The 288358-nt window shown below is 40.3% G+C and overlaps 2 protein-coding genes across 2 annotated transcripts; one reads left to right on the top strand and one right to left on the bottom strand.

Annotated features, from left to right (window-relative positions):
- The first annotated feature begins 45871 nt into the window (after positions 1-45871).
- SLCO5A1 (solute carrier organic anion transporter family member 5A1) lies at positions 45872-118341 on the top strand. Its single transcript, XM_058805157.1, has 9 exons — positions 45872-46808; positions 78550-78682; positions 84925-85145; positions 92469-92633; positions 95964-96162; positions 103783-103942; positions 107567-107808; positions 109387-109451; positions 110376-118341. The coding sequence occupies exons 1-9, from the start codon at positions 45872-45874 to the stop codon at positions 110819-110821; spliced, it is 2568 nt and encodes an 855-aa protein (XP_058661140.1). The 3' UTR covers positions 110822-118341.
- A 2972-nt stretch (positions 118342-121313) lies between these two features.
- SULF1 (sulfatase 1) lies at positions 121314-244182 on the bottom strand. The gene is made up of 22 exons (XM_058800904.1): positions 243979-244182; positions 242380-242472; positions 219269-219366; positions 185113-185270; positions 184561-184795; positions 178910-179149; positions 166483-166634; positions 164274-164443; positions 154654-154804; positions 153463-153638; positions 152785-152913; positions 152462-152518; positions 151342-151471; positions 137557-137773; positions 134159-134396; positions 132403-132499; positions 132221-132315; positions 131748-131813; positions 131095-131267; positions 129970-130112; positions 129742-129865; positions 121314-123589 (listed from the first exon to the last, which is right to left on the bottom strand). The coding sequence occupies exons 5-22, from the start codon at positions 184730-184732 to the stop codon at positions 122772-122774; spliced, it is 3348 nt and encodes a 1115-aa protein (XP_058656887.1). The 5' UTR covers positions 184733-184795; positions 185113-185270; positions 219269-219366; positions 242380-242472; positions 243979-244182; the 3' UTR covers positions 121314-122771.
- Positions 244183-288358: the final 44176 nt, after the last annotated feature.

Raw genomic sequence — 288358 nt, 5'->3', positions numbered from 1 at the left:
TAGATTTTTGTCCAGAGAAAGGCTCTTGATCTATACTTACCTCGCTGTTTATTCAAACTGGCAGAGGATTATTGCTCCCTTGGGTCATTATTTTGCACTTGTGAAAATACACAAATTACATTGCATAAATCCTGCTGCTAAAGCAGTGTACCCAGCTGTGGATTTCAGCATTGGCCCTTCCCCTTGGAGACCAAAAAGTACTGGCTGGGGTGACTGTCATGACAGAATGGTTGTTCCCTCAGCACATCACTCCACAGCCACTCCAACATCCTAATTACAGATATATTGCTACAATGGTGGCAATATAGTAATACAGATATTTTCAGAACAGATTAGGTTAGAGGAACATAAGGCATCTTATGCACACAATCACTCTATGACTATAAATAATAAAGATATAAAAACATATAAAAACTTGGATAGCATTAGACATTCAAAAGTTATCAGGACAGAATGTCCTTTCTTAAAAAGCTGGTGCCTCCTAAATGAAGGTTTTCAGTTACCAAACTTCTGCACAACAACTACAACATAGCACATAAATATTCTAGCTGTGTATTTCAGTGAAAATGACAATTCTTACCTGGGCTGACATAATTTAAACTGTCCCAGGTGGATGTTTTGCCCTTCTGGCCATACCCTCTCTGTGGAGAAGTTTAACTTTTTCAATTCAAGCATGTCTTCTACCAAGGCCAGCCAATACTCAACATTTGGCAAGGGCAGTGGGTGCCAGGGCTTAGCAAATTTCGTCCTAAGGACACTATCACAGAAATCCTGCTAAGGCTCCCAGGATGTGTGTAATGCTTTGGTGATTGATTACATGAGCTAGTTCCACTTAGAGTTATGAGCTAAAGCACTGGGAAATGAAAAGTCAGCCTCATTTCAGTGACTTCAGTATGTCGGCAGAGTTTTAAATCAGAGCATCTCACCCACTGCAGATTAAATATCTGTGTGTTATTTATAAGCACAAATACACTGTTGTTTGTCAATGAGTCTTTGCAAATTTTGGTTCTGCCTCAAAACCACACTTTGCAGTCCATTCTGCCTTTGGATCATCTGTCACTGTCTGCCTGCCTTCCCCGCGGCATTCCTGATCCGTTCATTGATAAACAACTCATGGACATCGGGGCAGAGAGATTTATCCCTTGGCAAGTCCGCACTCTTTATTTACACTGTCTACTGATAGGCTGCATACCACGTGGAGCATTTTGGTATTTCCATGGCAGAGGAAGCCTCGGTACCGATACTTTACAGTATCAATAAAAAATTCTTTACCCTTACGTGCATTAACGATAGATATAAGCCATTAGACTGGAACTGGCAACGAAGCTGAAATCCAATTGAGGTCAGTTCTTTTTATATGTTGTTTCTGTTTAAGGGCTTTAAGACACTGCCAATCACCTCTAATTGCTCTAAACAGTCTGCATTAAGTGTGATTACCCTGTTGAATTCCCACTGTTGTCAGGGTCTTTATTTTAGCAAAAAGTCTAAGCACTTATCAGATCTTCCTAACAAAACACTTTAGCTGCAGCCCAATACCTTAACCCTGCTGTGCTATTGTCTATTTTCAACTACATCCTGTGTCTAACTATGCCATCTTTGATGGATCTATGTAAATAAGGACTGAAAAGCCCCAGTGAAACCTTTTGTTAAGTAAATACTGAAATTCAAATAAGGACACAACAGAAATTATTTCATCATAAGCTTGTGTACAGCCCAGCTTTATCCAGTATTCTGATATAAATATCAGTGAGACAAATTTTAGGTCACACAGGCTTTTGCAATCTAACACTTCCAAGACATGGAAGATAAAACAACAATAACAATCGAACACAAGAAGAGTAGTCGAACAATAATACAGAAATACAATTATAAATGACAGGACAGTATTTAAAATGTAGAGGAGGGGCAAGCATATACAGAAATCTTGTTTATTTAAAATTTTTCTAATGAATCAAAAGATGCAAAATGCTGGAGTAGAATGCTGCACTTCACAATGTCTTAATTGTTTTTTTCCTGATTCCCTACTCTCTGGTGAATGTTTGCATTACCATCCTCAAATTTGAGAAAATAAGACAGGCAAGCCTGAACTTGCAAATTTGGTCAAGATAAGTACAAATAAGACTACAGAATCTTCAAGTTCATCTACAGCAGTGGCCTAATTTAGGGACAAAGTTTAACCTGGCTCCCACAATAACAATAATAAAAGTTGATTTTAAATCCATTCATATGAATGCAACAATTCTGGTAGGAGAAATTAGACACAGGTTATAGATACTCTGCTTTCTTTGTACAGGAACTCTACTTGCTGTCAAAGCCAGTTTGGGAGGCTTTTCTGCCTTGTATGATTTTGGAATTCCTCCTCGTGGTGATTTTGTTCACAGCATTGCCCCACAGAGCTGCTGTGGTATGCTATGGCAGGGTCTAACCTTCAGCACTGGACTTCTTGTGTGAAGTCAAGAGGGGTGAAAAAATAAGAACCAGAAACTTCTCGGGACCTTTTTGCACCCAGAGGAATTGGCAGTGTAATTGCATTCACAGTTTCATATAAATTGTGCCACTGCTTTTGCCATCCATTCCTTCTCTGTTATCATCCTCTGCCTCCAGGGGCAGGAGTTCCAGTGTGGAAGAACCTGAAAAATCTCCAGGACAACACCATGGTTTGTCAAATCCCTGAGCTATAGATAACAGCCTTAGCTTAGACCACTCTTGTAACAAATGAGAGCCCAGTGTTGTGTTAGCTTAGACCACTGGGTGATCAACAGGTGGTGAACTCAAGGTTGTCCTGGGTGTTTGGTGGCTCCTGCTGGACTCCATGGATATCAGCATCTGCACTGGCTCGTTCAAAGGAGAAGGTCTATGCTTGCAGCTACAATTTTAATTGAAGTACAGACTTATCCTTAGAAAGGAAGTGTATTTGAGCTCATATTTTTTAGTTTTGCATTTTTAATGGAATGAGTTTGCTTCTTTAATCACTTATCTGAGATTGTGTCACTCCTATCTAATTTATCTACTGCTCATCTCTAATTTAATTCTACCTACTCACAGTAAGATCTCCCTGCTTCCACTGAGATCAGGACCTCACTGGGTGCTCACCAAGAGGCCACAAGCTCCCTCCAAGTTCTGAGGAATTTGATTCTGACTTGTCTCATGGCCTTTTTGCCGTCAAAATATTTAATGTGGGGTTGCAATCCTTTATCCCACTACCAAGAAATCATCTTGATTTTTGAAAAAAATGCACATGGACATGTTACTAATGCTCCTGATCAAAAAGAGTGAGGAGTTTCATTTCACAGTAGAAATGTTTCCCTTAAAGGACTTCAGTCCTCTATGCTCATTACAAAAAAACCCAAGAAAACAAAACCAACCAATCAGAACAACAACAACAACAACAACATCAACAGAAAGAAGTAGGTATACTCTGTTGTTTTGGTCTCAAGCAGTGAGTGGCTATAATCTATTTTAAATGTGCTATCAGTTAAGATACTCTGTGTCTTCTTATAGTGAGTAGATTAGCACCTTATAAATCAGGACAGGAACCAGAGTTGGCCTAAAGGTATTGGGAAAACACAATGCTTGGGTGTCCCCTGCCCCAGAGACCTTTCAATGCAAATAGATGAGATAGGGAGAAGAAGGAAATCATGAGACAGCACAGTTAACTGTGGGATGGCAGCAAACATTGTTAGGTGCAGTGGCTTGGGGGGAGCAAAGCAGAGGGAAAGAAAATGAGGGAGTGAAAGAAAAAGGATTAGAACAAAGAGCCAATTAATTGAATGAAGTAAAAATAGGAACACAGTTGAAAATATGCACATCCATATGTCTCTGGATGCTTGGTGACCCATACTTTGGCTGCTTTTGTTGTTCCTACTACTGCCTGAATCATGCAGTCTGAGTAAGATACATCACATTTTCTACTGATTGTAAAATGGGTGTAGGAGTGCATGCATGCTCTTTTTTACTCTCCTTCTCCCATTAGCCCTTCCTTTGACCTTTTATTCCCCCAGGAAGTTTCTGTCTGTTGGTTCTAGGCCACAGTCCCTGTTCAGGAAGTCACGCCTGCTCACACAGCAGCACTTTGTGTAGTCTGTGTGATACCTGTGTTACTATTGCTGGTTCTTCTGTTAAGCTGTATTATACATGAAGTTTTTTGTTTAAAACATTAGAAATGCACTATCTGGTAGCTTTACAAAGCTAAGACATATTCAGTCTTTCAGTTCCTTCAATAGTTACATTGCTGTAATCACATTTCTGGAAGGACTGGAATAGACACTAACTTACTTTGTGTCAGATGCCAAGTTCCTTTATTGCCTGGACATTAAATCCTACATAAAATCAGATGTCGTTCATTCATTCATATGGAATCAGAAACACTCATTCCTAAAGAATCTACTCCCATGTTGTGCTCAGGCAGCTCTTGGCTACAAGAACCCAAGTTGTCCTTCTATAACTTCTTACTTCTTGTCTTTTATGATTGGAGGTGATATTGACACCTATTTTGGTGGGCTCATGGTTTGAGAATGGACTGCTCATATTCCAACTTGAGAATGCAGTCATATCACTAGTATTGAAAAAATATTAGTCTTTCCTGTGCCTTGGGAGGCAAGTAATATTTTCAGAGTAAAAGGTACTACACACACTAAGGCTTCATTCATACAAATCTTCTGGATTTCTGACCATGAAGGGCAAATGTTCCTTTGAGGTTCTCTTTTTGCATTGGTGCTCATCAAAAAGACATGTGCAGGAGACACCCTTTTAAAGGTTATTTCAGGGCCTGCAGTAATTTGGAGATCAGAGATGACTTTAAAAGCTGATTAGTTCTGAGTGCCCTCATTCTCTCTACAAGGCCATAAGTGTACAGAATTTTCTTTTGGCACCCCTGACACCTTTTGGCACAACTTTGTGATCTATTGTTCTCATTTCACAGAGAATCTCAGCCCTATGTCAGCAGCTGCAGTTCTGAAAGAGAAAATGACATTATGTGTTATGATGGTGCTTCCCTGTTTTGCCCTGTTGTTACTTTGTGATATGGCAGGAACTGAAATAGAAGTTGCAAGCTCTGAGTGATCTGCTTAATAAACACTGAGTGTGAATTCATAAGTAGTCCCTGGAGCAAGTGTACCATAAGGAGGAGTAAGAGGTGAGTACACAGTTATGATCTCTTCCACCTGAATTGCAGCCATAGGGACTAATTCTAGAGATGAACTGCAGTTACTTGCTCTTCACCAAGAGAGCTCAGAGTCTTTCAAAACACACCCTGAAGTTATCATAACATAAAATTATATAATGGACCATAATCTGCCATGTTCTTAGGTTGCAGTTATTGAATGTGGCCACTAAAGATTTAAAGTAGCTGTTAACTGTTAGTTATAGGTATTTATACTCATACATGTATATATTAACATATATTTATGTGAATGACCAGCTTTCTTTCTCCCTCTCCAGTTCAACCTCAATAAAACAACAAACCTCCACAAAAGCTACTAAATAATTAAAAATTAAAGACCCATCACAAGTTACGACAACTCAGGAGCAAGGACTGTCCACAAAAGCAGTACTATGGAATGTAATTATTCTCATTAAATTTAGAAAGGATAATTATTTAAGCAACCTTATCTTGTGGAAGGTGTCCCTGGCCATGGTGGGGGATTGGAACTAGATGATCTTTAAGTTCCCTTCCAAACCAAATCTTTCTATGATTCTATGATTAACCAAAGGTATGATGCAGACCTGCAGACCTTTTTGAACCACTAAGACTAGTTTTCCTTTTATTTTCCCAAAAGCCAAGAAGTTTTACAGACTCCAAACATAAAATATCCAACTAGTTGATCACCAGGATTTTATCTCCCTGTCCATGTCTGTCTGGAAAAGGTGTGTGCAGCTTAACATGTTTCCAAGGCCTTACAGCACTGGGTCCCACTTGGCAGTGGCAGAACCCCAAGGAGGATGCACATTCCCCTTTCCTTGCTATGTACAACAACACAATGGCTCAGTAGCCTAAACATAGCTTGGGCTGACTGTTTTGGATGCTGCCCAGTGTTCAGAATAATGTCAATAACTGCAAGAAGTTGGACTCAGCTGTTTGACTTTCTATGACTGTGCCATAGACAGGGCTCCTCGTGCCACCAGGCCACTGCTGGCAGCACGTCTAACTGGATGATTAACACAGGTCTTTAGCAGAGATTAAGCTGGCTTACAAAACTGACTTGGAGTTGACATGCATAGTATAATTTGATTTTTCTTTGAAAACACCTATTTTACTACTTAACATAATAAAGCTTTCTCTGCATTCTATGAGAACTTATGGCTAGATCTCTGCGGGATTTTATTCTGTCTTCTTACAAGCAGTAGCTAATGTCTCCCTTGCCTTTTCAGATTTTTCAATAATGGCATTAGATGACATGCAATTTCAACCAAAATACTATTTTTTCTGTTTAAATTTCAGCACAAACATATGCATGTGTCAAGAGCAGTGGATATCAAAGGCTGGCTCACTTCTTGGTGTTGAAACTGCAAAAAAAAATTCACCCCTGGCTGAAAATATACTGTGTCATGCTGAAAACGCTAAATGGCCCTTCAGACTTTGCTGGGAAACATTATCTTTTCAATTAATGGGCCATAAAATGATTTAGATAAAAGACAGGCCTAAAGTGTCTTTAGAAATCCAAGAGAGGAAAGGTAGTGCTATCTAATTTCTTAAACTTCAAGGATATAAAAGCTTTAGGAAGTGTAAAACATCACTTGCACAGGACTCTGCATGACACTTTAGGAAACCAGAAACTACAAGCTGAAGGGGAAGGAGACGTGCAACATCCTATATGCAGTAAAACACACATCAATGCATGAATGCACACTGTCATGTTCCAGGGGGCAATGCATTTAACACACTTTCCAGCTGGGATGACTGAGGGAAGAAGTCAAGTTATCTGACCACAGGCATTGGTCAATGGCTCTCTGTGATCAGAAGTAGCACTTTCCTGGCTCCCACAAACCACTACACCTCTCATAAATAAACCACAGTACCTCTCATAAATAAATGTTTTTCAATCTGTGAAATAATTTATAAGCTGACGTGGCTATCATGCCATGATAAACCAGCAACTGTACACTTGTATTGATACATATGGAAAAAATTAAAAGAAAAAAAAAAAAAAGAAAACCCAAGGATTTAACTTCTATGGATTTTATCCAATTGGATTTGAAGATTTCATCCTATTATTGCTCAAGTTGCAATATTATCTCAGCTTTGCAGAGGACTATTTAAATTTTTTTTCTTGCTTTTTTTTTTGTCCTGTATGTTTTATAGTATAATTCTGCTTTCAGTTATCCAGTTTGCTTCCCCATATGGAGATGTCAGTGATATCTTCCCTCTCTCAAGTGCAAAGAAGTTATCATTTTATCTTTAGTAGGTCCCTCAAGTGTTCACTGCACAGTCTTAAGGAGCAATCACGATGTACAGAAGAGGGAGCCACATGAGCTGCCTATTGCCACACATTTCATGGCAATAAACTGCAGACAAGGCCCTATGAACTCCAGTGAGCTGTGGTCAGGATACTGTTTTTTATGTTGTTTGGTTTGGGTGACTCAAAATCATTGAACTGTTTGAGGTGAACTAATGATTTTCTGCTTCTAAATTTATAGATAGGAAAATGTAGGTGTCTCCAACAAGAAACAGAGCAATCAGCAGTGGCAAGGAGTCATTTGCACTGTATACAAAATGTTAGCTTTGTCTTTCATAGTCCTGAAAATACACACTGAATCACACAAGTCCAAGTTAATGAGCTGGCTAGCTCATTATACATATGAACGCACGAACCAGCCTTAAAGTAGTAAAAAAGATGGAGTTGAGACATTTTAGGCAAACTTAGCTTTCATGATTTCAGTAAATTTAATAGAGCTTTATTGCACTAGGAGATAAAAGCCACAGTTAAATAGATTTCAGGTGCTGGATGTCAGGATAAGGATAGTAAAATGCGAGAAACCAATAAAAATGTGTAAATTGTATCAGTCCAAGGCAAAAAGGACAGTGAATATATTTATAAATAACTCCAAGCTTGCTTTCCAGTGGAAGAGTGATGTGGGGTGTCCAATCTGCCCCATCCAGTACTGTCCAGCTCCCACACTTGCTGCACTGAGGCCACGATTGCAGGGTGGGAGCAGAGCCTTTGCCTGGGCAGGGGCTGCTGGGTGCTGCCTTCCCTCTGTGGGAGGGTTTGGGCTCTTTTCTCTCCAGCCACACTGCACTTATTGGGCAAACTGCATCAACATAAAGACTTTGAGGCCTTTCTGTCTCTCAGTCTATGAGGACAATTGATCAAGGAGTTCAGACATCATTAGAAGTGAGAGGACTGTCAGACGGAAAGACACTGCAGCTGTATTATACCTCTTGCTCTTAAGAAAAACTGAGGTATAAAATAAATAAGAACAACTTGCTAGCTCTGCCTAGGGAGCATGTTTTTCTTCCCACCAACAGACTGAACCTTCTTATAGGTCTGTGTAACAACAGCACAAATTCAGGAAGCTGCAGCTCTTGGCACATGGAAAATGATGAGGCATGTATAAGGTATGTAGGGTGGTCTGCCAGAATGACCAGCAGACCATTCAACCTTCCACAGCAGTCTCCAGCCCAGGACAGAGCAGTGCTGCTGCTGACAGCACCATTTCCAGCAGCTCTCTCCTTCTAGCACAGTTTGCCCTAGAAGTGCTGTCATGAGAACGGTGTCAAGTTCCTGTGGAGAGATTTCATGCCCTCCTTATTTGTAGGTGGCAAGACTAGGCTTTGTTGAGATGACTTTGAATTTTCTGGTGGTGCAGACCTTGCCAAGGATATGCCATGTTTTTTTCTACTAGTTTGGTCCATAACTAGCTCACACTGGCTGAGTCTTCTTTATGAACCAATAAAGCAATTTTGCTATTATTACCTATGAAGGCATTTCCAGGAATACTGGAGGGCCAGTGGGGTAGCTGGTCATGGTGTGATCTGATTTTGCTTGCAGTTTAAACTCTCTAGCATTGTTCCCTGATAAGTACCATGGTCAAGGAAGTGTTTCCTGATATCATCACTCTCCCAAGCTCTGGACAGGAGCCTTATTGCCTGAGCTGTGACCTGGTGAGAGCACTTGGATTAGCCAAGCTGAGCCTAGTTAGACTCCGTGTGTTTGCTGAGATGCTGGGGCAGCTGGTGACACAACAGGCAGCTCTCCTCCATGTACTATCCCACAATGGCTTCTTTGATCACTCTGTTGGGATGAAAGTGAACAGGTTCTTGGTTTTACATCGTTGAAAAACCAAGGAGCTATTCACAGAAGCATCTAGGTCAAGCTACATGTGTTTGCACTAAGTAAAATCCCTTTTAATTTTTAAGGAGAAGCTGGATTTCTGTGGTATGTCAGCTGAGCCTTCTTTTTCCTTGGTGATATTAACAAGTAGAGCTGATGTACTTCATCACTTAGTGTTTATAAAACTCTTGTCAACTATTTGAAGCACACAAGGTGCAAATCACTCGAGCCACAGCTGTCAATGGTGTAGTGTTTCTGCAGCAGTAGGTTACTTGGTTTCTTGTTCAGAACAACTAAAGGTCACATGAAAAAAATGTTAGAAGAATCTAGGCATGGTGTTTTGCTTACAGTTAGTCAGCAAGCAACATTTCTGTAGGAAATTGCGTGAGATTTGACTTTTTGATATGAAATAATATTAGATGGAAACCAGTAAATTGTTCAGAGGATGATGTCTGTCTGCTCTCTGCCCTCTGTCTGTCTGCCCTTGGGTAGTCCTGATAAAGATCATCTGCGGTGAGTGAGTGCTAGATCGAAACCCTGGCACAGTCTGCCAGGAAATCTACCCTAGATCTGGTAAAAATTGTTTGAATATGAGGTACTTCCAAAGAAACATTTAGTTGTGAAGTGTGTGCTCATCTGCACCATTTGTCTGCTTTCCTGACCAGTGGATGCACAGAGCAAACCTCCCCTTGGCCCTCATTGCAGTGCCAAAACCCTGAGAACATGATAGAAATTATTTCACTCCCTTACCTAATTCCAGTGGATGGAGATTTTCTGAGCTGCCAAAGGGTTTGAGAAAAGGCGTCAAGAGGATCCCCCCCACAGTGGTTTTATGGCTCAGAGACTGTTCCTCGGGGTCAGTAAGAGAGATATTTGCCCTAAAATTTTGAAGCAGGGAGCAGAAGTGGTGTCAGGGAGAAGCACACAGCAATAAACTCCCCCAGTGTCCACAGGTTTAAAGTTGACAGGGAAAGTGCTGAAGCAGGGAGTGACACTGCTGGAAGTGCTTGAACTGGATGCATGGGGGAACACAGAGGCACCCAGAGCGTGCACAAATCCTTAATAGGAAGGCCAGTAGGACAGATATGTTGGAAATGGAGGCAGAAAGCCAGAGGCAGCAAACAGAGGTGGAGGATGAAGGGATTGATGAGCCGGCCGTGATCACTGCCTCTCACACACATGTAGGTCTATACTGCCAGGACAGCAGTGTGAGGGCTGATCTCCTCTACACTGACCACTGCTCTCCCTTTCTGAACTTTCAAAAGTTTTTTGCTTGTTTTTGCCTTGCTTCAAGTATATTTGCACATATGCTTTACCATATTCTCTGGTCTCTGAAGATAAAGCACTGAGCTTCACACCCCCTCAGGTGGCTTGGGGTTGGGAGGTCAAGGGGTCTTTTGATGAGTAGGGGCCTAATGGGACCTTCTCTTGAACCTTATAAAGCAGTGAAATACAACAGAGTTGCAAAAAGGAGTATAAAAGCTGTATTACATTGGTATAAAAGGTTATGGAGCACCTGCCCTATGAAGACAGGCTGAGACAGTTTGGGTTGCTCAGCCTGGAGAAGACTCCAGGGAGACCTCATTGTGAATTTTCCACATCCAAAGGGACTTATGAGAGAGATGGGGACAGACATTTTAGCAGGGCCTGTTGGAACAGGATAATGGGTAAACGTTTTAAACTGAAAGAGGGTAGATTTTTACTACATAGAAGGAAGAAATTCTGTACAATGAGGATGGTGAAACACTGGCACTGGAGGCGCTGTGTGTGCTCCATCCCTGGAAACATTCGAAGTCAACTTGGATAGGGCTCTCAGCACCCTGAGAGTTGAGAGCAGGGAAAGTGCTGAAGCAGGGAGTGACACTGCTGGAAGTGCTTGAACTGGATGCAGGGGGGAACACAGAGGCACCCAGAGCGTGCACAAATCTGGGATAGGGAGACCAGCAGGACAGATAGGTTGGAAATGGAGGCAGAAAACTGAGGTGGGGTGATGAAGGTACTGATGAGTGGGGTTGGACTAGCTGGTCTTTGGGGTCTGTTCACACCGTAGCCGTTCTAGATTGTGCACTGTGTGACTGTGGCTCGCTCTCCCTCGCTATCACCCGCATCCCGGATTTTGGCTCCCGGGACAGCGCGGCTGCGGGCGCTGTAGCTGACCCGACACTGCCCTCTGCTGGCCAAAGCGGGAAATGGCCGCGCCGGGCCCGGCCGGGACAGGGCGGGAAGGGCCCGGCCGGGAGCAGCTCCCGAGCGCCACTCACGGCCCCTCAGGCTGGGGACAGCCGTGGCACAGCGCCGGGAGCAGCAGCCGCAGCTCCGTGTCCCCCGTGTCGCGGCGCTGCGCGGATGCGGCGCTGCCGGGGCTTCCCCATCCATCTCCCCGCGGCTGGAAGCGCCCAGCGCCGGCGCCTCTTCGGCCGGGGCACCGATTTCCCGCAGCCTCGCCAATGCAGGGTTTAGGGAACCGAGAGGCTTTTCCCAGGCACGAAGGCAAACACGTGTGGCAAATAAACACAAATTAATGTTGCTGGATATACGGCAATCCCTGGGAAGTCTGAGGAAAAAATCAGCGCAGTGACACAAACTAAGATTTTTTTCCTTCCTTTGTCTTCTGCTCTTAAGTGAATTTTCAAAGTAAATTTCCAAAAAAAAAAAAAAAAAAAAAAATCTTAAAGTTTAAATGGAAGAAGTCGTGTGCTTTTGTAAGAAGAAAAAAGGTCACAATGCTGCATATTTGCTTTTTTCCCAAGAGAGGGGTCTTTATGAATAAAATTAAATCTTGAGACTTGCATTAAACCTGGGAAAATAGACAGTATCATCTACATTATTAAAATTCCCAGGCTAGGAATTTCTTTACACTTGAGTTCAGTTTGTCCCTGTCCATTGCCTTGCCTGTCCTCTGTCCCTGGACTGCTGAATGCACTCTCCTTTTTCAAGACTATGATTTAACATGCACAATCTACACAGATTAGCTATAAGTTATAATGGGCTTCCTTACATGCAGTGAAGCCCATTATAGCTTATAATTAAATTGCCACCCATTTCTTTATTTTTTTTTAATTTTATGGGGAAATATTCCATGGAAAGTATTTTCCATTGCATGCTATAGAAGATGCCAGTCTGGGTGATTGAAGATGAATTTCTGATTTGTGTCTCACTTTTGGAGTATATAACATAATTCAAATGTTTGGCTACAAAAAGCCAGTTTTTATCCCTAGAGCAGCAGAGGACAGCTTGGAAACAGAACTCAGGTGCAATGAATGTTTGCTTTGGACTGGAGCCATTCTGCAATGAGCTGAGGAAGGAAGTCCTCTCCTAGTGAGGGACTAGGATTTCTTCCAGCACTGCAGTCAGACAGGCAGTGCCAGCAGGATGCTGAAGGAGCTGCTGAGGTTCCTGGCTCCCAGAGAGAGCTAGTGCCCTGCTGTTACTCTTTCTCAGCAAAGAGAGGCATGGACATACTGAAGAGAGTCCAGTGAAGGACAGCTAAAGTGATTTAAGGACTGGAGCATCTCTCCTGTGAGAAAGACTGAGATAGTTGGGACCATGCAGCCTGGGGAAGAGAAGGTTCAGTGTCAGAATTCAGGACATCCCTCCGGATGTCCTGGACTGCCAGGACCCCTGCCAGGGGACTCAGAGACCCTGGCACAGAGCTCAAGATACCTATGGTTTTGATTATGACCCATGGAGCAAATTACCAACATTATATGAAGATCTGCAAGCCACAACAGTTTAAGTAGAATGATAGTGAATTTATCACAGGGTGAAAAATAGGTTTTTAGGGTTTTTAGAATGGGGGTTCAGGGGGCAAGATGGAGGGATCTGGGTGTGTCCAGCCTTTCTCCTTCTTCTTGGCCTCCATCTTCTGCTGTGATGGTGGCACTTACAGATTGGTTTAGAGTAGAAGCTCACTGTCTATCATAGATGGTAGGTATTGGAAAGTAATTGTAAATATTGTACACCTAGTTTTTAGTATAAAAAGATAACACCACCCCGGGGCACCACCTCTGACTGTCTTGCTGAGCAGATCTTAGCAGGTCAGGAGAAAGAATTTTATAGATAAGATACAATAAACAACCTTGAGACCGAGAACTGAAGAGTTTTGACTCCTTCTTCGAGCGTTGGGCTGGGTAAAGAGACTTTCTAACGTGTCTTGGGGTCACTCTGATCAGTGAGATCCCAAGAGTTCAGGAGATCTCATCAATGTATATAAATACCTGAAGGGAAGGAGCAAAGGAGAGAGAGCCAGGCTGTTTTCACTGGTACCCAGGGCTAAGTTCAGAGACAGTGGGCACACACTGAAATACAGGAGATTCCCTGTAAACATCAAGGAAACTCTTATTTGGTGTGAAGATGAGCAAGCACTGGCCAAGACTGCCCAGAGAGGTTGTGGAATCCCCATCCTTGGAGAAACTCAAAGGCTTCTGGAGATGATCTTGAGCAATTCACTGCAGATGGTTCTGCTTGAGCAAGTGGTTTGGACCAGATTGTCTCCAGAAATTCCTTCCCACCTCAGCTGTTCTCTCATTGTGTGAGCTTTCTCTCAAAGTCAAAAGGCTTCTATATATGTAGTACCTTGACTATTCAGAAGTTTCATTTCATCCTGACACCATGGCACATTTGTTGTAACCACACTGTTTTGGAGATGGATGTGAGCCTGGCAGCTCTGTTTGAACTGGTTATGTGGCAATTTATTGTAAAGGATGTATGGTCTCTAAGCAAGGAACTTAACATATCACACTCTTGGAATGTTCATCTTTAAAAAATAATTCAGCCTTAGCTGGCCTGTTTAGTCTAATGTAAAGTGTTTTACTTGCAATATCTGTTTCAATAAAGTTCCAAAATCTGAGAGCTTCCAAGTAACTGTTGCTGAATGTGGAATTCATCATTCACAGATGGTCTATTTCTATGCAGGTGAAACAGGGTCACTGTATATCTCTGTATGTTCTTTTTCTCTCTTGGTGAACATTGGGAATCTAACCAGCTCTCTTCTCAGAAATAGCTGAAGATTTTTCTCTCCAGCTGATCAGAGTGGTGTGACTCTGAGGATACCTTTGGTGCATGACTTCAACAGAATCTTGGATTGACCCACTGGCACAGAGCTATACAGGACAGCAGATCTAGAGAAAAAAAATGTTCATATTCTTCAAACACCAGAGCAAAATATAGCTATTATGATTTTTTAATTGTTACTCTAAAATCTCCCTTGATGAGTTATTTCCAGAATATCTCCTAGAGAAGATGCTTTTTTTTTTTTTTTTTGGTAAGTCAGAGAAATTAATTGGGGAGCAATTTCTCAAGTAACTATTTCTGTTTGCTGTTGTTTATGACATCCTCCCTGCAAATACCGTGTTCTGAGGGCAGTACTTCCAGGTGAGGTGTATACAACAAACATTCCAGCATTCCAGGTAACAGAGAGGAAATCTGCTGTCTAAATGGTTTGCTGAGAGCACTGTTAGTACTGCATGGAAGGCTGTGAGATAACACTTAGCAGCTCACACCCACACATTTCAGACTTCTGCACCAGATGCCCAACACTTTAGATCTAATAAATGGAAAAATATTGTAATTGTGTCTCATACATTCCTGAATGGTGTTAGTGAAAACACCGTGATTTACAAATCTTTCAAGGAAATCAGTAACTGCAGAGAAACAGTCCCAATTAGAGCAGCTGCTGATTTTGTCAACATGTCTTTTCATGTCTCAGTTTCTTAGTCAAAGCAGGACAGATTGTTCAAGTATTTGGCTGCAGGTACAACTGCAGCTGGGGTAGGAAAGGTACATTTAGTGCAATGCAATCAACTTTCCAATCTTTTCAAAGAGGGTCATCATTTTTTCTTATCAGTCAACAGGAAGAGGGGATGAAAGGACACCAGCTCTTTCTAAAATAGAGCAGAAAATTGGCATTGTTCTCTTCTTATTCTGCTCTGCTCAACAGTGCACATTCCAACATGCAGAAGTGTTCATGTTCCTGGAGCCCAGCAAAGTAAAGATTTAAAACAAATGAAGTAATGGCACAATAATATAACATGTTGATAGAAAAGGGCTGTCAAAGTAATTAAGACTTGGTTATAGATCAGAATAATGAAAATCACCCACCAATTAAGTACAGGGAGGGGAAGGTTTTACGCTGAATAAAACATTTTTCCAATTTAGCTGTAAACTTTATGAATAAACAACAACTATACTGAATTTGACCAGTCATATGTAATATATGCCTAATGAAACATATATGAATTCTGGACATGTTTATGAGCAGGTAAAAAATGAGAATTGTAAGGCAGATCTATACATTCAGCTCTGAGATCAGATAGAGTATATAAGCAATCAATACACTGTCAAGAGACATAACTCCTTGGGGCATGTTCAAGATCTCTTTTCTGACTTGTTGTCTCTAGTCATGAACATAAATCTGCTCTGTTGTAAATCTGGATATCAAGTCCTAGGTGCTTCTGTGTCACTGTTGTGCAATGGTGGCATTTGAATAAGACCAGATACAGAATAATTGTAGAGGGGGTTGTGTAGAATGTAGCCTTTTTACTTGGACTGGATTTGCTTGTGCATTCAATCTAAAAAAGGAATTCAGACAAAAAACTAGGATATAAACTAGAGCTGGAAGACTCAGATATTTCCCTTTTCTTTCATTCTGAAAAACCATATTTTGATTCACAAAATCATGTCAGATGATTTGCATTTTTGAGACCATTGAGCAAAGCCTCATAAAAAAATTTGCTTGTTTACAGAGCAACATTTCAGATTTTTTTCTGTTGAGACAAAATTTCATTTAGACCTTGTGAAATTACCTTCCCCCCGTTCTACAATAGACCAAACAAAGCTTTAGCAATGATATAATCATATGGGTGTGTGTATCCATGTTTCTCTCAAGCTCCCCTACAAGCTTTTGGCTAGGTAGCAAACTCACATGTTATCAAAAGGTGTTGGCTAGGGAAGTCTGAACATATAAAGGCTCTGCTATTTACTCACATGAGGAACCCATAAGTGAAAAAAAATTGAGGGACAGTTGAAGATGAGAACTTTCAGCCCTCATATTTTTGACATTGAAAGTTTTTCACATGTAAGATCCAAATTCTAAGAAAATCAGTTCACTATGAAAAAGATACTAAAAAATTTTTAACATAAAAAAAAAATTAAAATTTTGATTTAAGCAAGGGAACCAGTAAATGAGCTGTCCTCAGTGCTCCTTGTGCAAAGTACTGTAGTTCAGTGTGGGACTGTCAAAACAATTGCCCTTACACAAGGCTCAGAGGTCAGACTAGACAGCCAGAACCATAGGGGAGCAGGCTCTGCAGGCAACATGGAATAACACCACTGGTGACTCAGTCCCTGGGCTTACCCCAGGGCTGGCAGGAGAAACCAGAGCAAGGCAGAAGGTGCTGAGGTATGACCTGTCCAGCTGGGCACTGCTGCTCTTTGTGCCTGTGGTCCCTTCCATTCTGCAAGGTTATGAAGGGAAGGTTCTCATCTCAGTTAGTTCACCTCTTCCCTTAAAAGTGAGTAGGAACATCTAGGTCCCACAATCAGCAGCAGCAGGTAAACATCCCCACAGGATGTGTCATCCTACCTTAGACAGAGTGCCTAGAGTAAGATGAAGAGCCTTCCTCAAATGCCTATTTCTTTGTCTGATTGACAAAGACACTCACAAAACCATCTTAGGCTGCAGCCCTGTATTTTTAATGGATTGAATTAGGTGAGTTGGATCCTCTTTTAGATTGTCCAAGGAAGTCAGGGAGTGACTGTGGGGCACAAACCCTTCTTGCAGGGATTGCAAAGCTTGCAGAAAATACAGACAAAAGTTTGACCAGTTCCTGTGGCAGGAGAACCAGGTTCCTGACTACAGTCCAGCAAACAGTTAACTGCACTTTAAGTTCCTTCCTCATTAATATTTCCAGAAGTAGCAAGTGTGGTTATAATGCTGTTTTTTAATGGTGATTTAAATGATTCATAGCATTTAAAAAGACTGTTTTGACATTGCAATTATTGACCAGTTATGTCTACCACACTACCACTGCCCTTTAAAATATCACAGAGGTTTTTATTTTTAATGAAAACAAGCTTTAAAAATATCCTTTGAAAACATTTCATTTTCCTTAATGCAACCTGAAAATACCCAGACTTCCTAAATGCATTAATTTCTGATTTTTTTTCTCTTAGCCTCTCTGGATCAGGTTTACACTTGTGTTGCGCAGGGTGGTCAGGATTCTCTACCTGTGCAAGACATGCTGAGAGGCATTTCAGCAATGAGATATGAAATGCCAGTTGAGAGAGAGGTGTTCTTCTGGAAATCCTTCCTACAACGCTCTTGCACATTTGATGCACAGTGAAAAGCTACAATGAATAAAGTAGTGTTGCCATGTTAGGTGGGGGGTTTTTTTGTTTTTTTTTTTTTTTGTTTTTTTTTCAGTTGATTTGGTTTTTTTTTGTCTCCACAAATGCCAACACAGAGTCACTTATAGAGTGACTTACAAGTATATGTATATGTACTGATATAGTATATATAAGTTCATATATAATAAGTAGTATATGTATATGTATATATACACATATGTATGTATATGTATATGTATATGTATATGTATATGTATATGTGTATATGTATACGTATATGTATATTTATATGTGTATATGTATACGTATACGTATACGTATATGTATATGTATATGTATATGTATATGTATATGTATCATCCTGCTCTCAGCTTCTCAGGACATGATCCAGTCTGAAGGCAATAATTAAGAGCAGACACTCCCTGTTCACCTCTCCAGAGACTGCAGGAGAGGATCACCGTTGCTTTTTCCATCTGACAAATAATCAAATCTTCTTTCTGTCTGTCAGCTGGGAGGCAGACACCAGCCTCTCATCCAGAAGAGATGCACACACTGGGCCACACAAAACCCACAAAAAATTGCAAACAGGGGTCAAGACTCCGCGTGTGTCCCGGGTCAGCGTAACCACCTGTTACAGCAGAGATTTAGGACAAAATCTGTGGTGTCCTTGCAGGGATTGCAGGAAGATTTTCCTTGCCTCTGTGTGTTCTCCCCAGCACAGCCGGCGTGGGGTGGCCCCAGCCCAGCAGCACGGCTCGGTGCTGCTGAGAGGCAGATGGTGGCCAGATGGATGAGCTGTCTGTGTCACCCTGAGCAGCGGGCAGCTTGCGTGAGGGCAGGAACTGCTGCTCCGGGAGGTCACGGAGGGATTGATTGCTGCACAATGAGCTCTGACATCCGGGCCTTGCACATTGGAACTGTAGTGTCTGACCTCTGAACAACTTAATTAAGATGAACATGGTCTCTTTGTATCCAGAGGTTTAGTTACTGTGACATAGCACCATGCAACCCTGGCTGCATCACTTCTCACCCTGGTTCAGTGGGTGTGGAATCAGCCCTTGGGTACCCACAGCACTCTCTCCTCTGGGGGTGGGGGGGTCACAGAATCCTGGCTTAGGTTTGTCTGCCCTTGCTGGGCTGGGACAGGCCTCTTACTATGTGTTGGGTGGCTTTGAGAGAGGGTCTCAGCTCCCTCTGTACTTCTGGTGGTTTTGGGGTTCCCAGATGAAGGGAGGAAATGATGAATCTGACTCCATGATCTTAGAAGGCGAATTTATTATTATATTATATTATATTATATTATATTATATTATATTACATTATATTATTAATATATAAGAATTATATATAAAATTTATAATATATAATAATATATTTAATATTATATATATAAGAATTATAACATATATAAGAATTAATATATATTAGAGAATACTATACTAAACTATACTAAAGACCAGAGAAAGGATACAGACAGAAGGCTAAAAGATACTAATGAAAAACTCGTGACTCCTTCCAGAGTCTCGACACAGCCGACCATGATTGCTCATTAAGTCAAAACAATTCACATGTTGGATAAACAATCTCCAACCACATTCCAAAGCAGCAAAACACAGGAGAAGCAAATGGGATAATATTGTTTTCCTTTTTCTCTGAGACTTCTTAGCTTCCCAGAAGAAGAATCCTGGGTGAGGGGATTTTTCCAGAAAATATGCTTTTTCTGCCCTTTGTCTTTCAGGCAGAAAGTACAATGCTCTTGTAAGGATGACTGCAATGCTGTGGTGGTACATTTCAATCAGAGCACATAGCATTACTACTACTTATAATAAAAATACTGGGCCACATTCCTTTCTCTTGTAGCACTACTTGAAGAAAATGATGTCTGCTTCTGTTGGTATGATGCTCCTCAGTCTGATCCACTCCTCCTAGCCACAATTTCTGAAATATCAGTGTTTGCAGTAACTGGTCCTGAGCAGAAGTGGAAATCAGAGGACAGACAAATGTTACCAGCTAATAAAGTCTGTTTAACACTGTCATGCCACTTTTGCTATAGTGAACATTCCAGACTGGCATATTACAGTCTAAATCACTTTCCTCAGGAACATGAGGTTTCCCTACAGACCGCCTCAAGGTGGAGTTCATAGTAGCTCTTATGAGATTTATCCCAAACATTTTTATTTTCAGTGAGTCAGACTGGGAAAGAAATCAGAGGCACTTTAGTGCTCTGGTGTACTTTCAACTCTTTCTTTGAATACATGCATCTACATGTATCTTTCATTGTCTTAGAAAACATTTATATGACTTAATTTCTCACATCTCCTTTGCTATTCATCTTGGATCAGCTAAGTTAGGACTAGAATTAGTCAATTAGGCATTGCTATTCTCAAGAATCTAAGAAACAGCAAACTGACTGGCATTTCATATCATAGCAGGATGTAGCAATCATTAAAAAGTAATTAACAGTGATTTATCTTGTTTACATATTGTATTGAGGAAAACCTATGTAACTGTGCTATCGTTGATGCCACTTTTCAAGTAGATTGTTATCCAGCTGCTCTTCAATGGCAATACCTCTAAGGTTGTGCTGGGGACAGCTTTATTCAGTTTGGATGAGCTGACTGGTGAAATCACAGCTGTGCCCTGAGATGCCTGTTAAAACCTGCCCTCTCTGTGCACAGCTCCCTGCAGCCATTCTCCTTCCTGAAGCTTTTTCCTCCTGCTTCACACCCAGAAGGCCCTGACCCCGTGTGCACACAGGCTGGGAGGAGGTGGTTATTCTCAGGTGTCTGCCCTGGCCTTGCCCTGATGTGTCTGCAGGAGGCCAGGGACATGCACAGGGCAGCTCACCCTGAATTATCTGCTGTGGCTGTTTGATGCAGCAGAGCGTGAGTCAGCCCCACACCTACTGAGCATACAAGAATATCCAGCAAAGTCCCTGGCTGCACGAAAGCATTGGCTTACTGGAGGCAGGCTCCCGCAGTCCTGAAATAGCTCTTCTGCTAATATCCTCCCTCAATTCCCCAGAAGCAGCCAGGGTTATGGATGCCCAAGCTGATAGATGTCTCATACACATGTTTTTTAATAACTGAATGATAAAATATTCAGTAATCCCTGGGACTGCAGTGCCTGGTCTCTAGCCATGACCTAGCATAATTTTCTGAGCAGCTGCCTTTCAGGGCCTGAGGGCTTAATTTAGAATCCATTGAGATGAGTAGGAGTTTTCTGTTAGAACTGGTAATGCTGGATCTGGCCCAAAGGTCTGGATCCTTCACCATCTTATTTGTACAGGTGATCCTTAGGGAGTCTGTGCTAGGAGCACTGACTGTGTAAGTGTTGTACCACGCTGCCCCCCTTAAATCTGAATCTGAATCTGTTTCCTCCTCATGTATTATTTGGGAAGGAATTTGGGTGCTATTTGTCATCTGGAAACTAGGATAAAAAATACAGGTAAAAAGTCTTGCCATGGATCAGATGAGATTTGGTACCAAATCTGGTTTGAGCACCTCTAGGCAGCATCATATCATACATGACAAACTTATGAATTTGGATCAGATCTATTAATATGCCACATTTCAGCCTGCTTTATCCATTGTGGTTAGACAACCTGTGTTGTGTGGATGATGAAACACAACAGAGCACCACAACAGGCTGCTTCACAACCTGGGGTAAGCATGAGGACTAACTCTGCTCAGAGACCTGAGGAACAACTTTCACTGGTAGAGAGGTGGTAGATTCCTATATTAGCGGTGAGATAAAAATGCAGAACAGTTGCTTCCTTATAGTGAAGATAAAGGGGATAAAAATGAGCACATTGCAGAAAAAGTCCCCACAGAAAAACACCCCCACAAATGCATCTGTGAGCCCCTGGGCCTGTTAGAGAGCAGCACTGGCTGAGTATCTGCAGACATGGAACTGGAGTCTGCATGGGGAAAAGCTAAATGAGCAACTGGCAGAGCAGGGATGCAAAACAGCAAGCAAGGGAGGCAAACATGGGCCTTGCAGTGCATGAGGTCTGGTGGCCACAGCAGGTAAATCCTATTTTCTCAGGGTTTAATCACAGACAGAAAAGAGGGCAGATTTAATCAATCCAACCTGTCTCAGATCTCCAGGTGGTTCAACTTTACCTGTGTAGCTTCTGGCCAGTGGACTTTGGATCTATTATCAGGACAAACAGTTACAGAGAAAATTCCCAATTTGAAACTTCCCAGTTGTACATCTTATTTTCAGCTGTGAAATCTTTTCTCCTTTGTTCCTCTGTGTTTTTAGAGCAGATTTAGGGTTATGGAGCCACTGTTTTATTTGTGTCCTTTATTATCACAGCTCAAGTGAATACCTCCTGGAAGGCATCATCCCTGAGGATATCACTCACTGAATCAGTCTTGTAATATACCTGCAGCCAAGCACAAAGAAGATTCACAGCTCCTAAACTCCTTCTGGCTGCTGAAGGAACAGCTTATCTCAAATGCTCAAAAATGGAAATAAGAACAGCTTATAAGACCAGTTCTGTTGATTTTCTAGCAGCATCTCTGTGGCATTGGTGAAATGCATTGCCCAATAAACAATTTATGGCTAACACCCTTAATAGTTACATTACCTCTCTTCTTAACTCTTTTTCTTTGTTTCTGGAGACAAGACTGTGGGATTAAAAAAGTGCAGCAAGAGCCAGGGGCATGGGGTCAACTTTGATGTGTAGCAGAACTGAAGAGAGGTTACAGAGGACAAAACTGGCTGCAGCTGGACTCATCCAGGTGTTTCTGAATGTTATTACTGTGTATTAATAGAGTTTCTCAGTTTACTCAATATTTGGGAACTGATAGTTGAAAGGCCAGATTTATAGCTTAATTGATTGACAGAACTCCTATAATATCAGTCAAGTTTGTACCACCAGAGAGTCAAACTCTAAGGAATATATTTCAGGTGTAATTTCGATCACCACCTGCAATCAATACACTAAACTTAATGGAAAGGTTGTCATTGCTTTGATCACAGAGTAAATTCTACTGTGTCTCTCAGTGACATTGTTACCCCAGAGGGGCAGCAGTCGGACTCAGCCCAAATTCTGCTATTCCTGCCTAGTCCCCGAACCCCTGTTTTGGGGGGAGGAACAGCCTCAGCTGCCCTGCCCCGTGACTGCAGCTGTAATAGGTGCTCAGGAGCAAAGCCCTACAACACTCTCCTGACTTCCTGCCTGCAATGTTCATCAAGCTGTCTCCTCTGGGAGGTTAAATTGGCAGGCAGCTTTGCTGGATATTTTCCAAAGCAGCAATACCATTCTTTGAATCAAATGAGCCCATCTTTGAAGTCAACCATCCAAGTTTATCCTTGAGGTAACTTACATCTTGTTCCATACACTCCGTTGCTTTTTGAATATTTTCCTGCATCAGGATGTTTTATTCCCAGTGACAATGGATTTTTTTTTATTTCTTTAATTTTTTTGTTCTGAATGAAGTGGGAAGTCCCATACAAATATGTTTATATATGTCCTTTATGTAAATTCATGAGTGCTTGCACATGGGTCTTCTGACAGAATACGTTGGTCAGCCTTAGATGGAAGGTTTCTATGTTTCAGCCTTAGGAAGGTTTCTATGTTGATGCTGTCAGTACAAATGTGTAACATACACACAGATAGGACAGGATCCAGCCTCAGCAGTGTCTGTGGAGGTGCTCAGTTGTGGTAATCTGCCCAAAACTTTGCATACACCATGCCACACAGTTGTAATAGAAGGGGCTGCAATGACTCCTTTCTACCAAGCCTAATTACTTACAAAAATGCTTCAACTTTCATTTTTTGTTCAATGGAAATAGTTTCCACTATCCCGTTTGTCATTTTTCTGAAACTCAAAGTGGAATGCCACTCGGATGTAAAAGCCCAGTGGGTGAAGCTCAGGAAAACCTTATATGTTTTTTGGTGCTCTATAACAAAATAAAGAACTCTGGCTAATGAACTAATTTAAACACAATTAAGTATCAAGAATCCATTCCTAGCACTCAAATTAGAAGTTAAGAATTACTCAGACTGGCTGATCTAGGGGGAAAAAATTGCTCCATTTCCATTCCTATTAACACACAGCAAACTCTGTGAACAGAATAGCAAGAACAGAAGAAGACAGAGGAAGCTAGGATGCTCTCCTTTACCCTAATGACCAGGAGAATGGTGAGATTTATTTTCATGCCTCTTTGAACTCATTATGTTCCTAAGTTAGGGGGAATACAAAATAAATGACCAGGGACCTGTTCACTGTTGCGTCTGTGGCTTGTCAAGGGTGAGAGATGAAGCCAATGGATCATAAAAAATTAATAATCCATTTGATCACTTGATCTCTTTATAACTCAGCATTCAGTTTTGCAGCCCAGCCCTTAGCCCAGTACTTTAAAAGAGTAAGTTTGATTTGGTCTGTTTGTAGAACATCTAGCAATGTTCTACAGCCAAGCTAGCCTGTCCTAAACTTCCTACCACCTAGCCTGGGGCAGAGAGAGGGACAAAGTGAAAACACACTTTGTCAGGCTTCGAGGATGGCTTGGGGGCTGGTGAGGTCAGGTACCCACTGCCAGTGGAATGGAGGGGAACCTTCCCTTGGCAGCTCTCAGCCAGCAGCTGGAAGGCAGATAGAGCTGAGAGCATCCATTATTGTGACAACCTGTTCAGAGCAGCCATTGGATGGTCCTGGGTGAAGAAAGCAGGAATATTCTGGGAGGGAATCATCCAGAATATTTTTCTACTATTGCTAACCACACAGGCACAGACTAGACAGAGTGGATGGCTTTCAGTTGGTGCCACCCCTGTTTCTGCCTTGCCATCAGCTGTGTGCTCTGCAGGAGGAGCACAGCTGTTGTGGCACTGAGCAGGGACAATCTGTGTGGGGTTGTTTGGATGAGGCTGCATTCCAGGTGGAGGTGTTTTGTTTCTTTGTTTTGATCTGATCTGGCAGCACATTCTCCAGGAAGAAAACACTAATTGTAAGAATTAATTAGCCTCGATTTCAGATGCACAGTGAGTGGTGGTGAAGAAAGCAAAAAGATGTTTATTTTGCCCTTATTTTTTAGCTGTTCTGATTTGTTTGAGTGTATGTAGACCATCTGACTAAGAAAACAAGTCAGAAGTGGAATCACAATTCCTTTCTAATGCCAAAGTGAGCCAAGGGCATTATCTGTCATTTTGAACAGACTGGACACATGCAGAAAGGATGACTAATGCCCATAACACAGGCTTTATCTCATTTGATTATGTCATTTGTAGTTTCAACACTTTCCCAAGAGAACTTCACTAATTTATATTTAAAGGGGATTTTTTCCTAAATAGCCGTAGCTAAGAAGGCAAAGCATTAAGAAAGAGTAATTTCCTTGTGCTGCTGTCTATGACAGTGACCTACTCAAAGTGTCATTGCATGGGGTTAGGGTGTAGAAACATGTTAGGCAGGACTCCAGAGATCCCTTTCAGCCTGCTTTCTGTGATTTTACACACAGATCACTTTCTTCTAGGCTATTTTCAAAGATACAAGATGTCCTGTTCTGGGCTGAATGAGGGAAAGGAGACACAGCTGTCAGAGACCAGGGGTTGTCTTTTAATTTAATCTTTCTTGCTCTAATTCACTGAAGTATGTTGTTTATATTTGCATGGACAGGAGAATAACCTCATTTGTGTTCTGACAGTCACTGGAGGGGCTGGCTGCTTCTTAGTAGAGGCACCAGGGTCTCTGTAGCAAACAACTGCATTTAAATATATATCTACTTTACACCAAAAATAATCAACATACACGTAGACAAAGCAGGCACAACAGAGGCAGGCAACCATCCTTAACTCTGCTCAGTCATAATACTACACAGTAACCACAAAATCCTGATGATTGCATGGCTGGATGTTCTATAATCAGTTCCCTGATTCTCAGGTTCCCAGCTTAAATTGCCTGAGCTTTGAATAATTACAGTAGCCCCTAATGTATTTTACCCTTGAATTATTGACAAGTACTTTCAACCTTAAATCCACTTAAATGTAGAATAGATTTCTGAACTGATCATTATGCTGTCTTGTGTGTCTCTTCTATTACCCTTCAGAGACAAGATAGTATTTATATTTATTGAATATTTATGTTTTTATAAGAAGGAAGTGTCTGAAAAAAACCCTTGGCTATGGACACATGACAAAGTATCTGAATGAAGTTGTGTCCTACTCAATTCCTTTTTTTGCTTATTCTTTTTATCACATTTAAACTTATCTTACCTTTTTCTTCCTTTCAAAATCGAAATTTCTCTAGAGATGGGATTTTGCACATATTTAAAACACACCAGGCATGCAACAGTAACCAGTACAAAAATAAACTTGACACTCTTAACTCAGAGAAAAAATTGACAGCAATAAAATCATGACATTTTTCTGGCTGACAAGGGCAGGATGACTCCTCCCACAGTCCCAGGATAGTTGATTTTGGTAAGAGTTTTGGTCACACTCAATTTTTCATAACTCTACACTAATTTTATTCTGATTTTGATCTTAGAAGTGCTGGGAATTATTCTAAGTACCTATGCTAGGGGTTTATCTGAATTGCTTCTTGGAAAAATCATTCCCCTGCTTTGGAATATTGTGAATTCAAGATTTTACTGCTAGATATTTTTAAGTAAAAAATGAGAATAATCCCAGTATTTTTGGTGCAATGACCTGTACTGCCCTGTCACTGTAAGAAATCACCAAATAAGCACAGTGTGCTTGCTCCAGGCACAGCTACTGCCTTAGTCCCAGGGCCCACAGAACAAACTGCTCTCATTCACAAGCTCTCATTTCCTGCTCTCACTCACAATCTTGGAAGATGCACCTTGGCTTATCAAGCAGAGTGTTGAAGTTCCACAGCCATGTGTGCTCTTGGGGATGATATTACAGTGCCTAAAACACAGTTTAGATATTCTGAACTTGTTTAAATGTTCCGGACTTGTTTAAATGTTCTGGGCTTGCCTTCAGTCAGAAGAGGGAAGCAGAGTCAGAGGTGTGGATGAGTTGAAACTCCAGAAGCCCAACTGAGCTCCGTGGGTGCTTTGCCTGTCCAGCCATGGATCCCCACTCATCGAGGTCTCCCCATGTGCAAAGAGATCACATGCACACATCTGCACATCTCACATCTGGCATAAACTGCCCACGGAATACCTTGCATGTCTCATGTTTCCTGGCACTATGTGTGAATGTAATTCTCAAAGCACTGTTTTAAAACCTTGTCCTGTGTTTGATGCTTCAGCAGAAGACGTTTACAGAAGGGTGGGAAATGGTCTTCATAAGAATAATGGTGTTCAGTGTTTTAAATCTCAGAAGAATCTGGATTTAGAACTGAGATCATCAAATGGGGAAGGCTCTTCATGCTCAGAAGGGGACAGGGACACTCGTGAGGTGTACTGATAATTTCTGTGTCAGCTAAGTTGTTTTCTGGGAATCCTTTGACAAAGGCCTGAGGGCCACTGTCTCATGTTTATGCTCATCTGTAAACTGCTTTCCTCCCTGTAAATGTGAGATTACATAAACCTCTGCCATTGATGACTGATTCCACCTACTTTGGGAATGCTTTTAAGAGGACATCAGGTTTTCCAAAGATACCTATGATGAGTGGTACTTGGAAAGGAAAAGAATATTTTCTTACACCAGCCACTGCAGGTGATTTCTCTGAGATGTTGACTCCAAATTCACTGTTCTGTTTCCTCCCTTTCCTCCCTCCCAAAATTCCCCAAATCATTTGAATTGGTGCGTTGGCAACAGATCCATTTAAAATACCACTTCATCTATTTCTTTCTTTTCCCTTTCCAAGCAGTGTTAGTATCTGGATTCAGGCCTATGTTCCTTAAATGGATGAAACTCTGCACACTCAGCAACAGGCAAATACACATTTCTAAATGGGTTAATCTCTTTGCCAGCTGAGTTTATTTTCAGGGAGTCTGAGCCCTTTTCCCTCTCCTGGATTTCAGTATGTACAGGCCCATGTAAAGCCAGTGATATAAATCGGGTCAGCTCTGAGATTAGAGATGTGGAGGGGAGGCAGAGAGAACATAATCAGTGCCTGCACACTGCTACAAGGCTAATGACACAGTTACAAGGAGTAACTTTAATCCCAAATGTCCTATGTGTTCTGCAAAAACGTGTCAAGCTAACCTGCCAGGATTTGAGATAAATCCACTGAATTGAACTGTGGCCTTTTCTTTTCTCTTTTTCTTCTTTTTAAGTGGCAGATGTGAGGTTAAAAAAAAAAAAAAAAGCAGCAACAAACCAAATAAACCAAGAAAATCTAATGCAAATGCAGAGATTTAAAAATAGAAGCTAAACCAGTTTCAGATTTCTGGCTAGATGGCAGATCATCTGGTGAGAAAAAAGAATAAAAACTCAATGGCCAGAATATATTTTAGAAAACAGAAGGAGTTTCATTAAAGCAGTGAATAACGAAAGATAGAGAAAACACATAATATTTCTGCAGTATGATCATTATCTCTCAGGTTCTGGCCTTAATTGTCTGCAACTATTGTAATTCAGCATATGCAAAACTGTAAACTGGCTAGTTGTTATTACTATCCATGCTGTAATTACTACAAGCATAAATAATTAATATCAGGGGATAGTATTCCTGGTAGGTACAAAGGTCTTTTTTTTTTTTTAAATTCTTTCCCAAAGTGATTTGTTATGTAAGTGCACGAATCCCAGATTGGTACTTCTAATTAAATCAGAGATTTCTTCCGAGGTGAGCAGGTTAGATAACAGAGGCAGAAAGCTGCATGGCCAAGCACGCAGGTTGTTGGGCTTATTTTTAACCTCTTCATCATACTTGGTCCATCTTTCTTCAAACAGATCAGCTACTAATAGCAACTGCTTTTGGGACTTGTTAACGTTTCTGCAGGATTAGTTTGGATCAGACTGTCAGCCAATTTAGCCCAATTTTATAACGCTGATGATGGATTTGTCTTGAAAATGCCAGAGCCTCAGCTGGAGGAGCCGGATTTAATGAAACAGGGTAGACCACACATCACAAGTAACAAGATGCCTTTAGGTATTTGGAGCTTAGTGGATAGTACCAGTGGTCAAGTCCTTCCAGCTCTGCCTTTCACCAGGTGCTTTTGAGCTTTTGCACTTCAATTGAAAAAGTATTTTGGGGTTGTATTAACAGTGTTTTGCTGATTTAACATAATTATGTAGTATGAAATTGTATGCATGGTAGTTCTTATGTTTATGGAGTTCATGGCTTAAGATAATAATGAGATCTGAGAAACAACCAGATATTTCACTGTAACAGGTAAATTAAAGAAACAGTCTTTCAATGAGAGGTTGGACAAAAGCTGTCTGTGGAGCATAGTGACAAGGTGAGCAGATCAGAATCCTCCTATTATTTCAGTAGAATTATCAGCAAAGCTTCTGGATAATTTTTTCATTGAAAATGCATTTGGCAGTTCAGTTCAAGGTAGAAAAACCATTGGTGGAGACTAAATAAAGCAAAGCCTGGCTTTGGTTTAAAAAGCAAGTTTAAAAACAAAACATTATTTTGGTTTGGAAAGACAGACATTTTTGTTAAGATGCTCTACTATGGAATGGACAATAAAACAAAATAAAATAAAATAAAATAAAATAAAATAAAATAAAATAAAATAAAATAAAATAAAATAAAATAAAATAAAATATTTCTACTTGAAATTTGCCACTGTCATGTGTATCTATCATGTGCCCTCCCATGTGTCCTGTTTCCCCCTCCTCTATCAATTTTAAGCCAATTACACAGATCCTGAAAAAGTAAATCAGGTCTAAGAGCTCAGACAGGTCTGGAGAAGCTACTCAAGACACGGATCTTTCCAGCTCTGATAAGAAGCCATACTTAATTTAGATTATAAGACCAGTTTATTTTTTAAAATTAGGTTAAATTACTAGTATTTTCTTCTTTACCATATATTTTATACTAGAAAATGCTTGTTCCATCAGAATATGACCATTTATTTTTGTAATCTTTCAGTTCAGCCCTGGGAGTGAAGAGATCTGAGTTTTATCTAAATTCACAGCAGTGAAATCCTGGGTGAACTAAGAACAAATGAACATTTTTATTACAAAGTTCCCATTGACTATAGAAGCATCCCACTGTCAAATCTTTTTTACATCCATAATATACTTTTTTGTAAAAGCTGATTTCATAGCCTCCAAAACCCACAAAAAACCTCTTGGTAAGAGATGTTTCCCATCTCTTTTGCCAATCAATTCTGGTCTGCAAGCTTCCTAAAACTGAATTCCACTTCAAATACTCCTTACTCGAAAACATGCTTCTGAATTGCATGTGTGCTGCAGAACTGAGGCCATGCAACTGAAGGCAAAGCCCTGTAATGCTCAGACAAAGGCAATTTCATCAGCTGCTGTATGGCAGCAAACTGGCAGCTGCGGGGAATTAGTTCTTTTTCAACCATTTCTTAAAAACCCTCTAACTTTATGAACTCCAACAGCAGCTACCATGAGTGCTTGAACACCATGAGGATGTGATTTTTTAGTTATCTTATGGCTGTGCTCAGAAATCCACTTATTTGACTTTAATTTTTCCCCGATTTCCACTAAGGTTATGCACAGTAGGCATGGGTTGCAAGACCTTGTGCACAAGCACAAGATTTAGTGCAGAATATGTGTATGCAGATGGAGCTAGAGTCCTGAACCAGCCAGCAGACCTGTTAAGCACATCCTAAATTCCCAGAGTATGCTGCAATGCTTCACTGAATAAAGACAAAGCTTCTTGCATGTTTAATGGTAAATACTTTTCTGGAGAGGTACAAGATATTATTCCAGGTATTGTTTCATTCTGGAAATTGCTGTTCCCTAGACCATCAGTATTCCCTGATGCACATCTTACTTGATCTCTCTACAAATCCCAACAACTTTGTGTTCTTACTTGCACATCCATGGTGACACTCAGCAGCAGGTCACAGACATTAAGATTTAGGTACCTAGATGCAGCTAACTATGTGGGAACAAGCTGTCTAAGCTTTGTTTCACTCAATGGAAACCCAGCTGAGGCTGCTGACAGACTGCCCAGTGCTCTGAGCTCCTCAAGTCCCCCTCCCGCAGCAGCCTGCATGAGGAGCTCCAAACTCTACTGAGTTTGCCTAATGCCCTTTGAGGGCTCTGCCTGATGTCCTGCTGAAGCTTGGGAAGTCATGGGTCTCCTCTGCAATGTGTGCAACATCTGCCACCTTTGTGCAGTGCTCCCAGGTGTCCTGTGACATCTCCAATGGCACTTGGTATCTACATTTGGGAAATGAGTCAGGAAGTTCATCTTCAGTGACTAGAGAAGGAATTCTAAACTTAGGTAATATGTAGATGCTGTCACTGTGGATTAGAACCAGATGATCTTTTAGGTCCCTTCCAACCCAAATCATTCTGTGATTCTATGCTTTAGACACTAAAATGCATCAGCTTTTTAAAAAAGTATTTTCATGTTATTCTTGTGAAACCCATTCAAAAATATTTACATTCCTTAATGCTAAAAGCAGAAACAGAATATTGCTTGAGTTTTAACACAGCTGATTAAAAATCTGTGCTTTCTTATCACTCACTGACTTGGCAGCACAGCACCAACCGTATGGTCTTCCAGGGAAGAATAAGGGCTCTGTACAGCTAAAAGATACTCAAAATTCTTCTCTGTCTACAGTGCTTTGAAGCTTTTCCTACAAATTCTTGACTGAAACTATTGTATGCACAGATTTTATTTTGCAGGCAAGATAGGCCAAGTGACTGTAGCAAATTTCTCTTTCTCCTAGGGCTGGCAATTCTGATCAAAATAACCCAACATGTGGCCTTTTGCAAAACTAGCAAAAACTATGCAGTTCCAATACTGACGTACCATGCATATTCTGAGCTTTAAGAAAGAACTGAAGGAGGTTTTTTGCAGGTGAAGGAAAAAAGAAAGCTGGGGAAAAAAAACAAGAAAGGAAAAAAAGAAGTTCTCAAAGCACCTTGCCCCAAGTGTAAGATTGCCTAAGATAGATCAGTCTGTGGAACGTTCGTACTGTTCTCATCGTCTTTACTGGTAGTAACATCTTACGCTTTTATTTGGATTGCTAGGATGTTTCAGCCTTCAGTCATTTCTATTCCTTTAGAGCCCTGTAGACAGTGTTTTTCACCTGTTAATCTCCCAGGTATTAAAGCTATTGAAGGAATTTGAAGTGTCTCAGTGCTGGGAATGTCTTCTAACATGTGCATTTCTCTTGTGTTTTGAGGTATAAAAAAGGATTAGACAGATCTTGCATGTTTATAAGTTCACTCTGTATTTAAAAAACTAACCAAGACAAAATTGCTTATTAACACATTTGTTGTATCAGATGCAATACTTTGTTGCATCATGATGCCTCAAGCTCTGCTTGACCAATTTAGTTTTGCTATAAAAGCCAGATTCAGGCCAGCTGGTTTGGCTGAACAAGATGAGGAGAGTACAGAACTGTGCCATCATACTGAAGTGAGGCTTACAGGAACAATTAATCTGTCTGTGGTCTGCACCCACTCCCTTGTGGTGCAGAGACCACACACTCTAGGAGCTGGACGTCCTTCTGCACATCTACAAGGTGGCTTCTGGCATAGCTGGCAGAACAGTGGGACAGACCTTTTTGGAAGGATGTATGAGGAAGGCAATAGGGATGGATAGAAGAATGGAGGATGCAAGCAAGCTGGACAATAATTATCCTAGTTTTTTACAGATTTCTTTAGGATTTCAAATTAATTAAGAGTAGAAAAACATACAAAGTATGCAAAGTTTTTATTTTCTTTTTTTCCTTCCTCTCAAATAACTAAAACCGTAAGGACTATAAAATCCCACATATGAGAAATGTATCAACCAAGAAATAACACCAAAGGATATAGAAATACATGTAAACTCTTTAAATAATACAAAATAGGTAGCTGAAGTCTTAAGTCCTCACACAGTTTTGTATAAAATTCTGTTGACACTAAGCAAAACTGTTCACAGCTATTGCAATGTACAGATATTGTAAGCAATTTCACATTTCCACAAACTATTTGTTGTATATATATAAAACAAAGAACAAAAGATATCTAGAGGTCAACCACTGAATTTTCTCTGTATTGCTGAATATAGTCCATGAACTCAACATGAATGGCCACATCTAACACAACTACAGTTGGGTGAGTTGGATCCCACTTACTGCTTTTAAAAATCTCTTGGCCTGAAAAGGGGAAAATGAACAGACTTTTCACAACATGAAACTGCAATTTTTCAGAGATAAAATAGCAATTTTCCTCTATGTTCTTACATTTTCTGTGTCTTCTACAGCTGTAAAAAGAGTAACTAGCAAATAAGAAAAATACCACAGACTGATGTAATGTGAATTATGAGTTTCAGCTGATGACAGTCTACTAAGAGATCAGCTTCTGAAGAAAGAAAGAAATGAAAGAAAGAACAGATTTAAATAATGACCTGGTTCCATATTCTGTTTAAAATTGGGCTGTAGAGGTGTCCATTTAATAAGATAAAGGACTTCCTTGCCATGCAGTGTCTGCTCCAATCCTATTTCTACCAGTGGAGCTACATGACTGTAATTAATGCATTGCCCCATTTTGGTGACAAAACACAGTGTTTGTGCCAGTAATATTGCAAAGAGGACCATTCTGAACTTGGCAACTCAGCAAGAACAGTACTGGAGGACCTAATATGGAAATCTTCTGCCTTTTTGTATCCACAGTTTTAATTTTGCACTTTGAGGTTTTAAAATTCACTAAACTATTCCTTGCCTTATTCATCTGAGTCATTCTTCAATCTCCTTCCAGCATTCTATTTCTGATTAATACTTACTAAGTAACAGCAATAATAGAAAAATTACTATCTTGTTCTGTAAAATTTGGCATTTCTAATAGCTGTTACTATTTCCACAGATGAATGTGACATACAGAATACAATCTGAAGCAATGCTACACTTTAAAATCCATCTCTAAAGCATTTTGTGTTTCTTTTGCATTTTGATTGACTGTGACCTACAATGTTTTCTCAATAGTTTCTTTTAATAAAGCTGATATTTCCTTATGTGAAATAAACAATAAAGCAAATCTTTCCACAGTAGAAAAAAAATCTGTGCTGAAGAAATAATTAAATGCATTATTGTGCAATATGCCAAAAAGAAGGGCAAACTGGATAATCCAAATTCCTGGTTTTGTTCACAAATGCAGTGTAAAGATCCATAAACCTATGCAGGGTAAATACAGACTGCTTTACATTTGAAAGTCAAATTGACTACCCACAGAAGAGGATCTCTTTTCTCTTATTAGAATGGTTGGGTTTCAAGGTTCTTAACAATGAGGCTCACTACGAATTTCAGGTGAAACCATGGAAACTGTAAGGAGCCATTTTACTCAAAATAGAAATATCACAAATGACCTTGACATTTGGAAGCTGATGCTGCACATTGTTATTTAGACTGTGAACAATGGGCATATTACCACATCCTCTGTTCCAAAATTGTTATTGGTCTTCCAAGAAGGAGCATCTGAAAGCTGGAGACTCCTCTTGCATGGCTGCAAGTGATCCCCTGTGTTGAGGAAGACATTTGGTGCAGGTAGCTCGGTGTGCAGCTGCAGGTTGAGCTCTGGGTGATGGAAGCCCAGAAAAGAGCCCATGAACTGCTGATGCTTTGTGTAACAAAGGGCTAAAGCACCTGTGGCTCAGCCAGGTGAGGAACACTCAGAGATGCAGCAGAGTGATGGCCTCCAGACTCCTGAGCACCTAGACTGTGCTGGAATAAAACCCAGGGTTTCCCCGTTCCAAGTCCCTCCTTGAGGCACCCATTTTGAGCTGTTATTTTGTTATTTCACCACAATTGTGTTCCTTTAAGGATCCAGATGTCTGAAACTCTGCTGTAGGAAACCTGAGGTGGAGATGGTGAGGAACCCTGGTCTGGCTCCATGAGTGTGGGATGTGGAGCTGTGAAGGGGCCGTAGTCCCAGCTTAGGTGGCTCCTGAATAGTCAGGCAGGGAGGTTTCCTCTTCTATGGGCATCTTTTTATGGACACTAGGTAGAAAAGCTGGAAATATGCAGGAAGACAAGACAAATTGTAAATGAGCTTGAGAGAGCAGCACTCTCAGGAAATCATCTGCACTTGAGGACTGCAGTTTTAATTCTCTCTGGAGGCACAACAGGGAAAACATCTCCCCTGAGGCAGCTGAATGTAAATAGCTGTGTGAAGAGATGGAATTTTTCTACCTTACATGTCTAAATAATACTAAACATTTCAAAATACTGCTGAATTTACAGATTTAATCTTCTCAAGGATTGCTGGACGATGTGATTTCTTAGTCTACAACACCTACATAACATTCAAACTGCTACCATCTTTAAACAATCGAAAATTGCAAACATTATTTTTGATTTTTGCTATCAAGTCATCCTTCTAGGAGCCATATTTGTCTTCCTGTTTGAATGAAATGCTTGTTGCTGAAATGTAATTGCTGACCCAAGGCCAAGGAAAGAATGGTCAAACTTCTGAGAAGAGGACCCCTCCTAACAGGGTTCTACAGGAACACATAGACAGAGAGTCACAGACACTACAAAAAGAGGTTTTAGATGCATATCAGTTTTTTGTTTCTCAAAAGACAATACAATGAGTTAAAGGCAGCAATAACCTGGAGAATAGGTGCGTGGCAAAGGAAATTTTACCACTGAATCTTGTGGGACCATTTGACTTTGGACAGCATGTCACCTCTAGGATGTAGCTAACACCCAAAAAAAGGCCCTGGTTGAATTCACCACTGCTCACATCTAATTCACAGAACACAAACCAGCACATCAGTGGGAATTTCTGATTGCACAGTGTAGGTACAAGAGCTAGCACTGGGTGCCATATGAGGAGAGAGCAGCTTGGATTGCCTTCTCCAGTAATTTTACACAGCTCCATTGAATCCACACCCTTTCTTGCATTTTTTTTCAGTCCAACTCTTTTCTTTTATTTGTTACTAGTATGAGAGTAGTCTCTGTATGAGTATGCCTGTGTAGATGTATATGTGGATGTAAATAATAATAGCTTTTACAAGTATTCTCTTTCATTTTGTGGAGTAATATTTCTTGCCAATATTTTTAATACCTAAAGAAACCTGCTAAAACTGCCTTTAAAGCTTTACTTATTTTGTCTTGTCCTTATGCTGGGAGTAACTGTTCCTTTAGGTGATGGATATGAAGCCCATTTTCTGACATTTCAAATCCAGCAATAATAGCTGCAGGGGCAACCATGACAATCTAAAAACATCAGAGTGAAAATCTGGTTTATGAGCTACATTATAGGTAGGATTTTCTTTTAAAACTATTTATGATTAATTTTACATAGCCATTTTATATGCAAAATAATTTAATTTCATTCACAACAGGGAATGTTGCAAATTGAAAGTGAACACACTTCAGCGTTTCTTGTACAAACACAAGCTCTGTCCTTGTGGGCACCAAAGGGTTTCTGAGGACTAGTAAAGACAAAAACTCAGTGTTTGCTCCTGCTGACAGTGGCAGCAGCAGTCCCAGAGATGTCCTATATGACATCAAGCCTAGCATGAGAGCCTCGAGGTCACACTCTGCCGTGTGTCCTTGAGCTCTGCACAACATCCAGATCTTAATGGTCCCTACAGACATCTCATAATAACATAAAAGGTAATTCAAAACATTTTTTGCAAGTAAGAAAATGAAATATCACCATCTGGGTGAAATCAAGGCTGTAGTGTCTTGATTTGGCTGAGAGGACTCTTGCCCAGAGGCAAACTTGGGTCAACAGCCTTCATGCACTGCTTGGTCCCTAACTTTCTTGCAAGTTGTATTATTGGCCACAGATATAACAGAGAAAATAGCATGTACCTAGTATCCAGGCCAGGACCACATTGCCAGCTGGGGTGAGTGGAGAAAGGGAGCAGTAGATAAAGCCTCTTCCCTTCACAGTTGCATGGAAACTGTATTTGCAGAAGGGCTGAGGCCTGGCAATGCCTCAGTACTCCAGATGGTATTTCCCACTTTCCTGCTAGGATTTAACCTGCTAGCTAAAGCTAAAATTAGAACAGGTCTTCCCCAAAATGTCATGACAATAAATATTTTACAAGTGTCTGTGATCCTAAGCTGAAGAGCTGCACAGGCTGGTGACTTAGGTTAGATAATTAAAGGTAATTATCATTTAAAGAAGCACCAGAACAATCACCTTCCTCTTCTTTACAGCAACGAGATAGCTGGAGCACATCTGGAGTACACAGAGGAATCTGCAGTTTGGCACTGAGGCCAGGAGATTCACTGGACAAACAGTGGGGCTAGCTTGGTTTTCCCTCTTTGAGAAGGGATCCCTTCAGCCCAACACATGCCCACCTGTCCCCTGTGGGAACACTAAAAAGGCCAGTCCCCGTGGTGTGCAGGAGCCATCAGATCCAGTCACCACATCTCTGCTGTGCTGCCTCTCACTTCAGCTCCAGTGCAACAAGGCTCCCCAGCCCCTGCCCAAGCGATGAACACGGGACTAAAGTCTGTGTTTATGCTCAGTGACAGCTCAGTGGCTGATCTCAGCCCTTTGGGTAGAACAAACCCAAAAGTATTTCCCTCAACACAGGGAATCACTTTCTCCTTTAACTCAGAAGACAATTCAGGCCACACAGATCAGAGCTCAGGACAGTAGCAGGGTAGTCTTTAGCATGGAATAGGTGGCTGCAATAGTTTAAATTTACTGATGGATTTCATAAATAAGCCTCCATGACTACCATGCCTAAAAGCTTTCTTAGGTCAGCAGCTTCAGTGACTACTGCTTGTTGCAATGAACCTTCAGAGTGCCCACATTAAAAACATGTTTTTGAGGATAAAAGTGAATAATGCTTCAGCATATGGTTCCTCTTAAAGCATTTCCTTCAGTTCTTTTTTCAGCCTTATAATAATAAACACATAACTTCAGAATAATTTTGCCTGCATTCCTCTAAGATATCTGCTTGTTTTATTTGTATAAGGACCCTAAGGCTATTAAATTTGCCTTACTGGGCAAATTATTCTTCCTAAAACCCAACAAAACCCTGCTCTCATATCTGGCCTGAATTTGTTTTGAACATTGGTACCTATTTACCAGCTGCTTTCATGGCAAGCCTTTTGTAACTTCTTTAACACTGTATTGCTTCAGACCAGGTAATTGTAAATAGCTTGCTACATTCCTTTCTGGTTTTCTTATTCTAGGTAGAGAATTTGGTTTAAGTGTGGGGGTGCACTAAGGGCCTAAGGGCTTTGAAATGGCTTTACCATTCCAGAGGTAGGTAGGAAAAGTCTTATGGACTTATCTCAGAGTATAATTCTCTACATTTCAGCAGTTTTCTCCCTTTTCAGGTCTCCTGAAACAGGAAGGAGCCAGCTTCTGTACTGGCAATTGAAGAATGTTTTTAATATTCTTGGATTTATTGAACTGATTATATTAAATCAAATTTTAGATGCCAGTGTTTCATGAGAGTCTATTCTCATCACTCTTTCTTGTGTTACTCTTATTTTGTGCTACCTTTCTCTATATTCATCAATGTTCAATTACTTTATTGCTACTCTCTAATTAAACTTGCTCATGACTTTATTTAAAGGTATTGATTCTGAATGGCATGTAGTTTATCTGGACAAACGCTCTTTCTCTTCGTGTGAAGGCAGAAGTGATTCTAAGTGGCACATTGTTGATTCCCATTTGAGGTGACTTGCTGGGTGACAACTTGGAGCACCAATTTGGACACTGGCAGGGGCCAGGAAAATGTCTTTGATGTGTCTACCTCTAGACACACAATAGATTTACTAAGAAGCTGGCAATGAAACAGGTTTTTTTCTTGTTTAATGGAGCAATATAGATTTTGTGGGTTTTTTGGTATTTTGTACTAAACCCCCTACATTTTGAAGTTACTGATGTTTGTGGTCAGGCTACACTGTGCCCCAGTAAAAGCCTGTCCTGGTGACTGGCCTTGGGGGATAATGACCCAGGAGTTCCCAGATATATTTATGTTCCTGTGTACTAGCTTTTGGGGAGGATATTTTTACTCACTGGCATTCTTCCATGTTTCTTCTATTGTGGCACTGCTAATTTGTGATGTTGCCAGTGTGTTTCCCCTGAGAGAAACTAATGATCAGGTGGGGGGAAAAAAACAATGAGCAAATGTTCTATTCTAATATGGAATTTTGAATGTGTATATGAGCAAAGAATTCAAACATTTATTTCCTAGTATTTTGACTTTGTCACTCAACATTTAAAACTAGCACATGTAAAAGCATATAAGTTTAGAGAGAAGAATAATGTTTAAGGTTGGTTAATGTCATAATGCATATATTAGCCAAACATAAATGCACTAGCTTATAAATAAATTCAGAACTCTTGCCAAAGGGCTGCTGAAAGGTGACATTGGAATAAAGCAGCAGATGCTGAGAAATGAGATCTTTGTGAATGAGTGAGAGGGAAGTCTGGTTTAGCCTTTGCTCATGGCTTTGATCCTGGGTTCAAACAATGCTTTCACAGTTTTGGGTAAATGTTTATATCATTTTAAAAGCAGGATGTAGTAGAGGGACTGGGATGTTCAGGGAAAAAGTGTGAACACAAAGAGTGAAATCACATTGAAAAGCACAGTACAGCTCCCTTCTTCCTCTCCCATTTAAATTGCCTGAGCATCTCATGCCTCCTTAATGCCTGACACTGCTGTGGCAGTAGGAAAAAAAAGGCTTAAAACCAGAGATATAGGGCTTAGGAAACAATTACAGGCACCAAATGTGTCTTTGCATTTATCATCTCTCATCTTGTTGCCGCTAGGCTGCCATGGCCCTGTATACATTCCTAACAAAGTATGTGTTCAATGATCTGGTGTGTCTTGCTTGTAAATAACTTGGAAAAAAAGATACCTTTGATGGTTAGCTGGTGGATTATCTGCCTTTAGATACATCTTGCTTGGGGCTAGAGTGCAGCACAGTGCTGCAGAATGAGTGGTGGCTCAAAGCTGCCCAGAGCCTGTGGTGCTTCAGTGAGGGGTTCCAGCCTGGCTGGCTCCAGAGGGGAGGAATGGGCTGGCTCCTCTCCTTCGATGGATGAAGCCCTCACTGCTTTCCTCAGACCTGACACACTGCCCAGATGCAGGTTCTGTGCTGACTCTGAAACCTTCCTGCATCACCCCCCATGCCGCTGCCCCACCAGACAAATTCCTAGCACAGTCTGACATGTTGCAAAATTGGGAATTAGAGTCTCTTCCTGCCCCTACCTCCTATTTTGCTACTTAGCATTTATCAATGTGATCTCAAGTTAATGGTATGTATAAAAAGAAAATATGTTTTAGCTTCTTCTCATGTCTTCTATGCTTTATATTTTTAAAATTTAATTTTATTCTTTACACTCCTTATGTATAAAACCTGACACTTATTACACTTCAGTTCATTTTTCAAAAAAAAGGTTTTCTGTGTGTGTTTGCATAGGAGGCAGACATAAATAACTGAGTCAGGCCCACTTTTAAGATGCTTGCCTAGCTTTTTTAGACACACACACTGGGCTTTCGCTTGAGAAGGAAAGCCTAATTTTGAACACAACTGTTAAAATTATCTCATGCAGTTTCACTGTAACTTCCTGAGACTCAGCATCTCCTAAAATAAACCAGTAAGCCCTATGAAACTATGCCTATGACTAATATAGGTGGCATGGGCTTTATCTTGCTGCTGGGCCCTCAAAGGAGAGCCCTGGTTATTGGCATAGTGCTGTACTCAGCCCTGCAACAGCAAGGCATGTCAGAATTTCCCTGTGCAGGTGTCCTTATCACCTGCTGCTTCTGACTGCCCCCACGCTGATCTAAGCCCTTCACCACCTCTCCATGCCTGATGATCCCTGGATGGCCAGCTGAATCCATCATTCCCACTGCCCTGGCCCCACTGCACGTCTTGGGGCTGCTGCCTGGATGGGAGTGCAAGGCAGAGGCAGACTGTAAGGGAGAAGAATGACTTCAGTGAGGGAACATAGTGCCTTCTTCTGTGACATGTACAGTGTTAACACTGATGGCTGTCACCTCTAAATTCAACCATTATTTCTGAGATTTTATCTTTTCTTCCTTTCCCTCTCCCCTATCACTTTGCACCTCCCTGGCATTCATGGTCTCCTTATTTCATTCATGAGACTGCAGCTAGTTCTTCTCTGGAGACCAACAAACGTTAATGTGGATGTCTCCCAACAGTATCTGACTGTGGTTAAGCTCATTTCTTGTACTAAACGAGCTCTTTAGTACAGAATCTGCTGCTACAAGTGCTCTCTCTGACATCTGAAATAAAAATAATGAGCTGTTCTCTCCCAGCAGTGAGCTGCCCTCGGGAGTTCACTAGGACACTAGCTTGGTGAGGGTCCCCAAGGAGTGACATTTCTTGTCCTTTTGCTTTATGCTTCCCAGTGCTCATGCTCCAGAAGAATTAAAGTCCTTTTGCCTTCTAATGCACATGCTGTTTTGCTTATTCTTTTACTAATATTGGGCTGGGAATGAAGAGAAGATGTTGCCCAAAAATGGCAGCAGTGTGAAGGAAAATGGGAAAAAAGACAAGTGTGTTGATTTATTGTATTTGTGACATTTCATCGAGTAGAAAGCCTGGCTAGAAATGTGAAACGCTGAAAGAAAAGCAGAGCCATCAACTCATGCCACCCTTGAGCTGAGTTTATCCTCTGTGGCCTGAAATAGACTAGGCTGAGGTACTTCTTGGGCATCACCACCTCCCTGAACCACCAAGGACATGTAAAGCCTCAAAACTGAGAGCAACTAAAGTGTGACCTTAAAAAGATGGTGCCTTGGTAGCTCTGGTACCCTCTCTTTTGGAACTGATCAGCTCATGAGCCCAAGCTGTGGGTTAAGGTCCTGTCCCTCACGGAACAGCAGCTGAGAGTGCTGTGTGAGCTTGCCACCACAGCAGAACAGCCCACCAGGGAAGGAGGTTGTCAGCTGGGAACTTAGGAACTCTTAGGATGAAGGGCCTACCTTTCACTAGTCCTGACTTTATGTCTTTCGTTAACACAGATAAATCAAAATAGGATGTCAGCACATGTCCTTAATCTAGCAAAATGGGAACTATGTTCTTTTGCAGTTCTAGCTGTAAAAAGGCTGGTCTGCAATACCAATTGATTGCTTTGTGCTTGAGAGACATTGTGTATTTTAAATTCACTGTGGTAAAACTTAAAAAGGAGAAAGTTTCCATGATAAGTTTTATAAAATTGTATTTTATTGTGAATTTGGGCACTATTTGTTGCACCTTCTGTAATCAACCTGTCAAGTGAAGACAGTAATACTGATTTCCCATTCACTACTTGGTGCTGGATGATCATACTCAACTGCCAACCCATTATTTAAGTATTCAGACCTAAAAGTAAGCAGGGAAGTCAAACATTTTAGAATCTGTAGTCTGGAGGAATAACTTCCCAAAACAAACACCTTCACAAAGTCCTATGAACCTTGTTTCTCTCTTGACAGGCTTGCCACTGTGGAAAGCATTGAAATTGTACCTGAAAATGTTTGCAAAGGCTGTGAAACTGGGAATGCTCTGCCCTTATATTTTTTCCATGGGATTGGAGAATGCTTTTGTGTATTTATTGTTATTCTGCAATCTCACAAAAGTTACTGTTGGCTTTACACAACAGTGGCTAGGAATCCTAGATATAGAACAAGATCCCCAAGCTGATGTAAAAATCATGAGATTGTTTAGTTTGGAAAAGACCTTTAAGATCATGGAGTGCACCTGTTACTCAGCACTGCCAGGTCCACCATGAAACTCTATTCCAAAGTGTCACATTTACATGTCTTTTAAATACTTCCAAGAATGGTGATTTCACCACTTCCCTAAGCAGTCTTTTTCAATGCCTCACAATCCTTTTGGTGAAGAATTTTTTCATAACATCCAATCTAAACCTTCCCTGATTCAACTTGATGCCATTTTCTCTCATCCTATCACTTGTTACTTAGGAGCAGAGACTGACCCCCACCTGGATACAACTTCTTTCATGTAGCTGTAGAGAGCAATAAGGTCTCCCCTCAGCCTCCTTTTCTAGGCTGAACAATCATGACCCTCTCAGCTGCTCCTCATGAGATCTGTGCTTCAGACCCTTCCCCAGCTCTGTTGCCCTTCTCTGGACACTCTTCAGCACCTCAATGTCATTCCTGCAGTAAAAGGCCCAAAACTGAAGTGGAGGTGGAGCATCACCAGTGCAGAGGACAGGGGGACAATCACTGCCCTGGTCCTGCTGGTCACACTATTGCTGACACAGGCCAGGTGCCATGGGCCTTCTTGGCCACCTGGGCACTCACTGGCTCATGTTCAACTGGCTGTTGACCAGCACCCCCAGGTCCTTTTCTGCCAGGCAGCTTTCCAGGCACTCTGCCCTAAGCCTGTGGTGCTGCATGGAGCCGCTGTGAACCAAGGACAACCCAGCACTGAGGTGCCATATATATGTTCCATTAGACTCACAAACTGCAGTTCAAGTGCAAAGGAGTGACTGAAGGGATACGGCCTAGCAGGTGAATTACATGTATGTCCTCAGGGTTAGAAGATGGAGTTGAATTAAGAGCTTGTTCTTGTTGAAATGGGTTATCCTCTTTCCTCTATCCTCATGGACCTCTTTTTTCCCATTTATACTTTTTTCTCAAGTTCTTGTGCTCCCATCCTTGGTGAAGTGATTCAGCTCATAAAACTAGCAAAACACTTTTTTTTTTCCCTTGGATTGGTTTTCTGCTGCCTCAGTGAGTTTATTCAGCTTACTGTGCACTGAAGTGAGTGCCAGAGCTGCAGTGACAGAAGCTGTGGCCATGGGAAGCTGACAGTGGAAGAGGCAGGAGAGAGGAGCTGCAGTGATAACAACTAACTGAGGGATAATGAAATAAAACAAATTGTCCTAAGGACCTTATGTAGCAAGAATGAATCATTAGAATGAATTTTTAAAGAATCCTAAGGTAATAAAAAATCTAAGGCCTAAACAAGCACTAAACTTGGGACACCTTCTCAACAGGAAAAATGTGGCTGAAAACCAACCAAACAAAAAAAAAGATATTGTTTTTGCTGTGTTTGAGCAGTTGGAGTGTTAAGTGAGAACAAAGAGGTATCAAAATACCTCTGGATAATAGCTTCATAAAACTTGAAGATGGTAACTTTCATGGATATGATATGGAACCATCTTATTGATCCAGACTATAAATAAGTAAAAAAAAGGAAAAAGTGGCAAGCCAGCCTTGAATGTTTTTTTAAAGGAGGAGAAACAAATCAATGGTAAATCTACCATCATGCCAGAAAAGCACTAACTATTCAGAAATATGTACGACATTATGCCTCTTTGGTGCATTCCTTTGCATTATTTTATGGAAAAGACAAATATCTCAATAGTTCACACTCTATCACTCCACAACAAATAATTTGCAGGACTATTTAGCCTTATTCTGCTACTAGGGCTTTAAATACAGGGACTTGAGAGCAAAACAAACCAGTGCAATTCAAGACACTACACAAACCTAAAAAAGGGGATTAGGAGAAAACTCTATGAGAACTTAACTCTGAACTACTTTTCCTGTATTTTACATGTGCTCCCAGTTTTGGAGATGGTTTGCATTGGAGATAAGTTTCTGGACAAAAAGGATCATCAGGTGATCTATTTTCCTTAAGACAAAAATTTTTAAAATCATCCCTTGGTTCTTCTCACTTTTCAGCAGTCGATGTAACTAAGGTCCTGTCTTTTTCCGCCTTTTACACAAGGGGATGCAACACCATTCCAAGCATCCTATACGCCGCCCGGGGCTGCGAACCGTGGCGCTCCGCGGACTTTCTCAGCCACGAGCGCCGAGCGGCAGCCCTCAGCCGTTCCAGGGTGAGCAAGGGCATGGAATGGGCAGCTCCCGAGGCGTGCCCCGCCGCCGGGCTCACCGTCCCGCGGGGGCCCTGGCCTCTCTAGCAGGGGGTGCAGCCGGGTAGCCGGTAGGGCAGGTCGGAGGGCAGCGAGCGCCCGGCGGCATCGCCCGGCCCGGCGGCAGCGGCGGGCGCGCCTGCGCTCCGGCTCCCGGGGAGGCGGAGGCGGCCGAGGGGGACCCGGCGTTGGGTGACAGGCGGGGCGGGGGCGCAGGGCCCGGGCCGGCCGCCCCCGGCGCCGCACGCTCGGTGAGTAGCCCCGGCGTTTTTCTTCGCAGCGGCCGGGAGGGAGAGCCCCGAGCGCCCCGCCGGCTCCGCCGCCCTGCCCACCGGGCAGCCCCTGGGGGTGGGGGAGATCCGCGCCGGGGCGCGGTTGCCCGGGTGCCGTTGCCTCCCCCGCCCACCCCTCCGCGGGGCCACAGCGAGCAGGAGGCGGCGGGGAGACAAAAGCGGACAAAGGAGGCAAAAGGCGTGTTCCGCTGCCGGGGTAGGGATGTGTGGGCACCGCTGTGCACCCGACGGTCCCGGGGGGCACCCGAGCGAGCTGGGACGGCGAGGTCGGCCCCGGGTTGCCGGGTCCCGGGGTGCCCGCCGCCGCTGCCCGGCTCCTGCTTTGTTCCCCTTCACTCCGCCTGCCGCCGTTCCCCGGGCTGCCGAGTTGTAGGGGAGTATTTATTTCAGCGCATTTATTTTTAGGCTAGAAAATAAAAGGCTTGGCACGGCGACCTTTGGCTGTCGCATCCGCACCAAATAAAAGGGTCGCGCTCTGGCCGAGGCCGCCCCGGCTCTTATGTAAATCCATGTGCCGTCCCCAAGGACGCGCGGTCCCCGGGGCGCTGCCGTGATCCAGCCCCCGCGGGGACGGGGACGGAGGCGCTCCCCGGAGCTCAGCGCAAACCGCGGGGTCGGGCGGGCAGAGGCCGGGGCGCGGGGAGGGACGGGGCCGCTGTGGCCGGCGCCGCTGACCTCCCGTGCTTGCTCTCCGCCCCGCAGATCGGCAGCAACCCCCCGGAGCTCCGTCACCGGCGTCGGCGGCGAGGAGAGAGGAGGATGCGGGCGGCGGAGCGGGCGGCGCTGCCCCGCAGCGGGCAGGCTGTCCGCGGGGCCCCGGCCGGCGGCTGCTGAGCGCGGCGCCGCGGGCATGCGGCGACGGGGAGCGGGAGCCGCCGGTAGCGCGGGCGCCCGGGCGGGCGGGCGGCCCCTCGAGCGAGACTGAGGGCGGATGGAGCCACAAAGGAGTTTGGCTGACACGTGCGGCGGGGCGGCCGGCGACCGCGGCTAGGGCCACCCCCCTCCCCTCCCTCCTCCCCTCCTCGCTATGCTGCGCTCTCGCCGGGCCCCTCAGCGGACTCGACGCACGGCAGCGATGGAGCCGGCCGGGCTCCTGTGAGGCCGCCGCCGGACCCAGCATGGCCTCGGCGGGGACCCCGGAGCAGCGGCTCCCCGGGGCGGAGCGGCCGGCGGCGGCGGGGGGCCGGGCGGAGGCGCCGCGGTGCCGCAGTCTGCCCGCGCTCGGCTCCCCCCTGGCGGCCGGGGGGGGCGGCGGCGACGGCCGGCCGAGCCCCGCCGCGGGACCCGCTCCCGAGGCCGAGCGGGGCCAGGGCGCCGCCGCCGTCGCCGTCGCCGAGGCCGGCGGGCTCCCCGCCGCCGCCAGCGGCAGCGAGAGCTTCCCCTGGAAGACGGAGGGCAGCCAGCCGGCGGCGCCCGGCCGAGGGGTATCCCTGCGTCCCCCGCTGCTGCTGCCGCCGCCGCCGGCGCTGCTGCTGGCGGGCCCCCCGGGCAGAGCGTGCCTGCGGGCAGTGCTGGCGGACTCGCGCTTCTTCCTGGTGTGCATGTGCTTCCTGACCTTCATCCAGTCCCTCATGGTCTCCGGCTACTTGAGCAGCGTCATCACCACCATCGAGCGGAGATACAGCCTCAAGAGCTCGGAGTCGGGGCTGCTGGTCAGCTGCTTCGACATCGGGAGCCTGGTGGTGGTGGTCTTCATCAGCTACTTCGGGGGTCGCGGGCGGAGGCCGCTCTGGCTGGCCGTAGGGGGGCTTTTCATCGCCCTGGGCGCTGCGCTCTTCTCCTTACCTCACTTCATCTCCCCGCCGTACCAGATCCAGGAGCTGAACTCCTCCGTCAGTAACGAGGGCTTGTGCGTGGCCGGCAATGGCACTGCCAAGGAGCAGTGGGACTCGTCGGCCTGCGTCAAGGACGCCGGTGGAAACGACCACTCTCTCTATGTAGCTTTATTCATTTGTGCCCAAATCCTCATTGGCATGGGCTCGACACCCATCTATACCTTGGGACCAACCTACTTAGATGACAATGTCAAGAAAGAAAACGCCTCGCTTTACCTAGGTAAGGCAACTTAAGTACCTGGGCACTTAGCTGAACCCCAGGTCTCTGAGGGGCCAGTTACAGGTACTTCTGCCTTGGTCCTGCTCAACAACATCTGTGCTAAGTTTTCCTTTTCAGATGACCTTTTGAAGTAAAATTGCCATGCTCTCCTGTTTTAAAATGTTTTGTGGCATGGTGAACAGCAGTAACGGGTGAAGCTAATGCAGTGTGCCTAAAAGCAGTTGTACTCACACCCTCCTGCACGGGTAATAGAACAACAGAGAAAGTTGTCTTCTCTAATGCGTTTCAGCACTTGGCAGTAGCCGATGACTTTTTCAGAAAGCAGTGTTAAAATTTGCCCTGTCCCTTCAAGTTTCTTTTTGCTAACATAGAATCTTTGCATTTGTAAATTCTGGTTGCTGTACCTTTAGCCTAAAGTCTCTATAATGTTAATGCTCAATAAGCACTTTGAGAGAGTTTTCGCATGCTTTGTTTTACTTTTCCAGCATTCATTTGCCTGAACTAGCAATGAATTTTTACTGTCATTGGTACATCATCTGGCATCTCAGAGTTAAAAACTCACTGATAAACCAGCGTGTAAAACCTTCAGGTTTGAGTTTGGTTAGGGCAGCTCAAGGAGCACAACGAAATGAGTTGTGTCCAGTCTGGCGTATGTTTTTAGCAGGTACAGACAAGTCTTCTTGATAGTTGTGCCATGGTGTGAAGAAAGGGTATAAAGGGTATCTCCGGTATATCAGGGTACTAAACTTTACTGGAGTTTGATCCTGATAGTTTGTGTAATGTGCAAGAAGATTAACTGCTTGCTGACTTTGCATTAGCCCCTTAGCTGCCTCTATAAGAAATGAACCTCATGTACCCTTCACATGCTTTTCAAATAAGGAGAGGCACTAAGAGGGCTGAGAGAGCTGTGAAGGGGTTTTGGATACTCAGCATTACCATTTGCTGTTCAGTTTTCTTTGGCTTTATGATAGCCATGGAGATAATAATTGCATGTAAAACACACATTTATGGAAGTTATACACTTGCAGAGTGTGTGTGTGTAACTTTTCTGAACAGAAGTAGTGATCTGGATCAGTGTTTTTATTCCTTTTGACCTGTTCTTTGGCAGTTTTACTGTTCCCTGAACCGATCTAAAGCCGTGCACAGTCTATGTGCAGTGTCTTGAAAAAGCCTGGGGCACTGCAGGTTTTTGGAAGGAGGGAGAGGTATTCACTGCATTGCTAATCTGCATGATGAAGTATTTGACAAAGTGTTTTTTTCCCTCTCCTGTCTGAGAAAGGTTAAGTGGTATGGAGATTAAGATTAACCTAGCATTGACTTTATTGGCAGCATGAAGAAACAAGGCATCTCGTTACTGAGGTTACTAAATTGTAGTTTGGAACTTTTGCAAGTAGGTGATCTCACACAGTCCTCAAAAACGAAGAAAGAAAAGGAAATGCTGTAGGTGAGGAATGAAGGGTAAAAGAGGTGAACGGTGACAGAGGCGGAAATCTTTCTTCAGCAGAGGGGAAGGCAAGGTCAATGGGGGGAAATCCTCACTGGGCAGGAGAAATGATGCCTACCACTGATGCGCCTCTAGCACAGGAAATACTCATGAAATGACTCAGGTAACTTTAATTGCAGCGAAGTTAACAAAGGTAAAAGGCATCAGCAGCTGGGCAGACTCCATGTGACCCTGTGGCTGCCAGACGCTGAAGGCAGCTTTGATCTATACTGGGAGGACCCTTGTAGAGTGAAAGTTCATTTTTAGTGATTCAGGAGAACAAAGATGAGTACACCCAGCTACAGTATATGTGAAAAATTTATGCCTGTGATTTGATTGTGACCACAGGGAGAATTAAAATGAACACAAAGTGTTCATTTAATAAAATGTACTATCACCTCCATTCAGTCTTTGAAGCCGCTCAGGGCTAGAAGCAATGTTGTCTGCTGTTGGAAATCTTGGTATTATCTCTTTTAAATAGTGTGGAGTTCTGAGGAAACATTTAAGTTGTTAATGTTTAAGTATTTGCCTCACTTCAGATACAGGCCGGTGACTTTTTGAGGGGCAGGAGTAAAATCTGAGTTTTTGGGGGAGAAAGAAAAAGAACACTGTTTGGCAAGTTGATGTGAGCAAACATGTTTTTGTTGGATCTTCTCAATGGTTTGGAGTGCTGAATGTCCTTGAGGAGAGGGATTTGTGGGCAGCAGACAGCTCAGCCAGGTGCAGGGCTGGGATAGAAGTGGCCTGGGCATGGCTCTGCAGGCTTGCCACCTCACATTGTGTTATGCAATGCCTGCTTCTCCAGCTGGTGTGATTCTGTTACTGGGGAAAACTATGCAAGTGATGGCCAAAATGTAAAATGTGTGTCTGTGTGGAGGTATGGCTAACAAAAAATCTTGGAGTAACTCACGGCAGTTGAGGTTTAAAAAGAGATGAAAGCCCAGGGAAACAGGTCCCAGTCACACAGATATGTGTTTGAGTGAGGATGCCTAATTAATAAAAAAAGTATCCTCTAACATGAAATGGAAGGTCACTTACATGTTTGTTCATAATCGTGCTGGTATTGCATTCTATGTTTTTCTTCCAGGAAAATAAATACATATGTGTGCATCTGATAAAAGGTTCACTGAGCTTCAGAACTGATGAGCTTTTTGACCCTGCAAGTGTGCCCACTAAGAGTAGGTCAGTAAAGCCCCCCTTGAGTATCACTAATCCTGATTCTGCAAAAACTCACCTTATGTGGCTGTGGAAGCTATCTTATTTATTTTCCAAGTTAATCCAGCTCAGGGCTCGAGTGGCAATAGCATATCCTCTTAAGTGTAGGCATGCAAGCTCCATGTGGACAGCTGTTTTAACATTCCTGGCTGGAAGTCCTCCTCTCAAAAAACATATTTGATGCTTATACATAGTCTCTTGGCTGCCTACACTCGAGTCCATCTGTCAGAATGGCACAGTGCCAGTTGACAAGGTGCTATGTGTTTTCAGTAGGACCAAGGTGCCAAGCAGGGATTGTATTTGGGCTGCCCGCACAGCAGTGTGTGAGCTCCTGTGTGGGATGTTTCTTCCTTGTGAAGCAGTGTCACCTCCGGTTTCTCCCACCCCTTGAACTTGACGATACTTTGATGCCCTGATGCTGACTTTGAGAAATGTGTGACATCAGGCTTGAAAACAAGTCATGATTGTAACAGGTGCCTAGGAAATGTAAGAACTGGTTCCCTTAATCACAGATAATCCAAAAGGGAAGTTGCACACTGTGTAAAAACTGGGCAGTACTAAGTGGTCTTTATCTTGTCCAAAGTCTCTCCCTTCTGTGCTCAGCTGTACTGTGATGTGTCTGTTGTCAGCTGCCTGATGTGTGCAGGTTCTTCTTCTAAGTATTTATCCAATTAAATTAATTGCAATTCAATTTGAAGTTGAATTGTACTTCCTGAGTCTTGTTTTGCACTCTTGATAGTGTTTCTGCTACTTGTCAAATTCTAGCACTTAAAACACTGTGATTTTTCTAAACATTGTGGGGTTTTTTTGTAGGGATCCAACAGTTTGTCTTGAATCTGAGTTTACCTTGTATTATATCAGGATTTTAAAAAGCAGTTCTTTAAAATTAAGTGTGGCACTTAGAAGTTTTAATAGTGGCTGAAAACTTTTAAATATTTTTCTTCTTTTTCAAGTGGATATTGTTATAAAAAAATAATTTACCCTTAAAATTCACACATAGGGAGGCAGTATCAGGTTTTACAGAGATATTGCATGAATGAAAATATTCTAGCATTTAGGAATGGCTTTTAGCAGTACCTTCCCAAAATGACTAGTGAACAAATTGGTCATTTTGCTAAGGATGTTTTATTTCAGTTTACAGAATACTGTAGGCTGGTTAGGATATGATATGAGAAAAGTGTCTCAGTTTAATTTCATGCAGACTGTCCCTAGGTTTTGGAACAAACTGTAATTACAAAATGCAAAGATAAAGGCTGAAAAATTGGAAGAACCTGTGCAAATGGGCTTGGTACAGATAATGGCTGAAAGCCAGGGAAGTAAAGTCATATCATAGCCTGGAAAAAAAATAAATATTTAGACAAATTTCAAAAATATTTTGCAATTCTGCTTTGTTTTCATGAGGATTGCTTGTGTGGGTTGCTGTTTCTAGTATTAGGTAAACCATTTCACTGCGACTGTATTTTGTCTGGAGAATACCTCCTTATCAGTGGTTTTTTTACAGGTAGCTGTTCTGTGTACTTACCCTTCATGTCTTTGCTACAGGCTTCCCCTAAGTCTTTATATGTGGATGTATGATGATTGTATTTATTATACTTGTAGTTAAATCTACCTCTATACCCATATCCCACTTGAAAGGAGAGGGCAGGAGGTGTAGCTTCCCATCAGAAACCCACCACCCCTGCCTGCTGGGTCCCAGGGCATAGCCCAGCTGCCAGACAAGCTAGATCTCTGTAACGTGACAGTGCTTGGGTATTGCCACAGGAAGCACTGGACTTTTGTGCCACTTTGATCCATTTTGGTCTGGCTGCTTCTGGGGTTATGGATGTCTCTGGGAGACGGGAACTGGAACCCACTGGAGCCATCAGATCCTTTATGTGGGTGCTACAAGGTCATTGAGGTTTTCTGAGACAGTATCAACTTTCTAGCTGAGCAAAAGGGACCATGTAGAAGTAGGGAAACAGCTGACCAGCATTTAATTTTATTCTCACCAGTCAGCTTATGACCACTTTTGATTTGCTTTTGGAATATGCTTCCTGATGTCTGAAAAAGGCTAGTTTCCTACAGGGTTTTCTCAGCATTGATCCCTATAGCTGGTAAACCCTACAGAAATAGTGTATTTCTTTTTACAGCATGCCTGTGAGAAGGAAGATTTTTTGAATCAAAAATTGAGGCAAAAGGGCGTGTTCACCAGTATTTTTTATTGCTTGCTCTATTTTCCTTGTAAAGAGGAAGTGTGCAGAGCTCATTTCTCAAATACATGATTTTACTTTATCTGAGAGAAGGCCACATCTTGTTTTATGCAGAGGCAAGCACTAAGACTCAGCAGTCTGTTTTTGTGCAAACCTGGCGTGCATCAGGCAAGGGAGGGATTGTCCTGCTCTGCACTGGGGCAGCCTCACCTTGAACACTGTGTGCAGTGCTGGGTACCATGATATAAAAAAGACATTAAACCATTGGAGAGCATCCAAAGGAGGGCAATGAAGGTGGTGAAGGGCCTTAAGGGGAAGCTGTATGAGAAGTGGCTGAGGTCACTTGGTCTGTTAAGCCTGGAGAAGAGGAGGCTGAGGGGAGACATCATTGCAGTCTACACTTCCTTGAGAGGGGAGGAGGAGAGGCAGGCACTGACCTCTCCTCTATGGTGACCAGTGACAGGGCCCGAGGGAATGGCCCAATACTGTGTCAGGAGAACTTAGGTTGGATATCAAAAAAGAGGTTCTTCCCCTAGAGGGTGTTTGGGCACTGGAACAGGCTCTCCAGGGAAGTGGTCACAGCCCCAGCCTGACAGAGTTCAAGAAGTGTTTGGACAGTGCTCTAGGGCACATGGTGTGACTCTTGGGGTTGGTTCTGTGCAGGACTATGAGTTGGACTTGATGACCCTTGTGGGTCCCTTCCAGCTCAGTGTATCCTGTGATTCCATGAGGTTGTATGTGAAACATTCACTTGTTTTGTTTGCACACTCAGCTGGGCAGCACTAGCAGAAGGCTGAGCTTGCTGTGCTCTTAGTTGGGGGTAGAGAGCATCTTGGAATGCAGGTGAAGTGACTGCAGCCCTTTGTGTGTATGGATTACACTGTTTTCTCCCACAGGTGATTTTACACTCAGAGGGTGCAGTATTGTGCTTCTCTGGCACTCTAGCATCCCTTTTTTTGTTAAAATGCTGATCAGGCAGCTGGCACAGTTCCCAATAATTGCTTACAGTAGCACTGTGCAGTTTTATTGTCCTTTCCTTTAACTGAGGAAATAGAAAGATTTTACTTTTCTTCTTCACTTTAGTTTCCTATTCCATAGGTGGACTGATATCTCTTTTTCATACTGTAATCCTAGATACCATTTTCTTAAGCATTTAGTGAAGCTGGTTTTTTGTCATTTTAAGCAATGTGTACATAACAGTGAGTTCAGTAAAAGAGTGGGGGTAGCTCTGAAGTTTTCTGCCTGCAGGATTTAATGTCGTGAGTGATACATCTTCACTTGCTCTGCCAGTGTCATGTCCCTTAGGGATGCTTTCTGTATCTCTCCAGTTGTGTCCTTGCCATGAGCTATGGCATTGTTCACAAGCAGCTGTATTGACAAAGCATCACTTCCAGTGACTGGCAAAATGCACTTTGTCCTTCTTAGGAGCAAGAAGAGACTTAGGCACATGCTTCCCTGATTCTCTTTCTCTTTGTATTAAAGGATAAAAACTGGGTTGGATCCAGGGTTCTGAAACTCACTGAATTCCCAGGCCCACTTGTTTCCCTTGCTTAGCATTTGTCAGAATGGTTAGCATTTTGTTTCTGAGGTTGACAGTGCCCTTTTCACCCTCTTGAGCTTGGGAACAGTGTTTTCTTGGAGAGCAGCTCTCTTCTCTGTCAAGCTCTGCTGCAGGCTGGTTTGTGCAGACAAGTGTCTCCACCTGCCGTGGTCCCGGAGCAGCTGGGAAACCTAGACATGAAAGTGGCCTTTAAGTAACAGCTTGTTTGTGGCTTTTGCCAGGAACTGAAGGCTTGGGATCCAGTGTCTGATTACCTGGGGGCTGGAAACTCTAGCTGCCTGCTGGATACCCTGGCTGTTTTCTAAAAGGTCACTGTAACTACTCCTGTTGCAGGTGGATTAGAGATGCTTTGTGTTTCATCCATTTTCCCTGAATTCTCATTCAGTGGCTGCCTCACCTGGGAGGACTTAATTGCTGTGAAAGTGCTTATGCAGTCAAAAGAGAGGAGGCTGGATTTCACTGTACTGTCATTCTGAGACACATGGGTTTCTGTCTTGGTTGTGCAGGAAATACAGGCAATTTTATAAATGAGTCTCAGCTTCTCTTTCATCCTGAAGGCCAGCAGCTAAAAATTCAGGTTTTTTAAGTAGATTAATGGAATTTATCCATAGTTTTTAAAAGAACAGAAAACTAACTAAATCATATTAAACTTTCATACTTTTTTTTTTTTAATCCTATGAAGTCTGTTTTACCCTGATAGCACTTTAAAAACCCTTGTTTCTTGTGAAGAATGAGCTCACTTTTCCTTTTTTGTTGTATTTACATGCCTTTCCTATTTATTTTGAAAACAGTTGAGAAGCCACCATGCAAAAATGGCACATATTTCAGCTTGTTCCCTCTGGCAGCTTTTCCCACTCTTGACTGAAAGGTCAGAGTAAGCACTAGCTCTGACTTGGCTGCTGATGGATGGGGCAGTGCCACATGAACTCTGAGGGCAGGACAAGTTGGTCACCTGTCTTCCTGTGAATTGTCACCAGAGCTGTCAGAATTTCAGCTCCCAAGTCCAAGGGTGTCTCTGCAACCCCCTCAGCAGCTACAGGGATGCTGGGACTTACTAGGGCTGTAATGGGAAAGCTCTGAAATGGCACAGTTGGAAGAGGGAGCAGACTGTTGGCTTTCTGATTGCTGGTGTCCATGCTTTTATTCAGGCACCGTGGTCCTTTCACCTCAGCTCAGTTGGACAATCTGGGCACATGGGCTGGAGCTAGCAAATTCGTGACAGAGACAGCTCTGCAGTGCACATGCAGGTTGATTTCACCTGAGTCAGCCAAATCTATACTCCAACTCTTTTCAAGTGCCCAGAAAAAAATAGGACGTTTCCTGTGATAGGAACAAATATATCCCTGCTCAGCAGTGTGGAGATGTATGGGCTCTGTCCTGCTCTGCTGCTGAACAGTTTGGGCATCTGTTGTGCTGTCACAAGGCCAGAAATTTAGACACTGCCAGCATTAACAAGAGAGCTAAGGAACCTGGGGCTTTCACTGCTCTTTTTTGCCACAAGGAATTTGTTCTTACCTGAGAAATCTGGAAGTGCAGACACAGAAATTCGAGTGTTATTTTATGATGCCATTAGACCCGATAATCTAATCAGAAAATATTAACTCTCATGTAAGTAAACAGTTTACTTGGCAGCAAAGACAAATTTATACCAGTGAAAAACATCATGCTCTGGTATGAATTACATTTAGTGGTGAGTTTGAAGGAGATCCAGTCAGGAAAAAAAAAAAACCAGGTTTATTTTTCCTTGTAATTTGAACAAGCAGGTAGATGAATTGTGTCACATGAAGTGCTTGTGAAGCAGTACTGCATGTCCACTAATTGTATGCTCCTGTGCTGTTCATCTTTGATTATTTTCTCAAGTTTTAGTACAAGGTTCTTTTTAGCAGCTTGCTTCCTTTTCATCAACCTGCCAGGATATTTTTTTAGTGCTTCCACTTATTTCCTTGCTTATATTGAGATTAACACTTTGCTTACATTGCCCCATGCACAGTAGGACCTCAATCTGGTGGTTGCCCTCTGCACCTTTTATCTTTGATGTTTACTGGATTAGAATGAAATCCTCAAGAGTGTCTCAGCAGTGATTTTCTTAAAATCCAGCTGCTCTGAAATCAGCTACCAACTCTTCAGTTTTTTGAGTTTAGCAAGCTTTTCTAAATTAGTGGCACCTTTCCATATTTACCTGTTTCAGTCGACTTCTTTGAAGTGACAAAAATTAAATCCTGGCAGGGTTCCCCTGTGATAATGCCATTTTCTTTCTGTATTAGGCTATCCTCTAGAGTCAAAATATTTCAGCTAATGCACATATTAGCTGAGTATATCTTCTGCTACCTTGTGATTTACTCCACTGTTTGTCCTGGGTTTCTTCACAGCTGTTGACTTCAGGTGTTATGTAGGCACTGAAAGGTGCTGGTGTGCTTCTGAAGTGCTTTCAGTCACACCTTGGTTCCTTGTTCTCCTTTTTTCATTCTCTGATAAGATTAAAATCTGAATACCTGACCTCCCCAGAAGTAATTTCAAGTAATGCATTTTTGTAGATAATCCAAAGTAGACAGGGAAATAGCTGTGAGCTCTGCTGTGGTTGCTGCTAACCTGTGATGACTTAAACAGAATGTGTCAAGCAATCCTCACGTGCATCTACAAATATCTAAAGGAAATATTCTGGAAGATGTTACCTGACATTGCTGTGTGTTAAGCTTTCCCTGTACTTGAAGAGAAATTACTGTATTCAGTTTAGCTGTTAACTCAGTAGATTTTGCTTTGTATAACAACTGAAAACACTACCTTTTCCATCAAAGGTTCCAAAGGAATCAGCTCATATGCTCAGAGGTTAAATCCATGTGAAATTCATAGCAGAATAACCTGTGTATGCTGGTTAGGTGGGAATTTGCAGCTGACAAAGCCCCAGGAAAAGTGAAGGAGAAGGGGAGGTCAAGTGTCAGCAGCATGGGGTGTCAGCGCCTCTCTCGTGTGTTGCAAGCCAGAATGGACTGGTCAGGAGGCACCTGCTAGGGACAGCAGCTGGAGCCCATAGGAAAGGCTGAAGATGCTGCTCTAAGTGTCTGTGGAGTGCAGGAAAGTCCCTGACAAGGCTGGGGAGTTTTGGCAATGCAGAGAATGCAGGGAAGCTTTGCTTCTGCCATGCTTTTCTTCCTCACAGAACAGCATTTTCCACTTCTGCCCGAAGTGCCTCTCCATGCCATTCATTGGTACCTGCCATTTCAGTAGCTGGAGTTTAAAAAGTAGTAGCAAAATGCTCTTTCATTTTGTGAGTTTTTAATCTAAATTTATGTTTTCTGCCTGTTAATTCATCCCAGTGAGGGAAAAAGATTTAATGATGAGTGTAACCTTCTAGGATGCGAATAGCTTCAGTAATAATCCTCCTGTTTTAAAAAATGTAAAAAATTTGTTACATAATAATAGAGTCTGTAATTGTTGTAAATATGATGGGCAGTATATATCAACTTGATTTAATACAGCTGTCTAGTGACAGAAATAGTGAAGGTGTCCCTAGGGAATTTTTATAATCGCAGGAGAAAATAGCACATGAGCTTTTTGAGTCTGCAGTATAGTAGTGCTGATGCACATCAATGTAGGCATTTATCTGGTAAGTTATATAATTGGCCTAAAATAAGAATTCTAAAAAACTGTTTCTTCTGCTAATAGCATGACCTAGGGAAAGAAGTGGGATTTTGGGGTTATCTGAAACAGGTAACTTAGTTTGTTGCCACACCTGCATTGTGTTACTGGAGGAATATTGGTCCTGTTACACAATGAGAGTAAAAAGACTGAACTCAGCACTATATTGTCATAATAAAATGCCATGCTGTAAATAATTTTTCAAAAGCATAGCCGAGGACTGAGTTGATGCTTGAATGAAGAGCTGCATTCTAAATTATAGTTCCTAAGTAGCTGTTGCACTATTTTGATACACAGAAGTTATGTACAGTCATTGACCTCAGTGACTGAACGGTTTAATGATATTGTGATTATGATGGTGAGATAGAGCTGGCTGGTGTGAATTTCTTTGCTTGCAGAAGCCAAGTAGGCAAAAGTATCCATGTGTTTACTCCTATCCATGGCTTCCCCAGAACCTCTGGGAGGAGGAAGATGAGCACTACTCAGAGTGTCCTCTGCATTTAGGAGTACCTCTGTGACTCAGCCTGTGGAGAAGTTCTCCTCATAAGCTTTTGCTTCTTGTCTTGGTGTTTGTTAGCAATTGATTTTTGCTTAGATGGGGTCATTTATTGTTCTTACTGAGTTTGTGGTTAATTGCACTAGCTTTGGACACTCAGAAGCAAGGACACAGACAACAATAGGGATGCATGTGGCCTTGGAAAGCAAAATAAAAAGAGTGGTTAAGTCTACTGCCCCCATGCATTTGTGATAATTAAAAGAAGATCAGCCTTCTATGAGAAATGAGGTAAAACTGATGGACTAATATTGGCCAGGCCAGCTAATGGGAAAGAACTTGAAAACAGCTTGTAAGCCTGGTGAGTCAGAAGCCTTGGGTATATATATGCCTTCTCATCTTCTATGAGTATAAGAGATTCAATTAATTCTAGAAAAATGGAGCAATGTATGAACTAACATAATTTTAAGAGTTCCTACACTGTCATTAGAGCAGCTATTACTCCTTTCTATACCTAATAATAAATTTTAAGTATTTGGCTAAGGTGAGAGAGTGTCTGTATCATCAGATAGATCTATAATTAACTTCCTTTCATGCTTATTCCCCTCTTCATCATCCCCTACATCCCCACATTCCAAATTTAAATCCTACTGAAAGAAGAGCTTACCATGTGTCTGTGCAGTGTCACGCTTTCAAGAAAACTATGTTTTTATTCTCAGATTTATATTGTGTGTTTATAAATACCTTGAGTATTACAGAGACTGAGGAGAGGATCTATCATGTGTTGCAGTTTCAGGATATGTGAGAAATGACTTCTCTATGCCTTCAGTTGGCATACTGAAATCTTTACTAACTGCTGGCCAAAGTTGACCATGTTCCTCTAGGAGGAGTAGATGTAACTGGTAGAGACAGTGAGAGGACTGATGAGTGCTTGTGGTAGAGGAGTTTGATAGCCATAAGGTTTATATTAGCAGGTGGGCATCCTACACTGTGAGCCAGCTGCTTTTGGTTTGGATTGTGCCTGACAGGAAAAAATAGTGCAGTATATCAGGAATGTAGTACATTTCCCTTTTCTAGCTTAATAGGATGCTCAGATTAATTATTTTGTGGTCTGAGCATTAGGATCTCTCCACAATACAACTGCAGGGCTAAGCAACTCTTCTAGTGCTGGATTTCACACAGTTTTCATGGTGTTTTTGAAGATATTGAGAGAATTAGTAGCATAGCATTAGAAAAGAAGGGTTGATGTAACACTTGTGATTGTGTCAGAGAGATACTGGGTGCTCTTAGGACTGCTGCCTGCTGCTTTTCTGTTGAATCAGGATAGAGTGTGAGGAGCAGCATGGTTATTTTTATATGCAGAGGGCCAAAGAACTATACAAGAATTCTGCTCTAATTTAGTCTGTGTTGCACTCCTGTTAAAAAGACTTCTTTTTTTCCCCTAATTTTCTTGAGTAACAAAATGGTGTGGAGCTCAGGGAACTGACAGCTGGTGGCTTTCTGATATAGGAGAATTGACATGAAGAGTATGTGTGGGTGTGATATAACCCCTTGGTGATGTGCTGTGTACTCTTGTTATACATTGTGCCAAAATAGACAGTAATCCTCTTATGTAGGATTGTCAAGTAAGTAATAATAGAGCACAAGTCAGTACCATCAGTTCCGAGATTTTTTTTATGAACATAATTGTTATTCATATCTCCTAGATTCTTTAGTACTTCTCTAAGTTCTTTTAAGTCCTGCAAATGTTATGTTTTACAATAGTGATGTCAGCTGCTATCAAGACTTTCCTATTCATCTAATTGATGCTCTTGCTTTAAAAAGGCCACAGAGATTTTGAGTTTTATAATTCAACTCATTTCCTAATGCGAAAACTTCAGATGAAGAAAAATTTGAAGATCATTTTGTCTGCATAAAACATTTCCATTGTCTTACAAGGAGCCCTGAAAAGATCTGAAGCAATCAGAGTTACTGTCTGCAGGCTGTTCATCCCATTTAGAAGACATGAAGTTGGCTGCTCTGCAGCAGGGCAGACACGATAAGTTGTGCTGGAGGAGAGGAGCAATTAGCTCGACAGCAAGCGCAGTCAGAGCAGGAAGGGAGGTCTGGAGGCGTTTAATTAATACTAATGCCTTTGTGCTTACAAGGACCAGCAGCTTACTGCTGCCTTGCTCTTGTGCTTCTCAAACCTGCTGTCTAATGAACATTAGATTTAGTAAAGCTTTCCAGAAAAGTTAATAAATCATGACTAACTGTGACACATTCCCCCTGAAGGGAATGAGGTACACCTGATACTGAGTGGGAGCAGGGTCTGATCTGTAAAGCTTTTTCATTTTTAAACAGATAACAAGGCCTTTTGGGATTTTTGTACTACATTTGTTTTAACTAATCTGAAATAATGGGAAAGACATGTCATCTGTTAAACAGTTTTCAAGTCACCAAACCAATTAGGGAGAAATAAACCTTTTTTTTTTTTCCATTGTGAAAACAGTTTTGGGCAGGTATCATTTTTATTAATCTGAGTTTCATGGCAAAACTACTTCTGATGGAAAAGGGTTTAGCCACCAGTGTATACTTATTTGCATAGCTTTTCATTTTGAGATGCAATTTGCTATTTAATTCTCAATTTTTATTCATTTTAACTTCCATTCAATCATAGGTGGAAAATACAAGTAAAATCCCATTTGGTTGAAGGTCACTCTCTGTGTAACTCTTGCTTCTGTTTTATTCTAGTACCTCATTTCAAGACATGCCTAGACTCCGGTATGCTGGAGAGGATTGCTTTTTCCATTCGCTCCTCATGAGAATACCAGCTCTGTGGCTTCAGGCTTACGTGTTTTTTATATTTATAAACGTTTCCCTAATGAGTTTCAGCAGTGTATGTTAATAAAAGGATGATCTCTATGATGATTTATTCTTTGTGCAGGAGCACCAACATAATCCAGTTTGAGTTGTAATCTACAAACTTTAGTTTTGGTTAGATGTTGCCTGTGTTTAAATATCCCTGTGTCACCCCTTCCGTTAATGGTTATGTGTAGAAACAGCTTTATTATTCCATTTTGGGAGCAAACTTCCATATAACATTGCAGTTAATACAGTGTTTTATCACACTAATTGCCTGTTAGTACAGTTTTTGTGCAATTAAAGTATTCTTATTGCACATTATCGTATCACCCAAGACTTGCATAACAAGGTAATTAATGTATGCTACCTCCAAGGAATAAATGAAAAGTAATGGATGAGGGTCACAGCCTTTGATAATTATTTATGTTACAAGAAGAAAGCAGAACAGGAATGCTTGGATTTTCCCATTTTGATGGATTTTAAGTGCGTAGCTTTTTGTCTTCTTAGTCTTCTGGGACTCTCCAGCTGAACATTGTTACTGCTGAGGTAATAGCTTACATGGTACATAGAATCATGGAATCATCTCGATTGGAAAAGAAAGACCTTCAAGATCATTGAGTCCAGCCTTAGCTGAGCATTGCAGTGCTAGTTTAGCGTTAACTTGAATTGGATCTGGATGCTGTTTTCCCTGAGGGCTGTCCCTTAGCTTTCATCAGCAGCAGATGTGTTTTGGTGTGATGTGCTGCCTGGAGGGGGTCTCTGACCGCACTGCTCCACTCCCTGTGCTGTGGGTGCCTGCTGCTGCCCTTCCCTGGTGCTGGCTTTGAGGATTTTGTGGGTGGCACCGAGCCCACCTCCAGCTGCTGTGGCACGGCTGCCAGGGCAGGTTCGTGCCAGGTCTGCAGCTCGTCTGTGTGCGCGGCTTTCCTGGGAAGGAGCGGGACAGTCACGGCAGCCGGGGAGCTGGTGGCTCTCAGAACCACCCAAGGCAGCACACACGGGGCTGAAATCCCACCCAGCATCTGAGCCACAGAAAGGCAGCTGCCACAAACACCTGGGTTTTTAACAACTGCCTGAAACTTTCATTCCTTTAGTCAGACACTTTCTTGAAAGGTGTCACAGAGGTGTTTAGCTGAATAGCTCATGTATTTTTAGTATTTTGGAAGAGAGGCTTTTTCTTCAATGTCATATTTGGAACGATGACTTCCTCATTGCACATTTTTCAGTGGAATATTTTCTTCAGAGGTTTTTTCCTCTCTATTATTGCGACTGTTTGAAACTCCCATGCTGTAGCTAACAGTTACGTTATGCATTGATAATCTTCTTACACACTTGTAAATACAAATTTTCAGGGTTTTGTTGTAAGGAATTGTAATACATTATTCATAAACATGGTGCTTGTGTAGAATAGAAGCCAAATATAAAAGCCATTTGGTCTTACACAGTGTAAAGTATTGAAAATGAATGATAAAGTGATAAATGAAGAAAATATAATAGGGATTGGTCTCCCCTGATAATAGACATGCTGCCTTTCTTTCCTTTGCAGTAGGAGTTTCTCTCCCTGCATTTTGAACAGACAAGCAGACATCTCCCCAGGGTGCTGCCAAATGTACCTTGTTCTCCCTTGCCTCAAACATTTCATTTTCTTTTCCTAAAACCAGGAGAACTTATATTCATGCTAAAGTGTTTGTAATCTGTTTTTGGATGATGAATCTGATCTAAAAAAAATAGCGTAGAATAACCTTTGAGATTAAGTGCTCTTCTTTCACTGAGTAGCACATAGGGAGATGGATGTTACAATCCAATAAGGTATTTATTCTGATTCCAAATACATTATTCTTACAATGAAAGGTCAAAGAATTTTCATTTAGAGATGGATAGAATAGGAAGACAGAATAATGCGTTCTATTTTTTAGAAATAGAATGAAGGTGATCCTGCAGAAATGTTAGCTGAAGAAGCTCTGTGAAGCCACAAGGCAGGATACCACCACATATCAGTGCTAAGGGAAACCAGTGTTGAGCCCCAGTGGGGAAGGGCTTGTTTTCAAGCCTGGCTTTTCCTTCCCCTCAGAAGTAAAGCTGATGAGTCTCTGCAAAGATCAGTATCTCCACTGTCACAGGGCTGCCTGTGTGTGTGTTTTTAGCTTGGTTTTATTTCATTTATTATAAATGCAGGAGGGGGAGTAGCTCCAATCTTTTAAGATTAAGACTTGATTGTTTGGCCTTCCTTTACCTCCTCCCTGGCCACAGATACTTCAAGTTGTATTATTTGAGTGATGAAGTCCTTGACCTGAGGACCTCTGGGAAGCTGTGTGGTGGTGCCATGCCAGTGGAGGACTTTGGAAAGGAAATTAGACAAACCAGTCAATAGTAATAGCTAAAATAATTTAGAATCGTTGCAAATGTTTTTTTTTTTTTTTCCTAGAAGATCTCTACAGAAGTGAAAGCTGCCTATTTTTTCTTTTCTTTTGAGTAGAATAAAGTGGTAGCTGTAAACATAGCACATAAAACGTATGACTCAGGTGAGCTTACTGAAAAGCTAAGTGCTAAATAGCTAATTACTATTCCACTAATCAGTGCTCCTATTTTCCATCTGAGAGTCTTCAGGATATTTCTGAAACTGGGCAATAAGGAGGAGAAGGCTGTTTTCTAATTTTGTTTCTTCCTGTGGCACTCTGAAGACATTTCATTGCTTTCTGTGGGGTTTTTCCACAGTGTCAAGTCAAGGAGAACATGGTGTGATCTAAGCTTTTTACTTTTCTTTTAAAACTATGCCAGGTTTTTTTAGTACATCTTCTAAGTCAGTTCTATAATTGAAACATTACATATTTTCTGTGATTTTATGGAAACAAACAAAACTACTCTGTCAAAATATTTTCTCTATGGACATTTGTAAAGGTACAACAGAAATCAATGGACGTATTCACAAAAAATGGCTAGCAAAGGCAGTGTCCATCAGCTATGTGCTAAATATCCTGAAGGGAAAACACTGGGGTAGTACCTCTGGGTTGTTCCTCCACTGGACAAGGAGATGCTTGCTGTTAGAGTTACCCACACAGTTTCACAGGTATGAAAGTGAGAAGTAACATTTTAGTTTGGCTGTTCAGCTGTGTTCACTAGGAACAAGTGTCTGATTCTGCTGCTGCATCTCTGCTGCTGTTGTCACTGCACTGTTTGGATCTTTCAGTTGCTGATCTTTTCCCAACAGTTTTAGTGTTTGAAAAGCATAATGCTGTGTTACTATCATTTGTGTGTTCTGAAAGAAACATTTGGCTGAGTGGTTTATTTTATGATTACCAGATGGTGATTTAAATGCGCTCGAACCAGCAAGAGCCTTGGTTCTGTAAGCATGTCTCTGGCTCAGAAAATCTCCACAAAACACTTACAAAGTGATGGGCAAAGTAGCTATGGTGTTTGGGAGCACAAAAGGAGCAGCCATGATGTGTTCGAGAAGGGTTTACACAGTTTGGGGGTTAGAATTGGCCTCTAGGCAAGGACATGTTACTCTGGTGTGACATGTGGTGACCTTGGGCATGCAGCAGGTGAGCTGCTTGGTGGAAAAAGAAATTGCCATGAGAGATCTCAAAGCTGAATTTACTGTGCCCTGTTTTCAGTGTTTTGAGTCCTGTGTTCTGTGTATGAGCTGTGTACCATGATAGACTTCATAAAAACAGCTGAAGAACTTCACCTATGTAAGAGGTTACAGGAGATGAAGGTCTGTGTTTCTCAAAAGTTCTGCAAAGGCCTTTTTAAACTTGTTTTGTTTTGTCTGAGCCATTGTGGTCTGAATATAGTGTCAACATGAATGGCAGAAGTAGACTTGGGATGTTTTTAAAAATTTATTAGAGACTTGCAGTGTGGATTAGGGATAGGCATGTGTCAGATCAATTATCTGCGTATGGATATGGATCATATGCATCCAAGTATGTTCTGTTAGCATATATAAATAATTTATACAACAGTTTTAGTTCAAGGCAATATGATAGAGAAATGTTTGTTCTTGAGGCAATTTTTCTATTGTGGATTGTGTTTTTATTTGCAGTTTGTTAGAAGCAAGTATGATTTAAACTGATTGAAAATTTGAAAGCCTTCTTGCTAGTGTTGTATTTGATTCTTTTAACTTTCACATTTCACAGCCAGTCATTGTACAAGAGACAAATGAAGGCTTGCACTGCACCTTCAGATGAATGTGTTTAATAAAAGTTTGCAAGTGCTCTGTTGAAACTCTGTCTGCACTGTCATAAATTAATCTCATGACAGTATAGTTTCTTAAAATGATCACTACATTGGATAACAATTGCAGTCAGGTATAGCATGCAGTATAGAAATGTAGTACATGCTTTATATATGCTCTTTGGTGGAGTACTAGGTGTTTCAGTTTTTAGTGATGGACATTTTTATTTTTTGTCTATGAGCTGTAGGTTTCCACTTATGTTATGTTGGCAAATTCGTCAGTATGAATCTGAACATGTAGTTAAGGATCCAACAGTGTGTGAAGACATGTCTCTTCTGTCACATGTTGTAGAAAACTCCCAGAGAGTGGGAAGATGCCAGATCAATTTTCATTAGACTTGGAAAAGCTCTGACAGCAGCAGAGACCACTGGTAACACTTGCAATCATGGTTATTCCAAGCAACTCCAGTATTGTTCCTTGAGGACCTCCCTGTCAATCTCTCTCTCTCTCTCTCTGTCAGAATAATTTAATAACTGAGGTTAAAATTTCCCAAGGAGACTGAGGAAGTCAAGGGACCTGACTTTCAGTGAATTTCTGTGGGATTCAGGGCTCAAATTGAATTTTCTTTGCAAACATAAGATTAGAGTTTCAACAAATTGCCTTTTTTGTGATAAATTGATTGAAAGCTGTGATAGTTTGCAGATTGTGTGCATAAGTGTAATCTTCCAATTAAATCTCCTTAGTATAAATAACTGAAAACATGTTCCCTATGAGAATGGATGCAAATGGACAAAGATACTTAGAAAGAAAAGGTCCCTGAGCTGCTTGAGTGAGCAAAATCTGCATCAGGTAATAAGTTTGATTTTCATTGGTGCTTTATGTGTTATTTCCTGAGCCTGCCTGAGCAGTGTCTGTGTGTCCAGTCGCAGCTCCAGGGCAGTTTCTCTGGGGTGTCCTTGCTCTTTGGTGCTCCCAGAGTCACCGTGGCAGACAGGGATGCCCAGGGGTGGCTCAGGACACCTCGAGGTTCCCTGGCTGCTGCAGCCACTGCTGAGGCCACCACCCCTGCTGGGACAATCTCTGCTGAATGCTCAGCTGATGCATCTGGGAAATGGCAAAGTGCAGAGGCCAGCTCTGGCCCTTTCTTGGCAGGGTAAGGCCTTGGGAGGTGTCTCAAGGCAGCACAGCCAGGAAAGGAAGGTAAAGAGGCTTCTTGTCTTTTGGCATCCTTCTTTGCCAAGGATGAGGTCTGCAAAATCTACTGTGTTAGAGATGAAAGAGAATTGGTGGGATAATTTCATGCTTTATTGGGCCAGAAAGGACTGTTATGTTCATTTACTCTGACATCTGTGTTCAATCAGATTTCATTACAGTGTTATCCCTATCCAAAGCTCTATTTATATAAAACCATATAGCTTAAAACAAAGCACTCACAGTTAAAGAGAATCTGCCATGTCCCTAGGAATATAATAGAGTTAACTATTTTGTTAAAAAAGTTACTGCCATGAGTGTGTCTAAAGTTGGCAGAAAGTCATTTCTACGTAGCCTCTAGCCACTGCATTTCTTATGTCTGTGAAAGCATCTTTTACTGTTGAAGAATAAAAATATGCTTCATAATCTGTTAATCTAGGTAGTTGAGAAACAAAGCTGTCATGTCTAATTCTACTCACAGAAGAAAGAAAAAGCCAGAATGAATAATCATTTTTTAAAAAAAATTGCAGACTAAATGAAAGGATATTGGCATTTTTCTCTAAAATATGTCAGCTGAATAATTAAATTACCTAATTAGTGAAAGTGACTTTGGCTGATTAGAAAATTTTTCAGATTTTGTAAGTCAGCCATATATGGTGTTTTGAAATAATCTTGGAAAGATCCCTGTGATATAAATAGTTTTCTGTTGGAAATGCCAACACTGCAAGTTAGTAATACTTCTATATTTTATTAACATATCTTATTGGAACTGGGAATGAGCTGCAAATGGAGCTGTAAATCACAATGACAATTTATATCTTAAAAAGAAAGACAAATGTAGCTATGATATTACCATTTGTAATAGGAGACTCTTTTGTTAGAGTGATTTTTTAAAGCTACACATGGTTTTTAAACTACACCTTTTAATAACACTGATAAAAATGTTCTGATGGTCTTGCTCTGAAAAATTATGATACAATTTAATCTTGATTATAGAGATATAGTGATTTAGGGGTTTTTATGTAGAGAAAATTATTTGGTTTTGATCATGTTGAAATATTTAGCTTCCCCTAATTTTTTTTTGATCTTTATGTAGGACTACAGATTAGCATTTAAAAAATAATCTTTTTTGCTTGACTCAGAGACAAAACCAAACCAAGGCAAACTAACAAAACCAAACCAAAGCAAATAATGTAAAAGATATTATTTAAAATGTCTAACTAAAATATTTTTGCAATTTTTATTTTATTATTGGCCCTACATGTCAATATCTACCTTTCCTCATGAGGCATAGGTTGGTTTCTTTCAGGACCTTACTAAAGTGGTCTAAGGAAATATATTTGTAGCATCATATTTATTTATAGAATCAGTGTCTGTGGTAATTTTCTGTACAAAACAAAAATATAAATTAATTTCCTGCCTTTTGGTTTCTTACAAAACTGTGTTCACCTCTTTTTTCCGTGACTCTCTGTGATCTCCATTTCATTGTCTCTGATTTTCTTGAATATCTCTGACAATTCATGTCCCTGTATCAGATTTAGGAGGATCTTTTCAGGGATCTGCAGCAGCAGCTTGGTGCTTCTGTGTCCTGTTTCATGGGGCTGTATCAGGAGTGTCAGGGTTGTTTGAGGACAATTTGTTTCTCCCTGGTGGGGCATTCATAGCTCCTTAACCATGAGGAGGGAAGTATTTGCTGGGACACTGCTTGATGACGTTTCTCCATAGCTGGGATGAAGAGATTCAGTTTGGTGCTACAGCATGAAACTCTTTTGTCCCCAGGCAGAACATGGAGTTGCATGAGCTCTCATGTCTTACGATCCCTCTGTGGAAAACAGAGGAGGGATCCTTACCCAGAACCAAAAACTGAAGTTTTATTTCCAGAATCAAATATTTCACCATAATTTCAGCTTTGTGAAAGTGCCCAAACAATGTTTTTCCTATAAAGACTGTATTTTGAAGCTTTGGAGATTTTCATAAAATAGTGGTGTTGTCCTTTAGCTAAAATAAATGGTCTCTATTTATAACTGTTACACATGGATGGAAATGTTTTTCAGACTCTTTGATCTGTAATAACATATTCAATATTGTTTCAAATATGACTATACAGCTCTGCATTTCACTTTGCCATTTGCTGTTTAATATATTTTTATTGAAGCTATTGCAGCTTTGAGCCTTTCTGAATGTAGCAAAATAATTTTTTAGCAATACAATAGATTTAAAACTCACAGGGTCATCTGCAAATTGCTGGAATAATGGGCTTTTGCTTACAGGCAGATTTTGCGTCAGATATGAGTAATGAAGTGTAATTACTGTTGTTTCGGTTGAAAGATGAAAATGTAAGCGCAATTTACAAAGAAAATAAGAAGAAATGCTGTGTGGCTTGCCCTTCTTTGCAGTCTATTAGCCAGAGGTAGTGAAGGGAAAAATGATCACCAACATTTTCAATAATTAACCTATGCCTCCTAGGCAGAAACCAATTTTTGAAAGGAAATTAATTCTGAGGGAATATGATTGAAATAATTTACCGCTTTACTTCTTTGTTCTGTTTTCTTGCTGGTGGGACAAAGCAAAAGTGAATAAAATCAATATCTAAGTGTGCTTACTATCAGCACCTAACCTTCCCTTTTAGTAGATATTTGGTCTCTTTCTGCTCCTTCCTCACATTTTGTTTTCTAAGCACAAAGGAACTGGCTTTGAATAATGATGAAGTATAAAAGAATTCATGTCAAACCTGCCTCTGAAAAACAGATATTTGTGTGCCATTAGCTGGTTTGTGCACAATAAAAGCCACATCCATAGACATTGGGTATTTAGTGTATATAGATTTTTTCTAAGGAATTAGTACTTATTCCTGGTTCTTCTGATGGTTCATGATGGCATACTCTTAACATCTGGTTCTGTGCCTGGTAAATTTCACTGGGCTCTTCCCTGCTTTTCCTCTGGGAGGGGATGTATTCTCCCAGCTCAGAGATGAGAAGACCTGTTACCTTGTACTTTTAGACTACCTGAATATGATGTAAAACAAATGAAAAACAAATCATAGTACAAAAACTCTGAAATACTCTTCTGGTCTAGGTTCTACTGGTCTTGAAGCTATAGACCTTTTAATCTGTAATTTTAAGTTTGATCTTTTTTTTTTCCCCATTTTCTTATTTGGGATCTGCCTGTTGAGGTCCACTTGAAGGCTAAATCTCAGCTTTCACAGTTTGATATTTCTCATAGTTTGATATTTGAAGAAAAGGGGATGACATGCGAGTGAACAATCCTGCCCACTCTAGTGTAGTTAGAAATAATGCTAAAGACATGAAAATATGTTTTAAGAAGCTGAGATCAACACAGTCTATAAGCACATGCCTGGAGTTAATCCCTTGTGAAAATTAAATGTGTATATATAACCTCAACTGCCAAACCATTTAAAAACCCCCAAAGCCAAGCAATTAAAAGGCAGAGATCAGATATTCCCATTTGACATGACCTCATGGAAAGAATGCCGGTGAGTCAAGAGGCTGCTTTAGTATCTTAAAGATAGCCAACAGCTTCAGTGTCCTCTTAGTAGGAACACCACTGAGTGTTAGTGCAGAAGTGCCAAATCCTGCCTGCTTCAAGACAGAAGTCACAGTGGTTCAAGAATACTCTTAATGTGAATGTTAAATTCATGACTGTGGATTTAGCTCTCAGTGTTTGAATTAATGGGAAATAATACAGTGAAATTACCTAACCAGTTATTAATTATTATCTAACCAGTTATTGGTTAAAGGCTTTAAAAATAATTTAGAGTAGTAGCTTGCTTACAATGTAGTTAATAATAGTTATATTCAGTAGATAATTTTCTGTATGGAAGTGGGCACTACTTCTATGACATTTCATTGTTTCATTCTTTGGAGTAAACAGAACTTTGGGATGCTGACAGACCAAGAATTCAGAAGGGACCAAGGAGTTACTCAGTAGGTGTTAACACAAATGGTCAATGTCTCTGTCTAGTTGCCTTCCTATTCACAAAAGAAAACATTTTTTAAGAAACATGCTCCTTTGAAAACTCACAGTTTGGGAATTTCATGCCTAGTCAACCTCTTAGGATATGTTACCTCGTGTTAACAACGCAACATGCCACCATAAATGTAAAGAACTTGAAGATGTGCAGTGTTTTTGAGAGCCGATTTCCAGAAAGTAACAGCCAAGAGTAGAGCTGTGCCTTCTGTTGCATCTCTTCTGACATTCTGACTCTGTTCAGCACAAGTTGTGTGTGCATCTGTCTGAGACCTAAAATTCAATAAAAGTACTTTTCCATATCAAAATTTCCAACGTATGGAAAAAAAATTGGGAGTTTTAAGAAAGTTAGTGTTACTCATGCATTTAAGCAGTTGTTGACACTTCTATTTAAAGAAAATCCCAAACATCTATTTAGGTTGCCAATGCCTTTGACTTCATGGAGAGAATATCAGGACATCTTCGTTTTCAGTTTAGGTTCTGATCATGCAAGTATAGATGCATATATCTTTGGTCATGCAAACAATTCACTTGGGACTATCCATATGCTTGAAGTTAATTATATGTGCTTTTAGAATATCACCAGAAGATTCTTGTGTTAGATTTGGTTTTAGAACTTTTTAAGCTGATAAAATTTCATTTGCTTAATTATCTGATATAAGAATTTCTTTCTACGTGGTGTCTAAATTAAGTTAACCACACTGGTAGGAAATTGCACTCAGAAATTGCAGCCATTTTCACTAATCTTTTTCAACAGATGTTTTCATATTTGTTTGCTAACCACAAGTCATTCTTGGTAATATTATCAGCAAATGTTTATTTATAGGTGACTATAAAGAGAGAAAAGGCAGATTTGATGAAAACTCCCAAGTAATATTTGTGTGTTCCAAGCAAAACAGCTGTCTTTAAAGAATGTCTCCAGTTGCCCCTGGAATTTCTACTTCCACAGTTCTCAGGTTTTAGGAATAAAGAAATAAAGACTCTCATTTTAAGCACTGGAGTAATTTTCCTTGGGGCAATCATTTCTTTAGCCAAGTATCTGTAAGGCTGAAATACCATGGTGCAAGTGTAAGCTTTTCTTCTTTGGTATTTTCAGTGTTTTTGGATTTTAGATTGGATGCACACACCTGTGGATGTAACCAAAAGACAAGTACTGAGTCTGTGAAATTTTAGTGTAAGTTGGATTGCTTTGTAGCCACTGTGGCTCTGCAGCATAGCAGTGACTTGGAGCGGCACTGCAATGTATACAAGAAGTACAGATAGGGACAGACAGCCTATTTTAGTTTGTTTTCTTTAGGCTTGCTTTCCTGGGTTTTTACAGGTACAGTAGAATGGGATCCAGTGAAAATGATTATAATGTTTTGGAACATGACCACAAATGGTGAATACAAAGTGTGAAGCACCATAACTGTTTAAATCAGGTAATAATACCTCTTTTAATACAAATTATATCTTAGTAATAAAGCTGTAAGAGAAAAGTAAAAATCTGGTGCTTTTCATCTGGTGTTGGCAAGTCACTTAAATAAAATTGAAACATATTTTATTTAATTTAACTTCCAGCATTTTTAAATAGAGTGGTAAGCTGAACCATTAATTTTCTGTTCCATGGTAGGCATGTAAAATTTTGCTTTAATTATGTTTCTCTATAAATTTGTCTTCCAGATCTGTGGAATCTGCTTGTTAAAACAGTGACAAATATATTCTATACAAAGATCAAGAGAGGCTACTGAAGTAGTTTTGTTGCTCTGTTTATTGTTTTGAGTAGAACACTGGATCTGAGAGACTATTAAAGTCATGTAACACTAATGCATTTTGAAAGGAAGTGATTTAAAGATGTGAACTGGACATTATTATCTGAGCTGCAGTAATGCTCAAAGCATTGTTTTTTCCTGAGCAAATAACCACATTAAAGAAGGAATCCTAAAGCATGTATAGATTCGTTTGATTGTGCGTTTGTGATGAAAAGAAGGAAGTGAACCGGTTTCCTGACTAAAAAGCTTTTGAGAAATCTGCCTGGCTTCTGCTCACATCTCAGTTTTGTGTCCTCAGGCTAAAAAGAGTAGTTAAACCTTCTGTTTTGGGGATAACTTCTGTGTAGTGAAATTAGACAGAATGAGGTAAATATGCCTTTATGAAAGGGAGCAATGTTTCTTTGAAAGCTCCTTTATGCTTGATCCTTGCTATCCCATAACAGTGCTGTGACATGAGAGAAACAGGGGAGAGCTGGGACCTGTTCCCTTTTGAAATCTCTGTCTATCAGCTTTGCTCTGTGTAGAAATCAAAACCTGCTCTATACCCTAGAGAAATAACAGTGCTGCTCGTTCTCCAGTGACAGCACAGTGCAGCTGTCCAAGGAAATGTCTGCTGGTAGCACTGGAGAGGATGCTATGGTGCCACAGTATGGTGGTGCTTCTCTTGCTTGCAAAATTCCAGGTGGTAACCCTGCAACTGTTTTCTTAACCTATAGCCCTTTAAATTTCTTGGCACATAAATACTCAAGATTGTATAAAGATCATCCTGTACTTCCGTTAAAGCTCAGTCCTCAGATTGTAAACAAGTAATCTGTAACACAGGGCTTTCCTTGCAAATTCATATGAATGTTTTCTTTTGGTGTTCTCTTTATTCTTCTTTGTGCTGTTCTTTCATGAGAGTGTTGTTCAGCCGGTTAGAAAACTGAATTACTGCTTCAATTAAGTAAATTACACTTCTGGATTTACTAGCCTACTTCACAACTCTAGTGGATTGATTTTGTCTTTTGCATCTCTGTTTTCCAATTAATACCCTCATGCTAATGACAGTTAAGATTTTGGAGTAAAAACTTGAAATCTACAGATATAAAAGGATTATGATTCTATAACCTAAAAAGTATCCTACAAAATCTATTACACTTTTCTGTTGTTACTCTACTATTCTGACAGTAGCAAACATTCATATACATGATCGTATGCATATATAGAATATGCCTTCAGAATACACCCTGTAGCTTTTGCAGGATTTTGCAAATTCTAAACTTCCATTGAAAACAGAATAAAAGTCAAATTCTGCTTGTCTTACACATGTATGAAACGAACAGTTGTACTATGGTGATATGCTGCCAAGATTTGGACAATGGGGTCTTTCAGAAATGTTCCTCCTCCTCCAGTGATAAACTCTGTGTGGTGACATGTGTGTGCACACAGAGGAGATGACAGGGACTGAGCATTATATGCCTTTGTTTTTACTTTTTTAACCAAAGTGTGTTTTTAGAACCCAGAAGCCAAGCCAACCTGTTGTAACTCACTGATTTTCTGTTTGTTTCTGTTCATCACAAAAAGTGACTTGTGACTTTAATTGTTACTAGCGTGACTAATGTAACGAGGCAAAGTCAGACGGTTCACAAATGCATTTGAGGGTGCCACAGGGACATGTGCTATATATTCCCATATACAATGCCTACTGAAGATGTCTTTTGGTGTAATAAGAAGAGGAAAAGGACATTCACAGTATTTTTATAACCTCTGTCCCATTGAATAAATTAGGTAGTGTAGGTAGATTACAAAAAAATCTTTGGCAAAAAAGTTTTTTCATGCACTTGATGTGAACCCAGATTTTCAGACCCACAAAGAATTCAGCTCATCTTACTGTAGTCAAAAAGAGTGTGCTGCAATAGGCTGTATGTAAAGCTTTCTCCTGTTGAAGAAGAATCTCTATGAACAAAGCAACAGACAACGTAATAATTTTGTCAAACATTGTCAGAATGGCAGCATTCATTGCAGCATGTCCCAGGATAGCTTTTCTGTGGTAAAGAATGACATTGTTTAATCTTATTTCAGGTGCATAGGTAAATTCCTGATGTAAGTTGGTTACTAATTCTCTGACTCCCCTTTTCTGTGCCATCCAGCATCTTAGCTGTGATGGCAGTTTATGGCTGAGCCTGGCTAGCCACAGCCAGCTGTGGTTTGGAAACTAGACCACCTTGCTAGTATGGTACAGAGCCTGAGATAAGCCATGCTGAGGACATACTTTGTGAGGCAGTGAAGCTCCTCCAGTACAAAGCTTCAAGGAATTAAAGTTGCCATGGCTAGATATCTTGGGGGAAAATGGTCACTTAACTAACTCTCTCCACACCAGGATATTTTTACTTATCTACAGTTTGTGTCAGAGGTAGAACTATGATCTGAAAGAACAGATTTGGGAGGGCTGGGAAAGGCTGTCCCTCATCAGTGAAGAGAAAGTACACCCAGAGGAAGATATGTGCTTGGTAATGGAAACTCTTAACTACAACACCAAGATCTTTGGAGAAGAGGGAGACTTTTAAAGAATCCTCCAGATCTTTGGTCTTTGAAATCGTCTTGTTTAAAGGCCATGTAATTTTAGTAAACCAACCTGTGCTTTCCTCTGGAGACTTAGAATCCTGCATGACAGCAGCAGCAGCATGCTACAACAGGCTTCTGGGGAGAGCTTTTGCCAGGTCCAGTGTAAGCTGGTTGTGTTGAATGTCATGAGTAGTTCTCAGATGGCTCTAAGTCACCCTGAGATCAGCTCTGTTGGTTAGAGCATGGTGCTGTTAATGCCAAGGTCATGGATTTGATCCCTGTGCTGGCCGTTCACTTAGGAACACGAGTGGCTTCCAGCTCAGAATATTCTGTGGTTCTGTGAAGTTGGGCAGGAGTGGGTGACCTGCAGATGTGCTTTCCTAGAGAGACCAATGTTCCCACAGAACTGTGATACAACTTGTCAGCATTCAACATGTGTGGCTAATGCAGGAATTCAGAGGATGCAATCTGGATTCCAGTGGAACGCAATCAGAAGAGATTCAGATTGATGCTGTAGCCCATATGTCTGTATTAACAATGGCTTCCTCCTTTTATCTGTTGAAGATGATTTGTGGTTTGGAGTAGAGCTTTTAACTCATGGAATGTACACCACTTCTGTTTTATCATGGGAAAGGACATATCAATGCTATTTTACAACATAGCTCTTTGTGACATAGGAATAGTAAGGCAGCTTGCAAATCTAAGCACCAGTCAAGCCTATGGCTATGAGGTTATAAGACAAATGCTGGATTTCCTTAGGTGCAGTTTAAAAAAATTGTCTGGATAGTCTGTGCCCTGCTTCAGCATCACAGTACTCCAGCATGTCCCTTGATAAAAATGTTTACTTCCATTTTAAAGGTCTTGGCTGTTACATCTGTGCAACTCCCTAAATCAAGATCCCAGATCATGGCCTGAAGAGGGAGGACCAAAAAGAGTTAGCTGAAATCCCTGGCAGAAGGCTGAAAAGAGGATGCTTATGCATCATCTACATGTTTTTGAACCTTTTTCATCCAAAATCTGGAGACCTTCTAGTGTTCTGAGGGGAAAAAATTCTGAAACTATTCTCCATAGGAATTTTTATTTGTGAAGCAGGTACAATTTTGATGATACCCTAATTGAATCTGTTTCCAGTTTAGTTTCCTTCCTATATCATCCAGTAATCCTGGTGGCCTACTTGGGAATCAAAAACGTCTTTATTCCTGAATATAGCTGTGAGGGCTGTGACCAGAATTTTAAGGGTCCAGGACCCCTGAGTAGCGTGCCAGGGTGACTTATGGAGTTGGTTTGCCCTTCACTTGCACAGCAAGGTTTGAAAGTTTGGGGCAGATTCTTTCAAGTACCTAATTTTGAAATACTGAAATGTTATGCTTGCCATGCTCTGTTTAGTCTCAATTATAAGTGTAAATCAGTTTCTTGCACTTGGTGTCCAATTTCTGATAGTGACCATTATTAGATGCTGAAAAAGATGCTGTATCTTAAAGTGGCAATTTTACAAACTTACCTTCTGCCATTCACCAGGAGTGTGGGGGCTCTGTTTTCTGAAGGACTCAGAAAGTGATGTTTTGCCTGTAAGTTACAATAAAAACAAAGCATCTTGAATCCTGAACAGCATATAGTAATTTTAAAATTGTCAACAGGATTTCTTCCTTTAAAGCAGAACAGTGTACAATGTTACTTTTATCTTTATTGTGCAATGTTTCTGCTTACAAGGAAAACCCTCTGAAGTTTCCAGGTGTACAAAATACTCTGGGTAGTGATCTGAAACATAAGCAGTTGCTGCATTTTGCTGCTTTCAGTGGTGGGACTAAAGCTGAATTAATGCAGTATAAGTATTTTTTCTGAATACCAAAGTGAATGGATTAGGTCAGTCTTTTACTCCCTTTGTGCTTCCTCTCTAAAGATTTTAGAAATCTGAGTTTGCTGTAGTTGTCTGAAACAATTTTCCAAGGAAACATTTGTAGGACAAAATTTATTACTGTTTGTGGGAGTGTGGAGATAGTTTTTTGTTTATTGGGGTTTTTTTTCCTCCTCATGATGTGAATTTTAGCAAATAACAGTTACTGTGGGATTTATCTAACCACTTGCTGCTAAGGAGCAGAGTTTCAATGTCTGATGGAGCATTTTAGGCATACAGACAATTGTTTACAATCAATCAGTAGGGAACATGGCTGGAATAAATTTAAATAGTGAACAGAGTTCTGGAAACCATTATGTGAAAAGGACTTCAGCAAAATCTCTTTATTCAAAATTTCAGTTTCATAAAAACCAAAAATGTGTTTGCAAAAAAAAGACTTAAAAGTGATAAAACTATAATCAGTTTGTGGTCTGGCAGCATTTTTTAGTATAGGCAGTTTTACCTTTTGTGGTGGCTTCTGTGATTTTTTTTCACTGCAATAAGGTTCTGTTTTTGCTTGCGAGAATGCTGCTTTTCTTCCTTCTCTTATTTCAAAGCATAAGATGGAAATGTGCAAGTTATTTTGGTTTAATCAGGCAGATTTTGTGATCCCTTTTTGCTTATTTTATCCTTGAGATATAACTTGCTGTAACAGGTAACATGGAAACTCAAGCTTTGATAACTTAGTTGTGCGTCTTCAGCTGCTTCAGTCTGGGATTCAGCATGTCTGATTGAGGATGCGACCAGAAAGAATGGAGTCTGGATATTCCTGTTGTGGACAGGGACTGGTCCAGTAACCATCTGGACCTAGACAGAGAGTTACAGAGAATTAGATAATCAATTCTTTCCTGTGCTGCTAGAGGATCTGCAGCAGCTGAGCAGGTGTTGCTGTGCTGGAGCCTGAGTTTTGGTGATACAAGATACATGGGCAGAGAGCAGAGACCAACCCTTCCACCCCCCTGCCTTTTTTACTTACAGCCAGACCGTATGGGAAGCAGGGCAGAAGCATCTTAAAAGGAATGGGTACCACAGGATGTATTAAGGAAGGAAAGAGATATTGTAGGGGAATGGAATGGAGTGGAATAGAACAGAACATTTCAGTTGGAAGGGAACTACAATGATCATTTCATCCAACTGCCTGACTGCTTCAGGGCTGACCAGAAACTAAAACCTGTTACTAAGGGCATTGTCCAAATGCCTCTTAAACACACTGATAACTCTGGCACCTCCCTAGAAACCTTCATGGGTGTTTGACCTCCATCTTCATAAAGAAATGATTCCTGAAATCCAATGTAAAGCTCCTCTTGTGAAGCTTTGAACCATTGCCATGTGTCCTGTCACTGGATGCCAGAGAGAAAAGATTCAGCGAGTAAAGATCCCCTCCTCAGGAAACTGTAGAGCATTGAGGTTGCCCTGAGGCCTCCTTTTCTCCAAACTAGACAAGCCCAAATCCTTAGCTGCTCCTCACAGGTCATTCCTTCACCAGCTTTGTTGCCCTTATCTGGACCCACTCAAGGGCCTTCACGTCCTTCTTAAATTGTGGTGCCCAGAACTGCACACAGTGCTCGAGGTGAGGCTGCACCAGTGCCCTACACAGTGGGATAGTCACCTTTCCTGAGCAGCTGGTGGTTCTGTATTTGATGCACCCCAGGATGGGCTTTGTCCTGTTGGCTTCCAGGCCATGCTGCTGATTCTTGCTGTGCCTGCTGCCAGCCAGCACCTCCAGATCCATTTCTGCAGAGAGGCTCTCCAGCCACTCCTCTCCCAGTTTATACTTTTGCTTGATATTAGTCTGTCCCAGCTGCAGAATCTGGTGTTTTGACATGTTAAACTTCATGCCATTGATCACTGTCCAGTGTTCCAGTCTGTGTAGATCCCTCTGCAAAGCCTCTTGTCCCTCAAAAGAGTCAGCAGCACCTCTGAGTTTGGGATCATCAGCAAATGTGCTAATGGTGGATTCAACCCTCCCTGCAGGTTTTTGGTAAATGTTTTGACCAGAACTGGCCCTAGAATTGATCGCTGGGCAACACCACTGGTGACCAGGGGCCCCCTTGGAGCTCTGCCCTTCAGCCAGTTCTTCACCCAGCACAGCCTGCAGCCACTCCTCCCACAGCTGGACAAGTGCTGTGGGGGACAGTATCAAAAGTATTCCTAAAGTGCAGAAAAACCACATTCATCACCTTTTCTTCATCTGTTGGGTGGGTGATCTTACCATAGAAAGATAACAAGTTAGTTAAATAGGACTTTCCTTTGTGAACCTGTGTTCTGTCAATCTCTGAAATAGGAATATTTGATTTCTTAAAATGGACCATTCTTTTATAGACAAAATTAGACTGATGGTAACTAAATTAGAATGTTGTACATTCTAATTTAGAATGCATATTCTCTTTGATTACAATTTTTATTCTTTGCTTTTCTGTTTCTCTACCATTAGTTAGATTTTTTAAAAATTTATATGTTAAATAATTCTGATTTGATTTAAAGGAAATGTTGCCAAATAGGAAAAATTTTATGCAAGTCAGGTATGCTTTCCATCCAGAATACCAAAATAATGTATACTTGCATAATTTGACTGAAAATGTACAGAAAGCAGTAATCTTCTTACTAATATGTCACTTAGGCAGAAGTTGCTGACTTGGTTGCAAAAAAGATTCCTTCAAGTTTTAGCGTGCAGAACTTCTTGTTTAAAGAAACATCATTTATTTTGTGATTTCATGTGTAAATAAATAATGAAACATTAATTTTGTTGATCTGTGACTCTGACCTTTTATTTCCTCAGCCATCATGTATGTAATGGGAGCACTTGGACCTGCAGCTGGATACTTATTAGGAGGACTCCTTATTGGTTTCTATGTTGATCCTAGGACAACTGTGTATATTGACCAGAGCGATCCCCGATTCATTGGGAACTGGTAAGGATCAAACATTTTTCAAAACTATTCTCTCAGCTGCCCATAGTGAATTAAGACGGGTTGGAAGATTTTATCCCTTGAGGATTTGTTTATGGTTGTAGAAGGAGGCTGAGGAAGATGTTTCTGTTGATTACTACACACTAGCCTCTGACAGAGAGGAAAGGTTTGCCACAGGAGTGCACAGGAACAGTGCATGGAAAGTCCCCTATGTTTGGCTGTTCAGGACTGTCCCTGACCACAGTGGGCACTGACTGACAGTGCTCATCACAGGGATGGCAGGGCAGGATATTGGTGTTGCAGGAGTCCATGGACGATCTCTGCTGCTCAGAACCAACTCCTTGCTACTGGAAGTTGGATTAATCTCTTTGGTTTTCCAGAGGAGGCAGCATGAAACACTGAACTCACTGCTCAGATGAGAAACACTAGACTTTGCTGATCCTATTCCAGGTGAAGGAGATAGGAGGGGGTCAGAACATGCCCTTTCCAGTCTTTCTTTCTCAGGGTGATGGCTTGTGTTTAGGCAGCAGATGCTGCAAACATCACATTATTCTCTAGTAAGGAGTAGGCTTCAGCAGCACTGAGATGTAGCAGCTGTAATTGTTAGCTGATGTCTTCAGGCAGCCTTTGAGATGTGACCTCTTTGGAAATGTGTCTTTGAGGAAGCAGGTCTTGAGGAGGCTTTAGCTGCCTTTTCTCAGATAAATCATAAATCTACCTTGAAGTTTTCCTGCAATCCCAGAAAAAACCTGATGTTCATTATCCCAGGAAGAGACCTCTGCTCTGTAGGTGTAAGGTGCCGTGTCAGTTCTCATGCCCTGGGTTAGTGTTTGCCACTGCGCCATTGCAGTCCGTCTCTATCTGTTTCTGTTTATTCTGCAGTGATCTTTCCTGATAGTTTGATATGAAAAATTCTTTCTTTGGAGGCTTCTTAATCCTTCAAAGATTTAGTCCTGCTGTATTGGTCTTAGTCCAAGAGCATTGCTGCACTGTTTAGTCAATTTTCAGCAAGAGAAAAGCAAAGCTGACTGTGGCCTTGGGGTTAACAACTCCGTGCTCTGGTTTATCTACTGACTTATCTCACTGAAAGCTCTGCTCTGTGACTGTGCAGCAATGTCACAATTCAGACTAGTCTGCTATAAAAGATTTGGAATCAAAGCAAAATATTGTACATTCTTTGTAAAATTCTTACACTTCATGTGTTTTTAATGACATGTCAGAACTGGTAATCAGCATCTGATCAGTACCTTTTGGCAGAAATTGCAATCAGGCCCATAAATATATTTGTTAATTGAAATCAGTGGGGCTGTATGAATGTGGGATAAACTTTTGACTTTATCTATAACACAGCCACTGATATAACTGAGTTAAAACTCAAGCAGCTTCAGCAAAAGTAAAATAGCCAAAGCAAGAAAGTCAGTAAAAGTCATTCACAAGTTTCTTTTTTTGTCTTGTTGATTAAATCTGTAGGGTCTTGCTTTCCTTGACGGGTATCCAGGTCTTTTTATTTCTCTTTCATTTTTGACTATGTCACTTCTTTCTCTTAAATTTCTGAGGAGTATTAACTGCTATCAGGTCTCTGATTATTTGTTGCATAATCTGTGGTGATATCTCATAAAAGTTTAGTGGCGTTTGTGTCTCGTTCTCTTTTCTCTTTCCGAATCTATGTCCACCCATTAAAAAAACCAGCAAGACTCCTATGTTGTGAGGGTTAAACCTTTGTCCCTTGCTGCTCACTAGCTGCCTGATTGCAGAGAATTCTGGAAGTGTAGACTTTCATTTCACTGAAATGTATTTTCTGGGATTGTGACATTTTCTCCTTGAAGGGAAGTGCTGTGTAGTCAAGTTTATTTTTATTTATGCAGTCTAACAATTTGAAATGTAAGAGTAGCCCAACACTTACTTTAGCTGACGCACTTTAAAAGTGTGGTTCATTTGAGATAACTTAATGGGAGGTCATATATGAGATTTCTGAGTCTTGTTTCCTTTGAATTGAATTAATGTCTTTGATTCCTATCTTTTCTTTATTATAGCTGTAAGGTTCCTAATGTAACTTATCGTGAGACCCAATTTAACAATTTCCATTGTTAGAGGAGGCAGTGCTTGCAGACAAAATAGTGAGAATAGCAACTCTGACATATGGCTAAAATAAAAGCAGTATAGCCTATTTTTTTCCCTTAAGCTGTTCCTTTCTAGGAGGTCTAGCAGGACACGTAATTTGGTTTATCTCTCGTGCAACATGGTAAAGTAAAATGGTAATTTTTCAGGGTTATGTCTGATCTGATTATTCCTTGAGTTTCACAGGACTTGGATTTCTGCTCCTGGGGCTTTGCACAACTGGGGTTTCTGTAGGTGCTCTAGGCTAAATTACAAGCCAGCTGTCTCTGCCAGCCCATCAAATGTTTGAAACTGTTTTTTATTCAAATGTGGTAACTGTAGGGATATCTGTTAGAAATCATTAATCATGTTGTTGTCTTTGAGAACTGTTAATGTGCTGTACAGGGACCTCATTAGATGTGGAGTAGCCCTTGGTAGTCTGTCAGGTGCTTTGAATGAAATTTTCTTTTGCTGACACTTTTCTGAGTGTTTTCCTAGTTCAAAATCTGTTTGATACTTGGGTCTTCCTATATAGTCTTTCATCAACATTCCACACAAGAAGTTTAAAGGAATTCCTTCAGCATTGTCTGGTCCTTCCTTAGCTTTAATTGCTTTATTTGAGGTCCTAGGGCTTGTGCGGATGCCTTTGAGGTATTCTTCTGCATATTTTCTTTGACTTCAGAAGACAGAAAATCAAGGGGTTTTAAAATTAATTAAATTAATTAAATAAATTAAGCTCCTGTTCTGACCTCTCAATTTCCCATTGTAGGTGTCCTTATTATTTTGGTACAGTCTTTTGTCTGTTTTCCAATTCTTTGATATTTCTCCAGGAAGTTGTGAAGTGTAGATGGTGAGATAATTGCATCCAGTGCTGCATTTGTGACATCTCCAGCATTTGGAATGCTGTTATAACAGTCCCTTTGGATTTGGATTTCATCTTGTACTACATTACAGGCCCTGTCTCCTGTGCTGTTTCCTCCTGAGTGGGTGGTTGCAGATTTCTGCATATTATTGCCACAGATTGTTTCTTTGATCAGTGCCTTTGCAGCTTCTGCCTTTGAGATCATGAAAAGGATGTTGCTACATTTTTATACAGACTACGGATTTATTTCGTCTGACAGTGCTGACTAATCCTCCTAAAAGTCTGCTTTCTAATCCATGTATGTTATCAGCTAAAATGAATGAATAGAGGATTTTCTGTTTACATAATATCAAAATTAGTCAAAACTTTCAGTCACTTATATTTGCCTTGCAAAAGCTTCCTGTAAGCTTCTAATAAAAATAGTGTTACACATGGCTGTTTATTTGTTGTTTGCCTGTGTGTAATCATTTGCCATGCAAAGCGTTGCATATGAAGTTTTCTTCATTGAAAAATAAAGTTTGCAATATCTTTGCATTACAAATATGAGGCCAAATGCTCTTTGTTTCTTGTGCAAGAAATCCTGTTGACTCAGAATTTTAAATGTTTCAAAATTTGAACAAATATATAATTAATAGTGTAAAGGTAGTACAAAAATACGTAGAAGTTGTTCTTGTACTGGGTTTGCACAGCAAGGTTTTGGTAGCTGGAGGGTTACAGGGGTGGCTTCTGTGAGAAGCTGCTGGAAACTTCACTTCTGCCTGAGAGAGGCAATGTCAGCTGGCTCCACGAGGAGGCCGGCCAAGGTTTACACCATGAGTGGTGGTGGTAGCACCTTTGGGATAACAGATTTAAGAAGGGGGAGACCAAAAGACATGTGCAACACTGGCAGCAGTCACAAGAGAGTGGAATGAGAATATGTGGTAGAAAAGCTCTGAAGACCCCACTGTCATTGAAGAAGGAGGAGGAGGTGGAGATGCTCCAGGTGGCAGAGCAGAGATTCCCCTGCAGCTAATGGGAGCCCTTCATTACATCTTCCCTCCCCTGTCCTGCTGAGGATGGGGAGTGATGAGAAATGGCTTTGGTGGGCACCTGGCATCCAGCCAGGTGCACCGTGATTCTGGAAATTTGATTTGAAATGAAAAAGCTGTCATTGTTGTGGTTGGATATTATAGTAACGTGATTGACTTCACTGGAATTTCCAAATACCAGCATAGATCTGTGTGGTGGGTTGCCTTTGGCTGGCTGCCAGGTGCCCACCAAGCTGTCTCGCTCGCCCTCCTCAGCAGAACAGGGAGAAAGTACAATGGAAAGCTCATAGGTCGAGATAAGGACAGGGAAAACCCCCACTAATTGCTATCATGGGCCAAGTAGACTTGATGTAGGGAAATTAATTTATCACCAATTAATAACAGGTTAGGATAGAAAGAATTAAAAAGAAACCTACAAGCACTTCTGACCCACTCCTTCCGTCTCCCAAAGCTCAGCTTCACTCCTGACTCTTCTACATCCTCCACTGGAGTGATGCAGTGGGCTGTGGAAAAGGGACTGTGGTCAGTTTAGTGACACCTTGTCTCTTTTGCTCCTTCTCGGCTTCAGACCGTCTTTTATTAACTGGGCCAGCACAGGTCCTTTCTGTGGGGTTCCTCCAGGAACAGAATGTTCCAGCCTGCAGCATCCCCTGTGGGTGACATGGCCTGCCTGAAAACCTGCTCCTGTGGGAGCTCTGCTCCACAGGCCACAATTCCTGCTTGATCCTGCTCCAGTGTGGATTCCTCACGGTCTGGAGGTGGATACCATGGTCTTGTTCTGTGACTGCAGGTGAATCTCTGCACTTGGAGCTCCTTCTCCCCTTCTTCTCTCACCTTGGGTCTGCAGGGCTGTTTCACTTCACACAGTTGCTGTGCAGTGTTTTTTTCACTTTCTTAAGTGAACGCCAAGGCACCACAAGCATTCTGATAGGCTCAGCACTGGGTAGTGGTGGATCTGTTTTCAGACTGGCTGGAGCTGTCTCTGTCCAGCGTGGGACAGCTCATGACATCTTCTCACAGAAGCACCCCTGCAGTCCCCACCCTGCTACCAAAACCTTGCCATGTAAACCTGGTACAATGAGATGAGTCTGTAGTGAAAACTGCACTTCCAGTATGTAAGAAGTTTGTGGGTGGGGTGGACTCTGAGGTTCTCCTTCTTTATGGATCTTCTCACAGAAGCACCCCTGCAGTCCCCACCCTGCTACCAAAACCTTGCCATGTAAACCTGGTACAATGAGATGAGTCTGTAGTGAAAACTGCACTTCCAGTATGGAAAACGAACTTTGTGGGTGGATTCTGAGGTTGTCCTTCTTTATGGAACCAGCTATGTGAGGTTATGTTTCCCTTAGTCTTTCACTGTTATCTGACACTCTGCAATCAGTGTTCTGGCTGTTGACTCCAGTTAACTCTACAGAACTTTCTAGTGCAGCCCTTTTGCCCATCTGTGGTGCTGGGGTGAAGTCCATGAAGCTTTTTGGCTGCAGGGAGGACAAGTGTTTGCAGCTGAACAGCTCTGCTCTGTATCCCACACATTGTCCCTGCTGTGGGTATGTCCCAGGTCATTCCCTGAGAGCCAAGGGATCATTTTAGCGTTGTTTTTATATCCCATGTTTAAAAGACGGAGGGAGAGAAGATGAAATTCTTTGTGAAGGCTATTTCAGGTTGCAGTCACAGAACAGTTTTGGGCATAAACCCTGGAATGAATTGTTGCATATCAGTTGTTACATTGAGGCTTTGGGAACTCTTCAGTTGTGAAGGGAGAGAATTGGACAGTCAGGGCAGGGAGAGGTGGGCACTGCAAAGCAGAACAGATTGAGCCCTGATGTATTTACCAGGACATTTTATCTCCTCATGACTTGGACAGCTTTTACTGTGTTCTCCAGAGAAATACTATATTGCTCTACTGGGAATTATCTGTGAAAGGCTAAGTCAAAGTGAATATCTAATTCTTAGCACTTGGTATTGAAAAATTACCAAAACTGAAAATTTGTGGTAACTTAAAGCTGACACTACTTAATAAAATTTGGTGGGTGCTGGATAAGTGCCTTTCAGTAAATTAGCCAACAGAAACATCTTCTGATTAAGGAATGTAGTACAGTCACGGTTCTCCCCCATTCCAATTCTTTAGTCTTAGCATCAGTTTTTCATATTTTGCAAATGTGCCTTTCTAGGCAGTGCAGCTTCTAACAGTAACTTTGATTTTTTTGTTTCATGTAATGTGTTTGCTTTTATTTCCATTCCTGTTTTCCTGGCATTAGGTGGAGTGGATTTCTCCTTTGTGCCATTGCTATGCTCCTTGTGATATTTCCCATGTTTACTTTTCCGAAAAAGCTCCCTCCTCGACATAAAAAAAAGAAAAAGAAGATGAATTCTGATGATGTTTCAAGTGATGATGACGTGATGAAAGAGAAAACAAGTAGCAAAAGAGAAACAGACAGTTCAGTTTCTGCCTCTATGGGATTTGGAGAGAATTTTAAAGGTAAAGTTTGTTTTTAATTTATAAATGCTTTAGATTTGGTGTGCAGGGTAATTGAAGGCAGTTTTGACATTCTATATTTGCTATTATGTTTTGCTATTGAGATTTTAATAGATGCTCATCCTCTAAAATGACAGGGTGCAGCAATGATTGTAAGACATTCTTTTCCTTGAATTGTCAGTGTTTTTGTACCTGTAACAAACAGGTAGGCTATTTCCTATAGTTACAGGACTCCTACCTCATGTATTTATGCATCTTAGAGTTTGCAATTGTCACACCTGCTTTATAAGCTAAATTGGAATAACATGCTCTTCCACAGTGTAAGTGAAACAAGTAGAAGGAGTTCTGGTATGTGAGTTCAGTTGCATTCATGTATTTGAGAAAGATGATTTGTTTCATATTCCTTTCCTATCTGTTTTGTAGTGCAAACTATTTTCTGAAGGCTAAGACAAATAAAAGCTGTGCTAATTTTGAAACGTGAAGAGATCAAAAGATTGACAAGTAGTAGAGATTTTTATTTTATTCAAGGAGTAACCATTACTGTGAAATGTAACAGTAAGTAATAATCATTGACAAGTTGCCTGGGGAAGAAGGGCAGTGTTGCTACAAATTGATTAATGTGAGGCATATAGAATTCAAATTGACAATACAGACTCAATAGTATTGTAAAACTGAATAGTGTAAGATAAGAGTGAAAGTGCCTTGATGCCATTGTGTTGTTAGTGCTGTTGTGTCCTCCTTGGATTCTATGATGCAAATGCTGCTTGTGCCATTTCATGGTAGCCTGATAAATGCAGCTGGAACTGGGAGAAACCATGAAATATCTATTGTACCGTCAGACATAATTTGATCTCAAAACTTTAAAGTGTTTGTAGAAATAGACAGTTTTATTCTTTACTTGGATAGAAGTCCAGGCTATAATGATTGGCAGACTTTTTAATGAAACATTTATGATCACTTTTATGCTGAGTAGACAAGGCTTAGCAAAGCCAGCTGTTTTTAGACTAAACCGTGTAATTTAAAGTTATGTTTGCACACCTACATACTGATTTGCTCTGTATTACATTTACACTGATTCTCTCAGGGTACCTAAAGTTGCTGTTAATTTCTACAGAAGTAAAGAAAAAAGAGGATACCAGAACGTTCTTGGTGATTTTATTAGCTTTCAAATCAGCTTCTTAAGGTACAAGGCAAGCAAAGAGCAAACAAAGTGAACCTCAAATATCAGATCTTTCAGACTATGTTCTCCTTTTGGTGGCAAAGTGGTTGAAAATGTGATGGAGAAGCAAAAAAACATGTTCCTTCCTCCTTTAAAGACTCTAGTCTCCATATTTGTGAGTTTGTTTTCTCCGCAATCCACACAACTAGTTGTGGTTTTTATTTGCCTTCAAACCTACTGGCCTCTGATCAGAGGAAGTAGTTGAGGATTAGTGCTGTCAAGGTTTTCTCAGTAGCACAGGGAATTGGGGGAGTCTGGTCTTTGCTGGACTCCTTCCTGATGATTGCAGACAGTGTCACAGCAGAGACACTGCTTCACCCTTGGGTGTGCCTGGTGAAAAATACAGAGTACAGATGAACTGCAGCTGGGTGGGTTTGCCGGTGCAGGTTCTCTGATACAGTTTCACCTTCCAGGCCATGTTGTCCCTACTGGGACATCAGGTACAGAAAAAACAAGTATTTGCTTGGGAGAATGTTTTCTAGGACTGTTTTTTACAAAAATAAAAACTTCTGTATGCCTCATTTTGGCATGTGTTTCTTTGGTATGTATCTGCCTGGATGTATAACATACATTCTATAAAATTCTATATGAATATAATAATGGAGCTATCAAATTAGAACTTTTACTACACAAAACTTCTGGTTTTCTTTAGAGGAGAGACTTCACCATGTGGAACAGTGAAAAGAAACATGCCAGAAAGATAGCAAGCTAGTTGAGATAAGCAGAAAAAGTATTTTTCTATAAGCTGATAATAGCTTTCCCATTCAGTGTCAGTTACTCTAGCATAGAAGGCCTGCAGCAGGAATGCACTATCATTTAATTATTTTTCCAGTTTAAGTGGGTTTTATGGAATAAGATCATGCCTCAGGCTGCTCAGCTGAGGTAATTTTGTGTATCATGGGAAGGAAAAAAGGATCATATGTGTCTAAGTCGTTTAGCATTGCTTCTTCTGAGATGCAGTGAACATTTTATACTTTCCATTGAATTTCAGAGCTTCATCTTTTTATAGCACTGTGGACAGAAACTCCACTTAGGCAGTAGCCAGGAGACTGTTGATTTAGTGGGTCATATCTTCTGTTCTATACTAATAAATATCAGTGATGTCATAGTCTGCCATGAGGTCAGTGCCATCAAATCTCTGAAATCTATGCAGCTTTGGTAAGGAAAGTAACTGTTTTCTTCTTCCAATATGATCTCATCTTACCTGGGAAGCCTGGCAATGTGATTTTTCTCCTGCTCTAACTTGTCCTAATTTCATAATTAATTCTCTAGGTGAATTAAAAGGTATAAAAAAGTCATAAGAGTCTTTTTTTCTGTGCTGACTGCCAGTATAAGCTGAAGAAATAAAACAAAAACTGGCTCCATCCGCAAGTAGCCTCAAACTTCAGTGACCTGAGCTTTATTTTGGCCCATGGTGGAGCTGAAATCAGATAAAAATACAGATACAACTTTGCTTTTTCATTGTTTCAAGGGCTTGGAATTCAGTCTTTTCAGCTCACATTTTCTACTTACGTTTCAAGTAGAAAATGTGAGCTGAAGAATGCTTCTGAGTCAGGTATCAAAAGTACTAAATAAAAGAGTAAGTAGGTCACAGGAGAAACAAAATTTGATGTAGTTTATTGGGAAAAATAGAGGTAGTATAGATTACATGAGCTAGAGAAGTTTTATAGTGAATAAACCACGGTTCAATCCCATATGTACAGATAACACATGAATCTGAGCAGACAAAACTACTGTTTTCATTTAATACCTAGATACCCTGAGGGTTTTGTACCATGGAAATTGTATCTGCAGTCCCTTTCACTTACCACTATAATGAAACTTACTGTGCAATTGAATAAAGGAGCAGGGTAAAGAAAGTAAATGTATATGTATCTTGTAAAAGTCTGATCTAATTTGAATCAAATAATTAATCTAATTAATTACATGTATTTTGTAGCCTTTGGAGTTTTTTTGTTTTGTTCCTATGTACAGTCCTTTCTTAAATTCCTGTCTGGCTTGTCACATCTAGCAGCTGTGTGCCTTCCTTGGTGAGTTCCTGTGAGGGGCAGAGACAGGATAATAATGATTGTCACAGCATCAGCAGAGATAAAAGGAACTCCTGAGGGGCTTGTGGTTGCAGGATAAGCCCACTGAAGTGCTTTGCCAAGGAACTGGATTGGAGTTTCTGTGCTAGCTGAAGCTCAGTTGGCAGGCATCAGAAGAGGAGGAGACAGTGGGCTGTGTGTGGGGGCACTTGGTGGGCACTGGGAATGCCAGAGGGCTCAGCAGACCATGGGCTGGAGATCCTGCAGTGCCACTGACCTTGAGCAAGGCAGTTCCCTCCTGTCCTTTCTTAGGCTGTCCTGAAGAGCTCAAAATAGAAAAGATTGGCATAGCTCCATGCAGTGATGAACAGTGCTAACTGGAGCCTTGAGGACCTGCTCTAAATCAAATGAAAATAAGTAATAATCATATCAAACTGGCTCTGAACCCCTTCTCTCTTGATGGGGTATTAGGGGCTGTTCAATGATCCAGCCACCACCCAGGTGCTTAGTGCCTGTCCTGAGAGTTGAATGAGGTTGTTTAAATGGTGTGGGAGTAGATAACGAAATGGCAAAATACTGTTCTGGAGATTGGTGATTAGCTCCATGCAGGATGTATTTGACATAGTTGTGTGTCACTTTGCTGGTTTCCATTCTGATAAACAAACCAGGGATTCTGTCTCAAATCTTGGCTCTGCATTGCACTGCACAAGAGTGGAAGCTGCCCCTGAGACCCTGGTCCCTGGTGTGGAGCCAGCCCTCTCCAAAGCTGCAGGCTTGGGTAGTGTGTCCAGACTGGGAGCACTGGCACAAGGGAGGTCTTCTGGCTAATATCTGCCTCACCATTACAGGAGACTTTTCTGATGGACTGCAGAAGGATAGTGCTGTAGGCTGGAATGATTTGTTCATCTGATGTATTCATTGCATTGCCTTGGGCTGGGTATGCAGGAACAGGGATAAATGAAACTATATTAAATGTTGAAAAAGGAGGTGAAGTCAGAATTATTTGAGTTTTTATTGAAATTCTGTTTACAGTGCTTTGCTTAGAGATATATTTATGAATACTTGTATTACTTGCAGATTTTTCTTGCTTTTCCCTTACCATGAATCAAGTAATGGTCCAGCACATGAGTGGAAAAAAAAAGAATACTGACCAGAGAAAAAATACTGTCAAAGATCATGAAAGGAAGAAAATTGCCAGTAGTCTAGCAAACCAGTCCAGCAAGGCAGGTTTCAGTTTACTCTTAGTAATATACTAGGTTATTGGGGGAAAAAGAAAAAAAAGATTGGATATTAAAATCTGAGTTACTACACAGAAATATAAACATGTTTGCAGCTATGCTAAAAGATTGCTTTAGTTCTAGGAGTGTAATTGATAGAGGTTTATTAGTTTAGATGACAGAACGAGGGAAATTGCAATTTCTGTAGTGTGTTTCTGATGCAAATTTGCAAAAGCATGCAATGTCTTTTGAGAAGAATGCCTTCCAAAAAAATCAAACTTGACAGGTTTAATAATCACCTTGAAATCAAAACCTAGGCCTATGGCTAGCTACACAAAAATTATTTGACATAGAAATGTTTTAAAAGCATGATTGATTATGTAGTCTAAAGGAACCTTAAAGTTTTTAGCATTCTTGCTTTTTACTACAGTTACTGTGGTTGAAAGATAATGAGTTACTTAACAGTACCTTTTTATTATAGATTTTAAAATTCAGAAGTGTAGTACAGATGTTGTCACACCAGGTTTGATGGTGATCATGGGAGGAAATCAGGGAAAGTCTAACTCTGAATGAGTGTTTTTATTTCCAAGTTTCTTACTATATAGCAACTTTCCCTTGTATGCCAGACAGTTGCTGTTTATAAACCACGAAGATAACTCTTAAGTGCTCCAGGTGGCGTGCATTAGTGTTGGCATGCAGAAATAAACTCTTTATTTCATGCCAAAATTTATAGTAATCAGCGAAGCTGTTCTCTGAAGAGCCCTTCAGATGGATATAAGGGAATGTGTGCTTATTCCAAGACATTAAGTTTTATCTACTTAACAGGAGAAATCCTGTTTCAAAATACTAATTAGTTTTGAAATGAATAATGACCTTTAGCCTGAGTGCTCAGATGAGATGTAAGTAGGAGTCAACAGAAGTACAGCTCTACATACAAGCACCAGAGCAAAATGTTCATTAGCTCTGCAGTTCTTTGCCAAATTAATTCTCTAGTTGACTGAAAAGTCTAAAGCAGACATTCCTGAAGCTCAGTTTTATCAGGAAGGGCAAACTGTACCACATATTATGATGTCTGGACGAGACTTTAAAATAATCGATTTAGCAAAGACCTTGAGTTCAGCTCTCGGCCAAGAACTCCCAATTCATTTCTACAAAGAACACTCACTTCATCATCCTAATAAAATTATCTTTCTCTCTGTGATGATACCTTATTTTCTACCACATTTTAAACCCAGGTGAGCAGATGCCACTAAGTAGCTCAGTTTCCAGCAGGACCAATCCTTCTTTCTGTTGCCTGACTCCTTTCTCACAGCAGCATCAGCATGGTTGTAACTGCTTGCTCCTGTTTCTATTGCAAACAGCACCACCTTTTCTTTTATTTTTTAAAGCTGTAGATGGCAAAACCCATTAAGATTAAAATATATATTGCTTCTTAAATGTATTGCTTCTTAATGTGATTTATTCATTAGTTATTTCCACCAGATTTTGTATTTAACGTTTAGTATGTTTCTTCATAGATGTAGCAGGAGAGCATTTGACTACATTAAAGTTATAAACCCAGTACTCATAATGAATATTATAAACCCAGTACTCATAATGAATTCAGTATAAATTTTGACAACTGGCATAAGCTAATACTAGATGCAGTCAGACAACTTAAGTGCTAATTTGCAGCTTGACAAGTTTTGACATGACAAGTGAAATTCTGTTTGCTTTTATACAGATAACCTACTGGAGTCAGTACAGAAAGTGAGACAGATTTTTGTCTTGACAACTTTTAACATCAGTAAAATTCTCAGTTGTTCTTGCTCAGCATGTATTTCTAATGCGTGCTCTTGTCATTGAATTCAGCTGGCTTTGATTCAAGCACTATTCTATTTCTGTACCAAGTGAAAAGCAAATAAAAAAATCTGAGCTATAGTAGGTTAGATATAACACTTGAAAAAAAATTGATCTGGGGTAAAAAAGCCCCAAGGAAAAGAAGACGTGTTTAAAATCAAGGCATCTAGCCGAAAAAAATTAAGTGCTGAATAGGGTGATGATAATTCAACATCACTGCAGGACTAAATTTAAAGTATGTAAATGTTTAATTTAACTACAGTGCTGAATTTCATGGGGGTTTGATATTTGATTTGAGAATAATTGCAACATCTATGAATACTTTCTCAATTTAAGTTACTGATGTACTCTCATTTTTAATTAATTGCTTTATCCCTTCTGAGAATATTGAGTTATATGTAATGTATGTTGAGATTCCTTGATATCATTGATGTAATTTTTTCATTATGCTTTGTCTTTATCATTGTAAATGCCTTTAAATCATGTAGAAAAATGTTTAACTAAAAATATTTTGGTTCCCCTTTCAAATTCGATTATTATTACCCCAGCTTTACAAGCATGGTCCTTGAAGCAGAGAGTAACAGGGGGAGTATAGGATCTTTTTTCCTCGTGTGGAGTACAAATCTCAGTACTGTCAGTTCAGCAGTGTGATATGTGTTATCTCAGAGAAAATCTCAAGATATCAGAATAATTCCAAAATCTCTACATTTTATTGCTGTATTTCTTTCTGTTGTGGTGTTACTGTTCTGTTCTTTCAGATTTTTTTTGATACACACCTCAGTTGTGTTTGTGCCAAGTGGGACCATGGCCCTGAGCGAGGCGGTGAGGTGGGGTCTGTCAGAGCAGGGAGCAAGGGCTGCAATCCCAAGTATGCACTCTCCCTTCTGTCTAGCAAATGTAGCAGCTGCTAGCAAGCCATTACTGCCAGTCTGTCCCAAAGAAAATCAGTTGGTTCTGTTTCAGTTTGCTTTTGTTTCGCACTCATTGTTTATAACATTCGTTTGTCATTTTTGTCATTTTATAGAGCTTCCAAGAGCAGCTGTCAGGATCTTAAGCAACATGACATTCCTTTTTGTGAGTTTGTCATACACAGCTGAGAGTGCCATTGTCACAGCTTTTATTACCTTCATTCCCAAGTTCATCGAGTCACAGTTTGGCATCCCAGCTTCCAATGCCAGCATCTACACTGGTAAGGCATTGCCACATAGTGTTACCTTGCAAGCTTGGCTTTGGCTAATGAAATGAGTCAATTAGGAATGAACCAAAATGTGTTTGTTCAAACAGGTGATTGGATCCAGCTTTCTGCATTTGGTTAGATATTCAGACTATTTTTTGATGTTTGTTATATGCATTTAGTAAGATGTGAACCCATTTATATTATTAAAGGGCTGGATTTTTTTTTTTTTTTTGCATAGGCCTAGACAGATGCTTTCTTATTTTGTTGATGGTCTCCAGGGGGGAAAAAAAACCTCAAAAACAAGCTAGAAAAACCATAGACATGACTGCAATTGGTGTGCTTTAAAAGGTCTCTTAACACTGTTCTTCTTTTCTGTGAATTTTACTTCCTCTTTGATCTTTAAAATACCTTTATCTTTTTTTCCCCTTAGGGAAAAGTTGTTTATCTCTCCCATCCTTCAGTTATCTCTCTTCTCCAGGGTGGTGTTTTTCTCCTTTTTCTACTTTTATTTATTTACATTGAGACAACAATCTAGTCTAGTCAGAACTCCCCAGATTCTCCTCTCCTACCTGTCATTTCAGGAGACCCCTGCTGAACCAATGTACAGCCATGTCCAACTTTTAACAGAGCTACAGACCACAAAATTTTAAGCTTCACACTCCTCTGTGACTGAGAGAGATGAGAACTTGGCTAGTAAAGGAGGCCAAAATATTGTGCAGAACTGGGGCCTGTGTCATGAGGATGAGTTTCCTTCTCTTTTAGCTGTGTCAAAGACATTTGTCTTTGTAATAATCTTTTAAAATTCTCCATAGTGCTTCTCATACAGAATAACTGCTGATTGCTAGGCAGGTTAGTTCTTATTTCCCCTCATACTTCCAGACACTGTGCCCTAGGAATGATGGAGTGGAGTGAATGGTGGGGACACAGGTGAAGTATGGGGTGAAGCTGTCCAGGGGTATCTGTCAAAAAAGGACAAAAAGCAGCAGAACGAAGAAGGAAGGCACATAGACCTCACATGGGAAGAATTTGTCACTTGCTGTGGCTGGAAAAAATGCAAGGAATTTCTAGAGTGGGGAGGGGGAAAGTCAGAGAAGCACCAAGAGGTGTTTTTTATTTGAGAGTTTCTGGGATGAGATTTTCTTCAGGGCATGAAATCCCTGTGTTCTGCATATAAGGAGGAAACATTGACTCATGGGACTGTGGTGCTCTCTGAAGCTTGGAGTAGCTACACACAGAGGAGTTTTACTGTAATGAGTCTTGATGGGATGGCTGCACCATAACTTATTTCATTCTCAAGATAAACCAGAAACATTCTTGCCAGAAAAAATACTCAACAGCCAGTACATTAACAGAGGTAAAATAGTGTGGCCTTGCCTAAAGTGTGAAATTATTAACATCTGTTGTTTCCCCTATTATAAATTACTTGATAAAAACTATTAAAATGACAGAAGAAGAAGATTAAATATATCAGGCTGGATGTGCAGCAAGGACACGTGAGCACTGCTTATACAATCCCAGCCCTTAAACTTAGCATTGAAGTCAGCAGTTGTTAATTTTATAAATATTTTTGTAGGAAGGATGGGAAAGGGAAACTTGGAAATTTTGTATTAGATTGCTACTGGCTAATAAAATAAAAGACATGACAAGTTCATAAATTTTCTGGTTAGTAAAAAGAGAATTTATGTGTTATTTATATTTTACATCTATGCTTAATATACACATTGCCAGCTGAGTACATGTGCTTCCTGAATATACCTGAATCTTTATTTAAAGATTTTGCTGGCAATTTTTTTGTCTTCTGAGCAGCAATTCTTTAATTAAGTCCCAATTTCTTTCAGTTTTAAAACAACCCTGGCATTTATCATAATAAAAAAACACTGGGTGCCAAATTTCATGTCTTGAACTTGTGCAGCTTCTATATTTAGTTTCTGCTCTTGGAAGAAAGACTGGTTTTGATTCTGTGAAGACTTATTGTTTGGAATCTGCCTCCTGAAATGATATTTTGTTCTGTAATGTCATTGGTGATTTGGTGATGGCAGGATAATTAAGGTGCCAGCTGTTTTTCCCTCTTTTCTTGCTTTCACAATCTCAACATTTTGATAAATATAATGTCCCTTTCACCTTTAGAGATATTAGCAGAGAATGAGTATGCTTTCCAGTGATTGTAAAGGTATTTGCATGTGCTAGTCTTACTGGCTTCTTTAAGAGACCAGCATCTCTAACAATTTGGATTATAAAGTTTAACATCTCTGTAGATACATCTGCCAAGTAGTAGTTCAAATTCCATGTCTATATGGAATGCATCTTTATTGGCAAAGCCTTTAATTAAAGAGCTTCTCACATGTCAGTGAGACATGGAAAGAACAGTGCAAGACATTTGCTGACTTTGCCACCACCTCAGGACCTGACAAGTGGGGACAGCCTGGTGATATGTTGCTGAACCTTATGATTGCAGCAGCAGAGGTTTCATAGGCACGTCTTTGTGTCTTACACTCACCCTAATTCTATTATCTTACTTTTTAAAATTGTGTTTTATCAGTTTGTACTCCACATATCTGTGGAGAGATGAATTGGAATGCTGAGGTAGGAGTTGTGGAGTCATAGATTCAAGGTTGGAAAAGACCTCCAAGGTCATCAAGTCCAAGCTTTGACCGAACACCCCCATGTCAATAAACACCAAGTGCCACTTCTGGTCATTTCTTGAGCACTTCCAGGGATGGTGACTCCACCACCTCCCTGAGCAGCCTATGCCAATGGTTAACCACTCTTTCTAATGTCCAACCTGAACCTCCCCTGGCCCAGCTTGAGGCCATTTCCTCTTGTCCTGATGGAATTTGCTTGGGAAAGTGCTGTTCAGCTTGAGTAAAGTATCCAGAAGGCATAATTTGCAGCCAGGCTTGGGTGTGCACTCCCAGGTGGGCAGGATTCTGGGGTCCTGCTTGAGGTTAGCACTTGTGCTTTGCTGGAATTAATCATGAGAATGGGAGGAGGAAGATTTGTGTCCAAATCTGGATTTCTTCCAATTTCAGTGGTTAAACTGGACCTATATGTAGCCCTTCTCCCCATTCTAAAATAAATACAAAACAATGTTTCTGCTTGTAAGTACAATAGTTCTCTTATAGTGCTTTGGCTGCTGCTGATATGATAAGGAGGCTTTTATAAATTCTTTGACAACACTCCAGAGGTTTGAAAAGTCTGACTCATTTTGCTAGCAGAGAATCAGACAATGGAGATCTTAGTGCAGCATTTGCAGTCATCTAATTACGGAATGATACCAATATTTATGTTTTATGCCATTTCTGTAGGTCCTGTTTTAATGCTGTTTGAATTTCTTCCTGGCAGGTGTGATTATTGTCCCAAGTGCTGGTGTTGGTATTGTCCTAGGTGGCTACATTATAAAAAAGCTGAAACTTGGTGCAAGAGAGTCTGCAAAGTTGGCTATGATCTGCAGTGGTGTGTCTCTGCTGTGCTTTTCAACACTCTTTATTGTTGGATGTGAAAGCATTAATCTAGGGGGAATAAATATACCGTACACAACTGGGTAAGTATCTGGGGTGATTGTCTCTGGCAAAACCAACTTTTCCCAATAAGACTGATCTAGAAATGTAAAAATGCTGATAGCTGATGTACTGAAGAAGCCATTTCAGTTCAAATGAGAATTTAGTGAATTTTGTGATATAAGCACATGCTGTTAGTGTGTGGGTCTTGTTTTTTACATCTGGTTTATATTGCAGTTTGTGTAGTAACTTAGCTTCTTGAGGGGTGAGAAAATGCATTAGAATGGCCTTCAGTGATGCAGAAAAATAAGAATAGTCTCCTCTGTAGATTACTTAGGATTTACTTAGCGTTTTAAAATGTTTTCTGCTCATGAAAAATTGTGAAAAAATGAAGTGGATTGTGAAGATTATTTCTGAATGGATTTATTAATTATCACCTTAATAGTATTTTAGGTTTACAGTCCCTTTTTGAGAGGAATCACTTGGGCATGTGCTGTTGACATTAGTTGTGTGCACTGGTTCTGAACCCCTTACTAGTTGTGTGAATGCCCTCCAGTGCTTGCTGGATCATCATCAAGACAGCAACTAGACCATATTCCCTAAAGCTATAGAAAGAATGAAGAGGACTGCAATGAGGAAGAAGGTGTGGATGTAGGAAGGACTTGGGAGTGAGGAATTTGGGCTGTGGCATTAAGAAATGCATGGAAGGGCATGAAAAAAAGAAAAAGGATATTTGGAGGCAAGGCGACAATGGAGACATTTTCATTGGGAAGGGATTCTGTAGAAGCCTGATCATGAGCTTTTATTTTCTTTCTTACTTTTTACATGAGATTTTCCTCAAAATTGCATTCTTCATGTAGGTTAAACACAGGAATAGAGTAAGTGTTTGGAGAGTGTGACCCTATCTGAAGCAATGTTTTTTCCCTTTGCTTTTGCATCTGAGGCATGTTTGCCTTTTAATTGTTACCAGGTGGTGGGTATCAGATCCATTTATATATTTGCTTTTAGTGCTCAGCTCTGGACTCCTAATATTTTGAAGAGAATGTAGAGTGTGGAGCAGGAAAAGAGATGATGAAATGGAGAGAAAATACAGTGGGCAGAGGGATAGCAAATGAAAAACAAAGAAGTAAAATAGGAAGCAAGGGAGGAAGAAAATAGGTGCTGTTTACACAGAGAATGTTTTGCATTGCTTGTTGCTGGGTGTTACTACATTGCTGTCAAACCTTAATGCTAGAGCAAAGAAAACCAGCAGCTGAAAGTCAAGAGCTGATGAAAAGCTGTTTGTCCTTTGTATTCCTAAGACCTAGAGTTAAAGCTTGCTGCTGAGGGGCTGTCAGGAGAAGGAACTGGCATGGTGATATACCCTCATCTGAGCTTAGTGGGCTGAAGAAGGAGAGAAGAGGGATGGGGAGGGGGTGGAATGCTTTGATTGTCCACCTGCTGCTAATGTTTGTGACAGCCTGTGGGCGTAGATGATGAAAATTAATAGGAATGAAAACATAAATTTCAGATGGGAATTAATTGATCTGTGTGACAAGTCAGAATGTACCTGCCTGACTAATGAGAAGCCTGTACCTATGTGTTTGGAGAAGTCCCACTTAATTTAAATCTGTTTCTAAACTGAAGACAAGTTGTACTATTGTCATGTAACTCATAGCCTTCATGCTGGATTTGTTAGAGTATCTACTGTTTGTTTAGTGAGTAATAACATTTGCAGTAAATACATAGCATCAATTGAAGTAAGCATCACTTCACAGCTGTTGTGCAAATCTGCAGTACATTACTTCCTTCCACATTCATGTAATTGTTCTTATTGAGAAAAGAGGTGAGAAATAGTAACTGCCAAATTCTCACAACTTATTGATATATATAAACTCTTTGAAATCAGTATAAAAATCATATTGAGTGTAATGTCATCAGAAATTGAGAATTACCAGCATGTTACAAAGCATGATGCAACTAGATTTTTTTAACACAGAGATAAAGTCCACATTGATTATCAAAAAGCTATTAAAAAGGCAGCACTACACATAAATTAATCTTGAATATCTGATATGTAAGCATTCTCTTAATTCTCATGATCAATCAATTGATAGTTTTAATTCACTTACTTAGTAGGCAACTCTTTAACTCAGCCATCAAAGAATGTTGTTTCCATGGAATTACAAAAGCATGCTTTCATTTTGAATTTAATAAAGCCCAAACTTCATTCTCTACTTAGACTATAGTGCAGCTTAGGGATGTCAAAGGCAGTTCAAGGGGCAAGATTGGATAGGGAAAGCAGGAGAGCTGCCTGGTTTGGGATAAAGTATTGGATGATGCTCTACCCTAACATGGCAATGCCAGGTGTGATTTGCACTGGCACCAACCCAGAGATCTCAGATGCATTGGGCTGTGTAGACATACCCTGCAGGATAATTTCTATGTTCATTTGTACATTTAAGCATGCAGTTTTTTCCTTTGGTGAATTGAGCCCTAAACCATCACAAAGAAGAGGGGTGACCTAGGTTTCAGTTAACATAGAAGTTATGTGCATGCCAGTACTCAGAAAAGTAGGCAGTGACATTTCATAATTCAGTATGTTTCGTAACTCAGTATTTTTCTAACTGTACCAGCTGCAAAGAAGTGAATGGGACCTGCAGGCATGCACAGATGAGAATATATTAGAAAGGATTTTCTGCTGTTTTATGTTGGGCACAAGCAGTTTTGCTGTTGCTGGCGTGTCATCAGCACTTCTGTTCTCAGGAAGATCAAGGGCACCTCTGGATTATACATCTCAGCATTTTAGAACCTTTTACTCCATGCCCCAGCCTTGTTCTGAGGGTGTGTTTGATGTTTGAATTGCAGTGTAAGGAGCCTTATGTCAAACCACAATGTGGCATCCCTTCTCTAGCTCCATAACAGCATCCAGGTGGGAAGTCCTGAATGAGTGAATGGTCTGGACAAGAGTCTAGATGGCTTTTAACTATTTCTAAGGAGAGAAGCCCCACAGCCTCCCTGGACAACCTGTGTCACCACCCAGTGACCTTCACAGTGAAAAGTGTTTCCTGGTGTTTGTAGGGAACCTCCTGTGTTTCATTGCCTCTGATCCAGGCACTGGGCACCACTGAAAAGAGCCTGGCTGTGTCTCCTTTGCATCCTCCCTTCAATATTTACAGGCATTGATGAAATCCCCCTGAGCCTTTTCCAGGCTGAACAGTCTCAGCTCTCTCAGCTTTTCCTCAGAACAGAGATGCTCCAGTCCTTTCATCATCTTAGTGGACTTTCACTGGTCTCTCTCAGGTACATCCATGTCTGTCTTTTACTGAGGAGCCCAGAACTGAGCCCAGCACTGCAGGTGTGGCCTCACCAGTACTGAACAAAAGGGAAATAGCAGAGATTTGGTTTTTTTCAGACCTGTCTCTTGCATGTATTGTTGTATAAGGCAGCTCCATGGTGAGCTCTACTCACAGTGACAGATTCCTGGATTAGTTCAGTTCCATCTCTCACATTTTTATATGTAATGACTCAACATAGACTCTTTGATTGCTTTATGTTGTTTTGGTGCAAGTAAAATTTAGTTAAAGTGTGCAATTGGTTTAATGAGGTATTTCACATAAAAATACTTACATTTTTCCTCTTGTATCAACAGTGTGTGTTTCTGTTATTCTTGTATCTATTTCAGTCCAATCAGCCAGTGGTATCCCTTAACTTGAAAGCAGTGACTAATTGGATCAGAACAATAACAACAAAGAAGGAATCCAGCTAACACAGTGAGAGGGTCCCTTGTTTGACAGCTACACAAAAATTGCATCATTGCTGCAATTCCAGCTGCTTGCCAACAAGGAGACTGCAGATCTCTGCCATCAGAATGTCCTCCAATACCAAACCAAAAATACTGCTATCAAATTAAGATAATCCTTTTTATCCTGTAGTCAAATATTAAGATTATAGAGACTACGTGGTGAGGTTATCTCTTTCCCTTTGTATTTCCTTGGTCCTGTAGGTTACTACAGTGATATCAATAAAACCATGTGCAAAATCAGTTATTTGTTTAGATGTTATGAAAATATAGTTTGACGTCCTTTTTTTAAATCTGCATTTCATTTAAATTGTAACCTTGTGGGAAGAGGGTCCCCTTTTTTTTACTCAATATATGTTCATTGACTGCCAGTACAGTGATGTTTCTGTCCAAGTCTGAGTATGTGAAATAACAGGTCACAGCTCAAAAAACTCAGGCAATAAATCTCACTTTGTATTTTCCCTTTTCTCACTTTACTCCTATATCACAAACCTTCCCTGGAGTAATAGTTGGAGAGAAAAACATGTTTTAGAAAAAAATGTTAGAAACTAGAGTCCTTTGCATTGTTAGTCACAACTAATAAAGATCTTCTCTTTATCAGCTTTACTAGCATTGTGTCATGGAGACACAGAACAGTCTCCCTGAAAAGTGAACAAATGCAATTTGGCAGATGGGGTTCTGGGTTTTGTCCCAGCACATGTTTAGCAAACTTACAGTTGAATCTTGTTAATGGAGGGAGCAGCGTTTTTGTAATTGAAAGAACTGTTCAGGAAGTGCTGTCATTTGGGGCTGGTTTCTGTTTGTGTGACTGGTGTCCTTGGCAGCTCAGGTGCAGCAGTGTTGCAAGTTGGCAGTATCTGCACTGCTGAAACAAGCAGAGCAGCTCTTTCTCAGACATCCCATGTTTCTACAGCAGCTGCTGCAATGAGACTAGGCAGCTTTTCCCACAGATCAGCTCAGGAGCAGGATGTACTAGCTTTGGTGCAATTTCCCTGAGAACCTGCTCTTAGTGGCTGCTGCAGGTAAATCTGTGATGTGCTGTGCTGTAATTCAGGGATAAATGCTTTGTTTTCCTTTGTGGAGAGTAGGCAGCCTTCCAGTGCCAGAAATCAGGATTAGTAGAGTGCTTTGGTTCAGCTTACTTTCAGAAAAATGCATACCCTCAAGAAAAAGTGTTCCTTCCTGAAATAAGTGTTCAAGAAATCTGTTGTAGTATGTGCTGTGTGGTTGATCCCATATGATGAAAATGGGGTTACACAGACACATGTTAGTAGAGGTTTCATGTCCCCAGCACTGAAACTCCTTCATTTGTTTCCCACTACTGAAAGAGGAGTGAACAGTGAGTGAAGAGTGAAGGTAATGAAGATTAAAGCATGAGCCTCTTACAACTGTCTGATAGTGAACTTCTGGTAATGCAGTTAATAGATGATTTTGTATGCAAACCTCTCTGCAAGGTATTTGCTCTAAGCAACAAAAAGAATTCTCCAAATAAGCCTTACAGTGATAAGCTGAGGACAAAAGGTGGTGAAAACTGGAGAGACAGAGCTTGCAGTAACTTCTTATTAATTTGAGCATATTTGTTTTGTGTATCTGTGAACTTGAGTCGTCTTCCAGGACAAACAAAAAAATGCGCCTGAGATTGAATTATCACAGTGGTCTCAGTTCAGTTTCCCATTTCATGCTTCTCATTTCTTGCATGCCTGATTTCTTTCACCATTTTTTTAAAGCTGATTTCCTAACCTCTGTGTCATGGTAATGTTCAGTGCAGCTGAAGTGAGTTAGCTATGCAAGCAGAGTAAGATGGGGAGTTGGTTCTCCTGACAGTGGAACAGCCCTACTCATCTGTTCCTGAGAAGGGTTTCAGGTGGTGGAGGGATAAGAGATCAGAAGAATTTGTGCTGCAGGGTGAGAGAGGGTGGAGATTGGAACAAGAGCTGTGCCTTTCCTGGCAGTCTGGGCTGTCCCTGGTCCTGTGCAGTGTGGCAAAGCCCTCCCTGTTGTCAACAGGGGCACGGTACCAGGGTCTCCCAGGCAGGTTGTGGAGTCTCTTCTTATGCTGAGTATTCAGGCATCTGGGGCATCCAGCTCAGCAGGCTGACTAGGATTCCATGAAACTCCAAAAATGGTGCCTCTTCTGTTGGTGTGAAAAGCTTTTGTCACTGTGCTGCTGAAATTTGTATGTTCCCGAGGAATGTTTTGATGATTTGGTGGTTTTTTTTCCATTGGGGAAAAAGTTCTGTTGAGACATTACTGGAAAAAGCTGCCCATTGCTATATGATGTGTTGCTGCCTACTGCTTGCTGAAATCCAGCAGGATATAATATGACAAATTTCAGCTGATAGCTGAGAAGGTGACAGAACCACTACCAGTCCTGGATATTTGACTTCCTGCTCAAGCTGCAACTTGTTTCTAAAAGTGTACCTTGTTTGTTTATAGAGCAAGAAACAAAACACTCAGAAAGGCTTTGGTTAGCATCCAGCTAGATCATAAATTGTAAAGGAGCTCCAAGAGCTAAATTTGTGAACCTGATTTGTGTGATCAGTAGACAGTCAATAAATATTTGAAAGCTACTTAGTAATATTTAATTGTCTACAGAAGTGCACAGCTGGCAAGACAAGCATATTCAGCAAAAGCAAATAGTGGTGTATAAATACAAGAAAACCAGTCAAGTGGAATGCTCTGAGCACAGTCATGCTGCTGGGTGCCACTAGTGACAGGAGGTGAGGTGACACACAGCATGGGTGACAGGGTGACAGTCACTGTGTGCAGTATGGCTCCTGAGCCAAGCCTCTGGGCTAGTCGGGGGTAGAAGATGGGACGAGAAGAACATTCCTTGTGGTTCCTGGGGTAGCTGGGATGCAGTAAGTCAGCTGCTAGTTGTTTATCTTCACACTGGCCTTGCCCACGCATCACAGACATGAGGACAAGCCAGCAGCAGCCCTTGTGAGGGCAGCCAGGGCAGTCTGTGAGCATGTGTACAGGATCTTGAGGATGCAGCCACAAACCCAATCCAGATTCCATTCAGCTCCTGCCTGGCTGAAATTCCCTGGATATCTACTGATCTGCTCAAGAGCAGAGGTCCTTGAGATAGTTTTAAACAGCACTGGCCATTGAGCAGTACTGGGAGAAAGAACAAACAAGACAGAGCAGTTAATTCAGTGTTGCACTGTAGTGCCCAGCGTGGAGTGGTTGTGCATTCCAGTGTAATTCTCAGACATTAGTGTGGCTACCAATTCTCAAGGACTACTGAAGTGAAGTAAGCTACTGTTTGCATTTTGGCCAGAGCTCTCAAAGACCCAAACATAGATTTGTGTAGTTTTAGGGAGCCATGTAGGTGCAGGTATTTAAGCTGTCTTCACTCAAGGGAAAGAAGCATTTGAAATATGCCCAAATCCATTAGGGATTTAGGCTTTGGCCACATTTTGAGGAAAGAAAGCAGTCTTCCAGATCTAGAGAACTTCCTGTGAATTTCACATATTTGTAATATGTAAGTCATACAAGCATTGTTTTCTGAACAGCTGTTGGTATGTGGGAAAAGATGCCTATTGGTTCACAGAGTCCTCACATCTTGTCACTGAATCTTTCACTAGTAATCAACAAGAAATTACTGCAGCTTAGAATAGACATATAAAATAGTGGTGTCTTACTTCATGGAGGAAAAAACAAACAGGGAAAAAACACACCTAGCCAAAAGGATACAAATTTTAAACTTTGGTATTATTTATTTTATTGTGTTTTTAGTTGATAGCAAGGATGATCTGGGTGTTCTATAATAATCAACTCTCAGTTCCAGAGTTAATGAGTAGGATGTTTGCTCCCTCTGTACAGGAGAATTTGGATATCTGTGTGTGCTCTACTAGCATGTTCTTTTTCCTTTCTTCAGTCCCACTCTTGCCATGGCCCACAGGAATCTGACTGGAAGCTGTAATGTTAACTGTGGATGTAAGATTAATGAGTACGAGCCTGTCTGTGGATCAGATGGAATAACATATTTTAACCCTTGCCTAGCTGGCTGCATGAGTAGTGGAAACCACAGCACAGGGGTAAGTGCTTCACCCACCACCCACACACAACCCCTGAGTAGCTCCTTGGGACCTGTGCAGATCGAAGACTTCTCTGTTCCTGGCTCAAGCATCCCTGCTCTGAGCTTCAGAGAAGTTCTCTGCAGGTGCCTTGTCCATCTCTGAGCCTTTCCATGATTTGAAAGACTGGCAGTGCTGCTCTTGCATGGTGCCAACCCACTTCCTTTAGTTATACACCAATTTGAGGCACAAGTCCGTTTGTACTAAGTGAATCCTCCAGCTGAGTCAGTGCAAATGCCTTGGGATAGGAAGGGCTGGTGTTTCCTGTGCAGACCCCAAAGACCTTGGTGGCATTGACCTGCATGCCTGCTGCTCCTGCAGGGCTTGGAGGGGGTGCCTTGGGTCAGTGTCATCCAACTCAGCTCTCTGCCAAAATAGGCAGACATGTCAAACTGTCCTTCTTCAAGCTCAGTCTTCTTCAAGCTCAAGTCAAACTGCTTTTAGAGCAGTTTGGGGATTTTCATGACTCCCTCTCTGAACTGAATGAACTACTTAACTCTTCAGGTAGTTGGGAGTGTTTTAAACTGGTGTTTAAATTTAGTTAGGATTTGTTTGAAGTCATTGGTGTTTGTGTCAGCCTCATCATTTTGCCCAAGTAGCTCTTGCACCTGCACCAGTGCACTGATAGGTCTGTGGTTTGCCTGGCTAGGAAAAGACTGCCCATGTATCCTGCTCTTGTAAAACAATTCTACCAGTCCCATGGCCTTTTTCTAAACCTCTTCCAGGCTAAATGAAGGTTGCCATCAAAGTCAAGTAACAAGAACTTTAAAGATGTTAATAATCCACTTTCTTTCTTGGACATACATTGCTTGTTACAACCCAACATTCTAGTTATGCTGAACTGGAGAAGGACATCCTGCTGGTAAAACCAAACCATGGAAAATTGGCAGGTTCCAGGACTGGGCACAAGAAGACAGTTGAAAAGTAGAATCTGACTTAAGTATCAATAGAGCATTATGGTCATATTAGTTTCCTTAAAAATGAACTCTTAAATTCTTCTGTTACTGCCTGTCCTTTAGAAAAGGATAATTAACAAAAGACAGAAGTAATGTAAACATTGACTTTCTTAGGCCTTGATTGTGCTTTCCAGAAAGTTTACTTAAAAAGTATCAGTCTCCCAGTTTGCAGTCGTGAACCAGCCTGTAGAGCAGGAGGATGTTAGGTCCAGCACTGTGTTTTCTCAGGTTGCCTGGATAGTGGTCTGAAAAATCCTGTTCATACATAGACGCTACTGAGAACAGATTAGTTTCCCTTTATTTTTTTTCTTATTTAGATTATCTTGCTGGTTTTTAGTAGAAAATTGTTTTGATCAATTGGAAAAGCCTGCAGTGTGAGCCTGTGGTTAAATTTCAGTGTCTATATAATCTAATTTTTCCTGGACTGAGACAGGCTTGGTCTTTGTTGCATTTCATCTGATATTGAACCAGCACTATTAATTTATTTAGTAGGGAGATACTCTGGGAGTGTGTGCTCTACAGATTGTGAAACATGCTATTGCATCTTATGATTTAAGAAAAGATGCTGTCTGAAGTTTTAACTCAGTAGCTAATGGTGAATAGAATAGAGCTGGCATTGCTTGGAAAAGGAACTTTTTTGGATTAAATAATCCTTTATGTATGGTGCTTTTAAAAACAACAAAAATGTGAGTTAGTGCCACTGTATAACACACAAAATGTTGCTAACATATAATATTTGGATTTAAGTTTATAACATAGAGTGTTTTCAAAATTAACCATTTAAAAGTTCAAACTAAGAGGAAAGGATACCAGTGTACAGTTCATACCTGTTTTTTATAAATACATATTTATGCATATATCTATTCCTATACTCTTAATACTTCTGTCATGCTATGTCTGTCTCATTTAATACACAGACTTAGTTTCTCTGGTGATGAATAAAGAGTGTGTGATAAAGAGATCTAATTTCTGTAGGATTCCTATTTGGCATTTGCATTTGGGAGCAATAAAGAGTTTAGGGTGAGGTACTGCAGAAAGAAATCTGGTACTCATGTGATGTTAGAGTGGAGTGCTGTCTTTGGAAACCAGAATCTGTCATTGGCTTTGTTTCTAAGTGATGTTGGGCAAGTCAGTTAAACAGAACTTCTCCCCATTGGTCATTATTCTTGTATTCTTCATGTTCTGGATGATGAACATGAGCAACAAACAGAAGTGTCACTTGTAGATGGGCTGCCTCAATCTGTATTTGAAGTTTACATTTAGAATATATTTAGTTGGGTATAATGGAAAATGTTCTGAACAAAAGGATTCCAGTTGTCTCAAATTAGTCACCCATGTTTGTGAAATCTTTGATCCATTTCAGTTACTTAATTACAAAATAGAGATAACATCAATACTTCATAACTGTTTTGAAGATAAATGACTCTTTTTTGAAAGAGTTAAGCTGCAGTAGTGAGTGTTATAAAAAATCCAAATGAAATATGACTCCTTTCATCTTTGTAGTGGAATATTCTTAGTCTGAGGAAAAAAAGTACCTGAAGTCACATTTGAAAATAGGAGGTAAAATATTGGATAAATAGATGCATTATTAAGATGTTCAGCTAAATCCCATGAGGAAGAAAGTGTGAGGTTATATGATGGCATAGATGCATATAAAGGTGTACATTAAAAATTACAGACTGCCATGATTTGGATATGTCTTGATGTCTAAGTGCTCAAATTCACTATCTTAAGATGATATTGTAATTCTGTGCCTGTGTGGTACAAGGTTTGATAAATGCAAATATTGAAACAGAAAGCTCCTTCCTATAACATTGCATATGTCCTGGCCAGTTTCTTCTGTAGCACTGGAGTATACTGGTCTGCTGCATACCCCTTTGCCATATATCAGATGAAAATAGATGTAACATAAATGTGAAAGAAGGCTGTTTCTGATCTAGCCCTTCCTCCCCTTGTTCAAGTCACAGTCCTGTTTGCTTGTGAAATGCTACTTCTTTTTTCAGTCTCTTCATCTTAATTTCATTCTCTTTGTCCATTCAGGGATCTCTCAGTGAGTCCTCCAGTCTCACTCTTTTAGTCTCTGCTTTCCCTTTATTCTCTGGTTTTGCCTCTGGTCTGATCTACGCCCACATCCAGGTGGAAGGTCCTGAGCTTGAAGCATAAAGTGCAGCTTGCTGCTCTTTGGCCAGATCTTGCCTTCCATTAACATGGCAGAAGACACTGCCTGAATATGAAAGTCAGCAGCTTGCTGAATTTCAGAATATGGCATTTTCACTGCTGCCTGAAGAGCGTTTCCTCACATTTTTTGTAGTACAATGGAAACAATATTTTTCTCCAGCCTCCCTGTCAGAAGTGATTTAATTGTTTTGTCAATATTTCCCAAATATGTTCCAGATTTTTAAAAATAAACTCAGAGAAATAAAGCAATGGAAAAGCAACCTCATCACAGAGAGTCCTGGCCAGCTTTAAAATTACTTGGAGATGTAACTTTGCTTGTGCCTGGGATAATGACGCTCAAGGCAGAAGATTCTCAGCTGAGAAGTACCACAGGACTGTTGTACAATGTCTATTTGCAATGTCTTCCTTACAGATATTTTTCACATGGAAATGTTCTTTCTTGCTCTCGCAGGTCAGAAATTACACAGAATGTGCCTGTGTGCAGAGCCGCCAGGTGATCACTCCGCCCACGGTGGGCCAGCGCAGTCAGCTCCGGCTGGTCATTGTCAAAACCTACCTGAACGAGAACGGCTACGCTGTGTCTGGGAAGTGTGACCGAACCTGCAACACGCTCATCCCATTCCTCATATTCCTCTTCATTGTAACCCTTATAACAGCCTGTGCCCAGCCATCAGCAGTCATAGTGACGCTCAGGTGAGAACTCCGAGATGTTTCCTAAGTATTTTTGACATGCCCGCTATCACCAGTGCCTGTGAAGCTTGTGTGTCCTTAAAAAGTCAATAGAATCCTTGAGTAGCCTTAAAAAGTGAATAGAATCCTTGTAGCCTTAAAAAGTGAAAGGGCTGACAGGGATAGGGTGACTCTTTATTTAGAATATGTAATATGATAATCTGCCTTAGGAAACATGAAGTGTGCAGTAAAGGTGCTATAAAGAGAAAACAAGCAAAACATTGTGGAAGAAAATGATAACTCCTGGAAAATTTTCAACCTTCTTAGAGCAATGGTTTGGATTTTCAGATGCAAGTGAAAAAAGTTAGTATTTAAAATTATCCTTTTCTCACATTGAGGAATTTTGCCTTCCAGTTTGCCTTTCAAAGAATCCACAGAATGGTTGTAAGGGTCTCTGTTGGAACATTGAAGCCAGGCACTCTGGGCTGGGCACATCACAATTCCAGCTGCTCAGCCTTACCTCAGCTATAGTGTGCACAGCACCGTTGTGATTCAGAGACTTCTGACTTCATTCCTTCTGTCTCTGGATTTCCCACATGTAAAATAATAGTAATAAAAAAAATATTGCCCTTGCATTGCAATTAGCAAAGACAAATGAAGACCAATATTGCAGTGAACTTCACAGTAGTGAGGTACATAAGGGACATCTCCAACAGGATTTTGTACTGCTCAGTACAAAAAATGGGGGCCCAGACACATGGGCAGTGACACCTGCTGTCCCAAACCACATACTGTGCTTTGTGCATGTGGCACAAGTTGGTTCTCTAATTTCTCAGTTTCTTGACTTCAAAACTGTTTCACAGCTGCATCCCTTTGACTGCAGACTTTTTTTGGGTTTTTATAGTGTATTTCAATGTCATTAGGAGCTGTCAATCTTAAGACTTTTAGATTAAGACTTAAAAATATTTCAAAATCAGTAGATAATTTGTGGTTTACTAAAATTGTAGTTGCAGTGTGGAATTTTGTTACTTTTGTAAGCTTGATATTTTTCCTTTGAAACCACTGGAAGGAATCTTGTATTTCTTGAATTGAAAAGGTATTTAAAGAGACTGTTTGGATGTTTGTACTGGTATTTTTCTTAAAGTAACTCCAAAGTGCTTATGCACATGAATATTTATTAAATTCAGAAACTGAGTCCAGCCTTCAACACTTCAGTTATCTATTAATTCTAATTTACCTCAAAAATATTAAAAAAAATAAATTAGGAATAATGAAATAATAGAAAATTATCATGACAAGCCATAAACATTTTGTGTGGATTCTCTGAATTTCCTTAATGTGTTTGGATCAAATTCTTCAGGCCTTATACAGGTAAAAAAAGGTCAAAAGACAAGACTGAGATTTTGATTAAACAGGTCCAGGAGGGGCTGGCTGTATTTTTTCCTAGCTGTAGGAGTTAATGATAGTAGAAGCTAAAGACAAGAAATTTAGACAAAGATTTTCTGTAGCTGAGAAAAAAAGCCATGAGGTGGAGCCATAACATAGCAGGATGATGGTGGGTTATGACTGTTCCTTCACTGGAGTTTTCTGTTCCCCTGCTAGGTCTGTGGAAGATGGGGAGCGGCCCTTTGCACTAGGAATGCAGTTTGTTTTATTAAGAACTCTTGGTAAGTCCAGCAGTAGATCACCATTTCCATAAAGGCCATGTTCAGCTCAAATGCACCATAAAAGTATTAAAATGCCATAAATCTGCAACTAATTGCTTGGCTAACTGTATTAGGAACTATAAATTAAAATTAATAACTTCTGAAAAGATTGCATCTGAAAATGTGGTTAATTTACTTTTTTTTGGTTATTGACTTTCTAGAACAACATAGTTTCACAAAAAGGTAAATTTTTACTGTTTCAAATTGTATTTAAAATTTAATAGTTACTAAATATTATTTTATAAGGACTTTTTAGCTTTCAAAACCAGAATTCTGTTGCTTTCAGCAATAACAATAGCTTTTCTAATTTTTAAAATAAGCACTTGTTACTTAATGTCTTAATGCCTTTCTTCTAATATTATTTAATGTCTTTCAAGTGTTTCAAAGCAAAAATGGATAGATGTTAAAAGTCTTTGTTTTTCAAAGCATTCTCTTTCAAGCTCTTGAATATCTAAAATCCTGCCCATAAAGAACACACTCAGGTGTTCAGCTACTATAAAATACATGACAAGAGTAAGCAGGGTCTATTCTAAGAGAACAGGAGAAGCCCATGAAGCTGCATCTTGAAGTTTTGTTTGAGGGAGGATGTTTCAATCTCAATTTAAAGGTGTATTTCTGGAGAATGCAGGAGCATTCATTGGACTGGCTGCATTTTTAGCTTCTTTCAATTCTCTCCCATTTGTGATAGGTTTCATATGTGGGGTAAATAGTATTGGTGGGGAGATTGGCTGGCCGGTTTTCCATGTTTTACATTTCTTGTGAGAAGAGCAGTGTAGAAGTCTCAAAAATGTTCAACCTACAGTCTTTGGCTGGGGCATATAATTTCTTTAGGAGTTTTCCACAATATGCTAACACACATTATTTCTCTTGCTATTTTTGTTTCAGCTTACATTCCCACTCCAATTTATTTTGGGGCTGTTATTGACACCACATGCATGCTTTGGCAGCAGGATTGCGGCGTACAAGGATCTTGTTGGGAATACGATGTCACCTCGTTTCGTTTTGTCTACTTTGGGTTGGCAGCTGCTCTCAAGTTTGTGGGATTCTTTTTTATTTTCCTGGCCTGGTATTCCCTAAAGTGTAAAGAAGAACAACTGCTGAGGCAGAGTTGGAGGGCTTCGCCGGTGAACACTGTGAGTGAGATGGTTGGACAAGCTGGACCCCCACAAAACTATGCACGGACTAGATCCTGCCCTACCTTCAGTTCCCAAGGAGACATGAGTGTGGCACAAGGAGTGAACTGCTTAGTACAGACCTACCCCGGCCCTTTTTCAGAAGCAATAAATTCCTCAAGTGAAAATGCATTGGAAGAAGTCACTGTTGAGATATAGACCCCTGGCTTGGTAATGTAATATTTAGTTTGTTGGTTGACTTAGTTACGGCGCCTTGTTAAAACACCTGTGCCTTCTATTTTTAATCTAAATGTACATGTGATAAAACCAACAAAGCTTGATGCAAACAACCATAATATGTTCCTGAGGGCTGGATACCTCAAACCAACCCGAGTTCTTATTTCTCTCCTCCCGACAATGGAGTTTTAAAAATTGTGTTTGTAATTATTTCAGATGTGTCCATGCAATGTCCATGCTCTGATCTAATATCATTGTAAAGTTGAGGTGTTATGAACAGCAGAAGTCAGTGGAAGAGTGACAAAAACTCACATTGTTGGTGTCTAGACTCACAAAAATGCTTAAATGTATTGTCAACTTTGTATCTGCAAATTGTATTTTTAAGAGATGAGTAATTACTGTGAGTTCTGCTACAAAGCACAACTGAACTTATTTAAACTATGCAACTTATTTGGATAATTGTATGTGCAGCAAATTAAGTTTAAAGCTTGCTTTTAAAGACATTACTGCAACTGAATTTGAAAGGGGCTATTTTCAGGTGTAATCATTAAATTAAAAAATAACATAACATTTAAAGTACTGTTAATAACATGTCAAGCCATACAAGAGTTATGCATCAGGTAATGTTTGCATATGTTAAGTTGTAACATCTTTATCCTGTCAAAATGTGCATTAATTTTCACCTGATGGGATGTAGTCATTCTTCACAAAGTATATAGGGTACTGTAATGCTTGAAGTACAAAACTTCAGTATTGGTTTATAGTAACATTAACATGTAAACGTACATTATAGTAACATCAACATGGAATCGTACACACATACCAGAGCAGATATGTGCATATTTCTGCAATGTTATTTGGGTGGCTGTTACTAGCACCAAATCCTGGAGAAGAAAACAGCTGGGTGTAGCTTGATAGGAAGTTTGGCTGTCCTTCAGAACTGCATGCCAGTCTAGTTCAGCTTCAGTGGGAAAGTCCCCAGGGAGAGCTGGTGGCCTCCTCTGGTGTCTGGGGCCTGGTGGGTCAGTGGAGCAGAGCTGGGGCTGCAGGAGGGAGCAGAGGAGCCCCAGGGGCTGCCAGCAGCCTGCCCACCGTGGTGCCGCTCCTGGCACTGCGAGGCACTGAGCACCCTGGCACCCCGGGCAGCTGGGAAGGGAGGCTGGCTCACACCCTCTGGTTCCTGCCACACTTCTGCCTCTGCAGCTGCCCGGTGCTGGGCGGGATGGTGGGACAGCTCCTGGTTGTGTGGTGTGTCCCACACATGTCTGCCTTTCCTTTTCTCAGCTTCGCTGAAAGCCCCTGTGAAGGCAGAGGGTGAGTTTGTCTCTCCTTTGGCCCTCCGGGTGAAGAGCTAAGAACAGAAATTATCAGCAAGTGTGGACTCACAGGATGTGATGTGGCCTTTGTTTATTCCAAATTACTGTGGTGTGTTCTCTCCCTGGGAGATGCTGAAACTTTCTGATCAAATGTGCTTGGCATTTCATTTCTTGCTCTGGAGGCTTTGCTCGTGAGGTACTAATGATGTCTCAAAGGGCAGAAAATTATGTCAGTTGGACACTGGGAAGTCAAGGCTGTGTTGTGCCCTGCAGGGGAAGTCTTGGAAGTATAGGAAATGAAAAAGCAGTCTTTTAAGAGGACTCAGTGATAGTCTGGTTTGCATTTTGCTGAATAGAGAACTTGTGTGAAAATAAATAGGAAAGAGCAAAGCTTCTGCATATTTTTGAACAGTTATTCCTGATTTAATCTTTCAATTTAGAACATGTATATTGATCAAACATTATATAGAACCAAGTCCTTGAAAATAGAGGCAGTACTCTCCTTAGCATCCATTGAGTTGTCCTGGGAAGAATAGATTTCCCTCTCTGCCTTTGCCAGCTGCCTTTTGTCATCATCTGGATCTTCTTGACCAGCACATGAGACTACCCATGGGCTGCTTATTTCAGAATGTGTCAGTCCATTTATGTAGTTTGTAACAATTCTTACTCTTCCTGTCTGAAAACTCCAATTCTTCAACCCCAAATATAGAGGAATATTGTTTTGACTTCTTCCTACTATTCTGTCCATATTAACAGCCTTTTTTGGGTTAAGCCTGAGAATGTCTTTTCCTTTTATGCAGCCACTGGATACAACATGTCCTCAGTTAGTACCCACTTCCTGAGATAATTGGCTTCTACACTTCTTGTCCTGAGAAATAAGTTTCCTTGGCTCCAAGGTGTTTGGTATATATATGTATATGTATTTACTATATGAGATCAGAATAGATGATAAAAATGTTTCCTTTTGCTTCAGTCTCAAATGCTTGTTGCACCAAGAATTTTATACCAGGGTGAAAATTGGCAAAGTAGCATGACAAAGTGTAATTGCAGCCCAGCCCCCATCTATTTTTATCACTTCCCCATTTTAATCATCACAGGGGAGAAGTGAAGAGTGACAATCTTTTCAAATACCTCAGGAACAGAGCATTTAGGGAATTGTAAAAGACTGAAGATTAATCATCTGTCCTGATATCTTGTATTTCATGCCTGTGTGCTTCAGTTCCATACAAAAACCAAGGAAGAGCAGATTAGGATTGTCAGGAAGTAATGGCACTGATGCCAAAGAATGAGAGTGATAAAAGTGACGCTTCTGCAGCTGCTGCTGTTTCTGAGCTTTCAAGGGATTTCAGAGCTTGTTGCAATGGAAACCATCTATTTTTTAGGATATCCTGACCCTTCAGCTTCCAAGAACATTCATATTTCCTAAATGGTTGAAAAAGTGGAATGTAGAAAGAAAGATGTTAACTTTGGAAATACTGAAAAAGCCTTCTTTACATACTTTCAATTTTAATTTTTAATTGGAAAATAAATTTTAATTTTTCTTTAAGTATTACATGCAAAACAAAATGTAATTCCTTACATTTCAAACAATTTTTTCCTGGTTTTGGATAAAGATAATTTTGGCAATGCAAATAAATTTCTATAAAATCAATTAAGTCAGCGTCCTCTGAAAGAAAGAAAACCCAGACTCTGGCCAGTTTTTGATTGAGTAATCTGTAACAGTCTAAACCAAGCCAATAAGGGTATGCAGGGGAAACACATTCCCTTCCTAGAAATGTTAATTCCAGCATTGCCATTGACTGGTGTATATGGACTGAGACCTGCTGACCAGCACTGTGTTCTGAGCTGGCACTGCTGGAGGAAGCAGCATCTCCAGACACTGAGAGCACCCTTAGCAGTGTTGTGTTTGACACATGGTGCTAAACCAACTTCACAGGAGCTAAAAAAGAACTTTGCCAGTCATCTGGTGAAGGGGCCATGCTGGCTTCCTACTCCGAGATCCTCTCCCCACAGAACATAAAATTCCATTAGGTTGTAATTTCTGCCACCTTCCCTCTCTGTCCCTGAACACAAAAGGTTTGCTGGCAGTGAATCCAAGGAAAGGTGAAGCAGGTGTCCTGCTCACCCACAGGCAAGCCCAGCTCACCTGCCTGCAGCTTACCAGCCATTGATAATGTGGAGCAACATCTGGTGATGGCCAAAGTGCCACCATGCCCTCACAGGGACAGACCAAATCCCTCTTCCACCACTTTGTCCTGATTTGGGGTGAAGAACATGAGAGGAGGAGTACCCAAATATATGGACTTGAGTGAGCAGGTTAATTGTCCCTGCTTAGCTTCCCATTCACTCTTGTTTCCTCAAAAAGGAGAAAACTTGAGAATGGATGCAGCCATGGCCTTATGTGCTTATGAATGCAGCACACTCAGGAGATAATTTGTAGATCTTTGCAGGGCTGGAGTAATCTGGAGAGTGGGACTGTCCATGTTCCAGTTTTAGTCAAAAACCTCCTGGTTTTGGTCCCCCTTCTTCTCCTTCAGCATACTGGATAAAATACAGTATAATTTGGAACCAATGGCATTTTATAGCCTTTCAGTACAGTGTGAGCAGCTGCAAGAACCTTTCAATATTATGGTGCAATTTGTATTTATTCAGAAACTTTCAGTTCTTTGGCCAGCCTGTATATCTTTAAAAGTGCAGGTAGTAACATGCAGTTCTTCAGAACTTACTGTTACGTAAGTGGAGGCACAAGTCTCCTACTAAATACTAGAAATGTACATTTGAAAGGTCCTAAATTAATATATGGGTTTTTTTAGTATTGCTTATTAATTTGTAGTATTAGCTACAAATTCATTATGGCTCTGATCTAGCAGAACATTTAATATGTGGGTAAATTTATATATTTAAGTAATGCGCTTGAAAATAATGTACATATGTAAGTATGAGACTGAATCCTGTCTGCATTCAAAAAGAAATTCATTTTTCCAAAGAGTATTTCTATGCTGAGCATTTCCCCCATGGATTCAGTGATAACTGTAGCCAGAATAGCACAAAGTAGCGCTTGAGCACTCTCCTGTGGCATTCAGGTGCGGCTACTTACATATCCAGCAATGGAGCTAGGCTGCCATTTTCAAATAGAATTCAAATTCAAAATATTTTGTGGGAATGGTCTAAGATTCATTCTCACTCTTCCTGCCATTCACTTATTTTATGAATTTCTGTCTGAAAACCTGTGTGTTACGTGGGGAGATAGATTAAATAAAGGCATCCTTCTGACCTTAGAGCCAATGAAATTGCTCAGGTAATGACTCAAATTGTGCCCTTTCACAGAATTTGGAGCTAGAGGTTCAGATGACAAATTGTCAGTATTCCACACAAACAGAGCAGAGTGCTGTCTGGTCAGAGGAGCTTCAGAGAGCATTTCTGGGACAGGGATCAGCACCTTCTGCACTGTTCTTGCAGGCTTTCCCCCCAAAATGCCTGAATAATTGCTGCCTTACTACACTTTCCTGTGCATGTGATACCACAGCCCTTCATGGTGTTCTATTGACATAAAACTGATGATAAATAGGTCCAAAGTGTCTTACTGCTGTTTTGGAGCCAGGTTCTTGGCCTCACCACTCCAGTGTTGAGGCTGAAGATCTAGGCCATACCTTGTGTTGGAAGTTAACAAGCTGGTGCTTTAGCAAGTGTGTGTCAACTAGGGAATATCAAGCTTGTTTAGCTTTTATACTCTATTCACTGGTTATTACTGCTATTTTTGGAGATCAAAGAGAAAAACTTCCTAAACAAGTTTATCTTTTTCTGTTTTCTCAGTAATGTGTCTTTTGCAATGGCTTAGGAGATGCCATGCTGCATGCTTCAGAATCTGGGCTCCCCCAGCTGAAGCCATCCAGCTGTGGTTGCTTTCCAGGGGCTTAAAGCAGCTGGTAACAGAGATTTACCAGGACTGTGACCTGCATTGTCATTGCTTTGGACAGAGTGTTTGCTACTTATAGATTACACCTGTAATCAGCACATTTCAGGTTCTTCACATACTGGGCTTGGTTTTGGGGCGTTTTCATCCCTTCAGAGTACTTACAAAATGGGCAGTCACCATCATGGTGGTAGATTTATTATTTTGTAGGGAATTAGAGCTTTCTTTTTTTTTTCTTTTAAGATGTTGTTTGACAAATAACAATTCAAAAAATTGCATGTAAACATTGTCACAGAGTAGAGATGTGGGGCCTTCAGTGTGAGGACAGGATATGGCTGGGTTCATAGGGTTTGTCTCCGTTACACTGCATATCACTAATACATGTTACTGTGTGGCCAAAGGTTTGGAAGCCTACCTGATCCTCAGGAAGGACATTTTTCCTATATTTTCCTCATAATTTATTGCAGAAATTAAGGAGGAAGGTTAACACTACCCATATCCCATGGCCATATTCATTGCAATTAACTGCAGTCAATAACTGCAGTTAATAATTTTAGGAGTCACTCCTCCAGTCCTTCAGCTCAGCTATCTTTGTTAATACAGCCTGTTAAACACAGATGTAGCTCTGCAGTTTCAAACTATCTCCAAAGTTTTCTTGACTTCAAGTGTTACAGAATAGATGCTTATTTATCCAGGTTCTGTTCTACTTTTCTAATTATTGCATAATCCATTGTGTGTATTGTATTTTATTTTTCCAATCTCAAACCAGTTGTCACAATGTTATCCTGTAACAGTGTTTTGTTCATTATATAGAATAGGTGAAAAGCTGTGGAATTCATGAAGGGCTACAAAAAGCATCCAAAATGTTGTTCACCTTGAGAAAGGGTGAGACAGCTTAATAATCTCTGGACAAAAGACTAAACAACACTGTGGTGCTAATAGGTACTGAAGTATTTTATGATGTATTCACTATGACTTAAATGACATACTCAAGGCACGTCAGTGATGCAGCTGTGTGTGTTTTGTTCCTAAAGTCTGGACTGCTCCAACAAAGACAGTGTTTGTAATTCCTGGTGGGCCAATTCCTGCCTAGCTCTTCTGTGGGTAAGCAATTTCAGGAGTCTGTGTAGGATTTGGCCCAGCACTATTAGGTAAAGTAAAAGCTACACAGAGCACAGAAGTCTCATGTAGAATGTATTCAGCCTGCTGTAACGTTACTTTATTTAGTTGCTTTGCTTGAGCAGGGGCTAAAAATAAATTCTGTAGTAATGATAAGAAACACTGGGCTAAATTCTGGAACCACTTACCCGAGCAATATTAGTAAGTGTTTGAATTAAAATGAGGATTGAAATCTGAAAAATGAATGTTCTTTCATGGAATACCAGAAAGAGAGGGGTAGAATAAAAGCAAATTCTATCTGTAGGAATGGAAAAAGGCCAAATCTGGTTGACTTGAAAGTGAGCTATGATTTACAAAATGGGGGTTTGGTTTTAAAATCTTGAAGACAAAATTTCCATTTTGAATTCTAAAACCATAACTTTTTTGTCTTACTGTGCCTGAGCTGCTCATGCAGGGCAGGTGTCTGTATTCCAAATAGCACTGAAAGCACTAATAGCACTAATCACACTTCTGACTGACAGGCCAGAAAATTTGCCTCTGTAGCAAACTCCATATTTGAAAACCTGGAGGGAAATTTCCAAACAAAACAAACAAATATGTACAAAATGATCCAAAGCTGAGTTTTAGTAAAATAAAGGAAGAAAATTTTGTGTCAGTGAGATCCACATTGAGTGGAGGCTTTTCTGAAGGAAGAGCTGCTCTTTTCACCAGCCGAGCACACGGGAGCTTGGCCCCTGGCTGCAGTGCATACCTCTACCAAAAGATTTGTGCAGAACAGCAACAGTCTGGGGAGTATTGTAGGAGCATGGAGTGGGCACACTGCCTGTAACTGTTTCGTTTTTAAAAAACTCATTATTAAGCAAATGTGTAGAGTATTAAGGAAATTTGTAGAGTATGTCTGATGGTATGAGTGTGTGGGTGCTGTGCTGTGGTAAAAAGAGAATTGGTTTATGCTGGGTATTTTTGCATACTTTAGGCTCCTGTATGTTTGTTTTTTTTAATTTATATTTATTTCTCATCAGAGCTTAGAGTAATTTTAAAGTTATATAACCCATGATTTAATGAAACCTACTGTCAGCATCTGTTGTAAACATGTGTTTACAAAACAAACTCTTGAATACTTGATACTTGGAAATAAAAAATAGCATATCATGTGTGTTGATTGGGTCCAGATCCTCTCTGATTTTAAAGTAAGACTTGCATGTTTTCATTTCCAGTACATAAAACCACACAAAAAAATCATCTTTGAGATTCTCCTGCGCATTACCAGTGTCCAAGCTGTACACCAAGGAAAGTGATGAGATTATATTTGTAGCTCATCCCAGGTGCTGTTGCCGGTGTAGGACGGAGCAGGTGCAGCCCCGGCAGTGCTGATAGCACGGGAGAGACGCAGGCTGCGGGAGATGGAGGCGCTTGTGGCGCGGCTCTGCACTGACACCTGCTGCCCCCGCGGCTGCGACACACCCGGCACAGGGACACAGTGCTGGCACTGCATCCCCTCAGGTGTGACACATCTTTTCTGGAATTGCTCCCTGGCTTGTACCCTATTTACTGCACATCGGTTCTCACTGAAAAATGATGTCAGAGCACGCAAACAGGATTGGGTTTTGCTGAAACTAAAGGAAGAAGTTTTTACAACATCACATGTAGCCAGGCAGCCACGGCTGCTCAAGGCTCTAGTCCTGGTCAGAGCTTCCTTGGACAAGGCTGTTGTGGCACTTGGGTTCTCAGCTCTGGCTGTTTTACACAGATCCCTTCTGACTGTGCCTGTGTGACTTCAGTGTAGACAGCTGCAGGCATCTCAAGGGATTTTGGCCCAGAGAGTGGAGGTGGTCAGTGCTCAGACCTGCACTCTAAAATACCTTCTCTCAACTGTCACAAAAGCCTACAGGTGGCTGAACTCCAGAATAATGCTCTGATCCAAATGTTTGTTTGTTTGTTTTTTGCAAAACTGCTACAGTGCATTTACCTCAGCAACACCAGGATTCACCTACCGATAACAGCTCTAAGTCAGTCCCTGCCCATGGTGGGGATGGGAACCAGATGATTTTTAAGGCTGCTTCTGACCCAAGCCACTCTGTGATTCTATATCTAGTTCTGGAACTGAAGCACTACACATCTTTGCTCTTCTGCAGAGCTGTCAGTTACTAGGGGGTCTCAGAAAGTGCCTCACCCTGTCCAAAGATGTGAGGGCAATACTGGCTGCCTTATCTTAAATTCCAGAGGGAACTTTTTGCATAACATTGCTACTTCCCAAAGATGTGCCAGTTTTAAAGTTCTTCTGTCCATCTCCAGGAGCCCTTCAGAAAGTCGTGCATTATGTACTGCCTTTCTGAATACAGAGACACATCTCTACTGCTCTGCAGATCACAAAAAGCTAGGAAGGTCATCTTCTTAGCCTTTCTCCATGTGAGGAGCAGTGCCAGATTTAGGCACTTGCTTCATTCCTGAGCCTGCAACCGCCTGTAAAAGCTTCCTGACAGACACATCCTGCACTGCTCATGGGCTTGACTGCCTCAGCTATGGGAAAAGAAGTACTGTGCAGAAAGAAACACAAAACAAATTGGAACCGGAACACACTGCCTAGGCTGTGTACCTAGAGATATGACAGATTTTGGCCTCTTTGGTTTAGCTTATAGTTTCCAAGACAGCAAGGATCAGGGCTAGTTGCTGTCTGCATCTCTTGCCTACAGAATGATTGTCCTTCATACTTTCTTTCCTCCATACTCCTGTAAGAGACCTGTAAAAAGGGCTCCCACCTGGTTTAGAAGGTAGGGCACTGTTTAGCTGATAATTCAGATGACTGAGTACTGTCCTAGAAGAAAGAAGGGAGACAACTTTCAAACTAAAGAGATGTCCTTTCTGCCATTTCCTCAATGAGTACTTTAAGCATTCAGGTAAGGAGGAAGGGCAAGTGGGGTGAATCCGTGGTTCACTCTGTTGCACCATTCCCTTCTCTATCTCTGCCCCAGCATTAAGAGACAAAGCACCTTGCATGGTTCTTTCAAAGAACTGAACTTTCAAAGAATGTAGGGCACACTGTTGGTGGTGGATAATTCCCTGCACAAAGGTACAAGAGGTGGTTGTGTGGGACCTCGCTTCAATTTGCCTTTGTCCTTCAAGTCCTCCCAAACTCAACCTGCTCTGCACCCTGCTTTGAGATACACCCTGTGCTTGCTGCTGTGCTTTCAGGGCAGACTTCTCCCAGGGCTCTATCTGACATTGCAGCGACTGCTTTTTGAACACTTGGATTCATCCACTTTCCTGATCCCCGCAAACATCACCTGTAACTTCATGTCTGCAGGAGCATCAGAGTCCCAGGACTATGTAAATGAAGCACAGACTCAGAGGCTGAGTTTAGGATGTGGCACTTGGTGCCATGATCTAGTTGAGGTGTTAGAACATGGGTTGGACTCGATGATCTTAAAGGTCTCTTCCAACCTAGAATTTCTGTGATTCTGTGATTCTGTGAAAGTACTCTTACTGACAGGCCAATGAAGAAACAGAGTTCATGAAAGAGAGAGTTTAACTTGAAAGCTAAGTTCCTTTTTGTGCTGACTCTTGCACAAGGAGACGCAAGTCCTGACTTGGTTCACTCTTGGTAAGCACTGCATGTCTGATCTGCAGTGCTGTGCTGTCACAGGGAGAGCTGTGCAGGGAGGAGAGAAAGCAGCAAAGCAAGACTTGGCTCTATGAAACATTTCATTACTTCTGGGAGCTGCTGGTTGTGCAGCTCAGTGCATGGAGCTCAAGGAAGAAAGGACCGGATGAATTTGGAATTAAAAAAAATTAAAATCACAACATATCTTAAACAAGAACATATATACATTACTCACATCTCCAGGAATAATTTGTCCCTAAAAGAATGTTGTGTGTTACTTTGTTACCTGTTGCTTTTAATGTGGATGAATGCTTAAAACTGAGACTGTTGACATATTTTTGAAATAAACCTTATTCAGGGGGAAAACTGGATCATGTGGACTTCTCTGAAGCAGGTAAAGTAAAACACTTTTTATTTCAAGAAATATTGCTTCTAGACTTTCCCGAAGCCAGAATTGTACTATAAAAGTATCACAGAAATATTATACAAGATTTAAAAACACAGTTTGTATCCTAGTAACTTAAAACCTATGTACAAATAGCATCATTCATGACCATAAATATGTGTTTCTATCAATCAGCCCGTGACACATACATCAGATAAAGAACTAGTAATTTTAACATATTTACAGAGTCCATCAAAAAGACTGCTTCTTAAAATTATTAAAATCCTACTAAAAGAATCTCCTTTTTAAAAAAGTTTCAACTTAAAATACAATGTAATGAATGTAAGTTTAACCTGCAGTGCTTGCAATAGCCAAAAAATATTCACTACTAAATAACATGTAACAGGTAGGAAATGCACCCGTGAGTTGGACACTGTGGAATTACATCTATTTGAGGTAATTCTCTTTTGTTGATGTGGTGATATTTATTTAGAAATTTATAAAAAAGCAAGGGAAAATATTAAATTTTGACTAATACAGATTTTTCAAAGTCATTTTTGTGTTATACTTAATATGATTTAATGCTTGGTAAAGTTCAAGAAAAAATTTAGAATACAACAACAAAAATTATTACTAAACTACAATTTTTTACTCTCATGTGCCTTTTGTGTCTAAAATAATGGAAACCTAACATGATTTTATCATTCCCTTTAATGCCTGTTCAAAACAGAAAAAGAATTTAAGACTCAAAATGATAATAATGCTTTCAAGATATTGCTCAGAATAATAAAAATCAGGTGGGGCAACAAAAACATTTATGTACTGATGTAAACCTTTCTACCAGTATCGGCAAAAAAAAAAAAAAGTCAGAAAAATTAATGGCAGTTTAATACTGACAATATCAACATATAGGGAAACAATCCAATTTAAACAAATCCTTCTACAGTTCACAATCATTAGCCATACCTTTCTGAGAGTAAATTTAATAAAGCAACAAAAACATGCAATATTTTTGCTAAGATAGTATTTGAAGAGTCTGTTTCCACAATCCATGGTGTTTACCTCTTTCAGGTCAGTCTGTTTATTGGTTTCACAATTTCATAAGACAACGAGCAAGGTAAGAATCTGTAAGGTATTAGATGCATAAATGGTATGGCATACAGATTTTAAAAGTGCATTTTACTTGAAAGCATGGCATTAAGAATTGCCAGTGGTTAAAATAATTGATAAAAAAGACATTATGCAGGCATACTGGGTGAACTGAAACAGTCATGGTGGGATCATTTGTAAATAGAGAAAATGACTTGGACATTCTTTACGAAGAAATAATTTTTAGCTTTCAGAGAATGTGCTACTGCATTTGAAAATTAACACTGTTTCCTTTAATGGAAAACTGAAAATCTTGCTTCCCAGTGTGGAGAAGTGAAAGCATGTGCATGTGAATAAAAAAAAAAAATGCACAGAGACAAATACTGAACTGGGCTCAATTTAGCTGCAAAATGTATCTACAATAAACATGGAATGTCAATTGTCTTGATTACCTTTATTAGTTTGCTAATAAGAAAAAGGAGAACTTATTTAATGGTTTACAACTTGATCTAATCCAAGGAGAGTGGAGCTGAGGCACTGCCTTCTGCATTTAGGATTTGTGAACTTTCTCCTGCAAGACTCTGTTTGGCTTTTTTTAAGAAAGTTCCTTCTTCCTGGGTACTGACAGGTGAATCCCTAATGGATATATTTACGGTCTGACGGACAAAGGGTTCATCAGACCTCATGGGAAGATACATTTGGTCTTCAAATATATCTTCCACAGTGCCACCATCCTGATGAGTGTCTTTTTGAGGAATGCTGATGGGCTGTAGCATGAAGCTATGCCGGGACTCCAACTCTATCAAACCGTTCCCACTGAAATCCATATCAAAACGGTCCAATTCTTTATCCTCCATCCATTTTTCAGCTGGATGACTATTTCTCCAGTGTGCATCATTCAAACTACTTTTCTCAGGAATATCATTGTTTAATTCAAGTTTCCTCTCCTGACTTAAATTCACTGTGCTCAAAGCAAGGGCTGCAAAGTCTGTTGGCACAATAAGCTGCAGCTCTTCTGCAGTCAGGCCGCTGGACTCCTCAGCAGAAGGCATTTCCACCAAGGTGAGCGGCGTGGATGATTCCTCCCCGTTGCTTCGACCAGGGTTATCCTTGCCTGGTTTCTTTTGCTGGTAGTAACTGTTCAGCAGTGCAAACATTCTATCTACATCCTTCAAGTAATTAGTCCAGTCAGCCAGACTAAGTCTAAAGTTGTGTCTGTATTCATATACACTTTCATTCACACTGTACAAGTCTTCCAGTCCTTGCCAGTCAATGTCGCCAGTGAAAATGGGCAGCTTAGCCTTCCCATCCATCCCATAACTGTCCTCTGTTGAAAGAAAGAATAAAGCTACTGGTGAACACTATTAAAGGTGCAAGCAAAGCTTCCATGTGTGTTTCTACTTCAATTGGCTTGAAAGCACCCTGTTCATAAAGCAGGTAGCTCAAAGTGTAAGACACCCCACCTCTTCTGTCAGCAGAGAAATGTTCTGGCCCTGGGTATGTTCACAGCCCCTGATAAACACAGCAAGAACTCCCTGTCGCCTGCTACATCCCTGGGCTGAGTAAAAAAAAGAACAAAATCTGGTCTAATGGGGCTTTGTGATGACATTCAGACATAAGTCCTTCCTCTGATATTTCAAGGCAGGAAAAATGTTTCAAATAGTCCATTTGCCTTTCTGGAGCACTCCAGCAAAGCATGCAATACCCAAACAATGTATAAAAGAGGGGACTAACTCTGAAAGCCATTGGTGACCTGAACTTCAATGCCCACATGAATTTTGTTTCTGGATAGCTTAAAAATATGGTCTACAAACTAACCAGACAGATTTTATTTAGTAAATTATAGCTAAAGGGGGTTTTAATCTATTTCATAAACATTCATTTTAGTTTACATGGAGCAATTAGGGGAAATGAAAGCTGTAAAAAATTGGTGTGAATTAATTTATAGGACTGCACCACTTTGTAAAATAGTGTTAAAACATAAACAGAGAATCTTCTTAAAGTTTCGGGTTTTTTTAAAAAAGCTTTCAAAGAAAATATCTATCAGCCTTTTCAAATAATAAGTCTGAATAAAGGGTATAGATATGGGTCTATAAGTAACAACAGAGCTGCATTTTTTATTGATCACAGAAGGAAATGCAAAGACACAAAAGAAACCCATTTCCAAAATATTTTAAAAATTCACTACAATAACTACAGTGACTTAGATTCTATCACCTGTGGTGTGAAGCCCATTTTATACTGAAAAGTAACACTGAACAGCACCAATTTATTTAATTTACTGGGCAGACTGAATTCACTGGAAAGATTTTATCAACATGGTGGTCTACAAGGAAAGACATATCAAGCAATGCAAACATTTGCCAGGGAAAGTGACTATTTTGCCCTTACACATGATATTGCAGGCAATCTTTAGTAATTAACTCGCTGATAATGATTTATTCTCTTCATGCAAATTGTACAGGCAGGTAGGCTAGTAGCAATTGCTTTAGAAATTCAAGTGGCTACATTCCAACCATATGAACTGAGCTCAAATCCTCATCCAAATTGAGCCCTGCATCCCCAAAGATGGGTCTTGGCATCTCCATCAATCTGTTTGCATTTTAAGCTGCCCATTCTCTTTTCTCTTTATTTAAGTAGAACAGAAGATGCAACTTTTGTCTATCATAGATTACATTCTTTGCTTCTTACTAGCTTGGGATTTCACAGTAAAAGAATTTCTCCAATATTTAGTCCATCATATGGAAAGTCAGAAAAATACCATTATGGTCAGAAAAAAATCTTGATATTTTCTTACAATGTAGGACCTTACACTCCAAAAGGAGACCACTTTCCTTATTTGAAAACATCTGAGCCTTTGCTTTTAATTGGAAATGTTTTGCAACATAAAATTTAAGTATTTTATTTTTTAAATATCAAATTATAGATTTTTTAATTCTTTTGCAAACATTTTACAGTCTTCCTGATTCAGGAAGAAACAAAAGCTTTTTTGATTTTGTAGAGCAGCTATGACAGAGCATCTTCTTTCTTTCCTGAAGCAGAGAAGAGAAATGAAATGAAATCATGGCATGGCCACATGAGAGCCATCCTTGTAAGTCACATTATGGACAATTTGTTTCCTGGAACAAAAGATAATTAAATACCACAGAGATTTCAAGAAAGAAGATTTACTCTTCTGGTGCTTAGAGGCATAAAGGGCCCTAGAAAACATCATGGCAGGGGGCTGCTTTTGCAAGGAATTTAGTCACTAAACCCTTGAAGACATTAACCACACTGCAGATGGAACGATATTTAAATTTTTCTATTATTATTTTTATTGGTAGAGTTTTGGTTTTTTTTCCTTTGCCAAGTCAGAGCCTGTATAGGAAAACAAACTGTTGCAGGGACAGTCATGTGGGTTGTTATGTTATGGCAGGAACTGGAACAGGAGTGATGCTGTTTGACTGGGAACAGGTTTGGGGACAGACCAGGGGACTGGGGACAAAGCTGGAGCCATAAAGGAGCATTTGGGCCCAGGAGAGCCTCTGCTGCCCATTCCCAGTGGGAACAGAGGCTTGAGCGGGGTGGCAGGTTGGGCAGTGGGGAATCTGGGGACCAGTGAAGAGGAACAGGGTTTCTGAGGAGGCTCAGCAGCAGGGCAATGGGGCTGTGCTGCACAGGAGTAAGATCAGCAAAGAATTTGCAGCGTTCCTACAAAATAGCTGAAAGTCTGAGTCCGAGCTACATGGTCCTTCACTCTGGATCTATTTTTTGCTCTCTAAATGTGGCACTGTTTCTGCAGTCTCAGAGAAGTTTCACAGCTGGGAAGGCACTGGGAATTGTTCCATGATCTTTGTGTCACACAGAGGAAAAGAGCTTATTTGAAGACAGAGATAACTTATATTCATATATGTTAAACAAACAGGGAAGCAAAGTCTTAAGGTCCTAGAGCTATTTTGGTTGACTGAGCATATTACTTCACAGTTTAATTCCACAACTTGCAGTAAGCATGAAAAGTCTCCCACTGAAATGAAAGCAAACAGAGGGAAGAGGAGAGAAGAGGTTTTTCCCCTGTAAGAAATTTTGTTACATGTAAGTATGAAATGGGAAAGTGCGGACGAGTTGCATTTGAGAAACAGCATGGCAGTAGTTTCCTTGACCAACACTTTGGAATTTCTCAGCTATGACATAGATCCAAAAGAGAAAAAAAATGTTGCTAGCTGTTCAAACCAAAACTTGCTCACTTTTTTGTTGTTTTGTTGTTTCTTTGTTTGTTCATCTGTAGAACAAGCTTTAGTTAAGCTTTACTCTCCATTTATCCTACCCTGGCATCCTCTATAATGTCATCTGTGCCTGTTTTACCTCAAAACTAATAAGAGATTTGAATATGTCTCCTTTGAGATTAAAGACAGATGGGTAAAATCATATCCTTGGCTTTGAAAAACTTCAGACAAGTAGGAGAGGAGAGAGGAGTGTGTAGTTCACACATCCTGTTGATGCAGATCCTTGTCTGCAGAGCCACACTCCATCCATCACAGGGCAGAGGTGGCACCAGTTCTTCTCTGCTGAAGCTCTCTGTCCCTTTGTGCAAAGGGGACATTTTGGCTATTATTATGGCTATTTCCACATGGGCCTGTTGGCCCAGTGCCTTACTGCAGGACAGGCAGTGCTTCACTAACTCAGAGCATTTTGAACTGGGAACAGGTGTGAGTGAGAAGCTACATGATCTGAAGGAAGCCTAAGGAGCAGTTTAGATGACTTTCAATGTTATTCCATCTGTTCTCTCCAGGCAGCAACAAAAGGATCCTCTAGTGGATCATTGTAATGACTCCTGATAAATGGGATTGGTTAATTTTTGTTTTGTTTTGGTTGGTTGGTTTTTGTTTTGTTTAAGAAAAGAAAAACACTCCACCAAAATGGGGCTTGAACCAAAATGCTGAATGTGTAAATTGAGAAACTGGGTGTCTGCAATGTCACAACACAGAACAATATTGCTTATGGTATATTATACTGCTGTTTGTCACAGTAGCAAAATGTTTATTGTATGTTCCTTGGTATCAGAAGTTAAAAAGTTTTTGTTGCTGAACAGTGTAGGAAGATATAATTTAAAGATTAATCCTGTGTGCTCTACTATTTCATATGATCCTGCAATTCAAAAATGCCCCTTCTGTTAGATCTGTAGTTAAAATGAGGAATGCTTACTTACAAGGACTCCTTCTAATGAAAGACTTAAAAGCATAATTACAGGGATTGCTTTCTATCATTGTAGCAACCAGCTCCCACCAGGCTGTAATGAGCAATGCAAACAGTGGGATACAAGCCAAACAAAAGCTTATCATTTTCCTAGATCCCAAAACTAGGAAATACAAAATTGGTTGCAAAAGAAAATTTAGCTGCTTAAATTGGAGATCTATACATTGAGATACATTAGCTTAATTGTTCTCTGACTCCTGGAAACTAATGAAAAAGTTCTTTTCAGAAGATTCTGTGAAAAGGGTTTTATGTAGACTTGTACACCCCTTGGACTCCCTTGTTTACTTTTCAAGTAAGCAATGTGTATCAGGAGCTACTCCTCCAAAGTGTATAGAGGTGAAAATGAATAAAACTGATAAACTGTGAAAAGGAGTCCAGTCTAAATATGGCACTCCAAAGATGTTAATCTGGTTTTCACCCTGAGAACAAGTACTGCTCAATGAATAGCAAGTGCAGCACTCTTAAGACCTGCAGTTTTTTCAGTCTCTTCAGCTTTTTGCTTTATGTTTGTCTGGTTTCTCCACCAGGAGACACAGGGCTCTGAATGATAAACATGTAGGTACAATAAGTATACTTTTAAAGAGAAAAATACACTTTCAAAGAGATGTCTGTCATGCATTCCTCAGGCTCAAGTGTTAGGCTTAAAAAACCTCACCTAGTGCTTTTCCTCAGTTCAAACAATACAACCTTTTAGGGAAATTTTATTTCATGCTTCTCTGATCTGGTCCCAGCCCAAAGGAGCTTCATCTTTCTGCCACACTTAAATTGAACACTCTGCTGCTGGCTTCAGAGCACAGGCTGCTCATATTGAGCACTGCTTTTGCTTACAGTGGTATCTGCCAACATTTCCAAAAGCCAGTGAGAAGATTTTGCTCTGCTTCCATAGATTTGACTAGGTTCTTTGTACTTCAGAAAGCCTTTTAAGCATACTTAGTTTACATTTAAAAAGCAGCTGTGAAGACCTACTGAATAAAACCAGAAAAACACCTCCAACCCATCCAAAATCAGCACGATAACACAAGAGCAACCCAAAAGAGGTGATTCTTCCTGTGCAATTTTCCTTGGGCAGACATCTAAGGAGTACAGGCATGAAATATGAGCTGTATGAAGTCTTGCTATGACAATGAGCTACGTTAAATGCAGAATGGTAGATCTAAAAAACAATGGCCAAGTTCAGTGTAGGGTAGTTAGAAAATGCATGCATTGAAAGCTACGCTGTGTGCAACATGGCAGGATACAGACATTAGTTGAAATGGACTGGAGTCATGCAATTATTTGGAAAGAAGCTGCTGAGGAGAATAAAAAAGTGTGGATACCTGTGTGGATCATAGCTTCCTCCATCTTTATTTCCTGATATAGGAAAATACAAGAGTAACTTTTGTTAGTGTTTAGAACTTGTAAAACCATTCAAAATGTAGTTTTCCATGCACAGCATCTAATTCCTAAAAAGAAATGTACTGTGTTAAATAAAGACAGAGCTGCAGTCCAACAAAGATTTCCTGGAAGTTTTACATAAAAGAACTGAAAACCCCCAGGTTTTCAAAAATAATAAAACCCCAAAACAATTAGAAAAAAGAGAAACATTGGTAGATGTAGAAAGAGATACAAAGAGGCAATACCACAAATTATGTAGAATGGAGCATTCCTGTGAAAAAATAATAAATCACAATGTTCAACCAACCAAAGTTAAGTGCAATGAATTCCAGAGACTTGAAGTAAAAACAGCTTTGTTTTACTTAGAGAATCTTGTAAAGAAATGTTGCGTTCTTCAAAAATGAAGGAGGCTACTGGTGATTAGAAGTTTGCAACGTTAAGTCTCGGTTGTGGTAAGGAACCTGAAGTTGTTGACATAGGCAAACAGCATTTGAAATAAACACAGGATTTAATGCCTCACCTGATACTGGGAGGCAAAAACTAATGAAATAAACCCTGCAAGAGAGAAAAGAGTTATGGTTGTGAGGATCTGCATGCGGCTGTTATTGACCAGCTCCAATAATGATACCCTTCCTGCAGCATTTCTGTCAAGTGATGGGTTTTGCCATCAATATCTGTCTGTCAAGAATAACCTGTGCAGACTTGCAAAGAAGCCTCTTGGTCATGCAGATGTGCACGATTGGTGTATATGGATAATTCCAAATTGTTCAGAGCAATACTTAGGAGAGTGACACTTCATGGATACAATTAGAACTTAAGTAGATTAAAACAATGTTAATAAAATGGAAATAAACACTACTATTTATCTTGTACCTGTTTCAAGTCCCTTTGGCCTTGGATTGCACTGCTTGTAACCTTGACAACTTCTCAGTTCCATCAGCTGGACATGCAATTGATTCAAAATGCCTCTTTCCACTGTGTGAACTGTATTGGTCAGCTGAGAAAGAGAGGAACAGAAGGAAATTATGCTTGTTAACAAAAATTAAGGAAACCCTGGAGGAGTCTGGTGAATGACATTTTGTAAAAGGGAAAGGGGTTTACCTGATAGGGATCGGTGTTCATATCAAAATATTCCAAGAAGCCGGTTGCAAACTCACAAAACAGAAAATTGTGGGTGTCATTAACTGTTCTCAAACACCAGTAAGTGTTGTTGTTGGAGCTTGTGCAAGCACAGAAAGAGCCCACTGTAATTATACAAACAAGTTATTAGTTTTCAGTCAAAAATAATATGCTTGCTTATTCTACTAGTTAATCACAGTAATATAATACTAGTATTGCCTTAGGTTTTTATTTAGTTTTATTTAGATTTGGGACTGTGACTACCTGTGAACAGACTTAATAAAAATAGTAATGGTAATACAATACACTAACTCTTCTTTAGATTGTGAAATATGTCAAAAGGACATTTTTTTTTACTCCATGAGTGTTGCTGAAGCATTGCCAGAATGCACAGCAATATGAGAACTCTTTTCATAACTTTTTGTTACTCCGCAGTTAAAAAGAAATTAACTAATGTAATTGTTGTCTTTAAAACAAAAGTCATGCATATGACTACTTTAGGAATATTTTTAAATGTAAAGTACATTGCAGAAGTCCTAGTACAATCAGAACAGATTATCACTAGGAGACAATTTCTTTCTCCAAATGAGAAGTTGTTCTTAGCAAGTTTTCAGCTTGGGGTCAAATATGTTGTAACTTAATCACCACCTGATCTTGAAATTTCTGCAAATAAAGTTTTCAGTCACTTTTCTTTCTCCATCATCCCAAGTGAGGAAAATACTGGTTTTTAATGCTGAATCCTGTGGAAAGTTTTTCTCAATGGGATAGTATATAGATTACTCTGAAGTTTAAAGAGACTTAAAATATCCTTTACCTCTAATATTTTGTTTATATACACAAGTGCTACGCAGTTGTGATTTTGAAAATATTTTAGCATATAAAAAGTGGAATAATGGGAAGAATTCATAAGGGATACTATCTGGATTTTGGTGATGATACGTTGTTTATTATTTACTTTGAAATAAAAATGTTAAAGTAGGTCTTTTATGTGCTGAAGTTTTTGACAACATTAGAGGCCAGAATAATGCTCTGATTGCATGAAGTGGAAAACCAGTGATTCAGCAGAGGATAACCTAGATCACATCTACATTTTGACACAAGACTCACAGTTCCAGAACGGTGCTGTCTGCCAGTGGTTGTTGTCATGGGTGAAACATGTCAGCCCGGGAAGGCTACACTCATCTCCCTTCTTCTGGCGCCTTTTCCCCTTGCGCTCCTTCTTCCTTCTCCGGTTCTCCTTGAACAGCTGCAGTTTGCCATCCACCTCCTGTGCTGCTTCTCTGTTCAGAGAGGAAGTTGGGCATGGCTGACTAAGAACAGTCTCTGTTTGCACTAGCAGTTTCTACATCTTTCTGGATTTTATAAAGGTGAAAGGATAAGGACAGGACCTTCTATCTCAGCTTCCCCAGCTGCTAAGATAAGGTGCTCCCTTCAGCATGCATGAGAAAGGATGCACTGCTGCATTTAGGTTTTACTGTATCTTCTTAAAAAAATATTGATCAGTTTCTGATAGCACTATTTTCATCCTTTCTCTATCAATAGGTTGAAGAAATATTATCCATAAACTTTCACAAGTTGGCCCAAAACTACTGAATGTTTCTTGTGATAGCTTGCTACATGTGACCTTTTCTTCCCTTCACCTCTCTCCACAAAAAACACAACAAAACCCAAACCAAAAAAACTCCCCAAATGCCCAAAACTACATATATCCAGTCACCAAAAAGACAGCTGTGAGAGTGAGAGGTTAATAATAGCCTTACTTGAAGGGATGAAGATGGCTCTTGAGTTTGTCTTGGGCCTTTACCCCTTTCTCTTTGTTGTAATAGCTACAGGGAAAAAATTTAGGAATTATTAATTAATTAAACTATTTTCCACACAAAACCAAAACAGAAATATACTATGGTTGACATTTTCTTAAGGAACTATACAGACTTAAAATTTTCACATAATTCAAGGAAGTTCTAGCTGTGTTATCCTATGCTAGGTTATAGCAGAACTACAGCTGGATTCAAACATGTTAGTAGAATACAAACATATGTAATCTTAAAAAGCTAAAGTTTATCTTCTTGTGGTTCACAGTAGCTTCTACTCATGCCTAACTAAAAAAGAGGCCTACAAAGGTTATAAATATCAATAAAGCTTTGGTTTTCTATTTTCAATCTCAAAATCCCTGGAAAATGTATAAGCCTTAGAAATCAAAGTAGTATTCAGTATTTAGTGCCACCTCTCTTACCTCTGTTTACTACAATCACATTCATCTGGTTTTCTTCTTTTTAGGTGTCCTCTAACTTCCCTCAAATTCTTAATTTTGTCTTGGAGAGCTTCGATCTGCAAAGAGGATATTTCTGAGTCAGAATTATTCTTTGCAAAGCTATCAGTGTAAAGACTTCACTGAGATTTTAAAATACCTCTTACCTCCTTATCAATGTAAGCCTTGTGATCCTTCCAGGCTCTGGCAGACTGGTACAGCTCCCTCTCACAGTGAATAGTGTCATTTGGAAGAATGAAACATCTGTAGATGTGAGTTTAAGAAATAGGAAAATGAAGGTCACTTGTTTCCCAGTTACCCACCCATTTTTTCTCTTTCTTCCAACATTCCTAAATCAATTTTTAAAAATATGGTTAGTAAACAGATAAAAACTCTACAAGGTCTTCCTCTGTTGACTTAATAGCAACAATTGCTTTTATCTGTTTTCTCTGGAAAACTTGTCATCCACAACAGATGGTATGGGCCTGCTAAGCAAAAAATGCAATACATTCTTATTTAATCAGAAATTAAATTGAGACTGAAGTAAAAATCTGCTCAGAAATTAAAGTTCCTTGTTAATCAAATGTGCCGTTGTTTATTTAACCACCAGCTGCTGACAAATACGTTCTCCTTGCCACATGAATGTGGCTCATCTTCCCAGCATGCAAAACACTCAAGAAGAGAACATAGAGGGCTGAAGATCAATATAATCAATAAAGACCAAGAAGAACCAAAGTTCGAAGAAAGAGTTCAAACACGTCATTAAAAGTCTACAGAGCACTTGAGTAAAAAACCAGTGCAATGACAAAAATATTCATAACTGTGTTTGAAAAAACAGTTCTACCAAGCGGAAAAAAAAAGCACAAGAAAGACCAAGGCAGTGGACTGAGACAGAAAATCCAGCAGAGTGCAGGCTGGGCTTTCAAAGTCACCATGCTGACAAACAGAAATTCCTTAATTAGAGAAATATAATTTTATAGACAGAACTTTTCTTTGGGTTCTCCTTCATCATAACCATTCTTCTAATTTTTGAGAAGAATAACAGAAAAAAGATGTAGATGGTTATCTCTTCCAATGTTATCCTATTCTGTTTTTTTCTTCACTCAAAGAATTCTGAAAGTAATGCCATTCTGTAAAGGTCAAAACACTTTATGGAGAAATTGTATTTTTTATGGAAAATGATTTAAAGCTTTAATAATTCCATGGCTGGAAATTATCAGCGTAAGAAAGGATAATTTCTACTATTCAAAACTAACCTTTGTATTCTCCTAAAAAAAAAGAAGAAAACACATAAACTCAATTTACATTTTACATATAATAAAAGAGATTCAACAAAGTTGGTTTTGTTTTGCCCACATATTCCTGAATTTTGGAAGAAATCATAGTAACATTTTAAAATTAAAAATTATTTTGAGATGTTTGCCTTTTCATTCAGAGTTAGTGTATCTTGAATAAACAGGTCTAATGTATCTTAGCTAGTGCTAATGTCTGCAAATAACTAAGCACTAAGAAACATGATGTAGCTGATCTAATCTGTCCCCGTGTAGAGTGGGACTTCAGTCATCTCAGATTTAGGCCTCTCTGCTAAGCTGTAGTCTAAACTTTATAATAAACAGCAGAAGCATCAGCTTAATAGGGTGATTAATCCATCACAAGATGCATATTTTGATACAAGGGATGAATTTCCCTCCAGAGATGTCTGCTTCTCCCTAGAAATAAAATCTAAACCAGAGGTCTCCATTTAAAATACACATACTAAATATAAATGATTCCACTTCCTAAAAGATGCAACTCAGGTGTATCTAAAATCTATGATGTCAGTTTCAAGTTCCTAAATATTGTACAGAGGGAGAAAGAGTAGAGCTAGAAAATGAAGATTTGGTTTTAAGAAACAGAAATACCCCACAGAGAAAGCAATCATACTTGTGTGTCACTCTGACAGAGCTGGGCTGACCCAAAGCATCAGCGCCGTCAGCGACCATTGTGTCACGAGCAGCGCGAGCAGTTTCCTCTCCTTCCTCCTCATTGTGACGCTTGGTGATACTTCTGGTCTTCAACACCTGCAGCTCTTCCTCTTCCAGATTTATGTCATATATCTCACCTTCAAATTCCACAGACAAGGACCGGGTTTGGCGAGTGTGGACAAATCGAGGTTTGTATTCTGAACCAGAAGAAACATTCACAGTCAAATATATATGAATATATAGGTATATACATGATCTGTGTCATGAACACAAAACATACTCCAAGGAGAAGAATGCAGTTCAATAAAACCAGTTGATATTTTCTGTGACTTTACAGAAACTTATTTAATGGTTTTTTGATACATTGTGCCCCACGGTTCCATGAGTAGCATGAAATTTTGGTTGCTTCGAGGTTTGCATTTCATGTTAGTCTAACCTTATGCTACATTAGTTAGTTAGCATCTAAGTCTTCAAATAAAAAGCAGTATCTCTGAAATATCTAGAAAGAGACACTAAAAAAATCAGAGAACACAGGATTAGCAGCCACTTTAGAAAATGAAATCATTCAGCACTGTGAAACAAGGCCACCATCTGTAAATTGGCATGTGACATATTAATGCATACTTTAGAGTAAAAAATTAATTTTGAAAATTAACACCTTTTCTTTTTTAAAGGTAAGCATTTAGAGGGTAAGAATCCATCAGATATCAGTATCTGTATATATCTATATGTATATATGTACATATACTTAGACATATATGTCATCTGTAATTATGTGATCACCAAAGAGTTGCTGCATTGCAGAGCTACAGTGAGACTAATTATGCCACTTTTACCCCTTGAAAGCTCTAAGCTTAGTAGGGTCACAACTCTTTTAGTTACTGTGTATATGAGTAAGATTAACTAAAACAATTAACTCTTTTGAAAGGTCTTTAATTTCATGTACAAGAGAACCTCTGTTTAGTCTCAGTCTGAAAGACCTTACTTACACTTTTTACTTCTTTTGCTAAATGCACTTGTCCCAAACCAAGATGATAAAACTGACAGTCAATACCACACCAAAGCATGTTGTGTCTAGCAATGGTGCCTTGCAAAGCCACACACACAGAGCTCTAGACATACAAAATTAAGCTTGTAAAAAGTCAGTTGTAGGGCATTTCCATTTGTTGCATCTATGCTGAGCACACCCATGTAACCTAACAATAATTTATCCAGCAGAAAACAGCATCTGTAAGAAAGTACTGTCTTTGGCAGGCAGCATCAGTTCCAGTGAAGTTTTTATGTTAGTGTCTTTGAGAGACATAGGCTGACTCTTTCCTGCAAGAATCTTTTCAAGGAGAAGATAGTGAGCCTCATTGAACTTTTCATTCAAACCACCCTGTACTAAACATTTTCAGCAATCACCTGCTGTCAGGTGAAAAAAGTCTCAGTCAAGGCAATGAGGACATTCATCTTCATCAACAGAAAAACTAGCTTCAAAGCATCTTTCTGGTCTGTAACCAAATTACTCTAATAAAATTATGTATAAGATTCATGGGGTCGGATGGGACAATTTCTTGCATTTGACAGCCTCTGATCACGCTGCTTAGCAAACAAGTGGCTGAAAGGATGGAATATATAGGCATGCCATGCACGTGTCATCTGAAGACAAGCCTGAATTAGTAATTCCCTTCAAAATATTTCATCACTATGAGTCTTTCTCCACTCTACTCAGAGGAGTGTTAAGGCTGATTTGGAGGCAGAGAAAGGAAGAGATGTAAGAACGTTGCTAAGAATTAAAGCATAACAAAACAACTTTTTCTGATGCCTCCTTCAGATGTTTTCCATCCTTCCCCTACTTTCTCTCCCCAAGTAACTTGTTCCACTCACAATCCCCTTTCAGCCCTTGCCGGTGACTTGGCAGCACCTCCTTCCAAGGTACATAGAAGGCATCTCCCCACAAAAATATCCCTTGAGGGAACATTCCCCAGTTTGAGAATCACCCTGGCAGCCTGTGGCATGTACACTTTTCAGCAGAGCTCTGCCAGTACACACTGTGAGGTTCCTCAGGTCATACTAAACAAATGGAAGAAATTAGACCAGGACAGTATTTTAGGCCAAACAATGAGACCACTTAAGACAGACAATATTGTGGTTGAATGTACAAAGAATACCAGGGATTCTTGTTCACATCCACAGTGTGGGGGGCTTTAAATCAGGAAACATTTGGAATGATACTGACATTATGTTTTTAGTTCATAGACATCTGTGCAGCACCTTCTAACTTTTGTTTCTCGTACAACTTCACTAACATCTTGCTTTGAAGATCCATCTTTATTTTATTCCCCAGTCTTGCACTCTCCTGTTGAAGAGCAGAACACAGCCCGCTCTTCAACAAATTCTAAAATCTGCTTCTATTGCTTCAGCTAGAGAAATTCACTCGCATTGCTGGGCAAAGAGAAGAAAAATCGTGCTCCATTTAAAACAACAGTCTCTTCAAACAGGCTTCTTTTGTAGAAATCATTAGCAGAAAGAAGCCCAAGTGCTACAGTCCTAAAACCCGCTTGTACAATCGCTTCAGCCCCCGCTCCACTAGAGGACACTGTGATCTCGCTGTGTGTCCCTGCGGCGATCCCGCAACGGACGCGCAGGGCAGGGACAGGGGGAGCGAGAGCCGGGCACAGCTCGGGTCCGAGAGCAGCCGCAGATGTGTGCGGGCATCACCAAACTGCGAGTGAGTGAATTCAGCCTTAGCCATGCTACAAAACACTTGCCGCGGCCACCTCGGCAGGCAGCGGCCGGAACCACCGCGGGGCTGTCGTGTGTGAGCTGTGCGAGAGGTGGCACCAGAGCATCACCGCCACCAGCGCCGCACCGCAGCATAAAGGCTGCTCTTCGCCCTGATCCGAGGGATAAATATCGTTGTTCTTGCTGCTGTTACAATCACAGAGTGGTTTGCGTTGGAAAGGACCGAGAAGAATACCCAGTTCCAGCACCCCTGCCGTGGGAAGGAACACTTGCCGCTAGAACAGGTTGCTCAACCTGGCCTTGAACACATCCAGGGATGGGGCATCCCCTTCTCTGGACAACCCTCACAGCACTGATTTTCTTCCTAATATTTAACTCAAACCTACTCTGTCCAAGTTTAAAGTGATTTCCCCTAGTCCTATCACTAAATGCCCTTGGAAATTCCCTCTCCAGCTCTAGGCCCACTTCAGGTACTTATTGCAGAGGCAATTATGCAGAACCTGACTACCAATTCTGGACGTCTTCATGAGACACAAAGGTGAAAGCAAGAGCACACTGGTAGGAAAATGCTCTGCTAGCCATTTCCCCCTGCTCTCTGCCTCAGAGTCCAAGAGATCAAGTAACACTTACTTTGCACATTAGGGTTTCTCAGGAACTGTCTTTGATTTTTCCTCTGGGCCCTGCTGTTCCGGTAATCAGTGTCTCCACAGTTGCAGTCCTTGTCTTTGCCACTGTAGCCCCGGGAGTGGAGGCTGCGCGTTCTCTTCCTGATGGCCAGGATGTCGCTCGACACCTTGCACTTGTGGATTCGGAGTTTGCCAGAAGCATCCTCTGTGCACTGCCACTTCTGCAAGGGAGAGACGTGAAGGTGATTTCCCAACAGCCTTCCAAACCCCTGTTGCTTTCAGTAAAAGGAGACAGGTAAATTTATTTTTAAATTTAAGCAGTCCCTTAAATAGCAAACTGAGAAGGGAAATATTTTAGGGCAAAAATTCAGGCACATTCTCCGCAATGTCTTTCTCACACTAGGAAAACATAAGCTTGAATGAAATCACCTCAAATCTGCCTAAAACACACAATCCAGTTAAAAAAAAAAAAACAACAACAAAAACCAAACACACATATATATATAAATCAAGAGTATCTATACTACACATATCCCTGAAAAGAGCAACTTAAAAGTCTTAATTTACTGAGTCAAGGAATAGTAGCAAGGCAGTTGTCACCCACCCTTTTTCTTCTTTGAAAAAAAAAAGTACTTTGTTCTGTGACTTGGATTTTTCTAGCATGATCCAGGGAAAAATAAAAACAATCCCCAATCCATGGATGAGGAAGAACTGGTTCAGTTGTAGAGTGTTTTGGAAAGAGAAGAACAAATTGTGGATGTAATCTATAGAAAAATACATAAAGCATTCCCTACAGTCAGCAGGTGCAAGCAAGGGGAAGAACCTTAGGGACAGTAAACAAGAAATTATCTTGGATAAACTCCTTTGGAGTTATAAGACATGAGATTTGTATGAGACTTGGGAGGAAAAGCTCTGGAAGGAGTACCTGTAAAAAGCATTGTGTGTGTGCTGAATATCAGACCAAGTGTGGGAGAATGAAAGGAAACAGGTTTTTTTTCCAGTTTGTCTGCACAATATCTGTCTGACTTAATTATCAACATCACTGAACCAGATGGAAGATTCCAGGTGGATTTTTCCAGTGGATCCCATCACCTTCACATTTCAAATTACAAAACAACTGGGAGTTTAATTTCCTTTCCACATCATACTGTTTTAAAAAACCTAAATGTTATTTAAAAACAAAAGAGATCAGAGCTCCTTTGCCCACACCCAAAGCTTGCCATACATGGCATTCACAATACACTATATAAAATAAGACGTCTGTGAAGATTTTAAGTCAGCAGTAGTCTGAATAACAATAGGTAGAACTAGAAATAGCTCTGTTTATTTATAATTTTAATGCAATCATAAATTACTATTACTCAGTGAGTTTTGTTCACTTTTTCATCTTAAGCCACAATGAACAGTGTTTGCATACAAAGCACTAAGCTTGGCTGGATATTGCAAAGAACAAAACTCAGTAATGTTATTGGTAACTGGAACCTTTTAGCTGCAGTTTGAGTAAAGTTTCTCTGTACTCTGTCCTTTTTTTGGTTCCCATGACTGAATAGCATAAGTAGCTTTCTCTTGCCTCATTAATAATAACAAGACAGATGAATGCTGGTCCTAATGGAGTTGCCAATCTAATTTTTGAAATGGACACTAATATCAGAGCATGCACATTTCAGTAAGCTCCATTAACTAATGGCTGCTCTGGACTGTTTTGGGGATGCTGTCACACTGACTGAAGAATGGAGAAAGAAAACTGAGCCTCAGGTAGATTTTCTGGCCTGATAACCTGAGGAATGAGCTGATGTGAGTCTGAATCACAGCACTCTCTGGCCTAACATGTGGGCTGAATTAAAGATGGATTCCATGCTGAGATCCTCCTGTGGATTGGCAGGACTCTGATCTCAGAACAGTAAGCCATGTGTAAAAGGACCTTAATTTGAACAAGTCCAATAACTGGCAGAGAAATTACACTTGTGCCCAGACTTTCAGTGTAAAGGTACATCTATAAGTGACAATGTAACTTTCTACAAGAAAAGGTGTCCAAGAGCTGTAAAGCTTTGCTGATTTTACTCTCCCATAGCATGTGCTCTCTTCCTTCTGCAGCAAGAGATGATTGTTACAGGATAAGAGTTGACTGCACCACTATATTTCCTGTCTTTATTGGGTACGTGTTACATTTATAAACATATGTCACTAGCTTCTAAGGAGTCTCAAAAGCAGCATTTTAAAGTAGAATAAGTATTCTCTTTGTCTCTTTGCATTAATCATAGCAAGAGGTTGTAGGAGTGGCTTCAATAACCTTTTAGATAATTTTTAACAGTATTATGACTAACGCTGAAACAACACGCTCTGTGTCTAGTACAAGCCAATAACAGTTCCCTATTTAAAACAGGGATTAAATGTGATTCATTTCCTCTTTTATTTTCCTTTTTAAAATTTTACTTTTAAAAGAGTGTCATTATAAAGATGCTTTGGAGTTCTAAGATGGAATTTTCAGTCTAACTTTCCTGAATCCCTGCCCATGCCAGCACAATCAGACACTGAGCGTGCCTTATGCAGTTAAATCATAATGGTTCTTCTGTTCATCTTTAGATCTATAAAATGCATTAATGCACATAAAGGAAGATTCTGACTGAATGCACTGCCATATCCCCTGTTTTCTACCTTCTTTCCCAGTTTGAATAACAAACTATTATTTGAAGGTCAGGACTATTAATTTTGGTTTCTGGATCACTATTTCTTCATCAATTAAATAACCCCATTAGCTAACACAAGCTAAATATGGCTTCATAAAATTTTAATTTGTATATGTTTTCTTGTTTTCCCCATGTTTATCTTCTTTCTTTCAGTGATATTTCACAAGACACCTTAGACAATCTAACAATTCACTGTTGCCATAGGAATATAGGATAGTCCTTGCTTCTGGCTGCCTGTTGATTTAGGGACCCTTGCACTGGTTTATTTTCACCTTGGCAGGAGAAAAGAGAACTAACTCAGAATTAAAACTCTAAACCAATAGTAGAGAAAAAACCAAGCTCCTGACATTTGGCTGCAACAAGCTGTTATATTGTTTCAGTCATGTTGTGAAACTTCATCTGTGTCAGCCTTTTTCCTTGTCATTGACTCATCTTTTCCTTCTTTCATCTCATTTCATCACCTACCTTCCAGCCACTATTTCCCCCTCACCTCAGCTCCCTGCCTTCAGTTCACTTTCTTCCTCAATTTAGGTTCAGAGGGAAAGCAAAGGTGAAAAAAAGGATCTTTAATGCTTCCACACCAGTGGAGCCCTGACACCCCACACCTGAAAGCTGATGGAACTTAGCCCACTGGGAGGAGCTTTGCTAGCTTACAGCCACCCTGAACCAAGCAGGGTTTGTTCTGCATATGCACTTGGAGCCTTGGCTGGGTTTGTGTGTGCTGGCTGCCAGCTCTTCCCAGTGCCTTCCCTGCCCCGTCAGCAAATTGCAAAGGAGCTTAGGGGAGATAAAAGTGTCAAAGGACTGAGCAGTTAAGGACTTTGGATTTGTCTTGTTTGAAAGAAACAGCCTGAGGGGCAATGTAATTTCTCTTCACAGCTCTCTGAGGAGGGAAAGCCATCAGGGTGATGTGGATTCAGTGTTAGGACATGTGGGAATGGTTCAAAGTTGTACCAGGGGAGGTTTGGATTGCACATTAGGATGCATTTCTTTACCAAGAGAGTGGTCAAACACTGTACAGGCTTCCTGGAGATGGGGTTGTTGGCCCAAGCCTGTCAATGTTCAAAAGGCATTTGGAAAGTACTGTTAATGACACACCATGGAAGTGGCCAGGCAGTCAGGCTCAATGATTGTTGTAGATCCCTTCCAACAGAAATAGTTCTGTCCTATCCTATTGTGCTGATTTAGGCTGAGGTAATTTTCTTCACAGTGGCTGGTATGGGGCTGTTTTGGATTTGTGCTGAACACAGGGTTGATAATATAGAGATGTTCCCGTTATTGCTGAGCAAGGCTTACACAGAGCCAAGGCCTTTCTGCTTTTTCTGCTGCCACGCTGGTGAGGAGCCTGGGCAAGGCTGGGGGGGCTGGGAGGTGACACAGCTGGGACAGGCAACCCCAACTGACCAAAGGGATATTCCAGACCGTAGGACATCACACTCAGTATATAAAGTTAGGGCAGAAGGGAACATTTGGAGTCACGACCTTTGTCTTCCCAAGTCATTGTTACATGTCATGGAGTTCTGCTCTCCCAGAGGTAGCTGAAAAACTGCCTGTCCCTGGGAAGGAGTGAATGAATTCCCTCTTGTTTTGCTTGTGTACATTGCTTTTCCTTTCCATATCAAACTTTATCTCAACCCACGAGTTTTCCAGCTTTTGCTCTTCCAATTCTCCATTTGATCCCACTGGTGGGGGAGAGAGTGAGTGGCTGTGTGGGCTTAGTTGCTGGCTGGGGTTAAACCACTACACCTATCCTATCCTATCCTATCCTATCCTATCCTATCCTATCCTATCCTATCCTATCCTATCCTATCCTATCCTATCCTATCCTATCCTGTCCTTCAGAAGTTGAGCTGCTTTAATCTCTGCCAAACCTGAAGTTTAAACCTATGCCTGTTCCTCAGTGTTGAGGCAAGAAAGGCAATGGTGCTGCAGCAGGAGCTTTTCCTTGGATAATGACACTAGCATGATGTACTTTCTTCTGGGGATAGAGGTTTGTTCTCATAATGACATTTCAAAGACAAAGGGTAGGAGATGGGCTGGTTAAAAGGAGTGGTTTGTCCTTGGTGGCTTTGCTTTGCCTTGATACCTGGCATGGCTCCAGTTGTGACTTGCAGCTACATAAGGAAGACAACACCAATTGTCTTCATAACTACCTGGGGTCTCAATTTCCTGGTATTAATTAGTTGTGCCACAGCCTTAAAATTAAGTCTATTTCATTACTGATTATAATTAAGGCATAAAAGTATATATTCAGAATGAATCATTGTGATGTGCTCCACTGTAAATAGCTACTTAGGCAGGACTTCCAATCAGCTTTGTGCAGTTAATAGACTGTGATGGATTTGAGACAGTTGCTGCTCCCTTATATAGAGGGGAAACGAATTAGACAAGTCATGAAAAATGTCCCAACAGTAGGCAAGCTAAAGGTTTCTATGAAATGTAAACACCTAGTATTTGCAGTAGACACGTCAGTGTTAAATACCTTGTCAGATTTTATCATAAACTTAGGAAACCCTGCAAAACATGCAACCGGAAATATAACATAGCAGCAATATTTTTACAGGTGCTTTTTCATTTTTGTAATGTATGACTGACTTTGAGTGTTATTGCTCAGCCTAGGGAATGTTAAGATAAGGACTGAAAAATGAAGACTTCATGAATTTAAACATGTCCTCAAGATCTCATTTCCCTTTTTTCCTGTTTCGAAAGGTACTCTCTAAATTTGAAAAGAGTACAGATGGAAATACCGTCACAGGCGGAATATGCGTGCACCATTTTCCTTCGTTAGCAGCAACCAGACCTGGGGGACTGCCAGGGGACTTGATGTGATAATGCTGGAAAAGGAGTCTGGCTCAGGGCTGTGCTACTGCAATCAGAGCTGTCTTGCTTTTGCTTTCTCTGGGCCATTAGAAGAGGCTGTGTCACACAACATATTGAAAAGTGCCCTGTAATTAGTTGTCTATGGTAAACAGTACAGAGCAGCAGCAGTTCATTTGTGCTGAACTGGACCTGAATACTGAGAAATGTTTGCTGGTTAAGGTCATGTCCTCTGTGCATCCTCACAGAGCAGAACTGAAGCCCGGTCCTGACCAAGGCTCCTAAATGCCCCTGGAAATACTAATCTGTCTTGTTTCATCTCAGCAGTACTTCAACATTGCACATGAGTGCAGCTGTTTAACAGGGATGGTTTGCCAGGTTCACTCAGGAAATTTGGAATTGCTGCATTTTTGTGGGAAAAAAAATCTCCTCCTCCATTTTAGAGCTGAGTAGATGCAGCCTGTAATGGCAGATCCCAAGTTTTGCACCACTCTCTTGTAAATGAACCACTTTCTGTTGGATCATGCTCCAGAGTCTGACAACATGAATATATTCAAAGGCAGTTATTTACATACAGCCTTAGCTCCTGAGAAGTGTTCCTAAAAATGCAATGGTTGTGGTTCAACAGATAGGGAAGAAGTTTGTCCTACAAGAACTGATGGGCAGAAATGTATGACAGGCTTTAGAAATACTTTCAGATAAAGGCACAGGGATGGAACTGGAGAAAAAAGGAATGAAGGAATTAATCACTAGATAACAGAAATAGCTATATAAAAATTAGCAATTTTGAGCTACATCACAGGCTTATGAAAAGAAAGAAAGAGAAAACTGCCCAGGAATTTTACAGACTACAAAATTTTGCATTCTTGCTGTATGGGCAAGATTGATTTTAAGTGTCACAGTTATAGCAGTTCTCTAGTTATAAAATATGCATGAACTGCATTGCCAGCTCTAGAAATGTAGGCACCTAGGTCAAGACAGCAAATATTTCTCCTGCATAGCATTCTCTACCAAATCTATTAACTTGCCTGTAGTTACAGCTCAACATCAAGAGACTTCTGTTGTTATCCAATAAACTTCCACTATCAGGTGCAAACAAATAGGAGCTAATGAAAAGGATAAATTTAATCCTTTAGCTATAAATAGTAATACCAATAATAATCTGTTACTATTGTGTCATATACATTTAACTTGCAGAGGACTTAGCTTATATTCCATTTCACTAGATGCTTTAAAATGGAAACTCTGCAAAAAGATAACCTCAAAGGAGTACTACAGCAATTGTTAAAAATAATTCTTGCATAAACTGTGTTTTCTGTCTAGACATTTTTGGTACAGAGAGTTACTTTAATAGAGGTTTAAAGAATTTGCTTTGTTAAGAACTGTGCCACTCTACCATAAAGGTCTTTCTGTTAGAGAACACCAGTAAGATGATAGTGAAAATATTGAACACAGTTGTGCATTGAAAGAGATTAAACCAGTGAAACCAGTTATCTTCCTGGAATATCTCTGGATTTTATCCAGAATAGGCTTCATACATCCAATTAAGTATTGCTTGAATTTAAAGGATTGTCAAATCTGGGAAGAGCTGCTCTCTGTTTGATAAAAACTTAAATATTTAGGCTGAAATGTGAACTATTTAGGCTGAAATATGAAATACCATGCCTTGAAAGATTATTTTTACAGATAAAGGAACTTATCTTCATATTTGGTTTCAACTCATAAACAGAGTGGTATTTTAACTAGAGGTATCATAATTTCTGGCAATTCCTATGAATTCTTGAGCAACTAAATTGCAGGCATGTTTCTGTCAGCTGTGAGGGATGACTCTGCAGGGTCTAAAGTGAGGAATAGCTACAAGGGCTGTTCACCAAGTGCATGAAGCATGCACTTAGTTTTAGGCACATAACTGGTCCCAAACACATGTGCTTCCAGTTAAGCCTGTGCATAGATACTCCACAGAATTATTACTAAGAAAAGATGGTATCAGGGGGGAGATGGCAAAGAAGAGACAGCTTTGAATCAATGCTCTGATAAAACAGGTTGATCAGCAAGTGCTTTTTGACTCCTGCAAGTATCAGGAGGTTGTTCTGGAATCTGGAGAATCCATGAGTGATGTTAATATGCCATAGCATAATTTTAGTTGGGTTTTAGTGGGTGCTCAAGGTCTGGCTGTCAGTGGCTGGCCAGCCATCTGACACTTCTGGCCAGCTCTTACCAATGTATGTGTTTTTATTCATACTCTGCAGCTGGTCATAAAGCTGACCTATACAAATGTATGGTCTGTGATATTTATTTTATGAGAACATAGATACTCGAGCCAAACCAGACTACACCTAATAAGCCCCATTCTAATTTCCTTTACAATATTATCTGTGAGCTGATTGATGGCAAGTGTTCTTTCAGTATGGCAAATAGATATACTTTCGACTGAATGCCGATATGATAATTTGATAAATATGAATATCAATAATAAAATTAAATTCTTATGCTAGGTTTTTAGAGGGTGCAAAATACGTAAAAAATAGGAGCACAGGCTACAGAACATGCTTTTTGGATCAGAGCCAGAAGAATCTTGCACATTTACCACAAAGCTGATGTTTGGATTCAGCAACATGTCTCCAGTGACTACCCGTAAAACCTCAGATCATGGTAAAATACACTGAGACCTAATCTAACTAAAAATCTCACTGTACAGTCTTCAGGCATTTTCTCCAAATGAAACATTATTTCCTCAGGGTAGTTTTGGGATAGAGTTCCTCAGGAGGACACTCAATATTATGCATCTCTAAAGGTGAGGCGCATGAAAAGCGGGCACAGGGAAGGTGCAGCTACACCGTTGTACCTGTCTAGCACAGTGTGAGCTCATGTGCATGCGTGCCATACCAACATGGGCAGCACGATGCATTTTCCTGCTCTGCCCACTGTCAGTGCTCATTGGAGCTGGCAGAAGGCCATGGATCTTTTCAAGTTTCAGACCTTTGCTGTTCACAAACTGGCAGGTAGTGTTGAGCAGATGGTAGGAGATGTATGCCCATAAAATAAACAGACCCATGTCTGGGTTTCGCTGCTGAGTCATCCAATCTAAGAGCTGAAATGTTAAACCCAGTGCTTCATAGTCCTCATTGTGGGAGGGTGGTTCTTTTTTTTTTTTTTTTTAATCCTATTGGGAAAATTTTAAAAAAAGATTGTGGTTTGTGTAATTTTTCTAAGAGGATGAAAATGCATATTTGGCTATGGATTTGATACTGATTATAAATAATGAGTTGAGCAGTACACTGGAGACATCCAGCCTATCAGTCACCAGACCTCATAAGGTAACTGTGATCTGGGAAAGAGTGTTAGGTCCCAGAAGTCAAAATTATGCCTTAGGAAAATTCCTATGACTCAGACCAGAGAGAAAAAGAATAAATACTTATGAATTAACTCAACTCCTTAATTACACGTTTAGGTAAGGGAAGAGAGAAAGAAAAAGTATAAATGAAAACACAGTTAACATGGTTTTATTTGATATTTGCTAAGTATCCAGAAAAATTTCATGAGTGAGAAGATGGAATGAGTTCAAGAAAAATAACCTGCTGGAGGATTTAAGAGCAGCTTGCCTCTAAACCTCCTGAACTAACATATATTCTTGTCTCAGGTCATTCCAGTGGAAAGCTGAGAAGAGATTTGTGTCATGATAAGGTTGTATTAATCCAGAGAAACATTTGTTCACATGTTATTTTTTCTGCTCTGTTGGAAAATTAACAAAGCTTTATTACACCAAGTTGACACCAAGTGTTCCCCATATTAAAACAAAAGCAGAGTTATGCTGCAGATGAGTGCTGCAGATGAACACTGCAGATGAATCAATATTTCTGTATGGTGTAGCTTATTACTGAGAAGGTAAATATATATCAATGAAATATTAAAATACCCTGCAAACCATTAAAGTGTTAAAACCCATCAGCATCCACTGCTAAACCAACTGGGCTCAATCAGGTGACCTCAGTAAGTTACACCATGTAAACTGGTGACAAATTTGGCATACGAACTATGAACAAAACCTCCTGTTCCCATCACAATTTCTTGAGCATTCTCTCATGTGGAGATGTGGAGGGAACACAAAGGAAATGCCTACCCCTCTCCAAGCCCCAAGCTGAGCAGGGAGCCCACAAGCTCCTGCTCCCTTTTCCAGGGGAGTGAATCGGGCTGATGTGACAGGACTGTCTGTGCTTTGGGTGAGCACAGATCAACAGCTGGGGCAGGGCAGGGGCTGAAATCTAGTCTATACCAAAATACGACATGAGCAGGTGACCCATAACTCATTTACAAGTTCATTAAATTGACAGCACTTCCCAAGTTATGAAGTTGAGGAGGAAGAAGAAAACACGAAATCCTCAGGGCCAGGTACTAAGCAAGTAAATATTAAGAGCATGCACTGAAGGAACATCTGGAGATCATTTAGTTCATCCTCCTCCTCAAAGCAACAACATTATTAGGTTTGGATGTATCCTGGAGTGGACTTTCCACAGCCTCTTTGGGCTCCAGTTCTTAATCATATTTATGGTAACACTTTTTTCCATGCAGCTCTTTACACTTTCCCTTGATGCAACTTGTCTCTAACTGATAGCCCTTTTACTGTGCACCTCCAAGACATACCTGGGTCTGTCTTCTCTCTAATTAGCCATTGATTAATCAAAGGAAACAATTAGCTTCTTCCTTTGCCTTCTCTTCCCCTGACCAAACAAACTTCTGCCCCTTCTCAGTACCTCCACCCCATCTCTGGGGTCCTCCCCTGGACTTGCTCCAGCGCACCAAAGTCCCACTGCTGCTGGAGATCCCAGCCCGGATGCAGCATTCCAGGTGCAGCCCACAGGCACCAGGGAGAGGCGAGTGCTCACTTCCCACGACCTGTTAGCAGTGCTCTTGCTAATGCAGCTCAGCAGGAGCTCCTCTCCTTGGCATGGGCTCACTGCTGACCCACGTCAGCGACTGCTGGAAACAACTCAGGAGCGAACACATCCCATGCACATCTCCCTTCTGAGATGTTCCCAAGGAGGTGGGTGAGCGCTTGGAAACTGTCCTCCCATAAAGGGGATTATGTAAAAACAGCAAGGGGACAATGGAAGTGATGCAACATGTCAATGGAGCTAGAAAATTTAAATACATTAAAAACTAACAGTGAAAGTATTTTATATTTATATTTTACAGATGTTTAGTATTTTCTCTTCAAAATCCCCCCCCCCTTTTTTTTAGGTTTATCTATTTTCAGATACACATTAGCCATAAAAAAATAAAAGAATTTTGAAACATTTGATTAAAAAATTATTGTGCTAGGTTCCTTTATTTTCCTTTCTTTTAAAGAGAAAATAAGCTGAAGCAAGTATTATCCTGAGTACCTCAGCCTTGGAGATTTTAGAACTAGCAAATCTCAGGATCGCACCTCATTTTAATACAGGAATTTTTTTTTTCTCTTTCAGCTTCCTTGTGTTTTCCTTTTCAAATAAACTATGTATTGACTAGAGTAAATTTAAATTAAGGGCAAGATTTTAGTGGTGTATTAATTCCCCAAATGCTTATCCTTAGTTTCAGACATTTAGCAGCAGTTTCCCACAGACCAGTAATTTCACTATTTTAGAATCTGTCAGCAATCATTCATTTTATGAAAGTAATTTTAATTTAACTGATGTTAACTGCAACTGATTAGAATAAATATAGGAAGTATTATAAACGACCATAATTTAAATGAAGATTTTATTTCTATATATGCACCTATGTAACTGAAATCAACTATCAACATATATCTATAAATGCATCTATGTAATTGAAATCAACAAATCTCATAAGATAAAACAAAGTTAATTCATGCACATCAATATTTTCTCTTTTCTAAGAAGTGCAAAATGACTAGAGCAAATCTGCTGCAGGAACCTCATATTAAACTATGATGGCTCAGAAATGCACATTGGAGCACATGACTAAGGTACATTTATTAACTACTAACTTTTTTCATTTGAAGAACTTCTCTACACAGAAAAAATCCTGCAGATTCTTATTTCACATTGCAATGCCTCACTGAAGTTCATATTAGTCCAATGCTGGTCTTTAAATTCACACTTTACCTATTCTATGCTGGCTTTTCTGTGAGCACCACAGGTAGTCTGTCCTTGAGAGAGAAACTGGCCTTGTTTCCCAGGGCTGCATGAGGGCAGATGGAGTGGGAGGAGTGGGTCTGTGCCCCTCGGGCTGAATGAGCTCCACGCCTCAGGATGCTCTGCCCAACAGAAGTTTTCCATAGGCATATTTAACTTCAGCACCCCTGCAGGAAGCCTTCAGGATGTTGGAAGTAACAGGGACAGCCTTGGTCTATTTTTTAAAGAAAATAATGTGTACAAACCAATGGCTGTGTCTAAAAATTGTTCTCAGCGCTGTCTTTCATCCATCCGTGCAGCCAACACACCTTCAGCATTGAAAAGACCTTGATGAGAGTTTGTAGGTGGGAGACCCACTACAAACACTATTGATTTTGTAGCCTCCTTGCTGCCCTTCTTCCTTCACCCTTTGATCAAACTGGATTCACCAATACGGGATTCACCAATGTAGGATTCACCAAAAGGATCTACTGCCCTGGGCTGAGAACAGGCCTGTGAGCAGGGTTTCCTACTGCTTCAGGTGGGATGTCTAGTCAGGACACTTAACCTTTTCTATTCATATGCGGAAAAGTAGTTATTCCAAACCTGGATTTTGGCATAAGAGGCAAAAATATAAGAAATAATTGCAAAGACAAGATTTTGTTATGTAAAATTTAACATCTTAGTGTCTAACAGTCTAAATTACTTCACCAATCTCCTTTAGTTTTTATAAAGCATTCAGATTTTCAAATTTAATCTCTGTTTACAACAGCAGTGCTTGAACTCCTGAAAACTTTGCCTTTGGGTGAGACTGCGATATTGTGTATATCCCTTCAAAAGTGGCTGCATTTAAGGAGCATGTGCGAGGTAAGAGCCGTGACAGAGGACCCGGCCGAGGATGTGACAGCCGAAACAGTAATCCAGTGCAATCTGTGATTAACCGAGAATTGCTGTAACTCTACACTCCACAGGAGGCCTGGGGCAGGGCAGGGCCGGAGCCTTTCCCCAGGCGGGGGCTCGGGCAGAGCGCGGCCTGCCCGGGGCCAGCCGCCCTGGGTGGCGCGGAGCGAGCGGGCCCGGCCCGGCACAGAGCGGCCTTTGTGCCCTCGCTCCGCTCCGCAGAGCCGGCTCCGAGCTCAGCCAGGCCCTCGGCTGCCGGCAGCGCTCCCAGCAAACATCTGAGGGAAAGCGCAAGAGCCTGCCTGGGAGAAATCACCTCACACTTCTGCGGGGAGGTGTGCGTGGACGGGGATGGACTGCAGGGACGGCAAGGCAGGCACAAGGCACTGCCTGGGGCCCCCAGCGTGTGCCTCAGCGTGCTTGGAGGTGGTGTCAATGAGAAGGATGCACACCTCCCCAGTAAATCCATCTTCGTATGTAACCATAGGTATTGCATTAATTCAGGATGGATTGAAGAGAATTTGGAGTCAGAATCACTTAATTTAGCTCTCTTCCTGTGCGTGCACTGTAGAAATGCAGGTGTAAGCATAGTAGTCAAGGGTGCAGTAATTTCTGGTTTTATGAGCAGGCAATTAGACCTTTGTATCAGAGTCAGATGTTATACTGAAATCACTAAGGCTGCAAGAAGAAAACATAATGTTTGGGTATGGGTATCACTGCCTGATTCCTTACAGTGACCTGAAATAGGGAGTGTTTCTGGGCAAGGAGACCCTTCTGTTTAAAGTGTTTCAATAAATACTAAAAGATGATGATTACTAAGCGTGCTGTTCAGTTGTTCATCCCAGCAAATGAATTAATTTGTAACCTTAGGACTAACCAGCTTGTTTGGTAGTTCTGAACTAGCCTAGTGAGTCCAAGCTTTCACAGCTCAGAAAGATTCTCTCCCTTTTTAACAATTATTACTGAATTATCTTGCATATTTATCAATGCATATGATCAAAGAAAAAGTAGTCATTTCACGTTATGTTTGGCAATGGGATTTTTACTATGAGCTCTGTACTAGGACAACAAATGTAGGACCAGGTCTTCAACACCTTGAATTTGACCACTATTTAGAGAAATTTGTCTGGTTTTCTTTTGCTCTGAAGATATTAACAACAGTGATCTTTTAGTTACCTTCCAAAAGCCATATTCTTCAAATTCTTTTGACCCATAGTGTAAAATGTGTATTTCCCTGTGACACCTAGAAAACTGCAGTTACTTGTGGCTTACCTGTCCTGGTTGTTCACAGGCTGTCTGGTATCTTGCTTGTTGACATAATTCTTTTACTCTCTCATACTTTGGTAGTTGATTAGACTGCTGAGTGTTTTTGTTGGGTTCCTCCTTCTTGCGTAGAAATTTGCTTAAAAAAAAATAAAGTGGAGTGTTTTAGGTACACTGTTCTAAGCCCTAAGGAAGAATTTAACTTGAACAGTGAAGCTACTTGAAGGTTTATGTCTTCTCAGGGAAAAAATCCCCACATTTCTGTTACTGACTTTCGATGTAGGTCACATACTGAAAAAAAGCCTCAGGTGACTGGCTGAAAATTTCCAGAAGATAAATAAGTGCTGCTAAAATATGTGTAACTGGTACAGTTCAGCACCATTGATTCATAAATGTAGGTTTTTACAAAAAGCTTTACTTTTGTAAAAACAAGAAGCAATACTTTCTTGGCTGGAAAACACAGCTGAAGACACAACAGGACTTTTGTACTCAGCACAAGCTCGGCTGTATCTTACATATTACGATGTGTCTTTCATGCACTGCTTTGTAATACATCAGACAAGGTTTTCATAATCTGTAAAGTCATAAAGTACCAAAACGAAATTGCAGTAAAGTTGTTACCCAGAGAAAATTTTCACAGCAACAACTGGCAAGGTAAGAGGGTATAAGGAGTTATCAGCAAAGAGAGGAGCAGTTATAGTCATGAATCTCAATTAAACATAAGTCTTAGCTAGAACAAAAATGAAGAATGCTTCTAATACATTATGGAAAATACAAAATTACCTTATAAGAGGATTCTACACAGCTGGATTTGAAACTGAGATTTGGGAAGAAAATGATTTGGATAATGACAAAAGTGGGAACAAGCACAGTGTTAGGGAAAGAGGCTAGGAGAATCACCAGAAAAACATGCTTTCAAATTTCTTCAGAGAAAGGTATTTGGGAGCACAGGAGATTGCAAAGGCAGTGGTGGGAAAGTAGGAAAAAAGTCATGCCTGTCAGTTTGCTTGCAAAATTTACTGCTTCTCTGACCATAAAAAGGAAGAAGAGGAAGGAGAAAGTAAAGCATGTACAAGGAGTACTCCCAGCAGGCAGGCTCTCCCAAAACTCTCTCACTCCTAATAATTACCCTCTTTCCACTAGAAATGTGTCACGCCAAATTTTGGTCTTCTTGTTTGTTCGAAACCTGAAAGTAAAATAATGACATTTACTGCTGGCACTGAAGTACACCACTGTGTAAGTGTTAACAAATTATTAAAAAAAAAAAAACAACTCCCCACTTATATATACACGCAATTTTATAGATCTACTACTTAAGAGACTCTTGAAACAGGAAAGCTGTGGTTGTTGCCATGACACAACTCATTTTCACAGAATCTGTTTTTCCACTCAGCTGTTGATTTACTTAGGTGTTTGCTTCTGAACTGGCTAAAAAAGGATCCTGGGACCCACCTGTTTCCTGGTCTCTCCAAGTCCAGAAGCTTTAGGACAGATTTGCCATCCATATCTGGAGGTGTGTCAAGGCCTGCTATATCCAGAATTGTTGGAGCAAGATCAATATTCAGAACTATCTGAGGCACACTGCAAATCAACAGGAAAGGTCATAGTTGCCATGTGTTCAATGTGTAAGTCTTCACATTCTCTTGGAAATAGAATGATAATTAATGCTTATCAGGGCTTTGAAGATGTAAAGCTCTACAGAAGTGCTAAGTTTAGAAAACCCCCTTTGAAGTCTACAGCTCAGAACGATAGGCCAGTACTGCAGACTGACATCACAAAGAAAAAGTTAAGCACGATTAAACAAGGAGGCGCAGCAGCAACACTGCTCTTATCTCACTGACAATGAGGGCATGATGCTAAATGACAGAGTGAGCAGTAAAGATGAGCACATAGTTTTTAAAAGCAAAACCCAAGTCTAACTCTACAGGACTATGCATTACAGTTTTCTCATCTGCATTATAACTTATTCATAATATGCAAAGTGAAAAAACGGTCTGTTTATGAGAATCATTGCTCTGCAATAATAGGGCATCCTTCATGAAATGAAACTAGACAAAGTGATAATTACATGTTCTCAGAAACATTTTACATTAGGCTCAACAGCTGTGCTAGAGACATAAGGGAACGTACACTGATCCCGGCTCCACACTTGGACCACGAATAAAGAAAGGAACTCGAATATCAAAGTCATACGGCATTGACTTCCCCTTGACCAGTCCGAACTGCCCAATATGGTATCCATGGTCAGCAGTGTAAATAATGTAGGTATTCTCCAGTTCTCCCATCTCTGCAAGCATTTGGTGTAACTGCAACCCAGCACAGAAAGAACTCCGAGTTAAGTGTAGCAAAACACGTTTTGTGCAGAGTCGTGTATAACCATCATTTATAACCCTTAAATACACAGGACCAAACAGGGCATCAATGACATAGCTGACACAGATTCTGGGGTCTGGCATTTGTACATCTTGCCTTTACTGTGCTGTGAAAAAATCGACCCACCAGTTCAATTTCACACTTGACAGAGGGGACAATTAAACAGCTCCAGAAAATTAGAATAGAGAAAATACGGTAATGATGGGGTAGTTGCCTTAGTATGTCAAAAATTCATTGTGTACTCACACACAGCTTGTGAAAAAAGTCTGCCACAACTTTAGGGGAAAAGGTACTAAGATTTGATTTACTGTGCTAGTCCACAACTTTCCCATTCCTTACAGTTGTGGGCTTGGGAAAAAGCTGTAAATTTTTATTAAAGTTTAAAGAAATCTCTCTAGGGGAAGATCTTTGGTCATGGTGCTTGATTTTGGAACAAAAAGTCATACAAAGTAAACCTAATAGTTCATGTATCATGTTACCTATAATTAGCAGTGCACTGCATTGCCTAACTTCTCCAAACACTTGTAGACTGACACCTGAGTTGCTGTGATTTGCCAGTTCCCAGATTTCAGCTGAAGGATAAACTGTGAATGGAGTGTGTGAAATGAATAGAAGTTGTCATGTGTGCACCTGTGTCTATCCATGTGTACATACAGGTGATGCATCTTCTGTTAATACCAGGCTTTATACTAGGCACAGTGACTTTTCCCTTTAAAAAAGCCCACTGTTTTTTTGACCCAGCAATTGAAAGAAGAAAGCCTGGAGCTTGGCCTCATGTTGCAGAGAACCAGAATTCAATTCCACTGGGAAAAAGTGGAGTAATTCCTCATAGTACAATGACTTTCCCCAGAATGTGGTTGGTGAAGGTAAAGAAAGAATGAATTAATTAAATTTTGTTACCGACTAACAAGATTGTCAACTGCTGTAACAGCAGTTTCTTGCACTCACTCTTTCCATAGAGTCGTCAACTGACATCAGGGTCTGAAGTCTTTTGCGCTGCAGGACGTTGGTGAACTCCATGTGGATTGGCAGCATGGGCCCTGTGTACTGCATAATCCAGTGCTTATCCATGTTTGGTGCATAGTTATAGCTGGGAGTGCTGGAGGAAAAGAACAGATCTCAGAAGCTGTGCAGCGTGACAGGCATCAGAGGGAGGTGGGAACTCCTCCAACACAGAAATAGCCAACAAACAGTTAAATCACAAATTCCATGTGGTATCTGACAAATATCCACAAACATCACTTCAGTGGCTTTCCAGATTCATTGGGTCATGTATCAACTCCTCAAAATATTTTAACTACTTGCTTTCCAAGCTTTCTCAGACTCAAAGACCACTACAAGTTCCACATTAATATTTGGGGTTTGACAAAATCTATTTCTCAAACAAACCTGTACTTATTAAAAAGGCTTATCTGAATGGTGCATCCCATACAGCTAAGAAAAATTAAGGAAGTTAGAGATGCAAAAGACTGCTTACTTAATATTGAGGTATATTGCCCTGGTACTTCAGTAGAGAAATTACCTTTAAATAAAAGTCAAAGAAAGGTATTTTGCCGTGGGGTAAAGAAATTTAGTAGTCAGCATAAAGAACACCACCAGTGTTACAGTTAGTTCTACACTAAATGCTGTTGAAGTATTATTTTCAATGTGAGTGCAAAGCACAGTGCATTACAAGCATAAAATTAATCATGACAACAAAACTGACCTAACACCACTGTTGATATTAGCACTAAGAAAAAGTATGGCACAGAGTCCTATCTAAAGCAAACAATGATGCTTTAGGAGTTTGCACAAACATCAAAAGAAATATTTAGGAGTGGTGTTCTATCCATAGCCAGTGTATTTTTGAAAGATATCCTATAAGAAACAAGAATATTTTCCCAGAGATATCACCTTGGGAGAAAATGTGTGGCAAAAAATGTGTCAAGTAAATTTTCTCAAGAGAGAAACATGTTACAAAAGCTCTCCATCATTCTTGTTTTTATGCCTAGCATACATGACAACTACAAGGTGAAGAGAAAACAAGCAATATCCATTTCCCATAATGGTTTCACCTACATATGAGCAGTTCCCTTCTCTAGAAAGAAGGAATCTAGGCTTTGTCATTTTCATTAAATTCTTCGGGCTTTATTTCTCCCCTGTTTCTAGTACATTGCAGTACATGATACATGAACAGCAGCATTACATTTGAAAATTAAACATAAAGTGAAAAAAATACTATTGGGTGATTAGATTAATTTGATTCTTTTTATTCTCTTTTCAGTTTACAAGAAAAATGAAATTCAATATTAATTTGCTGTTTAGGTACTGAAAATTATAACATGTGTGTTAACAAAAGGTACATTTTTCCCACTGAAATATGTATGTGTAGTTGTCTTTTCTTAAAATGAACAATATCAGAATACTGTATAACTTAGAGTCATAGACCGGTCCTTCAGATAGGTTTCATTTTTCTTTACATGGCTGTATGTGATCCCAGAATGGTGGAAGCAGTTGATTTTTATATCAGATATCATATGTATAACCTTTAACTACATATTCTGAGGACAAAAATCAGCTGAAAGGATAACATAGTAAACTGATAGTCAACTGCAATAAATTTGTGGAGTCCACATTCTAACTGGAGAGCATTAATTGAGAAGTTAGGTAGAATTTGAGAAGTATGCCTTTAGTACACACAGCAAGTTTTGACTAACCTACTTAATCATTAGTCTCAAGGGAAAAGATAAGTGATGCAACAGTATCATGGGACTTGGACAGAGATTAAGAAGTATGAAAAGGTTAGCTCCCTACTGAGCAAAGACAAGCATAAACTAGAATTCCTTTTCTGTTGAAAAATCTTTTATTTCATGTTGAAAAGTCATAGTTTTTATAATTTCCCATGGTTGAAGTCTGATTTTTAAAATGAACACTGTCATAATATTAATAAGATGCATGTCAGGAGTACAGCCCTCTGTGTTGCTGGCTAGCCAGCAGTCCTAGCAGAGAGAGACCCTTGAAGAAGCAAGCCTTAGGAATTCTGTCACCTACCCTTTATCAGTTATCCAACAGACAAGAAGGATACTTTCAGTGCAAATTTTTCTCTCTTTTCTTGGAAGTCTGTCAGACAAGATGTTTTCCCATGAAAGAGTTCATTTTTGATTAATCAGCATCTCCTAGTAAAACGCTGTTTTTTTCCAGTGGGGTCCTGAGTGCCCCAGGCGCAGAGGGATGAGGTGGCTGAGAGCAGTGCGGTGACAGCCTGCTGCTGTGCCAGGAAGGAGAGCCAGCTGCTGAAGCAGGCTCAGGTCTTGTGTTCCCAGGCTATTGTGAGCAGTCTCCTCCACATAATGGATAGTTTTAAAAAGCAGCACTCAAGGGTTTAGCAGGGCAGTTAAAACCTTTCACAGACACTTTCCAAATGCATTTTGAATTTTCTGGGTGAGAATGCAGCAGGCAGAGACAGAGCAGAATTTTCCTCCCAGGCAATTCAAGGAACAGGAACCTTCTGTGAAATATCCAATGTCACTGGCTGATGGATAAATGTGAATCAGGGTTTCATAATGTTGGAGAAAGAGTACTAAGGAAGACATGGAAAGCAATTCCAAAATCCCGCACCTTGTACGTGTTCCCTGTCTACCCCTGTTTGCTAGGCCTTTTAGAAATCCACCAGAATGGCACTGGTTACCAGGCACAAGATCTGACATTGCCCTCAAATTTATCTACCTTTTTTTTTTTTGGTATAAATTTAACCAATCAACCAACCAACCAAACACTGCAGAGGTAAATCTTAGGGAGAATACTGCTGACTTCTGAAAACTTTTCCATGTAGACAGAGCTTTTCCTGGTCAGTGTTAATTTTTTACCGTAACATTTTTTCTTGAAACAGTTGGAGATATCAGCTAAATGTTATAAGTTGTTATAAGTCCTTGAAAGTCATTATGGCATGGTGTGCCACTGTTTCTATTCTTGCAATTTTGAGAACAGTTTTGCACTGTATTGACATGCGCTGCTATAAAGTATCACTGACATCTACATTTCCTTGATTCCTCATTGCACTGGAAGATTGAAATTGAAGATATGTGCCATGTCTTCCATATGAAAAGAAGGCCTCCATGGCCTCCTCTCAGTTGTGGAGTCCATCTTGTGCTGAGTACATTAGCTGATCCATGATCAGCAGACAGTGCTAGGTAGCCCATTATTTTCTGTTTATCCATGGCCTCTAAGTCTAGCAAGTTGCTACTGTAGTACTTGTCATTCTTGTAGAATATATTAACTAGGGCAAATCTAGATTGGTCTGTTGCTCACTTTTATTTGTCCAACACATACTGTGAGGAACTTAATACATAGAGAGCACTTGGCACTCCCTGAGAGATCTGTTCTGGCACTGGAAAACATTAAATTCATAATATTTTGAATTGATACCCTCAGTTAAACTAACAAAAAAATTCCAATTGTTATGTAACAATAAAAAATGCTGAGCATAGGCACTTTTCCATAAAAGCATACTCATAATGAGAACATTTCACCCTGAGATTTAGTGATCAGTCACCTATGTGAATAAGTTTAGAGAGAAATTTGCAGCGATAATCAAGTGATCTATAGACTATGGAAGGAATAAAAATTCATAAGCATTAGCGCATTTAAAAAATATTATCCACAAAATCTATAATTTGTCTGTAAACATCAGTTCAAGTAGATACTTATGTTGAGAGAAAAGGAGCAGTATTAGCAGTCACTGATGTAATCAAAAGGCCTCAGTAACTCTATCTGACACACATTTACTATATTCAAACGTTTAAATTTGAACTTCTAAATTAAGAATGCATCTTATTTGGCTTTTAAGGTACCACAATAACTTTAGTTTAGGCAAGAAACAATAAAAATAACCAACAATCAAAAAAATGGATGCTTGTACTTGAGAATCTATTAAAATGGGGTCTCCAAACAATAATTCAAAACCAAATTTCACTAGCTTCTACTAGCAATTGAACTGAATTGTCATATTCAATGAAATAAATGGAATACAGCCATTGTGCATTACTACAAAAAGATATTTTATAGTTAAGAAAGGATTGGGAGAGTACAGAATGTCTTAAGAGCTTCAAGACTTTAGTACAACTTTAAATTAACATTTGCTTTCTAAAAAATTAATCTAAATATATACGTCTCTAACAGATGGGATAATGTGGAGAGAAACAAGTATGTTTCCAAATATTTGTTCAATTGCTCATAGTAAAAATCTGTGTTTGCCCCTATTTACAACCTCATAATTCCCTTCTGTTTCTATTCAACAAAAGAAATTATGTTCACAAAAATACTGCCTAAAAATGTTGGGTTTGAATAATTCCATAAAGTTCTCAGGGGGTTTGGTCCAAAAAGGTTTGGCTAATCTTCTGTTTGGATTGTGAGTCCTCCAGTTAGTGAAAATAATACAGTCCATAGATACCAAAAGAACATTTTCATTTCATAAAAATAAAAGTCAACAACATTTTAAAGTAATACCTTTGGTAAAACTGATTGAGAAAAATTAATAGTTCCTGTACAGAATTAGCACTTCTATTATTCTTTGAAGCATGATTAGCAAACATGGCATAAGTGGTCATGTTTCTTCAAGTGAAAATAAACAAAGGAAGCAATTTTTTTTTTTTCCAGGGAAAGTAGACTTCCAGGTTTAGACACTGTTCTTGGAAAGCAGGAAGCCTAGGTTTTGGGCAAAATTAAAAGTAAAAAAAAACCACAAAAACAAACCCACAACCAATGGCCATTATTATTATTAATGTGAAGTTGAATTTCACTACTCTGGGGCTGCTTTTTCTGCCTTTTAAAATGGGGCTCTTTTAAACCCAGTGATATTTATAGGTCTGTGTATGTGGGGTATGAAAGTTTCACTCCCCAAGTGTAACACAACTGCTATACTTTAGAACAAAGAAGTGAAACAGTTGTTGCCTGTTAAATATAACACCTTTTTCATTTAGGAAACATCATTTGTTGCTCCTGCAGAATTGTGCAACTAGAATATTACTTACACTTCTATTTCACAGCATTTCTTCTTGTCTTGTCTTTAAAATCGCACTCACAATGATGCGCGTGATGATTGTGATCACTTATCTCTAAGTCAGGAGTCCAAGCAGACCTCGGGCCAGTAGTGACACTGCACACTGACATGTCCAGACTCATTACTGATGCAAATGCACGGTCCCACACTAATGGCCACACGTCCTCATTACAACATGAGCCATTGTTACTGACAGATGTTTGAGGCTCGGCCTCAGTGGTTCCAGATGCAGCCACCTCACACCCCAAACTCATTGCTCTGGGGATCCAGAGCTGCAACATTTCTTTTGATGCTTCACTACTGCAGACCTACACACCTGGTGTATCAGCACCCTTCATATGATCTTTAAATGGAAATACAAACTTCTGCCTTTCATATCACCTACCTTTTTTTAGCTTGTGAAGTTTTCTCATTTAGTCCAAGATAGATCAGATTTCATTTCTATCTGCTCCTCCTAATGTTTCTAGCTTGGCAATAGGATTGCTTCCAGGTAGTCATAAAATCTAGCTGTGAGTCCTCCTGCCAGCCCAAGTATTTCAACTCAGCACAGCCAGCAGTGGTTCAGATTTCCATTTTTTACATTCTTCAGTAAACCTGCCTCCTGCGGATTTTTGCTTCTAATGTTTGTTTACTTGAGAGTTATAAACAGCCTAGGTCTGATTCACAGTTCCCCTAAGAGTGGTTCACACTGGAAGGTAAAGGGAAGTTGAAGTGCCAGAGGCTCTGAGTATAACAGATAATTCAGGCTTTCATCAGAGCATCCTTTGAGTCAAAGCTTTCCAGCTCAGCTGTCTGATGAAACAAGATTGCCCTGTAACATAACTTCATATTCAACAACAATGTTTCCAAAGGTCTAACAACCCTGCTCTCTAACAGATGATGTTCATTACCACAGCAAAAATCCATGTATTGCTTTCATCTAGTACATCTTCTCTAGTCCCATTTTCTCTCACAGAAATAATGTCTGGGGATAGTTAGAGTACATGCATTAGTATGATTTATTTTCAGAAAATATTTCACTTATTATGGTGATAGCAGCCAGGATAAACCTTCAGAAATATTTTTAGATGTCAGAAATAGGACATACATTATGCAGAGAAGTGGGAGAGTGGGAGGGGAAAATGGATGCTTAAAAACAATGAAGAGTCTGCTGCTTCCCATACGATATAGTTTGTGTTTGATTTTAAACTGGAGTTAATAAGAATTAACAGAAATCACTTAATAAGCAAACAGTATACACATTATTATTGTTCTTGTCTTTGTAAGACTTTCCATGTCACTCTAGAGCCTGTTTGTGCTGAGGAGGACAGGACTGTAACATAATTATGGCATGTAATTCTTAATTTTCTTTTTGTCTTTGATGTATTTTTCATAAATCTTAAGGACTTTGCTGCTGCATTCATTTGATTTAATTCTTCCCATGTTGATAAGCGAGGAAATGAGACCGATAGACGCCCACACTTGAGGGCAGAGCTCTCCCTGAACTGGAGTATTTCCTGCTGTGGCCACTCCCTTCTTTATATGTGCCAGTGGAAAACTTTTCTAAACAAACTTTTGGGCTGTTTTTTTGATGTTGATTTTATTTTGTTTTGTTTTAATTTATGGAGGCAACATTTCAATCTTTAGCAGGTAATTTACCAGCAAAGAGACATCATGTAATTTAAGAATCTACTTCAGCTACTGTTCTCTTAAGCAAAACTTCTTACATGTGGTTGACAGGCTATCTTAATCCTTGGTTTGTAGGTATAACCTTGCATCTCAGTTTGTTAAGCCAGCAAGCAGCTTTTGACCTGGTTTCCCTTCTTTGTTGGAGGTAGGCGTTACAGTAACATGATATAGCAACTACATTTTTAAAAACAAAATCCAAGGTCAGATGGCTGTCACCCAAGGTCAGAACGAAAGAGATTCAATGGCCCTTGACCACCAAGGAAGAAAACCTAAGGGTTAAATGTTCAAATTACACAAACCTTGGCAGGAGGGATTTTATTGTTCTTGTTCTGTTTTCATAGAGAACACAGTATTTCTGTGTGAACTGAACTTCTCATATCTTTCAGAGCACGTTGGTCATATTTTTGATAGAGAAATCAGTTGGAATCTTCAGCCACCCAAACCCAAATTAGCAGTTTATCTTCAATTTGTCTCATTTCTGTCTGCAGACTGAACTTTAACACATGCAGTCAGTCAGTGCAATAAGAAACACAAAACAAGCCAGCAAGGATCTCTTGAGGTCATTGGAGAAAAAAACTCTTTGCAAGAAGCTTGCCAAGAAATCAACAACACCAGAAGAAAAGAAGCAGCACAGCTGAGTTCTCTCACAAGTAGCCTAGCAGAGCAAGGTATTTAGACACCAAGAGTCCACAAAAATAAAAATTAATTTTAGCTAGAATTTTGCTTAATCTTTGCAGGTGACATGTAACCTGTATATAAGGGGGAGAGGCAGTCAAAAATTTGGAGACTAACTAAAGCCTTTTGTTCTACCAGCACAAGCTAGAAAACAAGCAGGCTGAAAACATCAAGCAGCACAGGGTCAAGAGCATGATAAACCAAAGCAAGTTCCTACAAGCACTTGTCAGAAGGGAGCAAGGAGCCTAAAATGAGTTGCTTTGGCCTGGGGAGAGGTAGGGTGAGATACAATGATTCAGTGCTTTTCTCCCAGACACCATCCCCACAGCTAAGCGGAAGCAGTTTGGATCCTGCCCTCCTGTATGATGGATAGTCCCCCAGCAGGCAGGATGGCTTGCCTGAGGCCAGGCAGTCTGTGCCACTAAATGGGAGACAATCTGCTGAATGGAGTGAGAACAAATAGATATAACTCTCTTGCAGTGAAAAGCGGCAATTGAAAGGAGACATGGGAGAAATCCTTTCAATTTGATATAGTGACTATTCATTACTCTTCACAGAATGGGAAGTAAGGGACACAGGTGGCATAATGAAGCTCCAGGTTTTAGAAGGAAACAAAAATTGGCCCTTTGTCCCTAGAGCACAAAGTGATACTGTGGAACTTGTTGCCACAGGATCGTGGGGCTGCCACCAGAGTTTAAAAAGAGATTAAACCAATGCAAAGAGAATGGGGCACACTGACTTGGATGCTTCACCTAAACTCATGATTTTCAGAAGCTAGAAAAACAGCAGAAAAAATTTGGTTTTACTTTCCCCTTTGCTCCACCATTGTTCCCTGCTACTTTCTGCCGGAGCACATAATTCAGGACTGAGAAGGTTCTTCCATACAATCCAATATAAAAGGTTTCATGTATTCATGTGTACCTTATTTATCAACTAAAATCTCAACTTCATTAGTTCCCTATATGGGTAGAAACTACTCTGAATATCTAAGTAATTACAAATATTGCTGACTGGTTTGCATTACTTGCCAAGTCTGGTCTCAGGAATGTGGGATCATGGAGAATATAAGATTATAAGGTCAGGGAAACTGGCATATCTGAAAAGTAGCAGTCAGTAAGAGGATAAAAGATGCAAAACAACAAAAATGTAACCATGTGCCATGAACAGCAAATCTCTTTCTGGCCCCAACCAGTGATCAGTTTATCCATGCAGCTCATGCAGTAACTACTACTCCTAGAAATTTTAAAGTATTTGATGTAAGTTGAAAAACCATCCTGGTATGTAAACTACTGCAGAGTATCTAAATTACAATTTTTAGACAAAGGAGCTTTCCCATTGTCTAATGAAATTGATTTATCTGCATTTTGAGAGGACAGATAAATGTACAATCCAGCTGAAATATTTTATAAAGACGTTTTTTGTGATTTTGTAGTGTTGCTTTTTAAAGATGTACAAATACATTGTTTCAGAACAAAAGGAAAGACTGGTCTACAAACCCATGGGAGTCAAAAGTGCAATGGAAATCTTCCATAGCCTATCACTATAATGAAAAGGACCCAGAATTTTCAAGGTAGGAAGCAAGATGAGGAACCCACAGATGTGGACTCTCCACAGATTTTTACCTGAAGTTGCTTTCTCTTCTAGAAACAAAATGAAGTGTTGAGGGGTTTTGTTATAGTTTAATCACCAGAAAAGATTAAGCGTGTTATTTAAAAGTGTAGTCTGATAGGCTATTTTGGGAATCTGCCAGTATCTAGTGTATAAACAAATCTGGTGCACTCAAAAGCTTCAAAAGTGTGTTTTTACTCTCAATGCATTCAGTTAGTTAGAGCCCAGGAAGCATATATCTTAGAGGGAAACGAAGGAAGTAATATCTTTCCAACAGATCCTGACCTGTGTCTACATATTTTCAGGGTATTGTAAGAAGCTGCCCTTACAAAGCCAAATACTGACCTTTTAATCTCCCACAACTTCCCAGGAGGAAAAGAGCTTCTCTCTGCTTTAATAATGGTCAGAGCTGTCACTCTCCCCCAAAAGGAACAAGCATAGCAAAAGAAACAAGCAAACATTGTCTGCTTACATGAGTGTCTTAGATTTGAATTCCCTGCTCCTAAGCTGTCTCCATAAACAAATTCCTTGCAGAAGCAGACACAAGGAGTGGGTCTGGCAGTGTGTGAGCTTCACTTACATGTGCTGTGAAGCGTTGGGGTAGAGCTCTGAGAACTGTGGCGCAGAATCCTCAGGGCCATGGGGTGCAGCGTGGCTGATGACCATCATTATGGGCCTATGGGGATATATCCTCTTAGACATTCTGAAGTAATTAATGCTCTCATTAGTGATTAGGTCTGTGAAGTAGTCCTGGAACATACGATTAACACAAAGCAAAAGTTACAAAGTGCATGATTAATTAGATCACATACTATCATGTTATTATGTTATTTTTCAAGTCCTCATTAAAGTTCAGATCAGGAAGTAAAAGCATACCATCAAAGAGATGTATGATTTGAGGGAGCATAGGGGAGACTGAGCAGTAATTACTTTCTTAAGCAGGCAATGCCACATAAAATGAGACAGTATTTTGCAAATCAGATACAACAGAAAGTATAAAGTAAATTTGATTACCAGATTTGGTAATATAATGCTAAGTAACATTTAAAATCACAGACTGTACTGAAAAAGATATGTTTCTTAAATTTCATTGATAAAACACCTCACAAGGTAATGGCTCCCAAATAACATTGAATCTTAATCTGGTTTTATGTTTACATAAACCTTTATTGCACACTCTTTGTTCATACTATACTTTTGCATATGTACAAAGTGGAAGACAGCTACAAAAGGCAACAGATTGCAAAAAATCTTAATCAAAGAAATTGCAAATGAGAATGCAGGGAGCAGTTGAATTCCTGCGGGCTCTGTTCATTTAATTGTGCAACTTTAAGCAGTGCAGCTGCTGAGATTAAGGTTGTGACTTGCTAATAAACTGGCTTAACCCACAGCTAAGGTGGCAAATGGAAGCCTACAAGGAAAAGGGAGGAAATGGAACTAAGAAAAAAAGATGAAAACTTAAATTAAACCACCTGCCACCTTGGTGTATTCACTGTTGGCCTGGAGGTCTAGCTCGAGCTTCACTGAGAAAGTGCTGAGACAATGTTTGTAATTTCAAGCACTTCCAGGCATGACTAATCTCATGTTGTGGATTCGAGGCCCTGAACAGCTGCAAAAGCAGAGCCTGAGGGACAAGGTCTGTGTCCATGTCAGTGCTAGGACAAGGCAACCAGCTGTGACCTCCTTGCTCACCCGCTCCCTGTCCCCTGCCCCTGCCCCTCTCCTGCAGCACGCTTGGAATATGCACAGTAGCCCTGGCTGCTACAAAACCTGCAAGCATATGGATGAGACAGTGAGTGATCCTTTAGTTTCCAAAATGGATAATGAGTGTGAGGTACCAGGGCTGTGATAATTTCTGGGTTTGTGGCCTGAGTGAAATGCCTGTATGACTGCTCTCCCAAAGCATCTACTCCCCTACTGTTTTTCTGTTTATTCTAGCTACATACACGGGGAGTGTAAGGAATGTATAACTAACCAGTATTCTACATTTCCTTTTTTTTTACCCTGCATAAATATATAATCAGTATAATGTAATTTCTATGGATGGGAAAATCAGAAACAGGTGTCACTAGTTTCCAATAAAAACTCATTACATGGGTCAGAAACCACAGCTGCAACATCTCTATCATCTTCCTTGAGCTGCAATTTGAGGAAATTCCAGATTGCTTTCTGCAGGCTGGTCTGTCTAAGATCTGCCCTCCTAAGCCTTTCCAAGAAACTTCATGGCAGTGGGCAGGTCCCTTTGGCATACTTTCCACACTTTGTCAAGAGCACAAACAAGCTCTGAACTTTTCCAACGGCCGCATTCTTGCCCTTATCTACTCTCATACTCATATCCGGAGTCTGACACCACAGGCATACAGCCTTTCTTTGGTGTGCACTCTATAATGGAAAACAACATTAACCAAGGCTCTTCTGTGGGTAACAACTGACAACACTCAGCAAACTTTAAAGTTCAGTAGCGCAAGGGACACAATTCTTTTTGGGAAAGGCTTTTATTTACTGTTTGCTTCTGCCACCAAAACATCACATTCTGTCTGGGAGAGAGAGGGAGGGATGGGAGGAAGGAGGGAGGCATCACTAGGCTCCACTGAAGAGCCTTGGGAACATTGTTCTGTTGAGTGATTAATATTCTCAGGTGGAAATTTATCTGAAATGCCCTGGAGAGAAAATGACATCTCAATTTCATGGTTGTAGCTGTTTAATTAATTAATTATCTGGTTAATTAATTATCTGAAAGTTATTTTTATATGGATTAATCATGTGGCATTTATGTGTCTGGAAAATACCTTTGCATAATCAAATCCGTGCTTCTCTTTGTTACCATTGCGAGAAATGGTGTAATTATAGAAGCGAGAGTTCTTCACTAATCCAACCCACTCTCTCCACCCAGGAGGGATGTAGCTGCCATTGTATTCATTGAGGTATTTCCCAAAAAAAGCTGTGAAGTAAAAAAAAAAAAGAACACACACACACGCATGAGGCTTTGCAATCCAAGTCTTTTAGTCTGAGTCAAAAGAATGTATGAATGAAGAGAAAATGTGTTAGAATGAGTCAGAGTTGCTTTACCAAAAATCTTCCTTTTATAGCTTAGAGGGTTTTGAAATTAAAATAAGTTATTTCCAGACTTTTATGAGAGTTGAAAGCCTTCGTGACTCTATGTTTTATTCTTAATCTTTTGGAATCTAGTGATCATGTGAAATATTTTCAGGGTTTCTTTTAGAAAGAATACGTTCCTCTTGGTTTCCACTTGAATATGAAATAAAAGCTCAGTGCCCAGAGGAAACATCTGAGGAGCACCTTGTGGTTTTAAGCAAGTCCTGTGATGTTTCAGAGCTTGGCTTCTGACTTTTTGAAAGTTCAGGCTTGCTATCCTGGCTACATTTGCTGGTTTGATAAAAGGTCTGGGAAGTACAGATCTCTATCCCATTAGGACATGTTCGGGTAGATCAGGAAGGGATCCCCATCTTGCTTTGCTGCCACATCATCTATAAGGCAAAACTTACAAAGAGGCAAAGCCTTCGAGGTCAAAATCCTCTACCTGGCCTGCCAAACTTCACGTATGTTTTCCCCTTAGCTCTAGGTTACAAGTCAGAATCCACGCAGACTGACAATTTCAGCCTCTGCCGTAGGTTTATAGGTGCTCCTGCCAATTCCTCTGCAAGGAAGTGGGAAGCAATGCAGTCTCACAATGCAGCAGGCTCCCAGCTATCCAGGAGTTGTGGATTGCCCATGGCAAAGATACACAGACACCAAAAGCCAGCCAGCTGCCCTTGGAAGGGAGCATTAATGCTGGCATGGGACCCTGGCAAATGCAGCCACTTGGCTTCTAGGGAAAGAAGGGTATGGGAGGTCTTTAGCTGCTTGTGTATGGTCTGTGACCTGGACAGAATAGTCAGTTTGGGTGGGTCCATTCTGCTTTTCCACTGCCTGGGGGCTGCAGTGACAAAACACCTGATCAGGTCTGCGGGTTTTTTGGGATTTATTATCTCCAGTTCAATCCCAGTGACCTACTGGGGTGCCTCAATATCTTCACTGTTCCCCCTTTTAATTGTCTTGAGGTTTACAAACCCCTGGAGGGTCACCTGTGCCAGCAGTTCTGCTGCCTGTGTCTCCAGCAGTCTGCACGCTCCTGGTGCTCACAAAATCAGACACCACTGAGGAGAAAGGAATGACAGAGACCTCTCCCTTTTCAGAGACAGAGCTCTTCACAGCTGTCCCTGCACCCCTCACAGTGCCCAGCCATGTTATTGCTGCCAGCCCTGACTCATCAGTCAGGACTGTCTGCAGAGAGCTGCTGCCCAGAGATGCTGTCCCTCAGCTGGGCAGTGGGACATACCTTGAATCCCTGTGCTTGTTTCCTACTAGGAAATGAAGTCACATTGGAAAGCCTCACATCCAACCTAGACACATTCAATCTAACCAAAAAAAGCACATTTGTGGAAGGGCAAAAATAACTCAGATCTGATTGATGTGGGCATGGTGAACCTCTTGGGAAAACTGGTGGAAAAATCAAAATGTTCATAATTAGGACTTGTCTGAGGCAACATAAATATGATGCAATTCAATCAGGGAACTGCCAAATGCCAAATGTAACCAGAGATTACAGTCATATATAATGTTACTTTCCTGTACCACGTGGAATGTGACATATAAACAAGTCCTACAGACACTAGACCAAGCTTCAAGCTCTTCTTCCCACAGCCACCAAGAAAGTAATCTAACCTGTCTCCTTTTTTATCCTGAGGCCTACCAGAAATCAAGAACCGTGAGGTGAAGAGGGTGACAGTGGGCAGGGAATACGTGCCCGTCACAGTTGTCTCCTGGAATGGAAACCATACCTCTCATCTAAGGCAGCCAAACTGGTTTAAACTCTCAGTCAGATATGGCAAAGTCTTTATATGGGTAAAGGCTGAAATTCTGTGAGAAGGGAAACCAAGGAAAAAGGAGAAGGGGAAGAGAAGTCAGAGAGAGACAACAATGAAGAAGTTGTTGAGCCAAGCAAAACCAAGTGCAGTCGGTGGTTACAGGGGAAATCTGAGGTCAGTCCTTCTGAGTGCCATCCCAGGTCTACCAGCAGCTTCTGTATGATTTTGGGGAACCTGTCTGTGCTGTGCTCACTAGTAAAGGGCTCTGCTGTCAACCTGTCTCTCACAAATATCAGAGGCTTTCAAATTGTGCAATGGAAGCTATGACAATTTATCATATAGGATGGTTTGACTGCCCCATGTATTATAAGATTGACTCACTTGGAGACCTGGACTCTGCTATTTACAGTCTTGCCACAATTTAATCATTAGTGGTGATAGTTTCCATGCTGACTCAGGCTGTATTGCTCTATGGAACCTTTTAGCCAAACAGTTCAGTAATTTCCAAGAAAAAGACTGGGGAAAAAGAAATGGGTTCACCCATTTAAAAATAATTGTCAGACTTTTCTATAAGAAATTCTAGTGTCTGTAGGTTTTGATGTAGGGCCTTTATAAATAACAGAGGTGGCTATGAAAATCTTTCTCAAAATGACCAGGCTCAGAAAAACTGTAGGAACAGATGATTACTCCACCTTCTCACTTTAGCGTCACAATGGAGTGTTCCTTTATGGATTTGAGAATGTTCCCAGAATTTAATTTTTGGCATTAAAAAAAGCCATCAGCTTCCCTCACTCCTGACTCTCTCTTTTGGTATTCATGACCTGAGAGAAAGCCACCAACATAAAATGAAGAGATGAAATGACCGGGGGCATAAGGACGAGAATAGATAAACTGAATCTGGAAAAGAAAGGATGGCTTAGAGCTGGGGAGGGCCAATTCATCTTGGAGTTTCCTTGCTTTAGATTATTTAATTTTCTAACTTTAATAATGTTTTGTTAGAAACCTTTTGGCCTGCTGAACCCCATATTTCAGTTCATGTTATGAGACCTCGGATTGACAGCCTGAACCATTCACCTTTGTGTTGGCAATGATTTAGTATTTTATCATAAAAATAATCTCAGTGCTGTCAAATTTTAAGCAGCTCCCTGAATGACAGTTTGCAGAAATAGATGTTTCCCCCTGTTGCTGTGTAAAGCAATTCCCATGTCAAATGTGTAGCAAAGACCTGAATACTAGAAGAAACAGTGGCTGTGACCATGGATCATATTGGCCAAAATGCTTTAACCAAAAATGGTTTATTGGTCATAAACTCAAGAGGATATGAGTAATTAGACAGATGAAGGGAAAAGTCAGGCTTTTACTGAAATACAAGTGTTCAATCCTTGCACTGTGTGGTCTTTTGAGTACTACTGAGAATAGGACAGGGCAAGTGGGTCAGAACTGGGGTCCAGCACCATCAGTTAGTGTTTGGCTCTTCAGGCTCTGAATGAAGACAAGAGCCAGAGTAAAAGGAAAGTACATTGTCCATGGGACCAAATAACAATCAGCAAGTAATCACCATGGGTGTCCCAATTGTTTTTGGTTTAACCAGAGGATTGTTAACAAGTAAAGCACTATGGAATATGTCAAAGAACTGCCCAGGAACTGACACTGTGATGTGCAGATATCTTTGCTGGGTGTTCTTTGCTTGGCTTGTAGAGTCACCCCCCATCTTTAACTTAGCTGCAGCCCAACACTTACTGAATTGCCCAAGTCCGAGAACTGACTGGGAAGCCTCAGCTTCAGAAGCTGCTTGGACTCAGCAGTTTGGGTTCAGGAAGACATTTCTGCTTGTAATTAGTAAAATGGAGATTATGACTCAGTGGGTAAAAGCCTCATTAAAAAGTAATGCCATTTCAAGGGACGTCTTTTCATTATTATGTGTAACGGCTCCCATAGGGATAGCAGCAAAGATAAATGCTTACTTTTGCATTTTAATAAGACAATTTTTATCTGCATTCTGGCAGTTTTGTTAACTGTTCCCAGGGCACGTTGTTATTTTCTAATCACATGTAGTGTAGCTTTGCATATCAGAATAATTGTATTCTGTATTAGTATGTTCAATTATGTTTATACAAACAACAACACATGGCACGGTGAACAGTTTTACAGACATCTCTGTGTCTCTGGAGGGGCTCCAGAATACACATGTCTGCTACCTGACATGAACAGATGCCTTAAGACAAGGTTTTGTTTTCCCTTTTACAATTAGCTAATGATTTCTGTACTGGACTGAGAGATCCAGAAGGTTGCAAAGGGTGCAAGACAAATATAATTTGATTCAGAGGATCTCTAATACTTACAGCTGAGTGTGACTCAAATTCTCGTAATTCCCAGGACTTTTCTTCCCAGCACTTTTTACAAGCAGTTATGACTAATGTTTACAGTATTACACAATAGAGTTAGTCCTCTAACTGCTGTCAGTGTTAGTGCATTAGTGCACAGGTGAACTGGGCTACATCTACTAGTGAGACATCCCTGCACTTCCATGGAACAAAGGACATATATGATGTTCTACACCCTTGTTATTTGTTGAGGCTTATGGGAACGTTTCTGAGTTAAAACAAATGCAAACCTTTAAAAAGCCACACTGCAGAAAGGTTTAGTCACTGTGACCCAGACAAGAGCTTTAAGTAGACAGCCCACTTCCTTTAACAAAGTCAGGAAACCATTCACAGGAGTGGCAGGGCACTGTTTATATGACATTTCAGGACTCAAACACAATGATTCTATAGTTCTGTGGACAGAACCCAACATAACTTCAGCTTCTGAATCATTCCAGTAAATTCCTCCTTGCTGTCTTTCAATTATGCAAGCCATAGATTCAAACCCTAGAAGTTTGATTTTTCCCTTCTGTTGGAAAATTGCAGAGGATCAGCGTATCACGTCACTGGAGCATAGAAAGCCAGCTCAGTATGCCAGCACTGCCTAGGAAATGAAATAAGCATTGTCCCAAAAAATGTGGTGAGGAAACTGAGGCACCAAGATGTTAACCTTCAGCTAGACCCAAGTCACGCAGGAAGCCTGTGGCATCGCCAAGAATATAATTCAGATTTCACGGTTCCCAGTCTTGTAACTTAAACGCAGTAGAAAACCTCAGGTTTTCCACTTTTTCTCCAGTTTTGTGGGTCTTTCCCAGTTGCTGCCAGGTTTACCATTGCAAGCAAAAAGATCATTAAGGATTTTATAACTCAGCAGTTGCAAAAGGCATTAGCCTATAACTTGATATAGCAATTGTTAGTCTGGGTGATGTCTTTAACAAAGCCTGTATTATGGGCCAAGCTGGTAGCACTTTCCAATATTGATGTTGTCTGACACTTCTCATTATAAGACCCTGTTTTCAGTTGCTTATAACTCTCTTATACTTGGACTTAAATTTTCCACACTGGATGTCTGCCTCAGGCTGAATTTTTTGAAACTTTTTAGCCCAAACAGTAGCCATCTTTGAGAACCACAGTAATGGAAAAGGAATTAGGCTTAACATCTGAAAAAAATTATGTGAGATTTCATTTGATAGCACTTACATGCCCTGCACTGAGAGCAGGAGGTCTGTGAAAGGCATGATGGTCTCTCTGTCAAGGAGGCATCTATTAGAATCCTTTGAATAAAACCCTGCAATTTTCATGTGCTGGAGACCTGGACACCTCAGGATATTTATTGCCTGTCCACCTGTGAGTGGTGTCAGGAGGAGGGAGAAAGTTGATTGAAATGCAGAGGGCAGGAGGTGACCCGATAAGGACAAGCAGTCTGAGGAATGGCAGGAAATCCAGCAAAGGAGCTGAGGGGGGGGAAGAAGCAGTGGGGGCTTGGGGCCCCAGGACTGGCAATGTCAACCAAGAACTGGGACAATGAGAGCAGAAAGGAGAAAGAAGCTGATTGACAAGGCGGGTGAGAGAAGCAGATTTGCTGATCAGGCTGGAAAGGGAGATCGTTAATGGTAAGCAGTGGGAACAGGACATGTCTGTCAAGAACTGACTGGTCCTGAGAGAGGAGGGAGGGAGAGAGGGAAAGAGGGATGGAGGGAATGACTTGAGGACAGACAGGGGACAGGGCTCAGGAGAGGCCAAGGTGATGACCTGCAGGGCCAGAAAGCGGAGGAGTGGACACTGCACTGCCTAATGGGGTAGGATGGAGGGAGTCAGAGGAGCTTTTGGTCAGAGGCTCCGCTCTGTGCAATGTCTGAAAGGACCCAGCAATGTCTGAAAGGGCTCCTGAGTCTCACTGGTTCCTGCCCTTCATAAGACATCTGGAACCTACAGCAGCATGCCCAGCCATATGTATGTGATAAAATCCCACTTTGCTTAGTTTCTCAACAAGTGAACAGTGGAAGAGGGCAGATGGGATATGAAACCCCTGATCCTCGCTGATGTGGATGTTAGCACTGTGTCCTTTGATAGAACTAGTCTATCTCTTCAAATGGAGGAAATTTCACCCTCCATAAAGTGGTATGTTATGTAGTCAAGGGGTATAATTTGGCCATGTGAACAAGAGATGAAGTGGTTGCATAGAAATGTTCTACCCAGCTTTTCCTAAATTAGGCACTTGAATACATAAACTTGTTAAAAGTCCTTTAGTGTATGGTTTTCTGCATGATATTTAATAGCACAGAATTCTGCTTTAAGCATAAGTAGGCAGAAACACTGTGGTTTTTGATGAGGTCCTGGACAGAAACCAAAAAAGTTTCACTTCACATGATACCATAGAACTAGAAAATCCTGCATATCATTCTTTTGGCCTTTTTCCTCTTCTACATTTCACTTTCTGTGGACATTCAGCATATTTCACTTTCATTTATATATTTTTTCATAGACAGAAAGTGCAAATTATTCTGAAAATGTCAACATATTTTTAATTATTTAAAATATTTACAGATTAAATTATGTTTGATGTTTCCCAGAATATTTCATACCAATTAAGAAAGAACCTGAAAACTCAAGAGTTCTCTCTCTCCTTATTTTCACTTTAGAAATAATCTGAAAACCAAGACTTATTCCCTGCTCACTCATTCCCAGCCCTGTATCATATTGTGCCACCCTCTCTGCTCTGAAAGGGTGCATGAGGCAGGATACAAATTAGGTCAGTGAAATGATGCAGATTAAAAATAGCAAGTGCTGGCAGTGATTTGTACTGCAAGGCTGTGAACAGGAAACACACTGGCTTTGCCTCCAGAGGAAACTCATTGTCTGCCCACACCTTCAGGAGGCATAGCTTTTGCTCTCTTTATGAAAGATTAACATGTCCCTGTGTGTCAGAAGGGAATGGTGCACAGTTTAAATGCGCCTTAGCTTTCAGCTTCCTGTCATCTCTGAGCTCTATTAGTTCTTTGTTCATTACACTAAGAAATGTACCCATAAGTGACAGATGTCAATGGGCACACTGACATGTGCTGCTGAACACATTAGCCAGTTGTCAACCAAGTGACCATTTCTGCTCATCACTCCAGAGAAGTCTGTGACTAATGTCAAAACATGCCAGACAGGGGCATCTTGGTGTCACTTCTTGAGTTTGGAGTTTTACAAATGAAGCCATTTAGGAACGAACATTTGAGCTGCTTAACTTTGCATGTTACCAATTTTGTCCCACAAATGACATCAGAGCACTCCCATGCATGAATCTTGAATGTTATTCTAACCAGTAGATACATCTGAGCAAGAGATAAAATCCTGGGAAATACATCTCCCCAAAGACAATTCCAGAAAGTGCAAGCAAATAATTGCCTAATTTGGTGGTCCCTGTTCTTTCAGGTGGGATTCCATGAAGGGAGAGCCTGGTGCTGTGTTTGGCATGGTGCTGTGAGACTGTCAGCAGCTGCTGAGCCAAGGCAGAGTCCTGCTCCCTCCTGCCCAGTTACCCTGGCTGTGAAGGGCTAAGAGGAGAGAGGATTAGAGAGTACTAATTCTACAAAGTAACATCAAGCAGAGAGGGTTTAGAGTGTGTAGGTGTGTTAAGACAGGGTAAGAATTTTAAACTTATACTTCTTTTCATGTTTGCAAAGGGATGAAACTTCAGCTGGTAAAAATGTAAAATCCTGCAGTATGCAAAGTATGACCCACTACTTAAAAAGAAAATCTTCAATTTATTTATATCTTCTGAATGTTGGTTGTTCTCATGTGATGGTTTGTCTTCTGAAATACCAAGATTATGCTTGGCTGCTGCTCAATTATTAAGATGTAGCACAATCCCCCTTTCCTACTAATGAAGCCAAGGTTGCACTTCTGGGATTTTCCTCTGTGTTTGTGTAGGTGGATGACAAAGGGAACCAGCTACAGCAAAGGGCACATCTGAGTAGGACTGGGACAGAGCAGTAGAAGCTAAAGAAATTATGAGACTCTAAGAACAGCAAATGACCAGCCAATACTTTGGAAAGCACAAAGCAAAATCTCTAACTCCTGCAGTCAATAAATTTATGAATTAAACTTCGAAATCTAAAGAGCTGAAGGAATATATACTGATGTTAAAAACTATGAGATGAAAGAAAACTTCTCAAACATTTCTTGCAATTTCTAAAAAATTTGAAAGTGAGGGACCCTTTCTTCTCTCCAGTGTGACAGCCTGGATCCTATGTAATTAAAACAAATGTCATCACTGAAACTCTCCAGAGCTGCTTTGTTTTCTCTTTCTACCTCTTTACTGCGTGCCTTCCCTGCTATGTCCTACAAACTCAAATTTAATATTAGCAGTTTTGTGGACAATCAAGAAGCTGTGCAGTTGGTTCATTGCTGCATTAACATACAGCTTGTGAATAAGGGAAACTGTAAACATTGAAACATCCTTAATAGTTTTGGAAAATTATAATTAGAAGCAAAAGTGGTTTTGGTTTGGCAGTGTTATTTCTGAATATTGTCTGCCCTGCTACTGCCCAGTATTGTTTCTGAATGCTGCCTGCCTTGCTAGTGTCCAGCACAGTGTCTGCCTATGATTTAGTACTGACATACAATCTTCAAAAAGGGACATTTCCATGAAATGCAACGTTGCCCTTAGGTCACATAAGAGCAGAATAATAAAACAGAAAAAGGAAAGAAAAAACCATTCTGTCCTCTGCCAGGTTTCCCCAGTGGGCTCTAATTATAACTGCAGTTTATTAGAGCACGTTTCAGACCTCACTTTAAAGGGCCTGCTGTGCTTGTGTGGAGTCCTCGTGGCTTCAGCAGAACTCCCCTCATAACAGCCTGCCCACATGTGATCAATTGCAATAGAGGGGGCTCAGTAAGGGCTGCTGCAGGTTTAGACAATGGATGTTTTATAGATATGGAAAACTGTTTGGAGCAAACAGAAGTGAGGACATTATAGAAATGCTCTCCCATCCCTGTATTGCCATTGCTATGTATTAATTTGATCCTATGCAAAAAATACAAAATTATCATTATTACAGAGTACCAGGTTGGAAGTATTGTACATTGTCTCATCCAACCTGGAGCTCTCTGGCCAGGTGCCTTATCAGGACTGTCACCAAACTGTGACTGGCCTCAGTCATTCACTTCTCTTTGTGTGTCTCAGCTTCCCATTGAAGAGGTTATTGATTTACTGTCAAACACGTAGAAATGCACAGGGTAAGTATCAATAACATCTGCAACCTCTCTCCACAGTTTCCTCATTTTCACTCCCAATTATTCTTGACTCCCAGGTATTTTTGAGTCATTATAATTTTACTCAACTTTCTAGCTGTGAAGTGTAGATTATTACTTGGCTAGCAGACTTTTGGTGACTTTTTAATAAGGCAACACTATCCTTGAGAAATGTATTATAAGATCTGCTGTTAATTAAGCTACCATCTCAAAAAATAATTGCGGCTTAATTAGAAGGTAGGCTCATCTTACAAGGAGTAAAAAGATAAATCTTTGCAGCCATAGTATTGTAGGATTGAACAATGTACCTCCATCAGAATTGAAGATTCATGCAGATATTTCCATTTGTTTCCCTTTTCTACTCTTTTCTGCCCTTTGTTAAAACTCACCTATCCTGACAGTTTTAGGACTGATGTTCTGTTTGCCTACCTTTGAAAAAGTACTTTTTTCCTGTTCCTCTCCTTTTGACCCCTTTTTCCTTTCTATGTAATAGGGTCAAGTCTGCATTTAGTAAGCATCTCCACATGTCTTCCTAACACAAGACAGTGCAGGAGATATGCTCAAAGCTGTGTTTACCCTCAGAGGGGCAGAAAGGGCTAGTGACAGAGCTGTCCTGTTTATCTGTGAAGCATTTAGATGTGCAAAGCGTAGATGACAAACCAATAGGATACTGATTTTTTTAAGAACACTAAAGCCAGGTCCCACATGAAGCAGCCATACATCAAGCAGAAAGGATTTCTGAGATGTAAGCCATGAGATAAAGCTTATATTTGAGGTCAAATTCAGCACCTTTTCTAACAGTGATGGTCAATTCACTCTTCCTTCCTTTTCTCCTCCAAAGCCTTGATGCTGACCCCTACCCAGGCTTAGCATGCTGTACTCAGATGGCAACTTCACTGAGACCAGCTTAATAGAGACTGAAGTACTATTCAGCTCATATGTCAGAGCCAACACCAAGCCCAAAAAAGTTAAGGATATGTCTGGTTTTGTTTTCAATCCAGGAAGCAGAAGTTCTCCAGAGCTAGAGATGCAGAGACAGAATTAAAAAGAGTGAACTGTCTGTGTGGTGAACAAAAGATAGCACAGAGGCAGATAAACTTGAGGCATTGGATGTAGCAGCTTTAAGAGATTTAGGACTAGCAGACAGCATGGAGACATTTGCCAGCTCTGTATCTTGAAAGCAATCCCTTCTTGTGCCTATGCCGCCGATAGAAACAAGTTTCTTTGCTGCCAGTTACATTGTAAGGAAGGCAGCTGGCAGGAGATCTGTGCTCCTTGCTCTCTAAAGGGGACTCTTTGTAGCTGAATGACACTTCTGGACAAATTGCACTCTGACGACCTCACGCAACTCCACACAACTCCGGTACCTTGAGGAGGGGAAGCCAGGCTGGAGCCTAACGTGTCTACAGCTTCAATCTTTGGGCATAGGTGATGCAGAAATGAATTGAGTTTTACATCAAGCTGAAGCACAGACGAGAGGAATAAGAAGAGCTCTTTGTAGACAGGAAAGGGATCTCCTGACTACGGAAAACCACCAGGAATTTACAAGAAAACTATCAAATCTTATTGGTTCTCAGTAGAACAATCCTTTAAAGGTAGGTTTCTACTCCTTTTCAGAAAATGCAAATGAAATATCACCCCACGGCAAAGGTTAAATTATACTATTCACCTTGTTTTGCTCCCATGACAGTACCTCCACTCCTGTGAGGTCCTTGGCACCAGTTCCCAGCCTGGCCCTGACATCTTCTTCCATAACTGCTAGCAGCTGTCCACAAGCAGGACATAATACTGACCATAATCCCGCCTGGAACTGCCAGTTCATACCCACAATGCCACTAAAATGCACCTCTTTCACTGTAGGTGTAACTGCCCAACAGCTTATTTCCCACCTGGGACATCCAAATGTGAAAATATGCTGCTTCACTACCAGTGGGTTTCTTCACCTGGCTGCTACTGCAGATGTGGAACCGCAGGCAGTACTACCCTCCCTCTCCATAATATTCAAACTCTCCCTTGCACAGCCAGGTTGGGACAACAGTTGCTCCTCTTGTGGTTTAAGTCCAGTCAGCATCTAAGTACCACTCAGTGGCTCTCTCACTCCCCACAGTGGGATGAGGAGGAGAAAAGGAAATAAGGTAAAATCCACAGCTTGAGAAAAGAACAGTTTAGCAATTTAAATTAAATGTAATAATAATAATAATAATAATAATAATAATAATAATAATAATAATAATAATAATAATAATAATAGTAGGAAACAAAAACCGAAGAGACAGAAATAAACCCCACAAAAAACTCCCAAACCCCCAGGTAATACACAATAGAATTGTTCATTCCTCATTTACCAATATCCAACCAGTTTCTAAGCAGCATCCTCTAGCCAATTTTTCCCCAGTTTGCGTACTGAGGCTGATGCCCTATGGTATGGAATATCCCACTGGCTGGTTTAGATCAGCTGTGTCCCCTCCCAAATTCTTGTGCCCTTCCAGCTTTCTTGGTGTCAGGGCATGAGACACTAAAAAGTTCTGACTTAAAATATGTGCTACTTAGCAGCAACTAAAAACTTTGTTGTCTTATCAAGATTATTCTCACGCTAAATCCAAAACACAACACTACAGCATCTACTAGGCAGAAAATGAACTCCACCACAGCCAAGAACAGCCAGTTATTTCAGGTAGTGACTTAAAAGCAATTGCTGAATATGCCATCTTCACTTTAAAGGAAGAATTTGCTTTGTCTCTTACCTGTTCTGTACCCAGTGTTATTGAGGTACACAGCGAAGGTGCGAGGCTCGTGAGTAGCCTGCCATGAGGGGGAAGAGCAGTTTTCATTGTTGGTGTAGATGTTGTGGTTGTGCACATACTTCCCAGTCAGCATGGAGGAGCGAGATGGGCAGCACATGGGGGTAGTCACAAAGGCATTGATGAAAGAGGCCCCTCCATTCTCCATAATCCTCCTGGTTTTATTCATCACTTGCAAGGACCCTGCAATAAGAGGTACTGATCACCACTGTGCTGTAAAAGACAGTTTGAATATATTGGCTGTTATTATGCTGATAAAAATAAAGTGTTGGTGATTACCTTGCCTCTGAACATCAGTGTGCTTCACTCTGCAGCTTTGTTAATTTTAGGAGAAAACACCACATTTTTACTATACCAACAAAAATACTTTTAAGGATTCCAGAAAGATGGAATTATTTTTTTTCCTAAGACTTCAAAACAAAGTTAAAATATGGACTAATCTAGAAATAGTGTCAAAGCTGTAAAAATTTAGAGGTCAATAGTTTTTCAAATGCAGCTGTAGAAGAGCAATATGCTATACAGCCTGAATTATTAGTCAATATGCTAGTAAAATACATAAAATACTGAGATCACCAATGAAAATGTTAATACTCTTTCCATTTTATCAGATGACAGAAGAAAGAGAGAAATAGAGAGAAGAAGGGAGTAAAGGAGGGAGTGAGAGACAGAAGAAGTAAGGAGAGAATTCAGTAGCAATTTTTCTAATGGAAAGTTTCTGTGGACACAAGATCAGCATGTCTGATTCTGATACTAAAGCACTGTGCTCAAAATAATGTATCATGTAAAAATGTATGCAAAATGCAGTGCCTTTCTCAAGAAATTGCATTGATACTGTTTAAAGAACAAAGACAATTTTTGCATCCTTCAAAGCATCTTCATGAACTGCAAGGTGAGACAGGCAGGGCTTACAGATTTCTGATTGCAGAAGGGCTGAGCAGCCCTGGATAGAGTCTGTCAGTATTTGCTGACAGCTGTCAAAGTTTGTTCTTTATGTTATTCAACAGAGCAGAGATTGAAGGTTGGAGGTGAACTGTGGATATGTCAGTATGTGCCTAGGAAACAAGTCTGTGAATTGCAGTACTTGCACAATGTTGGTGGTAGAAAAAGATTTATGGAATTTCATTTTGCTTTTTTTTCCTTTGGTTTTTTGCACAGTTGACTGTCCTTTACATTTAAATCTGTTGGTTCCTCTGATACAACAAGAATTTTTCTTGATGGTTTTATGTTGCTTAAAAATCAATTAAAAACGTTCTAAAGCATTTGCAAACCTGCCTGTAAAACCATAAAACTTCCAAGGAGACTCAACTTTAGATGTTAGCAGTAAAATCTTAATAATTATCTTTTAGTTAAAGCTAAGAATGATCTGTTTTGGTTTTAGGCCAATGAGTCAGTGCTGAATATGAAGACTTTTGTGTAAAAAAATTGTTAAACAAAGGGAAGGGGCAGTGGGGTCTTCAACATTTCATTTTAAATGCCAGGGTCTCTGTCCTTAATGATGCATTTAATACTGTGTAGGAAAGTAACCATTGGACTCTTTGTCTTTCATAGCCCTTATTTTCTAAATGCAGAATATCTTCTGTGCTTTCCTGAACCCCATGTGCTTAGGGATATAGAAAAGAAGAAGAGTAACTGAGAGGTCCCTGAACACAAAAGGTCTCCATTTACATGAGTAGGAGCATTTCACTGAATTGTTAAGTAAAAGACAAATGAGAGATCATCCTCATTCTACATGCTTTTATCTTGGACCTCAGGCTGACTTTTTAGTTTTTGTTTTGTTTTGTTTTGTTTCACCTGAGCTCTTCCACTTTTGAAAAGTCACAGATTTTTCCTGAGAACTCAGCTGTAAAGTGCATGGAGGTGCTTGGACAAAAGTGGGCTATTCAGGTACCCTAATGCACAGTAACTGCAGCAGAGCTGATCTGCACTTTCCTGCCTCCATGTATTATAAATGAGTAGCTGTTAGAGTGCTTCCTCATTCCTCCAGCTGGTCAGCCCTCTGCTCTTGCAAACATGCTGTTTATGACTAAGTTTTCCCTCCAGGTATGCACTTACTGACACTGATAATAGATTGAGCCCCTCTGGAAATTCTGGAACAGGCACTTCAAAGCAGGTGAGACTTCCTCATTCGGAAAACAAAACACAAGCAGGAGATAAAACTTGCTGATATAAGTTATAATCCTTTGCTGTCTGTGGCTCTCCTCACAGCTTGTGTTTTTTACCATCTGGCCCACAGTCTTCAGGGCACACTGTCTGTCAGCAGGACACTCACGCTCTACAGGACCGGTTGGGGAGCACCTGAGGGCAACAAGATAACTGGGAATGGCCACATTGGACACAAAAGTTAGTGAGTTTTGTCAGACAAGAAGTTCAGTGTCGCTTCTCAGTCTACTCTCATGCCTCAAGAAATATGTTTGGCAACCAAGGTATCGGGTCTTTAAAGTTGTTATGGATTTTCATCACAGGTGGGCATCTCTACAAAGGGACATCTAGGAGCTACCCTGTCTTTATAGGGGTTGTATGCAAGGCCCCAGGAATGTAATGGACTTTTTCAGATCTCAGCACACATCCCCATTTTTTTGGCTTATGCTTTTTAGTGCTCTAGTTTTAGGGAAGATGGAAAGCACACCAGGCAAATTACGCCTGATGTGATGTATTTAGATGATGTTGTGATCTCTTTAGCCAGTGCTCTATTCAGTAGCTGGTTTATATAGATTTCACTGGGTGGTGCATTTGGCTGTAAAAAAGGGTCAAAGCCACTGTAATACCAAGATACTGATTAGTTTTTACTCCTTTCTGACATTATGCAAGATATGTTTTACAGTGAGGACTATAAGAGTGATCCGGGTGCCATATTTGGAGGTACTGACGTGTGCACATAACAAAGAATTGGGAGGACGGGGAAAGAGACCAAAAAGCAAGCAGAATGTTGGCCTAAAGAGGATATGGGCCTGACCCCAGTGGGAGCTGGGCCACTGCCCTGAAGAGCCACAGCATGTTGTCTGCAGGAGGGAAGAAGTTCTGGGCTCTGGGAGCTGGAGCTTTGCCTTGAGCAAGATGCCCCTTCATTGGACAGAGTCCTCTACCCTCAGGATCTTGGTAGGGTAAAGACAGTGCACAGTGGCACAATTTAAGCAGTAAAACACCTTCTGAGCCCAAGTATTTGCTGAGTTTCTTCAAGAGCTGTGGGCCAGGCTGCTTCACACAGCTAAAGGTGCAATCCACCAGCTGATCTAGAATATCCTTCCTCCTTGCATAGATAGGAAGTAGCTGAAGTTGTGGGGCAATTTCTTGGTTTTATCTAATAAAGTGAATGAGACAGCAACTCTGCTGAATTTGTTTGCTCTCAAAATGCAAAACTCAGGGGGATGGTGCAGATCAATAGGAAGATATGCCTCTATGGCTTGAGCACTAACTAAATGCAAACTCCCTGCCTCTTGCAAATTTTATTTTGGATGACTCCTCTATATATCAATTGCACTCAGTCAGATGAATATTGTGGTTCAATGATTATACAAGCTCTGGAGACAAATCCTTCCCTATTGAAGTCTATAATGCACCTTATATGCTTTTATGTTAAAGCATTAATTTAGAATAGCTTTCAGAAATGTTCGTGCTGGGAATACAATTGCAAATAATCCATATTCAGTGACTTTCAGTCTTGTGATTTTTGGATACCAATGCCTAAGTTTAATTCTGTTTGTGGCAGAAAGTGTTACTTCCCACTGACCTTTGAGAAATTTAAGACTTTTCTCAGGAATCAATGAAGAGCAAGAGGAAAATTCACACATGGAAAACAGTTTGGCTTTATTTTTCAAATAAGCAGAATGATTTATTAGCAGAAGTGCGAATAATGCAGTACAGTAAATCTTGGGGCTGAATGCTGTTTCCTGTGAAATGATCTATGAAAAGGGGAAACCTGTGTGTTCATTCAAGGCAGTGGGAATGCACACACACCCAGGCTATTGCTCAGCTGCCTGCTAATAGGAGCCAGAGTGCCCTGTGAGCATTCAGAGCAGCTTTCAAAGAGCAGAGCTCCGCAGGATGAACAAAGTGACTCGCCACATCCTTCCTCCTTTTCCACCACTCGCAAACCTTCTCACAAGACTGAGGACAGCAAGTTGGTAATGCTGTGTTCAGAGATCTACGTCTGCTGACCTACCTTCCCCAGTGCCCTGAGTGCCCTGGAGAGAGTACGATCTTTCAGAACACAAAAATTAAAACTTGACTTGACCCTTTTAACAAAATTTTTCAGAACGACTCCACCAAGATGAAATGCACTCCCATCGTAAGAGCTGTATTTTAGACCAAAAATAGAACTGGGAACAGCTATTCAATATGCAGCATGGCTAAGCAGAGCAGAGGTTTGAAAGAGTGAAAATAAATAATAAAAAAACATAAGAATCGCTCAGATATAAAGGCCTGTGTCTGGAGCTCTGCTGCATAAAAGCAGCAACCCTCAGTCATGAAATATAGTTTATTAATTATCTTCTCAGAACCCTGAAGGACTATGAAATTATTATTGTATCATGGCAAATGCAAAAATGCTAGCAACCAAAAAACTACTTTTAGATACAGAACATATTTTGTCTACAATCTTCTGTCTGAAGTTATGTGATTTTAGAACAAATGAAGTTTTCTGGAATGAAGCATTTTTTATTTTTCAACGTCTTATGGCATTTTGTCTAGAAATTCACTATACTTCTATTAAAAATATGTCTCTCTTAAAAAAAAAAAAAAACACCCAAAGAATGCAAGATTTCATTTCAACTTAATTTGCCATTTTTTCACCTTTTTGATCTCACAACCCAAAATATTTGCTTGGGGGTAACCTAAAATGATCCTCTTTCTCTCCTTGATTTTTCATTTTGGGCAGTGAACCAAAAAATCAGTTATATGCATAACTACCATTAATATCTTTCTAACTTACTTAATGGAAAACATTCAAAGGCCTCCTGGAACATCATCTAAGTGTTTTAACTTTTTCCACCCTAAGAAAAATATGTGAAAATCACTGGCTGGTATGTGCTCAGATATTTAGTATACTTATGAAAGCAAAACTACCATGTTTTTATACATACAGCATAGTACTTAAAGCAGATGGATTTTAAACACTTCAGTAATTCATACAAATATTAAGATTACTAAATCCTGAAACTAGACCAGTTTTTCTTTGTGGATAAGTATCCATATCCCTGTCACAAATATGTGGAGATACAGACACCTATACAGGGCTGAGGGAAATGCTGGCCTCATAAGACTCCAATTTCTGAATGCTACAAAAAGTCATAGAGTGAAAAAAGGCTTTTGATGCAAGCTTTTTACACCTATGTCCTTGCATGCATTATTAAATAATTTTCTTGTGCTGATTAAAGCTTCGTATGGTGGATTTTGATAAGCATATATATCCTAAAGTCTATAATTAAATGTGATGAATGCCATTAAATAATACTGTTAACTCATTTTCCAAACTTGCCCCACATTCTGATACTATTCCAGGACCATCAACGTCCCTGAATTTAAATTTCTTTCTGCTTGGCATAAACTACTGAAAGACACATGACAAAATGTAGTAGCAAACAACAATTATTTCTCACCTAGCTCCACATCTTGATCATCTGTGAGTACCAGGATGATATTCGGTCTGATATTCTTTCGCTCCTGCTGCACACGTCCTCTGAACCTCGGGGACTTGATGGTGGAACAGTGACTTGTTAGCATTTCAGTACTGAGCACTGCCAACATGAGTCCAAACCAAGAAGGCTTCATAGTAGTTCCAGTATTTCAATGAAAAGACTGATCCAGAAGTTCCTGAACTCTAGTTTTCAAGACCTGTAGAGAGGAAGAGAGATTCTGTTCAAGCAATAAATAAACTTCCAGTCATACATTGAAAGGATGGCACTTAGGGAAGTCAAGCCTGACACATACCATTTAACATGATTATAAGCTATATTGTTGAATGAGAGCTTTATTCTGTCATTTTCTAAGAATAAACTTGGTCATTCTGCAACTATACTCTCTCAAATAATTTTTGCTTGAAGTCATGCCTGCGTTTTGTATAGACATGACTTCTGGTAAATTCCCCACAGTGCTCCTTCTCCTACACCCCACGCTTCTTTTTATGCAGCTTGGTTCCTTACATTCAGTACCTGGGCGCAGTAAAAAATTGCTGGGATGCAGACGTGTTTAGAACATCTGTAGGAGGAGCCCTGGGAGAAGGAGAAAGCAGAAGGCTTGTCAGAGACCTCAGTACTGTGGCTGTGCTTCAAAGTCTCCAGAACTGTTTCTTACAGCTTCTTTCTCTGTCCTGAAAGAAAAGAGTAGAAAAAAATTGCATTCTCCATGACTCCCCTGCTTAATTTAATATCATACCTATGCAGGGGGTGGATGGCACCTTGGCTGCTAGGGATAAAGAACATGTATCTCACATCATCAGACACAGGTGCTTTTCCAATATTTATAGTCAGATTTATAGTGAGATTCTGAGAACAAGCATTAATTCCAGCATGTCACACCTGGCAAGCACTGACGCTGTTTTAGGTTAACCCACCTGCATGAGAGACTAAACCCTTAAAAAGCAGAGGGGAGAGCATGGCTGTCATTTGCAATCTGCATGGGATCACTGTGTGAAAAGTCATCTTCCCACTGCCAAGAAGGCTCATATTAAATGACGGTCCATATGATCTTACCCAGCATTGTGAAAGAGCACAACCGTCCCTCAATCAATCAGCGCCAGAGCTGAGCGCCTCATCCATAATGCACAGTAGCTCTGCCACAGCCTTGTCCTTGATACTGCGCTTCCAGACTTGTCTCAGCGCCTTATCAGAGCCCCCTCTCCGTGCCTGTCAGTCAAACAGCCTTGCTTTTGTAAGACCTGCTGCAAGCACAGAGGCTTGGCTTTGCTGCAGCACATTTAAACCAGTGACTGAAAATGACTGATTGGTCTGGAGAGGAAGGGGTAGCCACTTACACTTTGACATTTTTGGCATTACTGACTGAAGCTCTGCAAAACCCGTCTGTAACACAAGGGAAGGGAGGGAATATCTGGGGGCAAAAAGGAAAGGGGTGGGAAAGAAACCACGGAGTCATGCCTGTTCCCTCCAGGGTATTGACCTGCCACATACGTTTCTTCTGGTTTTATTCTGGGACTCTGGATAAAAGCACGGTGATATTGGTCAATTAAAAAAAACCTCACAAAACCACCCAAGCCCAAGAACAATCAAGAAGTTTGCCCAAGGGGAACACCGCATGGGAACTGGGGTGCGCCTTACATAATTAGACTGGAGCATAAATCACGAGATCTGTGCGCCCACACCTGAGACTTCAGACATGCAACATGAGCCACAAACAGATTAATAAACAGAAATAATGAGAGCGACACAGAAGACAAAAGGGGCCTCCAATCACTCACCTAAAAATGCGTTAATAGGGAGATGCTCTAAATTTCAGGGGAAGAAGCCACAGCAGAGGGAGGGGATGGGACTTGGTGCTGGACTGCTAGAAAAAGGATCGTGTTCTTGTTTCCACATACACCTTTTATTTTAAGCTTCGCAAGCTAAACAGTTTCATGCTCCTCACTCTGGCAGGCTGTAATTACACCAGAAGAGTGTGAACATCTTTAAAAGGAAAACCCAAGTGTCTGTGGCAGAGAAATCTTGTCTTTCATTGTCTCTGCACCAACCAACACTCCAGCCTTCCGCTAACATTACAGCACTGCAAAGTCAATACAGAGGATCGCCATTGAACAGCAAATGCCATTTTAGTGATTACACAACATTCAGACAAGTAACTGGAAGTCTGTACTTAGCCTGCATGGGCTTTTAAAAATAGTTCAATTTCCATGTATATGCTCTTAAGTCACATAAAATCTGACAAGAGCCCCAAAGACCGGGTTACCAGGGAAGTCAGCTTTCTTCTGACACACACCAGATACATGCTCTTGGTGCAAAAGCAGAAATACGACGTCTCTAGATGTCTGATCTTTAAATAGCGAAACTTTGACTCACATCACAAAGCACGAATGGCTATATGAAGTGAGGCTCAATGTTTAGTTTCTTACCTCAGTTGTACAGCAAACTTTTTCAGACAATGTTGACCCAGAAGGTGTAGTCATCTTGACTGCACTGAGCAAACATTGGCACCAATGTGTTTGAATAATCCCCCACCATACAAAACTGCAAGCTCCTGACAATTACACCTCAGCACTAATAAAATTTATGCTAATCCAAATGGACATTAACAAGTATTCTTCATTTCAACCTGTCTGGTCTGTATTAGTATTTAAAAAAATTCCTTTCCTCTAGCATGTTTGAGGCACCTTAGGCAGGTCTTTGCTAGAAATAAGAGTATGAAAGTTTCTCTTCCTGCTCTGACATTTTTATTCTTGATGGATAAAGGAAAATATCAGGACATATTTATACATATAAAATTAATTTTCTAAGTTTCATTGAATAGTTCTTATACAAGAGCACAGTAATGCCATATTTTTTGCTCATCTTTCAGTTTTGCATATGGTAAATCTTTATTAAAAGGTGTTCTTTGACAACTAGTCCTTTTACAGCCTGTTTCCCAGTCCTAGAAGGAGATGAAGTAAAGAAAATTGTCAAAATACAGGGTTAATAGGGAAGACAAGGCTGCAGTGTTTTTGTCAGATACTGGCTGGTAGCATGTAAGTGCCCCTGCAGATACTGCAATTTGTCTTAAGAAACAGACAAAGATAGAAGAAATGCTAAAAAAGAACTTTTCAAAGTAACATGGGGAAGCAAACTGTATTTTTTTGTGTTAAGAAATCAAGATGGTACTGCAAAATGCTTTTTTTTTTTCTAGACAAATAAACAAGTGCTGATCTAACTTCTATATGGGAATTTTACAGTATATTTTTCTTATAGAAGATACCTATGATAACCAAATTGCAGTTAGTAAATAAATGAAACCAGAAGAATCCAAATAATTTTTTCCCCCACAGGAGCAGAAATACATAGTTTGCAATCACCTTTCAAGGAATAAAAGAACTTGCATCTTTAGTTGTTTCTATGCAGCTAGTATTATAACATGCAGTTCAGGGACTTGTTGGCGTGGAGAATTAATTACCCATGAAACTTGAATTACACTGGCAGAGCACTGCAAAGAAAGGCTACAGTGCCACTTTGTGTGGTGTGGCATAAAAAAGTATGAGGACTTTATTTCAAGGTCTTGTAAGAGAGTATCTTTCAGTGATTTAGAAGAAAAGCAAAAGGCAGAACAGTATCTGTAGACTTGTTACTCATTTTGATCCAGAACAGTTCAAGATTTTTCACGGCATTGACTGAAAGTGCTTAGTTTGGAACACAGTAAAAGGCAGCCAGTATTCAAAAAAGAGCATTTGTCACTTTGTTCTTATGTCCACATTTTCACTCAGTTCACTTAAATTGCCATTTTGTGTTTGGCCAATAAAATCTGTCCAGAGTCATGCACTTTGTTTATGAAAGGGGGCACTGAGTATGCACATGAATATGCCATCATAAGTTTTAAAGATATATGAACTTATTTGTATTTAATAATCTACAAATGTGTCTTCCATGTATCATACACAGGGAATTTGGCTTATATGAACACATTTCCTGTCTGTAAATCCGACATCAAATGTGGGGACAGTGAGTAATTATACTGGACATATGTCCCTCTCCAGTACCATGTGCTATGCCCCACATCAGTAATTCATGACCAAGGGGTAACAAAGGGCAAACAACTTTGTTTTCTCTGCATTAGTGTTTTCTTTTCAGCATGAACATTGGGGCATTATATTATCCCCAATTATATTAAAGTAATAGGTTAAGGCCCCCTGTCCTAGAGGCCTTTCCTTTGAAACAAAAATGGATCAGACAATAAAGGAAAGAGTGGTAATAATAACAATAATACCAGCAATAATGTGGACTGTAACTGTGGAGATAAGAATCACAGAATCATTAGGGTTGGAAGGGAACTCTGGACATCATCTAATCCAAACCTCCTGCCATAGCAGCACAGCCCTCAGGTGTATCAGTCACTGCCCTCAGGTTTGTACCATCAGCAAATATGAGAATGAGAATTCTGGCTTCTGTTCCCCAGTTACTAGTAGTAAATATGTGTAGTGAATTGAGAATGTAAGGTATCACAGGGTTCTTAAATCAATAAACTTCTAGTGCAGCACCTATTTGTGTTGTGTTCCTCTTTACTATCCAGCACCCTACAGATTTGGTCTCTGTAGTAAGATTTCCCTGCCTCCATAAATTGACATAGTTGTATGTAATTAGGATATAGTCCCCAAACAAATGTTTTGCAACTTAGGACATTTTTAAAATTCTCTGACAAGTGCAAGGAAATTGCACAAAAATACATCAAAGAAGTAGAAGGCCTTGTCATTGCAAGTGTTCAGTTATGTTGTTTTCTTTCATTTTCTTTATGCAAACAATAATCTTGGATTTTTTTCTTATAGGTTTCTCTGATAAATAAATGGATAAAACCTCTCAAAGAAACAAATCCTTGGATATCAATCACCACAAGAAAATGAGCTTTCTTTCTTCACCTTAAGCAGAAGAGCTTCTTCCTATGTATCTTACCTCTGACCTGCTGACTTGACAGTTTTGGCTTTAATGAGTTTTTATTACAGGAACATGATCCCAGTGTTCTCTGTTTCCTTAAAATCTGACTTTCAATAAGAAAAAGAGAAAGGAAAAGAACAACTAGAAAAACTCTCTTAATTCAGGCTTGGGATTCTGCTATTGTCAGTGTTTTGTAATTTCCAATATGACCTTGGAGATTGGTCCCTTTGCTGGGCACCTGCTCAGCATAATTTCAAAAATCTCCCAGTCTGCCTATACTGCCAGAAACCACTGTCAGTGGCACCATGTAAACTGGAGGTGGCTTCCTCCATCCATCCATGACCCTACAAATGTCAGATTCAGGGTTTACACCTACCACTCTAAGTTGTATGCTTTAAATTGAGATGAGTCCACCTGACATTGCTGCTGTATTTGAGAACATTTTGCATGTTCTCCAGGGTGAAAGAATGTAAAAGGGGTTTCCTGAGACACACACATACAACTTCTGTGAATCTTTGAAGTTTGTGTCACAGGGTGGATGGACCTCTCCAAGTCTCACGTGGTCTATGCTGTGAACCATGACAAGTGTGTGGTTTGAGACTCAACAAAATTAGCAACTTCATAAGATTAGTAATTGCATGAAGATTGTGCAGACAGATTGAAACTACATAATAAAAGGTCAGGGAGGAGAGATGTTCAGCTGCACCCAGCAACCTAGTAGTTCAGAGGTCTTAAATCTCTCCCTTAAATCATATTGCCTTGATGACTAGAGGGTTGTAACACCCTGCAACAACAATAGCAACTCTCACTTTCACTAATACAGTGAAGCACTTCAGTGGAAAAAGCTGTTGACAGACGACTGTTTTAAGTTTAGCAATGTTAAAGCTCTTCTCACATCTCACTCTTCTATCTCGTATTTAAAGGCAAACACTGCAATCTCAGTGTAAATTGAGGCACGACCATGTAAATCTGCAGGTCAGTTTCCTGTGGGAATATTGAGCCTGCAGCCATGGGAAACACAATTACAGTACAGCAGAAGTCAGGAAAAAGCAAGATTTACCATTTCTTCTTAAAGGTTAATCCCCTAATCTAGGTTGTAAAGTACAGGATTTACAGTGAACACAAAGAATGTAGTTCCTATCTGGGTCTAATCTAATCACTATCTATTGGATTTCCAACACACTTAACTAATCAATCAGATATCTTCTCCCCTTTCAAATGTAATCTGTGCATTCTAATGATGGATCCTCAGTGCCTCAGGCTAGATTAATTTAAACTAACTATAATTTAAAGTAATTGCAGGTAGGGAGAATCATAACCTTATATTACGTTTTTACATTGTAATTTTGCAAACAGTTACCGACAGGAAAGGAAAAAGCTTGCAGTGACTTGAAAGTGTAATGCAGGCTTGCTAACCCACTTTTATAACTTTGTACAGGTTAAGGGATATTCTTAGTAGGTAGAAGTTTCCAACACTTCATCTGTTAGGGTGAAACAACAAACTCCAATAACATTTTAAAAATAAACAAGTGTAGGAGAAATTATCTACCTTTGAGAAAAGAAAAACGTGTATTTCATTTTAATGCTGCTAATACAGCTGAACAAAACATTAAAGAAAATGAAAATAAATGTTTTTATATTAACTTCAAATATGTACAAGTTTCAAAACAAAATTCCCACATATTTTTTCAGTAAGAAGAATGTCCACTGTTAAGTTACAAACTTCTAATAATATACAGTTACCTAAATTTATTTCTCACCATCTGATTTACTTTGTTTTAGAATTTCATATTTCAACACAGCCAAGGAGTGCACTTGTCATACAAAAGAGCCTGGTATAATTGAGCCAGATGATGTGCCCCACAAGTAAAATCAGCCATTCATGAAAGCTGGTCACCAGAGGCCATTTCAAACAATGCACATTTCAAAGTAATCTAAAGTAATCCCTTTTTTCTACTGATTTGGTTTCCAGGCAGTCTTAAGCACATGTGTGCAGCAAACAGGAGGCTTATTAAAACCTCATGTTATATTGGAGGCTATAATGCCATTGCCTTGTGATTGAATTCCATGTCTGTTAGTCTTCAAAGAGAGGGAAAAAAATAAATTAAATTTATATGCTTATTACACATGAGTGTCATGATACGTGCAGTTTATTAGCACTTGCTAAATAATTAAGACTGAGAGAGATAATTAGATGTGTGCTAGGCTCCAAGCAGGCCTCTGATATCAGATTTTTTTTGTCTTTAAAGGAAGTGGCTTTTCAGCCAGAAGGTAATATAATTACTAAAAGAGTCCAATTATTTTTCAAATACAAAAACTAAATTCTGTATATGAGGGAATCTCAGGTAATTTTAAAATTCCATTTTAGATCCACATATTTTTGCTATAAATAGCATAATGGCCCACTTGCTCACTTCAGCAGTGTGGGGCACTATGAAAATATACTACACAATAACACACTGACAGTTCAGTAAGTAGACTTGCAGTGGGAGACCATATCACAGAGGTGAACAACAGCAACACAGTTTGCACATTTCTTTAAATTCCTGTTTAAGTTCACTGGCTTTAGAAACCATAGCTTTCCACATCTCCTCTGGAGAGAAAACTCTTCATTTATAAAGTTTATTTTCCAGAGCTCCCCCAGCTGTCTGTTGTCACAGGGAGGGGTCAGGGTAGCTGGTGCCTTCCTGGGGCTGGGCGGTGTTGAGCGGAGGCTGAGCCTGAGCTGCTCCGGCCACTCTCCTTCTGACTGCCCAGGGAAAGCAGCAGCAGCAGCTCACGGGCACCAGAGCAGTTCATGTAAGGGCTGAAGGGGGAGGAATTCCCTGTAGGAATCTACACAAGTGCATGAATGTAAACAGGGAACATCACCTGCATGTCTAGGAGAGGAACCTAAATATATTTTTAGTTGTATTGTCAGAGGATGGACTCAGAAACACCACAGGGCTTTAGATAGGTGCCATCCCTGGGATAGCCAGGGGAGTCAGGCAGTTCTAAGTGCTTTTGGAAAACTTTCTGTATTATATTACAGTGCAGAAAGTAAATTTATTTTAGCACCAGCACTTTGTGTGCTTACATACAGCAAACATCTTCTTGTGCATCTAGGTCCCCTACAGATTGTTGACTTTTTTTTTCACTTTCAGGTCTGGAGTCCTAGCCTAATAAATTGTTTTAATATAATCCCATTATATTTTAATGAGTTTTACTTTCAATAAGTTCAAACTGAATTTAATAGGGCTACTAAGATATGCACCAATGCCTCAGGCCCTGAGTTCTGCTTTTAAAGCAAGATCTCTCCTACTATGCTACTTCTTGTCAAGCAGTTTTTCCAGTCCTGGCACAGTATAAATTCTGCCTTCACTGATATACATGTAAAAGCTCCTTGACAAGCCAAGAAATGTGTTTTCAAATAAACTCCTCCCTGACAAACCTGTACTATAGAGAAACCAGCTTACTATTAATAGTAAACAGACAGACCAAACAAAACAATCTGTTACAAACAAACAAACAAACAAAACTAACCCCCAAAAACCAAACCACGCTTCATATCATGTTCCATAAAGACCAGTCAGCAAGGAAGATGCATTGACTTGAGGCCCTGCTCAGAACAACATCACCCTGCCATCAACCTTACCTTTAATCTCCTTTGTAATCAAGAAGCCCTTGGAGTTCCCCAAGTTCCCTTTTCTGGTGGTACACATGCAGAACCCCAGCTACCAGGAACATTGGGGACTGGTGTCTGCTGTCACAGAAATCCTCCCAGTCCTCTTGCCTCCCCTCACCTCGCTGTGCCACAGTCCCCACTCAAGAACACACCTGAGTGTGCTCAGGGAGAGGTGCAGAGTCACCTGTGACTGACCCACCATGGGAAAACTCAGAAAGTCATCTGCACATTGTCCTGTCCTATCAGGTGGAAATGGTTTAGTGCAGGAATGGCAGCAAATATGAGCAAGGAGTGCAACTGATGGATTTTACTGCCAAACCAGGTGTCTAAGGCTTACTTAACCTCTGATATATGTCCTGCTGTGCAAATGAAGTAAGTCTCTTGTGTTCAACAGGACTGCTCAGCTCCTTAAAACAACTTCCTGCAGGTTCTTCATTCCTGGTGCAGCAATATTTTAAGATCTATGGTATCTTTATTTCAGAAAACATCTAAGCATCAATGGTACATGAAGGAAGGCCAAAATGTACAAAGCAGCAGACTACTGGCTTTCATCTGAAAGCTCATGTCAAAAAATCCTGAAATTAGAGTCACATTTGCCTGTTCAAGGACAGAATATACCATATACAGCTTTTTTTGTCTGAAGAATGCCAATTATTCCAACCTGAATTCTGAAAATCCATTCTCAAAGGGCTGTTTGAAAATACTCTCCAGTCTGAGATCTAAAAAACTCAAGAATGACTTGCTGAAATTATTCTGTGAACAACTTTATCTCAGAAAACATTTTGAAGGGATATTACATATAAATGCACCTTCATTTTCCTAGTGAAAATGCCTGGGGAAACATTTTCTTCATCTTTCAAGTACACATACAGGTATTCCAATTTCACAGTACTGGCTTCTGTAGATGAGAGAACAGTTTTAAAGCATGGAAGATGAAGCTGAATATATTGAGGCAAACATTTTTTTTTGTTTCCAATGCACTTCTTATTAAGCAAAGTTTCTATTTAGCATTGAATAGACATGATTTTATACCATCTTTATTTTTTATAAGTATAAATAACTGTATATATATCATTAATTGTAAGCCTGCTCATGAGCCAAGATTCTACTCAGGTGCTCAGCACATACTGAATTATTTATTCTAGGAGTGGTGGAGCAGGCAGTCAATCTTATGTTGCAACACTGGACTGTGCATAATGCACAGAGAAGGGAAAATGGGAATGGAAATTGGTAATCATTAGGCAGAAGCTTCTGAATAATGCAGCATGGATCAGGAATGTCAAGGACTAGGATGTATAGGAAGTCGGTCCCAGAAAATTGAGAGGAGTTAGAAAGGCAAAGAACAGGACCACAGCATTTTTCCTCATTTTGTGTAGGAAGGAATTTAAGAGGCATCTCATTTTACAGTGATTATCAAACATCGCTGTTTGCTTTACTGGATGGTTGGGTTGGGTTTTTTTCCATAAATGTAGAGAAACTGTTCTTATATGAAAGGTGTCTCATAAACGGTGTCAATGACCCAATTCAGGAATGTTCAGACCAATAGAGAATCCGCTCCTCTGTCCTTAGCAAGCTCAGCTGTGAGGTCAGACCAGGCTGCTCAGGGCTTTACTAAGTCATGTTTGAAAACCCCAAGGGTGGACACTGCCCAGATGCTCTGGGGCCCTATTCCACTGCTTAACCTTTCTGAGGGTGAAATTTGTTTTTCTTTAGACCCAGCCTGAATGTCTTATATTTCAAGTTATGTCCCTTGCCTTCTTGCCTTGTCCTCCTGCCATGGGTGACTGCCAAGAATGAGGCTCTATCTAATCAGTGACTTCTTTCTAGTTGGACCCCCTCAAAGCTCCTCTTTCTCCAGGCTGAACAACACTTCTCCTCTAACTTCTTCACATGGGACAAGGACTGCAGCCCCAAGCATCTTAATGGTCATTTACCAAACACACTCCAGTTTATTGATGTCTTTCCCATATTTGCAACCTGGAGCTGGAATACTATTCAAGACAATCCTAGAATTTAGTGTACAGCAGCATCAAGGAGCAACATCTGTGTCTGTCATTGCCCGCAAGTCTGAGACCCTTTCTATTGGCTTGCTGTTTTACCTATTTCATCAGTGTACACAGTTTATAAGAAATTCCTGATATTTGTCCCCCTATTTAGAGTTCTGAAATGCTAAAGGCTAAATTTTGTTTCTCAGTCAAAGGAACTAGCCAAAATTTCATGTTTTATCCTTGTCCTTTGAAATGGGGAAAAGTCCTCAAGTTATTTCAGTGGTCATTTCTTCACCAGAAATAAAACCTGATTTTAAAATATTTTCTGGTGTTTTTTTTTCTCTTCTTAATAAAAAAGTTAGAGCAGTTGGGACTTGGAAAGAAAGTACAACTTTGTGTATGAGAAAAGAGAGATTTGAAATACCCAGGCCCCATGTAAACGCAAAGAGCACAGTTGGAATGAAACAAATGATCTCACTGGTTTCTGATGAGCTGGGTGGTGTAAATGTTTCACACTAACCACACTGCAGGCTCATAATACAGGAGCTAATTCATCTGCCATGAATACATTCCTGTATATGTTGTCCTTTAAAATAAACAAGCAAAAATGAGTAATTTATTGAGTTAAACGAATAGTTTTCCAGAGGGACCCCTTATGTCCCATATGACTGATTTTAAAGTCTAAATGAAGGCAGCTTAAATGCTACATCCTCTGTCTCACTATGTGAAACAGATACTGCTTTAAAATATGGAATTTCAATTTTTAACACTGTCAACAAGTTCCAATTGTTCCTTAAGATATCATTTAGACTGCTTATTCACCTCTTGGAAGACTGCAAAACTCTAAACAGAGGGCTGCAGATGGTGAATCATGACAATTTTCCAAAGTTTCTATTGCATTTCATTTGCAAAATATGTTTATTTCTAGATTTAATTTAAGAAATTTTGATGGAAAATTTGTAGCTACAATAAAGCAGTTTTATAGGAAAAGTGTCATAAAAAGAAAGTCAAATCATAACCAGCTCTGCATGCATTAAATTTTACAAATCATTTTTATATTTCAGTATCTTAAAATTTATCAAAAAGTATATTGTTCTTGAGATGTCATTATCATCTGTTAACCACACACTGATTAATGTGTTTCCCAGAGTTTTTCTACCCTAGAAATGAAGTTATTAAATCTTCCCAAAAGTACGGGTTACTCACAGAGACAAGCTCTGATCATAAGGTCCCACTAGTAAATAGTCTGAGACTGAGGGTCAGAGTCACTGGTTTCTTAGGTTAATACAGACTCCAAACAACTTCCCTCCAAAATTAAAGGTGCTTTCCATGGCTTACAGTGAAGAGCAATCAAGGCCTCTTGAACAGAAGTTTCAGAAAAAGTCCACAAGGAGGCCATGGCATAATCCCCACTGTTTTCTGCACAAAAATTTTCCTTTGTGGCAGAAGAATGCAGAACTGAACATTAACAAAGAAAAATTTCAGGACTGAAAATACTCTGTAATATGTGTTTAGTGTCCTGATGCATATCTGGAGATGGCAATTTGTGCATGAAAAAAGTATCAAAACTGCTTGGGAAAACCACTTACTGTGGTGGTGATGGCATGCAGAGAGGCACCACTAAAGAATTCCGCATTGAAGAAAAGATGATGCCCTGATAATACAGCATCTTCATAAGTTTGTTCTTTTATTCAAGTTTATAATGTGTTTTTATAAAATTTGTGACTCTCCTTAGCACCTCCTTTAAAATCAAGGTGGTTTTGAACACATGACACACCCTAAATCCCCTCCCAACTTTAAGATGTGGGTGACAGCACCCACAGAGCAGAGTGCATAACCCACACTCTGTCCCCTGCTTGTTTTTCCATTTTATTGAAAGTTCCTAGAAACTTTTCTTTTCCCCAGCCTGGTATAATATGGTCAGATTATAGACATGTTTAAATTTGTCAAAAATATACCAAACATTTCAGGGTATGAAGAAGGAGAAAGAATCTGAAATGAAAAATGCATTGTGCTAAAGTATCGTATGGCACCAACTTATGTTTCCATTATCTCCCACATTTAAAAAGCTCTGTTGACCTCTGTCAGAGGCATTTATGTTAAGATTGCAATGATTTGTTAAACTCTTGCACATTTCCTCACTTGATTTTCCTTACCAAAATAGATCTTTATTACAACATTGAGTTACATATTCCACTTTTCACAGGGTAGAGCTGGGAAAGAGATATGACAAAATGTCTGAGCGTTGGCATCTGTTTCCTACACCTGCTAATGTAATTTTTATGTATGTGCAAATGAAATCCTCATGTCTTTCCAGCAACACCTATGGGCACATTTTCAGGACACCGTGTGGGCCCTGTGGGCCATGGCCAGGAGCAGCCAGGCAGGATCTTGGCAGCCTGTCCCATCCTAGCCCACAGCCAGCAGCAGGATGGCACAGAGGCACCCCTGGCTCCCTGGGGAGGAGGACAGGCACAGGCTGTGCTGGGAAATGCCTGGGAGGAGCCTACAGGACTGCATTCCAGGGCTGAGCTGGAGTCCTGTGCTGTGGGCAGAGGTGGAGAACCCCAGGAGGCTGAAATGGGGTCCTGGCCATAGGCAGGGAGGCGAAGGCACTGGAGGGTGGGCAGGGCGGGCAGAGCCAGCGGTGCCGCATGGCTGTGACACACACAGGCAGCAACAGGATCAGGTGTAAGTGGCTGAACAAGGACCTACCAGGCTGAACAAGATTCAAACACATTGTCAATAACTTCAGGAAAGTTTCCCTACAAGTTGTAGTGGGCAACTACACTTCACCAGGAAATTGTAACAGGTAAAACCATAGAATTAGCTAGTGTGTGTGCAGCGGTGTAAACAACAACAAACAAGACCTGCGGTACAGTAGAATGTCACAAATCAGCTTTACCAGCATGATAGAGGAGCCTTATTATAAATTACCCTATCTTCTGTGGTTTAACATTCAGTTCAGCAACTATGCAAAATATATATCCATTGTTAACAGTCAAATGATAGAGGTTTTAGCTTACAGGTGAGGACACAGCGGGAAGGCAATTTTAGGAAGCAAATAGCTGTAACCAAATAGCAAAAAACCTATTGCTAATACATTTTCTTTTTAGCGTGAAATTGCTTAAAACCAAGGCAGCTGATTGACTAGTGTGAATCAGATGGATCTCCTAGACTGAGTGATGAATGTCACAAGTTAGCATCTAATACCTGCCTAAGGCTTGAAAAACTACTCCTCGTGCCATCTGTTATGGAAATATCCTGTTGAATAGGACTTTTGGACAAATTTTTAATCTGTCATTCTCTGTAAATGATACATGGAATATAACACTTCCAGTATTTTTTCATGTATTCTTACATAACAGAAAAGTTATGTAAGAAACTTCATAAGACTTCCTTGATTTACCATGGAAAGAATTAGTTAATTGATTATCACTGGTATGAACACAATAGCACTGAAACTAAAATGAAGAAGGATCAGCTTGACTAGTCTGACTTCAGACTAAGCTTTTTGCTTACTCCCAAGTATGAGAGTCAGATGGAAAACCTTTACTTTTCAATCTGAAAATAAATTTCAATAAAATTTCATGCTGTGGAAAGGAAAAAACAAAAAGCACTGCAAGTCTTTTGTTCCCATTGCACTGTGAAATGAAAAAAATCTGAATCCTTGAAAGCTAAACTGATTCTCTGGCCATCTTTACCCTTAATGAAAGATATAATGCAGATCATACATCCCTGTAATATTAAATTACAGGAGTCATAAGTACAAGGCCTGCCTTAAAATCCAATGACATTATAACTGAGGATGTTATACCAGACATACTTTTCAAAACCAACACCATTCATTAATTTATTTGGGATGATGACATGTCAAGCTAGACTGGAACTAGGAATCCTTGATGAACTTGGATCCTTGATGGTCATTCAGGTAAGACTCCTTGATGATGTATTCCTGAACTCCCATTCATCAACCTTGCATTTGAGCTAATACTGTTTTACACTGAATTCATCTCGTTACTTGTAAAATGATCACACACTATTCAGAAATGATTAAGATAGATGATAAGGTGACAATGCCATATTTGAGTCAATGTTCAAAGTAAAAGCGTCATTTCACTTACTGCTCTATACTGTAGTGATGTGAGACAGACTGTGTGTCTTGGCTTCTGAGAGAGAGTTAGTTAGTTAGTTAGTTAGTTAGTTAGTTAGTTAGTTAGTTAGTTTCTTCCTAGTAGCTGGTATAGTGTCATGTCTTGGGATTAGTCCAGAACAATGTTGAGAGCACATTGCATGTTTTCAGTTGTTGCTAAGTAATTTTGATACTAAGTCAAGGGCTTTTCAACTTATCATGCTGAAGACAGTGGGAAGGCTGGAGGGGCACAAGAAGTTGGGATGGGACAGCTGATCCAAGGGATATTCCATAACATACGATATCATGCTCAGTATATAAACTGGGGAAGAGCTGGCTGGAAGCTGCTGCTTGGTAACTGGCTGGGTAATGGTCACTGAGTGGTGAACAACTGCATTGCCCATCACTTTTTTTATATATTCTAACTCTATTAGTATGAGCGTTAGTAGCATTATTATCCTTCTTTACAGAGTCATTAACTCTCTTTACCTCAAACCACAGGTTTTCTCCATTTTACTGTTCCTATTCTCTCCCCCATTCTGATGGGTGGGAGTGAGTGAGCACCTCCATGGGGCTTAGCAACTGGCAGGGCTCAAATAATGACCTTCAGTAATGTAAGGTGTGCATTACCTTAGGAGCTAAATAAGGGAACTTGAAAAGATTTACTGATATTTACCTATCTACTAATACAAAATTTTCTGAGAAGTTTATTTTGCAATCTTCAGCTGTTATGGCTCTCTGCCACATATAAATATGCAGCCATCAGACCTTCTACATTTAAACCCTCAACACTCTCTTTGAAGACAAAGTGATCCTAAATTGCATGATCTATAGGTCATTCAGACTTCAGTAATGACAATAACAGGGAGGACTAAAATCTGCTTGCTGCTTTGTTGCTGGCGATCTTGGCAGCTTCATCATGTTAAATGAGCATGTCACCTGTTTCAGCAAATGCAGCACATCTTGAACAGCTGCAAGTTAGCACAGTTATGCCAGATGAATTTGCTGATCCCATAACCACGTTATTGGTATTACTTAGCTGCTTTGTTCACAGGTTCCTAGACTGTGACTGTGCTGCCACAGAGGAAAGTCCTCACAACAGGCTTGTGCCTTAAGGAGAAACACTTGCTGGCATTTGAAGAGTAGTCACCATCTGTTGGGTACACAGGCACAGGTAAGATGTCCTCTTCCATTCCACCACTGTACTTGAGTCTATCTAACTGACATCCAAATATCAACTCACGTCTGAACCTGATTTTTCTCAAGTACCTTTCCCCTGCCCTGGAGCAGGAAAGGAGTTTAAAATTACTGTCAGCATAGAGTCAGGGTCCTTACCAGAGAGAAAGGAGTATCTCACATGGGAAGTACCAGGAATGGCTATTCTAGTGAAAATGTTTGTCAAGTATAATTTTTCCAAATCTTATCTGTACATGTAACACACCTAAAGTTCAGTAAAAGGAAACTTTTGTGATCAAGCAATCAAAGTTTTCTCTACTTCCACAGCCAACTATTACTGATGTTGTCCTCTGTGCTGACATTGTAGTGTCCCCCTCACAATCTGGGAATTATTCTGTCTTGAACTAACCAGTGGTTATGATTCTTATTACTTTTCTTATTCTTTTTATTAACCAGCCTTCTAGGAAATTACATTGACAGCTGAAGATGAGATACACGCATTAGTTAACATGCAGCCTTCTTTATTTACAAAGGTTTCCTCAATTCTGCAATTTTCCTTGGATGCTAGGTAGTTATGTATTCAGTGAATAACTCCTGCCTTTTCCTCCAAGAAAATCACATAATGTATGCACATCAAAGCCGCTGTCGATAAGGAATTAGCAAGGGATCACCCTGCGGAGGGTCTCTCTGTCCCTGAATACTACTAATAAGGTAATAAGTATGAGAGTTTCCTCAATATGTAATTGCTTACTCTTCATCTCAGCAGGTTTTTCTTTACCTAATCATCAGCAAAATAACCCATGTAAACCACAGAATAGTCTAGTTGTTTGATCAGTCCCTTTCTTTGTGTTAGCCCTTTGATATTTAACCTCCCATTTCAGCCAGCCTCACAAGGATGTTCTCCAGTGAAACAGTATGTCTCATTTGATGCTATATTAATCATTTGGAGAGAAGGTGCATGTTGCTAGGCTGGCAGTAAGTGTATGCATGTGAAAGCAGGGCCACAATGAGTTTCTTCTGCCACAGACCAAGAGCCCTTCATCTTTATTGACCTAGGGAGCGGGTCAGATATGATGGCTGCTATAACAAAGACATTTCTTCAATGCAAAAATGCCTTTGCAGTCACACCACCCAATCAGTCTGAAAATCTCAATTTTATTTGTCTTTAAAACACTTCAAGATAACAGCACAATATGACTGACATGCTAGAGGAAAGGCTAATACTCAATCTTTTCCAAGCCATGACAGACATGCAAATTAAATCTAAATGGAGATTGTAAGCCTTTTGGCAAACTCTTAAGTAACTTTTCACCTACTAACTACAGCAACAGTTATCTCCAGAGGAAAGTAACTTCGTCAGATAAATAAAACTCTCTGTCTCTATTACAAAAAAACCCAAACAAAAACCCAAGAAAACCCCCAAACAACTAGAAAAAGCTGTTGTGGTAAGCAATGGGCTTATAGTGACTCTTTTTACTCTGCAAACATTTTTTTTTTCACCCAGCTTGTGAGAGAGCAAGCAAATTGCATACTCACTATAGCACATATCCCTGTTATTTTCTGTGATCAAGCACATGACAGTGAATTTTGTGCAAGTGGATGCTGAAAAGCAGTAACTTAGGATCAACTTGGATTCAGGTAAAGGATAAAAACTTGCATGTGAACCACAACAAAAGAAGGCTAATACTTTCACCATTTATCCTAGGGCACTTTCTTCAGCCTCACCTGAAGAACAAAACTTCTAAGGTCACTTAATTGAAAATTAATACCCTGACACTTATGTATGTGTTACGTTGGAGGGAAAAACTTAATACTTAAAAAAATTAAACTTTAATTTATATGACAATTTCAAAAGAAGAAAAATCTAAGATAATTAATGAAACTTTCAACAACAGAATAAGCTTGTACCTACAGAGATACATGACACTGTAAAACTACTCAGAGATTAGGGTTTGTAAGATGTGTGGCAAATATTATAGGGATCTTAGTTTATATCCTGTTTCATGGGATGAAAAGGAGCGTTTAACTGCTTGGTTCCTGCTGTTTTTGAATGAAAATCCAATGCTTCATTAATATTTATCCCTTTTTATTCTAACCCTACTATACATGCTCTCTTTTGGGAGTTTCAGGAAAACCAGCAATTATCACATCAAAGGTCATCAGTCCACCAGGGAAACTTCAATCCTTAACTGGTGGAGAATTGCTGCAGCTTTTGCAAACATCTCAGATCAGGCGAGCAAGTGTTTTCCCTCCTCCCTTCCCTCCTGTGACTCTTGTTGGTTTTATTTAATCAGCTTAGAAGACCTCCTTAGTTTTCCTGTGATGCCATACACTATCCTAGACATCAAAAAGATTTTTATACTGCTGTTATATTTATACAGAGGGAATAAAAGAATAACAATGATGATTTAACCGTGCTGCACAAGAGGTCCTGAGTGGCACAGTCTGAAAGACTCTGCTTATATATCCAACATATATTTTTGTTAAGGTCAGTTCTGGAATTATTTGCAACACTTTTGCTTACTTCAATAGCAACAATAGCATTAAAGAAAGAAGATGATTCTTCTGGATGAAAATGACAGAGATGTTCACTTTACTGCACAGCAGAAATCAGAAGAACCACTGAGAAATGAAAACTCTACTCCTGCCAACAGCAAATGTTAAACAAAAAATATGTCAGTCAAATGCCCAAGATAAATCAAGAAACTGTTTTCAAAATAACACTCTTTAAGAAAATAATAAGTTCTGTGTTACTTATCTTTTGGCTTCCTAGCCCCTAAGATAGTGCATTTTGAAACTATTTTGGCAATCCTAGGTACTAAATATGTTTATTTCTTTCTTGCAAATTAGAGATAAGTTTTCCTAGAATCATATGATGCCAAAAATTGAGATATCTGATAAAGGAGAATGAGCTGGCAGAGTAAATGTGCTTTCTTCAGGACTGAGGAAGATAGATCTGATGACACACAATGGGAAGGGCACCACATTCATCTGTGTTTTCAACCTCACTGGAGAATGGATAACCAAACATCATTAATTCTGAGTATTACTTTTTTGGACTTTTGGACTCTCGTATGTTTGCACAATGAATTGATTTAGGTCAGCAGGAGTCTTGATGTTAATCAAAACATGACTTCACTGTCATGGAGCCTGCTAGCTTGGGCAACTTATCCCCACTAAAACAAAGCATCATTCAGTGCTCAAAAATATAATAAAAATAAATTTTAAAAGATCAATCAACAAAACTGTCAGGGACTATTGCTCCACTTTGTTTGAAGTATTATTTATTTCTGACTACTGTTTCTGCCTCTGATTCTTTGCACAAATCCTGTAGTCAAGTCACTTTAAGTAAGTGTTTTCTACTTTATATGTGAAGCTGTGCAGGGAATTTGTTTTCAAGATATTGTCAAGCAAATCTGAATAATTTTATCCAACTTACTTTTTTATTGTAATTAGTTGGTCGAAGTTAAAAATTTAATGTATGTTCTTCAGTCCCTCCTTTAATGACAGAGAATCAGAGGGAACACTCCCATATACCAAGCCAAAACAGCTGCATGCTTCTGAAGCATGGTTTTCACTTTGATAGAATTAAAAGGTTTTAATTCCATGTTTCTCTGCCTTACAATAAAAGCTAACCTCACATCTAAGAAAGTGGGATGTCACATAAGAAGCCGCAGAACCATAAGAGTCTGAAATTTCAGCCCTTCTCTGCTTTGCAGCCATCTTATCAAGATATGAGCTGTATGTACCTCCTGCAAGAGAGAGTTCCATCTTCATGAGAATCTTTTGGTGAGGATCCTGTCCTTGTACTGCTTTTGGTAGGGCAGGAGGCAAGTGGGAAACAGGCAGAATTGTTTCTTCTCCCAGACAAAAGAAAGGCTGGGAATAATGGTATTGCACTACAGCTTTACATCACATAATTGCCTTAAGTTCCTTGGACACCTTGCTAATGCAGGGCCTCCTCTACAATTAATGTACTTAAAGTGAATATAGTAATTTGTTTTTACTGTACTTTCACATTATTGCACCTGGTCCTTGGGTATTTAAGGGTTCAGTGCGGTTGGCACCGCAGTTGGTACAAAGTAAACTCAAGAATTAGCTAGAAGCATTTTTTTGTATATAAAATGGACTTTGTTAAAAAGTGGCATGAAATGTTAAACATTTCGTTTGTTCAAATATCTAGGTGACTAAACATTTGAACTTGACTCCAGAACAGGAATATTTTCACAACAAAATATAGTGTGCTGAGGAATTTTGCCTATGGCTATGGTATGAATGAACTAAATCATCCCATAAAAAAGACACATTTATTCCATCTTCCACTGAGAATGTAAAATAAAGGAATTTGTATAGTATAACAAGCAAGCTTTTATTCAAGCAATGAAATTTTACTGTTTTGTTTTATGATTAGTACATTTGGCCACACTGGTATTATCAGCTTCTTAATTCCTAGTTACTGCTCTGTTTTCAGCTTTGCTAACTTTGGTACAGTTCACACAGATTTGAGAAAAAGAGTAAAAAGAAGCTGCAGAAGCAGCTGAAAGAGTTTCACTCCAGTGGACTGAAAGTTCACTCAGGTGAGCTGAAAGGAGCTTTCCAGGTAGGAAGCTGTTGGATAGAGATAAGGGACACACCAAGGGTCTGTCAAGCGAATGCTAAATATGCTAAACTAGATTCTTAAAGTTGAAAATGACAGCTAAAACCACAAAAGCCTTTTTGAAAAGTTTCTGCTGTTAAAACAGAGACATGATTCCTCTTGGATAAAAATCCACTACGGATATGAAAACCCTTGTCCCATCAAAGCTCAGCTGCAGCACTGTATCATGTGTAGCTATGAGTTGTCAGAAACACACTGAGGCTCTGAAGCTGCTGCAGAACATTCAGCTCCAGGAGACTTACAGGACAGAAAGGATGTGCTAACAAAAGCTGCTCTAGATGCTGTGAAAAATACTGAATTTCATCTACAAAGAAATGGTTCTGAGCTTTGTACAGAAAACTTTCTGTTTTCCGAATTATCTGAATGACAGTTCTGCAACAGGAGCAACTTGAAGACAGATTAGTTTGCTAGTTACATACATACACTTAAAACTTCTGAAGCTATAGGGAAAGATGTGTTTTCATGAAAGAGGCTTTCTTTTTCCAACAGGCTGAGGAAATTAAATTGAAGAATACAGTATCTGGATTACATCACTGTAAGGGCAAACAGTAAGGACACTGTAAGGACAAAGTACATTGGGTTTTGCATTTTAATTAAGTTATAGTGTGTCTATACACTACCACAATCACAGTGAAATAAAAGATTCATGTGAAATGGAGTATTTTTACTTGTTTGCCTCAGGTACTGCATATTGCAAGACTGTTGCTTGTCTAGACACAAGACCGTGACTAACTGATGATTAATTAGTTTAACTTATACTCTCATCAAATTCATTACTTTCCTAAGTAATTTCTTAAATGACTTAGCTCATGTAGGCAAACTTGGGCAATTATTGACATAGCTCAAATTATTAAACACTTATAGCAGAAAGGCTCAAAGAAATACAATCAAACCGAAGTCTTACCAAACGTGAAATTTTCTCTGAGGTCACAGGCAACAGATTTTTCTGGCTCCACAGAGCTTTCAGAATCTGTTCCACATGGTGTGTCTTTGGTCCTTGTTTTGATAAGGGAAGATTGAGGGACTTACCCAGGCAATTAGCAGGGCATGGTTGGAACTACCTGTATTTATGGCAGTTCCCAATGCATTTAACAGACAATGCTGACAGCAATTCCCTTCTCAGTTTAAGCAGTGTCTCAATTCTGCCGCTGCTTACATTAAATGCTAGGAAATTTGGATCAAAATCTTGACTACAGTTATGATCTAGAAATAATTTCTGTATGTGATTGTTACCATCTGGATCAACAGCTTTGTATTTTGTCAAATATCAATCACAAGTGGATCAGGCTGTACTCCAGTAAAAAACAGGACCATCCCAATGTAACTCTTATTCACCTTTCAAATTGTGAGACTCAATTAATTAATATTTTAGAAAGTTTTTGATTATAAGTTGCTATAAAAATAAAAAATATTTGCAGGCCAAAGAAATATTTTCTTCATCACAATTAAGATATTTTTCTTGTTACATTTTCTCTAGTCATGTCTCTGTCTTGTCCATGTAGTTTCTTTTCCATTTTCTAACAGAATGTTTGAGGTTTCTGGTGTCATTTATACACAAGCTGACATTATAGTTTTAGAACCTCTGATACTTGAAATAGAACCTTTGAAGGGAAAAATTAACATAAAGTCATAAAGAATCCTACTGAATTATCCAAAAGTTTATTGTTCAGAATTCTCTGCTCTTGACAAAATAAAACCAAGGGCCTCTAGGAATAACTTTATTGGAAGTGCCTCCATTAGATATGGAAGCACCATGCTTTAACTGAGCAATTTTCACAGCCACCATAAACTGCTAAGACTTTACTAAATCTGAGCCTAGGCTTTCAAGTTTAGTCTAGAACATATGTGTCTCACTGTCATGCGAAGAAACTGCATATGAACTGGTGTTAAAAGTTTGGAGAAATTGAAAAATTAGTGCTGGAGTGCTATTTCATCCCATAGGCTTGCAAGAGCAGTCCAGGTCAGTGTCAGCCTAGGACTGATGCAATGAAGTCTCCTGATGTGAAGCACATTTTAAAGATGAATATGCATCTTTAAAATGGATTACTTGTTGGCAGCCTAAAAACATCTATCCTATGAAAACTAAATAAAGCACTAAAGTCTCCTCAATCTATAGCTATCTAGAATTGAGTTTTCTGATTGAACACAAGTCCATGCAACTCCTCCAGTCGCTTCAAAAAGACACGTTAGTTGAAATTGAAAAATTAAAATAAAATAAAAGAATTTTAAAAATAAAAAAAAAATTAAAACAGGGCCAAACTGTCTGGAATCTTGTAGCACAGTGCCTCCTCTAATAAATTGCAAACTCCTCTTCTAGAAAAATGCACCGTGGTTCAGAAGTAATTCTTCATTCCCTCCACCCCTTGTCACCTGTCAGGCGGTCACCTCCACCAAAGCCAGCTCCACTATGGGTTTGGCAGAGCAGCATTGAGCCAAAATTAATAAACCCCAGCTGGATACAGGTCAACACCACCAATCTCTGTGCTTCCCAGGGAGCTGGCTTACTATGGAGCCAGATAAGATTTATATGGGCTTATGATCTCCAGTTCTGTGCAACTCAAAAGCAGCTGTACTGATTACAGAGTTGAGATGCTCCTGGAAGGACTTTAGAAGCATTCATGCAGCTCTCTGCTTCAGCTGATACCTGTGGCATGAATAATCTACAACACATGGATAATTTAAGTGCTGACTGTATCCTGCTCCTGAATGGGTGCACAACCAACATACCTAGCGAGGCAGTGCTGAGACAGAAAAATTTAAGAGCTCTGAGCTGAAAAGAAATTAAATCACTTCTTTATTTCTAGGCTGTCAGCAACTTGTTTTGCACAGAAAAACAAGACTGAATCTTGTTATTTAAAGGAAGGCTGGAGAGTCAGATTCACCTCCATGCATGGGATCAAGCATGGAGATCTATGAATCCCTTCAGGTCTGTTTTGAGCACTTTGTCAGTGTTCCATGGGTCTTGGGATCAGCCTGTCTTGTGGTATGAACCCTGAGGCCTTCATCATACTTAGTGCTAAACAAGTATGGTACTAATCATTATTTGGAATTGTTCAAACTCTACAGGACTAGCTCTCTGACTTCTGGTTTTAATATTTTCCTTGGAAATGAGTAAGTGTAATTGACTTATGTAATGCTTAATGGGAGTTAGCATTACTAAATGTTTACTGACCACCCTGAATAGCTTAAATATGAAAAAAGTAATCTAGAGTTACTTGTATCATGAATACAGCATATATATCCCTCCCATGATAGGTAAATAAAAGTCAGTTAACCATGCATTGGATTTTAATTACACCTGATGGATACATAACAGAATAGGACTTTATTCACGTTACAATCACAACAGTTTTAATTCAATCACTGTCTACTTCACACCTACATCTGCATCTACTTAAATGATTCACCTCGGCACTGCTGACATCAAGATTTAATTCTCAAAATGCTGGTAGATGTTTAAGCTCTTATGACAGAGGACAATCTAGGACAATCTAGCCTGTACAGTTGGGGGAACCTGGAAATTATTTCACTGTCCAAGCTCCACTGGCGGTATTGACTCAAACACTTTTGCCTATAATGGGAGTCCAGATATTCACAACCTAGCACCTATGTCTAAGTGTCCTGATCCAACTCAGCAGATGTGATAATTGGTGTCATTTTCTGAGCTATTGCCTTACCCTTTTTACAGAAAAAATATTGAAAAGTGAAAATTTGAAAATTTTAGGACATAATCAACCTACCATACATACATAAATTGAAATCTCCCTGGTGATTCTCCTTCAAGTTGCATGCATTATTGTACAAGTACAAAAGTGACAGAAGAAGAGGAAGAAGATTAAATAGTCACAGTGGGGACAGTTTCATACATTTTCATGATTTCCCAGCTTGTGTCTGGGGAAAAAGTGATTGTCACAAGGCTAGAAGTGACACCTATGTCTTCATCGACATCTCCTTACAGGTGCACATACACATACATGTTTTACGTTCCTTTCTTATGCATGCATTTAAAGTGTAGTACACTTATTTTCTCATAAAGGGAGGAAAAAAAATTAATGTTTTGCAATCTGAAGTTCAGATGAAAAATATAGGCTTGTGTTCAGAAGAAAAAATTGTAACCCTGAATTTTGTCAATGCAAACAAATAAAATGCTGTTGCCTTTGGAAGAGTGACACTGACAAAGCAGTACTAAAAATATTTTTTAATGCTTTTCCTTTTGCTTTAGGGAAGTTGTGCCTGAGTACCCAATGTTACTGTGAGGGGAAGCATGGCCAGCTTTGTCCTCTAATATTTTTTTACTTTCTCCCGAAGCCTAATACATCAACATACTCGATGATGGTCTGTTCCCCTTTCTCTGCTCAGCTGTCCTAAACACACTCAGGGAAATGTCCAGATCCCAAATTTTGCCGTGAAAAGCTTGAGGGCAAACTATATTCCATTTTCAGGTACTTAGTCTCATCTTTTTGCTCCTTATATTTCTTTTTGCCAGTTTTACACCTTCTGCAACTTTCTACAGAGATAAAAAATGCAACTAAAAGGAGAATAAAAAGGAAAATACCCAGAGAAAAGTCTATGGATTTTAAAGTTATGTAAACTTTGTTAAGAAAAACTGTGACTAAAGGAAAAAGAGAAAGGAGGCAGTGAAACAAATGGCACAGATGTGAGAAAGGCATGTCCATGTACAGATCTGTGCTGATTAAGCTAATCAGGTTCAATTAAATCCTTTATAGGCACTTCTAGGAACTGTGAAACATATACAAACAAATTAACAATCTCTGTTGGTACTTGGGTCACTACAGCATGAACCAATGTGCTTTTCAGCAAGTATGCCACAAATCACATCATTGCCCTTTCAGAGAAACTCAGGGGCTTAACTTCACAAGAGCAATTAAAATAATCCATACCTATCGTGCTGCACAGCTCAAGATACCTCAAGTTCTTTGGAGACCTAATGCTGGGCTTCTGGGTCTGCTCAGTTGTCACCCTGTCTATGTTGCACTAATTGCTTGAGATCCTGCCTTTTAGCTAAAGCTGTTTGGGAGATGCAAAACAGGCATAATTCTCTAAAGGACTCCTATTTGTGAGGCACACACTGTTCATGGAATATTCATGGGATGCTGGGGATCCATCAGAAACTGGAAGTCTCAGTTTCAAGGGTTCCTCTTCATGAAGAGATCTGGAGATCCAGCCCCATCCCAGGAGTGTTCCTCAGTCACCAGGCAATGGTGACGAGAGGTTAAATACACCTCTCCTAGGAAAGCTGGTCCTGGTAAGATCCATATGCTAAGTGGGGGGCCTTAGTTCTGCAGGTTAGATCTCTTGATGTGATGATGGGCTGCTGGCATTTTTGAGACGTTTCTGCTTCTCATCAAACAAAAATTTTGGGATAATGTAGAAAGAGGCAAAGAGCAAGCACTGAGACTGAGGAAGGACATGACTTCAGGCTCCAAGCATCTGTTTCTCAGAGAAGACTGACTGTATCTGTGTTTGTGCAAGAGACAGCTATCTGGGGTATCCAAGCCCTTGTCATCCACTACAAGCTGTTATCATTTCCCCTTGCTCAGATCTCATGCTGGGAGGGAAAAAACCTACCCCACAGCTTGTAGGTGTCAGATAATACTTAGCAAATTATGTTCCCAGAGCATTCTAACCTAAACTCCCTTTATTGCCCTTTGCCTCAGAGAACAAAACTTTTCTCAAAGCACTCTTCACCACTGCAAGGCACAGGAGAAGTCATGTGTACTCTGTGACTGTTTGGGAAGTTTCGAGCTCCCAACTGAGTGGCTTAATGTATTTTCTGATTACCTGTTAGAGATGACTCACAACATTGTGTAAATCTTGGTATTGTTACACGACTTATTTTGTCACTCAACAACCCAGGAAGGAGCCAGGAAAGCAGCACTTCAGCTCTGCTCCTGAGTTTCAGCTATTTGATCAGGCTTCCTTCCTTAAGACTGGTGCTCACAAAGTTTCACAAAAGCTCTTGTTTTCTATAACCGTAATTGTAAGTCTAGTTTGACCTACCATACCTAAACGTATTTTTAAAAAAATGTTCTTAGGGCTAAATATATAAATGATTCTTTCTCTTTCTTTTTTTGATCAAGAAGAAATTTTCCACCCATGTAAAAATTGTTTGCTATTTAGCTAAGGGCATAAACATTCCTTTGGGAGGTCTGAACTAAATGAGGCTATAGATTTCAGAGCTGGAGGTTTAATAATTCCCTCAGCTGTATGCTCAAAGGCACAGGGCCCTCTTGGGCAGAGGCTACACTTTGCCAAATTCATTGAATGAAAGCTAAAAAGACCCTGAACCACTCAAAGACAGAAACAACTTGTCATTACTTGCACTGTCAGTACCTGAAAACATGTGACCTTTGCTGCTGGCAAAGTAACATCTTATAGCCCAGAGGTATATCAAATGAGCTTAACACAGAGTCAGTTTGACACTAACATTAATCTAGGGTTTGTGGACTTAGGAGAATCACACATTTTCTTTTATAGCTTGAAGCAGGTCAAACATCTCCCTTTATTGAAACGGTTTTTGAGTTTTCTCTGCAGTTTTAACAGCATATATTATTCTAGAGCTCATTAACCCCTTGTTTAGTTTGCTAGCATCCATAAAATGACACATGACTGAAATGGCTGCATTTCAATGATGGGTGAAATGATCACTCTTGTTTTCTTCATATTGTGAAGTAACAGTGCAACATGAAAATGTTTTACTTTATTTGTATTTACAGAAAGGACATGTCTACAAAAAGAAAAAAAAGAACCACAAACCAAAACAAAAAAATAGACAGTGAAACATCAGAGCCAGAAATTTCTTATGCCATTTTTAGACAGAAAGTGCACTCATTTCAAGTTTGGATTTTAAAACTGATCAATAGAACTACTTTTTCATTATTCAATATACAGATCAAGAATGCACATTAACTATTATACTGCACTGAAAATTCAACTTGCAAAGTGATGCTTTCTTACTCAGCAATTTTACTTGATGAATAGCAAATTTAGAACTAATGCAAGAGCAAAACCAGAAGAGAAGTATTCCAAAGATAGTTGTCTCATTCAGCTGCTACAATGGTGATAATCGAATGAATAACTCTATACAGGACATCTAAAATTTGGAGGCAGAAAACTTTTTCTACAGAAATGTATCTAGTGTAGCCCATCTACCTTTAGCAATAGGGATTTCTAAGATAGAGGTTATGTTTGTAAACTTGCTTGCAGAAGCTGAATAGCTTTAACAGGGTCATTGTAACCACCATGAACCACAGAAGACATGGAACCTTTATGATATTGGTCTTATGACAGAGTTGCACATTAATAAGTATCACCACAAAATTTTCAGAAGTCAGTAGAGCTGTTCTACCTTTCATATATTCCTGGAATGAGACAGATCCACTCAGCTCTCTCTTACCACCATTTTTTCTACCTATAAGCATTGCTGTATTGTCTATTCTAGTTAATAGCCTGTGAGTTAATAGTTAGATCTTTGTTAATGCTGTATTTCAGCACCATGCTTCACTTTACCTTCTCTTTATTTTAATGCCAACCTATGTTGTGTGTGTGATACAATACTCAGATTGGAAGAAAAATCTCAACAGAGACTTTTCTCACCAGACCCAGCCAAAAATTGCCATGCACCTGAGAATCAGATCATGCATTCTTAAGTTGGTACAATAGCAGCTGGTACGAGATAGAAGAAAAAATAAAAATCACCACTTCCACCCCAAAATATTTTTAAAATGCACATTTTCTTTTATATGGTTAAAAGTTCATCATGATCCTGTTGGGTACCTTGAGGCATAAAATACAGCCACTATGTTTTGAACACGGCAGGATATAATCCTTCTGGAATTTTAAGTGTAACCTAAGCATTAGCCTTTGCAAACACAGTTCACCACTTCCATGGCATCATGGCCATGGGGATATTTATGAATTTATCTGAATCACAAATGAAATTCAAAGTCTAACTTTTCACAGAAAAACTGTTTTCTTTTGTTGTCTGGATTATTTCAATAGTCATGTGGAGCTTTAAAAATTCAGGAACACACAGCGTACACGATGGTTTAATTTGGTACTATTTAAACTATGAAGTAGGGGAGGCCTGCTACCTAAAAGAAAAAGTTAATGTGTGTATAAGAATCTAAAAATGCTGGAAAAGAATGTTTTCAATTCAGTTACAATTACTGTGTCATCATATCTTTATTTGCTTTTAATTTGTTGCATGGTTGAACATTGTCACTCAGTCATGTCTATGGCTATTTATAAATATAAATTTAATGGCTATAAAGACCTGCTTTGTTAATCAGTGTTTGTATTTTATTACCTTAGTCATCTTAACTTACATCTCACAGGATTTCAAAATCCCATAGAATCTCTGATCACTGAGGGGTCAGGGAAAGCCTTCAGTGGGAACTGTTGTGGCCTGCAGCTTCCAGGATCAGCTCCTGGAAATAAATGTGATACACGGCTGTTGAGCCATGGAGCCTGGGATTTCTCTGTGGCATTTATGAGCATCCCACTACTGCCTTACCCAAGCACTTCACAATCTTAAATGTGTCTGTCCTGAGAGGTGGTGAAGCAATGTTTTCCCTGGGGCATTGGCCATGGTGCTGTCACACAGAAAGTCTTGCCCAGAGCAAGAAGGTGGGACTAGATTCCTCTAAATACCAGCTTATCCAATTAACTAGGGCGTCAGTTTTCTCACTGCAATGTCACACCAAAGAAGCTGAGAAGGGGATGATATCTTATATAGGGAGTCTCTTACAAACACCTCTCTCTCCTCTGTACACATTCCTGTATATTAGGAATCACAAAACTGGCTGGAAACCCATGAATTTTTCTTCCACATGAGGAATAAAGTGTGAAACATGGTTGAATTCTTCCCCAGAAGTAAGGAGGCAGTGGGGAAAATGATTACAACTTGAGGCAACAATAAGGAATGATGTCTTATGTAAAACTGCAAGGCAACTACAAATGCTGGAAAGTTTTACCATCACTGTTTCTTGGCCCTGAGTCAGTAAGCTGCTTCATTGCTATGTCAATAGCACATATATAAACACGTGTCCAAATACTTTTCTCACTAACAAAAAATGTTACCCATATACCCATGTACCCCACTCAAAAAGCATTTACAGTTTTAATATTACTTTATCTCACCACTTACGTGACATTAGGCAGTTCTGCCTGTTTGCATGCTTTTGCTTTAACAGTTTTCTTTTGTCATTTTGGTCTAATGTGTAACGTCACAAAAGAGTTTCCTTTCTAGTATTCTTTTCTTTCTTTCTTTCCCAGACTATACTATGTGATCTAGTTCCCATATGAACCTCATGAAGACAAACAAGGCCAAGTGCAAGGTCCTGCATGTGAATCAAGCACAAATATGGACTGGGCAGAGAAAGGATTGAGAGCAGCCCTGAGGTAAAGACTCGGTTGGCAAGAAGTTCAGCATAACCCAGCAATGTGCACTTTGAGCCCAGAAAGCCAACATGCTGGCCACTGACAAAGAGAGTGGCCAGCCTGTCGAGGGAGGTGATTTCACCCCTCCACTCCACTCTCGTGAGACCCCACTTGGAGTGCTGCATCCAGCTCTTGGCGTTCCCAGCACCAGAAGGACATGGAGCTGTTGAAGCATATCCACAGGAGGGCCATTAAGATGATGAGAGGGCTGGAGCACCTCTCCTCTGAAGACAGGCTGAAACAGTTGGGATTGTTCAACCTGGAAAAGAAAATGTTCCAGGGAGGCCTTAGGGCAGCCTTTTAGTACTGAAGAACAGGAGGGGGACATTTTACAAGGCCATGTAGGGGATGGCTTTAAAAGACATAAGGATCAATTTAAGTTAGATATTAGGAAGAAATTCTTCTCTCTGAGGATGGTGAGGCACTAGAACACGTCACCCAGAGAAGCTGTGGATGCCCTGTCTCTGGAAAAGTTCAAGGCCAGCTTGGATGGGGCATTAAGGTCTAGTGGAGGGTGCTCCAGCCCAGGGTGGGGATTTGGATCTAGATGGTCTTTAAGATGTGTTCCAACCCAAACCATTCTATGACTATGATTCTATAACAATTAAAATCCAACTAGGGCAACTTTGCATTTTCGTAAGAAAAATGTTGAGATACTTTTGGATCAAGTTACTGGCAGTAGAAGAGAATGGTTGAAAAAAATCACAGTTTTTAAAGGTTCATCTGATGGGAAATCTTTGGGAGGAGGTAGAGGAAATAATGACACATACAATTCTTCTACAATATCCACCTTAAAAACATTTCTTACATGAAATATTATTTTTATCAGACCATGCATGTTTTATTTTGGTGCCCTTGCATGGTTACATTTCTCCAGTAAGTAATGACTGATACTGGACAGGAAGGAAGTGACTTGGCTCTTGCAAGGAAAAAAACCCACCACCTAAATGCAGGAAAAGGTTCATAAATACTTCCAGAGACTAGCAATTTGACAGCTTGCTCTTGAAATCCTAAGAGTAAACTTAGAAAAAAAGTTCCTGCCTTCCTTTTGGGGCAGGTTGGAAGGGAAGCTCTTTGGATCTCTTTTACTCCTGCCCGTGTCTCCTTTCCCGAGCACGCTCTGAGCACGCTGCCCATGGAACTGCTGACCGCCTGTTCCTCATTAAGGCATGTGGCGCAGAGAAACTCACCAGCAAGGAAACCAGTGAAGCAACATAACCAGCAGCTGAGAACCCCTTCCCACTAAGTAGCAGGAGGAAACGAAGGAGAAAAACCTCATCCTTTCTCTTTGCAGCTCTACTGGTGTGAACTAATTTAATAGGGATGAGCAGCCACAAAGGCAAACAAGTTAAGTGACATGTGGTAGGTTACAGATATACTAAAAATGAAGCCAAGAATCTTCATTTTCACAGCTTCTAAAGGGAAAGCTCTGAGATCACAGACTTTCTACTGTATTGACAGTCTGTAAAAAAACTCCCTCTAGATCTTAGTCAACAGTGTATATAGAGAAACATGGGAAAGGCTTATGTGTGAGAGTGTGATGGGAAAGAAAACCAAATGGAAAAGGCTCTTGTTTACCCAGGTCAGAACAGAAATATGATGTAGGCAAGAAAGTCACAAAATGTAGAGGAAAAGAAGGGGCAAATTTGTGCAATTTTCTAATATCTAATTTTTTCAGCTATAAGTATTGTAGTTAGAAATTATTTACCACTCCTCCTTGCCTTTCAGATAATAATCCTCTTCTACATAATCCACTTTTCTTAACTGAGAAACTTGACAACAAGAGAGGAAAAAGAATCAGTTTTATTGGCAAAAGTGGAATATGGTACTCAGAGAACTAAAGTCACTGGTGGTAGAGATCACACAGGGGTATGCAGAAGTGACTAGTTTCTTGTCAGGCTTGTTGGCAGATAATCTTTTTGTGGGTGCATGTCTGAACTTGTATAGGCACACAATACAGAGATGCACCTCTCTGTATGTGTTAGAGGACTTTTCCTAAAGAACCTCCCTATTTTTGATGAGTATTTCCTTGTGACCTTTTAGCAGGAGAGAAAGAAAAAGCCTCTAGACAAGGAGAACACTTGACAAAATTCTGGCTAGAGAAAAGCTTATTACAGATTCAGCACAACTTGGCTGCATCCTGTGTAGACAAATAAAAATGAAGCATCACAGCACAGAAAAAGGAGCCCTAAAAAAGGACAGTAGCTCTGCTGTACACCTGCAGGCAGGACTCTCAGCAATATCTTGCTGATGGGCCCCCCTCAGTGTGCACACAGTAAAATGAAGGGTGATGCACTGACCTGCAAGAAAATGTTACATGCTCTAATGTTCTATGTGTCTGTTCCTCAGCTTCCCAACCTCTCCTAGCAAACTACTGCCTGTTGGGATTTTTCTGAACTATTCTGTGAGACCCATCTGACCATCTACCTGGGTTTCTCTTGGAGACACTGCTGGTCAGCCCCATACTCTTGACCTCATACAGATTCACTCTCTTAAGTCTTGTAACATGCAAGCTTCTCCAGCTCTCATTTCAGGATCATGCTCATTTCAGGTGGACTGAAATGGGTATTTCAAGCTCTTTCACTTCCCAAAAATAAACTGGGAACCCTGTGTGTATATTTGGAGCTGGAACTGGGATACATGTGTGGGCAGTAATGAAACTGCATTTCTAAAAATCTGACCCCCAGGGTTCAGTACAATTCAGCTTAACTGAAGTTGGATTGTGGAATGTTAGTGGATAATGTGCCAGAAAAGTCTTTGCACTGAGTGTGTCATTAATAGATCATATACATAAGAGAAATGATTTTTAAGCTTCAGGTCAAAAAGTTGCCTTTACATTTTTCTTGGAACTCCCCAACTATTTTATCCATGGTGCAAGTGATAACACTTTATTTTATAATAAATATTCTAAAGGCATTCCTAATACTGACAAATGTGAATTACATTTCTGTACATTCACAGTGAGAGGTTCACTATGACCCTAAATCTGTAGAGAAAAGGTATGTTTATAAACTTGTAAAATCACTCTAGAGCAGCAGATAATGTAGTCAATGAAGAGTGAACCACTGAAGTTTCACGTTAGATAAAAAAATGTTCAAGCTCTAAAAAAAGTAAAAATTAACCTTTGGATCTCCAAAAATTCTTGGAATTCTTCCAATATAACATCCTTCTTAAGATTATTTGGGCTTCCTGCCTTTGGTAGACTGGGAACACGACCAAAATGATCACTTGTCATTTCATTGAATAGGACTGGAAGGTATGGCAAATAATAATCCAATCCATTCTCTCTCAAAATCAAGAGCACTCATTTATATCATATTATTCATAACCTCCACTTCTGTGGAAATCTGTGGCATGCATTTTCTTGGCCTTAGTCTGGTTAACCTCTTCAAAAGCAACGTAGGAAAATTATAGATAAACCTACAGATAAATGTAGTAAAAATTTAGATAAAGCTGGAGAAAATTAAATTGGAAATTAAGTTAATTACTAGATCACTGGTATAGGAAAGTGTGGATATTCTGATATGCTGCATGCAAGAAAATAATATCTGCTTTATATGGGACCATTATGCAGCCACACATCTGGAGGGAAAATAAAGCAGATTGAATAAGCTTATGCTAATTCTAGTAATTATGAAACATTATTTGAAGATCTGGAAATTTAGATATTTTGTAATTAAAATAAACTATGAGCTAACATGTCAGAAAGTTACTGGTTCCAAGAAAATTCCATTCAAAGACTTGCATGTGAAATAAACTTGATGTATACCATCTGTCTTTCACTGCTAGCAATGTCTTAATTTTAAGTCCAAATTTACCTCTGCCACACATATACCTGCTATTAAATCACATGCATTTGCAAATTGTTTAACCAGAAATACTTTATGTAAATGAGGTGACAGAAAATAATATAGCTGGGGGAAAAAATGAATCTCAGAGCATTTCAAACTCCCTGCTCTGTGTTCTGTCATGTGGCTTTATATTTTTATTTGTTAAGCTGAGATGTATGATTTGATACTGAGTCTATTGCCATAATTCCCGCATCACGAGGTCACCACACAACTTGCTATGAGTTCCACCTAAAAGTCAGCCAGACCTTGAAAGCACAGAACTATCACAGATACTTTGGAATTGGTTTGGCAGAGTCACATAAGACAGCTTGCAAAATGCTTTTTCTTTACCATGACCAGCTGCATACACTGAGATTAGGTTCATGTTTTCATAATCGTCATGTTCACATAAACAAGGGAAAATTCCAAACCATTATTTTTGCTTAATGTATATCTTTCCCTACAGGAAAACTGCATTTTATCTTGATATAACTGAAGTCTATTAAATATTCCTTTTTATAAAAGCAAGACAGCATACATTTTTTCACAGGATATTATTCAATAACCACAAAACATAGAATTCCTGGATGTCTTAAAAAAATAGAAATTTAATAGTAGCAAACCTCGGATTGAAAAGCTATCTGTGTAATCATTCACTGGGTTACTAAAATGTGAAGGGTCCCTGGGATAGTCTCGAGCCTTTAAAGTTTGGCAGAATAGAACCTCCAGATTTACTACAGCTTAATTATTGACCTGACATAATACTTAAACTATGTAGCACAAGCTGATGGCTTATTTGGCTAAATTAATTGCTGAATACACATATTATTTTTGTACCTTTGAAAATTTCCTGAAGTTAATGTGCCTTGGTTAATTTTCATAGCATTGGATAGAAGTCCATATGTCTTGCTCAGTGAGTTTATTATGGGCACAACCTGCAAAAAGGGGAGAACACAATAATATTTATAAACTACTAGGAATCACACAGTTGCAACATAAGCTCAGTTCATACTGGGGTTAGAATTTATTTGCAAAATTTAGCTTATGAATTCCTATTTACTTTGCTGAATCACTCTATAGAATCAAGTTTATCACACATAATTACCTTGCTTGCAAGTTAGCAGGTTGCTATAGTTAAAATAATTGAAACTTAGAGCCTTAATATACCCAGTTTCTAATGATTGGTTCAAATATCTAGATGTTCATCACTAAAATCTGTAACTTTTCAGGACACTTTCTGAGAATATTTGTAATATTTTAATTGAAATTTCTGTTTTGGAGATAGTTGTCTTAGCTTTCATAATTGTTCATTGTCCTTTGTTAAAATGAAATAATATTGAAATCATATATAAATTAACCACAAATTATTCCATTTTGTCTTTAGGCATCCAAAAGGTAGCTACCAGTATCTGCTTTATTAATCTGAATGCCTTGCTCTTCTTCCTTTGATAAAAAGCAACTGGTATGTATCCACTTTCTCTGCTTTTGAACCAAGCTACCATAAAGATTCCAGATCTCATAGGCGACTTCAGTCAGAAGGTTTCCTGACAGAAAAAAAAGAGCTTTGCTTCATTTATTTTCATGAACACAGTAAATATTTTGTTGATGTGAGCCATAGTTTCAGCCTCAACTAGGCACAAGCTTTTGACAGAAGAGACACCACCTTCCCCCACCATCCTGGCAGCGATTCTCCCCTGCCTGTGTCAGCACAAACACTCCTGGGGCTGAGCGGAGCCAGGTGAGAGAACCAATCTCTCCAAGTGCTAACCATGCCAGCCAAAATTATTAGAGAAAACCAGCAAACAAGATTATTTTTCAGGTGGGTTATTCCTTTCACCTTGTGTTGTCACACCAGTTCCAGTGCTCTCACAAAAAAGGAGGAGAACCAGGGGTCACCACACCAGAAGTCGGCACGTGCAGCTTGAAGCCCTCACCTTGAACACGTGGGCACTGAAACCACCAGGCAGTGCTTTCCTGCCTAAAAATCAGCCTGTCAGTTTAGAGGGCATCTCTCTAGACTTTCTCTTCCTCTGTTGTGAAGTCTCTTTGTCTGTCAGTCTGTCTGCTCCCCTTCTCCGGGATCTGTCTCCATCCGGTGCACCACCCTTCTGGGAAGAACAGCCAGCCCCTGGCTGCCCGGTGCCTGCACACTCTTGAGCAGCTCAGAGGGCTGACTTTGGTTTTGGAACACTCATCCTTCACTGTCTCTTACAGCTGTTTGTAAGGGCAGTGGCAGAGAAGTCTATCTCTTTTGAGGCTGGTGAGTGCACTTAGATTCTTCATTTGAGAATTTCTGAAAGGTCAAACTGAACCTTATTAGGAAAGCCCTGGTGACTTGCACAGACACCATCAATGCAAACAATGAACACAGATGGGGAGCATTATTTCAGTCACAGCTGGGTACCTGGGACCAAAAAAAAAATTCCCAGGATAACTGGGGCATTTATAGCTCCCAGGGAATGGAGTGGGAGGAAAAAAAGAATGAACTCTCCCTTCAATAAACCCAAACTGGAGATAGTATAAATCAAAACTGAGGAGCCTGAAATACATACAGGCCTAATATGCTGCTACAAAATGAAATGTAACCTTTTCTTCTCTAATGCAGAACAGGTTAATACAGTGGCATAAACAGTAGACTCATTGTCTCAGTTAATTGGAAGGGATTGTGAATTTTAAATCATCAGTTTTTAGGCAGCCAAGATTGTGAAGGTCTGAATAAGTTTAAATCAAAAGCTGCCAGTATTTGGGAACTTAACAAATTACCTCATAGTCATTAGTATGCCATAAATAAATACCTGCAGTATTATGGTCCTCTAAATCTTACCTTTTTCTTATGCAAGAAAGAAATATTATCATTATTTTTCTACTCTCAGTTCAGTCCTTTTTTTCTGTAATAAATAAACAAACCAATATAAATTATAGCAATTTCTAAGCAATAAACTTAATAATATTTTGAAAGGAAAAAATCCCAAAGAAATCACTATACCTATCACTTTACTTCTAGCAGTAAACCCCAGCACTGTTGGGGTAAGAAAAACTTTGCATACACTGATGTTTTTTTGAGCTGTCCCATAAACTTCACTGGGACCATGGTCTCAAATTTCAGCAGGGAGCAGTTACAGCAAAATATATTGGTATTGTAATTTTCTCCATTTATAAACAAATATTTTTCTTATTTAATTATTTTCTTGAGAAGATTATACAGGCAGTATACAGTATCTACAGAGGGCAACAGCTCTCTAAAGGTGCTTCTGCAGGTGCAAAGCAGAAATCCAGCAAAACTTATTTAGATTCCAATCAGTAAGTTCAGTTAAGCCTGCTTCCTAATAAATCAAAATTCAAACCAATGTGCTGTTATGTTTTCAGTTTAGTAATGCCTTTGAAAGCCAGTAGGTCTTCTGCAATTTCACCTTGAAAATTTAAGCTCATAATCTGTGCTGAACACTCTTAGTGTTAAAAAAATACAGAGGCATGAAATAACTACAGAAGTAAAAATTAATGTTATTCTTGTATTACATAATATGTGGCTTTGGATCTCTTTTATTTGAAAGATTAGTTTGTCCAGCTTTTAATAAAGTATTATTATTGTTGTTTGGTTTCCATTTTTTTTTAGCAGGGTAGTAATTGCTAGGATAATCAGACTGAAGTGTTTCTTTGACATAGTCACTAGCTACTATTGAACATTTTTGCTCACCATTAATGTCATATAAAGTTATGGACAACTAATGAAGCCTTGTCTTTCTCTCTGGATACCCTCAGCACCTTTCAGCATGTCATATTGCTTGGGCCAAGAGGTGAGGGATTAAAGAAAGGCACTCTCACTGTCAATGACCCTCAACACAACTCGTCTGTCCCAATGGCCACACAAGCTCCCCTTTGACCACATCAGAGGAGCCAGCAATGCTCTGCCAACCTTCTGAGTGCCATAACTCTTGGTGACCAGCCCTAGGGATGGGTGAGTGCACCAGGGCCCTTCCCACAGGAGCTGGTTGAATGAACAGGAGAGTTAGAACATTTTTTTTTCCCCACAGCAAAATCTGTGTTATAATGAAAGGCCAAGAACTCAGAAAAGACATACACGTTTTTTCCACTTAGCCTGTTAGCTAGACCAAGCCTCATGATGTGAGGAAATATCAGCCATCAGCTACAGTATAAGAAAATGTGAAGGAAGGATAGGTATGCAAATATTCAAGATGATTAAGCATATTATTCCTTCAGTTTTAAAACATTAATGAGGTCTCACTCTGTTTTGTAACTGTTGCTTGTTGTAGCTACATGGAGAGGTGGGCTGTGATGCCTAAGGCCAGATGTTCAGCCTTAGTAACGTGAGTGCAAATCCCACAGAAAGGATGACTGCATAGAAGTACCAAAGGATGAATTTTGGCCCTTGAATTGCTATTAAAAGGAGTATTTTTCTCCCCTATTATTGTTGTTGTTATGGGAAACAAATTGGGCAAAGAATTTTTTGGAAGGAAAGGGCTTTCTAATGGCCAAGAATGTAATAGCAAAGAAAATAAAATAAATTATTAAGATGAAACTAAGCTAATGAAGAAAACAATGGTTAGAACAGCAAATTAAACAGAGGGAAGATGCTTAAAAAAACATCTTTACATCATTTGTGTTCACAGTCAGTAAGCTGACTGCACGTGGACAAGAAAATTTCTTTTTTTCATTTGTAAAAATATCTCCCTCTGTCACTGAGAGAGATAGATGATTTTTTTATATACATTTTTTTTTTCTTACTAGGCACTGTAGATGTTAGTTTCAAGGACATGATAAGACAAAATCAAGAATCACCTAATTGCACCATCTGGGGTGAAACACTGATTTTAGGAATCTCTTTATGTATACGTACAAAAGAGTAATATTAGATGATGAAACAGAGTAATGATGAAATAAGCCCTTGAATGACATATAGTAGAAGAGTCAAATAGCACTGTAATCAACAGGAATCTTTCCATTTACCTAAGTACTAACAAGTCCATGCAGAGCAGAAAAATGCATATGGAGATGGTAACTACCATTGTCAAAGTTTCCAAATCGCTGTTTTCCACATTCATGAGCATATGAAAATACAATGCTTTCCTGTGGGTGTACAAAAGAGTCCATTATGACTTAACTTTTGAAAGGAGGTTGTACCATAATTTTATTCTATGGAAAAAGGATTCATTTTTTGCTTGAAATACTGCTGTTTAAAGAAATTGCATTTGAATTTTAATTTTTCTTTTCCTACTTTCATTCCTCAGGTTTCTGTGCATCATTTACTACCAAAATTCTTAACACAAATTCTTAATACAGCCAGAAACCCTCTCACAACACATTTCCGAACTGCAGTACAGATGGAAACTTAACAGCATCCCATGATGAGAAAGGCTTACAGCACACTGTAATACATAAAATTATTATTTATTGTTTCTGCCTTTGAACAGCAGGAGTTTAGATACTGCCAGATGGCATATTGTTTGGGAATTTGGGGGAATGTAAATGCATGTGTGGCACTGAGAGAAATCCTCCCTGTATAACACAGATAACCCATAAAACATAGGAGAGGTTTCTGTGTGCAGGACTTTTTCCATACCTGGGACATATTTCCAAATAATTCCAGAAATACATGGTAATACATGGTTGTAACCATCTCCTGGGGCTGCAATCTTCTTACTTAATTTCACAAAAGAAGCACTGTCACAAAGCCTCCAAGGAAGACCTGAGGGACTGCAGGGAGTGTTGTGTGTGATTCACTTCATCTCAGACAGACCTGAATTTACACACTCAGTTTCATGCCAGAAGGGAGGTCTTTCAGAAAACAGCAAAATACCAGACCTACCAAACATCTTCCTACAGACTCAGCCCAAGACATGTTCATTTCTCCTCAGACCTATGGTGAACAAAGAATGACCTCATGCAGCAGTTTCCCTTTTCACTCAGAAACAACTTTATTTCAGTGGACATCTCTGTGATTTCAGTGTGCATTTCCATATGTATAAATATTCTATATGTAAGTTAGAAGAGCAATATGATTGCAGATATAAGTCACTGAAAACAGAATGAACTAGAAAATATTTTGGTGGTGGACTTCACCAATAAATGACAATAAATGGGCAGCAGAATCCAAATCCAGTTACCCAATACTACTTTTTTGCTGGACTATCAACAAGAATGATTGCAAAGCAGCCTGAGGAGCCACAATTTATGCAAGCATTGAATTTTCTTCTGGCTTTGTCTTTCTCATTGACTTCAATAGGCAGTAGGAGGTATTTCTGGAAAATAATATAATTTAATATTTCTCAGAACTGCACTCCATTATTGACATATAAGGGATCTTCAGTGTACACAGAGTTCTCACATTGCCTGGCACTGTTATCAGGCCATCTAGCCTTGCTCATAATAGATTGAGAAGATAGAGTAGTTAAAAGGCACCAAACATCAGCAACTTATGAACTTTACTGACTTCAGCACTCATTCAGCAGTATTGTCATCACAATGGAAACTTCTACTTTTTAAAAAAAAAGGATCAGCCTATGAAGATCAATACAACATCTATTTCTGTATTCAAAACAGCACAGTTATAACTGATCTCATATGCTTTTAGATATTCATTACTCAGTAGGATTATCTCATAGACTAATTTGTAAATATTTTTGATCACTTACAGCTGAAGATGACTTGCTACCAATATACTGCATATACAAAAAGCATTTCAGCATCAGTTATTAAATCACCCCTGATGAACATTTCTGGGTGAGAAGGTACAGAAGAAAACTACTTGCTGTCACCTTTTTGAAGAGTAAATACTGCTTTTAGCAGTCATGAGTAACCCACTTGAATTAAATAAAATTAAGCTACATAAATATTTGTTCTCCTGAAACAACTGGCTTCAATAATTTAATTTTTCATTATTTTAGTGGATACAACTAAAAATTACAGTAGCAGTTGAATGTTTGAAAAAACTGGTAGCCTGATGCAGGAATCTGTTTTGCTACAATGTGAATAAATGCTGTCTACAGGATTCAAGTCTGCTTCCCAGTGCTTTGCTAGCTAGCTGGTGACAAAACTAGACACAATTCTTAACTTCAAAAGAACAAAGGCAAAAATTCTGCTTTATATCATAAATGTAGAAAACAAAACCAAATTTTGAACATTAAGAGAATTGAAGTAAAAAAAAAATAAAGCCAACATAGTAGGCAATAGAAACATAATAAACACTCTAAAATAATAGAAAAATATTAAGTTCAATATAAACTTATTACTTTATGTAGAACTTGTGATTTTTCTTCCTTGATATCACCAGAGGGATTATGGCATTGTAATAGCAACTGACGTAATCTATCTGAATTTGTGCAAAATGTTTGACAATGTCTCTTTGTCTATAAACTGGAAATGTGTGGATTTGATAGATTGAAAACTTGTTGGATAAAGAATTGGCTGGGTGATCACACTCAAAGGGCTGAGGTCAGTGGCTCAATGCCCAAGAAGAGCAGTGGAAATGGTGCCCTCAGGGGTCTGTATTGAGGCTGGCACAGTTCAGCATCTTTGCTGGTGACAAGGACAGTGGGATGGAGTGCACCCTCAGCAGGTTTGCCTAACACACCAAGCTGTGTGCTGCAGTTGACACCGTGGAGGTGGGCATGCCACCCAGTGGGACTGTGACAGGCTTGAGAGGCGGGTCCATGCAAAACTCATGAAGTTCAACAAGGCCAAGTTGGGTGAGCTGCATCTCAGTTGAGGCACCCCTGGGCACAAGCTCAAGACGGGCAGAGAATGAATGAGTGCAGCCCTGGGTAGAAGGAATTGGGGGTGTTGGCTGACAAGAAGCTCAACATGATCCAGTAATGGTGCCTGAACCCAGAAAGCCAAATGTGTCCTGGGCTGCATCAAAAGAAATGTGTCCAGCAGGTGAGGGGTGGTGATTCTTCCCCTCTACTTCCCCTCTACTCCTCTCTCATGAGACCTCACCTGGAGTGTTCCATTGGGCTCTGGGACCCCCAGCACAAGAAGGATGTTGAACTGTTGGAACACACCCAGAGAAGAGGGCTGAAGCACCTCTCCTCTGTAGACAGGCTTGGAGAGGTGGGGTTGTTCAGCCCACAGAAGAGAAGGTTCTGAGAGAACCTTAGAAAAGCCATTCAGTAACAAAAAGGGGCCTAAAAAAAGCTGGCAAGGAACATTTTACAGGGCCATGTAGGGGCAGGACAAGGAGTAAAGGCTTCAAACTGAAAGAGGGTAGGTTTAGATAAGATATTAGAAAGAGATTATGTGGTGTGAAGGTGGTGAAGCCCTGGCAGAGGTTGCCCAGAGAAGCTGTGTATGCCCCATCCCTGGAAGTGTTTAATGCCAGGTTGGATGGGCCTTGGGCAACCTGGTCTTGTGGAAGGTGCCCCTGCCCATGGCAGAGAGTTTGGAACTAGACAATCTATAAGGTCCCTTCTAACCCAAACCAGTATAGAATTCTATAATTCTATGCATCTATGATTGGTTTCATCTCACAAGTGTACTAATTCTGAATAGAACTTAAGACTTTGGGGATATTCTCATTATCATTATTCCAGTACCATCAATCACTAAGGAAAGGGGCAAAAAATATGTGTCATCTTACAAACACCAGAAAGGCAACAGAATCTCCTTGACATAGACTTCTATACAACCATTATAATTTTTCAGGATGTAAAGCATTCCCCTGCTTCTTGTATGCAATTCTGAGGGGAGAAAACTATTAATTTGCATTTGAAGGGATGTCCAGGAAGACCTGGCAGCCACAAAATAGACTTAAAATATTAACTAATACTCAAAATAAATGAAGGGGGAGGTGAAACAGGAAATTTTTTAGATGTGACTTGATGAGGGTTAATGAGTCCTCAATTAAATGTGTACTTTCTTGGTTGATAAAATATGAACATATTCCTCTGCCTTACTGTTCTGGCAGATTTTTCAGCAGCAAAACACAGCTTTTTGTTTAGCAAGAAACACAACCTGCTGACAAGGTTGTTTCAGACAGAAAAATAACACAGGGGTCTTATAAAACAGATTTTCCCTGTATTTCAGTGCTTAAAATAACAAAGTCAGTGTGACCCAAAACTTGACCACTCCTTATCGCCTTCTGAACATAAAGAACAATGCCACTGCAACCAATGAATCAAAAAGCAAGATGATCTTCATTAAAAAATTTAAGGAGCAATTGAGGAAAGTGAAACATGAAGGTGAGGAAGGAGGGAAAAAGAAGCTTACTTGCTGGAAATTTGCCTCTCTTATTTGGAAAATGCAGAAGTTTACTAGAAAAAGACAGAAAAGAAAATAAATGCAAGTAATAAATCTTTTGTGTTAGCTCGTTAATGTCTGTGCTTTAAAATTTTTTATTAGCTTTTTTCTTTTTTTTTTTAAGAAATGTGGAACTGTTCCATGGACACAACTGAGCTCTGCCTTCTGTTAAGGGTTGCAGCACCATTGAAGTTCGAAATAATTTAAGCGGTTCTGGTGGGCTTTCAATTCCCCCACCTTCTTTTTTTCTTTCAGTGGATTGAAATGTGACCAAATAGCAGCATGACTGTGAATGGAAAAGATAATTCTCACACGACATTCTTCTCAGTGCTTTGGGGAAAATGCACACATACAAACACATTTGCCGATGTCTGATTCAAGATGTGACAAAAGAAAAAAAAGAAAAATCTATGAGGTTTTTTTTCTTCTGAAATTGGAAACACACTTTAAAACTCTCCTATGATTTGTTTTGTTTAGGCTAATTATGACTTCTGCTTTATGTTGCCACAATAGATAGTAAACATTTGCAATATATTTACTGAGATTAAAAGAATTATGGGATGAATTTTTATCTATTATGCCATTAGCCTTAAGCAACACCGCTTTAGTAATCAGTGGGAATATATTTTTATAAGTCAAAAAGGTGACTTATCAGTGTAACCCGACATTTTGCATTCTCAATACATTACATAATAAAGAGTGCTAGCAAATTTTGCTCTTCAGGGAGAAAAATACTCTTTTGTTGAAACTTTATGTTGCTATACTGACAGAGCTAGAATAAAGATGGAGGGAAGAAAATCATGGATTGGCTGGGAAATATAGCTTGCTCTGCCTCTCTCATGTGTGTGCAATTTGTTTATTTTTATATCCTTATAATGAACTTAAAAATGGGAAGTTCCTGAAGCAAAGTATGTCCAAAAGAGTGAAAGCTACATTAAAATTCTAACACTTCAGATATAGGAATTTACTTCTGTTGTTGTGCCTCCCACGCGTGTGCACACAGAAAAAACATTCACTTTCCTTATTAAAACATGATGGTGAAACTAGCTCTTACTAAGACCATTTTTTCCACATCCTACTCACAAAATCTAAATTAGATTAGAGTCAAGCTTCAGCCACATTGTCTACTCTTCCGAGTAGGGCTTTTTTTAGCATCTATGTATCTTTTGAATTTCTCCAGCAATATGAAGGACTGTGAAAACTCCTAGCTATAAAAGCTATTTTAGATCTTAAAAAAATTCATGTCTACTTTCATCCAGTTTTTCTATTGTATATTGTTATCTTTTCCTGAAGTCTACAGCCAGAAAATTGCTATCAGCATTTTCCCCCTTAATATCACAATATATAGGGTAACACAATATCAATTCACCAGCGAAACTCAAGGCTCTGATGCATAATTTTGGAAATTTATTTGCTATTAAATGAATAAATTAGTTCTTCCAACTCTTCCATTTTCTATATTCCTATCTCTGGACAAGTTTACTAATCCTCTAACAGAGTCAGCAGAATAGGAGGTCTATCCTGATGGGAGAGCTCCCCAGTGCTTCTTGTTCATAGCTTGGCATATAAACTACCATTTCAAAATACTTCAATGTGCATCAAGATGCAGAGTAGGTGAGGAGATTCCATGGAGCACATTCATCTTTGTTCACAATGGGACTTCTAATTTCCAGGAGATTACAGGAGCAAGAGCTGGGAGGACAGATTCTGAAATCTCTCTGAGGCATCAGAGACCAAGGATCAGTGCAGAATAAAGATCTGTGTTGAGACTCCAAGCTACAGGTGAGGAGTCTGCCTAAGACAGTATTTCAGACCCATCATCTTGCTGAGCAAAGATTAGGCCAAACAAGCTGGTGAGAAGGAGGACACTTTTGCCTTGTCAGAACTTGTATGTCCAAATTATCCTGCTCAGGAATAGACAACTTATTCTCCTCAGGAAGTTACAGGAGGAGCTCAACCATTGTATGGTCAAAGATCCTGTGGTGCAAAGAACACTGCTAAAGAAATTAGAAACCTCCTTCAGATAGACTGGTCATGTGTGTCCCTTCTACAGGAACACCTTTACCACATGCCTGCAGGGCTTCCCTGTCACATTTATTTGAGGAATGCTGAGCCAGTTTCAATGCATCAGTACAAGCAAGTTTGCACTGGTGCAAAAAGTCAATAAATGCCACTCTAGACAAGCTGTGAGTTTCAGAGACATTTACAGATTTGTGGTGATGACCGCTATCACATTCAGGTTACCTATGACCAATTACAAAGGAATGAATAGTGGAAAAGCATGGATAAAAACTGAATACGACCATACTTGCTAGCAACGCAATTCAGCAAAAAGGTCAAAAAGAACAGGAGAGTAGCCAGGTTTTAAAAAGTAAATGTTGCTCAAGTTAAGGTTATTTTGAGTCTTTTTAATGCTAAACCTTATAAAGTCTCTTAATTAAGTATTCTCCCTTACCACAACCCTATACAGAACCGTGGAATTTCCTTTCACTTTCCTCACACTGTGAAACTCTGACAAAGATGGCTCAGATGTGGACTGAGTTCCAGAAAACATGCATTCCACTGTAGATATTCAAGAATTGGATGAATGGTGCAAGTGGTCACATCACTTGCATAATGGATGAGTCAACAATTGATCTTCTCTTACATGCCAAACAAAGTTCTTAATAAAAAAAGTGGTTCAGATATTTTTTCTTATACCTATAACAGGAGAAATTGAAGTGGTATTTCCCAGAATACTACCAGAGGTTAGTAGTGTTCCCAATTAAATGCCTGGGATTGAATGAATTGAATGTTCAGTGCTATTCACAAAGTAGCTAAGCTCAGAGAGCAGGAGGCTTTTTAAGGGGGCAGGTATGAACGAACTCAGGTGGAGATCAGGCTAAAATTAACACCAAATAAACTAGTGTGGCTTTGGACTTCCTATATTTTAAGTTGATAAATTCAGCTCTATTGGTTAACTCATCATCTGGCTACAAACAGAATTTTAAAATAACTTCATAAGGAGAATACATGCATCAATAGGATATATGCATATTGGACTAAAATGAGATTGTTATAATTGTCAGTTCTAAAGTTACAGAGACATATAAGAAGCACCATTATGGAGAATCAACAATAAATGATGGGAAGAAGTTCCAGCCACATGAAGATGAGGAAAGGCAGCATAGCTGTAAAGCAGCAAGATATTCAGGGGAAATAATAGTGCTAATGTCAATGATAATAAGGGTTCCAGACTGTGGGATGCTGTTGTTTGAAATTTATCTATTTTAGGACTCAAAAAGTTCACTCAAAGTCTTCCCAAACTTCTGTAGAAGGCAATAAAAATCCATACTGAAAATGAAACTTAAAGTAAAAATCTTGTATAGTTTTAGTTTGTATGTTTTAAGTAGTAGTCCTCAACACTGTTCAGTTGGACTGCACAGCAAACCTGAATTTGAGATACTCTTTGAAGAAGATCTTATATGACAGACCTGGCCAAAACCAGGAAGAGCATCTTCTCATGTGAATGTATTTTGGAGAAATATTTCTCCTGCAGTTCACTGTGTCTGGAAGATCTATTTAAAAGTGAGCTAAGAACAACTGCATGTATCATAAGCAAACCATAAGCTGGAGTGAATTGCTTTAGTATACTGCTTTTTATAAATACCCAGTTTACTCAGAAACTGAGAAGTCAGGATGAAAATCAAGAATAAAATTTAATTCAAAGTAAGATAATGAAAACAACAAGTTGAGGGCAAGTGTTTCAAGCAAGATAAGCAACAGTCACTAAACGAAGGACACTGAATTGGCGGTAGCAATGGATCTCCTCAAGACAGGACTGACAGAAGGACCTAGGTGGGCTGGAACAATGAGCCATCAGGATCCTGACGGAATTCAGCAAGGACAGACGTGAAGTCCATCTGCTCAGAGCTCATTAAATGGCACCTATGCTCAATTTTTTTGGGCCTACAGTACAAAACCAGCTGTGATGAACCGGAGCAAGATCAGTGCAGGGCTATCGAGATGTTTTAGGGATGGAGCATTTGCCCTGCAGGGAGAACCTGGCATTGTTCCTCCTGGAGATTAGCTGGACATGGGAGGGATTCAGAGCAGCTGCCCAGCGCCTGTAATTAGTTATAAAGAGAGAGAGCAAGGCTCTGTCAGGAGTCAGCAGTGCATGGCAGGAAGACAAGAGATAAGGGGCATAAGCTGAAACAAAAGAAAGACTGGATATAAATCAAAGCAAGCTTCTTCCCTGAAACAAAGCCAAATAGCAGAACAAGTTGCCCAAGACACTGTGCACTGTGCACTTAATATCTTCTGGGGATTTTCAAGTTGCAACTGGATAAAGTCCTGAGCCACAGGATCTGATCTCATAGCCTAGCTTTAGCACCACCTGAGACCTGCCAAGGTCCTTTCCAACCGGACTCTTCCAGTGTTCATTCTGCAAGTATATGAAATGTTTAATATATTTGTGAAGGGCTTGGTTGAGAGTGTCCTCACAGGAAAGGTTGAGTTTCCTTATTCTTGACAGAGGGATAAAGAATTGACTTGACCATCCCCGTTTGGAATATATATGGATGAATGCAGTGCTAATCATACCACTGTGCTTTGTGAGGGCAAAATGTACATTGAGAACTAAACCAAAATGAAATTTTAGTGTGGAGATTGGCTTGTTCTTTTCCTGCACTACACAGTAGCTATCACTATCACTGCACATTACTGTGTGTCTCATAACAAAGCTCCATGGAAGGCAGGCAATTCGATGTGTCATAACAGACGGAGACATCCCAAACTTCAAAATTCTACAATGGTTACTACTGAGACTGAGGGCAGGAGAGCTTCAGACCAAGCTCTTCTCCTCTCAAGAGTGTGGTACCTGAAGAACATGACTGCCTTTCCAGCAAAGCAGCAATGTCCTAAGGACAAAGTTTCTCTGAAACTTTTTCACAGGATGATTGAAAAAGTCTTTTGGAGTGAGCACACCAAGGACTGAGACCCCCTATCTAGCCAAAAGCATTCAGTCTCACTCTGTGTGTGTGGCAGTAGGCACAAAAGAGGCCCAGACAGAAATGGAAAACATAGCAATATTTCTAGATTTTTGCAGAAGCAATGCGCTCAATAAATTGCAAATGCAGCAACTCTGTTCATTTGTTCCTAATGACAACAAAGAAGATGCTTGGAAGGGAACCATTAACCAAACAGATTTTTTCCCAAGATTTGTTAATCTCTAGCAAGAGAACTGACAAAATCATCACTAGCAAAATAGAGCTGGAGACATGAAAGAAGAAGGCTTGACACTTCATCATCAATGCCACAAGCTATTAATTTCCCTCTGAAAATCCAGTGTAACAATTTTGATTCAGGAAAGATGAATGGCCATAGCAGGGAAAGTAAAGATGAACTGTGGAAAGTCTTTCTGGTTAAGCTGGAAAGGTTGCAGCCAAGATATTTTCTACTTAACATTCATCAAGGAAAAGGTCAAAAAAGGCCAATGTATTTAAGTAGGGCACAGGATGGAACAGTAAAAAACTTCCTATGAAAAAGATGAAGTGCACATTCTTTTGGTCTTCATTAAAACTATTCCACATCACTCCACACTTTCATTTAAAGCAGTTTCCTGACAGCATTGAAGACAAGATCTAAAAGCATCTTTTGTCAAAATATAAAAATGCAAATGGAAAACAATTTGTGTACTGTACACAAAATAGGGGAATGTATGAAGGATGCATAAGAAAGAGAAAGAGAAAAAATACCTTTACCTTAGGAAATTATAGAGGCAGAGGTATGCAAGGTAATCAACCACCCTGTGTACTTCCATGTACATGTACTCTAAGCTGAACAGTTACCAAGGCATATGTGGCTTTACCAAAGTGGAATTTTTATTTTTTTATATGAAGCTTCTAAGGAAAAAAGAATTTTCTTCAAGCACTAAAAAAGAGATGGAAATTAATGTCTACAGGTATGTAATTTCCAAACTGCTTAGAAAACAAAATAGCTCTGCTTTGAGTCTCCCTCCTCATGTCCATAACAGCAACTATGGTTACTGGGCAATAGAATATAATATATGGTAAATGCCACACTCAGGATTTTTCCTGGAAGAACAGATGAGAACACCTTTGAGCAAACTGATATGTGAATGGATCAACAGATATCTGGAACAAACACAAAGAAATGCTGCTGGGAGAGAAAAATAATATATTTTCTTTCCATTCTCCACTCACCAAATCTGCCTTCCTTTGGGATATCTATCAGTCTGGTCTGCCTTCCTTTGGGATATCTATCAGTCACGATTCAAACTCCTACTCCATCTATTTTAGAAGCTCCCTAGTGTCTCAGTCTAATATGTGATGTCTCTTGCCCTATAGTGTCAGCATGGCACTTTCTTGCCCACCTCAATTTTCATCCTTCATTGTTCACTACCACTGTTCCTATTAACTGTATATGTTGGCAATTCATGATGAAGTGGGCAAAAAGCTTCTTCAAACAATAAGAGTGGCCCACACAGAGCTTTGAAGGAGTGAGACATGGACTCTTCATTTCATACCAGATGTGACTCAGCAAGGTGTCTGGAAGAGATGGGTGAGGCATTCTAGGAAACCTGCTCTACCTCCCCCTGTGTTAGGCTCTCATCCAAAATAACTGCAATACTTTCTTTAGAGATGAGTTGTTTGACAGTTGGGTATGACTTCAAAAACCAGACTCATAAATACATGCATTACTGAAATCAATTCTGAACTGAAAAGCCCAGCATATTCTTCTACTGTAGGCAGGGAAACAGCAACTCTGGCAGTCACTGGTGGCTGGAGACTAAAACAAAGCAGTGAATAGTTCAAATAGCCGCCAGATTCAACACCCTGGTACTCCACATGTCTGTGTCCCTCTTCCACTGCCATGGTAGCACTGGTGTCACAGTTCAGGCTTCAGTACTGAGCTGTGATACTGCAGCAAATGCAGAGTGGTTGAATTACTGCTGTTATCTGAATGGTCTGTGACTGAAGGGCAAATATTCTTGTGGGAAATGAAAATTTGCTCTGCACTGTATGTTGCCCTGGGCCTCCCAAGGTGTGTGCATGAGTAATCTCCATTGGAGGAGTGGAGCAGACAGGTCACAGCAGCAGCATCACTCACCTGAACTCGAGCTCTGATGCCCATATTGATGACCTCATTAAACTGTATGTAGGAAACAGCTTTATTCAAAGCAGCCTTGAACCAGCACCCAAAAGCAAGGTGATAGGCATATGAATGTCATTGCAGAACTCCCTCAACACAGGTTCAAGATCCTCAGGAAGTGATTCTCTCCAATAACTCTCTGGATTTCTTAGCAACAACTAAGGATTTTACACGGTATTTAAAAGTAGGAATACACAAAGTACACATGATATTCTCTCACTGCAAATGCTCTGCAGCTACCAGAAAGTGCAGTAAATTCTCTATCCTTAGATACAAGGTACACAGGGTGCTCAAAACACACAATATCAAGGTACAGTTCCTCAATGTCACTTGTCCAAGACAGCACATACATCAGCTATACTTAGCCATGTCCTTGTTTTATCTGGCTTTTGCAGAGCACATTGCATGTTGGCAACTATTATCCTCTCTAAAGGTTTCACAGGATTTGATAGATGTCCTCTTTGTGCTATAGATATCCATGGTACCCAAGACCAAAATAAATAGCTGTAACACAGACCTATTTCTTGAGACATGGTTATATTGCATATCAAACCCTTCACAAATTGATGATGTGCAAAACTGTGCAAAATTTATGGAGAGGAGATGTTTGCAGAGCAATTTATTGAAAGACAAAATGGGATGTGAGCTGCAAAGGATGGGGAAAATCTGAAAAAATGGTGTACTTCTTTCAATACGTCTCTGTAGCTGCACATTTCCTATGTTGAACTGCTATTCTTTTGAGGACTCAGGTGATACCTGACTGTGCACACCTCAAAGTCTCTTCATTTTTCCCTTTCTCATTTCAGAGGATCTTTGCTTTAGAGGAATGCTCCATACCAAGCAGAAGGAAAACAAAACCCAAATTCAGTGGCCTTTTTCATTTAGGAGTTGAGTTGCAGAGCAGTAGAGCTCAGGAAGCCTGAATATTGGCAATGGATGGAAGTTTACAGTGGTATAAAAAATATCAACCTCCTACTGATACAGAGATAAAAGAAACTACTGGAATTCCTGACAGATACTTGTGTTCACTTCAGAACATTTTTATTGGTCTAACTGTGGTAGTTGTCTCCCTAAATCCTACCATCTCCTGGTGGCCAAGTAGACAGTGTTACAGTTTCAGTTCATAAATTGGCCCTAGATGTATAATAGATAACAACAAGGTAAGTTCACATGTGTTTTACTAAACACACATTCAAGATTTCAGATGTTATAGCTAAAATAAAATAGTGGGCAATGACATCAAAGGAACCCTTGCTCAATGTTTCTACAAAGGCTGGATTAATGCAGAATTATTTATTGTCACAAAGTTAGCAAAACTCAAGTATTATTCTAAAAGATATGATTCCTAGCATTTTTACAGTCCTTGGGGTGCAAAAAAAAGGTGACAGTTAAAAGGCATCCTGTGCTGTTTGTTTCAGGATGTTCAGTTTATTATTGCACCACTGTTCTCTAATTTGTGACTGGCATGCCCCTAGGCAGTCAAGTCACTGGGAAATAATCCTCAAAAGTTTTAGCATAGGTAGACCCAGAAACATGGGTCCTGAATCTCTTGCTTTTCTCTCTTTCTTCCATTCTTTGTCCATCATATTCCTCTAAGATCATCCATTATTCCTCATTGTGATTTTACTGCTTGTGGGCACCACCAGCACCATCACTGATTCCCCTAAGCTCTATCTACCCCACAGGCCTTTGAAACATTCTTTAAGTAACAACACTGAGTGATTTTTAAAACATTTGTGTGTAACCTATATAACTTACATTCACATTTTTTGTCAGTATAACCCAGCAGTAGAACAGGTAACACTTTGGAGGAGTACAGTGTTCCATTTCTACAGTCAGTACCAAAACTACATTTAATCTGAGTATCCTAATCCCTTCCAGTGCATCATATCTCCAGGGTTCAAATGAAAGACCTGCTTCATGCATTCTTCTGTGGAATGTATAGGAGACACCTTAAAGAGTTGTGTAGGAATTACACCACAGCTGTTCAAATACAGTGTTTATCCATGCCATCGCTCATCTATGGGCTGGAAAAGAAACTCAAGATGATATCAAGTTCTTCCAGGTTAAGCTCCTCAAAAATCTTTACAAAGCAAGCCAGCTTCAACCCTACATATGGAAAGAGGCAGGTGCCTTTGAAGATTTACAAAAGGAAATCCTGCTTTCCTAACTGCAGTCCCTGGAGGTTTTCAGGAGGACTCTCTTCATTGATCAGAGACAGAGCATGCCTTTAGGTAGCTGCTGTGTAAGTATTTAAGACCCAAGGGGCACCTTGGCTATGCAGGCTGAATCCCACCCTCAGAATCTTATTCACCTTTTTAAAGCAGCAGCAGAGCAAGCACTTCTGTTTCTTTCCTCTTTTCTCTCCACACCACTTACTAGCTTCTCTCCAAATCCTAGTTCTTGGGTTAGAGAGTCAGAAGTGGTAAGGGAGGATTTTCTGTATTCTGAGTGACACTGCAGCGATTCTCTAAATAAAAAGGGATAGGCCTTCATTACATGTGCACATTTAGCCTCATGCTCATGGTGACACTGGCACAGTCTGTGCCAGATAACATCTGTTATCACACTTCTCCTGTGGACACACACAGTGCCCCAGTGTGTGGGTCGAGAAGGTGTCACCAGGTAGTTGAATATCTTACAGCTCACAGCCCCCTGAAGGGTTGGCCATGTTTCCCCTCCTCACCCCAAGCTAGCAGCTCCAACCACTTTCATGGTTCCATGTGGACCCTCTGTCCACTTGCTGAGATGAACCAACTCAGCAGGCAGCCAGCCAACAGAGCTTCCCACTGCCCTGATGAGTTCATTCCGCACTCCAGGAGGTGAGCCAAGAGCCAAACCTGGCACAAGGAAGGAGATGGGAACACACTGCTGCAGGCAGAGGATGGGAAGATCAAGGATGGGTTTCTCCAGGGCAGCAAGCTATTCTGCTGTCTGAGAGGAGAAAAGAAACCTCACCCTCTGTTGCAATAAAACCTCTTTAACAAAATGGGAGTTATCAGACGACCGATCAGAAATTTCAGGAGGAGCTGATTACAGTAAACCTCAGGAAAAAAAGTTGGGTTGTTTTAATTGCCAGGCACAACATGCACAAACCCACCTTGTTCACACAGCCTGCATGCATTTACATAGGCAGATTTGGGATTTCTGTTAGTTTCCTTCATGTTTCTAGAGCTGCATGCAAACCAGCTGTCTCAGCAACCAGGAGGATTAGGCTTAAAAAACCAGAAACCAGAGATCTGAACTTCTCACATTATATCTTGACTCTTACACTTGAAGCTTTACAAAGAAGGCTAAATATCTTCAGACTACTGATAAAAGTCAGGAGAGTTGGCAGTTTTGCAGACATTTACAGGCTTGGCAACACATTTTTCTGTATTTAAGTGAAAACAGACAAAACAGTGCACATGGTAGAATAACGAACATCTTGGCACATTGCAATCACAATACTGGAACAGACCACTATTCGGTTTTAATAGATGCTTTTGAGAAAAACAATCCCCTGTGTTCAGCTCCCTGTTACATTTATTCTCCAGAACCCTAGTGCCAAAAGCTTCCCCATCTTCTCTGTGGGCTTTCCAAACAGAGTTCACCTCCTGTGAAGCACCATAAAAATACAGCTGCTGTCAAGCAGCTCCTCTCCTTGCTAAGATGGGTTAGATTCACATCACAGAGAAATGGCAGCTTGCAGTGCCACAATTACATTCAAACCAGGATAGGATTTTTTTCGGAATACAGCATCACTGACTTTCTAGTCTTTTGCTTCTATATAGAAACTCCATGAAGTATTCTACAGATAGTCTAGCACTGATCTGCAGCCTGGAATTCTGAAGCACAGTACCACTTCTAGAAATATTGCAGTATATATTCCAGCAATACTACGAAATATGCAGATTTAAATACTATAATGCAAGTTAATATTTAATTGTAAGTCAATTTTTGCTACAAAAGAAATAATTATAAAAAAAAAAGGGAAATCATGATAAAATTTTGAGTGTAAAGGTCAACTATTATCAAAAAATGTTTCACTGTAACCAAACCACCAGTGGTGGTTATGACTGGGAAGGTTCAGAGCTCCAGGATTAATAGAGCACACACAGTAACTAAGGTTTACCAACCATTCCAGCAGACTCTGAAAGTGAGAACTACAGTTCCAGGAAAATCACTGACACTAAATCTCCTGTGTGCCTAAACCATAAGATGAAACAAGCATTAGTTTCCTCAGAAAATAAAATTCTTAGGACACATGAAATTAAAATGGAATTACTCTCACCAGTTAACAACTTTTGAGTATGAATAAGCAATGCTAAACAAAGATCTTGCAGGGGCCCTCAAAAGCAGTCTACTGACATGACTGAAATGTGCTAAAATAATTCAGCTAAGGAGAGTCTTGTTTGGTTAATAATTTAATAATTACTGTGCTGCATTCTGAGGTGACACTGCTTAGAACCTTGAGCCTTTCCACTTTACAGCTTCCTCTCCAAGCACATGACAGCACTGAACTTGCCCCTCTTGGTAGGAATAGCAATGGAATTACTGCACTCTGATCACATGGAAGTGATGAATTAACGCTGGAGCAAGGAAAGTGAAAGAGAAAAAAATCCGAGGGGGGCAGGAGAGAATATTACACTGCTGATCCAGAGTGATGGCTGAAGGCTTGTTAAAGGAGAAGCAGGGTGACTTGCTGCTGCTGCTAGGGCACAGCACAGGGGACTGTACCCCCTCCCACTCCCCTCCTCTGCTGCTTTCTGCACGTGTGGCTGCTCAGGGACAAGGGCTGCAGGTAACTGCGGTGCAGGGACAGCCACACCTCAATGGATTATTCACTATGCACATTCAGCCCCCCCACTTCACCTGCAGCCCACTTAATGCAGCTCTACCTGTGATGGAGGCATTGGGACAGGGTAGTATGAGGAAAATGACTGTGTCTTATGGGTGTCACAAAGCTCTCTTGAGAGCTGTGTTATTCAGTGCCTTCTGATTTAATATCCTCGAAATCCCCAAAGATGGCAGTTAAAATTTAAACAGGCATTCTGAAAAGACACTCTTGATCCCATTATCAGTGTCGTGGATGGGATTACAATGGGGGTGGTAATGGTGGAAATGTTTTAGGAGAGATCCAGTATCAACAGCAGGAGTGGCCACTAATTGGATTCTTTCTCTGTCACCGCAGAGTTGTCACGGGACCCTCGTTCTCTGTTGAACACTGCAGCTCTCAAGGGGCTCAGAAAGGAGCTTTCTCAATTGTTATCACATCAGTCTGCCTTCCCACTCAAACACAAATCCCCCAAAGCTCTTTCTAAAGCTAAGGAAATCATGGAACCCATGACTCCCATGACATCTGCAACAAGTGTCCTGCCTCATCAGTGTGAGAATGGGCCCTGACATCATTACACAAGGCTCAAACTCCTGATCCTGCATGAGCATTTGGTCATATATATACATATATATATATATATATATATATATACAATCAAGTGTAGGGTATAAGTTAAACAAAGCTAGATAAAAAACCTGCAGACTGTCAAAATAGATAGTCTGCAATAAAGTGTTTCTAGCCAGAAAAGAATTTGCAAATGTTTTCTAATATTTTTTTTTCCTTAGCTGTCTAAATCTAATGTCCACTGAGTGTGATTTTTATAATGGCTTGCACACTTAGGAGCACTGTACCCAGCATCACAACATTTAAAATAAACTGGTTTTATCAGTTCCTGACTGAAATAAGAGAGGTTACAATAATTTTCACACTGTTACTTGCAATCTCTAGGATACTTTTGGATTTCTACATGCAATTTTTTTCCTAACATCTAATTTAGCCTACTTTTTGAAGGTGCATTCACATGCCATTTGGAAATTCACCAAGCGGTTTTTTTCAATGCAAATTACACCAATCATAATTATTTTTTTCCTCTGAAACAGAGACAAAAATCAATGAAAGGCCAAGGAGACATGCCAAGAAGCAGAAAATGAAGTTGCATATTGTGACATAATTAGCTCACCCACCTCAATTATAAAGTGCTAAGAAGAGGAAGCCCCTGACAAGCAATAAACTGACACATAATTAAGACAATTCAGGGCAGAACACATTCTGGCTGGAAAACATTTCCTTGTGCTCTACCTAACTGCTCAGAGCAGTGAGAAAAAAACCAAAACAGGGTGACACTTTGAAAACTCTGTGAAGACAATAAGTATCCCACCTAATTTTCACTAGCTGGGGGAAAAAGAAACACACCAGCTTTTGTGCAGAGCAGGTTGCCTCACATCACAAACAGAGTTGATAGTACAGACATGCCTGGTATGTTCAGCATTCCATATCAAGCGAAGATGAATTAGCCGCAACAAACATGTGTTACAGCTTTCATGCAGCAGTTTATGGATTTTTTTTTTTTTGTACCTCTGGAATTTTTTACCTTGAGCGTATCATGGAACTTGTACTGTCTCAGATCTTTTCCTAAGATTATTTTTATCTCACTGTGAAGAACATCTTTGTGAGCTCTGAACACTTTTACAGCTGCTGGGATGCTAATGGGAACTTCATGTGTGTACCCAGCACAAGTGCTCTCAGGGAAAAAAAAGCCAATGTCAAAGGAAGGTATGTAGAAGTCACCATAAATATGTCTTTGAATGTTTACCATCTGGAACAGTAGATTACGTTTTGACAAGAAGCTGGACTGCCCCGTGGGCATTGTCTTTTAAACAGCCCCATCATTATGAAGGAAGGAAAAACATGATTTGCTGTTCCTAGTTTCTCAGCAAGATTTTCTGGCAGTGCTAGAGAAACTAGTTTGCTTTTTTTCCCCCTAGTAAAACAATAACAAGCTGGGCATGTGTAATTAGCTATGCACTTTCTTTAAAAATATGGTTTCTTGTAGATCATCTGATCTGTGATACCCACAAAGAGGGATAGGCTTCAGCTAGGCAGTGACAGCACCAGGCTCTGCAGCTCACAGTGCTGCACCTCAGCTTTGCTGAAGTCTGAACCTCTGTGTGCTGAAGCTGGCATACTGAGCTTCTCACAGGACACACTGGGAGAAAGAGGAGAAATCCAATATACAAGACTTGTACGTGGAGCTATAATGAGGTTTTCCTTTGGTTTTGTTTTTCATTTGAAGCTTGTAAAAGTTTCCATCACTTTTTACAATGAGAAAGTGTAGACTGAGAGAAAAAACCAAAATGGTCAAATTTATTCACATAAATCTTGGTCTGGTTGCATGGTGATTTTTGGGATTTAGCTAATTCTCTGTTTCAAATTGCTGTGGATGACTTCTGAGGACACATTCGCACTAAAGAGTGTGTTTGAAAATACAAGCTGAGAACAACCTATAAAGAGGCCAAATAGTCTGTTCAAGGAAAAAAGTTAACAAAAAAAGTTGGTTTGAGGCAAAAATATAGGTGCAACATGAAACATGGGGTTATGGGCATCGTTACACTGTTGAATACCAAAATCACAAAGCACCAGCTATAAATCCCCTTGCTCAGCCTACTAAACAGATCTTATTTCAGAACACATTAGATACAGTATTATATATAGAATATCTCACCTGTAAGTGGTGAGGACAGTGTTAGATTTCTTTCACAAGTAGGAGGCCAATAATTCATAAGCACCAGAGGTATGTGACAGTTACTGTGAAGAACTGTTAAGGTGCAAAAGAAGCAAATAATATTGTTACTCTGCACAGGAAAACAGCATATATATACAGCAAATTTTAAAGCAAACAACTCCAAACCAAATAAAAGGAAAAATAATCCATCCTCTAATTTCTCCATCTAGATAATTTAGAATAAAACAATGAAAACGTCTTTTCTGATAAGCTAACATATTGTAATTAGTGATAACATTTCTGATTTAGTTAATTTGCTGGGCTTCCCACGCTCCAGACATCAATGAACTTAATAGCGGAATTAAATGAAAATGATAGCAGAGTACTTCCATAACTAATTTCTAATTATATTTCTGCCCCCCTTCCTTCCTAAACATAAATTTTTGCCTACGTCTAATTAACACTTCAGATTGCTAGTTTAGAATCTATAAATATAGCGAGTCTTTAATGATCCATTATAGTGATGCTACTTAGTTTTCAATGACTTGTAAAACTTTCACAAACAGATCTGCAAATGAATTACATCCATCTGCTCTGCTGCAGCTGCAAGAGCAGTGTTACATTGTACCCTGCCTTTCCCTACTTCCCTGATTTTCTCTTAACTTTACACCATGTGTTAGCCAAACCATCTCGATGCCGACTGTCAGGAGCCCAGGCAGGTCTCTATAAAGGAGCTTTCAAACTTTACAGACATCTCTAACGCACTTTCAAAATATTCTGGTTTGCCTCCCAGCTGAGCCCCAGACAGGCTGCAGCATCCTGCTCCAAACCTGGGGGATACTCTGCCGCGGTGCCTTCTCCCGCCCGAGCACGCAGTTCCACGGCTCTGCCGGAGCTCGGGAGATGCAGACACAGCACCCACGGTGGCACCGCGGACGCAGCACCCACGGTGGCACCGCGGACACAGCACCCACGGTGGCACCGCGGACACAGCACCCACGGTGGCACCCCCAGACACAGCACCCACGGTGGCACCCCCAGACCCCGGGCGGGCACCCACACACACACATACACACACGCACACACACACTCTCACACTCTCACACTCTCACACACACACACACACACACACATACACACACGCACACACACACTCTCACACTCTCACACTCTCACACACACACACACACACACACACACACACACACACACACACTCTCACACTCTCACACACACACACACACACACACACACACTCTCTCACACACGTGTGCGCCCAGCGGAGAGCGCTGCCTGCGGGGAGAGCAGAGCCGGCTCCCGCAGCGCCGGGACACACCGCTCCCGGGGAGATTTTCCAATCTACACCTCCGAAAGCGTGACCTTAGCGGCGCTAAGAGTGTTAGCTCTATGAAGACAGCCAAGCATCAGGCTGTGCTCGCTGTTATCTGTCAGCCGTACAATAGCAGCATTGATAAGGCAGCAGCAACTGGCTTTGACAAGTGTGCTGTGCTAGCATTCCTCTGAAAACCGTGAAGGAAAAAAAAAAAAAAAGAGAGAGAGAGAGAGAGCGAGAGAAGCATGAGGTACCTTTTACTTTACCTGAACAAAGTGTGCGGTTTTATTTTTCCCTCTGAGCTGCTGGAAACGATTCTTCCCGCTTCTCCCCCAGAGCTAGGTATTTCTTCTTTTGCTTGCAGCTCACACTTGGGGAAGACCACACAGCTCCAGCAAGGCTGCCTCTCTCCCCTAATCCCCACTCGAGTGTGATGACACACACTAACCCCAACCATCTGTTGAAACACGTCCTCAAGCACTCAGCACAGTGGTGTGTCAAGACGGGCTGCCCAATCCAATCGCTGGGGTTGGGTGGCTCTTAAGGAGCTGGAGGCAGAGACAAGGGCAGAAACTATGAGGCTTGAGAACTCTTTAGCAAAGTAACCTGAGATTTTGAGAAAGCGCTGCTATTGAAAAAAAGAGCAGAAGGGGGAGGTACTCGCGGGAAGGTAGAGGGAGTGGATTAGTCTGGTGGCCAGTTGTGTAACTTCTCACAACTCCCTGTATTCCCAGGGGACCACTGGGACCCCTTCGCAGTGCGATGCACAGAAGCACAAGAGCAACACTAAAATGTTTTTGTGGCAGGTCTATTGAGGGCAATCTCCACCGAGAGACGCTTTTCTAAAAGAGATAAATGATGCAGTTTGAAATCCTGATAAAGTGCTACTGCGGGAGTCGTTTGCAGGGTGATGTGACATCTGCATCCCGAAATCCCATATTCTTACCGTGCCGCGGTTACCCCGTGGCCGCTTCCAGCCTTCCTGGGAGAACGGCGGAGAGAGGCTGGAGGAAAACTGGGATGGGGGGCGAGGCGGGGAGAAGAGGGGATATCCGAAGAGCAAGTATTTCTGCTTCTGCACTCAGACATGTGCGAGTCCTTGCCCCGAGCCCGCGCTTCCCGGGAGGCGGGCTGGCCGCCCCCGCTCCCCGGTGCGGGCTCCCCGGTGCGGGCTCCCCGGAGCGGCTCGGTGCCCGCTCGCCCTCGGCGGCTGCAGCGCCCGCTCCGCGCTGCTGGGACAGCTCCGGCCCCGCTCCCCGCTGCCTTCCCCCGGCCCCGGCTGCCACCAGCCTGTTGCTTCCCCGCCGCTTCCGCCGCCGCCCCGCAGCGTCCCGCGGGACGCGGCCGCGTTTGGGGAGCGCTGCGCTGCCCCTGGGGAGCCGTGACCGCCCCGGCCGGGGCTGGGGGCTCCGGGCAGTGCCGCGGCGAGCACGGACTGTGGCTGGTCTGCACCTGAGTTTCCCTCTGCCGCAAAGCAAACATTATCACACCTTCCTCCCTCTCAGGATCACTGCCAGGAAAAATGTACTAATTTACAGAAGATGTCCGGGAAGGATAGATAAGGGACACAGAAAAGCTGCTAAGTGCCAAAGAAACAGTTCTTTCCTTTCCCCTCCCTGTAATAGGATAGCGTGGAAGAGAGACTTAGAATCTCAAGGGTTTTTACCTCATTACCAAGTGCCTGACTTGACACTTGCATTAAATCTACATTTCACATTATGACAGATGTTGTGTTTTCTTTGAACTGAAAGGGAAGGACGTTGTTTTGGCATTAAAAGTTACTCTGAAAGTGTTAACATCCGACTTGAAGAAAGGTTTGCAATTGTGAAAAGACACACTCTGCCCAGCTATATGAAAGCCATATGAGGGTCTTGAAATGCTCATTTGGCTTACTCGTTCTTTAATACCTTACACAAGGCTGTTTCTGAATGACTAGTGGCAAAGTGAGTACTTAATAAAATGTGAGATTCAAGAGCTGGGGTCTGAGCCCAGATAGCTGTTAGCAAAGCTGACCTGGAAAAGAAAGGAAAAAGAAGAAACTGTATTTGCCTACATTCTTCCCCAAAGTGATGATACAGTGCCTGTTTCAGTCTATTACTCTGAAACTGCTATCACAGATGTTTGGTATCCACTAAAACACTACTCCCTAATCTGCTAATTCTAGATAAATAAACAGCTGAATAATATTTTCAACAATAATATGTGGTGAAGTAGAGATGCAACTACTGTCCCTGGGGTATTGTAAGATTCTTAATGTTGCCAATTATATCTTCAGGGCAAGGGTTTGGTTTGATTTTGTTTCATTCTAGCAGACTGTGATCTGTAAACAGACTGGATAACCTTACATACCCAAAAAGCCCGGGAGTCTTTATTGAGCTCATTTGCATTTTCCTTAGCTGTACTTCTTACCAGTATTTTACAGTAACTGCCTTAAAAATCTATAGTGATCAAAGATGTGGAATATCAAAAAGCCCCTCAAATTGAGCTGCATCATGCTGTGTCCTGACTCACTTTCTAAAATGCAGCTCACCTCACAGATGCTCTATGTTTATATTGGTCAGATGAGAGGCAAATTCAGCAGGGTTCAACCTCTAACCAACATGAATGACAGTTATGTGCATACAATTATTTTATGCTGTGATGTGGTGAATGCTTATCCAATGTTGTTTATTATATCTGAGTATAAATACACATAAGCAAGTTACTGAGCATTTGTGTGATGCACAGGTCAAGGTCTGTTGGTTTTTAGGTCTGTGTGAGTCAGCGATGCCTCTGCTGATGCCTGTCAAGTCACAATACTGTAAAACTGACGTGTTTAAAATGTCCCCTAATTTAGCGTTTTTTATACCGAGAACACACATCCCCTCACCTTTCTCTTCATAGTCTCTGCCATGACTTGAAATACAAATTTTTGTCTCTATTAGCCCTCAAACATCACCCATGATCATGTTTTCACTTAAAAGCTACTGTTGATGCTGCGGGATAATTTAACTGCTACTTGTGTGACTACAGCCAGATTTAGTTTGCTGTGACAGCTTATAACAGACTTTTGCACCACTTTTCTTCTATGCACACTGCCATCTGCAAAGAGTTTAGGTTTTAAAGGCTGAAATGAAAGCTGCACTGAAGAGCCATACCCGAAATGCTGTTAAAATTATGCATCATAAAACAGGTTCTCAAGTTGACTGTCAAACCCTTGAACTCTTGCTAAGGTCAGGCTGCCCCCACTCACATAAGACTTGTAGCAAAGTGAATAATGCTTTATGCAAATAACTCAAGACAATCCTAATATGCAAGATTAATTGTAAGTAATTGTGATATTGAGAAATAGTCACTCCTGTTTTGTTCCCACAGATAACATGTCCCTCACAGAGTAGTTCCAATTGGTTTCCATGGTAGCCAACAGCATCTCTAAGCCAGGGCACTGAGGTTCACTCTGTGTTGCCTAGACTTTAACTCACCACCTTTCCTCCAGCACAGATGGCCTTGGCAGTTTTGTGTGTCGGTGTGGAACACAAGCACGTAATCACACACGTGCACCTCTGCTCAAGAACCTCATGCAATTCTCAACTCTGGCATTTTCAGCTCTCAAAAATAATCAAAGGGGATTTTTCATGATTCCTGCAGCAACCTCAGTCTGTCTCTCCTGCCAACATGAAGGGAAGATGACTTTTTGCTTCCTTGAATAATTTTATGTTTACTCTGGATTCAATTATGTTTGAAGAGTTTATATAGGAACAGAAGAGGTTCTAGAACATGACTATAAATCTACCAACAAGTTTACTGTTAAATTCTAGCTTCAAATGCATGCTCATGCATGAATAGCATGCTCATGCTCCTGTTGAGTTTCAATGATATCTTGTCGAAAATGACATGTAATAAAAAAGCCTTTGAAATCCTGAATTGCGAAGAAAAGATAAATAATTAAAAACAATGTTACATTCTAAAGATCCCAGCAAACAGCAAGTTCCAAGAAGCACAGGAAGATATGCTTCTTCATGTGGAGCACAGTGAAACCTTGGAGCGACTTGCTGCAGGATGCAGTGTGGATAGAAATGACATGTATTCAAATGTTTGGACAAGTTCATGGAAAAAAAATAAATACTCTCAGCAATTAAATACAAATATATAGCTTCTGGTACAGGGAATCCCTGAATCACCTGGAGTGGATCCTGGACAAATATTCCATGCTTGTCCTATTCTTACACTTTACCCCAAGCACTCACTATTTTCCACTGCTGGAGGGTGCCAAGCCCAGTATACCCATGACTTAGTGTGGCACAGCTGCTCTTTCTTTCTTAAAGAATTTGGCAGTTTTGGGGCCTCATGGTGGGTAGTATAAGAGAGATGAATTCCTTCTAAGAACTTCAGCCAAGATTTTTAGAGGTTGGCTCATAAATCCATGTTCAGGAGCCTCAGTAAAAAAGGTCTGATCAAAAGTATTGAGTATACAGCAGCTGCTGGTGAAGCCAGCATTTCATTTTCTTTTTCTCCATATGTGGGCATTCCAAAGTCAGACATAGGCTCATGTAAAACTTGTGAGCTAAATCCCAAACTATATTCTGTGCAAAAGTCTGCTCAATTGTTTCTTAACCTGGAGTCACCTAAATTTCAGAAACACATGGTCTTTCAGAAGCATTTCCTCCATGCTGGAAGCCCAGAGCTGTGCAAGACTCAGGATTCAGGCACCCCTTCACTACAGTCATCTGAATTGATTCAGTTGGCTTTCAGAACTCACCTACCAAATTTGGAGACATTTGAGTGGTACAGCTAAAGATCAAAAACCTGGCCAGAGGAAGAAGCAATAAATAACATTTAGGCATGCAACCATATACCCGCTGGATAGCTTTCTTCTCGCTGCCCCTGCTCAAACCCATTCACCTGAACAAAATATTCTAGCAATGATTATTCTGTGTAAAAACACCATAGGGTTAATGTACAAAAAATATTGAGAAATTTGGTGAGTCACACCAAATTTACAGCACACAAGAAAATGCAGAATTCTGTATCCTAGAAGTGTGGATGCTGATCCAGGCATCCCAGAACAATTTCCGTATTTTCTGGGGAAATGTGCATAGGCCTATACACGTACTCTCTTAGTAGGAAACCATACATGTGCTAGCCCCAGAAGGACTGCTTTAGAAATGCATTAAGGGCACAGTTCCAGAATCAGGATTACCTGCCTGTGCAGAGCTCTTGTGGGATGGAAGGATATAGACTTCAATTTTTTAAGGAAGCTCTTCTGCCCTGCTCCATCTTCCCTGCAATGGAATCAGAGGGTATGGAAGTTATGCCCAGCTACAATCTGTCTTAGGACTGCAATACTAAAAACAGTTCCCCTGAGGGGTAACCAGAACAGAGGATAGAGTGCAGGTGAGACAGACAAAAGATCATAATTGACTCAATTCATCACAGGGCTTTACAATTTGTCAGATTGTTGTCATCACTATCACTTGCCTCCAGAAGAAGATTAATAGTTGAAATAATTGTCAGTCTCAAATTTGTGTTTCTTCACTTACACCCACTCTCAAAACACTGATTCTTTTTGGTTACTATTTCTTCTAAGGTAACTCCCTCATTAGTGGTTGCATAGTAATTCAGTACCAAACAAGGTCACTGCAATTAAAAGGCATGTGTCTTACCCTAGCAGAAGAGCTGATTAGATTTGTCATAGCTAAATTTTTTTATTTTATATTTTGGTATCCCAGAATTAAATAAAGAAGACCAAAAAAAACCAACAAATGAAAACCCAGTATATTTGTCATGTCATTGTTAGGGAAAAAAAAAAACAAAGCCAGCAAAAGTTTTCCAAGCTAGAGCCTAATATGACGATTTAATGCACCAAGAAGCTGTGGTTCTTCCTTTCTCAGCTGCCAGCTGGCCACGAGTTTCAGCTCCAGCACAGTAAACAAGTGATCACTGCGTCTGGGAAGAGCTCAACACACCAGACAGCTGGAAAATAGGGGCAAATATAGGCAGGAAAATCAACAGATTTAACCAGTCTGCACAAGGTAGGTGATCCCATTCTCAGCAGTAGGGAGCACACCAAGGAGAGAGTATATATGGAGTCTGCAAGGCTTTAAAAGTGTGAGAACTCAGAGAGCAACATGCTCTCAGAACTTGTGCTGACTTCACAGTTTTGGACAGAGTTCAATTTCATTACTGAAAAAAATTTGAGGTAAACCATCCAATACTAAACAAAAATTGAAAAAATGCCAAAAATTTAGAAGCCAGAATGTCTCACAGTTTTTAACATTAAGTATTAGTAAAGTGATGAGCAGTGGTCATCTTTAAGTCCCTCCCTCTTACACAATTATCATCTTTGCTCCTACTCAAAACTTTCAGCCTGAAAAAATTGCAATAACAAAGAATGAAGGATTTCGATGACTCCATGTTGAACTCACCAAAATCAGGAAAAGTTTAATTATGAAGGTTTAATATTACTCCTCCCCCTTTGAGCATACTTCTAATATTGCACATAATCAAGGTACCTCTTGCCTAAAAAAGCCAACTATGTTCATGATGTTCTGGACAGAGCGTGGGAACACACACAGTTTAGCATACAGATTCATTTTTTTCCTAGAGACTCAAGGAAGCAGCAGCCCCTGTAGCCCTTTTATTTTTATAATAACAAAGTATCAGCAAATCCCATAACAATTTAGGAAAACATTTCATTTAACCCTTTTGTGATCTCATCTCGGGCACAACGATGAGAATATTTGGGAGCAGAAGGAGCAGACACATGGCAGGACCAGCTACACCTCTGTGTACAGAAATTTTTGTATAGTAGCAGGGACCTTTCAGTCTCACTTCTGTTCTCACTGAGAAAAGAGGCCAATATGCTTACCTTGCCTCACATATTATTAACTTTACAGTTACACCTGCTAAGACAATTAACCTCAAAGAAATTGGCATCTCATGTAAGGACATACAAATAGACAGGTAGGCAATGCAGCCATAACAGCTGGCAGACTCATTCAAGGCCCTCCTGATCATAAATCATGACATATTCATAACATCTAAGTCATAATGGAGTTTCATGTCACCAAAAGAATGATAAAGCAGTATTCACTGCATGGAGAAGGCTTGATTCCTGCAAAAGTATTCTTAGCATTGTCTTGGGTGTAACTATTACCTTCTCCTGCCCACAGAAATGAGTTAAATGCCAATACTCATCCCTGAAAAAGTAAGTGTAGACATGTATAGGTGATGTGGATTAGTAGAATTAGATATATATGTATATAAAACATATATATATTTGCATGAGTATATAATTCTATGTCTAAATTCTTGTTACTGGATCTAAATTAGGGATATCATAGATTGAAAGTAAAATTAAACCATAATACTCCAGTATATTTAGAAACATGACATTTAGAGAACAATTCAAATGTAGCTACTCTAAAAAAAAAAAGGAAAAATAAGGAAAAAGGAAGGAAAGTTACCATGCCTATCCCACCAACCCAAGCCACTTGCCATTCTTTTTGTAGGTGCCAAAATCCCATACATTACTCATTCTAAAACCTCAAAACCTCTAATTCACCTCCTGAATCTATGCCTCACATCATATGTCAGTAAAAAAAACAACAACAAAAAAACCCAAAAAAACCCCAAAAAAACCCAAAAAAAGAAATTAATTGTAGAGAAAACTGAAAAAGTGATGATAGAGTGAAAACTGAAATGTAATATTGAGAAAGGCCAAGAGAGAAGGGTTGATATAGGGTGGTGAGTTACTAGAAGACATCATGATTACTTTGCAGGTCAGAACAATCATTCAAGATGCATAAAAATCCCAGTGTAGGTCCTGTATTGGTGTTGCTGAGGGTGTTCAGTGCTAATGGAAAGAGAGTTCTCATTTCTTTCCAGGCAGAGCTGGTTTGGGCAGAGTGAGTGGTACCATCTAAGGGTCCCAAGGCATAGCAGATTGTTCAACTGTTTTGACTGTTGTAATTGTGCTCTCCAAAGGATAGGCACAATTCAGTGTTGTAGCAGTGGTGGAAGGAAGGAAGGAAGTGGCGGACGGAAGGAAGGAAGTGTCGGAAGGAAGGAAGTGTCGGAAGGAAGTGTCGGAAGGAAGTGTCGGAAGGAAGGAAGTGTCGGAAGGAAGGAAGTGTCGGAAGGAAGTGTCGGAAGGAAGGAAGGAAGGAAGGAAGGAAGGAAGGAAGGAAGTGTTGGAAGGAAGGAAGTGTCGGAAGGAAGTGTCGGAAGGAAGGAAGGAAGTGTCGGAAGGAAGTGTCAGAAGGAAGTGTCGGAAGGAAGTGTCGGAAGGAAGTGTCGAAGGAAGGAAGGAAGTGTTGGAAGGAAGGAAGGAAGTGTTGGAAGGAAGGAAGTGTCGGAAGGAAGTGTTGGAAGGAAGTGTCGGAAGGAAGTGTCGGAAGGAAGGAAGGAAGGAAGTGTCGGAAAGAAGTGTCGGAAGGAAGTGTCGGAAGGAAGTGTCGGAAGGAAGTGTCGGAAGGAAGGAAGTGTCGGAAGGAAGGAAGTGTCGGAAGGAAGGAAGGAAGGAAGGAAGTGTCGGAAGGAAGGAAGTGTCGGAAGGAAGTGTCGGAAGGAAGTGTCGGAAGGAAGGAAGGAAGTGTCGGAAGGAAGTGTCAGAAGGAAGTGTCGGAAGGAAGTGTCGGAAGGAAGTGTCGAAGGAAGGAAGGAAGTGTTGGAAGGAAGGAAGGAAGGAAGTGTTGGAAGGAAGGAAGTGTCGGAAGGAAGTGTTGGAAGGAAGTGTCGGAAGGAAGTGTCGGAAGGAAGTGTCGAAGGAAGGAAGGAAGTGTTGGAAGGAAGGAAGGAAGTGTTGGAAGGAAGGAAGTGTCGGAAGGAAGTGTCGGAAGGAAGTGTCGGAAGGAAGTGTCGGAAGGAAGTGTCGGAAAGAAGTGTCGGAAGGAAGTGTCGGAAGGAAGTGTCGGAAGGAAGTGTCGGAAGGAAGGAAGGAAGTGTCGGAAGGAAGTGTCGGAAGGAAGTGTCAGAAGGAAGTGTCGGAAGGAAGGAAGGAAGGAAGGAAGGAAGGAAGGAAGGAAGTGTCGGAAGGAAGGAAGTGTCGGAAGGAAGTGTCAGAAGGAAGTGTCGGAAAGAAGTGTCGGAAGGAAGTGTCGGAAGGAAGGAAGGAAGGAAGTGTCGGAAGGAAGTGTCGGAAGGAAGTGTCGGAAGGAAGGAAGGAAGGAAGGAAGTGTCGGAAGGAAGTGTCGGAAGGAAGGAAGGAAGGAAGGAAGGAAGGAAGGAAGGAAGGAAGGAAGGAAGGAAGGAAGGAAGGAAGGAAGGAAGGAAGTGTCGGAAGGAAGGAAGTGTTGGAAGGAAGGAAGTGTCGGAAGGAAGTGTCGGAAGGAAGGAAGGAAGTGTCGGAAGGAAGTGTCAGAAGGAAGTGTCGGAAGGAAGTGTCGGAAGGAAGTGTCGAAGGAAGGAAGGAAGTGTTGGAAGGAAGGAAGGAAGGAAGTGTTGGAAGGAAGGAAGTGTCGGAAGGAAGTGTCGGAAGGAAGTGTCGGAAGGAAGTGTCGGAAGGAAGTGTCGGAAGGAAGTGTCGGAAAGAAGTGTCGTAAGGAAGTGTCAGAAGGAAGTGTCGGAAGGAAGTGTCGGAAGGAAGGAAGGAAGTGTCGGAAGGAAGTGTCGGAAGGAAGGAAGGAAGGAAGGAAGGAAGGAAGGAAGGAAGGAAGGAAGTGTCGGAAGGAAGGAAGTGTCGGAAGGAAGTGTCAGAAGGAAGTGTCGGAAGGAAGGAAGGAAGTGTCGGAAGGAAGGAAGGAAGGAAGTGTCGGAAGGAAGTGTCGGAAGGAAGTGTCGGAAGGAAGTGTCGGAAGGAAGTGTCGGAAGGAAGGAAGGAAGGAAGTGTCGGAAGGAAGTGTCGGAAGGAAGTGTCGGAAGGAAGTAAGGAAGGAAGGAAGGAAGTGTCGGAAGGAAGTGTTGGAAGGAAGTGTTGGAAGGAAGTGTCGGAAGGAAGTGTCGGAAGGAAGTGTCGGAAGGAAGGAAGTGTCGGAAGGAAGTGTCGGAAGGAAGGAAGTGTCGGAAGGAAGGAAGGAAGGAAGTAAGGAAGGAAGTGTCGGAAGGAAGTGTCGGAAGGAAGTGTCGGAAGGAAGGAAGTGTCGGAAGGAAGGAAGTGTCGGAAGGAAGTGTCGGAAGGAAGGAAGTGTCGGAAGGAAGGAAGTGTCGGAAGGAAGTGTCGGAAGGAAGTGTCGGAAGGAAGTGTCGGAAGGAAGGAAGGAAGGAAGGAAGGAAGGAAGGAAGGAAGGAAGGAAGGAAGGAAGGAAGGAAGGAAGGAAAAAGGCATGGTACTTTGTAGAGCAAGAAGATATTAATCAAATTTCAGAAAGTAAAAGAGGCTGAGGGCATTCAAGCTGATTGGTAGGGAGTTGAAAGGTCTTCAAAGAAAGACTAAAGTTTTGGAGGGGCTACAAAAAGGTCCTAAAAAGGTCCTATGGGAACATCCATCCTTGATCTACCTCAAGAAGGTTTTCAATAAAGTGAGAATTTGAAAAAAACAATATTGGCCTGTGGAGCCCACTGGACATGGCATTTCTGAAAGGCTGTGGGTCAGAAGAGAGATTCCTGACCCTTTTGCTGGTCTGTTCCTCTCTGTACTTTCTCTTCAACTGTGCCACAGGAGGATCTTGTTCTTCATCCTCATGGATTTCTATCCTCCCTTTTCTCTCTCAGTACCCACCACTCTCCTCCACTGCCCTTTGGCACAGCAGCCACATTCCCTCTCTGTCCTTAGACAGTCCTATTGCACTTCCCAGACTGCGAGCACTAAAGGGCAAGGGACACAGGGGAGAGGAAAGGGTCAGGACTGCAAGAGACAGAACAGAATTCTGGCTGGAAAAGCACTTTCTGCTTCTGATGCCACCATGGGCCTGAGTACTCTTCAGGCCTCCTTTGTCCCTCCCTGTCCATGCAAAACCTTCTACAGCGGCAAAGGAAAATCCCAACAGATTGTCTCATCTGCTGTCCTTAGGTTGACACTGACCCAAAATCTCCTGTCATGGCAAATGTAATTATTATTTACTCTCAGTGGTAATTTAGGGCACGGAATCTTTTCCAAGCTTATGTCAGTAAAATTGAATTTTAAAGGGACTGGAGCAGGAAGTTGTACTATTTGCCTGGCTGGTTTACTTTGTTTTTATTTGAATTCCATATTCGGTTGAAGGGAGGGATAAATATTTTTCCTCTTCATTCTGGTATCAATGAGTAGGAAGGTAGAACCTGGTTGGTTAGATTAATATAAAAGGCAGAGCTGTTCTTTCTTCTGTACTGTCCTAAGGGATTCAGAATATTTTTTATAGTTGGCTCATTCTCTTCCCAAGGCTGTACACATAGTTCTAAAAACAGGACAGAAATGCCATTTTGCAACTAGTTTCGAAACTTGTTTTTAATCAGCACTTTAATAAATCCAAGGCCTTTCTAACATTTTCTTCAAACTGGATGCTATCACGGAGTCACTGAAAAATCAGAATTTGCAAAAGAACTGTAGTAAGGGCTGTTGTTTGATGTACAGTCCAACAATTGGCTCCAGAGAGGTGGCTAGGAGCTATATTCCAGCTGCAGGTGATGCAACTTCCAAGGACAGGTTCACCTCTGGCAGAAACAATCCATTCTTTTCCCTAGCTCTGCTCACACAGTTTTTGTTCTTGCTGACTCCTGAGTGTAAACAATAGCAGACCACTTTGGTGGTTTTTTGAGTGGCTAAATTTTACTCAGGTTTAATCAGACCACAAAGCTATGAAAATGATAGTGCTGACACAAGAAAAGGCACAGAGCCAAGGGAGAGAAAAAATGAGATTCATCTTTCTTCAGAGACAATCTCATCTTAAATTTGCTTAAGTTGATCTTAAAATCAAATTTTAGAACTCACACAAGCTCAAGATGAGTCAAACTGGAGAAACTTTACAATGGCCACCTCCTCTGGGACAGAAAGTGTTCTACTAATGCGCAGCTGTCCTACTACAGGATATGAGACCTGTCCCTCAGATGCTGAATTATCTCGAGAGGCAATCTTCAGATAACAAGCATTATTTTTAGGTTTTAGCCCTGATGCTATTTAAACCAGTCTAATCAACAATAAAAAATTTCAGTGCAGTTGAGCTTGATTTCCTCATAATGACAGACTGAGGTTAGAGTCTCTGCCATGCTTGTTGGAGACACGAGAAGTCTGACCTTTCCTGTCAGGAAGGTACCCTGACACAGGAACTCCTTAAATAACCTCGCTCTTGCTGGAGGTGTATTCTGCAAAGAGTGCCCTTCTGAAGACATCTTTTTGGTTCTCAAGGAGGCCAAGATAATATTTTCCAGATAAATTAATATAGAGTTTTTTATACCCACTTGTAAGGGTTTTTAAAGCTGATTACACCCACTGTGTGCTTTCACGACTTTGCTTCATAGGTGGTAAAGTGGTCTACCTGAACTTTCTCAGAAGAAAAAGGAACTACATTTAATATATATGTAAATATATGCATGTACATATACACACCATATTTTATTACATTTAAGATTTTTCCTATTAGTTGAGAGTCCCTAAGCAAAAGAAAAAGGCTTTTAACCTGTAGTTTTTCCAGAAGCAGCTGACAGCCTGACTAAGCTCTGTGCTTTTACAGCCTTTCCCTGCAGTGGGACCAAGCAGACAGATCATTTCACTGAAATAAATCATGCTTGCCCTTCTACAAAAATTCCTTTCACACAAACCAATCCACAGCTAAGTTTTAAGACAGCAGTGCCTGAATTATAAGTAGCAATGCAATGGCTGATCAATAACTGTGTCACAGAGCTAATAAATAAAGATATGCCAACAAACGACTAATTGCAGAACTCGATCCCTGCCTGTCTTGTGAAATGCCCCCAAGTGAAAGTGGTGGAGTGGAATTCACTGCCTAGTTTAGAAGCAATTTTGAGCTAGAGATCTGATCTGCTCTCTTGTGATCTTTCTTAGGAAAAACAAGACAAGTATTTTATCACTGAGTGACAGTAATCATTGGCATATCATCAGGCCTTTTTTAAACGTCTCCACTTGTGGTGAGTTACTTATTAAAATAAAAATTGGTCATTTTTACTGTGACAGCATAGTTTCCTGCAAATATTTTTCCATTCAACTGTTATTCCCAAAATTAGCAAAACGTAGGGCAGCCTGTGTTAACTCTTTCTTATGCTAAATGGCCCTTGTTAGTTTAACAGAACAAAAGCTTTGATTGTAAGTGCAAATATGTGTGAGAATCTAGAGTCAAAGCACATTGGTGGCTTTTTTTTACTGAATGACTTGCTTTGGTGCAAGTTTCCAAATAAAGATTTAATTGCACCCACTTGCATCAATTACAATATCAAAGCACATAAGTTATAAAAACAGAAGGTGCGGACACAATGGCTATTTCAGAGTCTGTTTTGAAAACAGATTAGACAGAGTTATAATGATCATTTCTTCAAAAGAATTTAGAGATTATCAGAAACAGAACAGACTGTGGATTTTAATTGAAAACTCACTCCAAATTCTTTGTATCCCTCTACCCCAGCCTGGTCTCGTTCACAGCTTCTAACAAAATAGTTAATAAGTGGGTTTAAGAGGAGGGATTTGAAACCTGGAGATAAATACAGTTGCAGTTCTTAATACCCAGTTCTTAATATTGCAGTGCCTGTGGTACCTTTGGGTGATCTCATTTCCTGCACTTACACTTTGACGTAATCACACTTAGCACCTGTACGCACAACTCAGCAATTCATTCCAGAAACCCAGACACTCTTTGTGGGCCCCTTGGATTTGAGAACAGCTATCTGTACCTTTCCAAGGAGAAATCTTACTCACATACCCTTGAAAACCCTTTGTGGTTCTGAAATTTCAGTTTCTCTTTCCAGAGAGTAAAAAAATAAGCAAAAATAAGAGAGCACCTTTTAATATTTTGAATATTAGTAATCTCAAAGACATTTGTTTAGATCATGGAAATTCCCTGGAAGGTGTTCTTGATAAACACTGTTTATGCACATACAGTGCATATTAAAAAGAACTGGTATCAGTGATGCTTTTGAGAAACAAGCCAACATTTCAGCCTCACCTAGCAAAACCAGAAGTGTTTAACTAGTACTGCTTAATAGTTGTTAGATCAAGATATGAACACACATAAGTTCCTCTACATATTGATTGTTGCAAAGTCAGGAATATATTGAAACATAGAAAAAGTTGGTATTCTGATTGACAGAAGGTACTCCTTTATGAACATGATGTGTTAATTAAGTCACATCATTTTTTCTTATGCAGAGATTGTATTTTCTGAGGTTCTTTATTTCCACAAGCAGAATGATGTTGCAGACATCCCAGGAAAGGCCCCTCATGTACCATGTTTTCTGAAGACTCTTTCATTGCAGATGAATCTGGATCATTTTGGCAGAGCAAGAGTCACTGCAGAGAGTGCCTCGCATTCCAAATTAAGCCTCACCTCTTGTCCACAGGGTGAGATCTGGACCACTCTGATTCTTGCTAAACACACAGATTTGGTTTCTCAACTGTCCCCAGCCCTGTGCCAGGGCACAGCACGGCTTTGCTGTCACAGTCCTTTCAGCTGCTTAGAAACTCTGTGTTGGCCTGGGGTCCCACTTCTGGGGCACCCCAGTTCTATAAATGCAGAACACATCCCCTGTATCCATATAGCACTCTTATTGAGTCTGCCTATGCAAAAAATCTGTCCCAATGTTTTAGAAGACTGAACAAACCCTTTGGAAAAATTGTTGCTTCCCAAAGTTACTTGACTTCTTGCTCTTCTTAAACTTTGAGCTGATTTTTATCCATGGTTTCTGTCATTGCAAATTTCTCTGAGGGGATTAAGCATTTTAATCACACCGACATAAAAATATTCAGTGATATGTCCATTGCATAACTGATAATAGAAATTGAAATATTCTAAAAATATCAGCTAATTTAGAGTACCAAGGACACCTTCAAGGATACTGAAGGATTAGCAGTCAGAGCCAAAGATAGCCAAGTAGCCAATTCAAAGACATTACAAAACCTTTCTGAAAAGTAAAATAGCGCTGTGGTTTTACATCAGATTGTATTTCCATGCAGTTCTGTCACTGTCTTTTTTTATATAACAAGCAGTCTCGGAAACAACTTTAGCAATCACCTACATCTCACAGAAGCACAAATGCTGGTCTGACAGGAGCTGAGATGGACGTGCTCCCTGCAGTCCCTGTGGAGCTGCTTTGCTCCTTGGGCAGGCAGAGCTGGCTGCCGTGGCACACAGCAGCAGCTGGCATGGGATGAGTGTGGGGACACCTCTCACAGCAAAGCTACTGCCGGACAGACAGACAGACAGACAGACAGGAAAACCTCTCGAGTGCATAGGCTTGGAACAGTGACATGTTTTGCTCATGATAGACTTATCCCTGGTGACTTGAGTTTCAGGCAAAAGAATGCATCTCCCTGTATAAACCTAATTCGCCTACTGTCACAAAGAGGAAGCGTGCAGGGTACAACAGATAACAAGAGCCATGATGACATCTAGCAATCTCTCCTAACTTTGGTGCATGGCAAGGAAGCTAAATAGGTGTCAGAAGAAGGGTGGAGTGAAGAAGGGGGTGCCTGACATGCTGGTGTGTCCCCCTCAGGGTTCATGATCATGGGCCAGGCAAGTACCTCACGTCTAAGGTTGCCACTGAGGTCACGACTTCTAATAATTTCCCTTCACTTCCAGACTGTCCCCAAAGCATGCCACTATTGCTTCCTGGATTTCAGATACAGTGATTTATCTTTGAAAAAAATAAACAAACAGTGGGAGAAGGACACACTGTTTTAGAGACAAGGTGATTGAGTGTCTTGGAAACCTTCAAACAAAATAGCAGAAATTCTACCAAATTGCCTATTGGTTTTATTTACATGGTATTCGGGGCTGAGAGGCTTCAAAGTCAAATGACTGTAATGAGTCTTTAAAATCCATATTTGGGTAGATAAACAGATAGTGCTGAGCACTGCTGTTGTCTCCACCTTGTAAGTGATAAGTAAATGGCCTCCAGGAATTGAGCAGCCACTCACTCAGTAAACAAGTCAGTGGCTCTGGTGAATATAAATACAATGGGAATGGGATTTAGCTCTGGGAAAGACCCTGGCATAGGAGAGTCACACACTTTCTGCCTTTACATTTTAAAAATAAGCAGTGGAAACAGTGGTTTGTCCCATCCTCCTGCCCTGTAATGCTTGATTTTGCCTTAAAACACAAAACAAATGAAACTTAAAAGAGAATTATCTAAATTAATAAAGGTTATTTGCAGAAGAGGGAGAACATTTGTGGGCTCCAAGTTGAATAGAAAAGAGCACAGAGACACTTTACTAACCAAACTGCAGCCAACCTCAAAGGCTGTGAGGTGCTATACTTAAAAAAAGTGCTGTAGAGGTTTTCTCATTTAGGGACAAGCCCAGCAGGACTGCACTGGTGTGCAGCCAGGAGATTATTCTGAAATCACACCAGAACTACACAGCAGAATTAGCATCACAGTCTCTGGGGAACAGCTCCCTTTTGGTCAAAGTATTTTACAGATAGGTTGCCAGGAACTGAAACCCAGTGGAAACAGCAGTTCCCAAACCAAGACTCGCCCTATCTCTGGGAAAGAAGGGGGGGTATGAGAGATAATGTCTGCAGGCTGCAAACTGAGATGAGTGGCTATAATCCTGAATGCTGGATGCTGAATGAGTTGGGGAGAAAAGAGGAGAGAAGGGTCATGAACAGTAGAACTCACTTGGGAGAGGGGCACAGGAAAAATAGTTTGGGAAATGCTGCAGCAGAAATCTTTTTTTCCCAAATCCCTCCTTTTCCATTGTTGCTTCCTTGAACAAAAGCAGCCCATGCAAAGACAAGGGCTTAAAACTAAAAGGCCTGACACATATTTCCTTGTCTCAGTATCAAATATCTCCTGCGATATTTACAATTCTTATACCATAAATAGAAATGCTTGAACACAGAGCTCATTTCCTGGTTTCTCAGAAAATGACATCCTCTTCCTTCTTGCCAGTTTCTCACATCTCTCTGTGCTTAATGCTGGTGGCCTGCTTTTCCCCACCATTGTACTGGTTCTCTTTTCCAGCAGCCACAGCCTCACATTTGGTAACCTTTGCCCTTCCATTTGATCAGAGCCAAAATGCCATCTTTAGAAAGCTAACGTACCAGAGAAAATGGAAATATGAAGCTGGGCTGCCCACCATGCTATTATCTTACTCTGTTTCCACTGAGGTTTATTTTTTGGAATACACCTGTTGATTTTAAATTCATGAAAGATTTTCTAAATGAACTGAAGCATCTGAAGACTCAGGATCTCCTTAGGAGCAGAGCCCCTTTTAAAACTGAACCTCTATATATGTGTTAAATTTGAGGCAGAGATACTATTTACTGAAAAAGAATAGTACTTTACCTGCAGGTTTCTTTGAAGTCTTCTTGTCATTACTAGAAATTTCACTGAATTATCTTCCATCCCCCAAGTCAGCTTTCTGCTGACACAAGAGAGCTTCACCTTCTTTTTGATCCTACAAGTGAAGCCATGTGGAAATGATTGAGAGTGACGTAACAAGTTCAGCATTATGATTTAAATTTAGGATTGGGCAGAAGGAGGGGAAAAAAAATTACACGCATCCACGATTACTGTGTTTGGGTCATTCAGATGCATGCTTAAAACAATAAGGTCTTGTCTCAGTGAATATGAAATGTACCATGGAATCTTTTAAAAGGAGCTATTCGTTGCCTGTATGTGTGTTTATGTAAATATATATCCAAAATTTGGCTTCTTCCTCAGTCTTCCATTGTTTAAGTGACTTTTTGATTGCTGTTGTTGGTACCAGAGGCAATAGTATTTCGGTGATGCTGCATGTAAATAAATTTTAGACCTTTCAAAAGGAGAAGTGTATGTTACCATAAGTTCCAGGCCTCTTTTATCCTCACAAAATCCAGACATTGAAAAACTCAAAACCACTGAGCTTAAAACACTGACTCATAATTATTGCTAATTAATGTTAAATTCAGGTAAATGGAAGGTTACCTTTTTAGAACAAGCATTTATACACAGAAAAAGTTGAGTAAGGAAATCAAGGGTCAGAGAAAACAGCTTGAAGGGACAAACTTAACGAACTCTATGTTTAGCTCATTACAACTAAGAGGGCGCTGGCCAGCTTTGAGAAGGCCATCAGGAAGAAAGATCCTCAGTTCTCCAGCAGAACTGGGAGCAGTACTAGAGGCTGGTGCTCGAGGTGGAATGGCAAGGTGACACATTCATGTTTTCTGAGCTGAAGTAATGCTCCACTGAAACTCACTGCCACAAAAATACCATCTCCACACATCTTGAGAAATACAAATGGGCTCTTTTAGGAGACTTGTATTAGTTGGTTTTGCTTTATTCTATGATTTTTATTGCATTCACAGAATCATTGAGGTTGGAAAATTCACCTAAGATCATAGAGTTCAGATCAGAGGAAGCTGGGAAAAATGTGATACATGGGATTGTTTGTGCACTTTAAATGGTAGTAACTTGAAGAGGTTGTGAGAATATATGATATGATATGATATGATATGATATGATATGATATGATATTATAATGTTGTGTAGTGTCGTGTCGTGTCATGTTATGTTATTTTTAAGCCAGAAGTCACTGGCATCTGAAGAAGAATTTTCCTAGAAGAGTTTTATGTCAATATGAGTAGTGAGGGTTGAGGACAAAACAGAACATCCAAAAGCATCATAGCAGGCACAAAAATGTGTCACAAAAGACACAGAAGATATGAGACCTACACAGAGAGTTTAGTTCTTGGAACTTTCAAGCATTATAATAGATACATATGTTTTCTTAAATAGAGGTCAGTATCTTTTGCCACCAATGAATAATGTTAATTTCTAACCTCTGATTCTACAGTAAACTCATACCAAAAGGATACAAATATTTTTCTGTATGTGAATACCAAGATTCATATACAGTAATGAATACTTGCAGTATTCATTAAATCTCCCTCGTACCACACGCACGCACATCATCAGCAGATAAATGAATGAGACAAAAATGTTCAGCCTCAAGCCTCATTTCATTGTTTAAGCTTTTCCTTGCTCCTCCAGGGATATTCATGTCAATGTCCTAATAAGGCAAGGACAACCATTTCCATGCCTGAAAACACCTGCTCAAACTCAGGAAACTGCATGAAGTGGAGTAGGACTTGTGTGTTTTCTCAGAGGGAAGAAGTGTGGTAGTTCCTTATTGTTCCTTATCTGCAGTTAACTTTGGCAAACAATCAATCAGATATTAGCCAAAAGGACAAACATATAACAAACTAATAAAGTGCCTTTGGAAGTTCCTATTGTACTAATTCATAGCTGATATTGTTGCTAACATGCAAAAGTTTCCTCAGGGTTCACTACTGTAGTAGAACACAAGGTGATTTACAGTTAGGATATTGATTAATCCATCTTGCTGCAAGTGTTTACTGCCTTCCCAAGTGGTCCTTTAACTTGATCATTGCAGAACTTAAAATGAAATGTGGTCTTTATGAAAGCAATGTTTCCAAATGGAATAATTCGGGAAACGTTATACAATAAGCACAAGTTTCAAAAAAATAAAGGTATGTATTATATATTATATATTAACAATAACATGTGTATTTGTATTAGTGTCACTATATTGTAAATATAAAAGATGGCATGCAAATTTATTTTGCCTGTTTCCAGGCGCTTCTTTGTACCTTTAGTTAGAGAGATGAGAACCTGTCTATCTTCAGGGCCAAAAGCTGGCCATAGGATGAGGTCCCTTCTCAGTCTGTGCTAAGCAGATGGAAACACTTCCCTTGTTGGAGTCGCAGTCCCCTTTCAGTGGGAATTTCCATATGGTGTGAGGCCAAACCAGAGCATGTACTATGTGCAGTTGCTTCTGCGCATGGAGAAGTTTTCTGGAACTCTTAAGTCCAGGGCCATTTTGCTCTGCTTTTAAATCACCATGATGGCACCCAGCCTTCCTTCTTTGCCACCACTTTTCTTCCATATCTACCCTGGTTTTCTTAAGCTTACCAGACCATTTGTCTTTGATGGACCCACCCCATTGTATATCCCACCCATCCCTGGGCTGTAGCCTTGAATCCAATTGCTGTAGAAATTTAATTTGAGCCATATCTTTTCTGGGACAGAAATTCCATACTTCTTTAAAGGCATCCAGTGAAAAAGAAGTCTCTGAACTTAGACATTGATTTCAATGAGGCTTTTGCCTGTGTATGCACAGCAGAACTGAGCTATTAACTGCTGATAAAGGACTAGCTCTTTGAAATATGGTTTTTACTTTGATGGTGTTTTAAGGAGGAAGTTAAAAGAATTTAAAAGAACATTTATATTCAATGATCAAGTATTAAAGGCACTTAGAAGTTCTCAATTTAAGGTGCCATTTAACATGGCATGGGTCACATAAAAATTTAAGAATATAGTTGGGGAGAATTCTGAAGAGAATTTTGAAGTTTCCCAGATTATCATAATTCTGGTTGAAGTCATTTGTCTGAGATTTTATGTGGTTTTAACTGTTTTGGCACCATCTATCTGGTTTTATATACATATTTTTAAAAAAGAAAAAGGGAATATATAAAAACTGACAAGACCAGAATGTTCCCCCCAAAAAAGTCTATAACATTTATTAAGAGGTTTTAAAAACTCAAAAAAGAGGATTTCCTGCCTCTTAAATAAAATTCAGTAATTTTATAATTAAATTCAGTAATTGTATAATTGTTTATAAAAACCCCAAAATTTCTGTCTGTAGAGCAGCTACTAAGGGATGGAGAACAGAAATCTACTACAACAGCTATTTATTTCTTAGTCAGCAGTGGGTCGTTCACAGCTAAGTGTAGTTCACAGCTATTGCACTTTAAAAACCACTTTTCTATTTATAAGCTATCCCAGTGTCCTTTGACTCTTATCAATCTCATTCATTTACCTTGTCTATTTTGCATGCTTTTTCCTGCCTCATTCAATATCTGCAGCTTTCTGTATTAGTTAGGTTGTTTCTTCCTCCTTCTGGATCGTGATGGACAACGTGTTAAACTGATGCACAATCCTTTTTCAAGTCTAGTAAATATCAAGTAATGTCAGGGGAGATCTGCACCTCCCTTGCAGCTCTGGGAAGGTACACAATCAACCCAGCTGACATGTCAGAGCTGTATGTGGATGGAACATATTCAGTGCAGCGGAATTGTTTGCAGTTCTGCAATATATATATATATATATATCTCAGCCAGTTGTAGATAGATTTTCAAAAGGATGTAGAGGAATAAAACATTTTTATTCCTTGTTGCCAAATTTAATCTCTTACAGGGAATATTGTTTTGTATAAATAATTAAACACTGGAGCCAAAGCAAAACTGTTTCTTTAGACCCAATGATCATTACATTTCTCTGGTCTATTGCTCATGTCCCTCTTTCAAGTTGCACAGCATGGCACTTTTTAAGCTAGTGTAGTAGATTTCAGGTAAATGATGTAACCAGCAGGCTTTTCTCAGAAATCCATGAAAACAATTCCAGGAGATCATTTGTTTGTTCTAATGTCAACCAAGGAAATTTTCATTTCTTGGCCATGTGTCGCCTTGAAAAGTATATCTTCTATAAATACAACTAGCACAGGCTAATATTAGTAGGAACAGACTGAAATAATTCTTGTCTCCTTAACAGAAGAATCAAACAGTCTTTACTCTTAAATGTCTGAAGATCCTTGTCTCTCAAACACTTATGTATGTGGGTATTCAATCTGCTCCTGCTGTGTGCTTTTTTTTCCTCTTCTCTACTGCTGTACACAACAAGCTTCGAGTTCTTTACAGAGGGTCAGTATGCCATATCATAAGACAAGAAAATAGTATACTGTAGCCATCTGTGTTTGTTCTGTGATAAACAGGAGGGTTTTAACCATGATTTTTGTAATTCAAAGGAAATTCTCAGCTGAAAACACAATTAATCTCCTGATGCTGGTGACAAACAAAATAACAGAGGATGACCAGTCTCTATTCTCTTTTGGACACAGATAGGTGCCATCTGTGACGCTCTGCTGGCTACTGCTGTAGGGAAATCAAGAGCAATGGTCACCTAAAAAGTGACTGGACTGTGTGGTGTCACCATCCCTGCGCACTCTGGGGACTGGCTGATTGACCTCTTACAACTTGGGTGTGTCAGATGTCAAGCATGGAAAGAAACAGGCTTTTGCAAAGAGAACCTCACAATCCTTCTTATCTTATTTGAAGCGAATCTCTCTAAATATTGGGAAAGGGAAAAGGAGATGAAAGGAGAGGGAAAAAATGAATCCTATATCTCCCATATCAGTTTTACCATTTGTTTCATAAAAAGATGTTAAAGCACAAGACACTTGATTTTACAATTTTTATACCACACATTTTTTTGGAAAAACACTGCAAGACCTACAGGTTTTTGGGAATAATGTAGCCTTATCTGGAGAAAGTTGGTCTGTTTATGCTGTGTTTTGTAACCAACCACTAATTCCCTAAATTAGTTTCCAGTTAACTCTCTCTTTGTGTAAGTATGTAATGGGCTGCTGAGTCAAATATTTTACTGACTTCAATTTGTGCTAAGTATGCTAGTCAAATGCTGTGGTGATGTGCATTAAATGAGTTGCAAAAGAGTGATTGAGTTGTGCAGTCTCCCCAATGGACCGCTAATAAAAAACTTTATACCTTATGAACCATCATAACTCTGTATATGCCACATGAAATAAGGTATTAAAACGTTTTAGAGAGCTTTAAAAATTTTATTGGTGCTTTTTTGGTATTGCTCCACCTATAAAGCTGGACTTCCTTAATTAGTGAGGACCTATGCACAGGGGAAAAAAAAAAGTGTCTGGGAAATACTGGACCCTTTAAATTTTAAGTAATCCAGCTATAGTCAGTTTTGCTACCATACAGTTAATGAAGTATTACTAGACCAAGCGGCCATCCATCCTAGGCAGAGCGTTCCTACAGGTTAGTCAGTACATCCATTTGAGGTTTCTGATTCAATTTCAAAGTGAATTAGGTTCTTGGATCAGAGGAATTATTTAACTCATCCCAGGATCTTGCTGCTCAATAAAAGATAACTGCATACAGGAGTGTCTTGAGCTATTCTATATATCATAACAGGAGCCACTCAAAGTGCTGCTAGCTGCCCATGGATGGGTCAGCAATGCTCTTGTCAGAAAACATTTCTCACAGAAAGAAGCAGCTGGACATTCCAAATAATTGAAAACTTACAGAGGAGCATGTGAATCCCATGTCCCAGAAAAATCCGACATATTTTTTGTAAATGCTGACTTCCCTGCTTCTGGAAGTTTGGCTGATGGATGTGCTTGAGCAGAGCACTGCAGCCCTACTCACTTCCAAATGAGGCCTGGAGCCATAGATGTCTGTGAAGATCTGAAGTTTAACCCTTTCCTGCTGCTGAATATTTTTGCCTTGGTAAGTACCCACTAGAATGCATAGATTTCTTAAGGTGTGCTAAGATTTAATTACACAATTATGCTTACCTTAATGAACAAAATTTATGACCCTGAAACCCATAAGACTATTTCTGCTTTATGAGTTCATAACTGGGGTGAGGAGCGGGCAAACAGCAGTGCCAGCCCCTGCTGACAGGGAGCAGCTGACTGGGGTGAGGCTGTTGAATAACTGGGAAGTTTTCCAGGACATGGCAATACCCTCACCCCACAGGAGCACTGCTGTAGGAGCTTCTCTTGTCTCTGACCTCAAAGCTTCATCTCAGCTGTGGGGTTTTTTAATATCGTAGTGATGCAACTTAATGTTACAGTCCTGTAAATGGTATTCAACCACAATGCATTTAAATAAATGTATCTTGGTTTTTTTCTTTGCTGAATCAGCAAGATACCATGGTCTCAGTAACAGCTGCTCAGACTTCTCTTTCCTTCTGCCTCCAAGTTGTTTTCCTTGGCTAAACCAGAAAGGCAAAATCAGGGGAATGGGAAAAGGTACAGGGCGCTCCTAATGCTTTCCTAAAGCTTTAAATTGCATTTAATGTCTTTGCAGAGAGCAAGAGATGAGTTCTCAAGGCTGTGTCTGTACCAACCCCTCAGTCACTTTTAGGGCTGAGATGTTACAGAAACACTCAAGTGTCACTCAGGTTTCCCAACACTGTGCCATCTGAAAGGCATCCAGATAAATGTTGAGGATGTTCTCTTTCTGTGGACACTACTGCAGTGCAAACTACCTCCAGGAAAAGTTACTAGGACAGTGGGAGTGGGGCTCTAAACAATCCCAGCGGAGGCTACACCTGCAGTACAGCTGGTGGCTGCTGCAGAATACCAAGTAAGTTTAAAATTGCTGCTAAGAGGGGGGATGGTGCTTACTGCAGCAGTGAGGCACCAGGACCTGGTCTGCTTGATTGCTGCAAGGAGTGCTTCACCATTATCAGTACAGAATACCAACTCCAGCTCTCATATAGGTACAAGCCTCTGATTGCAACATGGTCAGTATTGAATGTCAGGACCTGAGAGTTGTTCAGCACAAGTCTATTGCTCTCTGAATATCTCTGTAGAGAAAGCAAACCCAGCAAGAGTCAGATTTTCCACCTACTAGATCTATGGAGAGGGATCTTTAGGCTAATTTGCCTGAAGCTGTCAAATTTAACTCATAGGATCACAGCATTTTACCTTTGCAGGTAAGGCTTGTCAACAGCTAACCATCAGGGCCTGGCAAGAACTACCACACAATTACTTTGCGTGAGACTGATGGTATAAGACCAAAAGTAAAGCATTTTTAGTAGCAACTGAAATACCAGTATGTATTTTTAGGATTTGTTCACTAGGCAATAAGGATGTCAATCCCTCAGTCTGTGGCTTTGCACTTCTCCAATATGCATCAGTTGAACATACATGTGATTTGAAACATCTGCATCACACATGTGGAGGGTCAGCTGGACACTGACATTTTTCTGTATGCAGTTCATAAGTTTTTCCTTGAATCTTCTTCCAGAGACCATCTTTAAGTCAGAGGTGAAAAGAAGAATATGGTCTCTTCAAAAAGAGTTTAGCAATGGCTTACTTAATCCATAGCATAGCAAGAAGCAACACATCATAGAGTTCTTTAAAACAGAAATATCCCTGACTCAAATAAACATCTATATCCTGTTTGCAGGATAAGCCAAAATTTCCTTTTTCTTTGTCCCAGATCCAAATTACTCATCTTTTTTTGGGGAAAAAGAAACATTATAATTCAAGTATATGTTCCCAACACAGTGACAGATTTCCTAGAGGCTCTTTTTTTCAGGCCACTGAAGCTGGGCAGAGCATCATGTGGTGGCCCTTCCCTGCCTCCAGCACACATTCCTGCTGTAGTTTCAAGTGCTGGGCTGGCATCACTTCCCAAATGTTCTCTTCTGCTCCGTTCCTTTGCAGCCTGGCCGTCTGCCTCTTTCCATCTTCATCTCTCACCTTCCTCCCACACTTGCCTTGTGGCAGAGTCCATTATCTGAGAGATTTAGCTCCCCAAAACCCAGCGAGAAATGCCCATGTTTTTGCTGTCTTTCTTGACAGCCTGGGAAACTGAGCTGTCTCAGCCAGAATGCTGCCAAACTGAAGTGGTGGGAGAATGTGGCAGAGAGGAGGCAAGGAAGGAGATTTGTGAGAGGGAAGCAGGGCCTTCCCCCTTGCTAGTGTTAAGAAATGTTGTGCCTAACTCCACTTCCTTCAGGTCTGTCACCATCAGAAGCAGCAATGAGGATGGAATCATGTTCTCACTGGATTTTACACACCTCCTGTTCCAATTCCCTAACCATGACAAGGTCTCAGTTTCAACAAGGAGCTGCAAATTGAAGATACTGTCTGAGTGCTCAGGAAGCAGCAATATCTTTTTTTTTCAGTGTTCCCTCTAGAGTTACTCGTATTTCACAGTGGCTCCATGGAGTACTAATAGTATGTAGATAAAACACCATAGATTTTTAAGTGCACACCTGAGAGCAATTATGTCACCCTTTGCTTCTAAGTTTCCTCAACATGCCAAGCCTTTCTAGCTGCTTTTCTTTCAGCTGCCAGTACCAGAGGCAGCTAACAGAGCCATAAGCATGACAAGGCATGTGAAGGCATGACAAGGCATGTGAGGAACTCACCAGCACCTCCCATTTTTAACTCTGAAAATTCTGAATGATTCCCATCATTGTTGAATATAATTTGGAAAGTCAGTGCACAGTTAACTTCAGTGATTAATCACATCTGTATTAAGGCAGAAAATCTAAGCCCATGTTACCTAAAATCCTAACTGTATATTTAACTGCACAAATACAGACAGCAAAAATGCAGGCACCAGATCACACCTATTACACCAGATTAGCATCTATTAATATATTCCAAGCCCAAACCAGAGTAGCCCATGCTCTTGCAAATTATAAAATAATTTTGATTGTCCTTTAGTTATTTCCTTTGAGAACTATGAGGGACTTATAAGGAAAAAAAAAAAAAGTAATGAGCTAAATGAAATTTTATTCCAGCTGAAAGGTACCACATATGGCCATAGATACTTACAGATATTTGGAGGAAAGTCCCAAAGGGAGGCAAATTAATTTAGAAATCTTTTGTACTGGGATTTGTTAGAGAAGTGTAAAACTACTTCCACTTAACAATTCCCTATAAAAATATGATGGGTTAAGTTTGATAGTTGGCTGCAAAGTGACTTCAGTCCTTTTCAGGTATCCTGGCAGTCCATAAATAGGATGCAAAAATGTTTAGTCACCCCAGTATCTCCAGGTATCCTCTGATTCTGTCTAAAGGACCCATTTCATGCAAGACTGCCTTTCCTACATTAGACAAACTTACTACCTTTCTGCAGCTCAGAGTTCTGGTTTTCAAGGCTTTTGGATATTTGGAGATCCTGTTGACATCTTCAGCTCTTCAGCACTGCCTATCACCACATCTTTCTCCCATTGTGGAGCTGTCAGAATGGCTCTGACCCTCTGTCAAGCTACGCAGAGGGACCACAGGCTAAGTGGGCAGCACTGACAGATATGCATTGATGTTGATCCCGCTGCCAAAGTTAAGAACTATTTTTAACTTTTCATTTTTAATATACACAAAACAGCAAGAAGTGAACTGGAAAGCGAATAGCCTTCTCCAGCAACACGAAGGGGTTATACTCCCTAAGATGTTTTCTTTTTTTGAAATGTGAATACATGCATTTGGATGACTCAGCTCATAATACTCCATATGTGAGCTCAAAGTTGAGAGCATCAGTAAAACCATTGTCCGTTAAAAGTGTCTAAGTGCTTTCTTGCTTTCTTTTGGCATCTGTCCTGCAATAAAGTACCTTACCTTGAAATAATCTCCCTTTTACTTGTGGGGACCACCACTTTGACTGGGAGGATGGAGTCACTGAGAGGGAGTGAAAGCAGTACCAAAGCCTATGGCCAGCTTAAGCTTATTTGTATATTTGCATATTTAAACAGAGAAAGGAATGGAAAGCATTCCCCCACCCCCCCTTTTCAGTGGCTGTCATTTTGAGCATGGGTAGAGGTAGGATGAGGTTAAAAGTTCAGGAAAGAGAGAGAACACAGAACAACATCCTATGCATTCTCTGAAACTATGACAAGGGGCTTAAAACCCTTCCCATGTATTGCCACATACAGTACTCACCGCAAGCAGTCCTCTAAACTGTCTGGCTGTGGTTACAGTTCAGTTCTGAGCCAGGAATGGGGCAGGACAGTGCTGAGCCCAGGCGGGCTACTGTGCTTTCAGCACGCTTTTCTGGATGGATGAGACCTGGCATTCCCAATTAGGGCACTTGCACAAAGCGCCAGCCGGGCCGTGGCATTGCCATGCAACCCAGCTCTGCAGCGCAGGCTCCGCTGGCAGCTCCAAGGTAAGGACTGTGCGCCCTGCCCCGAGCTTGGGTGCAAAAACCACCCAAGAGAGGATTTGTACTTATTTGGATTTATGCTTATCTCCTGTACACACTCTCCTCCTCACAGGGAAGCGCACATGGCGATTTCTGTACAGCAGCATATGGAAAGGATGTGGAAGGACGACTGGTTTCTCCCAGGCTTGTGAGGAGCTCCCATCAGAAAGCAGCAATTCAAAATGGAAGGAGTGAGTACCAGCGTCTCAGCCACAGCAAGCAGTGTCCCAGCAAGGCAGGGAGGTGTCTGCCTGCAGAGCCAGCAGGTATTTGAGATGGCTTGTAGTGGAAAAGGGATCTGCTTTTACTTTGCTTGTGATGGTCTCATCCTTTATCCTGACAGAGCCAGAGTAGATTTAATAGTGCTCATCAAAAATAACAAATTATTTCACGCAGCAAATTCTGCTTGTAACTAGATGACACAGAAACACAGAATTAGACAATTAGTTATCCCCAGATCTGATAACCCTTGTTCTGAGGTTAGAAATAAAAGAATTAACATACATTGGCAGCAATGGAGGCCAGAGCATACATTCTGTATATTCCTGAATTTCTACGTTCCCACTTCAAGCAGCACACACAATAACCCCAGAACCCTTGTTTTTTATTTCTTCTTAGTCTGTTTGTGAGGAAATAATTTTTGATTTCAGTTACTGTCAGGGATTTGTATAGTATCATAATTGACTGGATTAATCTAATCCTTATCTCAAAACTTTGCAGGGTAGTACATAACTGCTGCCACTCAAAGCCTTCTTGCAACTATCAAGAGAACTACTCTGGGCTCATGAATATCACCAGCTATGTGGATCACTCTAAGAAGTCTCATATTCTAGAGAATTCTCTTAAAATTAATTTGATCACTTTAATCTATGGCTCCCCACCTGCAAACTCCCAGATTTCACTGGGCACTTTATCTGTTACATGGCTCCCTGATGTCTTTACCAGGTAGAGAATCTTCCAGAATTTTCAAAAAAAATCAATATTATTGAGATTTTTGTTCATTGATAGGAGGAGATCTGCTTTACTGAAATAACAACAGTAAGCGTCTAACAGGTGCTGTCGTAATTGCTCCTGCAAGCAAAGATCTAATTCATATGATAATCTGTCATCATCTGGCATTTCATCCTAACTGATTTTTAATGCTATATTGATCTCAACTTCTATAATTGGCCTCTTCAAATAGTTCACTTTCAGAGAAAGGGAAATGCATGTTTTGTTTTTTTTTTCTTTTAGCCTCTTTTACTATCTGGTATATGCTGCCATGGAATTTAATTCTCTGTAACTTAAACCCCACAAAACAAAACCCAATCCAGAATCTGCACTCCTGGAGTCTGAATAAAATATAGACAACTTGCATTTGATCTTGAAATCCTTATGTAAGCCAAGATTTCTTACTTGAGAAAATAAATAATAAGTGAAGAAATTGAAAGGCTTTAATTTTCATATCTTTAAAAAGCAATGGTTTGGTTACTTCATACAAAGGATGTCACTCCCCATAATATCTCAGGTGGAAAAAAAAAGATAAAGTATTGTCATTAAAAAAAAGAAAGAAGAAAAAAAGAGAAAAAAAAGAGAAAAAAGAACTGCTTACAGGCTTTTGTGACTATCTTTCTGAACAGTTGTATTCTAACCTATATAAATCAGCAGCCACAGATGCAGCAGCTAAGTTAACAAAGACGTATGCTGCTCTGTGACCCCCATCATCCCCGTGCATCTGAAAACAGAACTGAGAACTATAAGGTTACTGAGAATGTGGAAAATGGCAGGCAGTCAGCTCTTTCACCAGACTTAGCAAAATTGTAAGAAAAAACAAAAAGAAAAGTAAAAACATGTAACCAGTACTTTGCACATGGATGGGGGAGAGAGGAGAATTTTAGGTCATCTAACAGCTAATGTAAACTACAGGGTGGATTCCTTCCAGAACCAAGCTTGTGATTACATTAATCAGACACACCAGAGCTAATGCTATACATTACACTTCCAGGATTTCAATAGCGGGTTAGAGCCACAAAAGAGGGAAACAGTCCCCAATATTGGGCACACCATTAATGGAAAAAAAGAACAGGAAAATAATTGCTGTAACAGCCAGTCAGCTGAACACCAGGGAAACAGTGAGTGAGCAATTATCAGTTCATAATCGATGTGACCATTACCCTCTTCTCTTTTACAGCACATCTTTTGCACCTGGCACTTCAGGCAAACAGCAGCTGAAAGAGAACTCTGTAACATGTCCATAATAGGCTGCTCCCCTGCCTTCAGGAGCAAGTGGCCATTTCAATGGCTGCAGATGTTTGTGCAAGAATGGACACTGCTCAGTACCATTCTCTGCTAATGCCGGAGTCCTTGTAGTCAACAGCTTGAGCTCTTTAATTCATGATACAATCTTTTTGCTAAAAGGTCTCAAGGAAACACCGATAGCTTCTGCTTCAGATGTTCTCTGCTGAGTGTGCAAGGGATGTGCTGGTTTAAAAGGTCACATTGATGTCCTACATTTACTTACAGTAAAGGCCTTCATTGTATTTTTCTGATTCTGCCTGCCCGAATGGATATGCATGTTAGCTGTGTAGCTTGCTGAATTCTGAACACAGAAAAAAACCCCAAGTATGTTATAACTGGTTCTCATTAAACTGCTAAATGGAATACTAAAAGGTAGCTTAAAATCAGGTGCATTTAATAAAGTTATATTTGAATTGGCACACGCATGGGTCCCATGTGTTTTTCAGTTTGCTAGTGTTGCAAGTTTATCATGTGTATTACCTATGCTTAAATGTTACTTCACTCCAATAAAAACAGGCATCATTTACAATTTCTCTCAAACATTGCTAAGTCCATGACACAATTCATTAGCTAACCTTCTGAGGCAGCCTAACACACCCATTGAATTTACTAAGTCTCGGAAAGTGATTTATGCCTTTAGATTAGATATGGGTTTGGAAGATTAAATAAAACCACACAGGGGCATGGAGATTTTCTGTAGAAGATACATTTTTAGTTTGAACAGAAATGTACAGAGCATTCATTCACCGCATTTCACTTTCCTTCTTAAACCTGCAGAGGTTCCAGAAAATAAATCACAGGGAGGAGTTTCATCAGTGTAATTATATAAAAATTCCACATTGAAGAAAGCTGTGTGATGGGATCTGTAGTGGAAAGAGTGTTTTCACGTTCCAAAATTCCTGTGGGAGAGAGCACAGACACCTCTGTGGCAAGTAGACCTCTGAGTCTCCCAAGGACTCCCTGCCCAGTCCAGGGGGGGAGCTGGAACCCATCCAGGTCTGGCCTCTTCTGATTCTCCGGATGCGCTGCTATGACTCAGGCACGGGCATGTCCTAACCCTGACACGGATCCCAAAACAGATCAGTATCCCAGCAAGACTGCGTAATACTCATTCATAACCAGACAGCCTTGGACATAATTAGCTGTCCCTGCAAGCCTGGAGACATTGCAGCCCTCAGATATGATGGATCTCTTGAAACAGGAATTTTACGGATTTGCCCCACGCTGCCCTTCACATTCACAGTCAGAGAAGCTGCTGCTCGGATCTGGGACTTCAGCATACCTCCACAGGACTCTGTTTGGTTGCTTACATGGAAACACAACAGTAGGAAACTATTTTATGTAATTCAACAGTGAGAAAGAGAGGAAAGGAGCCAGCACTGTGGGATTATCCAGCACTCTGGACCACCATCAGGTTGTGCCTAGAATAAACTTTGGCCACCTCTGCTTTACAGAAGCACTAACATGCAACAAATTTCTATCTTTCTTTATTGAGGAACAAAATGAAGCTGAAATAATTTATTAGGAAAAAAGTTAGTAGAAAATTTATAAGAGTTAAATTTATTAGAAAAAAGAATGTGGATTTTAATCAATAATCATGCCCATGGTCAGATAAATTTATGCTTGCAAAGGCTTCAACAGATGTTTTTCATTGTAATGGCTGAGATCCAGAATCTTTCTACATTCTTATTTTCTTTCCTCAAACTGCAATAAGACCAGAGGTCACTCCAAATTCTTTGTGTGTGTATGTGTGTGTGTTTTTTGTGTGAAGAAAGTGGACATATGTAAAAAAAAAAAAAAAAAAAAAAAAGATTCCCTCTAAATAGGAAAATAAATCAGAAATACCACAAACCAGGACAAACTCAGATTTTCTGAGTGATGCAGACATTTGGAAATAAAAGCCAGCTGAAACAGTAATTTAGAAAACATCGCAACTTCTTTTGAAGTGAGATTTCTCAATGAGGAAAGCAACTTCTTTGGCTCAATGAAGGTGCAGTGGCACCACAAAGCTCATGCCTTTCCCAAATACTTTAGAAACCCATACAAACTCATCCAAACCAAAAAGGAAAAAATAAAACAAGATATTTGACTCACAAACTAGCCACTAAATGTCAACTGGTTACAGAACGCTCCACCTGCCAAGGCTGAAATCTAGGACAAAGATCCCAGAGGGGTCACAATCCTGCAATTCCTGCTCAAACCAAAGGCCTGTTAGCTCTAACACTTCTCTTAAAAAGAGAGAAAATACATATATTATGCAATCAAACTAGAGTAGAATATTTTTTATGAAAACAAGATGTTTGTCGAAGGTGCCAGGCTGCTAGTCCCAGAAAATAGAAGGCAGCTATAGCTGAGGCAGAAGTAGGACTTGCTTGTTCACCAACCTGCCATGACCTGAGGCCAGGACAAAGAGCTCAGTCTCCCTGCCTGCTTAAATCCTGGGCTCAGGAGCTTTCGTAGCCAGCAAGGGTGCTAGAGTCAACTGTGGTGCTGACACATGTGTACTGGGAACCAGGAGGAGACCAAGCTCATTTTTACAACAGCATCGCACAGAAAGAGGTTTTGGTTGGTTTGATTCAATGACTTGATTAGAATTTGAGCTGATAATTTGCAAGAGATGGGTGTTGTATCCACTGCCAGTCCTCTAAGCCAGTCAGCTTTGTATAGGATCAAATTTATATAACAAACCAGACTCAGCAGTGTCATAAATGAGGGCATGAATTTCGTGCCAAGTGTAAATGAGTAATAAAGTAGTTACCAAGTAGTATGTCAGTACACTGATTTGGCATTCCCTGTGTGTGCAGAAGCAATTTGGTATGCTATGGGGACAAAATTCAGTCCTGGCATAAATCAATGGGACTCACATCTATTGAACACCAGAACTGAAATAGGACTCAAAGGCATTTTAGACAGCATAGGAATTAGTGATGGAAGGGAAAATGTGAAGGGCAGATGGATGTGAAACAGAACAGAAGTGGAAAAGAGGAAAGAAGCAAGGAGACAGAAATGTAGAAGGAGAATAGGACTTTATTCTATTTGGTGCTCCTTTTCTTCAATTGGAACTTGAATATATATATTTTTTCCTCTGCATCCAAACTGTATGATAAATTGGGGAACATCTTGGAAACACTTAAAAGCCTTTTAATGATCAGTCATACATGATGAGTAACAATCATTCAGGCCAGTTCTGAACGAGATCCAGAGATGTCTGTGGAATTTCCATCTGCTTGCCACAAAGACCTACACAGGAATTTGGCCACCAAGTATTCTTGAACCCACAGTGTTATGGTAGAGGTGATCTGAGCCCAACACATACAGGTTTCCAGACTTAGTTTTCCACAGCAAACAGACCCACAACTGATAAAAGCACAGTGGCACACATGCTGAGACACACAGAATAAAGGGTAGTGCAAACCTGGGTAAAAACAGGGGAACACTAAGACATGTAAGACTGGTAGCTGAGAGCAGACATGGTTTACCAGGTGGCTAAGATGGTCCAGTTGCAACTCACTTTGCCAGGCACACTTGCACTGCAGACAGGGAGGGAGAGCTGCCCTGTGCCCTCCCCAGCACAAACTGAAGCATTCCTGCCAGTGTTTGCTATTGCACTGCACAGGCCTAGGGCAGAGCTGCAAACAATGGTGCATGGTATTGCCTAACAGGTTCCAGATTATCCAAATAGTTTGTAAGTGGACATGAGGGAGCAATGCAGAAGTTCTGCAAATTGTCACCATACATTTCAGACATTTATAAGCTCTCAGGAGTTGATCACAGTGGTTTATTTATATACTACATGCACAGTGTTAAGGCCCTTGGCACTAGCAGGGAACAGAAAGCAGTTTTTTGTTATTTTCTGGTTAGTTTTGTTTCAGACTGAGAACTTGCTACTGGTTTGAGACAGCAGGTTTCCATATTTTAGTAAAATCTTATGTCATTTTTGAGCAAACTTCCACTATGCAAACCTCTGCAGACATTACAAGCATGGCAATTGTCTCATCATTATGTATAAATGCATTTGGATTATAAAGATACTCTATGATACAATTTCTGCAGCTTCCCAGAGCAGGAAACAATACAATTCAGAAAAAGGTATGGTATGTGAAATCTCCACTGTCAGCAAGCTGCACAATTTCACTGCACTTTTTTTTTGTGCACATCATCTGCATTTTGTTACTAAACCCAGTAGGATCTAATTACTGTATTCAAATCACATTTAATTTAAGTATCACAGTATCTGAACATATTTTGTCCACAGCATACGGAAAGGATAATGCTTATAATTGGTGTGGTAAGCCTAAATTTATTGCAATTACTCACCTGTTTGATCAATATCCACCCACACACTGTCACTCCTTGTTGGAAGTTTTATCCACATATACTTTGAGAAAAGTATTTAAACCCACAAAATAATGACAGGTTTTATCCTACTGCAAAAGCTCTTTTCTTTTGAATTACTGCAGAAATTTGTAGAATAAATTAAGATTGCTCTTGGGTTCTTAAAATCACTCAGACATAAGCTTTCAAAGGCCATCAGAAACATAAACAAACATATCACAGCACATCACCATCACCCACTAAAACACTGGCTGCTGGGCTTTATGAATAATTCCGTGGCAACAGGTAAAAACTGACAACCAAAAGTGAAATGATCATAAGTACTTTCCATTGATATATAGACCCTTAAGAATTCTTTTAGATCCTCTGAGAACAGGGAGCATGGAATCTCCAGGGGCAGGTCATCTTTCTTGTGGACTACACTTAACAGAATAAGGCTGATGAGATTGCCTTTGATTAAGTTCAGGACAAATACAAGCCAATTCCAAATAATATCCAGTGTATCTAGAGAAGCTCCTTTTCCATCAGAGGAAAAGGTCTGGGTTAAATGATAGGTTATCTAAACAACTGCCTGAATTAGAGATATCTAGATTAGAACATGCACTACAGAAATCACAAGTTTTTAGCTCCAGGGTAAGGCTTATGCCTGAGCACACAGTAAAGCATGGGCACTGTCAGAACTGGGGTAGGAATTCCTGCAGAGCTGCCTACACCTTCTTGCAGGCTCCACACCTTCTTGGACTTTCCTAGCAGTCACCCTGATACACAGAGGCAGAAGAAACTGGGATGGAAGATCCTGCAGGATCCTTCCTAACTCAGCTCTGCACAGCACAAGTTCTGCGCAAGAGTGGATGTGACCCACCTGCCAGTCTCACAGTTGGCATTAAAGTTCAGTCATAATGGATAGGATGGGGGATAAGAAGAAATGGACTGGCACAGAATTTTGTTAATCATGGCACCAGTGCACTTCATTCAAGATTGAAGCTCAGCAGCTGTGTAAATTAGCTGTTGAAAATAAAAGAATTTGGTGAGCAGCCTTGAATCTACTGATTCAAACAGATGTACTTATCAGAGACACAATAACATTTGTAAGAGAATGCCATAAAAAGGTGAGAATTCAAGATATTAAAGCCCTTGAACAGCATTTTAATAAAGTATTCTGCCAATCATTCAGCAAAAGTTCAAGCATCCCCTTTAGATCAGACTAGATTTACTCAAGGCTAATGGTTTCTTTTTCTTCACCAAAAAATTTATATATTACAGGTGTCTTGAGAAGTGAGTTCCTGGGTCATCAGATTAATTATCTGCACCCAAATCACTAAATACCTTAATGTGCACACTAAATGTGTCCCTAAAATCAGAAATATTTTCCTCTCCTCACCCTATTCCCACTGTAGGTTTGTTCCAGAAGCTGACTGCTCAGGTTTACATCAGGCCCGTTCATACCTGGCAGAGAGCAGGGAAGGAGTGTTTGTTACACTTAGATCAGCTTCAGAACACACAAAGTTATGCCCCTGGCAACTGGGTCCCACCACGTGAAACAGCCCAAGAGTGAAAATGGTAGAAATCCTTCTCTTGCCACCATCTCACACAGAAACCTTGTGAAGGCCACAGGACAGAGGAGATGCAGTGCCCAGTTTCCCATTACCACAGTAGGGCATAGTTTGTCAAAGTCTCCCAGGGACCCCTGACTTTGTTTCCCAGGAGAAATCAGCAGCGTATTCTGAGAAAATCTTATCTGCTCCTGGCTATCCTCAGCATCCAGCTGAGGAACAGATGGTATGATCCTTTAGGAAAATGGACATAGATGGGCTGAGGCAAATGAGACCATTCAGATCTATTCATCTGATGAGAAATGAAGCCCTGAGCTGGCATCAGCCATTCCTGAGGTGGCACAGGCAGGAGCAGATGTGAAGATGAGTTACTGAGATGATGAGATCAAAAGGCACCTAGTCCTGGATTTTACATCTCCATTCAGCAAGCTCCTGTGACGCTGGCCAGCTGTCTGGCTGAAATTAACACCTTGAGGTTTAGCTATCAAAGCTGGAAGCTAGGTAATACTGGGTGATGCTGGCAGAAAGCAGAGAAATCTGCTGTTAGAGTACCTTTCCAGGGATTATCCACTAACAGGGTTTTGTTAATCTTTTTTGGATTCTTGCCTGTAGCCACAGCAACACCATTTTTCCCGTGACCAGGGAAAATGCTGTTCACTCTTTGTTAGCGGGGATCTGGGCAACAGCTTTTATGATTTGATTATTTCAGTTCCTACTGTTGAGCAATCCCTGGAAAAGCTCCAGTGAATAAGGAAGTAACATCCTTGCTGAGGTGTTCCTAAAATTATCTTCACCGTCTGAAGTGCCTGTTCAAGAGGTCTTCAAATACCCCTACAGACCAGCTGTAGGTGTTTATTATAGAGAGAGGCTCCTCAGGTGGTTCCCATCTCCTCATCATGGTGAGCCAGAGTGGTACTGGGGTACAGGATCAGACCTTGGAGGCTGCATGGCAGCTCTTTCTGAGCTGAATATTTGTGTAGGGCCTTAGCAAAGCTCCTGTCTATCCACGAACCAATGTGTGCCTCTGGGCTTGGGACAGCAGTTTTGTCATAAGCGCCTTGCTTTTCCATTGACATGGATTTAGCTGTGCTCATGAGAAGGGTGGCTGGGGTGGCACACTGAGTCAGGTCCTGTCCCCTTTGCTCAGAACCTTCACATTTCTGCCTGCCCAGCAGAGTAAATGGGAAAGACAAATGCAAGGGCAGAGACAGGTTTCTCTTAAACAGCCTCATTCCCCTCTCCACTTCTATGGGAAACAACAACAACTTAAAAAAAAAAAAAAAAAGGAAAAAAGAGTGAGAAGAAAAAAGGGGAAAAAAGAGAAAAAAAAGCAGTTGTCTTCTCCCCACAGCAGGAATCACAGTGTGAACAGCCATGGAGTGACAAAGTGAGAGTAGGAGGTTGGGCTTCACTGTCTTTATTCCTCAGCGCATGGGGCTCACAACAAAGGCCATATGCCCTGATCCTACACATCTCTAGTCTTTCAAGCAGTCTTCAGTATGCAAGCAGCTCTATTAAGCAATATTAATTATTGCAGCATATGACTGTGAAGATAAAAATGAGAAATGTCTTATCAGGCCTTTAATTAAAATAGCTATACAGCTAACAACTTATTCAGTGTTTGCAGACATTAAAAAAAAATAAATTAATAGTCTTTTTGGTGGTGACTAATTTGAAAGGCATTCCTGATTTCTGCACAAACACTCATTCTTCAGAGAGATTGAAACAAGCAAGAAGATTTAGAATAATACCTGTCAAACTATGAGGTTATCTGTGAATTGTTCATTTCAACCATTCACTATCAATGACATGCAATTTGTCCCATTAAATATTTTCTACTACCTCAATGGATGAGATAGTTTTATACAAGAAAAACAGCTGAAGAAGGCTAGGACAGGTCTGTGAATGCCACCAAGTGAACTGCTATTCAACAAAAGAAATGAGACAGATTCTGCTCCTATTTCTCTTGTATTTCTAAGGGACTATTCAATGCAAGATTGATCAAGTCGTCAGTTACAAATGACATCAAACAAAAACCTGTGTGGCTTATTGATGAGTTTATTTGCAGTGTTGTGTTTTCTTTTACATCTCTTGCTGAAAACCAAAGCATATTGAATTGCTTGACATAATGAAACTGATTCTTTATCTGCCATATTTTGGAACTGAGCAGTTTTATATATTAATTTACAAATAAAGCTCTAAGGTGCAGCTCATTTCTCATTTTTCCTCCTTGAAAATGGTAGAGGTTTATATACTTCTTAGAACTGAGTTATACCACTGAGCAACAAAAGTGTCTAATGAAATCTCTTAAAAAAACTGGCTCAAGAAACAGAGCCTTGATGTAAGAAAGCAATTTTACTCCAAATATACATTTTGGCACAAGCACTTCACTTGAAAGCCAGTTGTTTAAAATATTAATCTCATTAGTAAAAATAAAAGAAACTATTACTTCCTATCCTTATACTTTAAGAAAAATGCTCACTCCCATACAAGAAGACAGAGAGACCCGAGCATGTCAGTAACAGCAAATGATAAAAAACTCGATCCCTATTTTGAAATGTGCCTCAAATTTTACAGCTGGGCCCTCTTCAGTCTGGTCTGTTAACTAACCTTATCAGGTTGAAATCCAGCCCTTTCCTATAAGCACCAGGCTTTTGTAGTGTTTTCTCGACCCACAGTCGGCCGCCCAGCTCACTAAGTGCTTGCATATGCATAAACAGAACAAGGCATCCTTCCCCCGTCTGCCCCCTGAAAGCCTCAATGCTGAAGTAAAGGGGAACCTTTTAAGCAGGGTTTTAATTAGCACCCATTGTTCCCTGGCTGGCAGGACAGGCAGAATGGCCCAGTGGTTTGAAAACGGCTATCACAGTGGGAATCTAACTTTGCAATTGAATCAATCTGCAAACTCCACAGGACTTGTACGCTGAAAATAAAAAAAAAGAAAAAGAGGGAGTAGACCAGGGCATTAATTATAGTGGTGTATTCATACTGCTGCATTTAAGGGCCTGTGACCATTTCTCTCATATATTTTTAAAAGGAAAATAGAATCATATAAATCCACTAGAGAATGAGACCTGGTCATACAAGTCTAAACATAAAAGTGAAATTCAGCATTAAGTCTACCACTTGATCTTTAACTTCTAGCATCTGTACTACAGATGGTTATTTCTGTAGATGTCTGAAATGGCTAACTGGGAAAAAGGGATTTTGGGAGGAAGACATTCTTTGGCTTTAGTAGGCTTGGTATATAATAAGCAGGCATTTAGGTTTAACAGAAATTCCTCCATTTTCAGTAGAGAGGTGCATGTGTGATGATGCATGACATGATGCAGCTGTTTCAAGAAAACCAGACTGCAATCATTGACTTGAATACCCCAGATAAGAACTTCTACAGGAGGCTATCTTTTCAAAATTGAACAGGTAAAACCTGACTGACTTTTTTTGTTGTTTTGCACAGTACCTGGGCAGGGCTCAGTCTCAGTCATGCTGGCTGTCTTGTGGTAGGCAGATAATTCACCTCATCTTATCAGCTAGTTATTTCTGCAGAACACTTCTCCTGACCTTTTCAGGGACCAAACAAAAGTACATCTTTAACTCTTACATAAAAAAAAAGATGGAAAACAAACAAGACCAGTGAAAGCTAACTATACCCAAGTTCATTTATCAGAACCATCTGTTTGACAGATATATGGAGACTGCAAAGATTTCTGTCTAAATAGAACATAGAAAGAAATGACATGAAATAAAATTTCACCTTGTTATATAGTTCTGCTTTTGAAAGATTCATTCTGTGTATGTTTCATTTCTTGATATCTGTTAGGAAGAGCAGGTCCCCTATTCCATGTGAGAGTTTGCATCATGAACAGCACTGTTTTCAGGACAACAGTAACAATAACTCAGAGACAAGAGGACACTCCAAGCAAAAACCCTGTCAGTTAAACTTCAGATGGAATATAATAATTTTAAAAACAACAACAAAAAAATTATTGGGAATAAACCAAGGTTCTTCAAAAATTTGATTTATGTTGAATTTTGCAGTCAGTTCTGTGAGGAAGTGTGCCTACTTTCAGTGCCAAAAAATACAATAAGGTTTTCTTATTAGCACTATTAGCAGTAAGTTTTCTTACTGAAGTCAGCTGAGGTTCTTTGACAACAAGATGAGGGAGCAGTGAAAAGGCCTGCTCTGAAGAACAAATATATTTATGGACCCTTTTCAGCTGCCTAAAATCTGATCTGAATCAAAACATGGATGTAGCCAGGAGCAATTTGAGAGCTACATGCAAAGCAAACCTCCTGCTGATTTGAAGAAAAATCTTTTAATTGCATGTTAAATATATCTTAAAATTTTGCAAGAACTGGCAAGGAAAGCTCTCAGAAGTTGAGAAGTATCAAAAGTAAAATTTTCTAAGGCAAATAGAAAAGGTAAAATCAGCTCTTTTTTCCATTCCTCTCTTTTCATTCAATGCACAGGATTGGCAGAGTTCAAACAATGAGCAGCTACACAATGTTTGTGCCCAGAGGCCTTATTTACTATACACAATTCATATCCTGCTCTGAAGACAGAGTTATTAAATTCCCCATGAACATTTTCATGGCTCTACTCACAATATTGTATCTAAGGGGTTTGTGAACACAATGAATTTATTTTTACAGCATGTTTCTGAGGACGGGAGCGCATTGCAACAGGAAAGTGTTATCATCCTTTCATTAGGGGGGAACTTCAGGTCAAAAGGCCAAATGGATTTTGGCCATATAATTTAAAGAAGCAGGACCTGATATTTTTGAGAGTCCTTCATATTAAGAAGAGCTTTATCTATCTGAAGAATGAGTTACTTTGTTTACTGCATCTCCAAGAGGGAGTATTTTTTTCTCTATAAATCTGCCCACATGCCTCCAGAAAGGCACGCCAAAGATAAGTGACCATCTGAAAATTCTTTTCTTCATTGAATGGTCACAAACCTTAGAGCAACCCAAAATTTAAAAACAAGGTTTGTTTCCCCTTCTTGCCATTCCCTCTTGCTCTCAGCAAACTGAGAAACCCCACAAACAGCAGTGTTTTTGTTAAATAATTTTGATTATATCTCAGAAAAAGTGTAAGTTCTCTGTATAGTGCAGATGATGTCCTGTGGGATAACAGTAGAATCAAGACCATCTGGATGCCTTTACACTTAGCAACTATCTTACAAGCTCCTGCATTGTGAAGGAAGAGAGGTAAGTTGTCTCCAAAGGGAAATTCCGAACACCTCAGTGGGGTGGAAGGCCAGTGTCACTCAGTGTCACTTCCCCTGGATCCCCCGAGGAGCCCACTGAATTGGAGGAGGATGGGCGTGTGGACTCAAAGCGCCAGTTAGTGGTACTTGAGAAAAAGAAATTTTGCAGGCAAATTGCCTTCTGGCATCATTCTTGGCTTAGCTTTACAACATTGTAGTCTTCCAAGCTGGTATTTAAAATAGAAAATACTTTGGGAATTTAATACCCTTCTGTTTTCCTGTCAAAACCTGTGCTGGATGTCCCCAGAGCTGGAAGGTTTAGTGCCATCACAGTAAGTACCAACACTTGTGGTGTGGAAAATTGCTTGCTGCTATGGGATCTGCACCAGCCAGAGCACATCCAGCATGGGCAGCTCTAATGTGGTGTGCAAGAGCTTGTCCTGCCTGCAGACAAGTGGGACTCAGAAGCATTGTGATCTTTTCTTGTTCCCCAGAGAATGGTGTGATGAAATGTGCACAGATCTCCATCTATCCCTTCATCTTATCTACCCCACAACCCATGAAGGCCCAGTTACCTTAGGTCCAAATCTCTTGCCCGCCCCAATTCCTCTTGCAGTATTATTTTTCCAACCAATTTCTTTCCCTCTTTAATTCCTATTGCTATCTCTTTCTAGTACTCTCATTGCTGCTCAGCTGTACAAGCCTTTTTTTTTTCCTTTCATTAAAATACAACACGTTCTTTTTCCATGCCACTGGGTCCTGGCAGGAAATCCTTACGGACATGGTTAAATGGATTTGATAGCCTAAACAGTCCCAAACTGTCTATTTCAATTACATACCCAACTCAAGTGCAAAAATATTCTTTGGAAACAGAGCTACCAAAAGCTTAAAAAGTTTCAACTGAGAGTTTTCAAACTACATTTTAAAAAGACTTTAAAATTGGCCGGATTTGGGCAATGGAATAGCAGAGCCCTCTTTTGACACAAGGCTGGCTTGAGTCACTTCACTTTGTGTCAGAAATGTGCATTTTTTTTGTATTATACAGGATGGGATCCTTCCATATGGGCAACTGAGGAGTGTTTACCTCAGAGTACCTATATGAGAACACCATTGCTGTAGCAAGCTAGAGAACTTTTAGCTGAAGAACATCCCATCTCTAATGTTTGATGGCTGAGACATTCTTTGGGAATATACATACATGTTTTAACCCTCTGGAGGAGAAGAAAATTGATTTCAGCTTTCCAGTTTTGGAAGAAAGACTTACCTAGTAGGCTCTCTGGGGAAAAAAAAAAGGCAGGTTACCAACCTTATTTAACGCGCTTAAAATTCCTCTTCATTGGCTTTCTCCAATTAAATGCTAGTTAGAAAATAATTATTTTTGGGGTTCCCTGCAGTCCAAATCCTAAAGGTGTTTTCTATTCTTTTTCCTCTCTTCAAGGACAATTTGGATGTGGGGGTACCTATGACTTCCCACAGCAGGTGGCATCTAGCTTTAAACCTGGTTCATATGGGATGAAAAAGTCTTTGACAGCAATTGCAATGAACCTGATTTGGAAAATGGATTCTAACTCAATACTTGAGAATCTTAAGAAAGAAGGAGTGGAGAAAGTTTTATTAAAGACAAATATTTCAGTCACAAAATAATTTGTTGAAAACCTATTTTCCATGGAAAGCAGAATCAATGGAAATTGTTTGACCAATCCTAATAACTACCCTAGTAAAACATGCCTTCACATTGAATTTGAGTTTTTCTGCCTTAAACACAGATGCACCACTTTTCTTTCTGTCTTATATTTAAAATTTTTCTATCACACTGTCTGAAAGTAAAGAAGAAAAATCAAATAATACCTCTATCTTTCCTTTGGGAGAAAAACGCTAAGGAATTTTTCATTTTTAGCTTTCTTTTACTACAGATGGCAACACATGGATTTAAAAGTCAAGGTCACATTTAGCTAGTTGTCATGGTGAATGAAAACACATGGGAAATTGGGCATATAGCATTTAGTTTGACTTTCTGGGAGAAGTAACATACAAGAAACCCTGTCACGAAGAGTCTGTGTTTAGCCAACCCCTGGTACCTTTAACAGTCATCTTTTTGGCACTTGTGTTTAAACACAGTAATGAACCTTTTCCTTTCCTCATCTGTAAATCAATACCACCAATGTGTCCCTTAAGAAAATCATTAACAAATTTTATAAATGCCTGACCAGTCAATATAAAGATTTCCATTTCAATTGCCCATGGAAAGAAACAAAACTCTTTTTGCAAAATATTCAGAACAAGTTCTGGTTGTGCATTGCAGCTGTTTTCAAGATATATATTTAATGAGACATAACTGACTCAGTGTTAAACGGGTTTTTTTTGAAAAATAATAATAATTTATGTATCTGAGAGTTCATAATGATGGTTTTCTCCAAAGAAGAAGCTGAAATTAGCTAAAAGAAAAATAGGGAAAATGCAATTTCCAGACAATTCTTTCTTCTTTTTAAGTACCTTGAAAGGATACCTGAGAAAAGCTTTCTCGGCAAAGCATCTGAACTACTGCAGATTAGGCTCCCCTAGAGGAACTCTTCTGGTAACTGCCTGCTCTAGGTATTAAATTAAAAAGCTGGCCTGGAGAGCACAGGGAACATTATGAGGAAGGGGCAGTGATAGGCATCACCTGAGGAAAGACCAATATACAGTTGCTGTTTGTGTATTCTCTAGAGGCTGAAAACCATTTGAAGGCATCGTAAATTGGAAAGTGAGACAGTTTGAATTTTCACTGGTGAAGTCGAGAAAAAGGAACACTTGCTGAAAAAAAGACAGCAGAGTGCAATTTTTACAGAGTGGTGCAGCAGTGCACAATAAAATCCTTTTCCTTGAGGGACCACTTTAGGCTTGAGAGATGGTCCCGTGAGAACCTCATGGAGTTTAACACGGCCAAGTGCAAGGTGCTGTTTATGAGCTGGGGCACTCCCCAGCACAAACACAGGGAGGATGGAAGACCAAATGAGTACAGTCCAAAGGGGAAAGGAAGGGGTATCCATGGCTTCCCTGGGCAACCTCTTCCAGTGCTTTACCACCCTCACAGGAAGGATTTTCTTCCTAATATCCAATCTAAAACAGCTGAAAGCCATTCCCCCTTGTACTATTGCTGCATGCCCTTGTGAAAAGTCCATCTCTAGCCTACTTGCAGGATCCCTTTAGGTACAGGAAGGTGCTCTAGGGTCTCTCTGGCTTTCTAGGGTCTAATGTCTTTCAGTCTGTCTTCACACTGAACAACCCCATCTCTCTCAGCTGTCAATTCTCTCATTTTGCCCCCTGCCCTCAGGAAGGAGAAAGTTCCAGCTCTGTGGCAACAGCTCCTTCCAACTTATTTTGCAGTTTGGTTTGTCCTCTGCTTAATATAAAACTATTCAAGAAATAGTCGGGCACTATATTTATGCAGGACCATGGCAGGGATAAAGG

Source organism: Ammospiza caudacuta, chromosome 1 (assembly GCF_027887145.1).
Source record: "Ammospiza caudacuta isolate bAmmCau1 chromosome 1, bAmmCau1.pri, whole genome shotgun sequence".
NCBI classification, from domain to species: Eukaryota; Metazoa; Chordata; class Aves; order Passeriformes; family Passerellidae; genus Ammospiza; species Ammospiza caudacuta.
This window is presented reverse-complemented; position numbering and strand designations above follow the sequence as displayed.

What these genes read in the sequence shown, in the direction of transcription:
- SLCO5A1 (XM_058805157.1), top strand. Translation starts at nt 45,872, where the DNA reads ATGGCCTCGGCGGGGACCCCGGAGCAGCGGCTCCCCGGGGCGGAGCGG. An exon ending in CCCCGATTCATTGGGAACTG is followed by an intron (nt 78,683 to 84,924) that starts GTAAGGATCAAA and finishes TCCTGGCATTAG; the next exon opens with GTGGAGTGGATTTCTCCTTT. An exon ending in TGTTTTATTAAGAACTCTTG is followed by an intron (nt 109,452 to 110,375) that starts GTAAGTCCAGCA and finishes TTTTTGTTTCAG; the next exon opens with CTTACATTCCCACTCCAATT.
- SULF1 (XM_058800904.1), bottom strand. Translation starts at nt 184,732, where the DNA reads ATGAAGCCTTCTTGGTTTGGACTCATGTTGGCAGTGCTCAGTACTGAA. An exon ending in CCCAACGCTTCACAGCACAT is followed by an intron (nt 154,805 to 164,273) that starts GTAAGTGAAGCT and finishes CTTTTCCTCCAG; the next exon opens with CACTCCCAGCTATAACTATG. An exon ending in TTGACGACTCTATGGAAAGA is followed by an intron (nt 153,639 to 154,653) that starts GTGAGTGCAAGA and finishes GCTGGGTTGCAG; the next exon opens with TTACACCAAATGCTTGCAGA.